The 288,358-nt window shown below is 39.7% G+C and overlaps 10 protein-coding genes across 21 annotated transcripts; 1 reads left to right on the top strand and 9 right to left on the bottom strand.

The window, feature by feature from the left end:
- Nucleotides 1-41,216: 41,216 nt before the first annotated feature.
- Nucleotides 41,217-58,480, bottom strand: stk33 (serine/threonine kinase 33). The gene is made up of 13 exons (XM_079838276.1): nt 58,353-58,480; nt 48,735-48,851; nt 47,589-47,702; nt 47,373-47,477; nt 47,087-47,225; nt 46,017-46,102; nt 45,141-45,228; nt 44,774-44,849; nt 44,116-44,228; nt 43,944-44,029; nt 43,544-43,786; nt 42,481-42,579; nt 41,217-42,184 (listed from the first exon to the last, which is right to left on the bottom strand). The coding sequence occupies exons 2-13, from the start codon at nt 48,849-48,851 to the stop codon at nt 41,966-41,968; spliced, it is 1,485 nt and encodes a 494-aa protein (XP_079694402.1). The 5' UTR covers nt 58,353-58,480; the 3' UTR covers nt 41,217-41,965.
- A 1,426-nt stretch (nt 58,481-59,906) lies between these two features.
- Nucleotides 59,907-67,401, bottom strand: rerglb (RERG/RAS-like b). The gene is made up of 5 exons (XM_079845005.1): nt 67,207-67,401; nt 66,247-66,303; nt 64,607-64,680; nt 63,974-64,122; nt 59,907-62,674 (listed from the first exon to the last, which is right to left on the bottom strand). Exons 1-5 carry the CDS (start codon nt 67,256-67,258, stop codon nt 62,395-62,397), a joined length of 612 nt encoding a protein of 203 aa, XP_079701131.1. The 5' UTR covers nt 67,259-67,401; the 3' UTR covers nt 59,907-62,394.
- Nucleotides 67,402-82,798: 15,397 nt separating this feature from the next.
- trim66 (tripartite motif containing 66) lies at nt 82,799-102,896 on the bottom strand. Of its 2 annotated transcripts, XM_079844315.1 has the most exons (18): nt 102,489-102,896; nt 99,304-99,635; nt 98,548-98,713; nt 96,269-96,398; nt 95,820-95,936; nt 95,448-95,562; nt 95,059-95,205; nt 93,893-94,010; nt 92,710-93,365; nt 90,141-90,347; nt 89,243-89,336; nt 89,039-89,123; nt 88,314-88,494; nt 87,531-88,228; nt 87,325-87,445; nt 87,083-87,157; nt 86,834-86,986; nt 82,799-83,915 (listed from the first exon to the last, which is right to left on the bottom strand). In XM_079844315.1, the coding sequence occupies exons 2-18, from the start codon at nt 99,310-99,312 to the stop codon at nt 83,676-83,678; spliced, it is 3,312 nt and encodes a 1,103-aa protein (XP_079700441.1). In that variant the 5' UTR covers nt 99,313-99,635; nt 102,489-102,896; the 3' UTR covers nt 82,799-83,675. The 2 variants fall into 2 exon arrangements, with proteins under 2 accessions (XP_079700441.1, XP_079700442.1); XM_079844316.1 differs by lacking the exon at nt 90,141-90,347 and having other exon boundaries at nt 102,489-102,875.
- Nucleotides 102,897-104,814: 1,918 nt separating this feature from the next.
- On the bottom strand, nt 104,815-167,815 carry dennd2b (DENN domain containing 2B). 5 transcript variants are annotated; one of them, XM_079810830.1, is made up of 20 exons: nt 167,714-167,815; nt 141,633-141,728; nt 133,885-135,138; nt 131,695-131,831; nt 126,990-127,129; nt 126,536-126,751; nt 123,760-123,856; nt 123,599-123,643; nt 122,989-123,173; nt 121,174-121,283; nt 120,371-120,440; nt 118,189-118,266; nt 117,526-117,666; nt 116,363-116,511; nt 110,157-110,334; nt 107,144-107,185; nt 106,848-106,959; nt 106,265-106,507; nt 105,873-105,959; nt 104,815-105,483 (listed from the first exon to the last, which is right to left on the bottom strand). In XM_079810830.1, the coding sequence occupies exons 2-20, from the start codon at nt 141,704-141,706 to the stop codon at nt 105,449-105,451; spliced, it is 3,393 nt and encodes a 1,130-aa protein (XP_079666956.1). In that variant the 5' UTR covers nt 141,707-141,728; nt 167,714-167,815; the 3' UTR covers nt 104,815-105,448. The 5 variants fall into 5 exon arrangements, 3 of the variants coding, with proteins under 3 accessions (XP_079666956.1, XP_079666955.1, XP_079666957.1); XM_079810829.1 differs by lacking the exon at nt 167,714-167,815 and adding an exon at nt 163,132-163,424; XR_013816075.1 differs by lacking the exon at nt 116,363-116,511 and having other exon boundaries at nt 167,714-167,802.
- tmem9b (TMEM9 domain family, member B) lies at nt 167,714-170,734 on the bottom strand. The gene is made up of 5 exons (XM_079810832.1): nt 170,227-170,734; nt 169,872-169,963; nt 169,654-169,762; nt 169,435-169,569; nt 167,714-169,274 (listed from the first exon to the last, which is right to left on the bottom strand). The coding sequence occupies exons 1-5, from the start codon at nt 170,320-170,322 to the stop codon at nt 169,119-169,121; spliced, it is 588 nt and encodes a 195-aa protein (XP_079666958.1). The 5' UTR covers nt 170,323-170,734; the 3' UTR covers nt 167,714-169,118.
- Nucleotides 170,735-171,001: 267 nt separating this feature from the next.
- On the bottom strand, nt 171,002-202,997 carry scube2 (signal peptide, CUB domain, EGF-like 2). Of its 5 annotated transcripts, XM_079836934.1 has the most exons (24): nt 202,726-202,997; nt 201,572-201,694; nt 201,140-201,265; nt 200,761-200,895; nt 198,144-198,269; nt 197,936-198,052; nt 190,677-190,766; nt 189,981-190,097; nt 188,499-188,621; nt 187,976-188,092; nt 187,695-187,817; nt 187,248-187,364; nt 187,075-187,164; nt 184,565-184,651; nt 183,589-183,693; nt 182,788-182,949; nt 182,328-182,534; nt 176,371-176,541; nt 175,064-175,231; nt 173,075-173,236; nt 172,738-172,935; nt 172,401-172,553; nt 172,235-172,314; nt 171,002-172,026 (listed from the first exon to the last, which is right to left on the bottom strand). In XM_079836934.1, exons 1-24 carry the CDS (start codon nt 202,811-202,813, stop codon nt 171,880-171,882), a joined length of 3,132 nt encoding a protein of 1,043 aa, XP_079693060.1. In that variant the 5' UTR covers nt 202,814-202,997; the 3' UTR covers nt 171,002-171,879. The 5 variants fall into 5 exon arrangements, with proteins under 5 accessions (XP_079693060.1, XP_079693061.1, XP_079693062.1 ...); XM_079836935.1 differs by lacking the exon at nt 184,565-184,651; XM_079836936.1 differs by lacking the exon at nt 184,565-184,651 and having other exon boundaries at nt 182,328-182,531.
- Nucleotides 202,998-203,870: 873 nt separating this feature from the next.
- On the top strand, nt 203,871-208,260 carry slc7a6os (solute carrier family 7 member 6 opposite strand). Its single transcript, XM_079810828.1, has 5 exons — nt 203,871-204,223; nt 205,774-206,088; nt 206,889-207,095; nt 207,332-207,464; nt 207,627-208,260. The coding sequence occupies exons 1-5, from the start codon at nt 204,029-204,031 to the stop codon at nt 207,758-207,760; spliced, it is 984 nt and encodes a 327-aa protein (XP_079666954.1). The 5' UTR covers nt 203,871-204,028; the 3' UTR covers nt 207,761-208,260.
- On the bottom strand, nt 208,139-218,617 carry slc7a6 (solute carrier family 7 member 6). The gene is made up of 10 exons (XM_079810825.1): nt 218,515-218,617; nt 214,498-215,044; nt 213,848-213,973; nt 212,429-212,573; nt 212,197-212,320; nt 212,012-212,115; nt 211,028-211,124; nt 210,598-210,747; nt 209,773-209,956; nt 208,139-209,381 (listed from the first exon to the last, which is right to left on the bottom strand). The coding sequence occupies exons 2-10, from the start codon at nt 214,982-214,984 to the stop codon at nt 209,314-209,316; spliced, it is 1,485 nt and encodes a 494-aa protein (XP_079666951.1). The 5' UTR covers nt 214,985-215,044; nt 218,515-218,617; the 3' UTR covers nt 208,139-209,313.
- A 985-nt stretch (nt 218,618-219,602) lies between these two features.
- Nucleotides 219,603-230,337, bottom strand: LOC307122798 (receptor-interacting serine/threonine-protein kinase 2). Of its 2 annotated transcripts, none has more exons than XM_079811016.1 (11): nt 230,040-230,337; nt 229,507-229,666; nt 228,974-229,123; nt 228,740-228,876; nt 228,598-228,647; nt 228,365-228,505; nt 228,200-228,285; nt 224,207-224,275; nt 222,596-222,746; nt 222,316-222,489; nt 219,603-221,134 (listed from the first exon to the last, which is right to left on the bottom strand). In XM_079811016.1, the coding sequence occupies exons 1-11, from the start codon at nt 230,246-230,248 to the stop codon at nt 220,830-220,832; spliced, it is 1,632 nt and encodes a 543-aa protein (XP_079667142.1). In that variant the 5' UTR covers nt 230,249-230,337; the 3' UTR covers nt 219,603-220,829. The 2 variants fall into 2 exon arrangements, with proteins under 2 accessions (XP_079667142.1, XP_079667143.1); XM_079811017.1 differs by having other exon boundaries at nt 220,020-221,134; nt 222,596-222,743.
- Nucleotides 230,338-237,702: 7,365 nt separating this feature from the next.
- On the bottom strand, nt 237,703-255,644 carry LOC307122662 (adhesion G-protein coupled receptor G5-like). 2 transcript variants are annotated; one of them, XM_079810821.1, is made up of 14 exons: nt 255,369-255,644; nt 244,598-244,683; nt 243,919-244,365; nt 243,724-243,772; nt 242,969-243,083; nt 242,747-242,869; nt 242,555-242,671; nt 240,234-240,276; nt 240,035-240,138; nt 239,690-239,808; nt 239,299-239,558; nt 239,076-239,175; nt 238,719-238,993; nt 237,703-238,490 (listed from the first exon to the last, which is right to left on the bottom strand). In XM_079810821.1, the coding sequence occupies exons 2-14, from the start codon at nt 244,662-244,664 to the stop codon at nt 238,366-238,368; spliced, it is 1,944 nt and encodes a 647-aa protein (XP_079666947.1). In that variant the 5' UTR covers nt 244,665-244,683; nt 255,369-255,644; the 3' UTR covers nt 237,703-238,365. The 2 variants fall into 2 exon arrangements, with proteins under 2 accessions (XP_079666947.1, XP_079666948.1); XM_079810822.1 differs by having other exon boundaries at nt 237,703-238,452; nt 255,369-255,611.
- Between the last annotated feature and the right edge of the window lie 32,714 nt (nt 255,645-288,358).

The raw sequence follows: 288,358 nt of genomic DNA, 5'->3' as shown, positions 1-288,358 counted from the left end.
ATAAAATGTTAGCATTTCACTTATTAATCATTTATGAGTGTATTGTCATGTTTTGTAAATGATTAGTTCATCCTTAACTAATAACTCATAAGTGACTTATAATTTTACGCTATTATAAAAAGTTACCATTCAATGTAGTCTGCTTCATTTATGGTGCATAGTATATCTATATAGAGGACAGAGAGGAACAGGATCAGGAAAGGACCAGGACTCGCCTGTGGCTCCGACACTGTCAAGATACTTTGATTACAATACCACAAATACTCAAACATTTATATTATGGAGAAAAAAAAATTAGTCTCCATCAAGAGTGAGATTTAGTTTGTGCAAATGTTCGGTAAATAAAAATGAACTTTGACAAGTATTGTGAAGGTTTCCTGTTTGAAGGATTTACATAAATGTGTCATGCACATAGGCTAGATGGGGTGTTAGAGTGACCAGCTTTCCTTAGTTCTCCAAACTCTACTAGGCCATGACTGCTGCCTGTAAAGGCTGTGAAAATGACAGCGAGTACACAGACACTTGATTCTGAAGAAGCAATCAAACTCTAAGGCATTTAATGCACTGCCTTGAGTCTGAGCCACAGCAATTGGGTTTGATAGCCGTGTCATTATGAGAGGAGGGCGTCTGGAGGTCTTCAGGAGTCAGGGATTACAGAGGGGAGTGGGTAAGAGTGTGCGTGTCACTCCAAGCCCTCTCAGCAAAACTCCCACCTTTCCACTGATTCCCCCTCTGTCAAGAGTCTGGGCTGGAGAGCAGCACTTGACCAGACGATAGTGTGTCTGCACAGAGAGCACCAAGGACACTCAGGGATTCATGCAAAAAGTTAGGATTGCGATTCATTGACATTGAGAAGACACTGTTTAGACGATAACTATAAAGCACAGTGTCTTGATTAAACGGAAGATGTTTGGTCAAAACTCTACCCATGTTTCTATATTTATGGCGGTGGACTGTAACCTATGACCTCCACAAAGTCCCAGCCAACTTTGTAGCATAAGTGAAGGTATATATCTGATGCTGTAAATGCAGCGAATTGATGCAGATGTATGGGTAAGAGTGTCATCATCAGTGTACAGATGTGTGGAGAAGAGCCCAGGCCTCTCACTCTCTCTCTCTCGCTCGCTCTCTCTCTCTCTTTGATTGGGCTATCTGTGTGGCACCCGTCGTTTGCCACTACTTCACTTTGATTAGCGGCTCCATGAAAATGTATGCTCCGCTCTCACAGAAAACTGGGGGAGTCGCTACATGTCAGGAAATTCACAAACAAGCCTATGTAAAGCTGGGCACGCTGCATACATTAAACTCTAATCCACCTAGCCATTTCCTTGTGGGGCTGATTTGCTAAATCCCCCCTGAATCCCCCCTTCCCAGCGATCTTCCCACATCTGACGCGCACATCCCAGGACGACAGGAAAGGAGGTGCAGAACCAGCCCCCCCAACCACGATCGGGGGGAGAGAGAGCGTTCTGCAAAGCGTACTACAAAGGCATCCCAACAGATGCTGTGAATACCAAAAAAGCCCCTCTCTCCTTTGTGAAACTCCAACAGTATATGAATTAATCAGAGAACAGGTAGATAAATAAATAATGTATATAAGGAGCTAATTAAACGTGTTTATTCCTGTTATCATATGCTGCCCCCATTTTCCCCTTTCTCAAAGCCATGAATCTTTAAGTGCTTGTTAAATTGGTCTCAGGGGCCAGCGTGGTGGCAGAGGGGCGGTCAGCACCTGTCTCTGCTGAAGGCAGGTGCGTGACCAACGGCCCATGATCCTCCACTGTGCTGGGCTCCGTGAGGGGAGAAGGGAGGAGGCAGGCATCACGCTGGGAGGTTAGCGTCCAGACGAGGAACGGCTGACAGGGCTGGCCGTCACAGCCCCAGCTCGGCTTTGATTAATGAGGGCATTTGAAAGACAATTAGCGGGAGCAGATTTACCTTCAACCGCCTTATCAATCAGAGCCCTTTAATTCAAAGTAGAGCACCCCCTGTCACAAAACGGGTGTATCAGCACAGAGCCTTCGATGCGCAGACAGCTAAACAGAGCCAGCGGGGGGCGAGGAGAAAGAGGGCGTCGGGAGCTTCATAAACAAAGTAAACTTTCAGGCCTTACAGTCCAAGAACTCTTGTATAACTTTGACTGTATGTTTTTCAAACTGCCTCCTTGGCCTTTTACGGAGCCCCTTAAGGGACATGGTGAAAGGAAAATTACTTGTCAATACTTTTGCGTTCCCCCGAGAAACTTTGCTTTCGCTCACAAAAACGTTTGCGTTCCGCCAAAAAACTTTGCGTCCGCTCGCAAAGAGCTCAAAAGGTCTTGTGATTAAACTCAAAGGTTCTAAGAGGGAACGGTTTTGTGAGTGAACGCAAAGTTTCTTGTGGGAACGCCAAAATTGAACAGATAAAACACAAAAGCATTCACTTATTATTTTTTCTCCCTTCTAATTTTTTTCCCCACCACCATGTCCCTTTAGGGGCTCTGTAGCTTTTGCTACAAAGCCTAGGGTTTATTGATCAATGCAAGGTGGAAAAAAAACGGTCTTATTAAAGCAGACCATATTTCACTTCATGCATAAAGACTGAATTGTGAATGTGTAAATTGTACCATCTGTGGGTAGATTTAATAAAATACAGCCATGCTGACATTTAACAAGGTTTTAAGCCTCCTAATTATTAAGTAATGATCCCAAATTGCAGGCATAAATCATGTTGGTGGGTGTTACGCTGAGGACTTTGTACAGTGTTCACATTCATACACATGTAGCCCATTGCAGTACAGAATTCTTGTTCTGTAAAAAAAACTATATATATATGAGGAGTGCAGATGCAAAAGCCTCTAAAAGCCACTTCGGTCAAAAATTAGATAACGATAACGATACTGAGTGAATGTTCTCCGCATATAGTATACGACGTTCATAAAATACTTTCACTTCAAACCCACTAAATCCCAGCCTCAGCCCATTCAGAAGTAGCGGTACTTGGGTAGAAACCTATACATAGAAGCCTGACAAAAATGCTTATTTTAAAGAAAAACGTCAGACAGACTTAGAGGCTTTTGCATCTGAAGTCTTCATATCATGTATTAAATAATAATTTTTAAAACTAGAAAAGCGAAGCAAATGCAAACTGCAGGAAGGCAGGTATCATTTCCCAGACTGTATATTACCTGTGTTGAAGGTTTACAATCTAAGTCCCTTTCAAGCAAAGTCTGTTCACTCTGCGGCCATATTTGCAACGGCTCTGGGCAGCTATTTGGTCATCCAAGCCCTATCTATTTCAATGGGGGAATCCTGAAATCTCAAAAACTGCTTTCCGAACTCAAAATTAGATAACATATTTCAATCAACAAGAAAATCTGACATGAACTGTCCAATAAATATTGTTTCTTATACTCAAATAGCATTAAAAAAATTGTAGTTTTTGAAAAACGCTGTTGAAAGTGTATCAGACCAAGCGCCACAACAAACTTGTAGCCAGTCAACAGTAGGGCTGTGTCCACTCATGCTGGGAGAGGAGAGAGAGTCAGCAAGAGGGAGATTTGAAGACTTTAGTAAGAGATATGGCTGAGAGAGACATTTCAAAAGAGGAATATCACTGGAAAAAGAAGGGTTTTCATCAGGGAAGAGCTTTAAGACCCACGTTCATATTAGACAAGCTTTCCAGCGCTGGAGAGACCTAAGCGGGAAGGCCCGAAAACGTTGTTTCTGCTCAATACAGGAGTAACATTGGTTTTAAGTGTGTGTAAACTCAAAGGTTCTAAGTTGAACGGTTCCCTTTCGAAAGGGAACTCGCGCTGCGTCAGCTTTGACGCTACGGGGAACGCCTCCAGCGTGACTGGTGCCTGAAATCACAATTAAAAAACGTCAATCCTATTGACCGGCGACAGCCTATGATGTCATCAAGGTGCGACCAGGAAGTATATAAGGGCGCCTTGCCAACATGACAGTATCTTTTCGTCTTCAGGGACTGTTTTGCCTGTCTTCACGTGAAACGTCTACAAGAAGGATAACAATGAAGTGTGCTGAGAACGCCACTTCTGCAGGTGTGTTTTGAATGTGTATCTTGCGCTTTGGATACACACACACTTTGCGTTTACTGTCTGGGAGAAGAGCATGCATGAGAGGTTTGCAAACCTCTTGTGAAAGTATTTGTGAGCGTTGTCCTCTGGAAACGCTCCGCTCTCGGTGGGACCTCTTCCCGAGGGGAGAGGTTTCAGCATCTGGGAACGGCCACGCTCGAGCTGAGGCTGAGCGGTGTCTAAATACCAAAAGCGCTTCCCAGATGGATCTGGCTCGTCGCTTGGAGACAGTTATGGTTCTTGAGGACGATCCAGATCGGACCTCGGAGGAAGGAGCTGGATTTATGTTCCTCCTCCTCGTCTGCTGCTCTTCCACTCGAGCAGAGGATGGGTGAGTCAGTTAAAAATGCTGAAGCTTTTCTTACCATCCTGTCCCATGTACGGGAGTTGCTGGAAGTCATGGAACGCGCTGCGGTTAGACTGCAGCTGCCTTTGCGGCGCGTGAGGAGAAAGGCTGAGCGTCCAAACAGTTCGGACGATCGGTTTCTCTCCGCCCATGACCTCCCAACTCCTGGGAGTCTTCCATTCCTTCCAGATCTCCATCAGCAGATCTCGAGGGAATGGAAGAAACCATACTCAGCCCCGCATCTGTCGACATCGGCGAGCTAGATGTCGCTGATGTCGAGGGACTGCCTGGCTGGGTATGTGTCGATGCCGCCGTGGACGAGATGTTATGTTTATCTCGCCTCTGGGCGGCCGGCGACACTGTGGCTCCCACCCTGCCGGTCTAAACGCCTGAATGGCAGGGCGTACATGTCAGTGGGTCGCGCTGCAGCGGCTTTTGCACACCACAGCTGTGTTGCAGGCTGTGTTGCAGGCGGACCTGCTGAGGGACCTCGATCAGGGGGGAGGGACCCCCTGAGGCGGTAGTCGAGTCGCGCCGGACCGCGGTTTTCGCTCTCCGGGCGGCGAGGGTGGCCACGGAGAGACATCTGTGGTTAAACCGTTTGGACATCGGGGAGAGGGAAAAAATCCTTTCTCCCTGATGCCCCGGTTTCGCCATCTGAACTTTTCGGCACCTCCGTAGAGGCGGTGGTGGGAAAGTTCGGAGAGGCGAAGGCGCGCTCGGCGGCATTCAGGACATGCATTCCGCTGAGGTCCGGGACCGCGCCCAGGCAGTCGGGTGTCCCCGGCCCGTCCCAGTCTGAGGGCTGGAGATGGGAATAGCGAGCCAGCGTCGCCTCTCGAGCTCCCCGCCGCGGAGGACTGGGGCGCAGGGGAGGCGGGACACCCGCGACAGGAAGAGGAAGGAAGCCGGGGCTGGTAACCGGAACCAGCGCAGGCAGCAGACTCCACCCCCCGAGGAGCGCGGAGATGAACGCTGCCTTTTTTCCCTTCCTCTGGTTTTTCCCCCGGGCGCTTTTACATCAGGCCGGTGGCCTATGATGAGCAGAAAATGTAAGATTCTGCCGGCTCGCCTGGCTTGTTTGGTGAAAGCGCCCCCCTCAGGATGGCGGGCGGATACTAGCCTTATGGCTGGCTGGAAGCACCGCTGGGAGCGATCGGTGAGTCCCCCTCTCTGAGGGTGAAACATTTTCAAAACTATGTTTTTCAGAACTCCTATACCTTCGCTCGCCTGAGAGGTTTTTCTGGGGAAATTTGGATCGCCGCTGGATCTTCGCAGGGCCTGCAGCTCCCCGTGAGTAAGCTAAGAACGATCTTCTTTGCAACATTATGTGGTTGTGTGTGAATACCTCACTTTCTGCTAGTAGAGTCTGCTGCCTCTCCGTGCTATGTTTTCCCCCACTATGTGGGTAACTGAATCGCGCTCTTGCCCGAGGGCTTGTAGTGTAAGAGGCGAGCTGTGTTTTTTCCTAGCGTAAAAGTGGGAAGTAGCTGAAGACCGGGTATGCACTAACGCATGAGCTGTAGTGAGATCTGCGCCCAGCTCTGCGGGGCTTTGGGAAAAGGGTTTTTGGGGCCTCATTGTGTTTATTAGAGGTGATAATATTTCTTTCCCGGGCCCTGAGTGGATCTAGTGCGGACTTATGTCGCACCACTTGGCCTAGGCTTTGTCAAGGATGGGGGCGTTCCCTTTTAATGAAGTTGTTCGCCCCTGGCCTGTCTTTTTATATAAGAACATGGCGTTGTTAATATGCATCCTTGTTTCAGCCTCCTCTGTTTCAGAGTCGTCCGGCCAAGGCCCGCCCCCTTTTTCTGCGTTCTGGGGTCACAAGTAATGCAGACGAGGTGGTGCAGGAGACAGCGACTTCGCCAGTGGTCGTGGGGTGGAACTAAGCGTCTTTTCGCCAGTGGCGATTAGACTTTATCCGCTGTTTCCGCCTTTCGGTGCTTGGTGGCCGCCATCTGCTGGCGGTCTCCGGCCTTTTCCTGGAGGATGGTACGGCCGGTGGATTTCACATTTCTGTGATATTGTTCCTTGCTTTATGTCTCTGCTCCACCTCCTTTAGGGCCCGGGTCGAGCTGAACATCGGATAATCCTCTGTCAATACAGTTTGGTCGGATGCTCCCCTGAGGCCCGAGCATTGCCAATGGCTGATGCCCTCGCAATCAAAGTTGGCCGCTGCATGGAAAGTAAGACAGCCGCCCCGATGCAGGTGACGTAAGTTGTACTCCCCTCGCTTTAGAGGGTCTTTGTCTAAGCACTTCCGCTGAGTACACTGCTGTTGGCAATGTGATTAGGTCCATGTTTGTAGGCACTGCCCAAGAGACTGCGCCGTCCTGGGGGCCCTAGGACACGGCTAAGCAGGTCGTCCCTAGCTGCCTCTGGGATGGAGCCAGCCCCAGGTGCGGGCATAGGAGCCAGCTGGCTTTGAGTGGCCAGCTTGGACGGTCTGGGCAGTAGGACTTCAGGACAGGTAGTAGGCGCTAACCGGCCTCCTTGCAGGAAAGTCCCGACACCGTGGCCCACGAGTGGGCCTCGGAGGTTTTTCTCCACTGGTGTCGACGTCAGCAGTGACCCGTCATTTGGCCCTGGGGATGAGTCCCCAGGTGTTAACTGGATTTGTTAACTGGAGCAGACAGCTGCCGTCAGCCCAGGTAGCAGCAGCCAGCCTTCTTAAAATCTCTGCAGGATCCTTGGAATCTGCAGACCCCCTATTCGGGGGATAGGTCCTGCCAGGCCTCCCTGAGGGGTAGGCTCCCGGTCTGGGTTACCTTCGCTCAGGAGCTAGGCCCTGTTTGGCCTCCCTGAGAGCCTGCTGTGGTCAGCAGGCGCTGCCTGGTCTCCCCCGAGGGGGCACCATAGGCATTAAGTCCCTCGACGGCTGGTACGAGCTGCTAATAGGTGGTAGGCCCTACCGGGCCTCTCTATGGGCCTGCTGTGGGGAAAGCAGGCTCACTCGATATCCTCTGCGGATGGCGTTCCTGGGCCCCAGTCACTGGATGGCTAGCATAAGTGCTAGTGGGTAGTAGGCCTCGTCCGGCCTCCCTGAGTGACCTCCCTGGAGGCAAACTCCCGGTGCCCAGCCACTGTGGCGGTGAGCATGAAGTGCTATGAGTAGCACCTTCTGCTATCAGGTGGTAGGCACGGTGGCCTCCCTGACGATGAGCTCACGGTTCCCGGTCGCTGTGGTAATGAGCATGGAGTGCTATGGATAAGCACGTTCTGCTGTTGGTTGGTAGGCACTGTGGCCTCCCTGACGACGAGCTCTCGGTTCCCGGTCGCCGTGGCAATGAGCATGGAATGCTACGAGTAGCATGTCCTGCTGTCAGTTGGTAGGCACGGTTGCCTCCCTGAGGGCGAGCTCCCGGCTTCCGGTCGACTGTGGCAATGAGCGTGAAGTGCTACGAGTAGCATGCTCTGCTATCAGGTTGGTAGGCATTGTGGCCTCCCTGAGGGCAAGCTCCCGGTTCCCAGTCGCTGTGGTAATGAGCGTGAAGTGCTACGAGTAGCACATTCTGCTTTCAGTTGGTAGGCATGATTGCCTCCCTGGAAGCGAGCTCCCGGTTCCCAGTCGCTGTGGTAATGAGCGTGAAGTGCTACGAGTAGCACGTTCTGCTTTCGTTTGGTAGGCATGATTGCCTCCCTGGAAGCGAGCTCCCGATCCTCAGGCGCTGAGAAAGCGGGTGAGACGGTTAGCGAAGCGCTACGGACGGCATGTTCTGCTACTAGGTGGAGGCATTGCGCCTCCCTGGAATCGTTCCCTGGTCCCCAGTTTCGGTAACGGAGTGTAGCATGGGCTACTATCAGGCAAAGCTGCACGGGCTTCCCTGAGGGGATTCGCTTGGAGTAGTAGGCCCACGTGGCCTCCTCTGAGGGCACGCTCTGGCTCATGGTTTTCTGGAGGGGTCCAGTCACTGAGCAGAGGCCGGCTCCCCAGCCGCTGTGGTGAGCATGAAGTGCCGTGAGCGGCACGTTCTGCTGTCAGATGGTAGGCATGGTACCTCCCTGAGAGCGAGCTCCGGTCCCCAGCCGCTGTGGTGAGCCTGAAGTGCTACGAGTAGCACATTCAGCTAGGCTGTGAGTGCCCGATGTCTTTGCAGTTGGTAGGCCTGCTTGGCCTCCCTGATAAGCGAGTCCCTGGTCTTCCCAGCTACCTCGAGGGCTAGCACGACTGCGATCAGGTATCAGGCCCGTTTGGCCTTCCTGAGGACGAGCGCTGCTGTTGGATGCGCAAGCGGTCTATCAGGTTACCAGGTGGAGGCCTCTCTCGGCCTCCCTGGGATCCCCGCTATCAGGCGCCGGTCTCTGGCCGTTTGCGAGTCCTGAAGGCGGTGTTCTTACCCTAGCACGACGAGGTGTCACTGCGGCTATGCGGTCCCGACAGGACGGGACCTTCATAGTGTGCCTACGGCGTGGTTACCTACCGGGCAGGCTTATGAGCTCCTCTCAAACGAGAGTCTGTTATGAGCTTACGGCCGCTTGGCGCTGATCTGTTGGTGGTAGGTCCCGAGGGGCCCTCCCGATACGTTCAGCCTGTAAGGCCTTTGGCCTCCTGAGCACGTTTTAAAGTAAGTGCTTGGTAGATCCGAGGATCGAGCGGCTTGACTCCCCTCGCTAGCAAGGGTTTGAAAGCACTCCGCTGAGCGCTGCTCTCCAGGATAACCCGTCTCTGAGGTCCGGCTAGTCGGTGACGCTGCCCTTTCTTGCAGCACCCTAGCGGGATGTCTCTTCGGAGGCGAGTACCAGAGGCTCTGTACTGTACAGACAGGGTTGACCGTATTACGTGTCCCATACTAGACTGGGTCACCTGGTCAGGTCTCCCTGGTGGCATTCGGTGATAATCTCCCGAATAGTGACTGGCATAGGGTTCCGTCGTAGTTCCCTTGCCACGCTCCCTTAAAGGAACCCCTTCTGAGTCGAATGGGTTGGTTCCAGGCCTTCGAGCAAGGCCTGGGAGGGAACTCATGTGTGTGAAGGTTTCCTTCTCAGGCGATAAGCTTGGGCTTTGACCGTAGGGAGCACTGTCACTGACAGCCTAATGTGACCAGAAGGGGAGTGGTTCAGGCATTTCAGCAGAATTTGCTTGTCTTGACAGTTGTCACTGCCATTGGGCATGCACTCCTGTCGGCATGGCGGCGTGGGTATATCGTTCCCCGTAGCGTCAAAGCTGACGCAGCGCGAGTTCCCTTTCGAAAGGGAACGTCTCAGATTACAAATGTAACCATTGTTCCCTGAGAACAGGGAACGAGACGCTGCGTCGCTGTGCCATGCCGCAGGGCCTGCCTGCCGAAACAGTCCCTTCAGACGATAGATACTGTCATGTTGGCAAGGCGCCCTTATATACTTCCTGGTCGCACCATGATGACATCATAGGCTGTCGCCGGTCAATAGGATTGACGTTTTTTAATTGTGATTTCAGGCACCAGTCACGCTGGAGGCGTTCCCCGTAGCGTCAAAGCTGACGCAGCGCGAGTTCCCTGTTCTCAGGGAACAATGGTTACATTTGTAACCTGAGACGTTTTGTTAGTGAACGCAAAGTTTCTTGTGGGAATGCAAAAATTTGCCAGATAAAACACAAAAGCATTCAAGCATAAATGTTTTTATATGGATTGATTCCAAATATCAACAGTGTTCAACAACGATTTTGAAACCGCACCTTTAATAAGTAATAGGGGTGGACTGTCTTTGTATATCTAACGTCTTTGTTACAATTCAGTAAATTCCCCATCCTGTCATTCCAGTTCAACTTCCTGTGGAGTGTGGCCAATTCAATTCAAATTCACTTTCATATATTGAAAGGGAACCGTTTCTTCTATTCTGAATTTTGCCCTGCCATGGTAAAAACATATACGTAAAAACTGATATTCTCAAGATAGTTCCTTTAGTTTTTGACAGCCCTCGACAAATATATCAGGACTTACTCTCTTTAGGAACTGTACGCATTTACACACTTCAGTCATTCAAACTCAAATTATTTGAACCACTGGAGGAATGATGAACAGTCAATTCACCAGTGCGCTTAAGGGTGTTTAAAACAGAAATGTGTTTTTATAAAGCCAGAACAAGTGAGTAAAGAAGCATCTCTATCGATCTGACTCCTTGTAGATTAAGCAAGTGCAAGGGGTGAAAAGAAACAAACACATGAGGTAGACAGTACTTCTGGGAGGAAAATCAATATGGCTGCCCTACTCGGTCTTCTCCGGTCAGACTATTCTCACTGGGCTACGGAAGCTGCTGGGGGAGTGAGTGGACGGACATTTCTTACTCTGACATATAGAAAGATTTAGTTTAGACAGACAACAAAAATGGTTAGATGATTATTTTAAATACAGCTGAATAGATTCGAAACAAATGCAATAATGACACCAAATTTCTCATTTGTCTGGACTGCCGAGAGCTATTAGAAAAGCACAGCAGACACGTAGAAATGAGACCGAATCTTGACGCCACTCGTCTGACCCCGAGAAAGAACTTGAAAATGACTGTAGTTTGCCAGCTGGCATTAACAGTCAGACCTGCCTTCATAGGGACATGACATCATTAGAGAAGAGGTCAGCTAGGGAAGAGAACCGCTCCAACATAGAAAGCGAGGGAATTACTCCACAAAAGACTTCTCTCGGGAAAATGAAGAAAAACCTGACAATGAGAGGAGAGATCTGTTAGTCATACACCCTCGTTTGTGCTATGACTGACATTAAGCCCACAGGCAAGGCCAGCCCTCTCTGCTGCACCAGCCCACTAGCTCTCCTTCAGCTGTAGCCCGGTTCGCTGGCGCCCCTCTATTTTCCATTAGCCATTTATTTCACGGAGAATTTACTTGCTGTATGCCATAATTGGTATGTAGGGCTTTCCTAATGCAATTGGGTGCATTGGACATTTGGAAGGTGATCTTTTACACAGGTGAAGGATGCAAAAATTACCCTTAAGCTAGACTTTATTGTCCATTATTTGCTGAAAATACTGTAACACTTGATTTCACTTCAAGATTGGATTATGGAAAATAACTAATTATTAGTTCACTTTTATCCAAAGCAACTTAGATCGCAGTCAAGGTGTACATTTTATCAGTTCATAATATTCACAGAAATTTCACTCTATATTGTTTGGAGAAGTACTTATATCACTGTGTATTATTTGTATGTTTATGCAATGATTAAATTATGTAATCAGTTCATACATTTTTTGGAGATTGTTTTTTCAAATTGCCATTCTCTGTATTTATATGTATTTATTATTTATCTATAAAAATTATACTCACCAAAGATGCATTCATTTGATCAAAATTACAGTAAAACCTGTACTATTTTGAAAAATTATTACAATTTTAATATATTAATAAATAATAAAAAATATCTAATAATAAAACCTTGTAGTACCACGGTACTATTTGGAAGTTTTTGTAAATGAACAATATTAAAGCATTGCTGTGTGACAAACTCTTTACTAATTCCCATATATTTAGCAGGCAGTTAAATGAAAAAAAAAAAAAATCAGGATTAGTTTAATGGTTAATGTAGTATTTAAAGTCCTAATTTGTGGTTTGCCCTGAAAACGGCAAACCACAAATTAGGACTGTAAATGCAGTCCTAATAAATCCTGTAAATACATTAAACACATGGTGTCATACAGTGTATGACACCACGTGTTAAATATATTTACAGGACGAAAGAGAGCGCACGCGTGTCATTAACCCACATTTCCCAGCAGTAAGCCATAGTGTGTGTAGCTTTGAGGTTTCATTAGTGATGTTTTATAAGTAGCCGTTTGCGTAGAAACCCATGATTTGTTTTCCAATGTTTGCTGTATCCAGGAGACAGAGCGATGTCAATTTATTTAGTTTCATAATAGATATTTGCTCTCAGAGAGGAATAAAAAAAGATCATTTTCTTTTTCAATAACGAGGGCACCTTAATTATCTCTCTCGCTTTCATAACTTTCCGGGGCCCAGTTACTGCAAATTAGTCATCCATTGTGTGTTTGGAATTCCACATGCATACAGCAAGTATTGAATGACAAATTGCAATAAGTCTTTGTCTCTGGTGAAGACCAAACTAGGGACTGTAATGATATTCATTTTCAAACAGGAGAACATTCTAATGGGCAATTAAGACGATCAAGCCTGCCAAGCTACATGTGAAGAATGGAGACCCAGTGCCAGCCATTACGTGTCCACCCCCTTTTCCACTTTTCCCCAGCTGGATCTTTGTCTAACATGTGTGCGCGTACGACGCGAGGAGCGGGAGGGTGTCGGGGGGAGCTCCAAAAGCACAATATAATTGAACTTTCCACATTACTTCTCACTAATATGTGCTGCCACTTGGTCTCATTAGTGGAATGATGTGCTCTCCAGTTCAGGAATGAACTCTTTGCCCGAGTAATTAAAGCTCCTAAAGTTTCCAGTCCTTTGTTTAAAGAATTCGTCCTTGTGCTCTCCATGCCCCATCAGCTGCCTAATTAGCAGGGCCTTTGTGTGATTAAAAATTCTCACAGAGATTCCATTGGATATTTTCCTCTGTTAATGAGTGTTTGTGGACAGCTGGGAACAGGCGCCGGCTCCCTCCTCGCCGGACCTCCTGTGCACCGGGCCAGACCTCTGTCAGGGCCCAAGAGTGAAAGCTGTCATTTCTGTAATGGGGATGGAAATTGGTCAAAACCAGCGCTCGCCTCCCGCAGGACTGGAAATGCCTTGAAATATAAATGAGGATGAATATTCATATTTCTCCTTCTCTCTTTTTCCGCCCCTGATTCAATAAAAGTGCTGAGTATTAATATACATGTCAGTCAGATTAGGAAGCCCCTTTAGAACTCGGCGCCAACGTCTGCCCATTAATGCGTCCCTGGCTTCATTTGCTATTATTCTCAGGTTCTTTCTCTCCCCAAAGTTGGGGTCACCTTCTCCACTGAGAATTGCTCACTGGAATCTTTCCCTTTTGTAATGTTTCTCCCCACTAAGTGAGTGGAGAGAGAAGCAGAGAGGCATTTAATGAAGCCCACTCGGAAGTACGAAAAGTAGGGGTCAAACTCAAATGAAAGAGGAAAGAAAAGCAGGGCGTGCACTTGCAAGAACTGGAACCTGGAGTGGGGAAAGGGGGCGGGAGGACCTGAAAAGAGAGACTTGGCTAGTGTCTCTGGACTGTTCCAAAAAAGCTACTTGTAATGGAGGCCAGCTAGTAAGAGCTGTGCAAGTTAACCTCACTCCCCTGGCCTCAAGACTGACGCTAGAGGTCTTTGTCGTACTTGTTAAAGCGCCCGCCTCACATGGCGGTGATGCTGGTTCGAATCCCGCTCATAGCGGTGCAAGTAGGACCAGTCACATACCATTGTATACGATAGTGCAGTGGTTCTCAACTGGTTTTGATTCGAGACTTTATTTGACATCAAAAGTACACAAAATGTCTGTAAAAAAATTGTAAAATGTATTTATTGAGTAAGTGATCCACTGAATAATTAATTTAACTGAATCTTTTGAAAACACTAGGGAATGAAACTAGTGGCTGTCCTTATGAGTTAGTCAGTGAATCATTCACTTAACCGATTTGCTATAAACATTATCAAACAGAAATATTTACATATTAGTTTATCACTAGTTATCACTATTTTTTCTAAATTTTTCCTAATTCCTATACCGAAATTAGGCGCAGGATGGGCTTAAGTATATGTGAGCTCACCACTCACAAGGCTTCAGGCAGCACAAGACAAATCAATGATGTTTTAAGTACTTGACATGGGTTTGGAGAAACTGTTGAAGCAGGCGATTCTATGAAAGTTTAATTACAGTTCAGGAGCAATAGATAGATTTCTGGAAACATCATTATAAACAGGCCGCCCGCCTGATTATCCTTCTATTTAAAGCGTCACATTTCCAGAGAACAGGTGATCTGATGACAGAACATCTTACTGAATAATCTACACCTGAAAGGACATGTTTTGCTTTGAAATTTAATTGAACAAAATGACAGGAAATGATTCCTTGCCTCGACTTAATATGATTTTCAAAAGAAGTGTGATGTGTCTTGTGATAAAGGCCCTGTAGTGAAGGTTAAACTGATTAGACTTGATTATCAAATAATAAATGAGACACTGATGTAGTCTTAATTGCATGCTCCGATGACTGCGTTGTTTGACACGCATCATGTGTTCGCTTTGTAAATATAATCCAGCTCTTTATTCTTCAGCCTTTGGTTTTTACCCTCTCTGGTGCTACACTGCTCTGCTTGGAGATGTCGGTGTCTTAAAGTCGGAATGAAATGTAAATTCACCTTACTACTGTTCTATATCTTACTGTGAACTATTCTTCCAGGTATACGTTTCATTTTTGTAAAAAAAAATACATTTATATTTTAAAATAATTTTTAATTAAATGTTTAACTCAATCTTCCAGTGAAAACGGCAGATTTCTCTCTGGTGAAGCATGCAGGACTTCTCCATAATTCAAATCTCTCCAAATTCTTCTTTTATCTGCCTCCATCAATCGTGGAAGTCCCGCCCCTTCATTTCTCTTTTATATTTCAATAATCCATTTCAATCGGATGAATCTCACAATATGAAAGAAAAGGTACAAAAATTACTTAAACTTAACCAGGTTTTTAATTTGTGGAGAAGAAAAAAAACGTGTATGTAATATTTGACATCCCCAGTTCCCCACCTTCTTTTGGTTTCTAATGATTTGGTTTTGCTTAAAATGAAATGTTTTTCAGCTGCGGCTGCTAGATTGTCCTGTTTGGTGACTTGAGCGCATGTAATCAGCAGCGGTGCTAAATGTTGTTTCATTAGGTGTGAAAAAGCCCAATAACTCAACCACCACCAGACAAACCTCCTCCTGGCGCTGGCTGGTTACTAATCTGCTTTTCATTTCGTCTGCATCAATGCAGGAGCTTCGTAAAGGGAGAACGACATATATCACTGTGAAGTTGAGGTTCAGATGGTGGAAGCATGGTTGAGAAGCTCTTAAACACTCCAGCCGTGAGTGATGATGAGCTATTGTCACCAAGTAAGTGACGGGTTTGAACGATTTTGTTGTAATGTGATTCAGTCCACACAATACAGTACTGAACATTAACTGAAACTCATGTAAATGAATGTTCTTTTAAAAGACACTGTAATGTAATGACAAATACAGAGCACTAGTACTGTGTATTATTATTTGAAAATGGTGAATGAGGTTCCCTCATACAATATATTAGCGCAAAAGCTACAGTCCGTACATTCTCCCCTCCCTATAGCGCAGGAAGTGTTGTTTGTTGTACAAAATAAATCATACTGTGGATGTGGCAGGACAGAGCAGAGATAGAAGGCCCTTGAGGTAAGAAACAAGTGAGGAGATATGACCTCTTTTTTCCCTCCGAAAGACTTGACGGTATGAGTGCCTTCTACTTGTCTTTTTTCATCCTGAATAGATTATCGCAGGGCCTAATTTGCTTGGTGAGAGCCATGGAAGAGTGAACCAAGCCCTCCCCTCTCATTTCTTCAGGGATGACTTCTGAAGCTCTTAATAAGGCGACAAGTACGCCTTCCCGTATTGAAATACATCAAAACCACTAATCCTTGTAGATTGGAGCCACCCACTGATTCAGATTGTCATTATGTATTTCATAAACGTTCCAGTCTGAGGTTTTTATGCTCCTAGATAAAAGAAAGTAGAGAAACCTCAAGAAGTGGTGGGTGGAGGAGGAAGGTGTAAATGTTCTTTTCATTAGCATTCCTTGCTTTCTGCCGAGTTAAACCCGAAATGGCTGACTACCGAAACATTCTCTATGGCTGTTTTCCACCGAAGATGAAAGCCCCATTTGCGGTGGCGATAATGGTTGCGGAGCCATGTCATTTGACGTGGCTTGTATTTCTCTGTTCTCCATCATTTAATTGGGTTTAAGGAGCGTGAGAACACTGCAGACTTTGTGACCATCGCAACTAATTGACCAGGCGAACATTACTTGCAGTGGTGCACCACTGTGAAAACAAGGGAGGTGGAGAGAGCTTTCACTTTGCCCTATTTGTAGGAATTAAGCAGTTTCATGTTACCATTTTACCTTTAAAGCTAGCAAATACAGGGAACCGGCAAACATGTAGCACTGCAGTCTGGAGTCATTTTCACTGGGCTCATTTCTCTTTACTCAAGCTGATAAGTTGATTACTGATAAAGTATGATTAATTTCAATAAGCCAACTAATTAAAGTGGAATTTTATCTAAATAAGTCAGCTTTGATAGCTATAGACATGAATTTTAAGTTGAAACTAAAGTTGGCGGTTGACATTTGTTATTTAATTTTCTTCTGTAGAGCCACTCTAACAGGATTTTCTCATTGTCTTCCATTATACCCAATGTGCTTTTCCTATTCAATTAGCCTTTAAGCAACTAAGAGAAGTCCACGAAGCAGTATTGCTCTGGCATTTCTTTACCGAAATTAAATGTATAATTAAACGTAATTGAAGACATAATTGTTCCTGGCAGCAAATAATAGAACTAAATTGTGCCTGTAAGGAGAATCAATATAAATGCTGACATTCCTCTTGCGTCTGAAAAGAAGTTTGTCAATTCGGGACCCGACGAGAATAACTCGGGGCGAAACACAATTGGACCTCTTTGGGGGGAGAAAAGAAGGTAGCTGTTGAAATGGACTCCTCTATTTTTCATGAACAAGGTCACTTATCAGTGACCGGAAAGTCACCAAGTTCTCTTCATCAATTTAATAAGGATTCAAAGTAGAAAAATAGTACGGTCATTTCTTTGTAATACACCCCTGGGCTTTTTATTATGACTTCATTTCCCAGTGTAATATTGGAATGTCTCTATAATTGTAAAAGTGTAATAGACTCTAATAGAATTTCATTTTGAACCCTGAATGGTCTATGCCATCGCTGCTCAATTTGAGTAGAATAATGATTTTTAATGTCCACACATGGCTTCCTGTGACCTTATTCAATCTCAGGTCTGATCAGGAAATATATCGATTCAATTACAGCCTGATGACAAGCCAACTGAGAAGAGGAAGGAAAAAAGGTCAGCATATATTTGAAAATGTAAATCTTAACAATGTCTTTTGGGTTTGCTGAAAAAAGCCATTATCAAATGCCATTTGGGTCCAACAGCACCAGGCCTCTTTTCCTCCCTCTCCCTCTCTTTTCCCTGAGCGATGGGAATCGTTACATGTTCAACGCTGAGGACGGACTTTCGCATTGTCTGGAGTTGTTATATGCCAAGTCATTTCACAGGAGGGGCCTGTTTATTGGGTTATGTCTGCTACTTGTCATGCACCGAAAAGATGTTTTGCTGTTTGACGGCCTTGCTGCCTTATTTCCTCTTCGTAAGTCCAAGGATGCAGCTCTGTGTTTGTAGTTATTGGCAGAATTAAAAAAATGCGCCAAAGTGCTCCAATTCCACTCAGAGCAAATTACATGCACATCACAACGGCTGCTAATTCTTAGTTTGGTCATTAAAAACTCATTAAAATTAAAGTGTTCATTTGCATAGCTCTGTGTGTTGCATCATAAATTATTAATTGAAAATAAATAAATGAATGCAATTTGGAGGAATAAGTGGTGGAACACATGCACCTGCAGAGCTGTTTTGACTGTTTTTTGTTGACACAGAAGGGGGAAGTTGGTGCATCTGATGCAGTTCAAGGTTGTTTTGTGGACTTTTTTGCATGATGGCTCTTAGAAACTGATTTTAATATACAAACTATTTTTTGAAAGTAAGCACTAGAGCTTTTTTCAAAAAGCCTGTCTAGAGCTGAACGCAAATCTTTTACCTGCTCGTACAATGAATTTTTCTTCCTAAATGTTGAAATCCATTAACTGCGGTTGTTCACTAGCACTTATATTGCACTTAGGATTGCCTCAGAAACTAGGATTTGACATTCAGCGTTGGATTCAATACTTGATTAAAGTACGTACTGTTATGTGTCAGGCGCCGTGCCTTTGTGCCTCGTTTGATATTTTTTGCTGTTATATTGTCTCTTTTTTTCATTTGTGAACATTGGTAATTGCAGCCCTTTTTCAAATCACTTCATTAATTAAATGAGATTGGAAAAGGTTTTGTGCTAATGGATTACGCAGGGGCCTGGTGGCTCAGCCTTGTTTACCCGAGGTCACATTTCATTTGCTGCCTATGTCAAGCGACTAGCGGCAGGACCCTCTGAGGCAGGCCAATCAATGTCTCCGTGCCCAAGCCCTCAAATGAATCCATTAAAGTTATGCGGATGCATCCTGCCTGGGTGGAGAGGGAGGAAAAAAAGGTCTCCTGATACCTCTGATAGAAATTAGCCATGAATTAGGAGCAAGGCTGCCTCAGTCTGGAAACAGGCCAAAGCAGAATTAATAGGCCATCAGTGCCTCTTGTGTGTTAAATCCCATTTGTTCGCAGTGTTTCATGAGAGTGTTTTTTTTTTTTTTCTTCTGCCATGTTTGGCCTTGCCTATAAGGAAGGACCCCCATGCTCCAACCACCACAACTTCAGCCTGTTAAAGAGCAAAATCTAAATTTCACCATTGTTTTATTCCAAACCTGGAAGCTGTTATTTGTTTTCTCTCAATCACAAACTCTGAATATGAACAATGACAGGTCATAGTGCTCATTTCCATCCAGGTCCAAAAAAACGCTATTGGTTCTTGTCGGTAATGATGTCACAACTGGTACGCCATTTTTAGAGTCCATAATGTTTTGTAGTCCATTTAGAGATTATCAAGTTAAACATGTTATAATGTTGTTTTAAAAAATACATGACATAGTTACTTTATGGAAAACAATGCATTGACTTTTGCTTTTTTCTGCCTGTCCGCTGATCTGAGCTTTAAAGGTGTCATGAACTGGCTTTTTTTATTTTTTTATTTATACTGTTGTCTTTGTGATGTTCGCGTGGTTTTTACATTCAAAAACATCATAATGAATAAGTAATAGGCTATTTTCTGCCATGGTTTTGAGGCTCTCTCAAGACACGGTCGGTTTTGATGAGCATGCCGCACTGAAGACTTGGAAGTAAACGCCCACTGCTATGATTGGATAAGCTTTGCATATGTAATGAGCTTCGGCTCCCACATGAGTACGCATGAGGCATTGTTTTGAAAGTGTGTGACAAACGGCAACCGGAACACCGGAACAAACACAATGATTTATCTCTCACCCACCCGCAATTAATATGAATGTTATTTTATATTACTTGGCCCGCCCCATCGGTGGATATACGTGAGCGCCAACGTTGCAGACAGCATGATCAAAACTTCCGCAATTGTATTTTTCCTTCAAACATCAAGTCAAGAGAGTGAACGCACATCAAGAAAGGAATGTCTCCGTTCAACATAAATGTTCATTTGTAAGGACATGAGACCGATCAGTGTCGCGGATGGGGCAGGCTTCAGGGAGTTCTGTCAAGCAATGGAACCGAGGTACCATAACCCTAACTTTACTAAAGTGTAGGCTACTGTACTGACTGAATAGATATTGCATGAATGAAGGATAAATGCACTGCTTCCACTGGTTTGATTATGTACCGTTTCATGTCAAGGAAAAGTTCCATGTTTACCACAGCACAGCTCGCTCGGAGTGTTCAATATGATGTAAAACTTCAATTAATATTTGTTTCAATCACTGAATGAAGCCTGCTATATTTGGGACAAGAGTCGTGACCTTAAATTGCTTGCACAAAACTCTTGATCAGCACTCAAAATGTGTTTGTTCATTTAAACCGTTATGCGCAGAGAGGGTGAGGGCGAGAGAGAGTGAGGTCTGCGGTCTTGGCCATTAGTTGATTTACTTGTTTTTGTGTAGGTAATACGTTGTCAAATATATTTAAACTTAAATAGACTACCTATACAAGAAGTTATGTCTCTTTGATTTAATTTGTCCTGTTATTGACGTAATGCACGTCATTGACAAAATGCGCAACCAGATGTTCGAATAGTTCAAATATTCGTGTTTTTCGAATTTCGAGGGAATATTCAAACGTCATTTTTGAGCAATTTTGACAGCCCTAGTAGCCCGTCTGGAAAACACATAGCCCCGGGACGTTGGACTGCCCTGTGACAGTAAGTTATGTTTAATTAGACATGTACACAATGTTGCATTGTATTTGATCTGTAACAATTCAATACTATCACATATAAAACATTTTTACTCACATTAGTGATTAGCTTCATGCATTCATGTAATCTTATCCTGTCTGCTAATCCAGTCTCTTATTTACAAACGAATCCGGTGAAATGAACATACGTGCAATGTCTTCTCCACGTGAGCTGGGACTTCATTAAATAAAGTTTAACCACTCATTGCTAATATTATAATACGAAGGAAGCTTATGCAGGGACTGTGTTCCTCCACAACCAGGCACAGCGCAATGTATTACTCTCTTCGCCATGTTTATCGCTTGGTAGCGCGATCCGTTTAGCTCCACGAGTCAGTGGGCGGGGCTACAAAAGTTATTTGTTGAGGCGGCGTTTCTGCATTCTATGACGTCAGTGGTCGACATATTCTGAGATCTCTCGTTTTCTGGGCCTGGTGTCAATAAAAGCTTTTCTTTGACTAACAAAGAGGTTTTCAGCTCTGAAACGTACAGTATATTCTTATATCTCGATGAACTTTTATATATCAAAGGCTCAAGGGAAAGTTGATTTCTCAATTCATCACCCCTTTAATGCATATTTTTCAGTGGAAGATTTTGACAATAGAGGTTGTTATTGATGTGGACAAGTATGTATCCCATTACATTAAAACATGCAATGATATATGCTTCCCAACATTGGGAAGGGTGAGGTTTTCAATCGTATATGTTACTAAATTATTTAATGCATGGCTTGAATTTGAAAAAGTCCTTAAGATATTATAGTAATATTTTAACAAGCAATGCATTGCTGTACTCATTCATTTCATATTGTGCATTACACCAAAACACTGGTGGACACTATGAACTGTTATTATGAAAATCCTTCAAAATAACAGAAAAAAAATAAAGGCATTCAAGTTTGAAGCAACATGAGAGTAAGCAACACAATTTAAATCTTGGGGTAAGATGCAAGGAGGCAGTGTTGGACAGAGGCTTTGGAGACGTGTAGAATATCCGCTTGCCTCTGGTCCACAAAAGTGGACGATTCAGGCTGTATTTTCATGATCTGAACTAATCTTAACTGTAGATCTCCCTCCTCCGACTGCAGATGCGACCCCTCAGTGCGGCATCATTATTTTCGCTGTGTGGAGAGGCATGAGATATGAGACATGAGATAATTATTAGACATATACTTTATACATAAAGTAATGGCTCTTGGCATCTGTGATTCAGAGGGGCTGTCTGGCTCCTTTTCTCATGCCCACTCATATTGAAGCTCTGCATAATTCATTGGAATGTTGCCCTTAATAAAGCACCGAGTCGTACTGTGAGGCTTTACCGTGTACAGTTCTGTCTCTCTGTTCACTTTGGCTGTTGCTGAGGGTAGTTTTGTCCCTTAAAGACCAATTAGCAGCCTTTGTTTAGTGCAGCGTAATCGTTTAAACTGATGGATCAAGCTGTTTTCTCCACACTGTTTCAGAGCATATGAAAGTTTGCAGAAGGAGTGGATACAACAGAAAAAGCTTTATCATTTATTCTGTTCCCCAGCCGAGCTTGGCTGATTGTGTATGCTTCCATGTCACTGACCAGCAGCAAAGGTAACCTCTAAATGAACTTTTGCCCACCAAAATCAAGCGGCCAAACTAATAGGAATAATAAGGAACTGGCAACTTATTTCTGAATTTGGTGAAATCCAATTTATCCTTTGTATATATCATATATGTTGAAGTAACCTTTTTTTATCAATCTTTAGAACTAATCTGTTGTTTTGTTAGATCTTTATTTCAGTGACTGGCTGCTTATTTTATCTAATGAAACTAAATGAGCCAACTGTTCACTAGCTAAAATGTTGGACCGAACGCTTGTGTTTATTGATGCATGTCATTTATTGAAATGAGACAACAGAAACTTTATCACTTAAAAAAATCATGGAAACATCTTACTTGATCAATTTAACACAACTGTTAAGTACCTGTAGAAAAAATGCTCTTCTTAGTTATTTTTGTCTTGTTTCTAGTCTAAATATTTAAACATTCTTAAATCAAGATGCATTAACTAGATTAGTACAATTTTCAACTAAATAAGAAGAGCATTTTTTGCAGTGTAGCCAAATCTTTTGATCATTTTAAATATAATAGGCCTTTGTTGACTACATTCTAAATAATTTTTTCTGGAGTTTTGTTTTGTAGAAAGTGATTTTTTTTTTTTTTGTAGAATGTGAATTGGTTTTTTTTTTACAGTGAATTTCGTTTTGTATAAATTGTATCTTAATTTTAATTATTTATTTTTTTAGTTTTTTAGCATGAGACTACTTTCAAAAACAAACAAAAAATAGTACAAGAAATGTAGAAAAAATGCTCTTAGTAATTTTTGTTTTTAAGTACAAAATTAAGTTAAAATTACACATTCTTAAATTAAGATGCATTTACTAGATAATCATAATATTTATAATAATATAATGTCCTTTGTCCTGCTGCTCTCAGTCACATAGGTACCTGAAGCTCATTCCTTATACATGAATCATAATTATCATTATGCAGGTCATTATGCGGGATATTATGTTCTTTTGTCCTCTTAGGTGATACTCATTATTCATTAGCTATCAAGCCTCCTCGCATACAGGCTTTGTGATGAAAAACTGTCTTACATTTTAAATCAGTGTATTGTTTTATGTGAATGAGTAGGCTCAATGATTCTCACATCAGTTTGAAGTAAAAACTCTTGGCAACAACACCCATTATTCAAAAGTTTTGACAGTGTTGAGACAAAAAAAAAATTTGTTTTCTCAAAAACCATGCATAAACATTTTTCTCTCAAAAATACAAATGTTGCTCACATATTATGGTAGCCCAGTTTGTGCTGAATACAGTGTAATTACACTTTTGCCATTAATGTGTTTATAAGCAACTGAAAAAAAACACAAATGTCAGAGCATGTCAAAACTTCTAAAGGGCCCCAACAGCTCAGACTCCTAGGGGTTAATACTGATAAGTTTTTTTTATTTTTTTATTTTTACTTTACAAAACGGTCCCATCATTAACAACAGTTAAAGGAACACGCCGACTTTTTGGGACTTGAAATGAAAAGTTGTGATTTTCTAGACCGATATGGCTAAGAACTATACTCTCATTCCTGCGTAATGATCAAGGAACTTTGCTGCCGTACCATGGGTGCAGCGGCGCAATGATATTACGCAGCGCCTGCAACTTTTAATTTTCCGTCTGTCTTAGTACACAATGTAACTATACACATCACAACATGTAAATAGGAAAATGTTGCCGTTATTTTGTCACTTATTGAGCAGTATGCTTGCTGGAGCCGTTTACCTCCAGTCTTTGTGCTAAGCTAGGCTAGCAGTGGGTGTGTCAGACAGAGTTATGGCACGCACGTCCCAAAAAGTTTTCCTTTAATGCATTAGTTGACATATACTAACAACGAGCAATATATTTTTTACAACATTTAATAATCTTTGTTAATGTTAGTGATACAGTTCTTCATTGTTCAGGTTAGTTCAAAGTATTAACTAATGTTAACAGATAAAACTTTTAATTTAATTATGCTGTAGAAGTATTGTTCATTCATGCAACTAATGTTAACAAATGAAATGTTATCCCTTTTTTTAAATCACCCAATTAACTTGCGGAACAGAGCTTGAGAACCACTGGCATAAGCAATGACAGCTAGCGTTCTCTGCTCCTCTCTAGCCTTAATGTGGGCCGGTCCATCTGAGCAAGTCCACATAAAATGACCCGCTGTAATAGATTGAACTGCACATTCACATTTTTTTCCATAGCTGCCATCCCACACACGCAAAATACGAACACATCCGCATACACAAGCTCAAAGAGACACGTAAATGAGATCTTAAACGGCTCTATGCTTTGCCCCCTCTCTCCAGCGCCAGAGTCACGCATCATAGTCCGCAGCCAGCAAAACAAGATGAAATAAAATTCTAAGCCGTCCTGGCAGTCAAGGACACCATTCCCTCACCGTAATAGCCTGTATCGTCTGGACACTCCATGTGTAGCTTTTCTTCATTGCTCTGGGCTTTTCTTCCAACAATAAGCTCTTTATCACTCCTCAACACAATTCATTTAAAGCCACCGTCAAGAAGCAATCAAACCTTAAGTAAGAGGATTCAAAGTCAATGTGTTATTGTTCAGCAAAGTACCATTGCTTCATTTCCATAATGCACACAAGGAAGATGCCAGGGAAGTCACACTTTAGTGATAGGACACATGAAAAGAAATCATTTACTTGATTCTATTTATTGTCATATTATTCACATTCTTTTGTTTGTACGTTATGATTTAATTGTTCCTATTGTTTCCACTCTGTAATGTCCTTCTTTTCACTCGCACTTCTCTAATTTTCTTCCTCTTTCTCCAGGATGACATTATGTTTGGCTTTCTTGTCTCTCTGCCCTGAACACCAATGATTTAGCAACTCTTGACATATCCATTACACAGTACAGATTGGCTATTCTCTCCTCCTCATGTCTCAGCACCTATAGAAATGACATGTACCTTTCTATTTTTTCTCTAATGCCCTCAATTCGTGGACCGATGCTTTTAGCTGGAAATGGATTCAAATTTCAGGAGTCCTCCTGTAGCCTACCATTAACTAGAGACTTCAATCTTGACAAAGTCTTTTTGGAAAATGCTTTCCATTCCATACTGCCTCTATTTTATGGCTCTTTATTATTTCCTTTCATCCTTGTTTGTGCGTGTCCTTTACGTATGCAGGCCAGGCCGTGATTAGTAGTGTTCTTGATTTCATGCACTTGTTTTGTTAAACTATGCAACTTGCTGTAAATATGTCTATACGTTCACTTCAAGCTTCGCTGCCACTGTCTTTACTTGCATGAAGACTGTCACAACAGCACTATGCTAATTCCTAAGAATGCTGAATTTCACCTTGCCTCATGCTATAGGCTGCTGTGCATGACCTTAAGAACCATCTGGCCCTGTCTGAAGTCCGGAGTGTCTCCTGTAACTGTCTGCTGTTTAAATCACCCAATAGCATGAGGCATATTGCGGTTAATGGTCTGACAAACATGTCTCAGGCAGGTCCTGTCCACTCTCTCCATCTCCACGAGACTATCCTTTCTCACCCAGCCACTCCTCCATCACAAGGGGATTAGAGCTAATGCTTTAAATGAGCACAGCCCAGAACCAAAGGGAATTAAAGGCAATTAGCATGCTAACAAACGGCTAATAACATGTCGTTTTTACTGTTTGTAAGGCTTTACCTGTACTCTTTTGACAAGAGCTTATATTCTCCCCTCTAATGAATGTACTCGGATGGTCTATCAATTATTGAACACAACTATTTTAATATTAATAATTCTGCTTTGTTAAAAGCCTAGCTAACACACAAGGATCACAGGATTAATATTTGCACATTTTATCACTACTCTGCCATGACATCACAGGGGGCTTGAGTTTTGTTCACAGTAAACGGTGAAACAACTTAGCGGGCTTGCGAAAGAGGAGGTATGAGGGCCGTAGTGAGCGCTAATTAATCCTGTGTAATTAGCGCTAGTGTTCTATCACGGTGTGTTTTACACTAGATTTCCCGGAAGCCACACACAACATTATTTATGTCTAATATTATTTATGCAGGTTTTCAAGACAGCAGATCTCAAGCAAGTCTGTGTGATTTGGGGAAAAAAACATCTATGATTTATCTCCGCCATCATCTTTGCGCTCACCCAATAAGCAAGCACTACTAATTACAATAATAATGATGATATTAGCAATAGCATCATTTCAATCTCACTTTCAGTAATTGCATTGTTCCACCCGTTTCCGTTTCTGCTTAAATTGTATTTAACTTCATCTATCCCCGGCCCTGCAAACAGGATTACTGGTACTTATCTGAAATGAAAGTGCATCTTTGACGCACTGTAATAACAGGGAGTGGAAATCCAGTCTATCGCAATAAAGCTGAAACTAATTCATTAGAATGGCTGTCTGCGAGGAGTGTTTTTCGATTCCGCCATGTGGCGCGTGGCTCGGGCCCGCCACACCAGCGCTCTCCTGTCTCCACCCCCCGCAACCCTTCCCTGAAGCAAATAATAAAGGCGATGATGAGGGCCATTTGTGTGATGTGCCATGCCCTGAGATGGGGAAAGGAACTGTGGAAAAGATAACAGCAGCTGCATCAACAGCCATGTGCGTCAGGCCTCTTCAAAGGCCGCTGCTAAAAGGCCATGCTGAACGCAAACAAGACTATCAAACTCTGCAACTTCTCCGGAGATGCTTGAGAAAAAAGAATGACGAGAGAGAGGGAGGATGGAGCCGTGTCGTTCGTGCCTCCTGTTCCATAATGGAATAGAAACACAGGGGCCCTGTTTGGTCGCCAAACACAATTAACAGGGTTTCTTCGTCCACATCAATACTGCTATTTGCATAGAGTATTGATCAGGGGTCCTTATAATCACAAAATGTTAAGTGCACCAATTAATTCTCAATCTGTTTGTGCCCTTGTCTGTTCGCCAGGAGCTCTGAAGGTCAGGGCGAAAATGAACTGCTCTTTGATTTGCCTCGCTTTTTTTTTTGTTAGACAATGCCATTCTCTTTGAGACAGCCGAAAAGGCCCATCCCAGGTTTTTCATTATCATTCCTGGCGAGTACAGACTAAAGTGTTTGAAATCTTGCGATCTGATTTGTCCTTTTAAACAAGGTGTTTCTTTCCCCGTTCACTAATAGGCCTCGGTTCCTGCTCTCTCAGCCAGGCCTTGGCTTTTTACAGTCTGAAAGCCTCAATATCTACCTCATATTGTCTAATAAGTCTATGACAGAGCGTTTCACTGTTGATTCATACCCTTAACGGCATGAGTCCAATGTCACAAAACACTCTGTCTGGCCTTGTTAAAGCACTACGGAACATGACCTTGCGCCTGCTCCTCTATTTGAGTTGATCATAGCAATAAGTTAGCAGCTGCTCCCATTCTCTTGTTTGTGACATCTCAATCCATTGGGAGAATAAAGGCTGCATCTGCATGTGAGGATTATGAATGTGAATGTACCTTTCACTTCTCATAATAGGTACTGCATATTTCTATCTTTATCTAATGAAAGCCTGAGGTTAGAGTTGAGCTGTAACATAAGACATCCCCTCTCTCCCTATGATTGAGAATTTGCTCTTTTTGGTCTAGCTCCTTTAAAATCTTGTTTATTTAGAATTATACACAGAAAGGAAGAAATATAGAGTCCTTTGTACACATTTGCCCTTCCACATCTACTAAGGCTTCTGGTTTGCGAGATCTGTTTGTGTTGCAGATGTGAAGAGAGGTGCCAATTGAATTCGCAGCTCAATGGCTCTCACTTGTATCTCACCTTTGTGAATGAGATTGGCAGTGCATAGCCAACTGATATAGCTATAGAGCGCAAGCAAAAGATTGTGGAGCGTTCTCCATGTTCTGGCGCCGTCACGTGTCCTCGCATGTCAGGTACGGCTGTGGCGCTCCGCTCTGCCCATTCTCTTGTTCTCCATCAATGTGGCAGTCAGCGGTTACGGCCAAGTGACAAATGAGCTCGCCTTCAGCGAAAGATGAATTTCAATCCACTACACCTGTGCCACCTCACCAAATGAAAGGCCTGATTGCTCGCTATTGCGTATTTGAAATGCTTAATTCCTCCATTAAAAAACCTATTTACATGAATTAGGGACAATTAGCGTTTTCAGACCCATTTCGGCTTTGTTCGCCCTGTCCATTAACATTTAAAAGTGTCGGCTGCCAGACACAAGAAAAGCCCCACGATCTGATTTCAGCTGACCCCCCACGTTGGGTGCCTGGATGGACCCTTTTCATCTCGCCTGCGCTGATGAGAAGGAGCTGGCCTTGCTTCTCAGATTTGCCTCAATTAAATATAATCAACAAAAGCAATTCAGACAAAAAGAAAAAAAAGTCCTGTTAGAGATGGACAGGGCAGAGCTGCTCTCAGACTTTATTCAATGGCAGACTGTATGCACAATGTGCACAACATTACTGATTCATTCTCTGCTTTATAAATGGATTTCGATCCAGATCAACAGTCCAGAATGTGAGGAAAAGTTAAAGAATGGGCAACTAGAAGGAAAAGGTGAAGGTAGAGGTGACTCAAGATGCACAGATTTAATGAGCTCACATGAGATGCATTAATTACTTTACTATCAGTTTTGTAATTTCTTGCATGCCTAAAAGTGAAATCAACTCCATTGAGATCATTTATACCCAGCCACCGGTCTTCATCTGCTGCCCTTCTGCCCATCCACAAATTACACTGGCTGACCCCTGCAGTTGCTGATACATTTAAAAGGCCTTCTCTCTGCAAGGATCGGTTAGAATGAACGATTCAAAATGTCATGGTTTTTACGAGAGGGTTACTGAGCTGAAAATTATTATTTTTATTCTCACTTCAAGTTCATGAAATCAAAAAATGGTGAGCAATAGTGTACTTTTCATGCTCTTTCTATCACTGGCTTTCCTTATTCAACAAGCTTTCCAAGGGTTCAGCCTGTAAACACAGGTCTCATGTAAGTGTTGGATGAAAATATTTCCACTTTTTAGTGGTGGGAAGTTAGTTCAAAAGAGGTTGAGGCTGCAGGATCAAAGCAGAATGCTGGATGCTCATAGAACAGCACAAAAGAAAGCAGAAAGAGTGGGCTTCATCAAAACTAAAAGTCCTTGAAAAGAGATGAAACTGACACTGTTGTTTACCTTGTGCTTGAGATCGCTCATAAAGGTAGGAATATAGTTTTTTATATATATATATATGTATATATTAATATATATATATATATATATATATATATATATATATATATATATATATATATATATATATATATATATATATATATATATATATATATATATATATATATATATATATATATATATATATATATATATATATATATATATATATATATATATATATATATATATATATATTAGTGCTGTCAGTTAAACGCGTTATTAACGACGTTAACGCAAACCTATTTTAACGGCGTCAATTTTTTTATCGCGAGATTAACGTTCTTTTTGGTCTAACAAACTTTGTAGTTTTTTCACATGCTGTTGCAACAACTAGTAACGTTAGAAAAACTACAACACCACTCCGGATGTAGCTAGACCGGAAACAAAACATCAGGCACGCTGCGGCTGCCCGCACTCGTTTGGGCCATTAAAAGATTAGACGTGGATGGCAAGCGTGAGACGCCGAAATGAGAAACGTATTAAGCCATGGTTTAACTCAGGGGTCTTCAACTAAAAGTGCTTGTCTTGAGCGCTGCTTTCTGCTCTGATGGTGCGTTCACACCAGACGCGAATGAAGCACTTTGCGCGAGTGATTTAAGTCAATGCAAAGACGCAAATAGACATTCTGCGGCGCGGATTAAGCGGCGTGCATGTCGCGTCATTCGCGTCCGGTGTGAACGCACCATCAGTCTCTTCTTCACTGCATGCTTGACCGCGCGTCTGGGTCTGAACGTAGTAACTGAGCATTGCAACGTTAACTGTTTCATTACGTCAAAAGGCTTCGCGGTCCGGATTCGGACCGGAGTCCGCTAGTTGGCGACCCCTGGTTTAACTGCACTATAGGCGGAGTCCTAGTTTACCTTGCATGTGCACTTTGTAATTTTATATTGTATCACCCTGTTTTGATCCCTTTGTAAGGGCTGTTGAAGGGGCTGTTTGTGCAACAAAGTATTTGTTTCACCCTTTTATTGATGGGCAGTGTTACATTGTGTGAGATTATTTGCTCCAAGTGAGAATGTTGGTGTGAAATCGAACACTAAAGTATGCCAATGTTGTTTTCAATAAAACAAACATTTGAACAAAGCAAGCCGATCCACTTTTCTATGTTGATAAGAGCATTAAAATAAGAAAAAATAATGGGACAAAAAGAAATCAAGGGACATTTAGAATAAATAAAAATGTGCGATTAATTGTGATTAATTGTGAGTTAACTATGACATTAATGCGATTAATCGCGATTAAATATTTTAATCGTTTGACAGCACTAATATATATATATATATATATACACACACTACCGTTCAAAAGTTGGAGGTTGACTGATCAAAATATTTCAAATAAGTGCTGATCTTTTGAACTTTCTATTCATTACAGAATCCTGGAAATAAAACATAATACTCAATTTAATATTGATAATAAAAATAAATGTTTCTTGAACACAGAATCAGCATTAGAATGATTTCTGAAGGATCATGTGACACTGAAAACTGGAGTAACGATGCTGAAAATTCAGCTTTAAACGAAATAAACGAAATCACATTTTTAAAATATATTAAATAATAATAATAATTCACAATAGTAGTGTGTTGCAGTATTTTTTAGGGGTATGACGCGAGACTAAACAGTGACGAAATTTCTCGTTGAGGTGAAAAGCTGTCTCATGTCATATTTTCATGACCTGGTCATGACGGAGTGTGAGGGTGAAGTTAGGATAGAATATGCCAACGCCAAGTTTATATTACACCTCCAATGTAGTTTTGCTTTTTATATAAAAAAAAAATGTAATTCAGATGGATAACAGTCGCTTCAATTCCATCAGCTCATCCAACACGAGCTGTTCGAGTCGCACATAGTGCGCAGCACTGATCGCGTAACGAGAAGACATTGAGCGAGTGTTATGATGAGTGTGTTGGGCATGTGTTACATGTTAGTGGACTGGACCGTGGCGGAGAATTCGTTGCGCAGCAGAAGCATCAGACTTATATTTTAAAAATACGCGTTTAGCACCACCTATTCACAGAGTACGCACGATGGTGAAATTGAAAGTGAAAATAAACGGGAGCTTCAATACGTTCAACACAAAAAGCGAATCCCTGAGGCACGCAAATATCTCCCAATATAAAAGCTATCTCGTTGTAACTATGTCTTCTGTATCATGCTTGAAGAAAAATGTGGTCTCTATTTGCCCGTTGAATATTGAGTACTTTGATTATGGTATTATGGTTATTGTTTGCACTTAATATTTATGATCAATTTGTGGGAAGGAGTTCTGAGGTCTGAAGAGACAATCATACAGGAAAGAAGCCAGTCAGTTGAGTTTTTAGCAAAACCTTTACAGTGCTTGTTGTTTTTTACTGCATATGATAATTCATACTCAGAAAGTAGAACTGAAATGACAGCCATTACAATTTTTCTAGTCATGTATTTCATCATTGAGGATTTCTTAAAAATACTATGTAAAAATCGTCTCATGAGATAAATGTCTCGTCACATCCCTAGTATTTTTCATCAGATAAATGTAGAGAACATTAGAATCTTACAGACATCACATTTTTGAATAATACACTACCACTATATTCATAAATAAATATGTATATAATATTTGTACTCTTTAAATTCTCCCTTGTACTCTTGTGTCTTCAGAATCATCCATACCTACAGTATGTGCTAACAACTGAACACCAGCTGCTAATCTGACTTCCCAGCTCTTCAAGATGACTACAACATGCTAAATCTGACTATAGTCAGTGATAGTCAAAAATATCATGGCCAATATGATGAAGATTATTTGAAAGCATATAAAAACTAGAGACACTGTTTTACACAATGGGGCCATTTTGACGTAGGGAGTCTTAAAATATTTACTTGTAACATTCAAGGCTCTAGTTTAAGGCCTATCAGCTCTATTTTAAGATTTGTTTAATGAACAATAAAACTGAAATATAAATCCAAGAGTCGACATAAACACATTCAGTCATTAAGCTATGGAATGATGCAATCAAAAGCTGAAATGTATCCTAGAGTTTCCAATTCTCAACTAAACCCTCCAGCAATCCTGCCAATATCACAGGTTTCCGCAAAGGACACAGTCAAATGCCATTGTCTCTTCAGCTATGGTACAAATATTGTATTCTCTACCAGACAATCCTTTTCCAATATGGTTCGACTGAAAGAATGGAGGAGGCAGAGGTTCCAATATCCCCACACACACCAAAATCCCAGACATAGACATATACAGTTTCTTTTCAATTTGGCATATATGCAGCATTATAACCAGCTGTTTTTGATACGAAATCCACTTTTACATTGGCAGTATTGGGCTTGGTTGTCTTCATATTAGGAGTAATTAGCAATATCTCTGACTTGGAATTTTTTTAAATATATTTATTCTGTGTTCTATAGGGTCTAGCGTGGACTTTTTCAGTGACTTCTCACTTTATAAAGTGGATTGTGTAATAGAAAAACGAAAAGGGTCGCTCAAGCTATATTTCACAAATGGCCCCAGCCTTTGCAGTTTGAGTCTATTAGCATAATTGTGCTATTGATTAGGAATAGCTCACTTTTCCTCATTATGATTGCATTCAGTTGTTGACTTCACCTATACAATGAATTCATTTTTATGTCAGTCTTGTTGACTGGTATGATCTATGGCTTATCTATATCATCGATTCCTGCAAAGTTCATCCATCCATAGGTGAGTGGCATAAAAATGTTTTACATAAAAAGATTGAAGAGGGACAATGTGCATGTAAGCGAAATGTCACTGTTGTGGAGACAGGCCTCAAAGGCATCGTCCCTTGAGGAATGTCCTAGTGGCTTTGGCCACATTGTGATATAACGCTAATTATGAAAGGTTGCATAACGGATGGCTGCATATGGAATGCGTACAAGAGCATGTCTGTATTTAGGCAGTGCTTAATGTACACTGCAGAACACAACACATCTCTCGTTTTAATTCCTCAGTGGTCTGATTTGCAGACTAAAAGCCAAATAAAGCATTCTCTAAATAAACACTTTGCCTGTTGTGTGGTGGCCGTTACGCCAGTGGTGGAAAAGCAGCTGTTGTGACAATGGACTGCCCTCAGAGAACCTGTGGATATCCAGTCTAAATCCAGCCCAGGTAGCTGTGAAAAAGCTAATAATGCGTTATTGCTGCTCAGGTCTTCTCTGTCATCTCTCTATCAGTCACCCTATACAGGGCTGGCCGAGTGATAATGGGTAATAATGCAACAGGGAGAGAGACCAATCTCAGCAGGTCCTGAGTGGTGTGAGAAGGGCCTGGGTGTTAGGCTCCATATCCCACGTGTGATCCAGGGAGGAAATGAGGAATCTTTCTGGCTACAGATTCACGGGGCACACATTAGAGAGTGAATGTGGATTGATTTGACTAAGTTTGTGTACAAAGGAGATTACAACCTATGGGATATAGCCGAGCATGAGAGAGATATTTTGGATTTATCCCAAGTCAACACTTGGATTCTTTTAAAATCAGATATATGGTTTCCTAAAAAAAACCCTGACATCTCCGACTTGGGAATTTTTTTTTTTTTAGTCATTCAGTCCTTCGTTTTAGAGATTTAACATTTCAAAGTTGCATTTTGCACTGTTTTCAGTTTTATTCCACTTAATTAACAGCATGGGCATGTTGCTGTTGCGTTCAGCTTGTGTATTCACAGGGGTAATCGGAACAAGGCACAATCCTTAATTCTAACCCAATTACATCTTTCTTGACATTATATCCATATTTAATAGAGCTATATTCCCCCCACCCCAAACCGAACGGGGGGAAAAAGCGAGAGATCAGAGATTAGTTTGGCGCTAATGCAAACTGGTGGATTTGTTGTGAGGGCGTTTAAATCGTTCAAAGGGAATGGGAAATCAGGAGGAGTATGGTATTGCTATAACTTCAGGCTTACTCAAAGAATATTGCAGCCTTTTTAAGTGTCAACTCCTTTTGTTCCTTTTTGTTTTACAGCAAAGTTTTAAAACAGCCCTAAGATCTGACTTGAATATTATCTGCATTTTCAAACCTAAACAAATTAAATATTCTCCTCTTTGATCGCAACAAATGTGTTTTTACTTTTCTCACTATGGTTTACTATAATGTATTTTGCTCTAGAGTATTTGACAAATTGAAAACAACAACGAACTTAAAACAACACTGCAACTGCACGCAAACAGCATCAGCTGATTTGGGGGAACTGTTTACCTCTATGTAAAACACAGAAAGACCCCCTGGTGCAACTAGTACACATGCTGATAATCTACACAGACATGGCTGACAATCATCATCCTGGTATGATTGGTACACACACAGTTACATTAGATATTCACACAGCTTATTGTTCTTATTTTAAAACACATTGCTGGATGTCAATTGTTATGTGTCACACTTTACTCCCATAATCAACCCAGCGAGGAAAAACAACCAATACTTTCCCCATACATGCGTGAATACTCCTATGGTACTGGATTGAAGGAGTTAAACCACATCACACTCATAAATAGTACTTTTGCGCATTAAAATCTCCTCTCATGTGACTATTTTGCTATAAATGACTTGGTATTGCAGCTGGCATGTGATAAAGTGGGTCTGTGTTTTTGCTGTCAGTAGCGCTGGTGGATGTGGGATTCTTCTGAAAATCTGCTCTCTGGGTAATGGATGGTGAATCTACTTACTCAGTAGTCCCAGAGTGAATTCTACGGTCATAGTCCAACCTGATACACACAATTCACAGCAGAGCCTGTGTTCTAAAGCAAATAATTTGTGTCTCAGTGTGTCATTTGTCTCTCAATTGATCTACACAGGTCACAGTATACGTTTTCAAATTCAATTAACAGGCTTGTTGTTGGGCATAACTTACATATTTCTGCTTACAGTTTCCTGTTCTGCTTTTCAGCATCAGTGCTCCTTATGGGATGCATGTATACAGTAACAATCCAAGTTAGACGGTTCTGTACCAGTTTGTAACACATTCTTCACTGAATGAACACTGAAAAAACATAGTAAAATGTTTCTTGAGCACAAAATCAGCATAATGATTTCGGAAGGATCATGTGAAACTAAAGACTATTTGCAGAAAATTTGGCTAGCAAAATAGATATTTATTTGATCAAATAAATGCAGCCTTGGTGAGCATAAGAAAATACTTTCAAATGCATTTAAAAATATCATACAACCCTCAACTTTTCAGTCGTAGTCTTTTCTCAGAGTTTCATGCTTAAAAACAACTTACTTGATCACCCACAAGGATTGGTCATGGCCTCTCAGGACACTTTTCGACTGGGCTTTTCTCTGAAGTAGCTCTTGTAATCGGGCTGGGTTTATCACAGGCCACTAATAAATGCCCCAATTACTGTAAGGACGACAGCAGAGATTTTCCTATGATAGGAGATCTGACGCTCGATTTCTATAGAGCATCCCTTTCCGTCCTCTTCAGTAACCCTCTCAGCTATTATGCCGAAAGTGCCCCCAAACTCTGGTCAGTGCACCCTCTCCACACAATGCCTGCAAAACAAGAATAAAGTACTCGAAAAGAAATTGATTCATAGCAACAGAAACGCGTCAGATGACCTTTACAACGCTCATTACACATGGCGCACATCACGGCGCAAGAATGTTCCCGCTCTTCGGACCTTTTGTCTCACTCGCTCGCTCCTCTTCTTCTCCTCGGCCTTCTCCGGGGAAATGGTAATTAATTGAAATCATTTCCATGTGTAAGGTTGCCCAAGTCCCTCCTTACACTGTGTCAATGGGTCGATAGGTATTTGGAGCATACAGTGCACACAGGTGATAAGAACTCAAGTCACACTGTGTTAAATGATTGCCAAAGCAGCAAGTGAGAGAGGGAAAAAAAACGAATCAGATTCAAGGGCAGAGGAGTTTGCGGAGAGGGAACGAGGGATAAGGAAGAGGAGGGGGAGGAGAGCAGTCCTCTGTGGATGACATTCTGGCAGCAGGGGCTGATGGTCAGCACCCGCAAAATTGAAATATTTCAGGTGATTCAAGGCTGGCCACATTTCTCGCTCCTTTTTCCTCTCACTCTCTCGCTTTCAATTATCAAAAGGTTGTCTGTGGGAATCAAACAGTCTCCTTGGGGGAGTTCATGCGTGCGTCTCGGCACTGTCCTCAGCGTTCAGAGCGCCTTCTCGGAGACGAGGGCCACTCGCGTTCCGCCGCCCGCCAAAGAGCGCTGTATCTTTAAGAGGCCTGTTACATGCTGTTGATTAGTTTTGCTGAGTGGGTATGCAGAGACCAATAAATTAAATATGAATAAATTAAGAATGTACTGTAGCAGAAAATTGCTTGGAAAACAACCACCTCCCCATTAAAATATGTATAGTAATGCCTTTTATGTCTGGCGACGTGGGATTAGATATCACTGTAAATTAACACGCCATCCGACCGTAGTCGAGAACTTTTCACTTTTAACAAGGACTTATAAAAAAAGCATTTACTCTAGTGTGTTCGCTAATTAATTTGATATTCAAATGAGCTTATGAATTATAATTGCAAATATCCCAAATAAGAGCAGTTTGGAAGAAAAAAAAGAGGGATAGTGTCAACAAAGATTGATGAAGCTTGCTTTGAAAATGCCATCTGTTTGGAATGTTTACTCGAGGCGGAGCATTTCTCCTCTTAAGGAACGCGTCTGTGGTTGTGTCAGCACCTAACGGGCCACGCCGGCTCCGCTTTGCATTGAAGGGGATCAGGGACATCAGCATGTGAGATGAGCTCCCACAGATAACGTCCCTGCAACGTTGGTGTGACATTGTAGCCGCATTAGCTCATTACTACAATGTCATGGGCGACATGGTGAGGATGCTGTGCATTAGGAGGAACTCGACTGCAGGTATCGGGTCTCTGCAGATGAGCTGCTTAATTAAGAGAAGCACCATTAAGGTTATTGAGATGCGACTCCCTGTACGAGGAGATGCTGGGTCCGGCGTGGGTGGGAGACCGGAGGGGGGCACTTACAATCCCTTCTTCCTCTATTCCTCAACCTCAAGTGACATTAGCAGCTCCTGCACACCTGCAAACTCCTGGAGTCACACAGTGGGCCGCATCTCCGCATCCTTCGGTGCCTCTGACTCCAGGATCTAAAAGAGGCGACCAATTTTTAATTCCTCCTCCCCTCCTCCTCCTCCTCCCCGGTGCCCATCTGTCAGGCTACACTACTGCAGAGGAGGAGGAAGGCAAGCACCTTGTTCCAAGTGGGCGCCTTTCTAATTTTCTGTGCCTCTACAGCTTGTCCCAGACAAACGCCCCTTTCTCAGCTGCCATGCTACCCTGCCTGCTGTGTGCACACTAGCTTTTCGGAAGAAAAGTTTGGGGGATAAAGACCCCCCCCCCCCTCCCCAAAAGAAGAAAAAAATCAATTTTACAACAAACTAAAGTGTGGGTGCATGTGATGGCAAAGAGGAATGCGAGGATATCAGGGTCATTTCTCCAGCCGAACTCCAACCAAGTTTTTTTTTTAATCTACTAAATTTCTGCTCTTTTTCACTCTCTCCCTGAGGCCTACAGATGCACTCCTGTAATTTACTGCAGGTCACATTCCACCAGCACAATTCAATTTGAAGATTTCTCTCTATCTCTCTCCCTCTCCCTCACTGATATAATGAATTAAAAGTCTGGCACAAGAAAATGAGGGCCATATGTTGAAATCCCATCCCTGCTACTGACAAGGCATTAGCCGTACATGAGGTTCTCTAAACAGACCTTATGCAAATTCACTCCCTAGCTTTGAGGGGGTTGAGATTTTCTTTATATATATAAATCATCCTTATCGTCCCCTTTTTTGCCATCAATGGATCAGTTTAGCTGGACGGTAGTCGAAAGTCCATCTTGTTGTTGTACAATCGCTCGGATCAGGTTGTGGATATGATTCATTGTGTACGGGTAATAAACACTGTCATACACTATAATTATTTAATGGCTCAATCCATCAAAAGTGACCATGGCCAGACACGCAGGAAACTCAATACGGGGCTATTGTGATCCAACACTTGTCTCTGTTCCTAGCGTGACAGTGCTTTGTGTTTTCTACGGCTCCATCCAGCGGTATCGCTCCGCTCACAACATTTAGAGTTATATAAGTCTGAGACGGAACAATCACTGAGCTTAGTTCAGTATTATACGATAGTTCCAGTCCACTTTGATTGGAAAAGCCAAAAGTGATGATATTTGGAACTGGACTGTTTCACTATTTGTATCACGCAACCATCAACTTTTTTTTAAAACAAAAAACCTGGTCAAATTGTGTCTGAAATATCAGTTACTTGATATTAAAGGGTTAGTTCACCCAAACATTTTAATTATGTAATTAATTACTCATCCTCATGTCGTTTTAAACCCGTAAGACCTTTGAAGATATGAAATCCGTGACCCCACATAGACTGCAAAGTTATCACCCCTTTCAAGGCCCAGAAAGGTAGTAAAAACCTTGTTAAAATAGTCCATGTGACTACAGTGGTTCAACCTTAATGTTATGAAGCGACGAGAATACCTTTTGTGCGAAAGTAACGACTTTATTCAAAAATAAATGTTCTTCCGTATCAGTCTCTGAAGCTGTTCACGTTGTAAACACAGTGCAGCGCTTCCTGGTTTTACATCAGAACGCCGGCTCCTGCTCAGCATCACACGCATGCATCGTGGTGCTCATGTGAACAGTGTCAGAAATTAACACAGAAGAGTGTAAAAAGTATTTTTACTTTTTGTGAGTAAAAAAAATTCTCGTCGCTTCATAACATTAAGTTTGAACCACTGTAGTCACATGGATTATTTTATCTGTCTTTATTACCTTTCTGGGCCTTGAAAGTGGTAATTACGTTGCAGTTTATATGGCCGCATTTACACTGCAGGTCTTGATGCAAGATTTGGTGACTATATCCGATATTTTGAATGACCCGCTTACAACCTCTTTTAAAAGCGACCCGTATCTGATATTTGCATTTACACTATACACTGGCGAAACAGCCCAAGACGTTCTCACCCGGAAAAGGAAGTAAAATGGCGCGATATGCAATGGACGCAGACGAAATGAGTACACTGTACAGTGTCTTCGCCCCAAAGGCTTCAAAGACATGAAACCTCCGCATTACTCCACTGTGTCGTACCTTCGTCTTCCATTGCGGCATTAGTGTCATGTGATCGCAGTTCGTGTCCACCTGAGATGACGTCATTCGCCTCCGTCCCTTTTTCAATGACGTACGACTCGCATTTACTGGGAAATATCTGATTTGACCGCTTACATGGCAGAAGCAAATGCACGTATCCGAATCATATTTTTTATTACCACATATGAGTGAGGCCTGAATCCAATCTGAGGATATCGCAATTCATGCGTTTTTTTCCTGCTTACACGTTCAAATGCCATATGAGTGTGCCACATGAGAGGGAAAAATCGGAATTGGGTCACTTGAACCATGCAGTGTAAATGGGGCCTATTTGTTTCAGAAAGCTTTCGGATTTCATCAAAAATATCTTCATTTGTGTAAGGTCTTACGGGTTTGGAACGACATGATGACAGAATTTTTGGTGAACTAATGCTTTAATTTCTAACAACAATCACAAACAAAGGTATTCTGAATCTGATGTACTGAATACCGACACCTCGGCCACAGGTTAGAGGTTAGATTGCAAGTGTGATATCGGTTTAATACAGTTCTATAAACAATAAGTTAATGCTGTAGAAATGTTTGGGGTCAGTACGTTTTTTTTTTAATCATGGTTTTCACAAAAATAATAAGCAGCACAAGTGGTTTAAACATAAATAAGACATGTTTCTTGAGCACCAAATCAGTATGTAAGAATGATTTCTGAAGGATCATGTGACACTGAAGACTGGAGTGATGATGCTGGAAATTCAGCTTTACCAGGAATAAATTACATAATATATAATAATAATATTTCACAATAATACTGTATTTTTGATTAAATAAATGCAGCCTCGGTGAGCTTAAGAAAAAAAAGACATAAAAAATCTAGTATTAAAAAACTAATATTTCAAACACAAAATACTATTTTGTCCCATAAGAAGTAAAAAAGCAGGATTAGAATTGCAATTCTATGTACGCAAACATGTGGAGTGATTCCAACATTGAAACGTTCCAGTGCTTGTACAAATGAGTTGCCTTAATATTATATTTCAAGACTTAAAAGATAATTATCTTCATATCAACTACTAAATTTGTTATCCAAGTAATATCTCACACCTGATGGTCTGTTGTTGTATACACAGCTGTAATAGCAGATCATTATTGTTGTTTCATAGCAACATTCTGTAAAATATTCTAGTACAAGGATGGCACTTTATGAATGTGCTTGGTAAAAAAAAAAAATTGTTTTAATAAAAATAAACATATTGATGCATAAATGATGTACTGACCTTACAAAAGCAACAACACACTCAAGGCCTCATTCTTAACACGGCCCTTTATTTATAATAAAGAAAGCCTTTCATACCTTTTTGCACCTTGATTAATGCAGTCCATCACATCTTCTTTTACTATAAAAGGACAAATTGAAAACATACCAAATGAGTGCAAAGTAATAATGCATTTAAAAGGGTTATTTGAACGGAACCTTCAATCTTCTCCCTGGAATTCCCATGAACACAAACACACACATCCACATGCAAATAGGAGGATTGTAATATAGTCTGTGTGAGTTCTGCTTGACTATTTTAATATTGTATCCATCTTGGGGATTATTCTCTCTTCAGCAGAGAGACCAGTGCTGGAGTGCTGCAGTACTCACAGTATACCCTGCTGCTCTCAACAAGATTAGAGACCCTGCACTTTGACTCCCAATCCTGCTCTCTTCATGGTGTCTAACCACTTTGCGCCCCACCGCTCACAGTTATAGCATATGGCTAACATTAAAGTTCCCTCACCCCCTGACTTATTTATTTGTGATGCAAGCGTTCCGCACATCTTATGACGGTAGGAAAAATTCATATTGTGTACGTGAGTCACTGAAAATGAGGATAACAATGCAACAATAGTTACTGTTGGATGGTTTCATTTTAATGGATAACAAAAAAGAACTATTCGTGTACAACAGCCACCTGATGTGATTTGGCAAATGATGATCAACACAACTGCTGAAGAAACAACAGATCTTCGTAAAATGAATAGACAGAAAACCTGAAGCCCATCAGGATAGCTGTTACATGTACTGTTGTGGCAATTGCTTTCATTTAAAAGTGGTGAATACTATGTTCTGTTTGAATATTGCATCAAATTATTCTGTTATTGCCTATTCACCATTGCAAAACACAGAGCTAAAGCTATTAAACCCTGTTACATTCTTCACAGTCCTGAACTTCCTTTACTCTCTATAGAGAATTTATTCCCTAATAGCATTTCAATGCGCTTCAAGATGACTTATGCACCTTGTGTTAGATGCCATGAACAGGCAAATCGATCTCGTGCCATGCAGGGCTCTTGCCGCGATTAGTTCATCTGTTCCAGGTCCATGAAAATAAAGCAGCAAACACCTCCCGCCCCCCTCCAAAAAAACCTTAGTAGCTCATCCTCAAAACAGGAGGCCTCTGTCGAATTCATACAAAGGACAAAATAACTAAATACATCCGAATAAGGAGACTAAAAACGTATTCACATTGGAGGAAGTACAGTTTTACTTTTGATTCACTGGTTTGGCTTAAAAAGTCATTTGTGTATCCTGCGGGCCCACCACGCTGCAGTGACCCCCCAGGACTTCCTCATCTTTGGCACGGGATGAAACTGCGAGGTCTAGCTGCGTTTTTTAGCCCGGAAGCCAACAGCTGGATTGGTGGAGCGGTGAATAGAACTGGTGGAGGGACGTGGGGACAAGCTTTCGTGCCTGTTTGAGTTGGATGCTGCAGCGGCTGCTTCTGCCGATGATGTTTTGAGACAGGATCCTGAGATGGAGGAGGCCTTGCTGTAGCTTTTTGTGCTTGGCTGAGCAGGGGGTTTGTTACCTGTGTGGGACTGCGGAGATAAGACACTCTCATTCATCTCACAAAAGCGCAACAAACCACACTAGAGGACAGTGCTACATGCTGTAGGACAGCTGCTGGAGAAGGGTTATCTTGGCACCATCTAGTGGCAGTTTAGAAAACAGGCAGATTGTTTTTTTAAAATGTGACCATGGAGGTTGGGCATGAAATAGCCAGGATTTCTGTCACATACCTTTTAAGAGACAAAATATCTCTCTTTGACTAAGCACAAATATTTTAGAAAATTAACTGCAAAGCATTTGGAAGCTTGTGAAGTGAATGACTGACCTGTGCAGTGGATGTATTGGGAGTGTTGCAGGCCTTTGCACCAGACACACACTTCTTAACACCATTGGAGGATGAGGCTGATAGTTTTTTCTTCAGAGGCTATAGGAATTAAATGTATAACACATGAAAAACCACAAGAGTTTGAGAGTACTTCAAAGCCTTTCAAGCAAGTCGGTCCACATAGCAGCCATATTAGTATTTCTGATCATGCAAATGCAGCTCCTATCTACTTCAATAGGGATAGAAAAATGACAAAATAAACTTTGTTTCTTTAGCTCAAATCAGGCAAAAAATAATGTATTTAAGCAATACAAGAAGCTGTGTTCTCTTATTATCTAATATTGTCACAGCTAAAGGCTGTTGTTCTCTGCATTTCACCCTTGCTCTAGCTTCTTTTCTAATCTAGCCTTCTAATAAACGTGATATTGCATACTATGAATATTGTTGGCTGTGTGATGAATTGCACTTTGGATAAAGCATCTGCTAAATGCATAAATGTAAATGCAAAGATATAAATTCTCATTAAACATTTGATTAAGTTAAGTTTATTAAATGGAATCCTTTAACTAGATACTGTATTGTCCTTAAAGGTCCCATGGCATGAAATGATCATTTTATGAGGTTTTTTAACCTTAATATGAGTTCCCCTAGCCTGTATATGGTCCCCAAGTGGCTAGAAATTGTGATAGGTGTAAACCGAGTTCTGGGTGTCCTGCTCTGCCTTTGAGAAAATGAGAGCTCAGACGAGCTGATCTGGAATCTTCCGTGTATGTCGTCATACGGGGAACGGTTACCTCTATGGTTATTTGGAGAAAATGGATTCCGTTTATCAGTCGCAATGTCAGCACAGGCTTTACAAACAGACTTTTATGATATGGATTCGACAGCACCGCCACAAACAGTGAGTAACAGTGTTCATTAATGCCTGATCTGTGATCAGTGATTTCTGATGTGTAGCTAATCATTCAAGTTCACTCAGACTTGCAACATGCAGAAATGCTTCACTTTTGAATCTGTATGAGCTATCTATGAAGTACAATACCTTGTATTACAATATCCTTACCTTCTTGTTTGGGGTGGAGGGTTTCCTGAAATTGCTGCTGTCTGTGATGTCGTCAGGAGATGCTGGGGTTACTGAGAGTTCTTCAGAAGTTCTCGGCCCTGACCCTTTGTCCTGAGAAGAATTGAGAGAGAAGCTCTGCAGTGCCTCGCTCATCTCCACACTCTCTTTGTCCTGTGGAGCATTCAGGAACTCGCGCATCATCTCTAAGACGTTTGTTTGTGTAACCGTGGTTGAGGTGTCCCCCTTTGAAAACAGATTTTCTTTCTTTCAGGTCTTTCTTTCTGACAGGTTCCACATTTAGTCATCCGTCAAATTGAAGAGTGCTAATTAGCTAATTTCTGAATCTATAATATGCATGACCTCATTTGAACAGGAGAAAAGAGTAATTGAGTTCTCTTACTGTAATCCAAGGGTTATCAAGCAGCTCATTGGCTGTGATGCGGTGAGCTGGGTCAACTTTCAACAAACTCCGAATTACATTTTTGGCTGTAAGGCAGAACAGAAAATAGTTACCACACTTGTTGAACTGAAATCATAATGGAACGGTGTGGATATCAGAGGGCAGTTCTAACCTGCATCACTAATGGTGTGCCACGTAGGGCCAGAGAAGGTGAGCTCTCCTTTCATAAACATCTCAGCAAGCCTTTCCTTAGAGCTGTATATGAATGGAGGCTCTCCACACAGCCTGAAAAAACAAACATACACACAAAGTGCAAGTCTTTTTTTTGCGGGAATAAAAATCTCAATGGATCCAAACAGCCCGTTTGTGTCATGAAAGTAGAGAGAGCTTCGGAAATTTTAAGCTTGGTTTTCGGATTCGAACAATCTATTCAGATTCCCACCAAAAATGAAGTGGTGTGGGTTTAAGTTGGGTAAGGGTGAAATCATTTAATAAATGAAATTAACATCGTCCCAGTTGGGGGCGTAAACTAACAGGGGTGTGAAGCAAATAACCTGTCGCTATAACAAAACTGTTCCTGTTGCTTTTGAAGTGGGAATGGAAGACTTGACCAATCCAAGGTTTTCTGAGTCTCACGTGATCTGCTACCTGTAAATGCGTTTCTTGCAGAAATGATATTTCAGTATAAAAAAAATTTAATGAGCAAAGATACAAGCTCTTTTATTTGGCCCATTCATACCTTTAATATTACAAAGTGCAAGTCACAGCACCTGATTGCATGCGAGTCTGTGTGTGTGCAAGAAGGAAAACAACAGAAGAGATCTTCTTACAGCATGTACATGATGACGCCGATGCTCCACAAGTCACACTGTTGGCTGTATGCGTGACCATCAACCACCTCAGGTGCTGAAAGGACAAGTCCATGTGTCAATAATGAAAGATGCTTGAGGCTGGTGTAAAGTGTGATATCTGATGCGTGACGCCGTTGACAGCTTTCAGCCTCTACTCCTTCTCGAATGTTATCAGCTTCACATCACTTAAATTAGGTCATCTCTTCTTTACTGCTCATTTTAATCAGCCCTTCATTCAATTTATTAATACCCCCCCACCCCACCCCACCCCACCCCGCCAATGGTAATTTATCAAATCACACATAAATGGAACATGTGACTGTATGCGTTTGAGTATGTGAATTACCCATGTACATAGGTGTCCCACAAGTGGCCTGCAGCATGTTTTCACTGCCCACACCGCCCTTCTGCACAGAGAGTCCGAAATCCGTGACCTGAGACCAGAGAGGACAGGACTTAATGTTACTCACAATCTTAGCCATCCAAAAATTAAACATTATTCAACATAAGCACATACACACTCAAACTTTTCTTTCTTTCCTTGATACCTTTCATCATTAGATTCTGATCTAGTGGAATAGTGAAAGCGATGAACTGCAGACATGCTGCAATTGATCACCATAATCGCCCTCGCATTCACTTCTAGATCTCAATTAAAATATTTACGGCCCAAACAGACTTCCATAGAGCAGCCAGTACACACACACACACTCACACAGACTATGAGCTCCTGAGCCATATGAATAATATATATGAGGAGTGTATATCGTTTCATTGGTGCGTCAGGGGCGGGCAGGATTAATATCCAGGAGAGATGACCACCTTCTGCCAGATAAAAGCTTTTAATACAGTGCCAGGACAGCGCTGTCTTTGGGCCCCTGTTCTACTCTGATTTATAACACATCGCTGCCCTGATTCAACCCTCCGCTCCAGGTAGCGGCTTCAGTCGGCTCCCATCAACGCTCTATTCTGCTCCACGCTGTGCCCCGGCTGGTAATTTGTCTCAGAAAAGCCACTTGTGATTCATTTTCTTTGAGAATGTGATATGAAAGGAGTAAGGCAGGAGGTCTGGTGTAATGAGACAGTATTTAAAAAGCAGTTAAAAGGTTTGGGCAAGGAGGACGGTGGGAGAACTAAACAACAGACGAGAATGTCCAGAGGTCCCGCCGTGTTTGAATGCCATACCACATGCCTGCGCAGAAGTTTTTACCGTCTCTCTCACCTTGATATTGACCATATCGTTATCGTTGCCTTGGTGACAACTCTTCACAAGAATGTTTTCCAGTTTGAGGTCACGATGAACAATGTCTGAGAGAGAGAAAGAGGAAACAGAGCAAGGGAGAAATGGGTTTGTATTATTCATAAAGATGAGAGCGTGGCAAAAATGCAACGCACTGGAATGGTAACAGTTTTAAAAATGCTTTAATGACCAATTCAAATGAAATGTTTTGCTCCATTCCCTTTTAAATTGCAATTCATTCTGTCACACAATGTAGTTCTCATGTGAGCCCAGCAGACAGGGCCCACCTCTTCCTACCACTTTCATCTGCATCATGATTCTTCATTACTGATTCACACTTTAACTGTATGTACTTAAATAGAAATGTGAAAATAATCAAATTATAATCAGCATGTGAGGCTAATATACTGCAATCTCATAAAACACTCTAGTCCAATATACACATTGCAAGTGGCGTCATTAGCTCCTCTAGATGTGAGACACACCAGCACTCGGGGACTGTTGAAAAACACACCTATTAATCAGTATTCCTCCCCTGCTCGTTGTTAATGACTCATTAGCCCCATGTAATGGTGTCTCATTGCCAAGCAACGTCCTAAATTACCTCTAACTGCAGATTTCACAAGAAGGAGAGAGAAAGAGAAAAAACACCAAGCATCTTCTAATAAACCCCTCAGACTCAATTAAAATGGGCTGATATTTTGTCTGACAGTTGTTCATTATTATCTTATTATTAAAACAAGCCCGATTCTCCGTAATGACAGAGGAACTTAATGTGGATGCAATCATCAGAGTGATTTTCAAATATGGGGGAACAAAGGAATCCAGGCCGTTGCATATGACTTAACAATTATTCAAATTTTAGGGTTTTCTTTTCACACATTTTAATGCCAATGAAATAAATAAATCAAATTTGAATGATATGTTTTCAGGGTATGGATTAGGAAGCATCAAAACATTTGATCATTTCCTCAGAAAACTCAACCACAGGCTCATGAGAAGCATCTACTGACGAATGTCAGGAGAAGAGTGCTGGGTTTTGTGAGCGTCACCTTTTTTGTGCAGATATACAATAGCTTCCAATAAGCTTTTGATGATGTGTCTGGTTTCCTCCTCAGTGAAGTGCTTGTTCTTCTGCAGGAGATCCTTTAGATCACCTCCTTCACAAAGTTCAGTCACGAGGTACATCCTCTGAAGAACAGAACACACACTTGTACATTTCTGACATCAAACGGGAAACCATTGCATACACAGTAATATGATGTGGTTCACAATAGCACAGCTGAGCGAACCTTAAAGGAAAGAGAACAGAATAGATTTTCATGTTTTTGCTCTCACCTTTGGTGTTTCAAAGACTTCCTCCAGATGTATAATATGTTCATGTTTCACATGTTTCATGATGCTGACTTCTCTTTCCAGATGTTTCACACCAGAAGTGCCTGCCTGCATGGATACAAAGCATTTGTGACACTTAACCCATCTTTGACAACCATGTGAGCAGCTCTCCATCAATCACCTCTGTCAACAGGTGAAACATAATGACCAGACACTTACCTTCTCTTTGTTCACCTTCTTAATTGCCCACTTCCTCTGCGTCTCAATGTGAGTGGCTTCGCAAACGACGCCAAAGCCGCCTTGACCTAATTTCCTCCCAAAGGAATAGATTTTCTGGGTATCCAAATAAAGAGGGCCGCATTAGCTGAAGTATTACATACACACTCCTTCTCCTATAGTGACAGTAAACAATGCTCCAGCTCTGACTAATGGGGACAGAATGAGGGTGGGTTTGTTTTTCAGCTTCTCTATACTCCATTAAGTTGAGACCTGAATCCTTAAAGTGGAACTTAATTTTCAAGTTTGCCAGTCTCTGGAGTTTGGGAGAATATAGTATTTCTAATCAAGTTACAAATGATTAAGTTGCTGCCGCAGTTCATTCAATCTCAGGTCTAATTAACTTGATCATTATCTCTGCGCATGCAAGGCTGAGCACTGCCTGCTGCGGATTTGGCAAAGACAGCAGTCAGAAACCTCCTGAGAGGGCGAGGGCAATCAACAGCATAAAGAAGTGTAATTTCCCTCCAGGCCTGATGAGGGCGCTACCATATTGTAGGGAGGTCAGACCATGGCGAGCAAAGATATGGCTCTGGTGTAAGATAGAAGTGGCCTTTTGCCACTGATTTAAAGCCACAGACTTCTGGTGGCTAAAAAAAGATTTCAGCACAGCAAGAGCAAAACATTTTTTGGGATTGTGTTTAGAAATAAGCATGCACTGCATTTAGATCACTTGTCAAACACCGCTCCTGGAGGAGTGTAGCTCTAACCAGCCTAAAAACACCTGCCTGGAAGTTTTTTACTAATCCTGAAGACCTTGATTAGCTGGTTAAGGTGTGGCTCAAGACAGTGGCCCTGTCCCAGATGGCACACTTCATATGCACAGACCGTAGGGTGTCCCATTTGTCATTATAGGTCTCGCGAGCGCCCCCTTAGCGGTCGATATGCATCCTCGATGCACACTTCTACCAAGCCTGCAGTGGTGCGGGTTCCGCACGGACTTCTGCCCAACAGTCAAAGCAGCATTACGTCATGAAAGTGCAGACTCGTAGGAAGACCGTGAGGGTTTAGGGTGCCATTTGGGACAGACCCATTGGCCCTCCAGGAGCTGAGTTTGACACTCCTGATCTAGATCAATAAAGGTTCTACCTGTAAGTTGGATTCATCCTCAATGCGAGTGTGGGGCACCTCCTTCTCTGCACTGTTTGCACGAGTCCACTGAGTAGCCATTTTCTTTTCAGCTCCAGGCACATTTGTATGTGTCATCTAAAAGATTAATACATTTTTAATAATTTGCATATATAGAGCAACAACATAATCGCAAACATGGAAACTCCCACAAAAAGAAATCACAGAATTAGAGACACTGGGGTCTTATTCACTAACCGTGCATGCACCTACATTTGTGAATATTTTCACACAGAAATCAAGATTTATCAATACATTTATTCGAAATTTGCGCGCACACACACACACACACACACACACATAAAAACAAAAACCTTACACACACAAAAGAAAATCATTACCTGTGTCCTTAAAAACGTGTCAAGCCAAAATATTATATTATATTGTATTATAATAGCTAATAGAATAATAAAAACCGTAAGAACAAGAATTATAATAAATTATTATTATTATTATTATTATTATTATTATAAACCACTTGTCCTATGAAGGGGATGCTGAAGCGTATCCCAATGTCTTGGGCCAAAGGCAGGACAACACCCTGAATGGATGGTCAGTTCGTCATAGGCTTTTATCATTATAATTATTATTATACTATTTATGGATGTATTAATGATGTAAGTAATTAAATTCTAAGTCACCGTTAGTCACCGAAGCCTTAAAAATATAAAAAAGTAGGAAAATAATTCAAAAGGATTTGTTTGCAGAGTGAAAATTGTCTGTACAGTAGAGCTTACATTTACATTTATGCATTTGGCAGACGCTTTTATCCAAAGCGACTTACATTGCATTCAAGGTACACATTTTTACATTTTGTCAGTTCTTGTTTCCCTGGGAATCCAACCCATGACCTTGGCATTGCTAGCGCCATGCTCTACTGTTTGAGCTACAGGAAAGCTTGTACTAAAAGCCCTTATATGGAGACGGCTTCGGCATGTATTATGCTAATTCAGGCAAGCGCTTCCTAAAATAGAATAATCCAGATTCATCAACATTAGAACAAGGGAAATGTATGCGTGCACACCTGAGGAACTTTCATGTGTGTACTTATATGTAATTATTAGTGACCATGGCCAAAAGCTTGTATATTAAACAATGAATTGTAAAGTTTCAAATAAGATAGCTCTTTAAATATTCATTCAGGAGTAAGTGTCTGTCATCATATACAGTACATGCAATCCAGAGTCTAACGTCTCAACTGTAACCCCTTATTAGCTAGACTTCACCTGTCGCTCTACCAATTCACTTCTCACTTTAAAAGAAAGTGCCTAAAGTCTCCACACTAACATTAAGCACAATTTACTCAGCTTAAAAACGTTCTCCAGAGCCAAATTAAATGTAAAGCAATTATGGTGTGATGAGTGGGAGCGGCGAAGTGGATCCGCCACACAGACAAGAGATTAAATATTAATGAGGAAGCAGTGTCTTTAACCTCTCCTCTCTCAGCGGCATTATCAAAGCCCCGCTGACAGGTTCTCTCATAACAGCACTGTCTCTCCTATTACTGGCCATCTATCTGCTAAACAAAATGGTTGTGACACATTCTGGACACTCCTATCAGCTCAATTAGAGTTATGTGATAAGAGTACTAAAGGTCAAAGTGTAGCTCTCTGAACAGGCCTAGGAAATGAGGAAAAACCATCAGGACATGGAGACGGGAGCTGTCACTTCTTGCAGCGCTGAATTCTGCAAATGCAAGAGGATCTGTAAAAGAGTCGTTTCTGAGGTGGACGGCAAAATGATGCTGAACCTGTGCTTTGTTAGTAGAGGAGAATTGTGAACTCCTCTTCAAAAAAGCTCTTATACTTCAAAACCTGAGTGGCACTGATGAAAAGGTACATCAGCATTTCACTCGGGTAAAACAACTGCTGAACTTAACAACAGCATTGTTAAGAGTGAGCCAAAACCAAAATTGAGCCATAAATGACATAAAAGCCCAATTTCAAAAGCCCCAAGATCAGAGGGATGAACAGTATATTGAAAGCACTCTCTTTATGCTTAGTGCTGAATATTGATTAACATTACAGTTTTTCTGTGCTGTCGAAAGGATACGTCTTATTGAGGTCTGAGGTCTTGCTGAGAACAAATTAGAATAAATGTAACACTCCTTCTGCAATTTAAACCTGCATACATAAGTTGTATTATTATTTTAATAGGATTTTGCCTTGTATCTGATAACATCAGCAACATACACACAGTGTCAGAGTACATGCATTTCTTGCCAAGCTACAGAATTCCGTTTTTGCAGCTACAGAAGCAAAACATCTTTATACACGAGCACAAATTTTCAATGTTCCCAAGGAAACAAAAATAGGCAAGAGGGTAATAAGCCTCATAGACTGAGAGTCATTCTAAGAGAAACATATTTTAGCTGCCTCAGAATATACATTAGCTAAGAACCAATCCACAGACCTCCCAGATTTCTGGAAGCACTCAAAGGAAAGTAATTATGGCAGATAGAATGTCCGCAATTGATCCTCTTGCATTTTTCATTTCTTGGCCATAACAGTAAAAACCCCATTAGTGCTTGTTTACTGATTGTTTATGGACTAAAATGTGCATTGTTTCTCCTGACTGTGTGAGGTTCTGTCTCTGGCTTGAGCCCAAATTAAATGTGACGCTGGTATGATGTCTGACCGCCTAAATATAACACAGGGCCTGGATAGAGTTTTGTTCAGCTCTTTTTCTCTCTACCACATACAATTTTCTTCCTACTTCCTTCCCCCTCATGCTGTCTCTCTTTCCTCTTCTTACTTAATTACTTCTCACTTCTAATATCTTCGATAAAAAATGGACTTGAGTCATTTATGCTATGCTGTGCATTTTTTTAAAAATGTATGTTTGTGTGTAAATAATTTTTTCTATAGTTCTATTACAAAAGACTTACTGGACAAAGGTGAAGAACACACAAGAAAAAAATGATTTCCAATTAAAGCAATATTCCCAGGAAAATTTTATTTGTTTTATTTTAAACATTTAAAAAAAATTAAACACCTTGAATATTTTTTAATAAACGGCCTGTTTTTCATAATCAAAATGACAACATTCATATAAATCAAAATAAGTTATTTTTAAAATTCACACTCATATTCACAATAACATTTTTTGAATAGAATAGTGAGTGTATATTTATTCTAATATATTAAAACAAATGCAAGCACAATATGACAATATACCGCATAACATGAACTATTTAAATTATTTATCAATGAATACTTGACCGAGAAGATTATTTGCAGAGGCCAAGCGTTTGTAATATGTTATTAAAAATTTCATGAAACATTATTGAAATATTAAAGATATTCTAGAAGGATGCCATAGTTTCAACAGCAATTGTGTAATTTGAAGGTCATTGATTGTTGGTTCACAATAAATCTGAGATACACGAAGCTAAAATCAAATCTTGCATGATGCAGTGGTCTCCTGATCTACGCAAAAGATTTTACTCTTCTCACCTGCAGCTTACTTATTCATTGACAGGTGCCTTTGATGAAAAATGATAAACGTCACAGTCTTAATGAAGCTTGGAATTACATTACGAGGTGATATAGTGCCTTGCTTGTCTAGACTGATAACACTATTGGAGTCATTTAACCTCATAATCATAATTTACCTGAGTGCTTCACCTCACCATACAACATAATGTTTTCCTGTTTAACACGAGTTTAAGGTTTGTAATGGACTGAAAATTGATATAGTCCAACCATTAATGAAAATGCTACAAAACCAATCAATGACTTCTTGCATAAATATGGCTTATAAAAATTCTTATATATAAAAAATCTTATATAAAAATCTAGATGTCATGACTAGTATGTGTTGGAGGAGGTTTGAACTGGAGGACTCATTCCAACTCTAGACAAATTAATTCAAACTACTGGCAAAATAAAATAACAAAAATGAACTGTAGTGTGTTGTTTACATAACAAGAGGACATCAACATCACAACTAAAGTAATTATATTTAGTTGATGAGTTTGCAATTTTAATGATGTGAAGAGACTGCATGTTAAAAGACTGTGTGGTACTAATAATAGCAAAAACGCATGTCTTTCAATTCAGCTGTCTCTGTGAAATGAATGCAAATACATACAGTGCCAGTGTAATGTGACTAACAAACAAATGATACAGTATACACCAGTTCTTTTAAAGAATCAGTTTGAATCATTCTGATGAATCATTTACAGAACTAAATGACTGAATCCATCAGAGCCATTACGGAATCAATATCTGACTCACTTACTGAACATCTAGTTATTGTTACTTTCATTTACATCTTGAAATAACTTTACAAACTAGAGGAAAAAGTTTCACAAACTTACTTTCACCAGTATCACAACATACAGTCAACATACAACATACTGTTCAACATACAAAAGCGATTCTCTCAGGATACTCATTAGAACTCCTAGATATATGTAAATCTGTCTGGGTCCTGGACTTTTAACAGGCAGAACCCAGGTGGTCAAGATGGGAAACATCACCTCATCCATAAAAATAATTACGATTAGCACTCCACAGGGCTTTTTGCCTCAGTCCTAATTATACTCGTTATTCAACTATTCACTGCATCTCTACACACAGTAGAGCAGCATCAACAAACTGAAGACAACACCATTATTGGGTTAATCAGTGATAATGACGCGTACACATACAGGGACCCTCTGCAGGAGAGGATGGTGTTATAACAACAATAGCTTTGAATTCCAGTGAAACAATAGTGGACTTGAGGAAAAGGGACAACCAACAGCCCAATCTGCATTAATGACTCACCTGTTGCAATCATTAACAGTTATTCATACTGCAAATATCTGAGTAGCTCAGCTAGACACCAACATTCCACATTAGAAAGGGCACATCAATCAGTCCCTTTGATGAAGTAAGCAAGCACACCCTTGTGAGCTTTTACCATGGCATTGTGCCGATGGTTAGCATGCATAACTGTCTTGGATGCAAAAACTAGATAGCAGGACCCAAGGTTTCCCAGCAGAACATTGCCCAAAGCATCACACTGCCTCCGCCGGCTTGCCTTCTTCCCATTGTGCATCCTGGTGCCATGTGTTCCCCAGGTAAGCGACGCACACACACATGGCCATCCACGTGATGTAAAAGAAAATGTGATTCATCAGACCAAGCCACCTTCTTCCGTGGTCCAGTTCTGATGCTTACGTGCCCACTGTTGGTGCTTTCAGCAGTGGACAAAGGTCAGCATGGGCACTTGGGCTGTGCGATATTGAAGAAAAATGCGATATGCGATATCCTTGTTAAATAATGCGATATTCGATATGCGATATGATATTGCTTTAAGAAAGAAAATATTGGAAAAGAAAGCATCGCTACAACTTCTGAAATTGACCAGCAGTGTTTTAGCAAAAATGAATGTCACAAATCTGACAATATCATTTTAACATCAATGTAAACAAACAAAAAATGTAAGGCCAATATTCAAATACCAAAAACTCAATACATAAAATACCAAAAACATCAAGAAAATCCAGGTAAACAAAGACACCTGAACTAGGGGTGGACGATTATTTTTGTTATTTTCATTTATCTTTATTAAAAATAAAAAGAGTAGTCTTCACATGAATTAAATATACACTGACACATAATAAAGCTACAAATGTTATTCAGCCAAGAGCACTGAGTGATTTTCTCTTTTTCTTTTGTTGTTTGACAGACAGTGGCAGGTTTACTGTATTAGCCGGCTGTCACTTTAAGACCTAATGCACGGATCCTATTGGCACACATTCGGTTTCTGTCCCCAACTAATATCGTTCACTAAAAGCATAACCGACTGTGTTTACATGAATACTCATCAAGACAGCCATTTTGACATCACTGTGTGTGTATTTGACAGTGTAACAAGACACTAAAAAAAGAACGGCTTGTGCGCACGTTTCGGTGTGTGTGTCAGACAGCAGACTGCACGAGGCTGCAAGGAGTTGTTTTTCGCAAGTTATGTTCAATTACTCATTTTAATGTCAAGCAAGTCACATAAGTAACAGTCGTGTGCCCAGTCTGTTCTCTGCTTTATGCATCGACCTAAAACATACAATTTTCACAATGTTGAAGTAGCCTATTAAAATCATTCAGATATTGCGTGCCCTTACGATATGCATATTGCGATATGTACATTTGCGATATTTCAAATTTCGGTATATTGCGCAGCTCTAATGAACACCCTGGCTGGTCTGCAACTATGCAGCCCCATACACAACAAACATTGATGCACTGTGTATTCTGACACCTTTCTATCAGAACCAGCATTAACTTCTTGAGCAATTTGAGCTACAGTCACTCGTCTGTTAGATCGGACCACACGGGCCAGCCTTCGCTCCCCACGTGCCTCAATGAGCCTTGGCCACACATGACCCGGTCACCGGTTCACTACTGTTCCTACCTTGGGCCACTTATGATAGATACCGACCACAGCAAACCGGGAACATCCCACAAGAGCTGCAGTTTTGGAGATGCTCTAGCTATCACAATTTGGCCCTTGTCAAACTCGCTCAAATCCATACGCTTGCCCATTTTTCCTGTTTCTAACACATCAACTTTGAGGACAAAATGTTCACTTGCAGCCTAATATATCCCACCCACTAACAGGTGCTGTGATGAAGAGATAATCATTGTTATTCACTTTACCTGTCATAATGTTATGCCTGATCAGTGCATAATATAATAATATTGTGATTATATATCAATACAACTATAACATAAAATAACATGGAGCTTTTTTTATATTGCCTTTTAAATTCAACCAAATGCATAGCTGATAACACATTTGAAAGAGCTGTATACAGCCGACATCCTCCCTTGTGTAGCTGATTGTGTAGATGATTGAAGGGAGCTGGGATGAAGATGTTTGAATTAGGGGATACCAACAAATGACAGATTTTAGAGACACAAAATATGTCTGTTCTTGAATGAGATACTATGTGCAAGACTAATCAAACTGAGCGGCCTTATCTAAAAAATAAAAACGTTAAAAAAATATATTTAAAATGTATAACTAACCATTGCTTGCCAATAAACTAACTCTGTACAGGAAGCAGTTTCATTGGCAAGAGACCTCACCAGACCAGTTCCAGAGTATAATATGTAGATTGCTGAAGCCAAGGCACAGAGTACAGTGTCTGCGTCAGAAAATCCTACTTGATCTTACTATCAATATGTGACAGTGCACAGTCAGGAGAAACCTCAGTCGTACAGGCCAAGTGTCATTGCCTGCTGGGGAGGAAAATCAGTGAGAGCCTAAGCAACTAAAACCACCTGAGAAAGACCTGTCTCCTCTTACAGAGCAGACTCAAGCAGTGCCTACCACTGGGCACTCAAGTTACGCCTGGCACTGTCAAACCAACATCAGCCAGAGAAGCACATAAGCCACGAGACTTGAGGGAAACGCTTTAGGCAATGTGAGACTTTAATGTAAAACCAGAAGGGCTCAGTATGAAATACTGTTTAATCTTTAGTAATTTACAATAGCAATATTCTATTTGTACTTTTATTACATAAGGGGCAGAGCAGTAAGAAGAAATACATTCAAGTAAGCTTAGACAGAAATATCATTTGACCAGCTCTGTTTGTCTATTGTGTCTTTGTCCAAAACCGAAGAAAGCTACCTTGCTTCTCAGCCATTCAATGATATGCAGTATTTTGTGTACAGGTACCTTGAAAGGAAATTGGTTTCAGACAAGCTTCCAAAGCACCTAAACATCGGGTCAATTGCATAAACTTAGCCTCTACGTTAAAGGGATAGTTCACCCAAAAACGAAAATTTGATGTTTTTCTGCTTACCCCTAAGGCATCCAAGATGTAGGTTTCTTCGTTTCTTCAGTAGAACACAAATTAAGATTTTTAACTCCAACCGTTGCTGTGTGTCACTAGTGAGCACTAATGAGGTATCTATGTATTTTTTTACAGTCTATGGTATATATCTATGACCCGGCCAGAATTTTGACCTCACACACAGGAAGTGATGGCAGTCTGCAGAGCTGAAGCGTTCTTCTGATATGAGGTGATATATTTGCATAAATACCGCTTGGTTTCTCTCAGAAACCGCTTCGTGTCTTAAGACATCAATGTGTCGTCACGAGCCGCGGGTTTTAATTTGAAGTTGTCTGTCCATGTTTTTTTTACTCTAATAGAATTAGACCCCATTGACAAGCATTATATGAGAGACACAGAGCAACAGTTAAAAATCTTCATTTGTATTCTACTGAAGAAACGAAGACACCTACATTTTGGATGCCTTAGGGGTAAGGAGAAAAACATCGAATTTTCGTTTTTGGGTGAACTATCGCTTTAAGACTGCACATCTTAAGAACTAGTTGGTAACTTTTAAAACTAGTACTGTAGCAGTTTATGCAACCGGCCAATTGTGTCTAATGTTGTAGAAAAAAATCAAGTTCTAGAGATAACCAAGCACATATTCGTTTTTTTTAAGTGTTTTTTTTAACTATTTTGTATTTAGTGCTTATTTCTCTTAGCTTTTGAAAATAAACACGTTGACGTTTATAAATTAATTTACTTCTTTCAATTGCTCTATCAGACATCAATTTTTTTTCTTTCCACCAACTGCCAACCCACACAGACTGTAGAATATCATAAGTGTAAAGGACACATCTATAGTAGCGCCTATACACCAGATACAGGCATCCTAGTATAAAGGATGTGATGCAAACAATGGATGCAGGCGTGCTTTTGTGCCTTCCTACCTGGCTACCTTCATAAACTGCCTGTGAAGGCTGCATTTTTCAGCTTTCGGGCCCAGCCTTTAGCCTTTGTCATAACAAGAATTTGATCTTTTTCTCATAGAATGGTAAGATTTTACTACACTGACTATTGGTTTATATGCCACTCCACAACATAGACTATAGCACAAAGCCTATTTTGTAGGACAAACCAGACCTGGCACAACCAAGGCAACCAATATTCAGTAGCTTAAAGCCAATAATTATTTAAATCTCGTGCAAGTAGCAATTAACTCCCTGTGACCTGTTCCAGCTAAATATAATTATCTGGCATAGAACCTGCATAATAATAGATGTTTTATTGCTCCCTTATGTTTCAAAACACAGAGTATGCTTGGCTATTGAGTGGTTAGGTGACTATATCCTGCGTGTGCTAAAATCAAGTTCTTAAGTTTATAAAAACAACTGCTGTCCTCTTTGTGTCTTTGTATCATTACAAAATAATTACTTTTTTATGTTTTATTTTAATTGGGTCGTCTTATTTCTCACCTGTAACAGACAGTTGTTAGCCAAGCAAAATTCCTCAGAAGTTGTTTGAGTCGTATGATGCAAAATAGGATTAATAACATATAAGGCGTTTAACATTATGATTGTACTTACAATATGCGACTACAGCGACATCTTCATTGTATTTTCCGCGAGAAATGGTCGAGTTAGTGTTATTTAACTGCACATTACTGAGATGAAAATTAACGTTACACTGCCTGCTGCTCCGGACCAGGTTGCCATGGCAACATAGAGCGCTTGGCCAGCTCGCGATTCCTCTTCAATGAATGTTCACGAGACTTTAACACAACACGCTTTTTGTAAATATATACACTTACCTTTCGTATAAGTTATTGTGTTTGCGAAAGCCTTTTCCTTTGTTATGCCTTTTGCAGGTCATCGAAATCTTTGATGCAAGAGAATTTAACACTTGCGGTTGTCAAAACTTTTCTCCTTCGAGAGGGAGGGAGAACTACGGTGTGGTGCGAGGGACATCGCGGCAACGAGACACCTGCAAAAAAAAGGCATGAATCCTAAGTAGGTTATTATTGTCATGTCAAGAAGGTGGTGTTTATAGCTCTTCGTCAGTACTGTTGCACAGTATATTGTAATATGGTACTTTGATAAATATTCTGCTGAAAAATTACCCTATTCGTGCGCCTATTTACAAGGTATATGCAGTGTTTGTTTGTTTTTTGTAATTTAAGTGCATCAATCAGTGCAGATATTTTCGTTTGAAACTGCCTTTACCTGCACTTCATGAGACATTAACAAGCTGCATTAGCAGTTGTTCGTCTTCATCGCTGGCACGCAAGATCCATTAACAAAATGATTTCAGATTGTATGTAAATATTCTACTACTTCATCCAGCGTTGCAAAGTATCCTGACAGTGATGTTTTACAATAGTGAGAGGAAAACGCTCCAAAAGATTCAGTGCTTCAGTGAACCATCAGAATGATTCCCGACTGAATCACGAACCGATTCCAATTTTTTCTTTAAACCATTTGACGCAAATTACGGGATACACGACATGATTGTAACGGAAAATTTTTCTATCCCTAGTCAGACAAGGATTTATCAAAGCAAATTACGCACAGCAAAATTTCACTGGGACTTCTGCGACGCCCACGTAATAAGCATTGTGTTTTATAGCGACGTTTATTTTACTCTTGCATGTGCTAAAGCTAAAATAACATTCTTTAATAGTTTTTTAATGAAAATGGATATTTCAAAATTGTGTGCGTGTGTATAAAGTAGCCTACTATTTCTGAATGCAAATTAATTAGTCACAAAATGTGTTTCTCTTTTAGGTTTCACTTTTGGTTTAATTGTGTCCACAAGTTGAGAAGTAATAGGTGTTTGTCTCCATCTAGTGGATTATTATATCCTGTAAGGGTCATGAAATTTTGTTTCATTTGACAGTGGCACATGTGGTGTGTCTCTCTCCCCGACTCCCTTTATATTATGACATGAACAAGTTTTACAAGGCACTACATAGGTTGTTGCTGGGTGATTCTTGTTATTTTTCTGAAAGAGTGGTAGTGACCTACTCTTCTGAAGAAATGCTTTTAAAAATTACAACATAAGTATATAGATTTTTTTTTAAAGTTTCATAGCTCTTGAGTTACCGCATAAAAGGAAAGATGTCACATAATTTTCTATCTACATATATGTAAATATTGTCAGTATGGTATGAAAACAACAGGTAATTTAATATTTATGTACTGCAGCTATGACTGAAACAACGGGTTGGCCATTGGTATTTATTCCAAGAGACAGAGTAAAAAATATTTACATCGCCAATTAACTAACACCAATCAAAACAAAAGTTCCACTCATGTGAAAATATAATCAATTTAGACTTGAAATAAATTATTTAGATCAACACTTTGGGATAAAAAGATATTTATTGCAAACATATCAGGATATGACAGAGTGTCCAAGCAAACAAAATATTAATAATAAAAGAATTATAGTAATTTTTAAACAAAAATCAAGGTAGATATTCCACTGTTGCCATAGTTGTATGAAAAGTCCTGTACTGAAGTGGAATTTTGTATTATAAAGCTGCTCCTCAAACAAATGACAAAAATAGACAAACACAGGCTGCTTAAACTAATAACACACATTATCCAACTTCACTAAAAATAATAAGCTGGAAAAAAACAAACTGAAAAGTAGAATCAGAATAGTATTTTGTAACTTTAGCAGCAGTAACCTCTCTTTAATATTTCCTTCATCTAATAAGCAGCTTTGAACAAGATAATTCTTGATTGATATTTCTGATATTTCTTTTTTAGAGAAGTCTTTCATGGCTTCTATTGCTGTGTCTCTTTAGTCCCCAGTTCCCTATGTTGTGACTCAGTATATCGTGAACACAAATTCAGACACTAGCAAGGGCCTTAAACCACTAAACATTGGGGCACTGTTCGAAAACTGGATCGCACATAAATGTCACTGGTATTTATCAACAACATCACCATATTACATTCCAGGACCAATGCACTTCTAGTATGATTTGTGTTGTTTGCCATGGATCTTCATTGTGACTGTTTAAAGTACAGTGCCATGATGACTTCAGAGACAAGAAAGCATGGCAGGGACCAGGGTATAAGCTTTTTACGGGGCATTGAGAGAATTTATACTGAGCAAACATTTCAGAGCACTGGAAACAATTTGAATGGGACAATCCTAGAAATGGCCGACTGATTTAGGCCTTTTTTTTTTACCTCAAGCCAACAATCTTGTCTCATTTATTTGAACACTACAATTATACATTAGATGAGTCGTTAGGTGTCCATATTTCTCCCACTCAAGACTGTTAACTTTTTAACAAAGTGACCATTACTACTGACAAGTGCAATTGTTTTTGTTATTAAAACCATATAAGCAGATTGTGTTTTAACACATGGTCATTCCCAAAAAGGGACAACAAACCTTTTCTTGCAATAATATTGTTCATATGGAAAAGCTGCAGTCTATTGTTTTGGGGTTTACTCAAAACGAGGCCTTGAGAATTCTACGGAAGGAATGCAGGAGAGTTTTATTTTCATTCCTCTGCCACGGGTTTTTGTTAGAAAGGTCATTTACCTGCAATTTTACACCTCATCACAACATCTAGATATATACAATTTACTCAGACTTTGTTGTGCATTCCATGACAAACTCGATCTCATGCCATCAAAACATTTTCAATGAGCAAGGGAAAGAATGTATGCTACTCTTTGAATACAAAAGCAAAAGCTTTACGAAGTTGCAAACATTTCCCATCCTTCTCGTTATTGAAAATGTTATCAAGAGGTGTATATATGTATTAAAAAACAAAAACAAATTTTAAAGCAAAAGTTTTCCGGCTCATAATCAGAAAATAATACAGAAACATAAGGCAAAGATTTTTCTTTCTACTAAAGAAAAAAAGACATTTAGTTTCCCTAAATGTAAATCTTGAACTAAAATTATTTATGGAATTAAAAATGCAAAGATGGTACTGCGAAGTGCCACCATGACAACTTATGAGCTGAAACAGTAAACCAATTCTACTGTATTTATTAATAGTACCTCTATCAAATGCTTTCACTCTACTTTACTACACTCTATATCATGGTTCTCAACAAGGGGACTAAAGATTAGTGATTTAGCCAATAAAGCATTAACTAAAAGTTTATATATATATTATTTTAATTCAGCCCTCAACAACTGTTTTTTTGTCTTTGAACAACCAAGATTCACATGACAAACCTTGATATTTAATGTGGCCTCATTTTAAAATGGTGATTTCTAGACATTATTAAAATCTTAAAACTACATAGGCAATTTCTGGCAAGTTCTAAAAAAAAATGTTATTTTATTTGGTAGAAATAGTGAGTAAAATGTTTTAAAAATCGTTATTCAGTAAATCATGAACAACTGTATTTTTGTGGCAATAGGGACCTTGGAGTCAAAAAGGTCGAGAACCACTGCTCTGTACACTCTAAAAAAAAAGGCTCGTAATCATAGGGGAACCTTTTTTAGTGCTATATAGCACCAATTTTGGTGCTTCAGTGGTTCTTCAGCGGTTCTTCAGAGGTGCTATATAGCACCTTAGTCAAAGAACCGGTGAAGAACCTCTGAAGAACCGGTGAAGAACCTCTGAAGAACCGCTGAAGAACCACTGAAGCACCAAAAATGGTGCTATATAGCACTAAAAAAGGTTCCCCTATGATTACGAGCCAAGAACTATTTTTGGTGCAATATAGAACCTTTTTTTTTTTTAGAGTGTATGATGTTCTTGGCTGCATGCGTTCTCTCATTGTGGTACCTATTTGAATTATGATACCTATCAAAGCATGCTTCTATTTATACACATACACACATTCTCTGGGCTCTTTTATGTTCTGCACTCAAACAGACTTTCTCCTCTTGCCAAAGACATTGTTGATGAGTTTGGCCATGGACTTGGAGCCACTGTACCGCCTGCGGTCACCTCTAAGCTTAAGCTGTTCCATAACATGCCGGATGAGCTTTGTGAAGAGGTTGGAGATCTCCAGGTAGTCTTCAGCCGCCGACACCTCCTGGAAGAGGCATTTGTTCTCCTGGGCCAGGGAGCGGCCCTCCTCTTCACTCACTTGACGGCTGTGGCATAGGTCCTGCTTGTTACCCAGCAGGCAGATGGGAATATCCCTATTGAAATTAAATCAGATGATTTGCTTTAAAAAAAAAATTGCTTTATGAAGAAAACATGGCTGTGTGTTAGTTAATTGAATAGTGGTTAGGAATACATTTATAATTGCTACAGTCTAATAATGCTACAGTACATGTAGCATTAAACGGTACTGACTCGAAACATGTGCACACACTGAATTTAATTTCTCACAGTGTGTGTCCTAATTGGAACATTGGCAAAGCCTAGGCAATTTCCTCATTTGACAGCATAGCAAGTGGAACAATTCGAAATAAAATATCAAATGGTCATAATGTGTGAGCTTAAACAATGAAGAAATGGGTTGGAAAATTGCTGCAAAGCTAAAACTTGACTACAAGCACAACCACTTGATGCCATGTTTTGAAGTGTCAAAACTTTTAAACCGATTTTGAGGAGCTAAAACCACCCATGAGTGATCTCATTGCCCATTTCAGAGTTCTAATGGGCTCCAGATGCCTAGTCTCATGCTCACTTCCTATTGTTTCAAAGGACTTTCGAATGACAAATAACCAGTGAAACCTAAACCAACCAGACTTTTAAATTCATCTATAAATGTGATGGACTAAAATGGAAAGCTTTGGCCCGCTGGTCATACTGCAGTTATCAAAACCATTGGAAATCTCATCAACACGGACAGCTTTTCTATGAATTATGTACTTTGTATTATCTCTGTGTTCTAGTCATAATGTGACATGAGGCCTCATTTCTAAAACATGCGTACGCACAGATTTGCGTACACGAAAAAGTCTTTGACATGGAAAAATGCTTAGTGCCAAAATGCTAAACAGATGTACTCGCGTTTCCGTGTGGCAGAGAATTGTAGTACTGCAGGTACTGTATTTGGAAATCATCAATCGCTCATCATTCTCAAGTAAAAGATTTGGATGTTGACTGATACTGTTATGTTTATGTTAATGACATTAATTATGTGGTGTTTACAAGGCGGAGATCTGAAACCATTCAGCTGTGCATAATTTCAAGATCGTTTGTATAAATTTCACATCTGGAAGAGAGCTGTACGCATGTTTTTTATGCATACATTCATTCTCTGAATCACACATACACACATTTGAGAAATGATCGTAAGATCAAATATAGGATGGTTTCTACACAACATTTTCTAAATGAGGCCCCCAGTCTGTCCTTTACAGATGTAAGCAGGAAGCCTCAACTCGCTGTTGTGCAAATGGTCCTCATTAATTCATTATAGCTCCATCCTCCGATTCCAGTCAGCATCAGACAAAGGTCAAAAAGTCACTGGAGAGACTCTGACTCACCCTTTACAGGTTTCTCGACGACTTTCTTTGATCTGCGCCAGGATGTTTTTGGCATTTAGGAAGGACGTACGATCGCTGATTGTGTACACCACCACAAAGCCATCAGCCCAATCCACTGGCTCCTCCAGGATACATCTGCTCTCTCCACTCTGCCAGGGGGTGGGGGGCACACAGAGGTCCAGTCAAAAAAAACATACTCATCTAAAGTCCCCTCTGACAAGATTGAAAAGCAGACGATGTAATTTCATTTGTTTACAGTTGACTAAGTTCTCTACCAGAAACTTTTGGTTTTGGATGCAGTGACTGACTGCCAATGTTGGCTGTTTATAGCACAAGCATTTAGTTACAGGGCAGAAAGGTGCCCATCTCATGACTTCGGCTTTGGAAATCAAAGTAAAACAATAACTGCTGAAGTAAAAGTTCCCAGATGCAGCAGCTGTAAGCTGTGAGGCTCAGTTTTCAAAGGCTTTGCACTGTATGCTCTGCTTCAGGGAAATATCATAAATCCCAGCAGAACACAACATGCATTTCCCATAAGAAGCAGGTATATCTGAGCGTGTTGCCCTATGGCAGTGTTTGTATGAACGCTAGCCATGAGCTCAGGGTAGCCGTTATGAATGTATAAACACAAACCTGCGAGCACGGATCAAAGACTTCCAAGTTCAACTGTCTTCCATCAATGGAGAACCTTTTATGGTATAAGGAGTCTGAAACAAACAATTCTGGATAAAATCCTTGCTATTACAACAAACGTGTGCATCATAAAATCTGACCCCTGAAATGAAGGTGGACTTAGATGCTCATATAAAATTCAAGGGAATAAAAGTAGAGACTGAGTGCATGTGATGTGATACACATGTAGTTGTATGAGAGGTGAGTGGTTACTGAGCTTCAGGAATCCTTGGCAGGATTGGATGGATTAGACTTTTAGGAACTGGACAATAGGAAAACACACACCAGCCTTGCATGTGCACAGGGTCTTTTACAATCAATGTAAATATTGGGAAACATCAATTTGTGTAATTATTTACTTGGCTTCATGTCGATCCTGTATGACTTTCTTTCTTCTGTGGAACACATATTATGAATGATGTTTTATAATTTCTTTCTGTACAGTGAAAGTCAAAGGAGTCCAAAACAACATCGGGCCCCACTGACAAAAAAAAAAAAAAAAAAGAGAGAATGTTTTCAAAATATGTTCTTTTCTATTCTGCAGAAGAAAAGTTTTACAGGTTTGGAGCAACATAAGTAAATGGGTGAACTAACCCTGGAGAACTTTCTTTGATCAAATAAAAAATAAATAAAAACACTGTACACAAAATATTGTGTTAAATTTACGGTAAAAAAAGCTGTGGACAAAGATATTCACTGTAAAAAAATACAGTGACACTATTTCAGGTATTATGGGATGGCATAATGGTGCCTGTATTTTTTTTATAACGTGTATATTTCCTTAAGTTATATAATGTTAATTTACAAATCTACTTCAAGTACAAAATCTGACTTGTACTGATAACCACCATAATAATACAGGTGGTAAAATGGCAAACTATGATAAATGAGAGTTCATTTTAAGTTACCTGTCCATAAACATGTTTGTAGACAGAGCACAAGGCTATAAACACGCAAAGACATCAGAAACACCATAACATGACTCTAAAATAATGCAATACAGATTAACTAAATAACACCAAATAAAATATGATAAATAAAAAGAAACAAAATTATTTAAATAAAATATAATCATTTTTGATGTGTCATGCAGGGGCTTCTGGGAATTTACTGTTTTCTTTTACTCGTTTCACCATATAGTAATTCAGTTTTTACTTGCAAAAACCATCCATTTGACTGTGTTTTACAGTAAAAATTACATACAATGTGATGCTACACCATTTACAGTTTTTTTAGGTAACCAGTTAAAAGGTTTTTACTGTCGGGGTTTTTTTTTACAGTATAATTCTGTAAAAATGTTTTTACAATGTAGTCTTAGCGCTTTCTCTCTTTTGAAGAGAAAATTTTCAGCAATAAGCTTTCAATCTTTTTAATTTTTAATTGTCTGTGTTTCTGAATCCTTTTCTTCTGTTCTTCTTCCAGCTGTATATACTAGAAGTCTTCTTGCAAGCTCACAATTGTGTTTTTCATGTATGAGCAAAATGAACAAAAAAAGTGAATTATAACACACTAATATGCCAGACGTATGCTGAGGCAGATAAAAATGAACACGAGTAACATCCTGGCTGCATTATTAAATATGCATGTGAGACTGCACTTACTGGCATTTGACGCATATTCTCCTATGAACCGCTTGGTCAGGAATCTCACCAAAACCGCTGAGGACGAGAGAGAGGAGATGATTGATTAGTACGTTATTGAGATTGATCATCCAATGCTGTGATGTAAATGACTCGTATGACAGCTTGAAATAGGAAGAGAGGGCACAAGGTCAAAGTCCAGCCCCTCATCAAAGACTTGGCCACTGAACGCACAGTGAACGCTGGTGCATATTTGGCACAGGAAAAAGCGTTACATTTTCTCCATGTGCACACTACCTGGTCTATATTAAATATTTGAGCCATGAAGCTATGCTGGCTCATTGAGTCATTGAAGTCAGGGCTTGAGTTTCCGTGCATAAATACACAGTCTGTGGCAGCCTCATGAAAGCTGCTTTCAATCCTTCAGTCAGGTTTTAACACATATTCCTCACAAAACCTCAAATTTGCAACACTAGACCTTCCTTGTTGTTCTGTTCTGCCTTCACCCAGGTCATTTGGATCAGAACCCTGATTGAGGACTCCCTCATGACCCCCACTAAACTAGAGTTTCAGTCTCAGGGGACATAGCATCGTCGTTTCCCAACTACTTAATAGTCATTAGTACAGGTATGCAGCCTGAAGGGCTAAATGTTCCTATGCTGCCGAGTGGAACAAAAAATAATCTTTCCCCAATTTCAGCAATTACTTGCATCTTACAACCATCTATTTTAATTTCCCTCTCAGATGACTTCAATAACGATGATCTCACTATGATCTGTTCCAATATACAAAGTGCTTCCAGTGTTTGCAGAGGGCAGAAATAATTACATTGAGATCATACACACACTAACTCAAAATGTGAGGACCATGCCACAGACACATGGGTAAAAGGAGATGCTGTAAAGTTTTAGTTAATCTGAAAGACACATATTTACATTTGCATATAAAATGCACTATATACAATATAAGATGAGCACTCACCAGATTTGCCTGCTCCCTCACTGCCCAGCAGGGCCAGTTTGATATCATTCATTGTTGTAGAATGGTTCCCTGTGTTTGCTGTGTTTCTTTGTATCCCAGTGGTTGGACAGTACCAGCCACAACCCTTTACTATTTACTCTGCTCAGTAAAGTGGTGCTACACTCCCTCTCTCTCTCTCTCTCTCTTACTGTTTCTGTTACACTTGTAGACTTTCCTCTCTTCCGTCTCCCCTCCCACAACACAGAGTGCCGAGCTGCCACAAGGTCAATTCACCATCCTTTTGATAGCCTATTTAAAAGTTGTTCAGCTGAGTGGAGAGTGAATCTAAATGCTCTGTGATCTGATTTTGATTAGAAACTCTCCTTTATATTTAAGCAGTGACTCTTTCACTGACTCTCTGGCACAAGTAGTTGGCGATAAGTCATGGTCTATATGAGTGAAGTTTTTGAATCTTTGACTCTTTAAATCATGTAGCTCAGAAATGCAAAGGTAACTGACACTATTGTCTATGTTCGCTCTGTTTATGAAAATAATTACAAACAAAGCCACAGCAGAACTGTTGCACTTTTCAGAGCAACATAATGTTAATGTTTTGAACAAAAGGCTAATAAAGATGGTAACAATGTAACCGGCAGAGAGAGTCAGTGCAAATTAACCACCACAGTAACTAACTGTTAGAATAGAATAGAATTCCTCAGCTTATACCACAGGCCTTTTGAATGCTTGATTATGATTGGTTGACAAACATTCTAAGGTGGCAATTATTTTTCAAGAAAAGCAAACCTAAAGTAGTTCCAGGCAGGTCTTGACTGCATTACAGTCCCAAATATTTCAGTTATTTTGAAGGTCCTACAGCAAATGAACCAAAACCCACAAAGTAACCTTGCTGTTTATGAAGCAGTTAAACGTATAGCTTTGGTATGAGTAGAGACGCTGCTGGCTAACACTGTTGAGAAACCTAGACTCAGTAATTCATACACGCCTAATATATACACTATATTGTGTTGGGACACTCCTCCAAATGATTGAATTTAGGTGTTCCAATCACTTCCATGGACATAGGTATGCAGACTGCTTCTACAAACATTTGTGAAAGAACAGGTCGCTCTCAGGAGCTCAGTGAATTCAAGCGTGGTATCGTGATAGGTGCCCACCTAAAAAGGAAATTTACTGGCTTGCAGAGTCCTGACCTTAACCCGATAGAACACCTTTGGGATGAATTAGAGCGGAGACTGCGAGTCAGGTCATAAGTGGAATAATTGACTGTTGCATTATTGAAAAATAATGCTCACCCGAGGAGTAACCATCCGCATTAACGCTTCTAGTGTGCATTTCTCGCTAATTTAACGTCCTGTCATCAATTTTTTCTTATTTAAAATAATAGGATTTTTTGTTTAATACAATAGTGGAATGTCATCAGGTATTGTATCATGCTGAGATTCCAGAATATTCCATTTACATACTCCTCTGGTTGCTTGTATAACCTCTCAAGAAAGTCCCCATGTGTAGTATATAAGTATATACAGTCTTACACTGAAATTGAAGTTTTGGGTCAGGTATTTAAAGTGGTTGGCAAAGCTGTCTCGCATCAAGTACGCTATTTCTCAATTATCTGGGTGAACATGTTAGCCCCAACTGCAAAGTGCTCAATGCCAACATACAAGTCAGCCATATTTTGATTGCAGGGATCAATTCCTTTTAAAGTGGAGAGCAGCAATCAATTTTCCCTCTTTTCCAGAACAGTTCCAAAAATTGAAAGACGTTCAGCCATCCAAACTTCAATTTCATGGGCTGCTACACTGGTCAGGGAGTCTTTTTTTTCCACAGACCTTTTTTTTCTGTCTCAGTCTTTTCATTCTTCAGTTGAGTTCACCGTGGTGTCCTATTATTATTCTGTTATGTTTCATTTTATTTTTTGTCATCTGAGGACTCACAGACACTTAAGAAATACAAAAGCTCAAAAAGTGCCCGCCACCACAAATATGTGGCACATGTCAGGCTTAGTCCATTTCACCACTGAGTATTTCACTTTAGACGGAGTGGAATTTCATGAAATTACCGCTATAAACAATTTTTGTGGAATCAGTGAGGCTTAAAAGCAGAATATCACTTCAAGTCAAAAAGCATGCAAGGACCTTATCAACAAACAATCACTGACAAGAAAAAAAAGCATGTTTATGAAACAGAAGAATGCCTATTATGAGTATGAAACAGAAGAACGTCTCAGTTACGGATGTAACCCTCGTTCCCTGAGGAGGGAACGGAGACGTAACGTTAGTGACTAACGAATGGGGGTTTCGCTTAGAAGCCTATCATCTTCGAGCTTAGAGAAAACGCCCTATGGCGTGCCAATGCCATGGGGCATGCGGAATTTGCATACGTAACTCCGCCTCACCGCGTGAGTATATAAGGAAGTACGAGGCAATATCGCATTATGTTACCTGCTTGAGGAGCCAAGACTGAACTCCTGCGTTCCAGGTAGCACAGCTGATGTGGCAACGGGACGTTACGTCTCCGTTCCCTCCTCAGGGAACGAGGGTTACATCCGTAACCGAGACGTTCCCCTTTCGTTCAGTCACTACGACGTAACGTTAGTGACTTATGAATGGGGGTCCCAATATAATCCCGCCACTCAGCTGTCTTCCAGTGCCCTGCGTAAGTGTGAGTACCCTGTCGTAAGACTAGTGCGGACGAAGGACTCCCACTTATCACAGGATTACCAAGGTACACTGGGAAGCATATCCCAGTGAGGGAATGCCAAGGATGCCTACCCGTGGGGAGGACTTAAGAGACACATATGACCCGGCTAGGGGCTGCATATGGAGATCTCTAGGGTACCAGCCGAAGGTGGATTTTTAACCCTAGGGTTGGTGGGGGACACGCCAAGGGAAGAAACCCGCTCACTGCGGAGACTTACGGTGAAATACTCGTGTGGGGGTCGCCGGAGGGGAACCATGCACACGGGGCACCTGGCCGGAGACGAGGGTCTGGGCTCGCTAGAGGGCAGACACACAGGTATCGGCGTAAGCAGTGCTGGAGGAGCTCAGGGCTCTCGGGGAGCTCACCTGAGGAAAAATCGCACGTATCCAGTCCGTGGAGTGGAGTGGCGAGCAAGTGAATACACCAAAGCCTGGTCCATTACCGGCCCCTCGGGGAGGCGAGTACATAGTCGGACACTAGCTCCACTCGGAGATAGTAGAATCTGGCGAATGTGTTGGGTGTCGCCCAGCCTGCAGCTCTGCAGATGTCTGTCAGCGAGGCGCCATGCGCTAGAGCCCAAGAGGAGGCCACACTCCGAGTGGAGTGTGCCCTCACACCAAGGGGACATGGTCGACCTTGCTGCTGGTAAGCCAAAACAATGGTGTCCACTATCCAGTGAGACAACCTTTGCTTTGAGAGAGCACTTCCCTTCCGCTCTCCACCATAACAGACAAAGAGCTGGTCTGAGGTCCTGAAACACTGCGTCATGTCTACGTAGGCGCGGAGGGCGCGTACTGGACAGAGCAATGCCAAGGCTGGGTCTGCCTCCTCCAAAGGCAGCGCTTGCAGGTTCACTACCTGATCTCTGAAGGGAGTGGTAGGAACCTTGGGCACATATCCAGGCCGGGGTCTCAGGATCAGGTCCCCGAGGTCCCCGACCCTCTTAAGAGAGGCCAATGCGGTCAGCAGAGCCGTCTTCATCAACAGGAACTTAATATCAACCGACCGCAAAGGCTCAAAGGGAGGCCTCTGCAGAGCACTTAAAACTACTGAGAGATCCCAAGAGGGTACGAGAGGAGAGCAAGGAGGATTCAGTCTCCTCGCTCCCCTCAGGAACCTGATGATCAGGTCGTGCTGACTTACCTTTTTGTTCTCCAAGAGATCGTGGCGGGCAGATATAGCGGCCACTAGGGCTGGGACGGTTACCGCATTACCGCAATACCGCGGTCACGTGACGCCTACCGCGGGTCTGAGATCGTCACCGCCATCACCAAAAAAAAAAAAAAAAAAAAAACATTGGCCTGCCCATGTGTGCACGTTGTGTCTAATTCCATGGATTCATTGATTCTAATGACATGGATTGTGTCTAATGACATGTGTGTCTTATATGGATTCAAGGTTTTCTAAACAAAACATAACAAAAGATGGAGCAAATCCGACCTGTCGCGAGTTGGGAGCGCAATGTTCCATTATAACATTCCATTTGTACCTGTGTAATGTCTTTTAGCCTATAATTAGAATTTAATTTTACTAAAGCATAAAATACAGGCGCATAAGCAGGACCTCAGTTTTTAATTGCATGTGCTTAACACAATTCTCTCACATGGTTGCGCAGCCGACAATAGCGGGTAGGTAGATAGAAGTCATGAAAGCAGAAAAAGAACGCACCGCCCGGGCCATGGGTTTGTGTCGAACGCTGACCGATTTCTCCCATAGCTGGCAAAAAAAAAAACGGCTTCAGAAAGAACAAACTGAGCTGGACCTGCCTCAGCCCTCCTTAGTACTGGTAAGTTTTTACTCTCTTCCAACTCTGTTTGGGAAAGATTGACTACAAATAAGCTGAGCCTGCGAAATTTCATTCAATATAATCAATAAATAATCTATTGTAGGCAATTAAATATAAGTTGGCTATGCGATTCTGAAATTCCAATTTCATTAAAAGGCTATCGAAAAAGATATCCGTCTGGCAGGCTTACAAGCACAGTAGTGTGCGACACTTTGTTAAATTAAATAGCCTTCGTTAAATATTTGAACCACTGAGACAAAAGCGCACACGAGATATATAAATTAATATGAATATGTAAAAATATGAAATATAAATATAAATAATAAGTAATAGGCTATACAATCACGGTAGTGTGAGCAGCGACACTTTGTAAAATTAAATAGCCTTCGTTAAATAGCACCACTGAGACAAAAGCGCACACGAGATAGGCATATAGCCTATATATAAATAATATAAATATGTAAAAATAGGCCTAATATAATATAATAATATAATATGTAAAAATTATTTATGTAATATAAATAACATAAATATAAACAATTATATATATATATATATATATATATATATATATATATATATATATATATATATATATATATATATATATATATATATATTTATGTAATATAAATAACATAAATATAAATAATGTATATGTATGTGATATACAATCATTAGCCTAAATAGCCTTGTTAAATTAGCCTAAAAAGTCTTCGTTAAATAGCCTTGAACCACTGAGACAAAAGCGCACACCACACGAGATATGTAAAATAATATAAATATGTAAATGTTATAAAATATAAAAAATAAATATAAATAATAAAAGTAGCATAATATACAATCAAGGTAGTGTGAGCAGCGAGTGACTACACTTTGTTAAATTAAATAGCCTTGAGCCTTCGTTATTCTTCATTAACCACTGAGACAAAAGCGCACACGAGGTGTAAATTGTAGCTAAATGTAAATTAATAGCCTGAATATTTTAAAATATGTAATATAAAAAATATAAATACTATAAATATAAATAATATATTAGGCTATAGGCTATTATAAGTTTAAGTGATTGTTTAATGACGACGACTGTAATCTGAAAGTAAAAATATGGGAAATAAATAAACAAATAAATATATATTACTGATCAATACCGATAAATAAAAATGTTTGTTTGTCTTTGTTTATGCTGTTCCATCATCAAATCTCTCAGTCGTGATCTGATCTGCTCTCTCAGGAAAAAATATGAAGGCTGGGATGTAAACCATAGCCTAGTCTATATTTCGTTTTGCCTGCACTTTTTTTTTTCAGATATCATTCCATTTCTGTTCTAATTGTTCCTGTTCTAAACGTGAAAAAATAAATGTAAAATAAACATGTTCCTTATTACGTTCAATTGCCTGCGCTGGGGTGTGCGTGTGCGCGAAAGTCCAGCGGGAGCCATTTAAAGCGGTTTACCGCTGAACCGCGGGAATTTCTTGGTTTTCAACCGCGGTAAGAAAAAATCCATACCGTCCCAGCCCTAGTGGCCACATAAACTTTGAGGGTGGAGGGAGACAGCCCCTCTTGGAGAAACTCAAGCACGGACCCGATCGGCATTTCCAGGGGTCTTCTGGCGGGAAGAGCACCAGGTGACGAAGAGGTTCCACTTCAACGCATAGGCATGCCGAGTGGACTCTGCCCTAGCGGAAGTGATGGTGGCGACCACCGTAGGTGGCAGGCCACTCAAACCTGCCGCGTCCCGTCTAGGATCCACACTTGGAGGTTCCAGAGGTCGGGACGCGGGTGCCATAGGGTGCCCCGTCTCTGAGTAAGGAGGTCCGGTCTCAGAGGAATAGGCCAGGGAGGGGCTGTCGCAAGGAGTATGAGTTCGGGGAACCAGGTCCGGCCGTGCCAGTACGGGGCAACCAAAAGGACCTGCTCCTTGTCCTCCCTGATCTTGCACAGGAGCTGTGCGAGTAGGCTCACTGGGGGGAACGCATATTTGCGTAGGCCCCGCGGCCAGCTGTGTGCCAGTGCATCCGTGCCGAGCGTGCCCTCGGTCAGGGAATAGCACAGGCTGCAGTGGGAAGAGTCGTGGGAGGCAAACAGATCTACCTGTGCGTCGCCGAACTGTTCCCAAATCAGCTGGACCGTCTGGGGATGGAGTCTCCATTCTCCCGGGAGAGGCTGAAACCGCGAGAGCTCGTCGGTTGCGTGGTTCAGGTCCCCCGGAAAATGGACAGCACGAAGGGACCTCAGGCGCTTCTGACTCCATAAAACGAGATGGCGGGCGAGTTGAGACATACGGCGGGAGCGTAGACCGCCCTGGTGGTTGATGTACGCAACTACGGCCGTGTTGTCTGTCCGGACAAGCACGTGTTGACCCTTCAGCAACGCTCGGAAGCGGTGCAGGGCGAACCGTACTGCCAGCAACTCGAGGCAATTGACATGCAGTAGGCGCTGGGGTCCTGTCCAGGAGCCCGCGGCTGCTTGTCCATTGCACATGGCACCCCAACCCGTGGCAGAGGCATCCGTTGATACGACAACATGCCTGGAAACTCGTTCTAAGGGAACACCTGCCCGTAGAAAGCTGAGGTTCGACCACGGGGTGAGCGTCTGTAGGCAGGGCCGGGTCACTTGAACCCGGAGCGTGCCAGACTGCCATGCCCATCTCGGGACTCGATCGCGAAGCCAGTGCTGAAGCGGTCTCATATGAAGCAATCCGAGCGGCGTTACCGCGGCTGCAGATGCCATATGCCCCAGGAGCCTCTGAAACAGTTTCAGTGGAACCGCACTCTTGCTCTCGATTTGACGGAGGCAAGTCAGCAGAGACTGCGCGCGCTCGCTCGAAAGCTGCGCGCACATGGCGACCGATTCGATGTCCATACCGAGAAAAGAGATCCTCTGCGCGGGGCAGAGTTGCTCTTCTCCCAGTTGACCCGAAGGCCCAGACGGGCTAGGTGTTGGAGCACCCGATCTCTGTGTCTGCAAACCTGCTCCCGAGAGTGGCCCAGTATGAGCCAGTCGTCGAGATAGTTCAGGATGCGAACCCCGTGCTGCCGAAGGGGCGCAAGGGCTGCCTCGGCAATCTCCGTAAAGACGCGAGGGGACAGAGATAGCCCGAATGGGAGGACCGCGTACTGATATGCCCGCCCCTCGAAAGCAAACCGTAGGAACGGTCTGTGTCGAGGAAGGATGGAGACATGAAAGTAGGCGTCCCAGCGGGACAGCCCCGGAAGCTGAAGCCATGCTTCCAGAGACTGCACCAACGGGGTCATACGGACGGCAGACGTACCCAGGGTGGGGCAGCGAGGCAGCGTTACCGGCCCGGACAGGGGAGGCTGTTGGGTGTCCCGGGGTCGGGGCACGGTTAACGGCTGCGTCCTGACAGAGGAGACCAGGGAAGGACGCACGTTCCACTGGGGTCTGCTCTGCCAGGAGGCTGGCGACAGAGAGGGATGCGAGTGGCGGGACCCATGGGTGGCGCACATCGTCATCACCGGTCTCTGGGTCCTCAGAGACAGGAACATGAGTTCTTCCCAAGCGCTGCTAGCCCGGGGGCCAGCAGCGGAAGGATTTTCCCCCGGCCCTCCACCGGGGGAAGGAGAGGCCCTGCTGCCATTCCCTGGGAAGAACTGGAACCCATCTCTGAGTTGTCCACCTCCAGCCTGGCGTTTAACCAGTCTGGGGAGCGGACTGGGTGACATCCTCAACCACCTCCATGGCGCGGCCCAGGTGAAGGCTGCTGCTGGGGCCGGGCGGGAAGAGGGAGGGCGCCCTCTGCGGCGAGCGGACTGAGGCGACTGAGCCGGCGGCTGGTGCAGCAGCTGGCCGCCAGGGCAGTACGTGTTACAGCCTCAGTCTGCTCTGGGGCGGCCGAGAACCGTTGGGCGCAGTTCTCAGCCGCGCTGCCGAAGAGGCCAGCCTGGGATATGGGTGAGTTGAGGAGGCGGGCCCGCTCAACGTCCTCCACATCACCAGGTAAGGCCAGGTGTTCTCCCGGACCACAGCTGTGGACATCGCCCGACCCAGGGAGCGTGTGGCCACCTTCACCGCCCGGGGGCGGGATCAGTTGCGGCACGCAGCTCAATGAAGAGCCCTGGGTCGGCTCCACCCTTGTGCATGTGCAAAGGGGCGGCGGCCTGCCCGTAGCTCTGCAGGACCACGCCACCGAAGTAGACGAGCCCACAGGCTTTGGGAGGGTGCTTAGGACAGCCACACCACGCCACGTCAAAACCCTCTGTGGACACCGTAGTGCGCAACAGAGAGTTCAACAGTGGGGGGGAGGGGGCCCCAGTGTACTTTAGGCCGCGGCCCCATCAAGGGCAGAGAAGGCGGAGGAGGCCACCAAACGGTCGCGGGAAGCACGGGGACTTCCGGGACCGCGTGATCTCCTCATGCACCTCGGGAGCGAAAGGCATTGGGGGCGGGGCCCAACAGCTGTCGGGTGCCGCCCCCAAAAACCAATCGCGCAACCACGAGCACCCGCGACTGGGCGGAGTTCCACACCAGCGCGAGACTCGCGGCTGCCCGAGATAACATGGCTGTCAACTTTAGGTCGGATCAGGCATTGCTGTCACACCTGGAGGCGGAGCACAACCTAATCGTCATCCCCAAAGGACTCCAGCCCACCTTGGGATGCGGCGATCGACATCTCACTGCTATCCGGAGCGTGAACTGAAAGAACGGGGCGGCAGAGACGGGCCGTTGATTCAGTCCAACACTCGCGGGAAGCGATGTGTAAGAGGGGGGCGTGGCCCGAGGAATGAACGTCGGGGTTCTTAATACCACAGCACCGCCCTCAGGTCACCCTGGCAACCAGCCAAAGTACCATCTCACTCGGGGACGGTAGATTGGGGTGTGGCAGAGGGGACTCTCTCTCCTCACGGAGATCATTGAGTCTCGACCGCGACATCGCGATGGTCACGTTCCCGCAATGGAAACGTGACACATCCGCAAACACTGCCCGAATGTGCTGAAGCCCAAACACGCTCGAGCAGTGAATGCGCCCATAGACAGCAGCGGAAATCGATCGCACCCGGAAGTGCACGGGCGAGCCGTCTTGAAAAAGACGTGCCACGCGCAAGCTCTTTTTGTGAGAGGAAAGCCTCGCAGTCGATGCCGAAGCGCCCAGGGAAACACACACCAGCTGTCAAATGGACCACTGCGCAGATCAGCAGGCAGGAAGTATGCGATCACTGGAACGCGCCGTTACACCAACACCGACTGGAAAGCTGCTCGTCTCGAAGAAGCTGACAGAGTCTCAGAAGGCTGTAGGAGTGAAGAGGTAGGTTCTCTTGGCTCCGAAAGCAGAAACATAATGCGATATTGCCTCGTACTTCCTTATATACTCACGCGGTGAGGCGGAGTTACGTATGCAAATTCCGCATGCCCCATGGCATTGGCACGCCATTGGGCGTTTTCTCTAAGCTCGAAGATGATAGGCTTCTAAGCGAAACCCCCATTCGTTAGTCACTAACGTTACGTCGTAGTGACTGAACGAAAGGGAACACTATAGGTGGATCTTTTGTGACGTATGGATGCGCGGTATACCGGTACTGGAAAAATACCGGTATATATTTTATTTCAAACTGTACGATATCATGATTTTGCTCATTTCGGTATATGCTGCTGTTCCGAAGTACACCGCTAGGTGGCAGCGCGCTACCCAAACTGACGTGAAACCGGCAAATGTGGCAACAGAACAAGATGAATACAGCAGTTGAATCTCACTCAACACGCACAAAACTCATTAAAAAAAGAGAGGAGTAGACGTGAAACTTGGAATTACTTTGCTTATAAAACTGCTGAAGAACCATCAAACCTTGCCAAGCATCGGTCACTTAATTCCTGACTTGTAAGACATTATGAGATCGACAGGTGAGTGCATAATTCTAACGATCTAATTTAGACATTTTTCTTTTAACACTGATTAACGCACATACATAAGATCGTATCGTTTAAATATAATGAAATCTCCAGCGTTCGTTTCAACCAGTGACGTTACTTTAGACCTAATATTTGCACGCATACTATTGCACTATTTACATCCGCGAAAGACATACCCAACTCTGTTTATGTGACCACTCACTAAAGATTGACATTTTTGACATAATTTTGTGTGTATTTGACTGAGGAAAAACAATTTAATTTGGAATGCGTGAGCTCTTTAGGCCTGTGTGTGTGTATGTGTGTGTGTGTGTGTGTGTGTGTGTGTGTGTGTTTGTTGTTGGCATGAGCGCAAAGAAAGCTCTCTCTCAAACCCCTTTTCCACCAAGGCAGTGCTAGAGCTAATTCAGAGCCAGAGCTAGTCCCAGTTCATAGTTGGTTCGACTGTGGAGCTTTCTAAGAACCGTTTGCTTTTCCACGGGCTGAGAGCCACAACAGAGCCAGGTCTTACGTCACTGTATACGTCTCATCTCTCTCAGCAAAGCTAGCGAGGCAGCGGCAATGTTGCCAAGTCCGTGGTTTTGCCGCGGGCTTTTTTTTCATGTCCACGGGATGAAGCGACCCCAATTATGTGATATTTAGCCCCATATTGCGAATTTTAGTAGGCAACCATGCCAAAAAACACATATTTTACCCCCAAATGTGATTTTTACTGGGGAATCCCCCCTGGAACGCGATTGGGCTTGTTTTGAGCTTGTTTTGAGTAGCAATTGGGCGGGTTTGTTGTGAAAACCTAGCAACCCTGCCGGGAAACACACACACACACACACACACACACACACACCAGGCTTGTTCGAGACGCATCAGCGCTTGCCAGACCGATCCACATATGATATAAAAACGCATGAGTGAATCAAAAGCATAAGGAGTCATGTGCTCTCGCTGGACTCGTTATCATACGGCGATCGGTCTCTGCACAGCACCGCTGCGAACAAGCCTTCCATCAACAATGCAAACGTTGCGTTACTATTGATTCACATGGCTTTACGATCCTACATCGGCATCAAAACACAACGCAAACACAGCGAATCCAACGCATTCATGCAGTTCGCCGTAATTTGTATAGACGGAGATTACAAACGAACAGTAGCTGTTAGCTCCATTAGCTGCTATTTCACAATGGCGGATCTCAAGTTTGTGTTCATCTTGTTGACCCCGCCCCCAGCGCCTGACGTAATCGGTTCTTACTTCTAGCCCTGTTCTAGCCCAGCAATGTTTTGGTGCTACTTAAGAACCACTTTTCCTGGCTCGGAGCTAGGGCTTTGGGTGTGGAAACACAAAGAACCGATTAGAAACTAGGCTCTGGCTCCGATCTAGCTCTGGCTCTGCTTTGGTGGAAAAGGGGTATCAAAGAGCTCTCATCCCATATGTATTACGAAATGCTATAAAATCGCTTGCATGTTAAAATTGGCGAGGTTTAAAAAGACGTGGGCAGTGATTTCCGTCAGCTGTCCCGCAACGGAAGCGAAAGTGTTGAATCTAAGCGTGCAGACTGCTTTTATAGTCCATGCATGATGTCTTTTGAAGCCAGAAGCAATTTGCTCATTTTGAGAGAATGGAGACGCGCAGTAATGCTGAAATTACTTACAAAAAAGTTTCCAAATGACTGATTAATGTGATGATCTTTGTTGATTAATTTAATAATAAACATTTGCGGTAATTTCCCGCTTCATAAACCCAAAACTTGCGAGTGTGAGTAAAATTATGCGCAATACCCGCATCAAAATTCAGACCCTGTATGGTATCGATTTAATATCGGTACTTCGGTATTAGATTGTGGTACCGTACCGAAGCCAAAATTGTGGTATCTAGCCATCCCTATTGTGACGTCATTGTTTATGTTTGTCGCGTTGCATCATGGGAGTCGTGTGGCAAGAAACACTGCTAGATACCTGTAATTTGATTGTTTTGCACGTTTGGAGGAGGATTTAGAGAAGAGGATGGTTCACTCTTGCTGTGTGGTCGATTGTACGGCTCGTTGGGGGACTGATAAAAAGTTTTTTCTAATTCCCTCCGAAAAGGATAGCGAAAAACGAAAGAAATAGTTGCGTGCAATTAGGCGATTGAACCTGGACGCTCCGAAGAAAACCTGGATTCCTGCAGCTTCTGATCGAGTTTGAGGCACATTTTGTTCATGGTAAGTCTTAGTGACTATGTATTTATAGAAGATTGAATAAAAAATAAATAAAACTGAGTCAAATCAACCGAGTCATATGTTTTCGCGTTCTGATTCAGGTGTCTAGTTAGTGTGTACTAATTAGTACAGACGCCATTGAAAGTCTCACACTGAACACAATTGAATTGGTACAACAGTCACTATATTTTCAATAAATAAGTAAATAAGAACACTGATCAATGAAGACTTAACCGGCTTTACAGTCGCAGTGAGCAGTGATTATTTCGCCGTTCTCTTTGGCGATCACCCACGGGAGATGCGAATCACGCTGTTACTCTGCTTGGCCAGGTCTAACCTCTGCTTTTAGCACGATCACTGCTTTCTGTTTGGCAGAAAAGATCGGCCCAACTTTGCGAGAAACAAAATCATAGGCCTCCAGACTTTTGAAAGCCTTTAATCTTTTATGAATGAGTGAAGGGTCCAGGGGTTTCTATTAAATAAGAATAAATGTCTCCCCAGCAGATTGGTGGCCAAGACACGGGCGAGTCGGACCAACGTTTTTTGTCATCCCAGATCTCATATGGGCTTTGAATAACTTCAATTTTGTCACCAATACAAATTTTGAGCTTCTCTCCAAACCTCCTCCGGTCTTCAGATGTTTAAGTGCTTATATATTGTGGATTTCGCCCGCTAACTCTCTTGAAAGTGCTCGTCGCGTCTTTACAGCCCGCCATACTGTTTGTTTTGTTGCCACACAACCACTCGCGCATGCGTACAAAGATGTCAACAAAGATCCTCCTATATATCACTAATATATAAAAGACATGCTTTAAACTGGCCAAACAGCATGTAGATGTGAATCAAACATAATGAAGACAGGTTGATGAAGATTTGACATTATAAAGCATCAAACCACACAATATTTTCTGATCTGCTCAAAAAGGACGCATTTGTAATAGGGCTAAAATTTTCTCTTTTGTGAAACCCTAAATATTAATTCAAGACCGCAACCTGTTATGAAACATACCAATTATTTACTTGCTCGTATTGTATGGATTGTCATAATTATCTACATATTTCAAATGCAGTTGCATGTCTAATCAAAGTTTTTCCAAAGGCACAGACAAAAAATGGGCAAAAAATGCCCATTAAACTACAAGAAATCGTGACCTCCTTTAAGAGCCATTATAAATGAGTACTCAAAGCTGAAGGGGGGGAAATGAGGCCAGCTGTATCTCATGAGAAGAAGAGGAAAGGGGGATTTAAAAGCTGCCAGTAGAGTTATTGCATCATGTCTGTGTTTAGTGCGGCCTTGTGGGGGCTCTGCTCTTATCCCCCATCTTTAAGAAGGCAATCAGGGGTGTAATCCTGCAGGTATTGGGGGAATTCTCAGAGACCCAGACCAGGCACTGATCTGATTTAAGTGTCATCAGGAAGCTGTCAGTTAAGATGAGCCAGGAAGTTGTCTGCTGGGGTTAAGAATCCCAGTACCTTTTCAGGGAAACTCAATTTGTAAAGGGGGGGGGGGGGAAATCAGATTTCTCTGAAGAAAGATGATCACCCTTAGATGGCATCAAAGCTCACTTAATATCTCTTTAACTGAAGGAATGGTAAGAGGAAGATTGTCCAATATGAGGGCCTGTGCGATTACAGCAAGAAACAAATTATTCACTCTGCCAAACATGACACGTTGTAAACTCTTACAAGCAGTTCTCTGAATTATTTGATGCTTTATTAGCATTTTTGCCCTTGAATAAAATAATAAACGTTTTATTTTATCTAAATTATTTTGTATACTGAGTATTATGTGAAGATATCGCTACAGGAAAGGACTAGAAATTGAATTAAGGCCATTTCTAAAAAGCAATGAGTTATAGTCCTATACTGTATATATTATGGAATCTTTATCTTACAAATATTGAACTAAAAGAGTGTCCTCTTACCTTGGTGCAGAAGACATATGCACTTTGTTTTCACATATCAAACACAAAGTGGAAAAACCTCATATTGATTTAGTGTGGCCGGCGGAGATGTCATCTGAATGTTTTTCACTTGTAATGAAATTATCCAGGGCCCTCTTTTTGGCGTATGGCCTCCGTGCTGGTGGATGGCCAGGCTTTATTAATCTGTCAGAACTCCACATGCAACAATACAGCCTCAAGAATCTCAGGGAGTTCTAGTGAGTCTCTGCTCTACAGGAAAAAGCCCTCATATACTTATCACACAAAGAACATTGAGTCGCACACTCCACTCAGGCCAAAACCAACAATGCAGTTCTGTGACACCTATGCGTTTAGAGCTATATTTTCTCAAGTAATGCTTTAAAATTGGACATGATGTTGTAATCAGTTCCCTGCACGTAAAATTGAATTAGAAAATGTAGTTGGAACAGACCAGTTAGCAAATGAGGCCTAGTGTTTGAGTATCACTTGCCAGGCTGAGTCATAAGTGTGTCAGGGGTGTTCCAGTGCCTAAATGAACCATTTACTTCAAACGGAATTGCAGAAAAAAAATCCAACTCTAATAAAAATCAGTAATACATTTTGGAAAATCTATTTTACAATAAATATACTTTATGTACAAAGGGCCTTGACCTTTAGGGTCTTAAGTATTTAAAGGTTGCATGTCTAAATGTCAATTTTCTTTCAATAGTAAATGTCACAAGAACATTTATGGTGCAGTAGGAAAGGTTCTGTTGACACAGCAAAGGTATTTAAATTATTTAGAAAATCTCCAGATGTAGTTTTAATCTTATTTTGTACATTTCAATTAAAGCTAGAAATGGAAAATGAAAATTACTTGGATGAGTAATTTGTGATAAAAAATGAACTTAATGCTGGCAGGCAATTGGTGATAATGCAACAAATGCCTTTAAAAAAGCACTCTGATATTTGACTCCAACTAACCCATATGTAATGCTTAAATATTACTACGTCTTTATGTTTCAATCAGCAACATTTCATCCATAACTGACTGTATATTTAATTTGAAGTCTGATTTTAAAACCATCGGGGGAAAGCAATATTATGTTTGTGTAGCAGAAGGAAAGAAGAAGGTCTGAATCGCATATTTACACCATACAGTATATATTTCAGACTAAATACAATCCAGCTAAAGATAGTAAATAGCATTAGAAGAGGACTTAACATGATCTGTACAGCAATTTCAGCAATTAAGACCAGTATTACAAAATTCAGAAGACATATGAATATCAAACCTGTTTGTGAACCACATGGAGGAACGTGCTGGACTAAAAAGTGTTCCACTCGCCTGTGAAAAGATTAGATATTTCTGAATCATTAGTCAATAAACGTTTGAAGGATCTATTTAAAACATCACAGTAATAGTAGCAACATCAGCCTAATGTATCCTTTTTTTATTCTAGAAAGGGGTCATGGGATTCAGTCATATTACGCACCTCCTCCTGCCACCAAAATAGTCCAATATGAACTAATGTGTTTCCACAGGCTATTTGAAGTGCTCCCTCTACAGGTCAATAAAATAATCACAGTAAAACAGCTGGGAAAAATACCTCATTACAAGGGATATTTGGATAAAAAGAACAATGAAATTTAGAACAAACATATTATATAATATTACCAATTAAAGTTGCATATCTATCTTTACTAAGTAGCAGTTGCCAGCAACCAGTTAGCTATCAAATTGATTGTACAATTTAATATAAGTGTAAGCATTGGAATAAATACTAGTGCAAGACCTTAGGCAAAGCCTGGAGATATAGGCTTATTTCAACACCTACTCACAGCTACAGATAACAGCATAATACATGAACTGGTTATAATGTGAGATTAGTCCTCAGGGGAAAAAAGCATATACTGTATTTCAACATGAATCCTTAAAAAAAACAGCAATCCAGCCAGGATGGAAAACTCAGAGCTCAAAGTGAATCAAATGTCTCTGTACATGTATATAGAGGCACAACTAATAGTGATTTCTCCTCCAGTTTAGGGAGTGCCTCCTCTTCCTCTTCCTGTGGCTCTGCTCTTTTCGCTCGGGCCAGGGAAAGCCAGTCACCATGGCTTGTTCCAGCTCCTCGTAATCCTCAATGTCGGAGTCTTCCTCCTCCTGGACAGGGCAGATCAGATCTGGGAACACTTCCCTCAGTTTGGAAGTAAAAAAGGACTGTAGACTGTGGCCTGCCTGAGCCACCTCTGAGTCAGGCTAGAGAGAGAAACAACTTGGTCAGCATCTACAGTCTCTGCCCTCTTAAGATCTAGAGACAACCATATGTCTGAGTATACTCATATACATATTTAATACTATATCAATCTAAAGTACATGAACCTGATAAATGCCAATAATGTCCTATGAGCTTGATGATACTAAATAATCGCATCAATATCTGCAAAAAAAACAAAAACTGTTTTTTTGTGTTGTTCAGAGAACACACTTTAAGTTTAGTTGATTTGTAACATACATTTAACAAAATATAGTGGTTTCTAAAAAAATTAGTAGAACAAAACAGAGTAATGATAATATACACTCACCTAAAGGATTATTAGGAACACCATACTAATACTGTGTTTGACCCCCTTTAGCCTTTCGAACTGCCTTAATTCTACGTGGCATTGAATCAACAAGGTGCTGAAAGCATTCTTAAGAAATGTTGGCCCATATTGATAGGATAGCATCTTGCAGTTAATGGGGATTTGTGGGATGCACATCCAGGGCACGAAGCTCCCGTTCCACCACATCCCAAAGTTGCTCTATTGGGTTGAGATCTGGTGACTGTGGGGGCCATTTTAGTACAGTGAACTCATTGTCATGTTCAAGAAACCAATCTGAAATGATTCGAGCTTTGTGACATGGTGCATTATCCTGCTGAAAGTAGCCATCAGAGGATGGGTACATGGTGGTCATAAAGGGATGGACATGGTCAGAAACAATGCTCAGGTAGGCCGTGGCATTTAAACGATGCCCAATTGGCACTAAGGGGACTAAAGTGTGCCAAGGAAACATCCCCCACACCATTTCACCACCACCACCAGCCTGCACAGTGGTAACAAGGCATGATGGATCCATGTTCTCATTCTGTTTACGCCAAATTCTGACTCTACCATCTGAATGTCTCAACAGAAATCGAGACTCATCAGACCAGGCAACATTTTTCCATTCTTCAACTGTCCAATTTTGGTGAGCTTGTGCAAATTGTAGCCTCTTTTTCCTATTTGTAGTGGAGATGAGTGGTACCCGGTGGGGTCTTCTGCTGTTGTAGCCCATCCGCCTCAAGGTTGTGCATGTTGTGGCTTCACAAATGCTTTGCTGCATACCTCGGTTGTAACGAGTGGTTATTTCAGTCAAAGTTGCTCTTCTATCAGCTTGAATCAGTCGGCCCATTCTCCTCTGACCTCTAGCATCAACAAGGCATTTTCGCCCACAGGACTGCCGCATACTGGATGTTTTTCCCTTTTCACACCATTCTTTGTAAACCCTAGAAATGGTTGTGCGTGAAAATCCCAGTAACTGAGCAGATTGTGAAATACTCAGACCGGCCCGTCTGGCACCAACAACCATGCCACGCTCAAAATTGCTTAAATCACCTTTCTTTCCCATTCTGACATTCAGTTTGGAGTTCAGGAGATTGTCTTGACCAGGACCACACCCCTAAATGCATTGAAGCAACTCCCATGTGATTGGTTGATTAGATAATTGCATTCATGAGAAATTGAACAGGTGTTCCTAATAATCCTTTAGGTGAGTGTATATGTGTATATATATATATATATATATGTCCAACCTAAGAAAAAAATGACATCTACATGCTTTATTCAAATACTTTTCAAAAATTGTTTAAAGATTTTTGAAGCATATTACATAGTTGTGAGTCAATAGGTTTTTTTTTTTGTGATAATGCAATGAAACATGCCAAATTGTGCAAAATAATTTTTGTCCGTCCTTTGATCCTTTAGGATCGTCCTTAGGTCCCGTTTACACTAGTGCGTTTTCGTTTTAAAACAGCGTTTTAAATTGAAAATGATCCTTGTCTACACTGGCGTTTCCATCGCGTTTCAGAAACAATCTCCGTCTACACCGCACAACCGAAAACGCATGTCACATGACTGTTCATGCACACTGGGCATGCATGCGTACAAGTGTAAACAGTTGCCTCTTGCGCATGTAGACAGCTGTAGTATTATTCAAGACAGCGTTTAACTACACAACTGCTGCTAAAAAGGACCACAAAGCCAACAAAGCGTGCAGTTCCGTCTTATAGTTATTGTTTAGACGGTCGGCGAGGCTGGTATGTTAAAGAGCCGTTGAGAGAGACTGCTCTGTCTGGGCTGAGTTTCCCAAAAGCATTGTAATACAGTAGCCACCAACGGTCTCTACGATCAACTTAGTCGTGCAGTGCTTTTGGGAAACGCAGCCCTGGGCTGTTATTGTCATGTTCCGTTAGCGTAATGTGGGCAGCCACGCCATCGTTTTTAAAAGTCTCCGCTTTGGACCCCGAGTTTTTTTTAACTAAAACAGGTTTCGAGGTTGGAAAAACACAGCAGTAGTGTAGACGACAGGCGTAATCGTAGCAAAAGTTATGTGTTAGTGTTAACACCCCACCCACCCACCCACCCACACCCACAACAACACCCCGACCTAACGCTGCCCCTGTTAAAAACAAATTTTCCCTCCGTACATCACTTTTGCCCACTACTGTAATTATCAGTACTGTACTGATAATTTGTAATCGGTGTCACTAAATGATCACATACTTTTGGTAGTGTAGTGTACGAGAAATAAAGATGGATTTGGAAGATGCCAGAGTGAGGAACTGTAAGTAGCCACTTACAAATTCTTGTGATTTGATGGACAAGATTAGATAAACAAGCTCCTCCCAAACTTTCGTTCAGAACTTAATTTATTATACAATGCAAATACACAAAATGAACTCAGATGAGTGCAGCTTTTTTTTTTAGCTTAATCTATTAAGAATTTAATTTCAACTAAATTAAACAGGATATTAAAAAAGTGATGCATAATCATTACTTCAGGACGCGGTTTGAATTTGAATCAGTTATGAAATTAAATATTCAACACTAATGGCTAGGAGGAAGTAGATTAAAAAAATAATGCAATTCACTCACGTAGTTGAACTTGCCACAGTTTTTGAACATGAGCAGGACATCAGTCACAAACTCTTGAGGGGAACAATAGTGTGTGTGGCTGTTTCTGCTGAGCCTGTTCCGAATGACAGACAAATCCATGGGTTTCTTGATGATCTGATAATAATGACGAGCCTAAAAATAGATAAAGATAAAAAAAAAGAACAGATTTAGAGTAATGAAAGTATCATCTACAAATATAAAATCTTGAGATATTCATTTTAAAATTACCAGAGGGCTGACAGGCTCATGGAACGGAGCACTGAGAATGTTGCTGAGGATCAGCAGCGTCAACTTCTCGCATTTCTGTGATCAAACAGACAAGTTATCCATCAGCAGAGATATTTCACTTTTGATAGACAGATTGTAAATCTCCTGAGGGAACTTTTTTTGGGATTTAGACTCCCAGATCTCTGAGGTCACAGGATTGATCAGAGCTAGGACAGATGAGACCTGGCATCCCCTTCACTTACCCTCTGGTCACACGCCGACAGCCCATATGGCATCGTGCCTGTGGACATCTGGACATTCTCACAATCATATTCCACCTCTGGTTGCTCCAAATCCCTGCACAGGGTGCAAATCCAGTCACCTCTGGAAGCCCGAGATGATAAAGGTTAGTTTCAGTGGTAAGTAAAGACAAAGGCAGATATGTGAAGTAGGAGAGAAAATGGCTTACATGGGAAAACTATGGAGTGGGGGGACGTGGCATGACAGGTGAAAGACCTTTGGGCAACGGTCACAGCACAGAAGGTCTCCTCCGATGAGACAAACCGCACAGAAGTCCTCGTTCTCTATCTCAGGTCCTTCCTCTGCAGGCTGATGCTCAACAGCAGGTTCTGATGCATTCTCAGAGCCAGTGGCAGGTGGGAGAACCGGCCGCTCCGCCTCCCATTCAGACGCAGGTTCAAGATTCACAGTCACTTCGGCTGTGGAATCTCGATCTGATTCAAATTCCTGTTCCGAAGCCGAGAGCACCGACTCAGGACGTTGCTCCGAAATGACATCTGATTCGGATTCGACCTGCAGTTCAGATTCAGCGCTCGGGTCCGATTCCTGCAGGAGCTCTGATTCCAATTCTGCGTCTGAACCTGGTTCAGCCTCTCTTGTGGATTCAGTTTGGAAATCAGAACCTGTAACTGATCTGAGTTCAGATGGGAAGTGTATCTCTTCAGTGTCAGGTTGTAAGACAGGATCTGAATCATTGGAGATGGCTAGTACCCCGGACTCTTGGTTTATGTTGCAAAATTCTTGCACGGGAGGCTGAGAAACCTCAAGGGAGACAGATGATTCACAACTATGCAGATGTTCTGGTGATAGCTGCTCTGTGGGCGACATGCTGTCCTCTGCCTGAACTGACTCCTTATCCAACGTTCCCTTCAAGGATATGAAAATTATTATTATGAACTGTGAGATGATATAAACCTTCTTGAGAAACATTTGATCAACATTATAGTGATACCTGAGAAGTGACCTCTCTTTCTAGCACCCTCAAGACAGTTTCTTCAGGTTTGAGTCCAGACTCTGTCTGAGAAGTAAGATCTGTGCTCTGATGGTTCTGTGGTGGATGCCGTGATACCAGGATCTTGAGTCGCTCAAGACAAACAACTGGAACCTTAGAACCTTCTGGGGCTTCTTTGTCACTGTAGCAAACAAAAATACCCACACATTTCAACCTTTCCAAGACACATTTACAATGTTACTTATAGGGCTGCATGATTAATAGAAATAAAACCGAAATCGTGATATGGTTTAGTGCGATTATCAAATTGCGATAACTCTTTTCAGCATCTCAAACGGCTCAGTTTGCAGTAAATACTGCTCCACACAAACACATACTGTATCTGTATGTGCTCTGAGTCTGGGTTGCTTACATGTTCTCCTACTTGTAATAAGCGCTTATAAACCAGCTGTTTGCAGTTTTCCACCAAAATAATGCTCTGTGGTTTAACATTTAAAAATCAAGATATTAAGGCAGCCATAAATATTGTAATGTTACAGTTATACAGTAAAATATTGTATTATTATTTGTATTATATTTTTCTTAATCAATTTTTATTTTACAGTGAAATATTGCCATTTTGCCAATCTGGAGGTTTTTTTAATCACATTTTAATCAGAAAAATCTTTTTTTCTCATAAATTATGGAGCCCCAGTTACTTGTCCATTTACTTAAATCAATTATACCTGGTGTCTGGATCCTCTCGAGGCATTCTGTTCTTCTTTCTGGTTTTCAGCCTTCTGTTTTCATAGGCATATGCATATACATTATCTGAAACCAGGAAAAATGTTATTTAGATTGATTAATCCACTACAGAATGTCTTTATTTATTTATATCACAAGGTAAACATGACATAAGCTTATTTAGAAATGATAAATGGCCTCTTGACCTGGTTCAGACTTGTAGGTGGTCAGCGAGGACGCATTGGGACTGCCTATATGTCCCGGGATCATCTCAGAATCATCGAGTCGTGCACAGACCAGCTGAGATACAGGAAGTGATACAATCATTTATGTGGGCTGCTGCATCTAATTTGTTCTCAAACAGAAAGAGGTTAAATGAACTGTTTCCTAGACAACAGTTATCTCTTTTGATGTACATCATCTGGTTTATCCCTTAAAAGCCTAGATCTGCTAGCACTGGAACAAAGGTGTTTTGGACTGTATGACAGAGACAGCATGTTTGAAATGGACTTAAAAAGGAATCATAATGAAAAGCACTTCAGGACAAGAGTATTTCATCAATGTCAATTACTATTAATTTTAATATAGTGAATTATTCATATCAATTTACTGTTCTTGCCCTTTAGGGTATGCTAGTAATGTTAAACATGGAACCTCTAACTTTTTTGGAAATGTATTTTTAAGAAAGGCATTTAAGAACCCTTAGAAACAATGCTGAGCTCTGGGTTAAAACCTACTGTGAATGAAGTGGTTCTCAATCTTTTGGAATCCAAGGCCCCACATTGTTTTTTTATTTTATTTTATGGTTGTTGTTGTTTTTTAATGGAAATTACGAGTGTTCATAGAATAAAATAAGTAACTAAAATAATTATAATTAAAAATAAAATAATTGTTGAATTTTAGGGGGTGAATTCAATTAAGAAATAGCTCTTTTTTTAGTTGTAAGTTGTTTAAGCTTATTTTAAAGCTTGTTTTGCCTTATTTTAAAACATTTTAAATCATCTCGAGTCCACCTTGGAAGTTTGCTGAGGCCCTCTAGTCAAGAACCACTGCACTGATACCGAAATGTCTCTGTTTGTCTCACCGCGCATTTGGAAAGTTTACCTGCTGCGTTGTGCATGCCTGGTCCCCAGCCACTGTTGCCAGGCTGTGAGCAACCCTGGACGGCTTGTCTTTACAGAGCCTTTTAGGAGGTCCTCTGGGTCCTAGCGCAGTGCTCTGAGACCTGGTTGCCCTCTTCGAACCGGAGCGGCTCCGGCGGTCACCTCCCCGGCCTTGAGTCAGCGCGTACATCTCTAGTGCTGGGGATCTCTACGGAAGAGAGCCAAACTCTCATTAGCGCAACACTAGGCTAAAAGTGATCTCAGCGTATGAGGCACACTACAACCATAGCAACAGTGACAACAGATGACATGGAGGTGAGTAACAACAACCTTGAGTATGACAATGCACAATAGCTAGTTTGGAGCAAAAGAAAAAGAACAATAACAAGCCCACATCTATCAAACGGAGAGAAAAGTGCCGCAACGCTCAGAACGCTACAAAATAATTCTCCTGATAATATATGACTTAGTTACAGCACCAATTATCTTATGTAAATCCCACATCTGGGGCACGAAAAGGCTTCTTTGAATAAGCAGCATTAACACATCAGAGATTAGACTTTCTCTCCTCCACGGCCCTCTTCTTCTCTTGTCATGATTTCACTAATGCGCAAAGTTCTAGAAAAGCCCAAGCGACTGCATCCTTCACTAACACGACAAATGTCAGAGTCGGAGGCAGCAGCCCGTGCTCTTGTCGAAGCCCCTCCTCCACATGTCTTTTAGCCCTCTCTTGGTTTTTTTCCTTCCTCGTCTTTCTATAATAATTACCTCAGGATTAAAAACACTCACCTGATAGAAGCCCAGGAGGAGAGGGTGGAATGAATCAAGCTGAGGAGAGTATGTCTTGCAAGCATGTGTGGGTGCAGAGAGAAGGTAGGAGGTCTCAGAGACTTTAGAGGTAATCGTGTGGGCTCTACAGCGAGATGAAGAAAAATGCAACAGTCGGCTCCTTCAATTCCCCTAGCTTCTCATTAATGCCAGGTTAAGTAAATATGTGGTTGCACCCAAGCGCTTTTTTCCCTCCCTTTAATCATGTCACAGTTATGGGCTGAAGATGATACATAAAAAAATAAATATTACACTAATTTGCCTCTGGAGTGCCAAATCTTACAGGGAAACTGATTTTGATTGGTGTTTGTCCAAGGAAAATGTATCAAAATACTGACATCAAGAGATCTAATAATAACTTCTATTGCCTGATTTGGTTCTCATCCAATACAGCTCGAGGAGCGGTTGCTGAGCAGAGTGAGTCTGTATGTGGCGTGCTATTGTGTGGTCTTAATTGTTTCTGAGCTCACACCACAGTTGTTCTCACTTATGTCTCACCATCTGCTTGCAGAGGTGCTGTCTACAGCAGTCAAAAAGAAAACACATTACAGCCGTATAAATAGAGATGATACTGCCTGGTGTGATTCGATTTCCGCTTTCTAAATTAATATAGAGAGTGGTCGAGGCCATTGCGATGTCGAGTTCTCTGTTCTCATGCCGTCACCCACTCCAAATACACTCAAAGCACAAGCACAGCAAAACACTATGTTTGAATTGAAATAGCAAACAAAATATAGATTATATATACACACAAACAAGCAAACTATATATAGTAATTCAATATATATATAAAATAACCAATAATTTAATATTAAACCAATTGTTTACTTTCATTTATAATTTATTATACATGTCGTCAATTGTATGGCCTCACAGAGCAGTGGTTCTCAACCTTCTTGACTTCAAGGCCCAATTGTCCACAACAATATTCAAAGGTCGTTTGTGATTTACGATAATAATTGAGGATCAAGAATTTCTACCTGGTAAAATATTTTATGTATAAAAATGTATATTCATATGTAAAAAAAAATGCCCACGGTTTTGTATTAATTTATATGATTTGTCCATGTCTAGAAATCATACTTTATAAATAGGCTACCTAGGTTTTCCAAGACAGTGGTAATCCTGGTTCTTTATAGAAATCTATTAAGAAATCTATATCTGTTGTGATTAGGAGTTTTAATTTAATTTCTAACTTTAATGCTTGCTTTTTTCTTTATTTAAATCATTTTAAGTTCTCTCGAGGCCCCCTTAGAAGTTTGCTGAGGCCCCTAGTGGCCCTGGCCCCCTGGGTTAGAACCAATGTCATAGAGAGACTACATGGCATATCTGTAAAGGACAATTGAAATTATCTGCATAAACGTTAAAATATGATTAATAATAGTAAAATGTAAACGGTGGCCCCTCAGGGACATCACCTAAAATGTATACTTTCCATTGATTCATTCATTCATTTAAATTTTAACATAACATTCTGACAAAAAAGTAAAAAAAGTCAGTATACTGTAAGGACCCCACATTGCAGCCCTCTTCAATGCATCAGCACATTAGCAGTGCTGCTCAATGGTCTTTCATCTGCTAGGACTTGTGGTGTGGACCAGTAAACAGCACGGTTGACATGCAACCTTTGCAAGCACTAAAGAGCGCCAAGCCTGAGGATTGCGGTCAGTATTGAGCACACTGAGAGCAAAGGTATTGCTTTGCAAAGTACAGATTAATACAGACACATTAAAGAAACTCACCCTGTCATTATCGCTGCGAGCAACAACAGGCCGCAGTTCAATCATGGGCTGGTTGCTGGTTTCTGTGGTTGTCTGCACTTGAGTCTGACTGTGGACCTGTGGCAGCTCTCTGTCTGGTGATGCCTCTTGCCCTGTGAACGCTTCAGGTGCAGATGTTTGCCCTCTTCCGTTAGGAGGCTGGCCTGGTGCAGAGTTTCTCTCGTCCGTGACAGTCTGGTTGGAATTAGCAGAGAGCGGCTCGGGCAGCGGGTGGTTGTTGGATCCAACAGGCTGCCGAGGCAAAGCAGAGCTGGATCCATGCTGGACGAGGTCAGATGCAGAGTGAGAGGTGGACTGCTGTATAGGCTGAGCACCAGTTGGATGCATGGGGACAGATGCATCAGCCTCCCAGCAGCTGTGAAGGGACGGTGGGGAGCTCCGCCTGGCGGCTTGAGGACACTGGGAAGGGAATTTATCCAAAGGGACGGATTGTGTAGGTCTGCAGTGAAGGCAGCAGAGCTGGGACTGGCAGAAGGCCTGGTAGGCACAGCCAGGTTCCCGCACCGCATGACACAGTGGAGGCATTGCTATGCATGGGACAGGCTGGGGTCGCAGGATACTGGGGTGACCCACAACTTCCGAGTATGAACGGCTTCCACCTTCAACTACCAGCTGACCTAAAGAAAGGAGGAATCATTGCAATGATTGTGCAGCAATAGATACAGTATTCCCCAGACATTTCCTCTTTCTTCTCCACCAGTGTTAATCTTGTATTAATGACAAACGCGTTCATTAATAATAATAAAGACCAAATGAAAATGTTACACCATGATGCTAATTATTTAAAATTATAATGATTTTAATTAAAACATAATATTGATGAAAATATGATACATGTTTAAATGAATATATAATGTATAAACTTTTCACTCTCGTCAACTAAAATGTATTTTTGTAACTTTATGTAACTTTAGTAAAATTGACAAACGAACGTGACAAAATACTGGCTAAACTTAAAGGACATTTTCATCCAAACAAAAAGACTAAAACAAAAATATGTGCTATTTAAAATAAAAATAAAATGTAAGGTCATTTAAAATGGTCCATTTGACATTGTTAGAATGTTCTCTATTCCAAATGAACGGAAGTGATGATGTCGTCATGGTTATTGCATACTGCATTGTGATTGGTCAATTCAGTTTACCTAAAGTGGACATCTGCTTGGTCCAGAAGCTGGCATCCCAATTAAACTTGATTTTCAACGGGGTCCAAGCCTCTGAGAGCATCAGTGGCTCCAGTAATTGCTGCATCTGAAGAGCAATCTGACAAATGAATTATAGATCAAACCTCATGATTACAGAGACACCGAGTTATAAATATTGCATGCAATTCTGGCAGTGAAACTGAAACTCTTACTGCACTGTTTCTATTTTTAAGTTCGTGAGAGCATGATTAAGGCTAACTCTAACCCCCGGTTTCACAGGCAAGGCTTAAGCCTAGTCCTAGACTAAAATGCATTATTAAGCTCTTGCATATCTTAAAATATATCAGTGGCATTGTTTTGTCACAAGATGCACACCAGTAATGTTTTTTTCTAGGGCACGTCTATAAAAGCTACTTAGATGTCCTAATTGAACTAAGGCTTAAAGGGGTGATTCTGTGTTTTTTTTTCTAGGCTTGGTTGTGTTTATGGGGCGCAGTATAACATGTCTTAATACTTCTTTTTTTTTTTAAACGCCATATTTTTCTTATATTTTACCTTTATTTCACACCGCTGTCTCCACTGTCCTTTGAACGGCTCGTTTGCTTCCTGCTTCTGTGAAGCCCATCCCTCCGAAAAACGCAATGGTCTTAGATTGGTTAGATGGCCAAATGTAGTTTGTAGTTCTGCAACAGCTCTCTCTCTTTCGTAATGACTGCGAGGTGGCCTCGCCCACTTTGTTGCGTGTTCGCGGGGGCAGTGTTTATGTTAATAGCAAGGGTTTATGATGTCACCAACCCGGGAAGAAGCTTGTTGTAGTCCAAACCGGACGTTTTTGTAGGCAATAAACTGCCATAACTTTAAAAGAAAATATCTCTGTTTGCATTGAACTTTCAGCGCTGTAACTTTGCAGATACAGTTTATGCTTAGGCAGCAACATTACACACTAACTAAAGTTAAAAAAGTGAAATCGAATGCAACCACCCTTTTAATCTAAGCCCTGTATGTGAAACGGGGCTAAGAGATCTAAATGCAGCGGCAAAAAGAGGTAAGGCAGCCTGCCTTAAACTAATAGCGCTGGCGTATTTTTGAGACCTGCCAAAAACATAGCAGGCAGCTGCCAGGAATCTTAACATCTAAAGCCTACTTGGACACTGAGAAAATCCTACCAGCTCTTTGCTGAATAGCAGCGGATTGCGTCTGTGGTGGGCCGTAGCCCAGGTAATGAAGTTCTGCACGTGCTCCAGCTGGCTGCACAGCTCTATGGCCCCTTGCAGCTGGTCCTCCAGACGTTGCTTGAAATCACTGGAGATGCTCTGCACCGGAAGACAACGACAAAAACATAGATCTCCTCACCACTTTTCCCAAGATCCCCATCTGTTTGGATATGTCACTACTTGGCGGAATCTGCCTATTTTACTGCATGATTCGCTCTGAAGACGTTCTGTTCCGCACGCTCCATCACCAGTACATCCATAGTCAGCTGGATGTTTGGAGATGAATACGTTTGGAACGGCGCAGAAAGACGGAGAGGGAAACGAGGGGAAAAAGTAATTACCTCCAGTTGTTCTATTAATAGGTTGGCCCGTTTGTTAAGCTCGTTCATCATAATCATCTTTGCCATTTTTATCTGGTTCTCTGCCTTCCTCTGCGTGATCTTTATACCGTGAAGCCTGGACAAATGGAAAGAAAAACGAACAGGGAGATGGCTAAGGAAGGATAAACAAACCGATATGGCAGGTACATCTGGATACTTGAACATCTGCTGAAATCATTCAAAGGAAGAAATGGATCTTGTTAATGTCATTGTGCTTCATATAATCTATGCTTGTTGACGTTTTAGATGAGTAATGGACACCCTTTGCTTAACTAGCATTGACGCTAACATTAGCAGCATCAAGGAAGTGGAATAGGTGGGATATTGTCCCACCTGCCCTGGATCTGTTTGGCCGTGCTCTCCACAGCTGATCTTTTCTCCTCCACTCGGGCCATGAGGTTCTGCAGGAGCCAGCGCTGGTCTTGCAGAGCTTTCCCAACATGCACCAGCCTAAAGACAAGAAACCAAACAGCAAGTAAAACACCTTTGACTTTTAAAGTTTACACACAACATGCTCGATAGCATATATTTGTTGATACGTGAGAAAGCGGCCACCTGTTCTGTCTGCATCTTTGAGCATGTGTTTAGAAAGATGTATGAGAGAGAGAGAGAGAGAGAGAGAGAGAGAGAGAGAGAGAGAGAGAGAGAGAGAGAGAGAGAGAGAGAGAGAGAGAGAGAGAGAGAGAGAGAGAGAGAGAGCGTGTCTGCAAGTGCTTGCATGTGTACAAGTGCATCGTGAACGTAGGCATGCATGTCAGTGGGTATGTGTCCTCTACGCATACCGGTGGTCTTTGTGGGCGGACAGGTGACAGATGCTGCAGGCCATGAGGTCGCACGTTTCACACAGGAGTTCCAGAGGCTCCTGTTTATGGAGAGGACACATGACAAAAGCATGCCCGCAGCAACCGGCTCCTGAGAAAAGGAAATGAAGGCCAATTAGATGATGCCCATTAAGAACACATTGTCTGTAATCAAGAATCACATATCTAAAAGAAATAATACAATTGTACAGTTGAAAAATGCATAAAAACAAATGCGTTAATATAGGCATGTGGAATCTCTCAGAGGTTTAATGAGGTTTTAAGTATGTTCAAATCATTTTGACCAATATAAAGCAAAAGACCTTGTTGGCCTTTGTGAGTCACTCTCAGCTAGCTTCATTTATTTTTAGTGGAAAAACAAAGCACATCAAAACGCTTATAAATATTTCTGGACGTATAAACGCATCATTTTTCCAGCAAAAGAAAAACAGACAAAAATGGAACACAGCAGAGCTTTGATCAATCAGTTAATGTCTCATTAAAAGCTCTGCCAATATGAGCAATGCAACTCTACATATGCTTTTGAAGAGCCAAATAAAGTAACAGATACTGCTTTCACGTGTGCCTTCAGAATGCCCCACATTTCTGACACAATGTGGACATTTCAAAACCATCAGATCAGAAAGCTAAGTTGTATGCTCGTATAAACTACATACATAGACAGGTTTTAACAATTTTTTCAAGTAAAGAAGAGATGCTGTTCATGAATGGCCCACATTTCTGACATACATCCAGCACTGGACATTAAAAAACCATCAGATCAGAGTGTTTCTTTATTATACAAACTACCCAGCTAACAAAAAGATGTTCTAAGAATCTTTTACTAACACTCCCATTCAGTTATGAGAACGTTATTTCTGAATGTTCTCTGAATGTTCAAAACATCCCGTTTTAAAATGTTTTAAAAACACTTTTTCTTGGTTATGCGAACATTAAGGGAACATTACATTTTATCATTTGCAAACATAATGGGAATGTTACTTTTGAATGTTCTCTAAACATTCTGAAACAAGTAGTCACTTTTTGTTTTTTAATGCTAGACGAACATCCAACTACTTCAGGTAAAAACGTTCCATGAACGATTTTTTTTTTTGCTAACTTTGTAAGAAAGGCCATTACTGGAAGAATGTTTGTTCATAACTTGAAGAGAATCTTGCCACAATGTTAGCTAAAGTTATGAGAAAGTTCCCAGTTAGCTGGGTACCCACACAGGGCTTCAACCATTTTATTTTAAATAATTACAAATATTTTGTTTTTCCAATGTAGTTATTAATTTTTATTTTTTATTGTTATAATATAAACTAGATGCATGCACCTGCTTGTTTCAGCTCTACCCCAAAATTCTACCAAGGATGTCTGGCTTGGTTTCTCCAGAAATGTGTTTGTTTAAATACACTTGAACCTGAATCTACTTGAACCTGGGCTGAAGCATTCTCATTTCCATTCCATTATACCAAAAATCCTACTCTTAATAAAGCATTAACAGTCCCTTTGCATATATATAATTCCGTGACCAGAGAGAGTTAGTCAGGCAGAATGCAGAACTCCATTAGAAACGAAGGACCTCGAACGACAGCACCTGTCACACTGGATCTACAGTCTGTCCATCAGAAGCGTCGGCTGGCTGATGCTGTGACAGAATAGACACATTGCGGTGACACACTGCACAGGGAGAGAGGGTGTTAAAGTACGAGACCACAGGCTCCAACACTGAAGAGCTCCCACTGCCTCAGTGCATACTGGTGACCGACCACATCCTGCTTCTCACCCGCGCTTCTGTTTCTCTCACACTCTACCACTCTTTCTCTCATCTTTCTTTTCTGTCTTTCTTTTTGTCACTTTATCACTCCTTCTCGCGTTTTCTGTGAGGACTTGTGGTGTCGTTATCATATGTTTAGTGGATTTCCCAACGCCTCGCGTAAAAGCTCAGGAGTGTCGATGAAAGTAAGCTAGGATTGGACAGGCTGGCCAAATTTGTGCTGCGTTTGCCGAGAGAGAATCAGTTTTAGAAACTAGGTCACATAAAAAATACAACACTACAATACATCACAGGATAATTATTCACACTTATTATAAAATGCATTATTCATCGTGTTAAGGAAGAGGGGTTAGAAAAATATGGTGCAGAGCTGATAATGTCCGGTGGCTAAGAGCAGGAATGCGCAAGCAAAACCAACCGAAGCTAAAAGAGGAGAGGAGCTAAAAGTAATTACAGATTGGTAAAAGAGAGACGGTCTTGCCTATTTCAGACGGTGATGGAGGGTCTCGCGGCTGGTGCTGCATATCAGAGGCTTGAGTGGAGCCTCTCTCATGCTGGTGCAGGTCTGTGCACTGGAAACACAGCCACTTGTTGCAGAAGGTGCACAAGCTCTGTGCCATCCGGGGCTCTGTACACTCGGAACAGCACTGAAGCACAAGCAAACACATTTAGAATGAATCTTTTGCATTCAGATAGAATGGGATTTGCTGACACATCTGTCAGCCTCAAGTGAGGGGGCGGCTTGATCTAGCAGTAGCAGCTGAAGTAGCATCTGTAAATATCTCAAGTAGCACTTTAAAATATCAAAAGAAGTGTTTTTTTTTTTGTTGTTCATACAGTTAGTCAATATTGTTTTAACCCCATTGATCTTCTTTTGTGCTCTATAGAAGAAAGAAAGTCATGGAGGTTTTCTTTTTTGAGGGGTGGATTATCACTTTAAACTACTGGATATGTCTACTGGGACTTGATATGTATAAGCCAAGCATTGTTATCACGAAAAACAACATAAAGCATTCATTCTGTACCCCACCCGTTCAAAGGATGCTAAAAATATTCACATTTACATTCCGCATTATTCCCAAAAAGCAAAACCAGCAAGACAATTACACATTAGGCGTCATGTGTCACAAGAAGCCGCAGTTTGCTGATTACCTCAGAGTCAACTCAAAGACAATTCAAATCGTGCATTATCAAACCCTCGAAATCTCCCTGAAAATGCAATGCAGGGCCGTCTTACCTTCTCCATGGTGGTGGTGGGATCCAGATTCCTCCGTGAGAGCGTGAGAAAGATTTCAATATCCAGCCGAGCAGCTCTTGCAGCAGTGAGGCAAGGACACGGCAAGCCTCTGACACAGCTAGAGCTCCACACCACACTGTGACAGCTTTACCTGCGGCAGGAAGTAGTGCACACTGCACACTTTAACCCCAACGGAGTAGACTCCTGAGTGCTCCTCCTCGTGTGTCCTCAGCCGTGGCCGGCGTGTAGCTCTCCTCATTGGCTTCCTGCAGCTGCTCGAATCCCGAATCCTTCCCTCTTACAGCCACCATGATCTTTCTTCTTAAATAAGCCTGTTCATAATAATTGGGAATTAGGGAGGGCTGATAATTATTTTTTTTTCTGGGACAAAATATCCCCGGCAGCCCTTGTTGCCAAAAATGGAAGGGGAGAGGTGCCAGATGACCTACAATATTTAAGAGAATCGCACGGAGGAGCGCACGCGAAGGGTGTGAGATGGATCGGGGATGAGGGAACACACGTTGGTGCCCTCCTTCCTCACTTCCTTAGATCAGCACTAGTAAGGGACAGGTCCCTCCAGACCGGACCCGCTCCCACGTAACACGCTGAAACCGGGTCAGCCTTCTCCAGGAGCAGATGGGAATTGAGATGTGCTCGCACAATGCCCTGCAAAGCGTGAAATCAATTATGATCGTATCACACTTCATCTTCTCGAAAGAATTTTGAGGCATGACTTCTTCAAAATCTTTCACAGGTTGGAGATGTTCAACAACCAACGCACAAAGGGGAAAAAGACAGGTGGGCGCGCGGGGCAAACGGGATTGGCGTAAACTAATGAACCCGTGCGTAACCCAAACTGACATCAGTGTCGTGCAGATCCCCACAAAGAAACCACTGTGAGTCTGCCTGACAACAACCCCTGCAGCCTGACCTACAAATCTGACAACTCTCTCTTCCTCTAGAGCTGCTCATGGGAGCTTAAAACCATCCGATTCCCCATTGTGTACCCACAGACCCACTTTAAAACACAATTAGTCTACCCAGCCAGTCTTTCTCTTGTTCTTCGGGCAGACAGGCGTGCCTGCGTCTCCCGTCTTGCCTTCCATGCCACTCCATTTGGCTTTTAAAACAAAAAGCTCTCTCTCTCTCTTTCTTACTGCCAGAGATGACTCCTTTTCTCCAGTAAGTGAATTCAGCACGAGTATCTTTCTGCCTGAGCAGGCACAGCCATCTCTAGAGAAAGTACATTAATAGAAACTTGAGAGGAGGTTCCTCCCCTGGAAGAACACCTTAGTAACATCCATTAACATCATTGGTTATGAGATCATGACAGGGGAATGGCAGATTTGCCCATAGCAGATGGCAATGTCTCACTACAGACTATTCAATTCATTATGTCTTCACTCATTACAAGTGAATGCTTAAATTAGCCAATTATCGGTTTGCAGATTGAAGTCCTAACACACAGATAAAAAGCCCTTTTTGGCTATTTGAAAGAATGTAGTATACCCATACAAAAACTTAATCTGATGTTTAAATTACCATTGGGCCTCTGAGAGGATTATTTCCTTTTCATGTGTAAATATGCAAAGACATTTGTCTAGTGAGACAGAACATTTAACTGTAGCATATTGAAATGATGTGATGTCCCATTAAACAAGCTACAAATAGCCAAACGGCTGTCAAAGTCACATGATTTAGTGCTAAAATGGGAGACAAAAACTGCCTAGATCTTCAAGCACACACTTGAGAGGTTATTTCATAGGGAAAGCGGGATGTTTTCATGCACTCGATAGTTGCAAGTGTAATACAAATAGGTAATCGAGGAAAAGGGACTTTGTCAATATCATTGTAATAGGTGAAAAGGAAGTGGCGACACTGAAAACATAACAGAAGATAAAACATCTGAGATAAAATGATAAGCAGTGATATCTTGCCCCTATTATGCTGTACAGTGATAATCAGAGATAGTTTGTAGCCACTGAAAATGACTTGTGATAAGCTACCACAAAGACAAAGCTATTGCGGAATAAACACCGTATGATCAGCGTGCTAAAAAAAGTTAGGCTATATATTCATACGTTGGCTATGAGCTAGGTGTGAATTACAGGCCAGAGTGGGGGGTCTTTACAGTAATCCAGAAAAAAGGGAATTAAAAAAGGAGTCTGAGTAAACAGACATATTCATACATTATATATATAGTGTGAGAACCAAAAAATAGACGCTAATGAACAACAGTTAATTCGCCCAAAGGAGGGCACCATAACAACATACGCTGCGCACGCGCTTTCCATTACGATCAATTACGAGTTGTAGGCTACTTCGACAAAGCATGACAAGTCATTGTGGAACACTTTATAAAATTACAGAAATATAACACCACGCACACACACAACCTTTTTCAGTTAGTTTAAAAATAGTTTATAGGCTAAGTGACGTTTAGCAAGAGGCTCCAAAATAGCCTACAATTTGCGTTGCAAGACAAGAAACTGACAGATCGCGCTCCCAGTGATACCTTGTAATTTAGGCTACATTAAATAATTTAACACGTAGCAATTAAAAAAAAAAAATCTAAATTACACAGAAAGTGGTAGTAGCCTATAACTCGAACACCTAATAGGGAAGCATGGAAATCAATCCTACTGTATCAACCGATATGTGCAAATTGAACCTGTAAATTACAGTAATTGGAGGCATTATGGGAGGGAAATACCTCTTGAGTGAAACGAATTCTTGTTAAGGGATTTTACAGAAATAGATAATAGGCTAATAGAAATAATTCAGCCCCTCTATAAGATTTGTTATTTCGCGCCATTTACTTGCACAAAATGAATAATAGCCTAGTAAAGATATCAGTCAATAGTCTACTCCCCAGAAATACTTTAAAAAAAGAAATGAATGGTGCTAAAATGAACGCGTTGAATAGCATGATCCGACGCACATGCACATGTGTAAGTTGTAATATGTGAAAATGCGCACTATAGACCTCTGCGTTTTGGGGAGAATCTTCTCGCACACCTCACAGATGGGATGAGACTCCGCAAAATCCCGCACAAACTGCTCATATAGGCTACGTGCAACATTTGAGATTAGCGCAATATAGAGCGTCACTGACATATATCACACTGACGAGAGGAAATGAAATAGTGATGAACGCATGCACACATAACGAGTTTGAACCGCACCTTGCTTCTCTTGAAGAGGCACAAATCCAAAAACCATCCTCCTCCTCTTCGGCGGCTGGAAGATTATAGCGATTTCAGCAGTGCTTCAGTGCCTAAACAGCTTCATATAACCATATCCTTAAAAGTATTTCCACCCCTGGAGACAATATTTCTTATACGCTTATGATTATATTCCCTCTACCGCTTAAGCACCGCAACTGTCAAAAGCACAATCGTGCATAAATCTCTAGTCTAGATGCACAACTTTAAGTGTGCAGACTCCAATAGATCTGTCATCTATGGGAAAATAGCAGGCGCGCGTAATCAAAGTTATAATGGAAGCGACCGCATTATCAATCCTGTCCTTCACCTCCCGTATTTCTTTTCGTGATACGCACCCTGCGTTGCGCACTAAAGTTCTTTACCTTTAAATGTCGCCTGCATCCAATCCAGCAGATGTCGCCTTTGCCTCAGGTTTCATAAAATGAAATACCGATTTGGATTTTCCATTTTTACCACACTATAATGATTTGAGCTGTCAGCTATAAACAATAGAGTTCAGTTGCTTGTCTAGTGCTGGCAGATTAGGCTAAATCATAAATCACATTATTATTCGTATCACACGTATTCAACATGTTTTATCAGGATCATTTTAATTGGAATAAAATTACATTTTTATATAAATTAATATTTTTTAAAAATTCCATTTGGGAAACACATGAAAAATATTTTGGCTAGTTTATTGGATATACAGTATCTGGACTGTATTTAGTATTTTGTATGTAATTATTCTTTGGCACCCAGGTCAACAGCTTTTATAATTCTTACAATTTCTGTCACAGATTTGAACACGTTTTGTTGACAAAAAGAAATCCCTCTGGGTAGATATTTGACTGACAGCTTTCCTGAACTGTCTTTTTTTTTTCTTTCTTGGTAGTGCTAGAAGACACCTTTGCTGTGGCACCTTCTGTGCCACTTATGGAGAAAGATGTCAGTTCTGCACTTGCTCTCACTGGTTTTAATGGAATTCTTTGAGACTGTTCTTGCACAGGCATGGTCCAAAATAAACTTCTTCTTTTTTTGGCAATACCTACCAAAGGAGAGTGGATTGAGAAAATGTAATAATAATAATAATAATAATAAATCTTTATTTTCTATAGCGCCTTTAAATGTACATCTCAAAGCGCTTTACAGAAACAGATAAAACAGAGTACACAAAAATAAACAATAAACATAAAGAAAAATGAATAAAAAAGAAAAAGAATGTAAAATCAAAACAGTTCAAAAACTATATAAAATTGATATAAACGTTCAATTAAAAGCTACCCTAAAAAAAATGAGTTTTAAGGCGAGATTTAAAAATCCAAAGAGATTGAGCTTGCCTTATCTCAATCGGTAAAGAATTCCATAATTTTGGAGCTAATGAGGAAAAAGCCCCATCACCCATCAGTCTTAGACGAGTTTTTGGAACAACTAAAAGGCCAGTTTCAAATGAACGCAGATTATGAATCGGAGTATAGGGGATTAAAAGCTCAGACAAATATTGCAGTGCCAACCCATGTAAAGCCTTGTAGGTAAGCATCAAGATTTTAAAATCAACCCTTAACTTAACCAGGAGCAAATGCAAAGACTCCAAAATAGGAGTGATGTGATCTCTCATTCTAGTTCTAGTAAGGATTCTAGCAGTTGAATTTTGAACTAGCTGAAATTTGTTTAGGGTAGCTTTTGACACCCCAGCCAACAAGGCATTACAATAATCAATACGGGTGAAGACAAAAGTGTTAATCAACCTCTCAGCAACAGAAAAAGAAAGCATATGGCGTAATCTGGCAATATTTCTAAAGATGAAAAAAAGATGTTTTAACTGTATATTTTTTTTACAAGTGGCTCAAATGTTAGATTTGCATCAAAGATCACCCCTAAATTCTTCAATTTTGATTGGGACTCCATAATTGACCCATCATTTACCAGACATAAATACATTTAACCAACCACGAATGTGTCAAAAAATAATGTATAATGCATATTTAATTATACATCATCAAGTTGTGTGCTCATAAGATTGGTATTTATATAAAGTTAATTTTCATAATTTTCTGGAGGTGAGATTTAAGATTTAAAATGTAATTCAGATTTCTTTGTTCATTGAAAATTTTACTGGATAAAATGTTATGCATACTATAACATTAATGGCATAAAATGTTATGCAATAAACAAAGCATGTCCAAATTTCGCTTATTATGTGTTTCTCTGAGATAAAACATTTTAGTTTACATACATTTTTCTTCTTCTACAGACACCGGCCGTGGACTGAAGTACACAGAGGACCAATTCAGGACACATTTAATGAGTTTTGTATGTTTCTTTAATATAGCAAAAAATGTGTCAAGTTTCAAAACATTCCCAGTGTATTATTCATTGCTGCTATTTTAAACACCAAAAAAGCCAGACTAAAAGGATTGGAATAACTCCACTGAACAGATAGCGCCTGCTTCTATGATCCAAATGTTTCGTTCATTAATGCAGATTGAGAAATTAACAGAAAATGCTTTATTGGTTTGTTTTATTAAAACACTGTAAATAAGGTAATTATACTCTTCATGTGTTAATAAATGTACAAAATACAGTTCTAGCGTTAAATACTACACAGCCACTGTACATCCACCTGTCAAGTTTCCATTCATACATCTCATCCAGCTCAGCACAGTTATCTCTAAGGGTGGAGGTTATACTGCAATATAACCATTCATACTCGCAGTACCATCCTATTATTTCTCTAGTGTCATATACAAGTACCAGGAAAGGTAACAACAGAGCTACATGTGAGATTAACAGCACAGCTTCCATAAATATGTACAAAAATATGAACGTCAGTGTCAACACAACAGACACAACATACGTGACTCGGCCGTGTTAGGTCTTCAGATGTAGCATTTGTAGAAAACGTCCACAGTTTTTGGTTTCACGATAAAGTGTTTTTTTTAGTTCTTTTTATGAAGGAACTTCATTTTATTTCCTGAAAAAAAAAAAAAGATTAAACTTTGGTGTATCAGGTTGTTATGATTGATATGCCTTTTCTTAAAACAAGATTGATACTTAGGCCGCGTGTTCACCAAAGTGTTTTTAGCAAGCTGAAAACGCCAGACACACTATAGCTGCAGGTGCTTGAGAGCGGTGCAGCAGGGTATTTTTTTTCCGTTACTAGTATCTGATTTTGGATATAGTCATCTGGTTGAGACATTCTAATGAACAGCAGAATATGGCAGCGCTCAGCGTAAAATAGACCCTAAGCGGCTTGTCACGCTGCTGAGGTTTTTAAATATGCGGCGCTACTAAAGAAAAACGCTTTGGTGGACACATGGCCTTACATATGTTAGTGTCACATAAATGCTGCGCTGTACTCACCTAAACCCTTCAGAAATTTGTTGACTCCACTCTGTTCTGTGTCTGGTAACTCCTCCAGATACTGTTCCACTCTCTGCTCAAATAGACCTGATAAATAAATAAATAAATAAATAAATAAATAAATAAATAAATAAATAAATAAATAATGCCCATTATTATTTTTTAAAATATTTTTAGCTTCTGTCAAAAGCATTGTTTTTGGTGACCAGAAGGTGGCAGTAAAGATCTGACTTAAACATAATACCCCTCCACTCTATCTCAAAAAGACCCACACAAATAGAGTATAATTATGCTGGGTATGGGTTTCAAATTACACTTATAATGGCCTGAAGCTAATAGGACATCATGTTTTATGAGAAGCCATTTTCTTTAATTGACCAAGGACGATGTACCTTTGGCCCTATACTTCCTCAACTCCTTATCCTGGATGAATCCAGCAAACATCTGAGACTCCATGAAGACACCCAGGAATCGGCGGATGCTCTTAGAAGCCACCGACTTGCGGAAGGCTTCTCGCTGGAAGATGCGCTCCCCTCTTTCGCCCTGGGTAAGAAACAGGGAATAGTGGCCAATGGTCTCCAGGAAAAAGCGGATGAAGGCCTCCGACACCACACTGTTCAAAGAGGTGGTGCATTCTGTGAAAGAGGGGATATCAGAAAGGTTAATTTTCACCGTCACCGTGTGTATGTTAGGACCCCCTCGAAAACGAGATGGTACATCTCAAGGGGTTAATCCTACTAATAAATTCAAATATCCTAGAGCAACTAAACTGGCCATTTCTAATTTTATCAAGCACCGACAAAAAAATATTAATCTAAGATGAGATACAGTTCATGTTCATGGTGGAGAAAAAAAAAATAATAGGAAATTAAACAGTGAAGCCATATGTTCTGCTTTACAGTCAGAGCATATATGCAAATAGCCAGTGAGTCCATTGAAAACAGATGGGCAAGGCCACAACGTCAGGCTTTTCACCTTCATCTGATTCGCTGTCGGAGTCTTGATTGATGATGTCGTTTCTCTGTTCGAGAGATTGCTCCAGAGCAGCTTGCAGTTTGCGTGGTAATAGAGAGGCCTCGTCATCCATCTATATACAGGAAGAGTACGAAGATTAACATTGTAACAACGTTCAGTGATTCATAACATGACACAGCCCGCTTGTTTATATTGCGCTTGTTCTCAGATCTTAATGACAACACGCAATTAGCTGCACTACAGCCATGGGGGAGTTTGTGCCAAACCTTTCGGGGAGAGATTGTTAATGGACGAACCTGTCTGATGAAGCGGTCCGTTCCAAGATCGACCATTAAGGCCTGAAACATAAAGAAAAAACGGTCTCAATTAGGTTAGGTGCGCCATGTTTAATTTCAGTAAAATTTCAACGGAAATTATGTAATTGACTGGTCGACTAATCTGACAAATCCCCAGAAGATTTATTCACACCAAGGACGATTACTGTAAAGATAGCGCTAAAGATTCAGTACTAAAAATCGTTCTCAGTATTAAAGAATAGCAGATTTCACACCACAGCTATAACGATATAGAGAAACAATATTGTTGGAATCACTTTCTGAACAATTTTATCCGATTTGTCAGCCAATCAGAATCCATCCTGCTGTAACGAGCTCGAGCATTTAAAGCGGCAGACAAACACGCTCGTAGAATAAACAGAATGATATCGTCCGCTGGTGTGGACGCTAATATAGTTATCTTTATAGTTATCGTTCTTGGTGTGAACGGGCTTTTACACTTTATTTTAAGGTGACATAGTTACATTGTATTTACTCAAATAAGTACAGAGTAATGAACTACATGTACTTACTATAGGGTTATGGTTTGGTTTATGGTTAGTTACTTGTAATTATGCATAATTCACTGTTATTACTATAGTAAGTACATGTAGTAATGTGTAACTACGACACCTTAAAATAAAGTGTTACCAAAGTTGCACATCCAGGTTTGAATGTGATTCTTATGTATTAAAAGTACCTGTAAACATGACAGGAGACAAAAATCATAAGAAAAGCTTGGCGTGTACTAGCAACTACAAATTTAATGGTATTCTATTCGTTAGGATATTGATATAGGATCTGTTGTCGTCAAGTAAGTTTCATTCATAATGTTTCAGCTTTAGTATTATCCCTCAAAAGCAGTAATATAACAAGCCTATATGCAAGCTTAATTGTTATGCCAGTTTGACATGACATGTTTCACTTTCAAAAATAACGTATCATTTTTAAAAAATGAACAGTAACATGAAACTAATTTGAATATAGACTTTGTACAGATATAAAGCAAAACATAAATGTACCAATAAGTACAAATAAATAAAAAATAATGTAAATGACTAGTATTTCCAATATCGTTAATCTCAACTGGCTGAAACATTGAGTTGCATCATTCTGTTTAATCACACTGTATTCAGTTGCAATATTTCCTGAAGTTGATCCACAACAGATGGAGCTTGACACCCATTTAAAAACACAGTGTTAAAAATGACAAGTACCACAAATTGGTGCGCTTCCAGATGTTTTCCCTGCAAAGGGTCAGCCCTCATGGCCATTACAAGTCCACTTATGTCCAAAGTGCAATTTGAAAAAACGTACTGAAGACGACTCCTGCCAAACGCACTAAATGCCAAAGACACAGTAGCTGGCACTGTCTTGTGGGCAGTTGGGAACAACAACACTCTCCCAGTTGGGAAAGTTTAGAGGGGAGAAGACAACAGCTTGGCCAGGAATGCTGAGCTAGGCTTATGAAGCTGACGCCACATTAAAGGCTCATACACAAAAATTGGCCTGTGTTTTGGGCATGTTATTGTACTTAGCATGTTTCTCACTCTTTCCAGCATCATTCTGAACCTGGGAAAATGACTTTAGCCCCATATTCACTTCAAGAAAACATGAGGGCTCAATATTCAGGCAGCTTATTAGAGTAAGAGCATAATTGAACTGTTAAGGAGAGCTGCCAGTGTGACCATATTCACAGGAATGCAAAGTCACAATCAGGGAAACATCTCTCAGAATAGTAACCTCCAAACGTGAGGGGAAATGATTGAATCTTGAAAGATAATCTTGAATTATTCTAGAATTAGCGGGGTTATTTTGTTAAGGAGTGCATCTGTATATAAATTAAAAATAATTTAAACAAATTTACATTCTTTTTTTTGAGGGGATGTCTAATGTTATTTCATGTATTCTGACCTATTTACACTGTTAAAAAATTGAATTCTCATGGTAAACATGGCCAAAGTTTTCAAAAATGAGTTGGGTGTATTCCAAATACACTCCTTCAAAACTCGTATACATTTCAGAAAGTTTTTTCTGAGTATGGTCCTGTATGACGTCATAAAAAAAATTTCCACTGCCGGCTCAGTGGTTCATGTAGGTTGTCTACAAACCGGAAGGTTGATGGTTCAATCCCCGGTTCCACCTGACCAAGTGTCGAGGTGTCCATGAGCAAGACACCTAACCCGACGAGCTGGATGGCGCCTTGCATGGCTGACACCGCCGTCGGTGTATGAATGGGTGAATGTGAGGTAATGCCATTTAAAGATACCATTACCATTTACCATAAAGGGCGGAATTCCTTATATAAGCACTTCTCCCATGTGCACGTCAACAGGAGCGAAAGCAAGAGCTTCACCAACGAGCTTCGTTCAGGTTAGGGAAGCCACTGTCACTAAAGAAGTGGGCTTTTGGTTGTGAGGGAAAGATAACCTTGTTCGGCTTCCCAAAGAACTCAGCGTTAAAGGAAACGCATTTTGTTTTTCCGGAGCAGCAACGGAGCTTGGCTGTTTACTGGTAAATCTGATAAAACTAAGACTCTTCCGAGATATGAATGATGCAATACTACTCTCTAGGTACTCAAGATTAACATGAGATTAGCAGAAACTATGTGTTATTCACCCTTTAAGATTTCTTTTGAGTGTTAAACTTTTTTTTAGGGCTAAAAAAGTGTTTTTAGGGCTAAACTACTTGTTACAAGAACCAACCCAAACCTCTTTCAGTTTTATGACTAAAATAATTATCATGATTTTATTATGAAATAAAAATATTAAATATTTTGTCAAAATTTTATTTACTAGTATTTACTAGTATGAATTTATGTATTTGTGCACAAACTGCATGAGCTATCTCCCTGAATCTAATGACAGTTTTTCAGACAAACATATTTCATGTTGTACACACTTGACAAAGTGTCCTATTACAAAAAAACTGACAACACCATAGCTGTTGCAATGTTTGTGACAAGACATATCAAGTGTTGGGGTAGTGTTCACACCTCTTCAACTGGTAGTTCCTTGAGCTTTGGCAGTGAGCTGGACAGAATACCCACTAGGAAAGGCGTGGGACAGCAGACAATGTCCACCATGGAGGTGGGCAGCACAGGGATGAAGGTGTGCTGCCAGGAGAACGGGTAGAGCAAAGCCACCACCGCATGAACACAGCTGGAAAGAGTACTGTAGGGAAAGAGAGAAGCACACAGTCAATCACCAAGCTTTTACAAAATCTCACACACTTTCTTAGCAAATCCTGTTCTGGAAAAAGTATATTGAGCCCAGATTTTCCAGGTTTATTTTGGCTTTAGCGAGGGGACAATGGAATCTGTGATTATGAGAGCAACAAAAGAAAACATCCAGTGGCATTCAATAGACTCCTGTATGTCGTTGACATTGTGCCAGCGGCATTCAAGACATCAGCTACATAAAACCCCATGGAGAACACAGAGGAAAAAAAACATGATAAAAGGTTATAGGAATCACTGTACTTTACACTGTACACATACATTAAACACTACATATTCTGCTCTCAAATGGTTGACATAACGTGTATTTTTTACTACACTACTGTTCAAAAGATTGGGGTCAGAATATTTTTTAAGAAATGTAATACTCTGCAGCAAGGATGCATTACACTGCTCAGAAGTAACAGTAAAACATTTATAAAGTAAAAATAAATACTGTCCTCATAAAATTTGTATTCATCAAATCAAATCGTAAAAAAAAAATCAGCATATCAGCATATTAGAAAGATTTCTGAAGGAACATTGAAGACTGATGCTGAAAATTCAGCTTTGCCTTCATAGTAATGAGTATAAAATAATCAGTTATTTTAAATTGTGAAAAAACATTTCACAATATAACTGCTAGTACTGTGTTTAAAAAAATGCAGCCTTTTGTGAGCATTTGACTTCTTTCAAAAACTGTAATGACCAAAATGATAAAAAATGTACAACCCCAAACTTTTGAATGGTAGTGTACATGAATTTGCAAGGTGAATGACATGAATGAATGACATTTCCCCAGGTAGCAGAAGGGGAGAATCTAAACATGCTAACGTGTCTAACATTACCATAGAAAATCATTTTGATTAATATAGTTTATAAACAAACAAATACATGTACAGAAATGCACTTGGAAATCTATGGGGCAACTGTTTTATGAAGAAACAAGCAGAGGGGAAAAAATACAAATTACATACTGTCAAAACTTTACCAGTAAATCAATCGAAATGTTCCAAAACAAAGAATATAATGTTCCCACAAGACAATCAGCAAATCAGTGTTTGTGTGTGTGTGTGGTTTGTTATTAAAAATGGTATCTCGTCTACAATACCACATCACCCATTGTACATGGAACAGGCAGCACGTAAGTCTTTGTATCTTCAGGGTGATATGGTGAAGATGATATCATGATGGACTACCACACTGTAACCACACACGCTCATTCTCATTCAAAAATCACGTTTGTAAATCATGCTCCTCAGAGCCTTAAACTACTGTGACATCAAAACAGCCGTGAGATGTTACAGCTAAGGCTAAGCACAAAGTCACAAATACCATTGTGGCCTTCTCACGGTCCCAAGCTTGTTGATAGTGGCTGACCCTCCTTTCTCTAACTCTCATTTCTTTTTGTCCCATCCACCACACAAGCCCACGTATACAGAGGCCGAGAAAATAAACCATCAGAAACACACTGACTCCAGCCATGAATTAGAGAGGATCAGGACTGAACCCAGTGATACAATTTGGTATGCGAACAGTAAACTAAATATAATTGCAGCTCCAAAAGTGCTCAGTTGTGCGTCTAAAAGAGAGACAAATATCAGTTTGCCCTTTTCAAATCAAAATATTGAATTTCATGGGCTGTGTTTAAAACACTCTAGGTGGTGTCTGAATGTCTGTGTGTGAGCCTGCATCCTGCACTCTGGCATGTTCACACTGGGAACAGGGAGAAGCAGATTTAAAAAAAACTAGCCAAAGGCGAGACAGGCAGATTCTGATAGCTGATACCTGGAATTTCAGCATAACGGAGTCCTCAGAGGCAAGTACTCCTGGGAAAAGTTGAAGACAGAACTTTAGACCTGTCCAAACACTGTTCTATGCTGCCCAAATCCTCCAGGAACCAAATAACCTGGATAACGGGTTGTGCTAAAACTGCTGCAAGCTAGTGACTGACTCTTGCCTGGACCGGACCGTCATACAGAGCTGGTATGCACACAAAAGCAGTCTACAAACCAACCAAATTAAATATCCTTTACACTGAACAAAAGATACAAGAGATATTATATTGTATATTGTACTATAACTGCTATTATAAGTCCATTTGAGAACTTTATTATTGCTGATCAATTCAAGGATGATAACTATAACGACAATGATAAATATATAGTTATAAAAATCATTATAAATTTAAAAGAATAGGAGATTCCCCACACCACAATAATAATGACTATGGCACAGAGAAAAAAATAACACTGATCCAGTGGAAACCAAAAACTGCTAGAATGTGTTGTCTGTTGTGAGCAATGTGAGTTAGCCCTAAAAAGAATAATTTGCAACAGAAGCAGCTCAAGGGTGAAAATTCAAGATCCTAATCTGTGCAAAAATACATATGCTTTCATTTAACCATCCAAACTGAACTGGATAGATTCTAAACAATATTGCATCTTTCATAACTCCTAAAAAAGAATGGCAATGTTGGATGGCTGGCTGGCTGGCCTTTGGAAAGAGAGACTTGAAAGTAATTTTATATATTTAACGAGAGCTTCTGCATGTTTAACCACTGGTGACGTCCGGTATGTGGATGTAAAAGGCTGCAAAAATGCAAGGTTTATGCAAAAGTTGATGTAAAGTTTATGTTCCCACCATTATGCAATATATTGAAGCATATTCCTGTGATAATAAAAGAACAGAAAGAAGAAAAAATACCTAGAACTTTCAGCTAGGTAGGACATAAGACAGATATTGTAAAATGGCCAGGTTATTTAAACAAAAGTCAACCTTTTTTGATCTATTCAAACTTCATGTTTTTTGGCTTGTTTATTTCCGAAACTAGCCACACAAAAGTCTCTGGCCAACTTGGCAATACTGTATTACATTCACCTAAAGGCCTTCCGTCTCCTTTTCTTTTCAACTTGTCTGGGACACAGAACATTTTTTTTCCACCTGGCTCTCTGTGTGCTCTGATTAATTCAAAAACAACATTCACTTACTAGAGGAAGACGTCTACAGCTACACCAAAAGTTGCACACAATGTACCCATGAAAAAGGAAGTAATTTGAAAATGACAAAACCAGACAACACATCCGAGAGTTTAACTCGATCCTTCCTGTCATTTTATAACCACGCAGAATGCCAGTATCATTATACAGAAATTTCAGTAGGAACAATTACAATTAAAACTAATGCTTAAAAAACTAACGCATTATTGCTTATTCTTTTATGTAATATTGGGTGATTAAAGCAATCAAAGCTGCTCCCCCCCAGAGAAACTCACTCAGCAGCATGATTGAATATCAGTGTCTGGTTTGGGCAGAGGAGCTCCCTAGACAATCACAAAGCTAATGGAAAAGTTTATGATTCGAAAACAATTACTTTCTGTGCCACGAGAAATAGGATGGTTTAAGCTTCACAGAGCACCTATGCAGTGTGGAAAGGGGTAAAACACAAATGCACGTGAAATCCCAAAGAAAGCATTGCCTAACATGAAGTGAGTTTTCTTTCTGTCAGATCCTAAGCAGCAAATGTATGTTACAAGCTACCGAAGCATACATCATACACTGTTGGCAGGCATTTTTTGGAAATGGATTGCAGTGGCCATTCTCAGGAGAGCTGCAGCAATGTCCTTGATGTGGGAGAAAGGAGAGTTTTCTACCTTAGCCTAGCGTTGCCCATAATCCACCTAAGGTTGCTGGGCAACACAGCTAGGTCTGGACCAAATCCCATCAATCCACCTATCCTGTTTTGAACAGAGCCAAGCCCATGGAATGTCAATACTTGGCTTAACAGAATAATATGTTGTAACTAGAGCTCTATCTATTATGATAATGGGTGTGATTCAAACCCATTCACAAAGAGCGGTTTTGAAAAGCGTACTTTGAACGACAACAGAGAACATACTGCTTTTGTTTCTCTGATTCAAAGAAAAAACATGTTTTGCTATTCTGAGTCAAATATTCTTAGGTATGTGAACTAAACCATTGGTGTACCATGTAAGAAGGTTATATCTTGATTTTACCTAGATTTTAACACATGCTACAAGGTCAATAACACCAAGTGTGTTCACATACACAGAAAATATATATATATATACTTTTTACAAACGTACTTTCTGACACGAAGGCCCCCCATTTAAGATACAATATTTCCCCCAGTATTTCTGCTATAATTCTAACGAAGTTAAATCTTTTTTAAAACTAGAACTGCGGCCAACTTGGAAGTTTGCTGAGGCCCCCTAGAGGGTCCTGGCCCACTAATTGAGAATGCCTGGATTAACATGCATACATGTTGGATGAAGTCAAGCTACAATGGCATAACCATAGTCCAACTTCGAAAAAGCCATACAGGTATGATTTTATTCGGACTAAGTGTTGATGTCATTACAAAAATACAAATTATTCATACTTTTGAAATGCATGAAAATGAAGCTTATGCGCAAGTTCTGGCAGGAAGATGCAATGTTACGTCACTTATCACATTCAGACCTATCCAATCAAGTCATAATTCTCAGAGTATAAAAGATCGGTAATTAACACATGTCTGAGTTCACAGATGCTGACGCCAGCATTGCCTCCATCCTCCCCACCACCACCAGGTCGGTCCCTGTCTATACCTCCCGGGGGTCGGCTGCTTCCCTGCCTTCATCTTCAGGCAGGAAATGCAGAGTCCGTTACCCTCGTGACGAGCGCTACGGACGGGGCCTACGCCAAAGAACCTCTAATTAATACTTGCTGGTCTGCTAATAAACTTGTGGTGTTATCATACTTTATCTGGTCTCCCGAGTCTTCATGGTAGAAGTGCACTTATTGACTGAATCAACCGGAAACTGTACAAATGAGCTTGTCCTAATAACTTTTGTAACTAAGTAACAACCGTCACCCTGTGACAATATGGCCACCAATTAGAGAGAAACACGCGCAGTCACTCACACAGGAAGTGCATTCCTTCCTTCACAGTAACTGCCCACCCCACATCACCCGCTGCTGTTTGTTTAAACTGGCTGATGATTTGTGGAGATTAAGCTTTCACAAATAACCTACTCCCTAATGACCCCCCATGCCCGGCCACAAGCTTCCGTGACCAAGCACGAAGGCTCGGAGGGGGGTGAAGAAACCTCCGGGGACCATAACATCCCTAACAGAACCAAAGCCCAGTCTCTGGCCTGACCCACTTCTGCATTTAGATCAGCAGGGACTCCTGGGAGTTTAGCCCAGTGTTAGAGGGTGTGGTCAAATATGCCTCCTCTGATGAATTTAGCAGTGGCCTGCATGGAGCAGCCGTTGGGTCACCCTTTAACCAAAACCGCAGTGAAGGCTGCTATTTACCAAATGCACTGTTTGGACACTGACAGACAAAACTGAATTGGGCCCGAAAACAGCCATTTTCTGCCCAGATAAGCCAAGACAGATTGGTTGGAACATTCGGACAGATACTATGATTGGTATTCCATTCAGAATCCCCATGGTCACTGACAAATATGGAATGATGTTTTCCTAAACTTTGTCCTCTTATATTGTGATGATTACTGAGATTGAATTTCTAACTTGAGAACTGAGAAAGGAATAGGTCTGAGAAAACAAAGACTACAGCAACAAAAATCACCAACAGGAGGAGAAAAACCATGACCTAAAAAGATAAAATTCTTTTATTTGTAGCAGATGTTATTTTACAGGCTCTGAATGAGCAGACGGAAAACTGGAAGTGACACTGCACATCAGTGAAGAAAGAGGTTATTGAGAACATCTGCTGTTAGGCCACACTCAGACTGCTGTTGTCACAGTGGTCAGCTTGTCTTAGAAACACATAACCATTTGGGAGGACTGTTTGACCATGTTTGGGCTGAAAAAGCAAGAACTTTCTCATGGGAATGAAGAGTGTGTTACATGAGATGATATGCTGCCTACACTTGACGGTTCATATTCATTGGCTCAAAGGCTGTCGTCGCATGATAACTCAGACACTTGAGCTAACACACAAGGGTTTCTCACCTCAGCTTGTCAGCCACAAAGATGACCCTTCGCTCCAGCAACAGAGAGGCAAAAACACGTACCACCTGTCGTACACTCAGGCAGTTGAACAGACTTTCAAAGTCCACATGCTCTAGTCTGGAGTCCATAGGCCTCCGTAACTCAATCACCTGTGGAAAAGAAAACACTGCATTAAACCAAGGAGCAATATGCATGCTGTTAAGAAAATTGAAAATATTACTATTGGCTAAAATTGTCCCCCCCTCCCCGTCCCCATGCATACAGCAGAAAAGGTCATTTTGGAGGCAGAGAAACGTATTACATTTTGCTGAAAGATCTTACACATCTTAAACATACACTAATGAATCGTGCACAATAGGACCAGAGACATTTATGACGGAAGTATGTTTTGCCATGTAGGCCATCATTCTCCAGCAAAAATGTTATGAATTTATGGCTATTTCCTCTATAATAATAGTAATAAAAACTGTATAATTTCCAGCAAATATTGCAACTTTTCGATGTAAAGAAAACTTAACATTTGATTATTGATAAATAAATGAAATCCAGTTATCATTAATAATAATACATATATTTAATAATAATTATATTTTTTATTATATAATATAAAAAACATACACTGAGAATTCAATATGTAAAATTATTCATTTAATGTATTATTTTAAATGTTAATTCTTTAAAAAAAGGAATAATAATGAATTATTTTGTGCTGGCAGTTAAAAGTCCTTACTGTTGAACCCTGAATAGAGTCAGTTTTAATATCATGTATTCTTTAAAGATTTTCACCCCTCTGGTGCAAATCAAGTTTTTAATGTTGTTTATATCTATGTGGTGTTTTTAAAACACAAACCATGAGCAAATTCATCCGTCAACACCATTGCTGAGTATTTTCTCCTAAAAACTGCAGTGAAACAAAGCCAGTCTCTAAAACGCGGTTTGAAATTGTAGAGTTCAATTCAAGCTATTTTAAAGCATGAAGAAATTATTTTCACAGGAAAAAAAATATAATTTATAATATATCATTTTGGTGATCAAAGGTGAGTTTTAATGCATAAAACTATTGACTACAGGGGGGTTTCGATCTCAGATTTGCTTCATAAGTGTTGAATAAACGTGTACTAATTTAACACAGCAGTCTAAATTATAGGAGAAAAGGATCTAACCTCATTTCCTGCTCCAGGCAGGAAGGTTTTGACTTTTATGGTTTTGCCTGGTGCTGGGAAAGGAGATTCCATCACACTCCTCATGAAAGGATACACCAAAGCAGCCGAGATCCCTCTCCTCCTCTCCACTTCATCAAGGATCTGTAACAAATTAAAGCCAAATTAGCTGATTAGGAGAACACACCAGAGCTAACAGGCATTACATGTAGATTGTGACACTGCTGGACTACAGACTTATACACTAGACTTATACACTACAGAACAGTGATCGATTTCATGTGGTCTGTTTCTTTTTTCCTTTCAGATTTTTTGTGTGGCAGTCTCTGGAATTCTAACCTGTCACTAGCAAGTCATGGTTTTCATCGGCTACATGAGTTTTTTTTTTTTTTCTCCAAGATTGACGAAAACATGCAGTTCAGATTTCCACTGAATATTATGATTACCATGGTTGGATACAGGATTTATACTTCTTCCTTACTTTCCCATGAGTGGAAGGTGGAAGTAAAGGAAATAACAGTGGTTTAATAGGCCAGGGAGAAAGACAGATGTACTAAGTTAGATGTTCCCCAATGCCAGCACAAGCCTCGCTTCAGCTCTGCCCATGTCAAACAGCCAGAGAGACAGTGTTGAGGTGTGTGTGTGTATGAGCAAGCCTGAGCTCACCTTGGAAAACAGGTTGAAACAGCCCAGTCGACTGATGACACAATACACTTCAGGAAGGCGAGGCCCTTTCCCACTCGGCTGCAGGTGTGGGGAAAAAGATTACACAAGCAATTAAATCATCACATGAAGTAACTGGGGGGTACGCAACACATGAAAGCATCCAGGTGATTTCAGTAAATTGTATAAGGTACTAAATCATATCTGTGAGAGCTGAATTTGAGAAGAACCCAGATTTTGGTGGTGCGTGCACCTGCAAAAGTTACCACCATGACACCAGGGTGTTGTGGACTGTTCTCAGGGCATTTCTAAGGCCAATTTTTGCGCTATGCAGTTGCTAAGGTGTTTTGGGTGGCTGAAAGCCCAACCCATAAGTCTCTCATGTTCCTAGATATGGCTTGGGTCCTTCAACACAAGAATATAGGATTATTTTGCGTGTTTTATTACTGTAGCAAAAACACTACCATTCAAAAGTATGGGTTGGGTTTGATGTTTTAATGCTCACAGAGGCTGCATTGATTTGACCAAAATACAGTAAAAACAGAAATAATGTGAAATATTAAATTTGTTTTGTGGAAACCATGATACATTTTTTCAGGATTCTTTAATGAATAGAAAGTTAAAAAGAACAGCATTTGGTTGAAATAGGAATCTTTTGTAACATTATAAATGTATTTTCTGTCACTTTTGATCAGTTAAAGTTGATCAACAACTTGCTGACCTCAAACTTTTGAACAATAGTGCAGATTTCTCAACATGTTGCATATTTTAGGTGTCATTCATGTCTGTATTACAAACGTTGTTGGATGTGTGACTTGATAAGAATGAGCAATAGTGTTGGTCTATTTTAAGAGAGAGAGAGAGAGCAACAGAACTTTGCTGCTCACAAAATTGTAGCTTGAAAACTTAAAAGCCACATCAAATGGATTTAGGAGAGTTAAAATGAGAGCCATAGCTTCATGCTGTTTAAATTGATTTTTTTAAAGCTTTTCTTTAAAACGTGGGGATGGAATCATTAAAACAATCATTATTTTATTTTATTCACATAATTGTCATCCTAGACAACATTTTATGAACTATATTTTTGCATTCAGTTCATAACCTAAAGTTAAACACTTTAAATAGTGCATGGTATGAGTCTAAAATGAATGCAGAATCTCCAGTGTAAACACAGCACAGGTGCAGTTCCACAAAATGAATGAGTTGTCACACGCAATTCACTAAACAATCGAAAGTCTGGCTATTTTCTAGGAGTCCAACCAGGTTAGTGTCTCTCAAAGCACACAGACACAAAGAATCCCATTCCTCTTGTCCATATTAGGTATGCAATTCTCCTCTGCTGACTTTTTACAAATGGCTGATTAATTCAAGCATGTGGAGCTGGGTTCAAATCCTCAGGAATGCCGCCCTCATGCCAGCCCCTGGACTTCCTCCCTGCAGGGAACGAAGTCAACACTTCTCTCCACTGGGCTATTCAGACGCTCAAAAAGACGAACTGAGAAATAATAGAAGCTAAAGAAATCCTACAAGCCAATAATGAAGCCAATCACTCTAAATCTGAAACTGAACAACACAAGGCCACATCTATAAAAGCAAGTTCTGAACAGGCAACAGCTAAAACTATTAACAACTACTAGAGGATATCAACTAAACATTTATCTTTTTTTTATTTCCAGAACACTTGTTAGATGTATGAAATGCTTTAACATTTCATTCTCAAACCACAGAAAACCTTTTAACATGCACTTTAATGCAAAACTTATGTATAACTCATAACAATAAAGTACAGAAAAAAGCAGCACATTCTTAACTGCACATTCACAAATAAAACCATGAAACATGCAGTTCACCACAACATCCAAAAACAATTAATCACTACAAAACTCCAAAGCACACAAATATATGACCGATTCTTACGGTACAATGACATCTTTTGATGATTTGCATTTCCATTCGTCTCCTGAGAAACTCTCATTAAACCGGAGGAGACACGTTTATGAGAATCTGTTTCTCTTTGAGCACAAAAAAAGAGCAAACAAAACTTTTACTCAAGTGACTGACCAAAACCTCTATCCATATGCTTGGCCTTTAATTACATGTGATGCAATATACAATATACATATGGTTATACTAGCAAAAACAAAAGGAGCAAGAAAAGAATCCATAATATGAGAAAAAGTCTCACCAGAAGCCGTCTGCAATACCCAAAGCGTCTACTGCCATCTTCTCCGGTGAGCATGAAAGAGAAGGTCTCACTAAAGCAAAATCAAAGACAGCCACCATTAGTCCCCAAACCCCCATGTAGATCAGGTGATAAGAAGAAAAAGTGTTTAAAACCACTTGAGAAGAAATGCTCTTGAGACTGAAGACTTTGCCTTTGAGGCGTATCCTGTGGTTAGAAGACTTTATCAGGCAGCTAAGATGTTAACAAAAATCTAAAGAACTTACTCAAATTAACAGAGTTTATGACTTGGGGTATTTGACTATGAATACTTGTGGAAGTTAAATTGAAATTGCAATGTTTCTGTTCAAATTGATAGTGGGATAGTGTTGTGTAATTGTCTTGATGGAAGTACCTTCCAACAAATCTATGTAAAATTGCTCTTGAATGTAGACAAAATGTGCTTTGTGCTTTTAAATTTGCTTGAAATTTGCTTAAATGTACAGTGATACCACCAAATGTTGATAATGGAGACCACATTTTGGGACCATATCGGTTATCAGTCAATATTAGTGATTTATTTTTGTCATGTTTATGCCTTTATTCAGATATATGACAGCTGGAGAGTAGACAGGTAGCAAAATAGAAGAACCACAAGCCAGAATTTATACAAACTTTCTCATCTCAACTGTTACATTTTCTTATCATGAATAGTTATCCATATTTCATACTGCACATCATAATGTGATTATAGCAATTAACAGCTTATCAGTATCGGCCAGAATTTTAATATCAGTAAATCCCTACATACAAGGAAACAGTGATACCTGTTGTATTCAGACACAGGGCTCCAGTCTTTGGCATCTGGGAAGCAGAATTGTGGGATAGCCTTGAGTCTCTGTTCAGCTTCCCTCATCTGCTTGGTGAGTCTCTCTAACTGTGAGGGTTAGATGAAAAAACCTGGTAAGAAATCCTTCTAGCATATTTACACAGCCTCTTTATAGTATCCCTTCAGACCTTCATTACTATGTCAAGTATGTACAGAATATTTTTCCACCCCACAAGGGGTCAATCCCCCGCTCCTACCACCACCCATGCCACCATCGGCCCTCTGTTCTAGTTTAAAAGCACAATGACGGGGGTGACCCTCGGTTGGGCAGAGTGTCAACATATTTCAGCCTCTCAAGAGAACACAATCACTGAAGCAGATCTCAGCTAATTAAAAACCTATCTCTGTAACTAAACATGATTGCTATGGCAACGATTTCCTGCACTTATTGTCAATACATTCCCAACGATAAGAGCTCAAAGCATCTGGATTTTCAGCCCTGTTTCTAATGCATATAAATGGCATACATAACCATCATTCAAAAGTTATTTAAATAAAACTATTTAAATAATTGCTTTATATTTGGATATCTGGTAACACATTATTTAAAACCTTTACATATAATGTAGTGCTGGCCAATCGATTAATCGCATCCAAAATAAAAGTTTGTGTTAACATAATATACGTGTGTGTACTGTGTATAATTATTATGTATATATAAAAACACACACATGCATGTATTTAAGAAAAAAATCTTAGATTTCTTATTTTAATTTCTTATTTTTTTTATATATATATATATTGATATATAAAATATTTATATACAAGATAAATTATATAAATATATATTCAGTATTTATATGCAAAAATTTCTAAAATATATACATGTATACATATACATTGAGTGTGTATTTATATTTACATAATAATTATACACAGTACACACACGTATATTATGTAAACACAAACTTTTATTTTGGATGTGATTAATCGGGAATAATCGACTGCCCAGCACTATATACTGCATTATAAAGTATTTCTAAAGCATTAATTATGCTTTGTAATGCACCTTATAATGCATTGTATGGTCTCATGAATATAACAGCAGTTATAATACATTATAATAATTATGTTACGCCTTGCAAATGACAAACAACCAATTTCAGGTGTACCAAGGAATTTGCAAATATTATAAAGCATGTTGACTTTGGTTACAATTATTTATGAAAAGATATAAAGATATAATTCATTACACATAAAGGCTTTAAGTAAATTGGTTTCGAATATCTTTTAAAATGTAATTCAATCATGCGGTGGTATTACTCCAGTCTTCCATGTCACATGATCCTTCAGAAATCAGTCTAAAATGCTGATTTGATGCTGCAGTAACATTTCTTATTATTATGCTGCTTAATGATTTTGTGGAAACTGATACATTTCATTTTTCAGGATTATTTGATAAAAGTATTAATGAATAAAAGCTTTAATCTCTTTCAAAATAAAACTTTCTGACCCTAAAAGTTTGAACAGTAGTGTACAAATATGTTATCAAATATCCAAACAACTACAATCCACAATCTGAATGAAAACACTCAATATGAATAAAATTCAGAAAGCAGTAAGGATTATATACAATTATACATCAAGCTGTTTGAAACTGTTTGATAGCAACTCTGTGAAAATTGACCCTAAAAGAGGCCGATAAAGGGATCCTTAAACCAACAGTGATGTACATCACTCTTCAGCTACACATCAGTAGGCATCAGATGTAAAACAAACATAATATCTCCCCCTTTTTACCAAGAATATTCACCTTGGGGAACTGGTAGGTGACTTCTGGAGTATAAGAGTTTTTGGTGGGCTTTTTCTTCAGGGAGACCACCACAAAGTACTCAAAGAGCTCCCTTTCCTGCCACTCGATCAACTGCAGCTCCAGCGTCCTGTAACTGGGTGCACTTCGCAGCATAGACTGCAGCTTCAGTAACCTCTGAGTGTGGGCTGTGTAAAAAAAGATCCACATGATATCACAGGCAGCATATAAAATGTGTTTGTATATTGTGTGTACATGGTTATTTTCAATTTAATTTTCATATAAATAGCACATTTTTATCATTTATCATTTATCAAAATATAATAAAATAGAAAATAGAATTATTATATAAAAAAATTATACAAATAAAAGCAAAAAAGTTACTACAAATGACAACTCAAAATATTAATACATAGTAGATTAGTATATAAATAATAAGTCAAATAAGTCAAATAAAATTTACTTATAAGTATAAGTAAAATAGCACTGCTCAGGTTTGACATTTACTTGTGACAAATCATAGGGTCATGTGATGTTTGCTCAAAGGACAGAGTATCTGAGCAGCGCTCAACTCAAACACACTGCCCTCTCAGCATATGTGCTGCTCCCTCACCTTTGAACCTGTCATCAGAGTCACTTTCACTCTCACTGTTGTCATCTACAAACAAAGAAAAGAGGTTGTTTGATGTCAAAGGGTCAACTGACAACATTTTTTGGTCTGGACATGAACAACTGTCAAATCTGTAAACTGTAACATCATGGTAAAATCTTTACCTCTTAGAGACGCAGTTTCTATGTTTGAAAGTGAAAGCTTCTTTAGTCTCTTCTTGCCTCTTTTTGTACAGTAGATAGAGTTTATTCTTTGCACCACCTGACAGGGGAAAAAAAGCATTTTAACAAATTGAAAATGACTTTCAAACTGCCCCTTATGTACACATTTACCCTGGAAAGTTCTGATAATAATATTTAAAGAGGCTGATGTGTCCAGATGGAAAAGTTATTGATTTTAGCTATCAGTGAGCTTTTAAAAGCCACTGGGATCACTCTATAGCAACTTGTAAAATGCCTGGAAAAGGAAAAACAGTGAAACTTAATCTTTCAGTCCTTCAGGGCATTTTTCTTGAGAGTGATATGTGAATTAGGGCAGTAGACTTTTCTTTTTAAACCCTGCAGCATGTACACATTAAGGTTATGGGCATTACAATTGTGTGTGGTTGAAGGTGTTTTCCCAACAAAAACATCCAGGAGCAGCGGAAAAAGTAGCTGTAAGGCTAATGGGTGTGTTGCACCTAGTTCTGATGAGCCAACTTTAACTCTTAAAGGTAGGGTAGGCAATTTTCAGAGAGGCTAGAAATAGCAAGCTAGCTTTGCATGAGATCCCACCCTCCTTTCAGAGTCTGCAAAGTGTCATGAGATGAGAGACGTTAAATTACCTCATGTGTCAAAGAACATAACATTACAATAATAATGTTCAGAGTTCTTACTTGTACCACCTGACTGTTACGGATTCATTTTAGAGTTGATAGTGTTGACATAGAAATGCATAAATCTGAGTCTGAATATGTGAAGCACTCTTGGTAGAATGTCAAGGGTTGCCATCTCATAATTACAATTATGACATGGCGTGAACTCAGCATAAGCTCGTTGTTTTGGTGTGTGCCGCTCTGTGGCTGTCTGTCTACAACTCTGCATAGCCTTTTGGAACGCACTGATGACGTGTGATGTCTGCGTGAGCAGGGTGCGCTGAGGTATGGAAATACATAAGTTGGCAGGCAGGTATTTAAATATTTTATAGGTATTAAATATTTAGACCTATTATTGATTGCTATCAGGATGTGAAAAGAGATTCAACCAGAATAAAAAAAATTGACAACCCTACCTGGCAAAACTGTGTCAAAAACATATTTTGAAATATAGCCTATTTATTTTTGTTTTTTGGCAAGTACATTAGGACAAAACTAACGCTAATAATCTTGCAATTAATCTTGCAATCTTGTTACTATTCACAGCATACAAAGACTGCTACATAGACTGCTTTTTGTCTGTGTATTCGCAATTTATTCCAGGCACCCATTCACCTTAAAGCAGGGTTTCCCTAAATGGGTTCTTAAAGGGTTAGTTCACCCAAAAATGAAAATTCTGTCATTAATTACTCACCCTCACGTCGTTCGAGACCCGTAAGACCTCCGTTCATATTCGGAACACAAATGAAGATATTTTTGTTGAAAGCTGATGGCTGAGAAAGGCCTCCATTGGCATTCAGTACACTTATACTCCCAAGACGGATAAAAGGCACTCAAAACATCGTTACAAAGTCCATCTCACCACAGTGACTCTACAATAATCTTACGATGCGACGACAATAGTTTTTGTGCGCAAAAAAAATCAAAATAACACCTTTTTCCAACTTGTTACTGCCTTCCGCGTGTGCCTCCACGACGCATGCGCGAGAATATGACGCAGATCCGGCGTTCGGACAGATGACCCAGAAGTGATTTGTTTACAATCAGAGGAAGACGCGCGTATCTCAGCTGTTGGATTCTACATTGATCGTGCTTTAGGTCTCGGCGTAGTGCTCAAAATGGGGTTAGAGTGTGCTTTTCATGGAATCCCGAGCCCCGGCGCTACGTCATATTCTCGCGCATGCGTCGTGGAGGCACACGCGGAAGGCAATAACAAGCTGGATAAAGGTGTTATTTTGATTTTTTTTTGCGCACAAAAACTATTGTCGTCGCATCGTAAGATTATTGTAGAGTCACTGTGGTGAGATGGACTTTGTAATGATGTTTTGAGAGCCTTTTATCGGTCTTGGGAGTATAAGTGTACTGAATGCCAATGGAGGCCTAACTGAAGCCTTTCTCAGCATCAGCTTTCAACAAAAATATCTTCATTTGTGTTCCGAATATGAACGGAGGTCTTACGGGTGTCGAACGACATAAGGGTGAGTAATTAATGACAGAATTTTCATTTTTGGGTGAACTAACCCTTTAAGTTGATAAGCTAATAATAAAAACGTAAAATTAAAATAAATAAATAATTTAAATAATTTCAAAATAAAACAAGATTTTTTTTGTTTGTTTAAATTAGTCAAGTCAAGTCAACTTTATTTATATAGCGCTTTTAACAATGCAGATTGTTTCAAAGCAGCTTTACAGTGTTAAAAATGCAACAAAATTTTATTCAGCCGTATAGCCATTCTGGAGAAAACGGTGATGTCATCAGTTCATTTCATTTATCATACAGTGACAGTGTTGGCTTTAGATCAGTAATTATATCAGTAATTTAGTTTATATGGTTAATTTAGTTTAATAATTAGATTTATTTGGATATTTAGTTGAAAAATTTTGTCATGATTAATGTCTTTTCAAATGAATGTCATGTAACATTTTTTAGAGAACCGCGAACAAGCGAATGTGTTGTTAAATTGTCAATATATAAACTTAAAATCTCAGTTGCCTCAAGTAAATATTGTATATCAAAGGAGTTTGGATGACAAAAAAGCAACAATGTTCAACTGCTCATTTCACTCCATTCTACCCTCATTGTTTACCTTGGGAACTCGTTTCTGCCTGTGGGAGGCCAAGGTATCAGTGGCAGGGTTCAGGCTGTCATCTAACAGGCCACAGGGGGAGGAAGGCATGCCCAGCTGGGGTAGCAGCAGCATGTCATCATGGCTGTGCCTCTTAGACAAGCGGGATGGGCGCTGGCTCTTCCTGTCAGCAGGACCTGGCAGCCGCAGAGACTGACTACTCGGTTTAGAGGGCAGCTGGTGAGAGGGAAGTTGATAAGAAATTAAACTTTAAGCATAACTAAAAAGGTGCAGATATATATAGTAAATTCAATATTTGTCCACTTAAAAATACATAAAATACAGTACAATATGTGTTGTACTGTTTCTAATAATATGCTGAATTAATGCATTAATACAGAACTTTGATTTTAAATAAAAATCATATTGAAAAGCAGGTGCTATCATCACTATCTTGCACAGCCAAGGAAATTACCTGGGGAGATGTAATGGACTTCCTGTCCTGGGAGGTCCATAGCCTGTTGAGTGAGTCCCGAGACCTCTCGGGTAACAGGCGGGAATTTCTGGCCAGACATCTCCTCACTGGATCTACATCCTCATATGGATTCTCTTTCTCTGTTTGTAGAAGAGCAGAGGAGACAGAGAGAGCACAACTCAGACTAAAACCAAACACCAGCTGCCCAGGAGCTGACTTAAAAGGTAGGGAGGTAACATGTCTCCTTAAGGAGTGAGGCAAACTGATAGGGAAAGGGTGGGCAGAGGGTATGGAAGGCGGTGGAAGATGATAATGAAAAGAAGGAGCCAGAGGCACCCAACGGGGAAGCTATTGAGTTCTGGGAAAAGATTATTCATGGAGGTTTACTGCTGGCGTGCTTTAAACTCAAGTGCATCGTCTCCAAAAACAGTTTCTGTTGGACGTAAGCCTTTGGACAGCTCTCTGTCTCCTGAAATAAGGGCCAGTGATGAGTCAAGATAAGAGAATGCAGACAGTACAGAACCCTAGTCTGACTCTGCACAAGACTCAATGTGTTGAGGATGATTTTTCTTTTCGCTAACATGTTTTCTCATGTAAAAGGGTGAATCACTTGTTCACCTCAGAATATAAATCAACCTTAGCATTAGTTCTTGCAGGTCACGTCAGTCAAGCTCTCATCAACTGACTCTCAGCTAATCACGTCTACCTATAGGAATACAACACCTATCAGAGCGTCACTACATATAAGATCCATTCAGCATTAACTGCAGCTTTATCACGTTGCCCAGGAGCGAATTACCTTCCTCAATCCCCAGCTCTTCTCGTCCAGTCAGCCTTCTGATATTCCTCTTCGCATGAAGCAAATTTTTCTTGAATTATGTTGTAAATTTAATTATTGAACATTAATGATATCTGCAATACATCTATGTTGGTTCTGTTCCATTAACTCTAAGGGGGGTTATCGCTGCTCTCCCTGCTCTTATCCATTCTAGGCTGCATGGATGGGCAGGGAGTTCTTGTCCAGAATGAAATCATACTGCCAATCCAAACTGTATGCTAATAGCGGTCCTGACAGAAGTAAAGTTGTGCTTCCCCTTTAAGACTGATGAACTGCGAGAAGCGAGGACGGGATGACCTGAATAGGGCCCGCAAGAGGATTTAACTCTAATGTGGAAGCATACTACCATTACATATACATAAACCAAATATGTTGAAAACAGTTGTGATGCTTAATATTTTTGTGGCAACTGTGATACATTGCAGGATTCTTTGATGAATAGAAAGAAAAGCATTTTAAATATAAATATTTTGTAATATTGTAAATGTCTCTCACTTTTGATCGATCAATTTAATGGGTCCTTGCTGAATAAAAAGTATTAATTTCTTTCAAAAAATATTGAACCCAAATCTTTATTAAATGTAAATATTTTATATATATATATATATATACTATCTTTCCATAGTCACAAATTCCTAGCTATCAAGACAGCAAACAATTTTGCATTTAAAAGACGTCTAATAGCCGTCCAAACATAGCCCTGATTTCTAGGCTAAAACAATGTGGGCTGTCAGCAAAATGTGGGCTGTCAGTGAAAATGTAATAGACGTCTAACCATAGCCCAAGTATAAGTATAGACTAGTCATCTAGAACATGTCAAAGAAATTAAACCAAACACCTTGTAATCACTGTTGACTTTGCTTACATGATGGAATATCATACACCTCGCAAGTTATTTTGGCAAAAACGACATGTAACTAAATTCAAGGTTATTTTGGCTAGAAGTGGGTTACTCATAGCCGGACTATACCGAGACGGTGAAATGGCGGCTACTGCTTGCTGGGAAAAGGTCTAAATGCTCCCAGTTTCAATATGAGTTGTGCACATCCTACACATAAACAGTGCCCTACTTTTCTGTTGTTTTCTTATTGTAGCACACTGGCATATCACACATCTTTCTGCCCCGTTTCCCTTCACTAGATACACCACAGGGGCAATATTACAGTAATAACCTTACCTAGTACACAGATTATAGTTAGAACCTGGATCTTGGCAGAGTATAACTTAAGGCTAAGATAGGACATTTCTGTAATACAGCTCCAGGTGCCCTACAAAAGAAAGCAATCAGATCTGTTCAGTTCATGTAGCATCTTGTCGAAGAAAACATTACCCATTCTGCAACCATTTTGTAATATGCTGTACATATTAACATGTTCACAAGAAAAACAATACAAGACAACATGTGCCACTAAGTGAACTCGGCCATAATAAATCACAGCACAACTTCTTGTGAATAGCTTGAAAGAAGGAAAATAACTACCATACAAACAACAAACTACAGCCTGACCTCATGAGATGTACTGCTGAGATTTGCCCTAGTGCCATTAAGGCTGAGAGGCACAATGACAGGCCAGCGATTGCCCAGAGTGCTCTGTGAGACTCCCAAACGAAGCAATGTAATGACAACATGCTGGAGAAAATATATGCCTCCCTGACCACTCACATACAGGAGGGTACTAATCAACTTCTCTACTTACAGGAGCTCCACAAAACACACAGACAAAAGGAGAGAGAGTGTGCACCCTAACCAAAACATACTGTGCTTCTGTTTACACAATAGGATTTTCAAAGGAATGGACGTTGAGTGCTTGATGAGTGACTGAGCAGAACACAATGTCAGTATCAGACTACCAATAAAAGCAACACAGTAGACACAACTATTTTATGACCATTTTGCGGTTTTCCCAAGAACACCATGAAGTCAAGTGAAAAGAGGAATGGCCTTCACATGAAATGGCTTTGTGACGTGTAGAAAAGCCAAGAAAAGCCTAGAATCAGGAATGAAAGATGGGTAGTCTATTCAAAAACAATCACACACAGAAATATGGCTACTTATAAGATACTCAGTAAAGGCCTAAATAAACTTCAAGAAAAATCAAAGAACAAACTGGTGTGATGTCAACTTGACTTGACTGAAGTGCCATATTGCAAAGCTTGTGCATCTCTAGGCGAAGAACTTTGCTGTGAGTATATTTGGGACCTTAAGGACTGAAGGAAGAAAGTAGCCTTTGTTGGGGACTGTATATCATTGTGACATGAATAGGTTTCCCTATAAGTGATTTATCTCACTGTAAATGTAATATGACCCGGCCATCTGGAGATATTTGGCCAATCCATTATCACTATACTAATGGTCATTGCATATGGGGGATATGTCATAACTGCCACCAGACCATACTGGCTCTGTGTCAAAATGCAATGTGATGCCCAAAGGTTTATATGTATATCATAAATAATGTTTCAATTTTGAACTTTTGGTGATATTTTAGTAGAAAACAGGGCTGAAACCTTGGGTTATTTGGCAACAGCCTGAGAAACAGACTGATCTGATCTGATGTGCTAACCACAGCCTGGTGCTTCTGGAGACCACCTTTAGATGCCTCTGTCAGACTCTGTTACACCAATCCCCAGCTCAGTGGTTAGAGCATAGAGGCACATAGAGGCCATATATTTCTCTGGAACTAATCAGCATTCGTAAAAATGTGTAACCGCAATGCTTGATCCCACACCCGAGGTGTTCTGGAACAATGGAACCGTTGTCAGGGGGAAAAGGCTGAGAGTCACACACTTCCCAACCGCTAGAGACTCATGCACCGCCTGGGCCTAGTGGCCATCATCATTTCTAGAACAAAATGCCGCAAAGGCTGTATTCTTGGCTGTAGAACTGACAATATGACACATAAACGTCAAGCCTACCGAACCACAAACTCCTTCAACTCATTTGCCAACTGGGCACTTATTCAAGCAGACTTCTTTACAGCACCTGATGCCCTAGCCTCATCAGCAATAGTAAGACAGAGATTTACAGTCTGGCCACAGGGCAAGACCCATGAACACTGTAACAATGTCAAGCCCCTCAGGGTCTGAGCATTAGTGCACACAGACAATTTCCTGCCAGGACGGAATTTAGCACATGAGATCAGCCAGCGCCACATGCCAGTACTTCATCACCTTCAGTAGACAAAAAAGAGAATTTAACCAGGGCTTCTGTAAAGAGTGCACAATCAGCAAACAATAAAATGCTATAAAATATATTATTGTCATATAAAAAATAAAAGTTAGTATAATTTAAAAAATAATAATGATATAAAAGTTTAAATATATATAAAAAAAAATCTTCAATCTTTTTCAAGCCAACTTAATAAAATATGTTTTTAGTTAAAAACATGAAATTATAAATATGAAAGGGAAAATGTATTTATTATATATAAAAAAATAAAATAATATACAAATAAAAAAATGTTATGTTATAATTATTACATAAATTGTTTGAAATATAATATATATATATATATATATATATATATATATATATATATATATATATATATATATATATATATATATATATATATATATATATATATATATATATATATATATATATATATATATACAAAATTATGATATTCTACAAAATTGATGTTATAAAAAGTACAAATGTCATAAAAATAAAAAATTTAAAATATTTTATAATATTTTAATTAAAAATTAAAATAAATATTTTTATACCATTCTAAAATAAAATATCTTTAACTAATAAAAAGTTTTCCCATGCAAGTCATTTTCATATTCCTCAGTTACAACTTTAGCATACAATCAAAAGGGAGCAAGTAGGATCTATCACCAACTGTTGGCTATTCTTACCCACTATGTCCTCATAAGCATTCTCCTCGAGTGTACTCTTGGAGCTGGGCCGACTGTGTTTCTCTGTGCCATTCTCTGTGGGTGAGGAAGGGTATGAGGAAGGCAGGCTGACAGCATCTTCTGACTCACACGATTCTCTAGAAACAAACAGAGATAAAGAAAAAATCACAGCTTTGGACAAGACTCTTGATGAACCAGTGAAGAGTAGTTCTGTTGGTTTGGCTTAAGGCAAACATCTTTCATTTGGATGATCACCAGACCACCTGCGAAGATTAAAGCATCTTTCACTTATGAGGATCTTAAATGTGTCCAATTGCTCAACAGTTCTTCTGGAAGACACCCATTAAAATGATAAGCAACAAGAGAGGATTTAACAACGTGCTTAAATAAACATAACTATATAGTTCTCACCTCTGCTCGGATGGTAATTTATTGCTTATGTAAAAGGGGCCGAAAAACATTTGCATGAAAATATACACACAATAACATGGTTGGAAAGCTAACCAAAAGTTGGAACCCCAAATTAGTACTTTGACATGACACAATCTAATTGCTTGCCTATAGTCTCTAAACGTTCGACTCTGGACCAGCCACAGGAATGTCAAACATGGGCTCCAGTGCCGAGCAGTAGAAATGCTCCAGCACATGAGGTTCTCCATCACGAGAACCTGGCAGCTCTCCATACCCAGTAACTGGGCTAAACAGTCCAAGTGCCAAAGATCATTCACAAGGCCATGAAGAATATGAGCTATAAACAACATGAGAGCCCTCAAAAAAGCTGCACCACGAAGCAGTGTTATATCAACTTAACAAGAAGAGATGAAGCAACGTCTCTGAGGTCTTTGAACCTCCAAAAACATTAAATTTTCTATATTTCACTGGTGGGTATCTAAAAATGAACTCAAAAGTGTTTTATGGAACTGTTGAGGTTATTGCTCATGCTATTTTTGGACTTCTGAACTAAATTTGGAGAATTAAACATTACGCATTGCCCATTTCAGTAGTATCACTTTGAATCTCAATGTGAAGATAGAAAAATATAAGCCATACACAGAACAATTGTGTAACATTTAACATAGCAACAAATTCACCTAATATGGTAAAATTATGAAACCCTGAGAAAACTACTAGCATTTCCATGTTGATCTCTGCTTGCCATCAAATGCCTGACAGGAAATTTAATTTTGCTTACTTGATTTGTAACATAAGAATCTGTGAAACTGTAGAGGCCAATTTACTGTGAGAGACTATGAAGTCAGAAACAAAAGCCAATAATTCAAAGTCCAGAGCTATATCAACAAAACAAATGCTTGGCCTGTGGTCCTTATCCTTTTCAACATTCTTGGGACAAGTTTTATACACTTCATTATCCAAGAAAAATAAATGATCTCTTGTTCGTGGGGGAACCAACTAAGTGGAAGTACACAAATTCAGTGCTTTTCTGACATGTTTTTTTCTTTGTCCATCACAAATCTGTCTGTTTAGTCTTTAGTTTGGACTTATTGGAAGTTTAAATCTAGATATTAGTGGGCCCGACACTTTCAAATCTTTCCAAATCTGTAATTACTTTAGTCGATATTGACTGAAAATCTTCCCCTGCACCATAGCTCTAATATTTCATTCACATTCATACTGCACAATAGTCAATGCCGTTCTGATGTCAAAAATGGTGCAATACTTTTGAATAAGTTATTTGCTAAATTAATGAATGCAAATGTAAAATACATCTTCAGGCAGCATCCCTGAAAATGCACAAATGCAAATGAGATGTGACAGCTGTGGTTTTCATGGAAAAACAACATACAACAAACCGAAATATATGGTTGACGACTTGGAATACAGCACACAAGTCATATGGAATATAGCACACCACTTTAACTACGCTATTTTTGTCTTTGGCTTCTTTTGAAGCTTGATAGACTATGGTGACTATATGCTTGCATTGTACGTAAAATATCAATTGAAATATTGGAACATTTTAAGCATCACAGCTAGCAACCAGATGGTTGTCAGTTAGATCCTTACGAGGAGCAAGCCATGAGCCATCACCATTGAGTAAGCAAAACACTTATCTCCAACTTACGTTATGCATCTGTTACATGATTTATTGGATAAATTAATCTGGCAAACAACATACTACTATACTGACAGGCATGCCATTCATACAATGTGGAAGAGAATCTTTCTCACCTATCTTGAGTCTTCTTAGGCAAGCTTTCATCTGTCTTGGAATTTCTCATTATAGCAGGTGCTGGGGTGGAAGGAAGTGGAGGCGGAGATTCAGAGGTGGGAGGTAGTCCATTACCAGGCAACAAACCTTTGTGGTTCCGGTTGGCATCATACTCAAATGTACGTTTGGGTTTGGGCAAAGGGTTCACTGTAATTCCTGAAGAGTCCTGTGCAGTAGGGAGTTCTGGGCTTTCTGACCTGGTAGAGCTAATGCTGAACCTTTGCTTGATCTTAGAGAGTCTGTCAGAGCCTGGAGAAGCTTCGGGTTCGGTGGCCAGAGAGCAGATGCTGCTCCGCTTGCTGCCACAAGTGCTGTCCAAGTCCTCGGTCCCACTTATAGTGAAAGACTTATGTCTGGACTTGTCAAGTCCGTAGCAATTGCTAAGATACTGTGGTGGGGATGAAGAGGGACTTTCCTTTAATGCCTGTTCAATTTTTTGAATACGGCTGAGCACGGCTGAGGTCTCCTTGCGTGCCGACAGCGTGCGGAGGAAAATTCCTGAGGACTCTGTCTTTGAAGACCTTTTCTGGAACCTTATAGGAGCTTCTCGATCCGATACATGCTCATCTTCCTCAGTCTCAGGGTAGGAGCACTCGGAAAATGCTGTGCTCATCCTCCTCACACCCTTGAAGTCAAAGGTCTTCTCGCTGCAGGGTGAGGACAGCAGACTTGGACAATCCTCGCTCCCACCTCCAGGCCTCTTCTCCAGGCAAAGGCTCATCCTAGGCAGAGCCGCCTTCCGACCCTCCCATTCCGAGATCTTTTTGCGTATGGCGACGGTTGAGGCGCAGGTCCCCGTATAACTAAGTGAGAGTGTGCGCTTGTGCCCAAGCTTGGTGGTAGGTCCTACTGAAAGAGTACTCCAGCTGAGGGGTCCAGTATTCAATCCATCCCCCACAGGGGGGGTCTGGTGCGGCTGGGTCTCCTTCTGATCCTGGTTATCACTGCTTGGTGGCTTATGGATGGTGAGCCTCTTGTCCAAACAGCTAATGCTCCTAGATTTGGTGAGCCTGCTTTGACATTCACAGTCAGTGGAGAGAGAGGCACCACTTCTCAAGCTGGCAGTCTTACAGCTCCAGTTCTTTTGGGTCCAGAGTTTAGCGTCAGCTTTAGTGTACCTTCCTGGCTTACTGGCGTCCTCACTGCCAGTGAGATGAGAGGAACCTGGCTCTTTTCCAGTAGTAAGAATTGGAGGTGGGGACACAGATTGACACCTGAAACAAAAGTGAACAGAAAGTGTAAGAAACCCTCCAGTAAAGTATGCTTGGCACAGAAGAGTGTTATATCCTCACAAACAGTTACTATGAATAAGGGCACAAAAAAATACTAGTTACTACAAAATGTGTTTCAAACAGAACAAGTAACAAAATACAAAAGTAATGCAAAAGGAGAACATCAAAAACGATATCAGATAAAAGGAAATGTTAGTTGTCTAATATGGGAAAGAACAACAACAATCTGACATAAATTTGGCGGTATAGAATCCTTCACATCAAGCCAACATAAACAGAAAAACAAATCATTCCACACAATAATTTTGAAGAACATTTTTATGGACCTCCCAAACAAAAAGCATTGAAACTATTAAACTTGAAGGATATAAATGAACTCACCCTCACTAACCCTCAGCATTTTTTCTTAGCCGTATGTCCTCTGTAGCAACTACATGTCAACCTCAGCCTCCTCATCTTTTCTCAGGCCCATTGTTCACTCAGCAAACAGACGCTGCTCACTGCTGAGCAATGACATTAAAGACACTGCTGACCTCATTTCAGTCTCCTCAGACACAAACACTTTCTCATCCACCCTTAAAATCTAATGACGCTCATGAGCTTCCAGGAACTAGAATTCGACTTGGCCCACACCTCAGTGAAATTGAGGCAGGCAGATCTGATGTCACAGCGGTGGTTAGAATAACAAGTGGAAGCTGGGAGAAAGCCAAGAGTATGATCCAGGGTGCAGGTTGGGACAGATCAACCAAAAACATCACCAAAATGCCCTTCCCAAGAAAAAGGGAAGAGAAAAACCATGCCACCTGCAGCCTTGCAGGTGTTGCATGAAAATGAGTGTACAGTCAGCCCCCATATTCACAAAATATTACCACCAAATATTGCATCACAAAAAACATTATACCACAAAAAAAGCATCACCACCAAATATTAAATGCAGACGCATCACATCACAACTTCACAAATCAAAATACATTTTCAGGTTTTAAAATTTCTCATTGCTCAAGATGTATCTTTTTAAAGGGGTCATGAACTGGCTTTTTACATTTTTTTATACTGTTGTCAGAGGATTTTACATTCATGGATTTTACATTCAACAACATCATTATGAATAAGTAATAGGCTATTTTCTGCCCTGGTTTTGAGGCTCTCTGAAGAAACATTCGGTTTCTATGGGCGTGCCACACTGAAGACTTGGAAGTAAACGCCCACGGCTAGGATTGGATACGATTTGCATATTTAATGAGCTTCAGCACATGTGGGAATTGTTTTGAAAGCGTCTGGGGAAACGCTCACAGGACTCGCAAAATGTCTTTATCAAACAAACACAATGATTCATCTCTCATCCACCCACGATTGATTGGAATATTATTTTTTTATTACTTGGCCGGCCCGAACAGTGAATATAACCGCAAACCATACACACACACATGCGCGCGCAAGAAAGTAATGTTATTTCACTATTTAAGACTTACGTTTTGGTAGCCCGTCTGAAAAACACATAGCCCCGGGACGTTGGGCTTTGCGAGCCCTGGCCCATAACGTTACAAGTCAGAGTGTGATCACGAATGAACCGATAACACCTCAAATAAAGGATTCTCCAGCCTGACAGCGTGCTAAGGTATGTTCAGTTAGACATGTACACATAATCAACACAATCTGTAACAATGCAATACTATCACATATAAAAAAACATGTTTTACTCACACAAATGTGTTGCACCATTCCTGTCAGATCCAATATAGAAGCCAGAGCATTGTGTTTTAATCTCAATATGTCTGCAAATCCAGTCTTGACCTGTATCTTGTTTACAATCGACTCCGCGTGAAATTAAGCGCGCAATGTCTTACGTACGTGAGCTGTAACCGGCATGTTTATTGCTCAGTAGCGCAACCCGTTTAACTCCACAAGTCGGTGGGCAGGCCGGAGGCGGTGCTTCAGCATTCGATGATGTCAAGGGTCGACATTCTGAGATCGAGCATTTTCTGGGCCTGGTGTCAATAAAAGCTTTTCTTTGTCTAACAAGGAAGTTTTCAGCTCTGAAACTTACAGGATATTCTTATATCACAATGAACTTTTATATATCAAAGGCTCAAAGGAAAGTTGATTTCTCAATTCATCACCCCTTTAAAACGGCTAATGAGTTAGAGTAATTTGCTGTATACTACTCTTCAATGCGTGAATTTTATTTTTGGGTAAATTTTTGTGTTTTGTTTTATTCTGTTATTTGCGGTGTTGGGGGTAACGCATTACAAGTAACTTGAGTTACGTAATAATATTTCTTTTTCCAAGTAACTAGTAAAGTAACGCATTACTTTTCAAATTTACAACAAAATATCTGAGTTACTTTTTCACATTAATTTGACTGACAGCTCTCCTGCCCCCATGTTGAGAAAAATAAGTGCAGAGGCGTTGTGTGTAAACATGATGGTTATTGTAGTTTTGTCAGATCCATTAAGTCAAGAACACACATGACAATACAAATTATTTAGAAATTTTTATTGAATTGCAATCAGTTGATGAATTCTGAATTAAATTTTGTTTTGGCGGTATGGCTCTGTTCAGGGAGTCCTCTGACCTTTCATGAGCACCATGAAATAGCAGAGAGTCAGAGGACAGCAGCAGCATTAGGGAACGCTCACACAGTTTAGGACTGCGAGAGCTTAACTATACCCCCTATGAACAGAGCAGCAACAATGCCATAAACAAATGCCACGTTATACACAACAGGAGGAGGTGGGGAGGTGGTGGGTTGCAAAGCAGCAGGCAGCAAGTAGTAAGAGCGAACTGAATCTGCTTTAAATAGGCGCCCTGTTTTTAGCATAGCCATTAGCAGCGATGAGACCGTGGTGTTGTCAATCACGTTAGCAGCGTCTTGACTACTTGATCTGCCAGAACTGACGCTGACGCTCAATTTCCAGACTAGATGTGAGCATTTATTTATCTCACTTGCACAATAAAGATTCTCTACTCAGATTCTGTAAAATCAGTCAAATGCAAAATCAGAGTACATTGCAAACCTCTAATAATTAAATGTTAAATAAAACAACTATTTTTATGCATAATCTACCTTTTATATTTAATTTACCAATGTCTTGCTGCTGACCTTTGATGATGAAAATTACTAGATTTTTTGTTTTTATTGGTAAAACTTTTTTCTCCTGCATCCTATTCTACCATTATCCAGAATGGCAGCACAGCAGAGCTGCGCCCTCTACTGTTCATGCGTGAATTTGCATTTTTACCTCAGCCTGGGGCTTATTATTTCAATTTTGACATGAAGAGGTCTTTACCATTGCACAAAAATATAAATGTTTTGTTATAAACAAAAATAAGCCCAGCCCAGGTGAGTAACACAAAAGTAACAAAAGTAACGCAACGCATTACTTTTCTTAAAAAGTAACTAAGGAACTCAATTAGTTACTTTTTAAGGGAGTAACGCATTATTGTAATGCATTACTTTTCAAAGTAACTTTCCCCAACACTGGTTATTTGTACTTATACAGTTTATACGACTTTTAGACGTTATTAAATGGGCTATATAAATCAATAAAATTAAACTAAACTAATTTTACATATCAAACACAGTTTTAAATTTACTATTTAATTATCATGGCTTTAAAGAAAATATTAAGCATCATAGCTGTTTTCAATGATATTATGGTATCTTCAGCCGTGTTAAATCTTGGCAAAATCATTGGCAGATTTCTTACATAATAAACGTGTATTTCTTAACTAAAACTTGAATCATCAAAATGATGTACACAAAAGAAGATTCAGAAAGGAATTAACCCTTTAAACCAGAAGTGTACCTAAGCAACCACTGAATGGAATAACACAAAATAGGTATCACTTTAAAGCTTAGCTTTTTAATGCATCTAACCATTTTGATCAACTCTTAACGAGTGCTGATTCGTCCCTCTAAACCGGAGTGTACTGCCTAGCCACAAAGAAATGAACAATCATATTTTTATCAAAATATTTGTGCTGATCAAGTGTCATTTGATAGGTGTCAGGTGGCATTTAAAAGCTTAGAGTCTGAACTTTGCCAATTTGATTAACTCCTAAGTAGTGTGTTAATCAACTCCACACCTCCCCCAACCCCAACATTTACAGCAGATTCACAGCAGATTTACAGCAGATTCTTGCGATTAAAAAGAGCCCAAATTCACCAAAATCTGTCACTTAGATCTAAAGAAATTCCTCCTGGAGTTATAATAATAAAATGCCCACTTGTTTGGAGAGGTTTTTGGACACTCAGCTAAACAGGCTACATTGGTTCCAAATGCTGTAACTTTTGATTACCATGCTATCACCACAACATGTTATCCAGATGCAGATCACATGTAGCGGAACTTCACCAAAAAGAATTGTCCCCCTACCTTATTTCCTTCCTAAAGTTATAGCATGTCAAGTAAAAATTTCCTTTGGACCACACTGACTCTTTTATCAGCAGTTGGAGAATGTCCAAATTAAAAAAAAAAAATCTAAAACATTTAAAAGGTTTCTATCAAATGATACCCACCTTTTGATATAGTTTTGGAGTTATGAGTCTTTACTTTTGTGTATGACACTCAGAAAAACTCTTAAAATGCCGTCAGGGCTTAAAGGGTTAAAGAAACGGGTATAGTACGTCCTCTGAAGATAAAGCTGTAGACCTCTTTGCATGAAATGGTGACAGGAAAACATTACATTTGAGTCTGACTAATATGTAATGTGTGTTAACACAGATTCTTTAGGTTCAGCCTTTACAATGGATCCCCGGCTTGAGACAAACAGTCTAATCCTGTATAATCAAAGGGGAGGGTTGGACAGATGCCAAAATCTGTCAAAAGGAGATGGAGGATATTGTTTAGGAGGACAATCTTTGCATCAAGGCTGGGATTTATTGCACAATTAAACTTCTATAATCTTTGTTCAGATGTTTTCTATAGAATAACCCTGCATATCTAAAAATAACTACGCAACTGCCTGGATGAAGTCTCCAACAAAGCATAAATGATTGTTTCTATATCTGCAGTATTAGGCTCATTAAAATACTTTGCTCAAAGGAAAGCATCAGTTTGAGAATGCTTTCATTGAGTTCGCCATGAGTTTGTGTCTGTGGTCTGACGAGGTTCTCCGAGAGGCCGGACAGGGCCAGTAAAAACAAGGCCAGTTCTGGGGAAGCCAGCTGGTCTGGCCACACATGGGCCGAGTGGGATGCCAGAGCTGGTTTGGCTCATCCTGGGTCTTGAGGGCAATGTCAACCACAGGCCATTTCCTGTTGGAAAGCTGTGCCAGGATGGTGAAACTTTGAGGTTCCAGGAACACACATCAAAAGAAATATGTCAAGCCAGATCCAGTGGGTTCTCCCCCACAAAAATGTGGATATTTCATCTGTGATTGAGTTATTTTTTCAGCTATTATCTTTGCTATAAAAAGGGCATATTCTCAGTGCAAGGCCTACCTACCGCCACCCTCATCTGACATAAATCTGCTTCTTCAGCATTCTGAAGCCGTAATATCCATGTCTCGGGAAGAGAGGCTAGCAGAAACTATGCCATCATTTTCCCCCCACACTTATTCGCATAAATCACAATTTTCTTTGGTAAATATCTCTGACATCAGAGAGTGTTCAGAGGTAATTATGTAAGTTACTCCTCTCACTCTTCAAAGACTGTTCGTTCTTCACTTGTTCTGATAGCAACTGCAAAGCTCCATAGTTAAGCAAAGGCCACAAATAGAACAAAGCCTCTTTTCTAATCAACTTCCTGGCTTTTACTCATAACCAGGATGTTTACTTTAGCTTTGTATACAACAGTTTGGCCTATGAAGCATCGATGGACACATGTGTCTATTTCAGCAACTCCTCAATTATGGATAAACGTTTTGGTTATCATAAGCAATCGTTGTCTATGAAAATTTAGATGAAGAGCTGTCAAATCTAGCACATCTAACTATGAATAGACAAAATAAAATCTTTATACAGAGTAAATGTGAATTGCAACAAAAATAATGGTCCAAATTTGTTTCTGATACATTGAAAATCCTCTAAACATTAATTAAAACACGATTTACCTCAGAACAGAGCTAAAAATTGTTCTAATGTTCTAAAAAATGTTCTAAATTAAACTAGTATTAAGCCCTGTTCACACCAAGAAAGAGATATATAAAGATATCTAGATAGATTAGTGTTCAGCTCTTTTAATTCAGGTAGATTCTGATTGGCTGTCAATGTTTTTACTGTTCATCAGCTGGAAAAAATCATTCTGAAAGTGATTCCAACAATATTGTTCCTCTATGTCGTTATCATTATTGCTGTTAAACTAGTATTCGTTTTCATCCAAGGTGTGAACGGGCCTTCAGGAGGTACATCACAACTTGCAATAGTGGTAACTTCATATTGTGTTGCTGTTTTACCACAATAGCTTTCTGTAAATAACTGAATAAGCACAAACAATGGACAAAGACTGCTGACTCATCATCATGACTCTCACCTGTCTGAGTTTTCCTGTGGATCTTTAGCCGCTCCTGCTCTCGGTGCAGTTTTGGAGCTCTTGTTGGCAGTCATCTCCCTCTGACGGCCCCCTCACCTGATTAAAAACAAAACTTACTTTGGTAAGAAAGTTCTATCATGACCTTTAAAGTAAATGTACTATGATTATACAAACACTGAACACTACTGTACTGCAACAATTAACCAGACAATCTCTCTATGAACAAGACGCATTAAATGCAGATGACAAATACTATTTCAATTTTCAAACATACTCAATAAACAATGTAGAGAGAGAACTGGCTATGCATAGTGGGACATTTTTCTTTCTAGTGACATGGCACACAAAATTTGAAATACTTGGCCCACAAGACTAACCCATGGATTAACCCTGTCTGGCAAATATGAGTCAAAACACAACAAATATGGACCTTGATCTCTACAAAAGAAGAGCAATATTATCCCTGTCAAGTAAACTAATCTCTGACCCTCACAAAAAAACCCAGAAAGCCCCAGCATGTTGGTTTGTGTTTCTAGATGCAGGTAATAAATCCAGTTTAAGATACTGAGGTATATATCCTACCACGTACCATTCAGAGAAAGAAATACATTCCAGCTTAAAAACAGATGTCTATACTCATTAAAAAAAAAGTCAGCATTTAGCCATTAAAAAGTTGCTGTCATGATCTTAGGGTGGTTGACGGCATTGCTATAATAAAGGGTTTTGGGGTTTTGTAAGAAAAATATCTATGTTTAAAACTTTATAAAGTAAAATATCTAGCTTCCGCCAGAACACCTTTCTTATTCAACTTACGGAATAAGTGTACCTGGTGCGACGTATGACGTTGGATGTGGCGTAAGCGTTTTGAACTGTTACACTTCTGCATAAGTTGAATGCGGAAGGCGGTTTGGCGGCAGCTAGATATTTAAATTTTTTACCGTTTTAAATTCGGATATTTTTCCTAAACAAACCCATCGATTCACTTCAGAAGGCCTTTATTAACCCCCCCAGAGTCGTGTGGAGTACTTTTATAAGGGATGGATGCATCTTTTTTGAGCTTCAAACTCAATGGACCCCGTCACTGCCATTATAAAGCTTGGAAGCGTCAGGATATTTATTAATATAACTCCGATTGTGTTCAGCAGAAAGAAGAAAGTAATTTACACCTAGGATGGCTTGAGGGTGAGTAAATCATGGGGTAATTTTTTATTTTAAAGTTAACTACTCCTTTAACTGTCAGGTGAAAATCCTAAACTAGATCCCCTAGAAATGTAAAGGCAAATATTGGTTTTAGGTTTTTTAAGGGGTTTCTTTCCGACCCCCCAGGTTTGAGCAATAATAAGAGTGACTCTTTCCAAGCACCACTAATAATAGCAACATTAAATTGTGAACTGATTTCTACAACACCTGAATATGCAGTCTAGAGAACAGCAGCACTAAGACCCAAAGGTAATTACAGAGCAGGTTTACATGGCCTGTTAGTATAAGAGAGGTTCTAAAAAATCTGTTTGTGGAATCAGAGAGCCATGCCAAATGCCTTCAGTCTATGAAGCAATGTTTGGAGTGTGTTTGTATTAACGTCTGTTAGAATAGAGTAGCCAAGATTAACAAAGCTGAGCTAGTCTCTTGGCTCATTAAATAGTGATTGCTTTTTCCCATGAACATTTGCACCTTAGGACTAAAAAAAACTCTGTTTAATGACAGATATTAGTTTTACAAGCTGGGTCAGGGAGTTGTGGTTTTGGGAGCTTTGAGCACACAAGGACTCAGGTTGGTTGTTGAGAGAGGGAAGGGGGCTGGTTTTTCATTTTGTCAGTTGAAGCCATAACAAGACTTGAACATCTTTGATGAGCAGTAAATCAGATTTAAAAGGCCATGCTTTGCACAGCAAGTCCCTTAAATGATTTTGGATGAACAGATCCTCTTCACTTGACTCTATATCCCAAAAACTATTAAAGGAATATTCTAGACTAAATACAAATTAAGCTCATCGAAAGAACGTATGGCATAATGTTGCAATAAATGTCCTCTTCTTCAAAAAAAGCACAAATCTGGGTTACAGTGAGGCACTAAACTTCGGATCACTTTTGTCGCAATAAATAAACAGTGTTACCATGATTTTAGTGTGCAAAAAAAGAAATCATTAATTTATTTCTTGCCATGACAACATTACAACCTAAAACAGCTTTACAGCTCACCGTTTTTAACAGAATTAATGTTTTTATAAAATTAATATAATGATGGGAATTTAATATAAAATTATATTCTCTGCTTTTCAATCCTCCAAAAATTGGCCTCAAATTACTTCTATTGTAAGTGCCTAATCATAACCTAGAATAGATTGTTGCTCTTTTTTTAAAGGGTTAGTTCACCCAAAAATGAAAATTCTGTCATTAATTACTTACCCTCATAACGTTCGATACCCGTAAGACCTCCGTTCATCTTCGGAACACAAATGAAGATATTTTAGTTGAAATCTGATGGCTCTGAAAGGCCTCCATTGGCACAATGCACTGTACACTCTCAAGTCCCTTAAAAGGTACTAAAGACGTCGTTACAAAGTCCATCTCACTAGTGGTTCTACAATAACTTTATGGAGTGACGAGAATAGTTTTTGTGTGCAAAAAAACCCTAAATAACGACTTATATAGTGATGACGATTTCAAAACACGGCATCATGAAGCTTCGAAGCGTTATGAATCAGTGAGTCGAGCAGTTTGGATCGCCAAATTTCAGCAGTTTGGCGGTTTGACACACGATCCGAATCATGATTCGACTCACTGATTCATAACGCTTCGAAGCTTCATGATGCCGTGTTTTGAAATCGTCATCACTGTATAATTCGATACTATTCTCGTCACTCCATAAAGTTATTGTAGAACCACTGTAGTGAGATGGACTTTGTAACGACGTCTTTAGTACCTTTTAAAGGTCCCATGGCATGGCATTTTTCTATTATTTTATAATGTTTCCTGAGGTGTACTTATATTGTTAGTATGACTTTTACATCATAAAATGTCATAATTTAGAAATAAAAGGCATTTTTTCTATACTGCTGTTTGCCCTGTGGCTGAATGCCCTGCTTCAAGAGGCGTGTCTGCTGTGAGACTTCAGTAAAAACGCCCACTGTTGTGATTGGCTGATATCTTTGCATTTTAAATGAGCGGAGGGGGCGTGGTTTAACGAGGTAGGAGCAGGCACGAGCTGCTGCCAGAGAGACGGATGGACCTGAGTTCACTTCACATCAGTTCTCAGCATGTCTGAACTGTTGTAGTTACAGCATATACTTCAGGTTATTAGTCTATTTCTAGTCGGAGGGGCTGTCACTCATGTCAGAAAGTTAGTAACTTTAGTAAATTATGGATCAGCGCTGACTGGAGACGCGAAACGTTTAGAACGATTCAGTCTGATTTGGTGAACTGATTTGGTTCACTAAAAAGAACTGGTTCAAAAGAAAGATCGTTCGCGAACCGGACATCACTAACATACCAGAGATGGAGCTCAGCGATTGCTAACAAAGTTATTTATAGTAACTACTGAGTTATGAGAACGCTGTCAGTCAGCGCGAGTTTATTGTGTTTGTATTTGAGAGTTCTGAATAAACACGAGTCCCAGTCACACCGAGTCCATCTTCATCATTATTACCAACTTTGTAACACATGCAAAGTACCATTACAGCTGTCGAGATGAACAAGTTAAAAGTAAGTGTTGATAATAGCATTATTTTTTAAATAAAATAAAAGCGTCAGTGACGCACGTTGAGTACACAGCGCAAACAAAGACACAACAGCAGTAATCGAATGTAATCCAGTTTATTGTGGGGCTAGGCTGGCTTACGCTTACCCCCCTTCTGCTTAATCTCACGCCGCGTTTGGTGCCTCCGCTGTGGGCCAGATGCAGTACTGGGGGTCGGGGATGTTGAAGGCCAACGGCCAGTGCAGCCCGAGCTTCGGCTTGTGTGAAGTTTATCTCTAAAGATCTGACTCTGCCGATGTTGAGCAGAAACTCATGACTGTATGCACATTTTAGAACCGATAGACGCGATGAGGACGTACAAAAACACTGACTCACAAGATAGAAAACACCGTTCTGTCGGGAGAGATAAGCCGCTGCGTGTGCACGAATAATAAATAATTAGCTACACATCAGAAATCACTGATCACAGATCAGAAGGAACTGAAAAAAGACTTCTGTTTTCATTTGTACATCCAAACACTGAGAAACTGCCAGCGTTCACTCGTTCACAAGCAATGATCTCTATTCTCTCGAGCATTTGCATGGGTGTGCCAGATTCTCTGGGCGGAGGAAAGGGAGGTAACCGTTCCTGCTTGGACGTTGTGGCGAGCAGCGAGGCCGAGGGACCGTGAGGGCGGGACGAGGCGGCGCTCATCAGAGAGGATGAGCGCCAGCTGCGAGCCGCAGCGATCTCGGCCCTTGCGGAGGAGTGAGGGAGTATAAAGGAGGAGCGACGACAGTGAGGGACGAGAGAGGACCAGGCCTGGACGTTTTGTGTTATGTTTTATTTTGTGTTCGCTGCAGTCGTCCGTGAGGGGCTGCAGCTTTTTATTTTCATTTTGTGTTTATTTGTTTGTAGGCGACAGTCGTCCGCGAGGGGCTGTCGCCGCCATTTTAGTTTGTGTTTGTTTAATTAAAAGTTTGTTTATTGTTCGCCGGTTCCCGCCTCCTTCTTCCCGTACAAACAACGTTTTACTACAGTGGTGCCGAAGCCCGGGAGGAAGGAGGGACACGCTGTCGAAGAGCCCTCGCAGCTGAGGGGGATCGCGGTGCCGCGGAGTTCGGGCAGCGCGGAGGAGAGAAGTCTGCGAGCGGCTGCCCGAAGCGGTGGTGCTGGAGCGGATGAAGATCGGTGGGACGGAGAGCTCGCTGCCGCGCCCCTGGGTCGAGGTGGGGTGGCTGCCGTCCGCGAGGGGGCGAAGGAGTCCCCAGCGCTTGCCTGGAGCCGGAGCCTGCTGTCGTCCGCCGCATAGGGGAGGAGCAGGGAGCGCGGGATGGGGACTCGCTTCCGGCCGCCCTCAGAAGGAGGAGCCACCGCCGGCCGCCAGGGGGCGGAGGAGTCTCGGGCCGTCCACCGAGCGTCCAGTGCCACCGCATGGCACCGCGAAGAAGAGCCTCTCGGCTGGCTGAGGACCGAGCGGCAGTGTGTCTGGGAACCGGACCAGAATTTTTTTTTTTTTTTTTTTTTTCTCCTCTCTCCACTCTCTCGTCTCTGTCGCTCCTCATGCTCCCCGCTCCGTTCTCTCACCTCGCTGTTCTTACCCCCAGGTCCCGCGGCCGCCGTGATCGCCCCGGGGAGGGGGGGGGGGGAGTAGAGCGCAGACTCGGGAGTGCCCCCCGGCCTGCGAAGGACGTTGGGGGTATGTGGCGAGCAGCGAGGCCGAGGGACCGTGAGGGCGGGACGAGGCGGCGCTCATCAGAGAGGATGAGCGCCAGCTGCGAGCCGCAGCGATCTCGGCCCTTGCGGAGGAGTGAGGGAGTATAAAGGAGGAGCGACGACAGTGAGGGACGAGAGAGGACCAGGCCTGGACGTTTTGTGTTATGTTTTATTTTGTGTTCGCTGCAGTCGTCCGTGAGGGGCTGCAGCTTTTTATTTTCATTTTGTGTTTATTTGTTTGTAGGCGACAGTCGTCCGTGAGGGGCTGTCGCCGCCATTTTAGTTTGTGTTTGTTTAATTAAAAGTTTGTTTATTGTTCGCCGGTTCCCGCCTCCTTCTTCCCGTACAAACATCATTTTACTACAGACGTCAAACCAGGAGACTTCAGGATTGGCTCGTCTGGGCTGTCATTTTCTCAAAGGCAGAGAAAGACAGCCAGAACTCGGTTTTACACCGATCAACATTTCTATCCACTTGGGGACAATATTCAGGCTAGGGGAACTCATATTAATGTTGAAAAACCTCATAAAATGAAAATTTAATGCCATGGGACCTTTAAGGGTCTTGAGAGTGTACAGTGCATTGTGCCAATGGAGGCCTTTCAGAGCCATCAGATTTCAACTAAAATATCTTCATTTGTTTTCTGAAGATGAACGGAGGTCTTACGGGTGTTGAACGACATGAGGGTAAGTAATTAATGACAGAATTTTCATTTTTGGGTGAACTAACCCTTTAAGTAAACAAGGGACAAGTTATCTATTGCTGATAACAATGATTACAAAATGTACATTATGTAATGCCTGCAGAAGCCGCCAACAGCCTGGTTATTGTTGTTGTTACACTTTACAGCATGTTCGAATCCAGAAATGGAGTTTCTTAATTGAGCTGCATAGACACGCTCCACGCGTGTAAATGTAACCCTGCAACACTTCGCTATGAAACACAAATGCGTCAGATATTATAAGCTTTCCCAAATGCATGTTATTGGAAACCCAAACAAGCAGCATATGCAGAGACTGAGTTCGTGTGTAGCAGAATTTAATGTGAACGGACAACAGAAAGCGCTCTAATACGTTTTACGCTTCAATCTGAAACCCGCAGCACATATATTAATTGAACTAAATAGCAGCGTTTTTGATTTCAAAATAGCACTATACTATGGTTTTAATAGATCGTGCAGCCTTACAAAACGGTCTAATAATGAGGTTCATGGATTCTCACCCGTGGAATGCGCCACGTCCGGTATTTTGCTGGTTAATCGACATGAGTAAATTGCATTTGATGTTTTTTTTTTGTTTTTTTTTATCAAGCACTCAAATTTAATCGAGGAAACATGACAGCCCTAGTAATCAACAAATACTTTAAGTTTCAATGTAACGGACGTAGCAACAAATATTATCTTCCATTTTGTAATAAATGTATAAATAAAGAAATACATTTAGGGCGGTGACTTGGTTCTATCCATCGTTGTTGATTGGATGGAGGCAGATCTAAATGCTTGCAGCTTTTGCAAGAAAGAGGTGAGGTCTAGGGGTCATGAACTGGCTTTTTTTATACTGTTGTCTGAGGTCAAATTATGACGTTCGCGTGGTTTTTACATTCAAAAACATCATAATGAATAAGTAATAGGCTATTTTCTACCCTGGTTTTGAGCCTCTCTCATGAACGTTTTATGGGCATGCTGCACTGAAGACTTGGAAGTAAACACCCACTGCTATGATTGGATAAGCTTTGCATATTATAATGAGCTCCGTCTCCCCCGTGAGTAAACATGAGGAATTGTTTTGAAAGTGTGAGGGAAAACGGCAACCGGAATGATGATTCGCCCACAGGGCTCGCAAAATGTCTTTATCAAACAAACACAATGATTTATCTCTCATCCACCCGCAATTAATTGTAATGTTATTTTTTATTACTTGGCCGGCCCGATCGGTGGATATAACCGCAAACCGTGCATCACTAACACGCACAAGCCTCACTGCAGGGTCAGACAAATCAGTATTTTCAAAACTTGCGTAATTGTTTTTTCCTTCAAATATCAAGTCAAGAGAGTGAAAAACACACATCAAGAAAGGAATGTTATTTCACTATTTAAGATAGCCCGTTGGCAGGCTGGTGATACGTTTTGGTAGCCCGTCTAGAAAACACATAGCCCAGGGAAGTTGGGCTTTGCGAGCCCTGGCCCATATATGTCCGAGTCTGATCACGAACCGCAGCACAATGAACCAACAACACCTCAAATAAAGGATTCTCCAGCCTGTTATGTTAAGTTAGACACGTACACATAATCAATAGATATCAAACGATCTGTAACAATGCAATACTATCACATATAAAAAAAATGTTTTACATTTAGCTTATGCAGTGACTGTGTTCTTCCACAACCAGGCACAGCGCAATATCTTGCTATCTTCGGCATGTTTATTGTTCGGTAGCGCGATTCGTTTAACTCCACGTAGGCCCATGTTATTTATGTTAAATATCTTGCACGAGTCGGTGGGTGGGGCTACAGATTCAGGCATACTTCTTCTTCTGTTGAGGCGGCGTTTCACCACACTCTGACGTCACAGCCTGGCACATTCTGAGATTGAGCGTTTGCTGGGCCTGGTGTCAATAAATGCTTTTCTTTGAATAACAAGGAAGTTTTCAGCTCCGAAACGTACAGGATATTCTTAAATAACGGTGAACTTTTATATATCAACGGCTGCATGAAAAGTTGATTTCTCAATTCATGACTTTAAAGTCTAAATAATTGAAGAAGTCCAGCACCGGAAGACTGATAGTTGTTTGTCCCGGATGATCAAGTTATAACATTTTGTTTAAGAATTACACGGTTGGAAAAAAAAGAACAGAAAAAAGAAACATGAATGGCTGAAACAAAATCATGCATTTCAATGGATGAATCATTCACAATAAGATCGATTTAGATGTGAATTTCCATTTACTGCCAATTTTAAATTTTATTGAATCCAGAATTTTCTTTTGAACATAACTATGATCTCAGATGTTATCCTCGCCACAATCACAAGCTCTTCACGCCAACACAACCACTGCAAACTGTCTTCACACCAAGAGACATCTTAACTAGCCACCCCTCACAACCACAGCACCATGTGCTACTTCCACCACTTCCACTTGCCACTTCCTCCCATCAAATTAGAGGGCCTCATCAGAGACCGAAGTGGGAAAAAATGATCTTCCACATGGAGAAGGAACACCTCCCGTCTTGGCATGCATTCACTCGTACTGCTGTTTATGGTTTATAAGAAGGTCAATATTACAAGCACTCAAATACAGAGGGGTCTGGGTGTAACTGGGTGCACTGGGGGCTTGTTTACAGGAAGTTGTTGTATGCTGTAGTCAGCCAACCAGAAGCAGAACTAAAAGCCCAACAGAGACAGATGAGAGGAGAGACAGCATTCCTTCTGTCAGCCATTTCCTGTTTCGGAGGACTGCAAAGAACATGCATCTTCATTTTCAATCTAACTGGAGGGCCCTCTAACGCTCATATGCATAATGTATTTTCAACCTTAATGAATAAATGATAATATCTTGATGTCTTCTGCTATAATACCAATAAACTGGCAGTAAACATATGATAATATCGTACATACACTGACATTGAAAAATGTGGGGTCAGTAAGAATTTAATAAATATTTTTATTCAGCAAGGACAGTAGAGTGACAGCAAAGGCATTTATAATGTTACGAAAGATTTATATTTCTCTGTTTTTCACTGTTAATAACTTTTTTTATTAAAACAAATCTTCCTGACCTCAAATTTTTGAATGGTAGTGTAGATTGGCAATGATTTTAACATCGTTCAACTTCGCACAAATTAATTAATCATTGTTAAAATTGTTTAAAAAATCCTGATGGGAGGTCATTATTTCAGTAATAGTTATATTTGACTTTCTCTGTTTGCTCTAAGGTTACTTTTGACTTATATGTAGTGATTAGTGTAGAATATTTCCAGTTGAAAACTTCAAAATGTTGTTGTTATTTTTACAAAAATCACTCTAGCAACAAACAAAAGATAAAATTATGACCAAACATAACTGAAAATGAAAATATTTTCTTTTCTATGACCTGGGAGGCACAATTTTTCCGGAACCTCTTTTTTTCCAACCAGACTGAATAAACTGAGCTGTTGAAAGGTGAACAGCTGTAAAAATAAAGCATGCTGAACATGGAAATATAGTCCGCTATTGAAGCATCACTATCATTGAGACTGCTTGACTTCATTTACAAACTTCCTCCAAAAAGCACAATACAAAATACAGTACTTAAAATTAGAATTGAACTAAAAGATACTAAATGGTTTTGGATTCAGGATTGTTCAGTTCAGAAAAGTAAAAGTAATTTCGTCATAAAATGAGTCATGACTTGCAGATTGACTGAGAAGTATAACCTGCTTATGTCAAGAAATATTGAAAGGGAAAAAAGACCTGCTGAGTGTGATTGACAATCTGCTTATTGAAGATGCTGTTCCACGTCAGTCTGCTCTGCATGGATGACTGCAAAGAAGCAGGGTTTGTTCCAACAATGTATCACTAAAACATTAAATGTAATTACCGAAGCCATGAACTCATAATGCCGGCATACATGCATTCAACATATTGATTTCACAGGAAACAACGGTCATATTTTTTTAATCTTGCTCACTAAAACCTGGCATCATTAAACATTCATCATTATGATTCATTACTCCAGTTTCCACGTTTAATATTCTCAGTAACCATGTGACTCTTTCATCTGCACAGTGGCACCATTTCAGTGAGAAACAATCATCTCTTTCTCTCAGATATTGATCTACAACAGGAAGAGCAAGAGCTGCTCCCATTTCTCTGAGAAACGGCCAGAAAACCACATAACCTTAAGAATTCATACTGACTATATTGTAAAAGACAATAAATGTTTTATGTTTATTTAGACTTGGATGACAATAAAATCCTTGGAATCATAGTTATTGGATTATCATGTCTGACATAGATTCAAAAGATTCAATAGAATAACATAATATTTTAGAGTCTGAAGGCCTTAAATCTGTAAGAACATCAATAGTTTACTGTACTGGTCAACCACTATCACAACAGTTTAAAAAAAGCAAGACTACTAGGGACGCTCATAATTAACTGGTTAAAAGTTAACCGACAGTAAGAATTTTGACTGATTAATACGATCAGTTAAACAGTTTAAAAAGTATATATTTTTTAAGATATCTTAAAATGTTTGCTGCATGGTTAAAAAAATATCATACACATAAATGTGTGTATTTTAAAGAGAGAAAAAAAAAACAGATAAGTCACGTATTAAACACATTTTATTATTACATTCAGAAATAATGTTTACAAAGTGTGCGCTTGAGGCACCTGCTTGAATTTTTGCTGGAAACCAATTAAAATGCTCTGTCATTTATGGTCACACAGACAAGAGTACAGCTGTGTCCGAAATTGAATACTTCCCTACTAAATAGTATGCGAAAAACAGTATGCCAACAGATTAGAATGCCCAAATACATAGGCTAGTATTTGAAAAACAGTAATAACATTTTAATAGGAAAAACTTACATTAACATAATTTAGAATTTATATAATATAAGTTAATATTTGAAATTTCACAGGTCTAGCTTTTGAGAAGCTTCTTTTTTCTTTTCATAATGTAAAGACTGTGTAACTAATTGTGCACATGAGATGAAAAGCTTCCAAAAAAGTCCTGAGTTTTAATTCTTTTTTCCTGTCAGGTGAATTAGCGTCTTCTGGGACTTTTTGCACTTCCGACTTCTCCAATTTCCTGTGATCAGATCTAAGGTGTGCAAGATTACCCTAATTCACCCTACATTTGCCATAACGCTCCCTGCTGATCAGCCACAACGCTTTTAAAATGTTTTGTTATGCTGGTTGAAAGTCTCTTCACATTCTGATAGCAATCACTAAGTTAAGTGGTCTAAATGTATGTATTAATCGTCTGTGGAAGGAGGCGTAGGACCATAAAATCAAATGTACGTCCAATCGGCCTGAATGCAATGATACGATGACGACCTGCCTGTGTCAACGTATCTATTTTCATACCTCCGCGCAACCACAGACATCACATGTAATCTGTGTGTTTCAGGCTATGCAGAGTTAGAGAGATGTCAGTCACCGAGCACCGCTACCGAAACAGCATCCACCTTTTAAAGTTCCTACTGATCCAAAACAATGAGCTTATGCTGCGTTCATGCCATAACTACTGTAATTTGGAAGAGATGGTATACTGACGTTATTTTGAGCGGTTCGTGACCCAATTTTATGCATTTCAATGGTAACACTATCACCGCCGAAATAAATCTGCAGCAGTCAGGTGATACAGGTCAGTACTCTTTAAGTTATTTATATTCATTATTACTGTAAATGTTATGTGCTTTGAAACATCTTTAACGCCGTCTCTCGAAACGCTTTTGTTTTCTCCCTGCTGTGTGCCTTTATGCGATTTGAAGGACGCGTGGCTTTGGCTCTGAAGCGAGGGTGGGATCTTATGCTTTAAAATCTAGCCTCTCCAAAAATTGCCTACCCCTTTAATGTGTGCTTACATGAAAGTGCAAAAATTCTGATTAAATGTAAAAACAAAATCCTTACATGACAATAATCGTGATTAAAAATTGAGCAAAATAATCGTGATTATCAGTTTAACCATTGTCATGCAGCACTTGTGAATCTAATTTAAAGGAGTACAAAGACATTTTAAGGGTGCTTTCACACTAGCAGTTTTGGTGCGCACCCGGGTTCGATTGACGTCAGAGTTCGCTACGTTTGGATGATGTCAACACGGTCTTCCGAACTCGGGTGCGCACCCGCGAACCGTACCAGAGTCCGCTTAAAAAGGGTACGGTTCATGTGAACTCCGGTACAGTTCGCTGCTGATGTGAACGCAATCGTACTAAATCGCGGAAGTGAACCGCTATTAATGACGTATGATTTGATAAAAATGTGTGTTTGTGTGTGTTTCACTCATTTTCCTGACGAGCGTGACTGACATACTGCAAGCAGAGAGCTGTAAACCTCATTTCTGCTCGTCTTCAGCATTCTTTAGAGCATTGCAGTACATTTGCGGCATATAGACGCAAGTGCCATTACGTACTGAAGCTTTAGAAACAAAACCAACGGTTAAAAAACAAAAATATACAAGTGAGGTGAGCAACGCAATGCATTTTGCCGCCTTCACGCTCGCTGTCGTTACTAAGCAACCGGGTAAACAGCTGCTGCTTTGATGACGCAAACGCACCCCGGTTCGGATCCAAATAATATAATATGAACACAGTCCAGCGGGGGCAGGGGGAGGGGGGAGCAATCGAACTCGGGTTCGGTCCAGGCAATCGAACCAAGTGTGAAAGCACCCTAAGTGGTCACAACTTCTCGAAAGAAATAACGGAGACAATAGACAAAGGCAAACTTTCTAGTGCACGTCAAGCACCCGTGTTTACACACACTATCAAATGGATTATACTTTGAAAGGCTGTTTAACGGTAGGTATACGGCAAGTGTTCCTGTCAAATGTGATGCATACTTAAAGTATTGCAATTTATGATGTAGAATCCAATGAGAAAGTTTCTTTAAGTATGGCTTATTTTACTGAAACCAATAAAGGCTATTTTAAAACAGCATTCAAAATTACCAAGGGAACTGGTGAACTAGCCTTCTAGGTTGACCTACAAATTGACGTCACGACTGAACAGCTCCACAGTCCCAAACAGCTCCGTTAGCAATTTTAGCAACAGAAGACAGAACATCTTTGTTCGATTTGTCCTTGAACAGAGTGTGGTTAAAAAGTAAGCTCCTTTATCAGTGGTTCAAACAAACACTATCCAACCAGCTTCCTCAGATGAGTGACACAGTTAGGAATGTTCAGGGTTCAAGACGAGACCATCGGGCCGTGGTCTTGTCAGCGACGACAGGTCAGTTGGCTAACGGAGCGGTACTCTATTCAAAAGGAATGCACTAATATTTGCCCCATCCGTCAAAGCACACATTCAACACATCAGAGTTTCTGAAAGAGGAGGAATTCTTCAACTGATAGGGAGAGATTCATTCAATGTCAATAAACATGGCACCATGGACAAGGTAGATTTTTAGTAACTCAGCCGAGCCAACGCATAAAACTGGGGTTGAAGCTTTACTCATTTTGCTGATCATTGACCATGAATCGCAGAAGTTGCGTCCAGTCAAAATAAGTGTGCACATGAGATGAAAAGCTTCCAAAAAAAGAGTTTTAATTCTATTTTCCTGTCAGGTTAATTAGTGTCTTCTGGGACTTTTTGCATGTTCGACTACTACTCCGATTTACTGTGATCAGATCTAAAGTGAGCCAGATTATCCTAATTCACATTTGCTGATCAGCCACTAAGCTTTTAACATCTCTAAAACAAGCAGCAGATTGGAGTGTAAACCACTGCAAATTCACAACTGCTCCTACACTTCAAAACCCCTAAGAGGCAATGAACAGGGTTATGCATTCACCAGAGACCATTTTGCACCAGAGACGATTATTCTTTCTCCGTTCTTTCCTCGTAGCCTGTAAACTTCAAGTCTATGTTGTTATTACCAAATCAGACATGACTGTGTGAGAATGGGGGTTAGATTACAGCATAAATACCAGAGGAAAAAGGGACCCCCCTTCCAGACTCTTAGCTCGCACCGTCATATGGTCCTCATCAGGGCTCTCGCTGAGATTTATATACTGCACGAGGTACGTTAATGCTGCTGTTATCAGCCAAGCACGTTGTGTTTAGATTGAGGCAAGAAAAGATGATCAATGCGTCTGTGGTATCGTGAGGAGTTTTTAAACACGCTCCCACCTGGATGAATCCCTCTGGCGTTGCTAATTAAAATTTCCCTGAAAAGTCTGACAGGGAAAAAGGAAGAGGCAGAGCATAAGAAGGGGCGTCTTTTGTTTCCCTTTCACTCAGTTTCAATCCCAAGTCCGCAGAGCCTGTGAATAATGACAGAGGGTTTATATCCAGGTTGGGGGCTGTGGGGTGGAGGGAATAGTTGTACCCTGTCGAGCTGCTTAAACGTCTTTCCTTCTGAGCCTTTCATGAACTGTGGAACTTGGCCTGTCACAGATCGCAGCAGCTGCACACTCCCCACACAATACCCACGATTCCTTGCTCCCATAGTGCTGACTGGACAGGCCAGATGGAACCAATTTTTAAGCCCTTTTCAGTCTCTGTCTTCCCTGACTTTCAGCTGTTTATAGTTCTAGCAAAAGGAGAGATCCTTTTCCTCACACAATGAGGAAACTGCGGAATGCTGCTAACAAAGTGACATGCGGGAAACTAGAAATTAGTGGCTAAATTGATTTCAGTGCTCATTTGTAATTGATGGCTTTTACAGCAGTGTTTCTTAAACAAACAAATTGGGTTTCTTCCATTCGTTTATGACTTTCAATCAAAACTGCAATGCAAAACCATATTTGTCCTAATAGCCTTCTACTATACAAACACTAAAAATAGAAACATGTAAATGGAAACATGAGTGCATTCGGTTCAAAAGACTCAAAGCAGTCATTTTCCTTAAACAATTCAGTACACTGTTCTTATCAGGATTTACAATTTTGTCCTTTATCAGGCAGACTGAAGACAGAACAGTTGCTCACACTGAGCCATAAAACTTATAGAGGTCCTAATGAAATCCCAGTCATAGATTTTATGCACATAAAAGAAAATGTGCAGATTTTCTTCATAGTACTTAGCATTCATGTCAAGCTCCAAAACAAAAAAAATAACAAGACAAACAAATACAAAAGTGGCATAATATTAGTCTACATGACTCTAGTACTTTATTTCAAGCCATATCATAACTTTGTGTAAGAAATAGACTTAAAGGTTCACTATGTAACTTTTGGCTCTCTAGCGACTGAATGCGTTGCATGGAACAACATTGTAGCCGGAGCTACTCTCTGTTTATGTATATGATGAGTCAAAAAACAAAAGTAACATGGTAAACATGCACCTTTAAGTTGAAAGTAGTTGTCAACCGATATTGATTTTTTGATGGCCGATGCCTATATCTGAGAGAGCAGGGTGGCTGATGGCCAATATAAAGCAGACATATATAAAATGTATATTTATAATGAACGGCCAGGCATAGGAACATAATTTCTTCCCTCAGGCAATCCATCTCACGAACAGTTAATGCCTTCGGCAATAAAAATGTGCAATACACACACATTTATTTATTTATTTAACACACCACACGTATTTACATTTCAGTATACTGTATTCTGTATTACATTTTTGTATATTGTCATTTCCTATTTACTTTTTCTATATATATATTCTTTTTTATTATCTGTGTCTTGTCACTGTCATTCTGTTAGTGCTGTGGAAGCTTCTGTCACCAAAACAAATTCCTTGCATGTGTAAACATACCTGAAAATAAAGCTCTTTCTGATTCTGATATATTTTTTTACTTATTATTTAATAAATTAGAAATAAATAATTTGAAAATTAATTAAAAATAATTCCTATTACAGTATTTTAGCAAATAAAGAAATTGTTAAAAATATATGAATAAAAAGGAGGTACCACAACCACTGTGACCAACAGGACATTCAGTAATCTGGTAAATTTGTGTGCACTGGGTAATCATATATTTTCAAATAAAAAAATATGTAAAAACCAAATCTGTACTCACACTTAGATTATCATAAACACAGAGGGAGAAATATTCCAACAAGCTATCTTGTCTTTATCTGCTTTTCTGTAGATAGTATGCTCTATTAGTACAGAATTGTGTCTTTTAATATCACTGTCTTAATGCATTAAGCCACGTTAAGCGTTTTATAACATTCCCACCGCCACGCACAGAGTAACACGCGTTTGTATGCAAGATCTCACAGCTGGAGTCGACTAAGTCTGCAAGGTTTGTGAAATTAAATGTTTATTAGATATTCAATGATTTGTTTTAATGATATGAAATGTGTATTTGCTGAATGCTGAATGTAAATGAAAAAGTATTATGTTTACCTTTCTGTTACTAATAATATAAACGCAAACGCTATCACCACTGATCTATAAATGGATCAGTGGCTATGACACATTTTCAAATACCATTTACTTTTTTGTTTAACAGTTCGGTCTAATAACATGTTGGACAAAAAAACTGTTAAACACAGGCCGTAAACTAATGAAGATGGCATTCTCAGCACTGTCAAAATAAATGTCCCGCTTCCGAAACATCGGATAAACATAAAAATGTTGGCCTTGCCGGTATATTGGTCAACCACTAGTGCAAAGTCACTATGAAACGAAAGTAACGACTTTTTCAAAAAGTAAGTTAACGGGTCCCATGGCATGGCATTTTTCTATTATTTTATAATGTTTCCTGAGGTGTACTTATATTGTTAGTATGATTTTTACATAAAAAAATGTCATAATTTATAAATAAAAGGCATTTTTTCTATACTGTTATTACCCCTCTGGCTGAATGCCCTGTTTCAAGGGGCGTGTCTGCTGTGAGACTTCAGTGAAAACGGCCACTGTTGTGATTGGCTGATATCTTTGCATTTGAAATGAGTGTTAGATTATGTTGCGGAGGGGCCGTGGTTTAGCAAGGCACTGCACGCACTGCATGCATGAGAGAGAGAGACTGACAGGGCACTCGTGAACCATGGAGAGCTGGAGGAAGTTTTATTGTACTGAGTTGTTGAGAGCGCTGTGCGGTTAGCGCGAGCTTATTTGTATCAGAGTTCTGAATACAGTCCCAGTCACATCGACTCTGTCTTCCACCTTTGTAACAAATGTAATGTACCATTACAGCCGTCGAGATGAACGAATCGTCAAAATGTGGATTATAGCATTATTTTATGATCTATTTCTATCACATGAAATGCTACCGTGGTGAGCATTGAGAACACAGGCAGTCTGTTGATCACGTGAATGCAGTGATCTCCTCATTGCAACGCGTTTTCTCTCACAAAATGCTTTCACCACAACTAACAGCAAACACGACATGGACATGAATACAGTAAGAGCTTTGTGCAGCATAACAGCGTCATTCATTATAACGGCAGTTTGGGCAAGTGTGCAGATACACTCGCGACGTGTGATTGACAGCTCCGGACATTATAAAGAGTGTTCTTTGATCGCTCTCTGTAGTTTAATCACTTAAAAAACGGATTTGTTAATGCTACTAACAGAAACGATCGTTTTTAGCCACTGGCTTGATTCACTGATGCACTATGCTTAGGGCATCAAGACGGCGATCATTAAACGATCTAGAAAGAAAGTCTGCGTGAACTTGAATGATTAGCTACACATCAGAAATCACTGATCACAGATCAGCCATTAATGAACACTGTTACTCACTGTTTGTCGCGGTGCTGTCGAATCCATATCGTAAAGTCTGTTTGTAAAGCCTGTGCTGACATAAACTGAATCCATTTTCTCTGAATGCTCTGGGCGGGCAAACAGAGGAAGGGGAGGTAACCTTTCCTGGTAAGATGTCATAACAGGAAAATTCAAGATCAGCTTGTCTGAGCTGTCATTTTCTCAAAGGCAGAGAAAGACAGACAGAACTCGTTTTACACCCATCAAAATTTCTAGCCACTTGGGGACCATATACAGGCTAGGGGAACTCATATTAATGTTAAAAATGAAATTTTCATGCCATGGGACCTTTAATTAATCAGAAATACTTAATATTTCATTCAGCAAGGACACATTAAAGGCACAATATGTAAGATTTTTTCACTAAAATATCCAAAAATCACTAACACAGTGTTATATATTTATAGTTATATACCAAATGTTTCCAATCCATTTTAACCAGTGTAACGGGCCATGTCATTGCATCGCCTATCAATGACATCATATCAGCGTTAGCCTCAATTTCCAGTTCTTCAGGTACTCTACCGATTAGATTTTCACTTTAATATATTATGTGTTTTAAAAGACAGGTGAGCAACTGTTTGGATACCTTTATCAACAGAAAACGTATTATTGTTATATAGCTCAACACGGTTAGTCTTATTGTTTGAATCTCTTGTTTTCTTGTTTTACCACGAGTAACATATTTGTATGCTTCAGAGACAACACTATTTTGTGTGGCTAACATAGCATAATCAAAAAGAGCTTTATTTGAAGTAACAGTAATACAACATTTTCTCCACCATACAATATATTTAAGATATATATATATATATTTAACTGTATGCAATTTAGCAACACAAGTCATTCAGCTTTTATTAATAAGATATTCTAACATTGATCTAGCTTACTGCAGTGTGCAACAAGTGCCTCATACCAGCCACAGAGTGAATGCGAAAGAGTAACATTAGAGAGTAACACTGCATTCACATGGGGCGTCTGCGTCAACGCTTGACAGAGTGCGTGTCTGAAGCTTTGTGCTGACGCGACCATCATAGTGACAACAGCCAATCATATCACTTTTCCGGTGTTGCATGAACGCAATTGGCTAACGTCTGCGCTAGGGTATTTGCACAGGCAATCTGATTGGCTGATGCCTGTGTTGGCGCTTGAAAAGTTGAACTTTTCAACTTCTGCCATGAGCAACGGCAGTGACGCGACGCAATGGAACCCACAATTCAGATCGGCAAAACATGACGTCACCCATTCAAAGTAAATGAGAAGCATTGACGCAGACACCCCGTGCAAATACAGTGTAACAAAGTACCTCTGAGAGTACAGAGTACAAAAAGCACAGAGTAACATAACTTTCAACACACTCAAACGTATTTTAGTATGATTGTTTTGACCAAGTAAAATAGCGCTGCGTTACCCCAAAAAATTTATTTGTCAGATGAAGTGACCTGTATGAGTAGTAGTTCAGCACTCACGGCTATTTCATTAGAATGAGAAAATGATGTGAATTGAAATGCTCAAACGTAACTGTAACCAAGTTCAAGTTCAGGGGAGGAGGAGACTGGAACTGCCAAACGTTAAACGTAACTTGAATTGTAATAGACATAAAGAACATAACTAAAGAAGCAGTGGGCAACTACAGCATAATAGAAACAGCAACGTAACAAAAACTTTGGATTGTTTTCCATCAGCTGTGAAGGTGAAGACGACAACTCCCATGATTCCACGCTCATTCACAGCATCAAGCTACACGTTTATGTTTACATACTATGCCTTTAACTGTATATTTAAAAAAGCCATTTGAGTAATACAATTAAACCAAACATATATCCATTGATGCATCAGACATGCATCATAGTCTATTGTGTTTGATAGCTTACAGAGATGTATCTCAGAGACCTGGAGGATGTTACACAACAACAAGACAAAAAGCTACCTTCTCTCCCATTAGAATAACAACTGAGTCATGTAAACCTTGTATAATCACAACCTAGCCTTGTCGGACTGACAGGTGGCAGGTGCTGTGACTGCTGTCTCTGTGTAATACCAATGACACACAACATTACAGTAAGTTCCTTGTAATAACTCCCAACCCTAGACTAAAAAAGTTATTCAAGGACAGCTATAATAAAACGATTGCTTAGACAAGGGATGATAGTAAAGTGTTATATTAAGGCCTAGATTGGACACATTTTGAAGCACATTGTGTAATCTGAAGGTCAGCCATCCAGCTATTAATGCAAGTCACAACGTGTTGCCTTTTTAAAGTGTCTGAAAATTACAGGTGCGTCAAAACAAAAACCACAATGCACAGTCCTTTAAAGGCAATGATGTCCATTCAATGTACCACATTGAAAAGGATTTCACAAGTTAATTTATTCTTTTGTTATAATCATGCTTGCTCTCATGGATTAATCGCTTTCATGTACATCCTTAGAAAAAAATGTGATCACAAAGTAGCCTATAACAATCACTATTATCAAACTACTAAATTATTTAAAAGATAAAGTGCATAAGCGGCTCTGCATCTCGATAACAAGACAAGAGACAGAATCTGGGAAGACAATGCATGAATGCACAATTGCATGACGTACTGCATTGCATTGTTTGACACATGATATCCAGTGTAAATAAGAGCCCTTGCATCACTGCTATTACATCTGAAAGTTTGTGGACGAAATCACATTCACACTGGAATAACAAACTATGGATCAACTGCAGCTTAACGAAAAGGTTTGTTACACATTATGATGACAGGGCTGTGCATTCTGTTCAAGGTTTAGTGACATCCCACCCTTATCCATATTGCACAAGCACTGGACAGAGAACAGAGCGGCTCCCATGGTTGAGCTGACAATCCAGACCAATGAGAAGGAAGGGTCATTGTTCCAATAGCACAATAGACAGTCTGTTTAGAAAGTTCAGGAAAAAAGGGCTTGCAGCTGCAGTAACAGCCAAAGCTGAAAGCAGGGGGCACTATATACTTGTGATCTACAGTGATCATGTAACATTCATGTGCAGTACATGTCTGTGGGTGTGCTCAAATGAGTGCATGATTTTAGTGGAAATAACTGAAATATGCCATTAAGGAAGAAATAGTTTGCTGTCAATTCTCTTTCATTCAACATTTACATTTAAGCATTTAGCAGATGCTTTTTTGATGACTTAGATTGCACTCCAGGTATACATTGTTTTAATCAATGTATGCGTGCCATGGGAATCGAACCCATGACCTTGGCACTGCTAGTTCAACTGTTTGAGCTGCAATACTCAACAGTATTTTGACCACTAAACATTTTTTTTTTGTGTGTGTGTGCTCTATCAGGGACATTTATAAACTAGACTTGACCTTGGAACACTAAACTATTCCTCAAATAAAACTAAACTTAGAAAAAAAAAACGTTTGAGGAAACAACCAACATGCATTTGAGTTGGGAAATTACCAAATAAGGTAAACACATTTGACGTAGTACAGTTTCAACCACATTTTTACAAAAAAAAAGTCATGTTTTGACCCGCAATTGCATTTGAAACATCTACTATTTACTATTTACTAAACTAGCATTTATGGGAATTGTGTTTTGAGCATTTTCAGGTATCACGCGCTTAACATTTTACTCCAATGATGCTCAAAAATGCTTTCTATCAAGGAAGCGCACTAGGTTTTGACACACAGCCTTTGTTTGCGATTGGCTGTGCTCATTGACATACAATGTAAACCCGCTAGAATGAGATAAAAGTTTTACCTGAACGAAATGTCCCGCTGATCGTGCCATTTTGTTCAGCGTCTCACAAACACTCGTAGCGATTGCAAAAACTCATCGATTTGCCGGTAATACCTGGAACTTTTCCCTAAACTTCCAGGCATGTCCTTCAAGCGGGGTAAATCCCTCCCTACTTGAAAACTCTCTCTTGGCAGAAGGCTGAGCTAGTTGCCATGGATACGGATTGTTTTGCCCCCACTCGCCTCTCCAGGTTCTCGCGCTCCAAGCCTCCCACACGAAACTAAACTGTCTGTTCACATGAGCCACATGGATCTGAACTTTACACGCTGCAGTGGCAAATTAAGCGAGGTTAAAATAAATACATTTCACACATATTTTGCCGGATGGTTCGTTCATCCTTCCCCAGGAAAAAACATCCAAGAATAGCTCCTTATTTGTACATGAAAAGCTCATCGTACAAAACGGTCCCACGGGGTACCCAAGTAACTTCAGCTGGAACACATAGCCTTCTACTTAAAGTGGGTGAAATATAATCATACATTAACATAATTATGCTTATTTCTTCTTGTTTGTCATCAATTCTTGAGGAAAACGCTCGCGAATATTTAACACAAACATAACATTAACGGTGACAAAAATACCTCTGAATAATCGCAAATAAACACTGAAAGTGATGACAAATAGACCCACAACAACAATATAATATCTATAAAAGCAGCTATCGGTAAAACAATAAACGTTAAAACAGTAATCTGCATAATTTATTCATGCTGCGGTGCATTGTTGGCAACTCGAATGAGCATTTATCGCAATATTGTTATCCACAGATTCCACACCTTGATCAAAAGTGATGGAAAAATAAGTAACTGTTACTGAAAATCGTATTTTGTGGTTATTTAAATTTGCTTTGGTTATGGTGTTTTTTGTAACTATTTATTTAGTGAGTGAAAGGAAAAAAACACCAAGCATCTGTGTGTGCACAGTTATGTCCGATATAACATTTCAAACAGTGTCTTTCGTGTCACATGTTTGCAATGGTTGTGTGGATGATTTAATATTATGACATTTTGTACACCAGCGAGGCATGACCACAAGGGCAAAACCACAGCCTTGAGAAAAGATAATGTGAAAAATTCTTGCCATGGTGAGCCACATTTATTGATATTGAAATGTATTCATTTTCTTGTTGCTATGGGTTTCACTTTTAATGATTAGCTACTTAGAGCAATTTTAGTTGGGAACATTGTAAAATGAGTGCCTTTTGAATTTAAACACAAATTCTATGGAGTCATCCATGATTTACCTTTATCCATATGTTCCAGGCATCTTAGGATTCTCAGCAGCAGAGGACAAGCATAACACATTGCAAACAGCTGTCTAAACTGTGGTATGCAATCACATGTAAGCCAAATAAGCAACCGCAATAAGAAGCAGGGATCTGTGGTTGACAAAAGCTGTATGATGACAACTTTCTCTGGAACCCTTTCGAATTGTACCAATACCTCATCAGAAATTCGGTTTCTGGTGCTGGAACACACTGTGGGAGCTTTTCCTCAAATCTGTATTAAATTGCTGATATAATAGCTCAGGGACAGATCATCACTTCATTCATTTCCAAGAACAGTCATTCATTCCAGGTGTTTTGAGAGGGAAATAGTTCTAGTGTTGGCTCAGTCTAAATACTGAATTGGACCAGACTCTATAGGGAAATACAGAAATGTATTTTTGTTGCAAAACCTTGAGAGACTAACCAGCTGAAAATAGTGATTCTACTGCAAAACCATATTATTATGAATCAGACGGATGAAATTTGGTATACTGTGTATTTGCTAAGGTCACATCCTAGCTTGTCATGCTACTCTCACATTTCAAGCGAGCATTCACTATATTTAACCTTGCATCCTGATTTTGAGCAGCGCATGTCAAGAACACCATGAGGCCCAGACTAAACATCTCCCATGGTAGAGGATGTCTGTTACGGTGATCATGACACCAAAATATGTGGCTGGAAATGTTTGCTAGATATGGACTAATCTAAAAGCCAAACAGCCCTTTTTCTAATCATTGCTGCTGCTAAGTGTTGACCCAATCGGAACATAATGCATTCTTGATATGGTCCCAGCAGTTGGAACCACAAAATTGAGCAGATAGGCCCACCTTAATTCTGTTTTGTGCAGAAAAAAACAACTCCACAACTTCTCCACATGGCCTTTGTTTTTAATCCATAGGCAGCATCAAATTCCAAATGTATGTCCAGCACATAATAAGAATTCATTCAACCCTCCAATAAGTCTTGATTATGACCGGTAAGGAGGACTGTGATAAATACTTGAGATGCATCCCACTGGGGTATCCCATCATCCCTGTGATTGCAATTACAGAAGTCTCAATGTTCCTTTGGTCTTTTTCTCAGAGGAAGTTGGCGAAATACATGCATCTGAGGATCTTGTTTTTTTTAACATGTCAGTCCTGCTATACGTGTATGCTAGCTTAAAAGGATAGTTCACGCAGAAATGAAAATTCTGTCATTATTTACTCTCCCTCAAGATGTTCCAAACCTGTATGAATTTATGAACACATTTTGCAGAATATGGATAACCAAACCAACTGCAAAGTATTGGATACTCTTCAAAATATCCCTTTAAGTGTTTCAGCCAAGGGTATAATAATAATGAATCGTTCTATTGTTGTTTTTTATTTCTGATGGATTATTACTGCAAAAAAGTATGAACAGAACTTGCACCTTTCAATCATTATACAATAAGATGAACATGTTACGTTCCCATGATGGAAAACATAATATATTTGGTCTACAAGGTATTTCCTTATGTCTCTGTATTTATTTTCAAATACACTTACATTTCCAGTAGCATGTCAATTACAAGTCAAAAGTACAATTTACACCTGTTAAAGTAGTTATATGAAACTTTATGCCAGAGCTGTTAAACTGTTTCCCCTTCCTTGAGTGTAAGGGCTTCATCAGTCATGTTCAGCAAAATCCACAAAATCTCCAAAATACAACAGTATCCATTTGCAACAGCCCTGAAAGTTCACCACACCCTTACCGCAAAATATTCCTGTCACAATCATTCTGTTCAGGCATTTGAAAATACAAAGCACAATATTGTATTCAATGTTCTATTTATTCCCGAAAAATGGCAATGCTTAGAATATGTTAAAATGTTTTGTTATAGGGCATTCTATGACGGGATACATTAGTCCCCCATGTAACCTACATATGTGTAAAATGTATATATGTTTTTCAACACACACAAAAAGTTTAACTTTATATTTATAGTTTCTTACGTTTTTTATTTCTTCACAAAGGGTGATTTTTAATAACATTTTGTAATTGCATGAACCTGAGCACCTGAGCTAAAATTGATTATTTTTTATTATATATTATAATTTAGCTTATAATTCATTGTTATTTTGCTTGAGATAATAACACTCAAACAAAATGTCTAAATATGCACTTATGTTTTGACATCACTTTAAACCATTGTTTTCAGAGTTTCTTGCAATGTTGCAATGACAGGAATTACATTTTGAACAAGGACATGCCAAAAGAAACATTCAAGATAGATCTGTCAAGCAAGGAACCATGATAAGCCAAAGGGAAAGGACAGTCAGAGACAGCCTTGAGGGAGGCAGAGACAGAGACAGAGACAGAGACAGAGAGAGAGAGAGAGAGAGAGAGAGAGAGAGAGAGAGAGAGAGAGAGAGAGAGAGAGAGAGAGAGAGAGAGAGAGAGAGAGAGAGAGAGAGAGAGAGAGAGAGAGAGAGAGAGAGAGAGAGAGAGAGAGAGAGAGAGAGAGAGAGAGAGAGAGAGAGAGAGAGCTGTGGTTTGTGCCTTAATCATTTCCCACACTGTGGCCCTGGGGGAGAGACAACCCCAGATGAGGGTGTTATTTAAGTGTAAAAACAGTCAACTGTTGCTGTAGTCTGAGGTCAGACTGAAAGTGGAATCTAATTTTTTTATATAAATATGACTAAGAAATAGCAATAGCACAACTCAACCACTGAGCACAAAATATATAATTATGGGGGGGGGGGGGGGGGGGGGGGGGGGGATATTACTATTATCATAATGATAATTGTGAAAACGGCGATTCAGAATTGTCTAATCGTTTTCTTGGTGATTTTAGAAGGATTAAGAGCGCCTCCTTGTTTCTGGTTCACAGTAAAACACCACAGAGGAGTTTATGACTCTCTCCAATACACATGAATTATTTATTCTGATTAGTTATGTTCTCATAAGCGCGTGTATTATAGGCTAGCCTATCTGTTATTATGAAGGAATTTGTTCTGGCGACTTCAAAACACATTTGAGTCTCTTGTCAATTTTAATTGTTCACGTCAAAACCAAAACGCATGCCATCTTTTCTGTAATTTATGCTATTATATTATTATTTTACTTCTCCCCCAATATTTTTTCTCTTATTACGCTTTTCTTTATATTTCTGCAGACTCGTTTCATTTAAAAGTTTTAGCATTAATTACATAAATTGTAAGGATTTTGTTTTTTATCCATTTACAAAGCAAGAAACTCACAGGAGCATATCGAACATAAAGGCAGTCAGATAAAAAAAAAAAATCCTACCTTGTCTGGTTAAGTGACGCTTGCGTTGCCAAGGTTACCATTTCACATATCCATGCTGTGAGTTTGCATAAACTTTCAGTGGAGTGCGCGCTGGGTCTATCTGTCCCAGTATTTTTGGCTGGGAGGAGGAGGGAGCGCAGGAAATGATGAGAACCGCTGTTTGAGAAATGTGATATGCAGCTATTTCACTTTGTCTAGTTCGTTTATGAGGTACATACTTTCGGTTAAGGTAATACACATAGCTTTTTCAGTTAAATAGTTTAAATAACCAGTTCACTGTGTTTACTAGCCTATTTTAAAATCGGTGTAAGAGTAAGTTACTTGCATGTCTGGATGTAACGTTACAGTCTGTGAATATATGAGAATTTTCCTACCAATAGGTCTAAAGTAGCCTACATTCGACTCAGTTTTATTATCCTTTTCATACTAAACATAACTGCCCTGCACGTTTAATAATAAATGAACCCAGTGCTAATGTAAAAAGCCACTTTGGAAACAGCGCCTCCTGGGGATTAAAAATGCCATTACCATTAAGCGAATCTGCGTCATTTCGTTTGAGCAGCGTATTATGGCTGGAACAAACTGAGAGAGTCAGGAAACCATGATAGTTCACATATTATGAGAACTGTAATGTAAATCAAAATGTCAAAACAGCTCTCTCTGTTAAATCATGTACCCGAACATATATATACACATTAATGCCAAAGAATATAATTTTGAAATCTTCAAAGAATGTACCATTCAAAAATGTGAATATTTTTACACCATCATGAACATTTTTACACCATCATGAATCAGAAACCTGAATCTACACTAAGCTAGAGAAGAACTGAACTGGGAAGTTAGTCATTAAATAGCATATCATTGGGGGAAGATGACAAAACACATTCACAGATTATTATTTACATAGAATAGTTGACAGTAAATTGCAAGGTAAGAAAGAGAAAAGCGAGAGAGGGGAATTTTACTCTGTACAATAAACTACTAAAGACTGGATATCAATATGTTGGGTTTAGTATGAATTCTGGAATTTATATAAAAACAGTTTTGTGAGTAAATGGATCACCTAATGTTATGAGGAAAATTGGCACTTCTATCCCCACATCACATTCGGTGGTGACTGGACCGCAGTAGAAGTAAACGTTTTTGTCGTTGTTGTTAATTTCAGAGTGCATGATTTCAAAATGCAGGAACAGTGATAATTAATGCAAACAGTCTGTATAACAAGCAAGACTAATAATAAACGAGGTTTTGTTGAATGCATTCGTCAAGACGACAAACCTACACACACCAAAAAGAGATGTACACACTGGGGTCACTGGGGGCTGCTCAGACATCATGGAGAAGACCCAGCTTTCAGCACAATACCAGAACCCACATATAACAGTCCAGACTGTGAATGCTTTTAGCTGAGAACCACGTGGCGGTCGAAGACAGACTTGCGCTGTTCTTGGACCTGCCTCCTCCAGCGCTGCTGAGCGTGCTCCACTTTGTTGAGCATGTTGGAGCGAGAGCGAGAACGGGAAAGCACATCGTGGGCATTGGCGAAGGGCTGTTGGTCCTGTAAGAAAAGAGTGTAATGTTAAACTATATGCCTATAATTAAAAACACAAAATCTATTCTGTTATTCTCATCCAATACAACAGGCTTTTCCTCCAAACTACCAACATTTACAACTTAAATTTAATCTTGTATCCATAAAGACGAAACAAAACACTTACCCCAACATCGTCTTCACTCTGAATGAGCTGTGAATGGCCAAACAGCCTCCTCTTCAATATAGGCTCCAACAGTGTCAGATAGACCATATACAACAGCAGAAGGCCCAGAATAGACAGATATATTATAATAGTGACCTGTAAAAAAAGTGGAAGATGATTATTTTGCTAATATTTCGACTTATTTTAAGTTTGCATATCATATAAAGATATTGAACTTACTTTGATGGTTCCAGAGCTCCTTTCTTCATATTTGCATTCACAGCGTAAACAGTATGCCTCCACATCCTTGCCTTCAACAGGCATCGGCTCCACCACGTGAAGGCAATTGCTGTGCAAATGATTATTTTTGAGGCGTTATGGATCAGTGAATAGTGTCATGGAGCTGGTTCATTACAAAAAGTATTGTACTCTCGAATTAAGCCTAGTAAATCATTTACCAGTCCTTCAAGGAGACGTTTTGATTGTAGATCTGTCCATCAATTTCCTTATAGGGTGGACAGATGCATTTGCACCTGATGTCTTCTGAATTCTGAGAAAATTCACCACAGATACACAAGCTTACACATTTACAACAAAGAAAGCCATGAAAACAATGACCATACTACCATACTTCTGTCGGTTTAGAAACCATTTTACATGGTTTGCGATCAGAAAAGTGTTTATTTACGCTTTTAATTTGCAGAAATATTGCAACATGCTAACGGCTAGTTAGCACGGCCAACAAAACAATATGCTCACAACAACAAAAAGCATTTCATGTATTAAAATAGAGTGATAAATTTCCTAATGTACCTTGGCTTCTGATGTTTGCGCATATAATATCAGAAAACACACAAGCGATGAAAACGTCAACAGATTGTAAGCGCATCTTGGCGTCACTCGATTCATCTTTTTCGCTTCAACTTAAGACAATGTTGCCAAATACCGAAGAGAGATGTCCCAGAATAACGAGTTAATCTTCCTTTAGCAACGCATGCAATGGCTAGAAGACGTTTGTTCCAATTAAACGTCAACAAAACAAAGCAGGAGGGATGGACTGTGTCTGACACATCAGCTGACGATCAGCAGCCGGTCCGCGCATTATCACTTTCCTCCGGAAACATGTGAGCTGGAACCATTCTTCCGTACGAATAAACGAGTACGCACGAGTTCTTACATCGCGTTATAAGCTACACATCTTTCCATAAAACACTCATATCATCAAGTAGTCGGGATTTACATCCATGACGCCACTATGGACATGATCCAATGCCACATAAAAATGCATTGGTACATTCTATTTATGTTCTACTTCTAGCTCTAGGCCGGTAATTCCCAACCTTTTTTGCCTTATGCACGCCACATTGGTAATATATTTTTTCATTCATAAAAGAAACAAAGAGATGAATCATATTCATTTATTTTAACCTACTGACCCTTAAATATTATATTAGAAATTATTTAAAAATATATTTATTTAATAATTTCTGTTTTATATGTTTAACAAAGAAAAGTGATATCTCTCCAAGAACCCCTGGAATGTACCTCTGTTTGGAAATCACTGATCTAGGCTGCTTCTGTTCATTTTAAACAACAAATACATTTTGAGTGTATTTCTTTATTTACATGTAAGATGTACAACCATAAAAATATAAACATTTAATTTACTCTGCATGTCATTAATGGGTAATCAATCCTACATCAAGAGCCTCTTAATCCAAAAATCAGTTTGGGTGATGGTAGTGTGAACGAAGAGAAAAATTGATAATGGATAAAATGACCATAATGTCTACTGAAAATATTGTGTACACCTAATGTCTCCTATTGGAGACAAACGAAGAATACATATATGTGATGTATGAAGAAGGCTACAATGCAAAAAAAATAATATAATACAGTAACATGAGAGCTGATGCAATTTTTTTTTACATAATGTACAACACATTCAAACTCGCAAAAAAATGACTTTAACTGCTTTAAGTTCCACTACATCCTTAGTAGTTCTCTGAAGTTTCAAAATAAGCTGGTCAAACATTTTCACAAAAATGTTGTGAAATGACCTTTAATATATAACAAGCAATCTAGTTGCTCTTCTTTTTTTATGACTATAATTCATTCCAGCTGTAATTAACATGTGTCTGTAACAGTCACTTCTGGGCGATAAAGGAATGAAACAGGAAGGATCTTTTTCTTCAAAGGTAGTGGCTCATGTTATAATTGTAAGAAGGGCAGCAACCAATCCATTCACCGGAAAAACAGTTAATTTTCTTCAGGAGAAAAATGTTCCAATGACGTACAGTATTTAGGAAAATCTTTCATGAGCTCTCATCTCGTCAGGTCCAAGAAGTTTTGAATCCACAAGTATGCAGGCGGCCAAGAACATTCAGGAATATTTGTTCCAGGGCAGTCATTTAAATTTGGCTAGAGCGTCAAATATTCATTCAGTAAAAGATTATTTTACAACAGTCAGGGCCGTAGAAATCTCAAAACTTTGGAGCGGAGGAATCTGATAAATGATTTGGGAAACATTTCTCTAGACTCTTGTGCAGTGTAGTTGAAGAAGTTTTGTGGATGGGCCAGGACATCAAACAGTGCCTTCATTAGCTTCTTGTCCTGTTAAGTTAATAAGAAAACATAAATTAACTGTAAGCCATATACAAAAACGCCAGCACAGTATATATTTTCCCATCTTCCACATGGTGGCACTATTGCCTCTTTTTTACTACAGGGACCTGCAATGGCAAACCTCTTGATTATTATTTAAAATCAATTTATAATGAGAGACCTGTTAAAAAATGAACAAATTCACTGTGCACTATACCTTAAGAATTTCTTGATGATTCTCGGAGGCATATAATCTTCCATCCCTAACAATGTCTTCAATGAGCTCCTGGTAGTCCTCTAAAAGAAGCATATTACACAACATATTAATACTCAACATGAATACTTCTCATACAATAAAAAAATGTCAGCAATTCAGTTCTCACCATCATACGTCACATAAGGCACTTGGAAGCCTTTCCCACTGTTTCCTTCATTGGAGTGGAACTGGATCCAGAGTTTCTTTGAGCGGGAGGTAAAAGCGATGGGTCGCTCATACGTCTGGCACGTTTCATAAGTCGTCACTGAATTGGGCAGAGCTGTGGGAACAGTAAAGAAACTTCTAAAGACCTTTGTAGTGGCTTATTCGAGCCCCAAGAGATGAAGGAGAGCCCTAATGAGCCCATCGATGCGGCTCCTCCCCCCATTTCCTCACATGTGTATTCACAATCACCCTGCTAAGCCCATGCATTCAACACCAGATCACAGCCCTGCAACACTCACAGCTCTTCCGCATGACCAAATAGTCCCCACACTCGTCTTCAATGGGAAGGTAGATCTCAGGTACCACGACGAGGATTCTGCGCTTGGGAGGAGGGGTGATGGTCCAGGTGCACTCGATGTTGGCCGGGTAGTTGCCGGGGTAGTTGGGGGATTCGATATAGCCGGTGAATTCTCCCAACTCTCCTCCACAGTGTCTGTCTGGCAACAATAAATGAAACGACTTAGACTGGACTTCAGTGAGAATTAATTGTGTTGAATAAAAATACATTTGTATTAGAAAAAGGGAGGCTTCATTATAAGAATAACCCATAATCATTTTTTGGTTAATTCTGCTTACTTTTGCACTGCATAATGTTTGTGGATCCGTCAAAATCAGTGGTAGTGTTTCCAGGGCAGGCGATGCAGTAGTTTTGGCCAAACTCCATCTGATAGGTTCCAATAGGGCAACGGATACAGCGGTGGGTGCTGGTATTGTAGTAATGCCCTGGGGAGCACTGAACTGAAAGGACAGCATGGATTAGTATTTTGAAATCAGTATTTGTGTTGAATCTTAAATACCATTAAATATAGAAGAATGTGACATAACATCTGCAAAGAACATTACACAGTGTCCTAACAAGATGCGACGCCATGACACGATAAAAGGTATATTTTGCATGTTAATCAGAGTTTTTGTCCTAAGCAACCAGTTTCTATTTCTGAGATGTCCCGGCTAGACAAAGTACAACAATAATAATCTCAGGTACTGTTTTTGTGTTTTATTTCATGTTAAAAGCGTCCAATGTGAGTTTTAATATCATTTTGTGTGACCTTTATAGCCATACTGAAAGCGACAATGGATAATTCACCTAATTAGTTACTGTCAACTCAATGTGACACCACAAGTGCATTCTATGACAGATTGTTTCAGTCACTCAGTATGTATTTTTTAATAATGTTAAAATGGTGTAATATTTCTGAACTTCATTATGTACTTCTTAATTTAGTTGAGAGAGCCGTGTGTTTACAGAGAGACTCCGCCCACATGCTCTTCTGGCTGTGAATTTTGATTAATTTTGTCTCGCAGTTTCATCACGTCCAGTGTGGACAGACAGTTTGCTTGTCGCTTACCGCATCGCGTCTGGTTAAGGACATGGTGTTAGAAAAGCAGGGAATTGCCTTAAATGTATAAAGCCTAGTTTAGGTGTCCCAGCCTGACCAGTTAAAAAGTGCTGCAAAGCCCTCTAAAACCAGTAAACAAACCAGTTGGGAGACCAGCTTAGCCTGGTTTAAGCCCGGTTTTCAGCAGGAAATCCTTCATTACTGTGAAAATAGACTACCGTTCAAAAGTTTCGGGTCAGTACAAATTTCTTTTTTGAAAGAAATGAACTTCTTCTTCAGCAAGGATGCATTAAATTTATCAAATGTTAAAGTAAAAAAAATTTGAGAAATGAATACTTTTTTCAGCAAGGACCAATTAAATTGATCAGTAAAGACAATGACAATGTTACAAAAGATTTCAATGTATCACTGTTTCCACAAAAATATTTAGCAGCACAACTGTTTTCAACATTGATAATAATAGACCCCTTGCACAGACTGTAATGACGCGTTTTAACGGTCATCAATATCGTAAATCCTGCAACGTTTTTTGTAATTTCATAAAACTAAAAAAAGTAAATTTATACAACACTTATACTTTGTATTTTATTACTTTTGCATCAAATTACAAAAAACAAGTTACTGCTGCTGTGAGGGTGCTTCTAATACAGTGTCTATGGAAGTGAAGGTAAAAATTAACATATTTCTCTCTTTTAAATGCCGTTATCAGTCTCACTCTATTTTTTCCCTCTTTTTGAAAGTTGTGAAATCCCTATTGTGGCGTTTTTCTTTTGCTATTTGAGCAAATCGGCACACAAAAAAATATTTAATGTATTCTCTCATTCACAGCTATAATATTTAACCCTGCTATGACGACTTCCACTCTGAGAAACCCGGAAATGTGAAAAGAGTCTATAAAAAATGTCTATTGAGCATCAATTCAGCATATTAAACTGATTTCTGAAAGATCATGAAGACTGGAGTAATGGCCGCTAAAAATTCAGCTGACATCACAGGAATAAATTACATTTTAACATACATTAAAATAGAAAGCAGTTATTTAAAATTGTTATTTTACTGTCTTTTTGGTCAAATAATTGTAGCTTTGGCGAGTTCTTTAAATTTTGACTTCTTGGTGACTTCTTAGAATTTTCTTTTTAAAAATCTTACCAACCCCAAATATTTGAACAGTAAAAACTGAGTACTTTAAAACTCTATACAAAGACGAAAGAGACATTTTTCTCACCTTTGGTCTCACAGTCCTGGAAGGACACAGAACCATCATATTTAGTTGTGAGGCTTCCTCCACATGGGAAACAGGATGTGCGGCCAACCTCAGGCTGATAGGTGCCTTGTGGGCAGGGCAGACACGGCACAAAGCCATCATGGGAGAAATGACCAGGACGGCACTGACCTAGGATCAGAAACATTTTAAGAAAATGCCAGACAAACGAAGTTGAGTACTTTATCGCCTTCCAAAGAAAGCAAACTACAATGACGTAATGTAAGTTCATTATCTAAGAAAGTGCAGGCCTCCCCTCATCCCTCTAGTGACCACAATAAATTGGCTGCCACTGAGAAAAACCCTAATAATAGCCCTTTCTGTTGTGTCTATCAGCAGAAAGCAGAAGATGGAATCTGAACCGCAAGCTGCCTTTGATGACCACATTTGAGGAACAGAAACATGGTGGTGCCTTTTTTCTTGACACATAAGACGGATCTGGAATTCTTTGTTGGTGTGAATGAATCAGACATTTGAGGATTTGCAGGACTGCATGAAATGACCCCTCCCAACACACTCACAACCACAAAACTCAACTCAAGCTCAACAAACCATGAGCCTGTGAGATAGGTATCGATACAGGTATGCTTCCTGCCAACTGCATAAACAAAAAACAGGATGTTATTCATACTCTCCCTTTTCAACCTTGTGGATGACATCTATGAGGATAAATAAATAACAGGATGAAAAGTGGGACATCTTATACAGTGGAGTAAACTCTGTATTTATATTATTACTATTACCGATTATGAAAATAAATAAGTAAATATTTTAACATTTTGATATTATTATTTTTCTAATACAGACTGTGCCTGTTCCATAAATCCTCCATTTTTAAGATAATCTCTGGTCTAATGACATCTTTGCGTCATCTCTGACTGCTTAATATGCCTTAATATTCAGGACGGCCTCTGTTTTTGAATTATTACTACTACAAATGTGCTGCTCATTATTAGTTAATTAATACATAACTAATGTTGACCTTATTGTATAACCAAAGAGACCTTATTGTAAAGTGTTACCAACTACACTAAAGCGTGAACCGGCTCCTTTCTAAACTCCATGAGAGATTACTAACAGCTGCCATATTTCTATTTTAAGTTACATATGGATTGATTTAATTGATATTTATTTTGCTGGCAAACGTCAATCCTTGCTGCACTGCTGTATCACTTGTTCAAACCAATAAATAGATTCTCAATGGAAATGTGTAATAGCAGAAAGGCTATAGACTTGTTTGTTCATGAGCGCGCGTCTCTGTGAAGTCTCACCTCCACACTCTGAGATGTTGCGTGCTCCCGCGGTTCTTGGGATTCCCCTGCCCTCGGGTCCTGGGCACACGTCGCATGACACCTGCCCCTCTTCATCTTGGTACGTCCCAGGGGGGCAAAGAAAGCACCTCCCTTGCTCTCCATCATGGTATGTGCCAACGGCACATTTGACTAGCACAGAGAAAACAGAAATGAGATGAAACAGAGACTTGGAACAAAAAAAGAGGGCCTCACATTAAGCAGCTAAAGGGGCACTGCAAATCGACCTGATGAAGCTATGCCAAAAATTCAAACAAATAAGAGAACTGAGCCTTTCCACAGCTGCCTGATCCCCCACATCAAACGGCCCTCACACGCATACACAATCCCTCACCTTACTGAACATGCTCAAAGGGAATATTACCTCGCATAAACCTATGATGTCTGATTAAAGAGAGCGGAACAAAGTCTTTTTAATGTTCACTTTTATAAACTGCTCTGATTTATAGCGACGCTTTCAAAAGTGTTTTGCACACACTCTGTCTTAAAATAAGCCACTCACTGGTACGGTTCAGTCCTTTAACCAAGTAAGTATGGCAATTTAGAAATGGCCCTTTCATCTCAGTGTCTCTGTACAAACATTCAACTGACAGTGTTCGGGAGAATTTAGACAAACCTCTTACTCCTGAGATTTTATGGTAATGATGCCTAATTCCACAAAGGCTTGAACAGCATGGTAATTATGTGTGCCTCAGCAAATTGCCCGATTTTCCAAGAGAAGAAGAAATGTAATTCTCTCAAGAGCAGTTCATTTTTTCCTCTCTTTTGTTAATCCTGAATGACCGTGAGGAGCCACCGTCACATTGTCCCGGCTTTTATTTGACAGAGCGACGGAGTAAGAGAGAGGAGAGGAAGAGTGAGAGATGGAGAGAAAGAGAGAGCGAGAGAGAGAGAGAGAGAGAGAGAGAGAGAAAAAAACCTTTAAGCCTTTCAAATGCAAAGCGACGATTCTATTGAATCCTCGAATTGATGGTCCCAAAGAGGTTTAAAGGACCTTTCACCTCTATTCAAGTCCCCATGGCTTTTGCCCATTTGATGACATAGGCAAACACTATGGTATCACAGTGGTAAGGAGCTGAACCCAATAAAAGAGGTCAGGATTGTGAATCCCCCCATTCAGCGGAGTCCAATCGCTCCTTGCGCCTATCAGGCAGGGGCCCAAACAGCTGATGCTAATTGATTCCCATGGTGTCGCTGAAGTCAATTCTCTTGAGCCGCTCACTGGCTGGGGTCGCACAGAGTGGCCCTTCCTAAGGAGGAATTTGGCACTTAAACTGCTTGCTTTAATAAACAGCCCTCTAAAACACCCCCCCTCCCACACCACAAAAACAAACAAGCAAACAATAACTTAGCACATTTATGGACAGGAGAGGAAAGTGGCAGCTGAGAGGGCAAACTTATGCATACGCCTCCTTCTGCGACCATTTAGCTCACAGCGTTCATCATTGCGTGTTTTAGTGATATCTAACTAATGGATTATATGTCCGAACCCTTTCACGTGTATGTGTTTATAAAAATGTATATGTATGCATGTAAATATATGTGTGTTTTAAGCCAATTAGCCTTATTGTTCATCCAAAAATCATCAGTCATCATTTACTCACCCTGATGTCATTCCAAACCTGTGTCGGACCTTCTTTTTTTTGTGGAACACAAAAGCTATTTCAAACAATGTTTTTGTCCATACAGTGAAAGTCAATGGGGTTCAAAAATGGGGAAAAAACACATATTTTAAAATATCTTCCTTTATGTTCCACAAAAGAAAGAAAGTCATACAGTTTTGGAATGAGGTCAGGGTGAGTAAACGATGACAGAATTTGAATTATTGGGTGAACTAACCCTTAAATTAGGGAGAATACATTCTCTTCACTCTTCAGTGTTTAAAAAGCAAATGTCGGTCTGCAAAGCTGTGAAGAAGTGTTGAAGCACAGACTTTCCCCACTCACTCCAGGAGCTTGAACAAGCCCCACTGGGATTTACAATGGAGTGGGCAAACTGAAAAGGCTAAACTACACTTAGTGAAGCGAGCCAGTGGGGGAGGCCAAAACAGGGAGGAAAAAATATAGCCCTTTTTAGAGCTCGATTTAAGCTGGCACTTGGACACTGCATGTCTGTGTACCTTAATTGTTATGCCTGCTTCAGTGAAAATAGCAAAAGTTACAATCCCATATTCAGCATGGATTCAATTAATTACTTATTGGCAAGCGTGTACATTTCACTTGGCATTGCTTTTGAAACATGTTAATGTAGACGTATAGCTTGGATCTGTAAAACGGTGCAATCTGACTTAGGTGAACGTTTTTATTTCTTTTAGTTGGACTTGTGGGACTTGTGAATTGCAAAACAATGAGGGGGAAGCTGGTCAATGGTCACCAATTTTCTCACTTCACTCCTCTCCATTACCATTCCCCAGTGGAGAATTAACCCACTCCAGTTATAATGGACCAAACGATCAAAACCACCCCTTGAGGCAAAAAAGAGAGAGAACCACTGCAAACTCCCCAAACTATTTTAAAATAGACACAGGTAGAGACAGAAGGTATGTGGACAGCTACTACCATTCAAAAGGGTGGGTCTGTAAGAATTTTTTATGTTTTAAGGCTCTTATGTTCACCAAGACTACATTTATTTTATCAAAAATACAGTAAAAACAGCAATATTGTGAAATATTACAATTTAAAATAACTGTGTATTTTAATACATTTTAAAATGTAATTTATTTATGTAATGGCAATGCTGAATTGGCAGCTGCCATTACTCAAGTCTTCAGTGTCACATTGTTCCTTTATTTTAATATACTGATTTGTTGCTCACAAACATATTTTTAAAGGGGACCTATTATGCAAAATTCACTTTTACATGGTTTTTGAACATAAATGTGTGTAAGCAGTGTGTGTACACATACACAACCACCCTATAATGGTAAAAATCCACCTAATCCTCATTTTTAAACCCCATAAATCATAAGCAGTGTCTCAGAATAAGCCGGTTGCAGTTTCTGTACAATGTGACGTCACAAATGCTTACGCCCCACCCATGACTGCTGACGGACCCTGCCCTATTAACATAGACCTGAGTGAGCTGTACACAGTCATGTTTATCTCCTCGCAGCATTCAAGAAATTTATTCGTATTAAATCTACGAAGTTATTCAATCAAGAGCAGTGAGTGATTTTCTGTTTTTCTTTTGTTGTTTGATTCATATTAACAGCATATTTAGCAGTGGGTACTGTATATTATGCTGTTTTCACTTTAATACAAATATCTAATATACCTATGCGATTTCTTTACTTGCCGTTTAGACATAACCGACTGTGTTTATGTGAATTCTGTGTTTTTGACATAATCTTGTGTGTATTTGACAGTATAAGCTCAATAACATGTGAAAGAGAACTTAGTTTAATACTCACAGGATGCGCCATCTGACATCCAGCTTTCTGTGCACGTGTTTCGGGTGTGTGCGCTCAGAAAACCATATATCAGAAGTTTCGGCTGATATGGCTTTAAAACGCATGCAGATAATAAACTGTCATGATGATGAAGAACCGTAATGTCACAAAATGAACGTGATCGCGGTAGAGATGATAATCAAAACCAAACAGATATTTTGTTAGTTCCTGGCAGAGTATCTGAGGCAGGAGGCTCTGGAAAGCGGGGAGGGGAGCAGCAGCTCATTTGCATTTAAAGATACATGCACGGAAATAGCATGTTTTTCCTTCCACTCAAAATTGGGCATTTACAACATAGTTTAATAAATTATCTGTGGGGTATTTTGAGCTGAAACTTCACAGACACATTCTGGGGACACCTGAGACTTATATTACATCTTGTAAAAAGGGGCATTTATTATCACTGTTGAAACCAGTGCTTAATACAAAATTGCTTAATGTGTTTGTGTTTGTTTTCCCTTATTATTTGACTAACAGAATGTTTAAAATATAGATTTTTTTAACATTATAAATGTCTTTACCGTCACTTTCGATAAATTTAAAGGCACAGTATGCACGTTTCGCAGCTAGAGGTCACTTATTCAAAACAATAACAAAGGCGTAGCTTGATGACGTCGTGAATGAGAGTGGAATCATGGGAGTTGTCGTCTTCACTTCCACAGCCGATGGAAAGCAATCCGACGGGGCACAGGCAGAAATCATGTTCATGGATGAGCTAATGCATGAAGGTTTTATTAACATTACTGTGGTATGAAGCAGGGCCGAGAGCCTGGGACATTTTACATTGCTGTTTTTATTATGCTTATATGCCACAGTCGGGAGCTGCCGCTCCTTCGGTTTGTTGTTTATGTTTATTTGACGATTAAAGTTACGTTTAATAAAAGCTGGATGACTTGTGTTGCTAAATGGCATGCAATTAATTTTAAAATATATTGTATTGTGGAGAAAATACTGTATTACTGTTACTACAAATACTAAAGCTCTTTCTGATTATGCTATAGTAGCCACTTGACAAAATATTGTTGTCTCTGATGCATGGTACAAACATAAATATAAATCAAGAAAACAAGAGATGACCATGTTAGTTGAGTAGCAATGAGTAGTTTTCCTAAACACCTGTCTAATAAAACACATAATTCATTTAAGTGTCTTTGGTGTTTACATGGTTTCTACGGAAGTAAAACCAGAAATCGACAGGCAACACAATGACGCGGGCTGTTATATTAGTTAAAATTGCTGATTTCTCTGGATTCATACATTGTTTGAAACAATTGGGATAATGTAATTACACAAGTCAACAAAATGTATAACATTGTTCAAGTGTTTTTGGGATATTTTAATCCAAACGTCTTACATATTGTGCCTTGAATGCATCCTTGCTGAATAAAAATATAAATTTCATTTTTTTTTTTATCTTACTGACCCAAACTTTTATACCCCAATAACTTCAAATCATATAAAATCATATTACACTTCTGTAATAGGATCCTATCAAGACTTCTGTTCAAGTAAAACAAAAAACTCCAATCAAAAGTTGGCTGTTTCAATATAAACTAAAATCTCATCAAATTCTTCCAAGATCAAACTCATTTTACAGAGCTCTGACCTCTTACTGTATGTCACCAATTATCTAATTAAATGTTTTATTCAGTTTCCTTTAATGAATTTTAGACTAAAAAACAGAGACAAGTTTGTTACTTGGACAAAACATAACTGAGATGACTATTAAGTCTCTTGAGCTATGAAAGAGTAACTCAGAGCAATAACAGACTGTTATAAAGAAGTCTTTGAAAAAGCTAAAAGCCTTTGGTTGTCTTGAAACTGAGCCTTTAAAAGATAATGGACTTTTCCACCATAAAAGAAGACAAACAACCTCAGCAATACTGTCCCCTTAAAAAGACATCTTTGAAAGGGCCTTATGTCAAGGACAATGAAGGAAATGAGATAATGTTCAACACAATGAGTCCTCCAGACAAAGAGTTTGCCTATCCTCACATACAGACCCTTTGAGATGTTTATTCTAGAGGCTGAAGAAAATGGCCAAGTTGAACATATACTGATCTGAAGTACGCCTGCCACAACCTTCACAACATGTACTCGGCTTCAGTCTTGAGGTTGGAACAGCATTGAGCTGTAAGAGCCAACAGCAGCCTTCTGTTTCCCAGTCTTGCCTCTTTAATAAAGCTCATGCCAACTCTCTCAAACCATATGTATTATACTACATAACACCTAATATATATCACTTATCAGGCCTGAACTGATACCAAATCCCCTTCTACAATATAACAGTCGAAACACTAGTATTTGAAATAATGTCCGATATAACAGATTCATTCCAACAAGACATAAACTGTGACCTGGAGCACAACCAACATGTAAAGTAAATAATATGATACATATTGGAAATGTTAAGAAATATTTTGTGTCCTCAAGCAATTGCAATAAGCGTATATTTGATCTGTCCACTCACCACATTTCTTGTCCAGCAGAACCTGTCCGGTGCCGCAGTGATCTGGTGGGTCAGCGGGTCGGACGAGTTTCTTGGCCAGCTCGTACTCCGACCCAGCAAAGTGCAGGTGAAACTGCTCCCGGTTAATGGACTTTCGAAGAGTGCGGATAGTCTTCCTAAGCCGCTTCTCAGAGCGCCTCCGAACACATGCCAGGTCACAGCCCTCTGCTGAGAGAAACATTGGATACCATATCTTGTCCACAACAACATATACACACATAGAGTGCACACAAACGTCCATAACGAGCTCATTGTCCACTATTTAATATAGAACCCACTTCCATCTTAAACCAGGAGATACTTTGACCTGTTGGCTTGTTTTAGTAACAGCGACAGGAGCAGGAAGAGGGTGAGATGCGAGCAGGCAGTGAAAGGCCTAAGGTTTCTACTGAAACATACACATGCAGTGCACAAAACCAACCTGTTACCTCCTCGAGGTTCACGTCCAGCTCAAACTGGGCAGTAATGGAGGACCCTTCCTCCTCGCCAGCCTTCCGCCCGTGGCGACTGCGTTGCTGTCTGCTTGAAGAGGCACAGTGCAGGCTAACAAAGCTGAACTGGACATTCTCGGTGGCTCTTTTATCTGAGTAAATAGATTTTAAAGACTTAATGGATTCAGTGGATCCAAAATGTAAAATCACTTAGCTCTTGTTTTCTTTTGTTATGAAAATCTAATTCATTTTCTTACATCCCTTTTGCTTCTCAGTATGAATAACAGTGCAGATAGAATCAAACAAGAGTGGAGAAGGGGGGGGAAACTATTTTAAGTTCTGGTCTTTCACTGAAGAGTGTGGGAGTCTTTCAGAGTCTGATCAGGAGGTCAGTGTGATTGATGGTTTGGGTAGGACTCTATTGAAAGGCACGCCATGGCTAATTTCATCTAGCTCTTTCGAACACTGCTGGACAATGAGTACCAGCAAGACTAGATTCTAGCTTGAACTTCCCCCTCACATTCACAGAATGATACTGACCGGTATCAATCAGGTTTTCCATAAATAACTTGTGAAAATACATTGTTTAAATATAAAATAATAATATATAAACATTTCAGTGTCTGGTATGCTGCATCACTCACTTACTTTTTATTTCCATTGAGTCTAATTGCTCATGTCACAGTGTTTCATTAATGGGGAGGCTTTAGACTTCGGCTTAATGCCTGTGCAAACAAATTGACTCTTTAGTAGTCAAGATTTTCAGAACCGTGTTGCTACGAGGCTAGTACCTGACAGGGCGGTTTTGAAGCTCTGGGCAAGATTTTCCTGACTCCGTTTCAGATTGCACTTCCCCTGTCCAGATTTAAATGTAGCAATGGTTTTGATTCCTGAACCTGTAACAGGAAAGATCACTGTGACTTTTACACTCGACACATACATAATTTGGGAACAGTGTTGTTATTAGCCAGTTTCACACATCAAGGGCCAGATTTACTAACAGCTTGTGCCAGCGCAAACACTCTTTTGTCTTTAAAAAACTACAGTCAGGATTTACTAAAGACACACAGTGAAAAATTTGCACTGAAAAGGCATGGTTATCTTTGCGACTGACCTTATTGCATATGCATTTTTAGGGGTTTAACTTTCAGACACAACATTTATGAGAGGAGAGTATTTAAATGAACCATGCAAGGTGATTTACTAAGGTTTGCGCTAGTCAATTTACTGGTGTTTGTGACATTATTTACCGCCCAAAAAAATGTCTTAAACCACCAGACCCTAATTTACACTGCTCTTGGTAGATTGCTTTGGTCATTATTGAAATGATCTGTAAATGATACTGCACATAACTTTCCATTCCCATCTGGGCTTTTTTGGAATTGCCCTGTTTAGTAAATCTGGCCCATAGTATTTACTAATAAATTACCATTAAGAGGTCATTTGTGAACAGGAACTTTTTGAAAATACCAGTATATCAGTTCTGGCAATTTCCCGGTATGAGAAGTTTTAACATTACCAGTAAATTACTGGTATGATGCTGTGCGAGAACAAAGAATGAAGATTACCGGCATGAGCATATAAGAGTCCGAACACACTGACGTAAGAAATTTGCTTTGGGTCAATCATAAAGCTCTGTTGGGCTGTTTACGGTAATTGCTTTAAATTGTTTTCCTATGTAAACATGCGCTAAACAAACATCTGTGTGATCATCCCCTTAAAGGGTTAGTTCCCCCAAAAATGAAAATAATGTAATTTATTACTCACCCTCATGCTGTTCCACACCTGTAAGACCGTTCATCTTCGGAACACAAATGAAGATATTTTTGTTGAAATCCGATGGCTCAGTGAGGCCTGCATGGGGAGCAAAGCAATTTACATTCTCAAGATCCATTAATGTACTAAAAACAAATTTAAATCAGTCCATGTGAGTACAGTGATTCAATATTAATATTATAAAGCAACGAGAATATTTTTTGTGCGCCAAAAAACCCCCAAATAACTACTTGTATTGTGATAACCGATTTCAAAACACTGCTTCATGAAGCTTTGGAGCGTATCGAATCAGCGAGTCGATTCAGTGGTTCGGTGCACCAAAGTTACGTGATTTCAGCAGTTTGGCGGTTTGACACGCGATCCAAATCATGATTCGACTCGCTGATTCGATACGCTCCGAAGCTTCATGAAGCAGTGTTTTGAAATCGTTTATCACTATATAAGTCGTTATTTAGGTTTTTTTTTGGCGCACCAAAAATATTATCGCCGCTTTATAATATTAATATTGAACCACTGTACTCACATGGACTGATTTAAATATGTTTTTAGTACATTAATCGATCTTGAGAGAGGAAAATGCTCCCTATGGAGGCCTCACTGAGCCATCGGATTTCAACAAAAATATCTTCATTTGTGTTCCGAAGATGAACGGAGGTCTTACGCGTGTGGAACGGCATAAGGGTAATAAATTACTTTATTTTCATTTTTGGGTGAAGTAACCCTTTAAGTCTGTCACTCAAAAGCAAAAAAAATAAAAAATGAAATGAAACTAAAGCACTCCTCATCCAGGTGGATGAAGAAAATGGCTTGACATTTGAAGGCCATTTCTGATGATTGACATCACAGAGTTTACCAGTATTTTGATACTGATGTGTATCTTTAGCCTAGAAATCTAGACGTACCCTAGCGGCAGAAAATGTATTTTGCCGCGAGTGTAGTCTAGCAACTCTCTGTAGACCTCAGAGCTGGAAAAACCAAACTCTGGTCAGGCCAATCACATCGTGTATAGAGTCGGTGGGCGGGCTTAACATAATGACGGAGCAGAGTTGTGGAGGTTCTTGGTGCTACAGGTAAACAAAGAAGCTGGCGACCAGCGTCTTTCAAATCGGTTTTGGCCGCTACTCTGGAAGACTTGGAGTTAAGCTTTTCTTTGAGGTAAGAACAAAGAACTGCACTGAAGTCATTCGTAAGAAAGGAAGATGTATTCGGAGTTTAATCTATCAACTAACGTTAGCTCCGCTTCGGTTGGTTGTGGCGCTTTCCAATTGCGTGCAGAGGGAATTTGACAGACGACCGTTTATCCCGCCCCTCGGATTGAGCCCTGTCAATGGTGAGTTTCCAGACCAAACATTTTGATGTGGGTCTGGCTTGTCAGGCTAGTGTATTTTACCAGTAAAAAGATAAATGCAATTGTAGGGCTGGGCGATAAAACGATAACGATATGTATCGCGATAGACACGTAATTGATATCAATAAAAAATATGTTTGGCAAAACTGTTTTTTTTCTTTGTTGGAAGAAACCAGAGGTTGCATGAACAAAAGCACTCACTCTCTGGTAACCTAGCAATGTAGGGAGCGACACGCTAAAAGCCAATCATGTAACAGTATTAATTTTGGTTGTGCCATATCGTTGTCTCATGTTGGATTATTTTTAATACATTTGATACATTTTAATTATTTGAGTGTCTTCCATGGTTGTGTTGACATTTATATTACATTTCAAATGTTCAAATGTAATATATTTTTATTTATATTATTAATATATTTTAAATACGTCATAAAAATATCATTAATTATCGATATCGACCGATATGAAACACTTATATCGTGATACAGTTTTCAGCCATATCGCCCAGCCCTACGCAATTGTTTGTGTGACTGTGTACCATACATTTGTGTATTTGCCGGAAAAGTAATTCTGGTAATTTTACGGTAATTTACCAGGACTTCTATGTGCAAGGGGCTATTGTTAACTAAAGCTAAAACGAAAACTATTAAAATATTAATTAACCATACTACTAAATATTATATGAAAACCTTGGAAACTAACTGAAATAAAATAAGTTGAAGTTGAAGTACTAAAATTATTAAAATAAATTACTATAAATAAAACTAAAATCAAAATCAAGCTAAATAGAAATGGAAAATTATAGCTACTAAAATAATATAAATATTAAAATTAAAATATAAAAACACTATATAAAAAACAATAAAAATGACAAAATTACAAAAGACAAATTAAAAATTTTTTTTTTAATAAAAAGCTAATAAAATAAAATCTAATTCAAAATATTAACAATACTATAACTCTATATAAATCATGCTAAATAACACTTTGGAATTTCAAATAAATTATTCTAAATTCATATAATAATAATAATAATAATAATAATAATAATAATAATCACTATGTTAAGTGTGAATACTTCATCTTTTAAACAATAACATAAAGACTGAAGTTGAAGACATCTGGAAGCCAGCACACATCCAAATGGATTTACCTGGGCAATATGACCCATTCCTGTTCCATTGTCCTCCTGCGTGGCACGGTAGGGGCATGCCACAGGTCACCGTGTATGAATCTTCAGCTCCTACATGTGAAGGTGAAGGTGTCAGAGAAACTCCAAGCAAACTCCACAAAGATCACAACAAATCTACATGTTGTAACACTTACCACTGCTGATATGAACCTGCGACTGGCAGGTCAGGTAGCAGAGCTCACCCCCTCCCTGCTTACTGCAGTTGAGAGTGGGCCTGGCAGGTGGCGGCACTAGTGGAGAGTCCTCTGCTTCTGAATGTGAAAATCACAATGCTTAAAAGTGGAGATATGATACACATGCTGAGAGGGAGGTGGACGGAATGAGTTAGAGAGAAAGATCAGAAAGCTCAACAATGCAGTACATTCAAGATGAGAATATGAACGTACAAGGCCACATTTGAGATTTGAGTTAGACAGCACTTGATATCCGTTTGGTCAGCAATAGCACAGGAAGAAAGAGCCAGATAAAGAAACTCAAAAGTATCTCCTGCTTTTAACTCCCAGAGTTGAACCGATTCCCATCTAAGCCGACACCATCAGATATAGAAGCCCAGCTTTCAAAATCACTCAGGCTCATCTTACCGATACAGTCTTTCTTGTTCCAGTGCAGCTTGTAACCAGCATGACAGTGGCACTCAAAGCTTCCCATGCTGTTCTCACAAGTGTGCTCACATCCTCCATTGTTCAAACTACATTCGTTTATGTCTGAGAATGGAGGAAACGACAAACACAACAGATTTCTATCAAGACGTATTTCAGGTAAACCAGTTGGACTTCCTCTGTAATAATTCTGAGTGATTCACCAATAAAACCGTATTGTGAACCTTTGAATTCTTTTTTAAAATAGCTGTTTGTATCCTCACCTCCACAATGGGCAAGCCCATAAAGAGTGTAGCCCTTGTTGCAAACACACTGGAAGCTACCAGGTGAGTTTACACATGTGTGGCCGCACGTCCTCTCAAAAAAGCACTCGTCGATATCTGTAATCAAACCAAAATTCACTTAATTGGCAAAATACACAGTTTCTACACCAAGCACACTCTCATTTCCTGTTCAAAGGCTCAATATTCAGCTTGAAGGAAATCAATCAAGGCTTTTTTAATTTTTAATTAATAACAGGGAGAGCTACTTTCTTTAGAAGAATTGTATCAAGGACAGGGAGTTGTCTGTGTGCTTAAACGAAATGTATTCTTTTAGAGTCGAGTGTTATACTCTTAGTCTGCGTTAAGGATCTTCAAAGGAATCTTGCAAGTCGATACTGGCACCCTTGAAGAGACTCCCACCCCGTCTTATCTCGAGCCTAGTTACAAACACAGATACTAACACCAACCCCCACGCTGCTTCTCGATGTTCTGTTGGACCCATAGCAGAAGAAGAGTGTCCTACCCTGGCATGAACGCTCATCCGTCAGCAGCTTGAAGCCCTTTCGACAGCTACATTCAAAGCTGCCAATGGTGTTCCTGCAGTATTGGTCACAGCCGCCGTTATGGAGTTCACACTCATCAATGTCTGAGAGACAGAGAAGGACCAAATCACACTGCAGAACATAGATGGACTGATCAGCTATAGGGTGAATCTCACGTAACCTGTCTATAAAGTATTATCTGTGATATTATCACCCCTCAAAAAAAATTATTTTAACTATTAGATTAGATGTAGATTTTAACTATTCTATTTTATCTATTTTAAAAGGTCATTTACACCAGTCAAGGCAAAGCTGAATTGTCTTCCTCCATTATTGAATTACTCCAGTCTTCAGCATCATGATTTGGTGCTCAAGAAACATTTCTTATTATTATCAATGGTGAAAGCAGTTGTGCTACCTAATATGTTTGTAGTCATGACACATTTACATAAATAAATATAAGCAGGATGCATAAATAAATATGGGTTAATGACAAATAAGAAAAATTATATATTTTTTAAGAAAAAAAATGTATGGTGTTAATTCATATTGGTTTTACAGCTTTTAAGACAGCATTAATTCATTATTAAACAAGATTTCTGATTTTACCACCCAGAAAATGTCAGGTGGTGCTACCATATATTCATTTAAAATAATATACATATACAATATACATATGAATTATTGTAAAATGCATATCATCATAAATTCCCTTTCCCTTTTCAATGAATTGCCCTTTTAGTCCAATTCATATAAACGGACACTTTTCTGTGTTCAGAACACAATTTTCCATAAGGAGTTTTATGTTTTTTTTTTAATTATTTGTATACATCATATAATGGTTTACATTTATATTTCTTACTTCATTTTGCAATTGCAGTGGGAATTGATACTTTTAAATGTAAATTTGCTGGTCGCACCCCTGACATTTTAGTTCTTTGAAACAAAAAAAACCTCAAAAAGTCAACTGAATTTCAAAAAAATATAAAGAGAATCTTATAAAGGAAATATTGTAGATCAATTTGATATGTGACATGTATTTATAAAAAAAAGTTTTAGAAAAAAATAATGAATTCGGACACAAAAAATATATGTCATGTCATTGACCAATATAAGCTTACAACAGATCTTTTGCCTTTCATCGTCTATATATTTCTTCAATCACTGTAATATGTTGATTTGGTGCTCAAGAAACGTCTTATAATCAATGAAAACAGTGATGCTTAATATTTTTGTGGAAACTTTGATTTATTTTCATGATTCTATGATGAATAGAAACTTCAAAAAACATAATTTATATGAAAAAGAAAGATTATAAATGTCTTTACTGACACTTTTGATCAATTTAATGCGTCCTATTCATTTCTTTAAAAAAAAATATCAATAACTGTTGTGAGATTCAGCCTAAAAGCAATTAAAATATTTGTGTAAAAGAATATCATGAGAAAAGTGTTGATTCGGACCTTTGCAGGATTTGCCATCAGGTTGGAGAGTAAATCCCACTGGGCAGCTGCAGCGAACACCTGTGGATGTGTCCTTACAGGTGCTGTCACAGCCTCCGTTATTCACCGCACAGGTCTCTGAAGAGCAAATGAAAGAAAGACGCAACAAGTTAGAAAGGGCCGAACTGCGAGAGAAATCCTCAGATTGATCAGAGACGTAAATCTGTCATTGCAAGATCAATCAGTTAATTAATATTTAAACAGTCTGTGCAAAAAAGTCTATATACTATGTCACACTCCACACATGTAGAAGGCCAAGGACAGAGAGGCCATTTGCAGTGCGCTGTGTAAATATGAGCTGGCAGAGACAAATACAACACTCAGCACTGTACGATAAACATCCACGGTCTCTGTCTCTAGCTCTGAATGAGAGAAAAACATGTGAAATGTACCACTCTATCACCAGGACATATTTTACAAGAGAAAAATCAGAGGTGGTAAAGAGTGGGTCCCCAGTCATTTCACAGTTTACCTAAAAGACTGTGGAATGCTCAGCCAGGCCGGGATATATGCTTCTAAATATATGCACTATAGGTTAACACAATACTTCTCGGTTTTCTCTGAAAGCACAGACATATTTAACCCTATGTCTCTGGATGAAACCATATACTTTGAATTGATTTGATTATGCATGGATTGTTGGTGGTAGAATCTTACCCATGAGCAGTCGACGCTTGACTCGTTTGTCCACCTCGGCCAAGGACGTGGCATTGTGATCAGGGGTGGTGGGGGCCGTTTCATCCCTTTCTGAAAAAGACAGACGATTAAATTTTTTTTAAATGTAGCAGCTGCATAGTTCCCTTTCAGTCGGTCACGTTCGACGTACGTTGGAACTGACCGACGAATTGGGATCTGTTTTCAGAGACTAATCTACTTTGAGTGTATAAAAACGAGCCAATAAACATTGGCATGCGGTTCACGCATTCCACGCACTGCCCCACGTCGTGGGTATAAATACGGAAGTGGAAGTGCCGCATACCGCTTTCAACTTCGGAGCCGAGCATTACTGCATGTATGTTCCTACGAAGAGTGTTTACTACGAGTCAGAGAGAGAAGAAATCCTACCTGCTTCCGGTATCCAGTGTCGGCATTACGGTGCCTTGCAGCGGTGGTTGCGTGAAGAAAAACAACAGCTGTTATCACAGCTTGCTGGGCGTTTTTCCTTTGAGTGCTCACAGCGGGCTTGCACCTTTGAACCGCTGTGAGCCGTGGCCATTTCCCCTGTGTGCCTCGGCACTGATCGGAGCGGTTTCTTCTTACTAAAAGAGCAACATGGTTTGACCCTCCGTCTTTTTCAAGATGTCATTCAAACCGTGTGTTTCTGGATGCCGTCGGTATCTGTCCCCAGTTGACGGGCACGTTCGCTGTCTCTCGTGTTTGGGCGTTCAGCACGCTGAGGCGGCTTTCGTGGGTGACTCATGTTCTCACCTTCGCAGTTCTAAGGTCTAGGCTCCAATACCTCAAAAGGGATGGAGTCCCATTGTGCATCCCCCGATCTAGTGGTCCTTCCGCTGCAAAGCAGAGGGCTGCTACTTTGGCTGATGCGTTTGGTGGAGACCTGAGGGTTACAGTGAGGGCACTCCCGCCGGGTCACAGGCTCCTCTGGCCCCTCCCCCCTCCGCTGCACCGGTAGAGCTTCCGGAAGAGCGCGGTGGTCCTTCCCATGGGGGGCCACCCGTTACTTTCAAGGCTCCGACTGAGGATATGGTGTTGATAGCTGCATCGGGGACGAGCGAATGGACTCTGGAGATGAGGATTCGCCTGCGTTGCCCCCTTCGGGTGTGGTAGTGTTGCCCGAGTCTGATCCAGAGCTCACGGCTATGCTTTCCCGGGCTGGCGCGAGTGTTGGGCTCGAGTGGAACCCTCCACCGTGTCCCGAACCCTCGCGGCTGGACGATTGGTATCTCGGGACGGGCCGTGCTGGTTCTCAGCGCCCCGCCCCAGTACCCCTCCGGGCGACGAAAGTTGCCGCACGCACCTTGGGTCGGGCGATGTCCACTCTTGTGGTCCAGGAGCACCACCTGTGGCTGAACCTGGCGAATATGCGTGAGACCACCAAGGTGCGGTTCCTCAATGCCCCTGTCTGCCAGGCCGGCCTCTTCGGCGACGCCATTGAGAACTTCGCCCAGCAGTTCTCGGTGGCCCAGAAGCAGACGGAGGCCATCAAAAACATCCTGCCCCGGCGACCCGCTGCTGCCTCCACCCAGTCGCCGGCCGCAGCACCTCCGCCTGCTCGTCGCCGAGGGCGTCCCCATGCGGCCACCTCCGCCCCTGCTAAACCCAAGCAGCAGCCTCCTCAATCGGGGAAGCAGGGCATCGGTCGTAAGGGTGCCGCCCAACCTGTGTCAGGGCCTGCTAAGTCGGCAGGCAAGCGCAAGGGCAAGCGGCCCTGATGCGGGGAGCCCAGGAAGAAGAGGAGCTGCTCCAGGGGAGGTGGTGTCAACACCCCTCCTCCCCCCGGAGGAGGACCGGGGGGAGAACATCATCCAGACTGGTACCGTGAACAACATCCTGGTTAGGTCTCCCCAGGCCGTCTCGCTGGCTCATCTGTACCATCAGACTCGGCTATGCGATTCAATTCGCACGCCGGCCTCCCAAGTACAAGAGCATCCTCTTCACCTCCGTGCGGAGCAGCGGTGCCCATGTCTTGCGGTCCGAGATCGATGTCCTGCTGGCGAAGGGCGCGATCGAGCCGGTTCCTCCTGCCGATATGAGGTCGGGGTTCTACAGCCCCTACTTTATTGTACCCAAGAAAGGGGGTGGGTTAAGACCAATCTTGGACCTGCGCATTCTGAATCGGGCCCTGCACAAGCTCCCGTTCAAAATGTTGACGCAGAAACGCATTTTCCAATGCATCTGTCCCCGAGATTGGTTCATAGCGATTGACCTGAAGGACGCATACTTTCATGTCTCCTTCCTCGACACAGACCGTTCCTACGCTTTGCGTTCGAGGGGAAGGCATATCAGTACAAAGTCTTGCCCTTCGGGCTGTCCCTGTCGCCTCGCATCTTCACGAAGGTCATCGAGGCAGCCATTGTTCCACTCAGAGAATGCGGCGTTCGCTTACTCAACTATCTCAACAACTGGCTTATACTCACCCAGTCTCGAGAGCAGTTGTGCGAACACAGGGACATGGTGCTCAGTCACCTCAGCCTTTTGGGACTTCGGGTCAACCGAGAAAAGAGAAAACTCTGCCCCATGCAGAGGATCTCTTATCTCGGTATGGAGCTGGATTCGGTCAGCCGGACTGCGCGCCTCACTCCAGAGCGCGTCCGGTCAGTGTTGAACTGCTTGAATACGTTCAAAGACAGGACAGTGGTCCCACTGAAATTGTTTCAGAGGCTCCTGGGGCATATGGCATCTGCAGCTGTGGTAACGCCGCTCGGATTGCTTCATATGAGACTGCTTCAACGCTGGTTGCACGACCGAGTCCCGAGATGGGTGTGGCAGAGCGGTCAGGACCGGGTCTTAGTTACTCCTTACTGTCGCCAAACCATCAACCCGTGGTCAGACCCCTCGTTTCTCCGGGCCGGCGTGTCCTTAGAACAGGTGTCCAGGCATGCTGTGGTCGTCACGGAGGTCTCATTAACGGGCTGGGGGGCCACGTACAACGGGCACGCAGTTTCGGGTCTGTGGACAGGGCCCCAACTGCGTTGGCATATCAATTGCCTAGAGTTACTGGCGGTACGTCTTGCCCTGGCCCGGTTCAAGAAACCGCTCCGGGACAAGCACGTACTGGTCCATTCGGACAGCACAGCGGCCGTTGTGTACATCAACCGTCAGGGTGGTCTACGCTCCCGTTGCATGCTCCAGCTCGCCCGCCATCTCCTCCTGTGGATTCAGAAGTTTGTGAGGTCACTTCGTGCCATACACATCCCAGGTGCGCTGAACCAGACAGCCGACGAGTTCTCTCGTCAGCCGACACCTACGGGCGAATGGCGACTCCACCCCCGGAGCGTCCAGCTGATATGGGACCACTTCGGAGTTGCACAGGCAGACCTGTTCGCTTCTCCGGAGTCGACCCATTGCCAGTGGTACTATTCCCTGACCGGGGGTACCTTAGGCACAGATGCACTGGCGCACAGCTGGCCCTGGGACCTACGCAAGTATGCGTTTTCCCCAGTGAGCCTACTTGCACAGACTCTGTGCAAGATCAGGGAGGACGAGGAGCAGGTCTTGTTAGTTGTGCCCTACTGGCCAAACCGGACCTGGTTCCCCGAACTCACACTCCTCGCGACAGCCCCTCCCTGGCCGATCCCCCTGAGGAAGGACCTGCTTTCTCAGGGGCGGGGCACTCTATGGCACCCGCGTCCAGACCTCTGGAATCTCCATGTCTGGTCCCTGGACGGGATGCAGAGGTTCTAGGTGGCCTGCCACAAGCTGTGGTAGACACCATCGCTTCAGCTAGAGCCCCCTCTACGAGGCGCCTCTACTGGAACCTGTTCGTTGACTGGTGTTCTTCCCGCCGGGAAGACCCCCGAAAGTGTCCGATTAACATTGTGCTTTCCTTCCTGCAGGATGGGTTGGAGCGAAGGCTGTCTCCCTCCACCCTCAAAGTGTACGTCGCAGCAATAGTGGCGTATCACGATGCAGTAGACGGTAAATCCTTAGGTAAGCACGACTTAATCGTCAGGTTCCTTAGAGGTGCGAGGAGACTGAATCCTCCTCGTTCTACCTCGGTACCCTCTTGGGACTTAGCCCTGGTGCTCAGAGCACTCCAGGGTCCTCCATTTGAGCCTTTGTAGTCTGTTGAGCAAAAAATCCTATCCATGAAGACAGTTCTCCTGACGGCATTGGCCTCAATCAAGAGGGTAGCGGACCTGCACGCACTCTCGGTCGACGAATCATGCCTAGAATTCGGGCCGGCCAATTCTCACGTTGTCCTGAGACCCCGGCCTGGATACGTGCCCAAGGTTCCTACCACTCCCTCTCGGGACCAGGTGGTGAACCTGCAAGCGCTGCCTTCGGAGGAGGCAGACCCAGCCCTAGCTTTGTTATGTCCTGTCCGCGCTCTTCGCGCTTACGTTGACCGGACACGGAGCTTCAGAACCTCACAGCAGAGGTTGACCCACTGGATAGTGGATGCCATCGTCTTGGCTTACCAGTCCCAAGACATGCCTTGCCCGTTCGGGTTGTGAGCACACTCAACAAGGAGTGTTGCTTCCTCCTGGGCACTGGCTCAAGGCGCCTCGCTGCCGGATACATGCGTCTATTCCGCTCCAGTTGAGTTCCCCGGAAACGGCTAACCCTGTGAGTTCCTCTGTCACCCCTTCGGTGTCAGATGTTGCAGCCGCCTGACGCCAGGCCTGCACCCGTATGCTTGTGGAACGTGTGTGTAGGCTGGGTTCCATATGTTGCGGCCCCTTTACGGCTACCCCATGTGTGTATTCTCCATGGTACCAGCTACCCTACTCGGCTAGCCCCGTGTCTTTCCCTTGACAGAGTTCGCTCTGTCGTCTCTGGGCGTGTTCTTCCCCCCCTGGGACCAGGTTGGGTCCACCCCAGAGACTGCCATTTGTTGCACTACCCTGTTAAGTTAGGCCTTATGTGTATTCCACCTCTCCTTCCTTTGAAGGACGTGGCCCCGCAGCGTACCATCTCCCGAGACGGGCACGCTTTCCCAGCATTATCCAATAGTCACGCTGAGTGGGTCTTGCAGGAACAGCTTTGACTGTCCTTCCCTGCCGGGTGTCCTGACTCCCACTCCAACATAGGAGTGGTCCAGCGAGCTCAGGCAGGGCGCTGGAAGGGCCAGCATCCCTGGCGTGTTGGTAGGGATCCCAATTCATCGGTCAGTTCCGACGTACATCGAACGTGACCGACTGAAAGGGAACGTCTCAGTTACATATGTAACCCTCGTTCCCTGAAGGAGGGAACGGAGACGTACGTCCCGTCGCCAGGTGCTGTGCTTCAGCTGAAGGCCCGAGCCCCTTATCTCGGCTCCTCAGTTGAAAACGGTATGCGGCACTTCCACTTCCGTATTTATACCCACCACGCGGGGTGGTGCGTGGAATGCATGAACCGCATGCCAATGTTTATTGGCTCGTTTTTATACACTCGAAGTAGATTGGTCTTTGTAAACAGATCCCAATTCGTCGGTCAGTTCCGACAGGGTTACAGGGAACGAGGGTTACATACGTAACCGAGACGTTTCTCTATTTATGATGTAGGACTTCAACAAAATCATAATACAATATTCTACACATAAGGGCATAAATCATTTTATAAACAATACCATATAAATAAAATACAAAATCAGCCAATAAATTGCCTCTAAGAACTGACCTTAAAGTAAAAATACTGTATATAGACACTATGGGCCCTATTTTAACGATCTGAAACGCAAGTGTCAAAGCGCGAAGCGCAAGTAACTTTGTGGGCGGGTCTCGGCGCTGTTGCTATTTTCCCGGCGGGATAAATGGCTCTTGCGCCCGGCGCAAATCTAAAATGGGTTGGTCTGAAGTAGCTTCATTATTCATAGGTGTGGTTTGGGCGTAACGTGAATAAACCAATCAGAGCGTCATCCAACATTCCCTTTAAAAGCAGGTGCGCAAGTTCCATTATGGATTGCTATTATTATGGCGTATTTACCAGGCGCACGCCAGGAGCGGTTCACAGCCGAGGAGACTGATGTTCTTGTAAGAGCAGTGAAAGACAGAGAACTGAAGTTGTAATGTTGTACATTGTGGTAAAGGTGATTTCACAGTCTTTTTTTTTTCAGTCTTTCAGTTTTTTAGTCGATTTTTTTTCCTGGTTCTTGACGGACAAACCAATTTGTCAGATGTCCTTATATACATATATGTCTTGCCACTATTGGGCAAACAGGTCTTATCCTTAATTATTACAATTAGCCTGAATCACTAGATTTATGCCTATTTTTTCACATCTTCGTGGCACACCACAATGATTTCCGTCATCTCATGTGTTAATATTTTTTTAGTGTAACAATTTATGATTTGCAAAAATAACTGTTGCATCTGTGTAGGTTACATGAGCAAAGTGTATGCGCGTTGGCCACGCTATACATTATGGTCAAGCATGCGCCCTTAAAATAGCATATTGAACAACGCTCAACGCGCCACTGACTTTAGACTAGGTTTTTTCTGGTCAGTGGCGCAATTGTTTAATGGAAGAGCAAAATAGCACCAGGGATTGTTTGCGCCGGAACACGCCTCCTTTTTTGCGCTGAACCGCCCAGGGAGCGCAAGTTCATTCACTAGTTTAGCGACGTGCTTCTGTGGAGGGAAAAGCGCGCTTTGCGCGGGTGCAAAATAGGAATGACACATGCGTCGGTGTACAAAGTCAATTGTGCTGGGTGCAAGATAGGGCCCTATATTTTATATCTATTCATTCAAAGTGACTCAGATGAGGAACATCACAAACAATTCTTCAAACATTTTTACAGTATGCATATATTTATTTATTTAACTTATATTTATCACATTCGCAGTTATGTTTTCCACTCTGGCATCACACAATCATCCAGTGCAATCTAACCTAAATAGCAACCACACTGATAAGCACACCTTTTCATAAACCAAAAACATCTATAACAGCAAACAATCCCAGGCAAAGAAACCTCCATGACTTCTTGACTCTGTCATAACCATTGTGGTGTTTGCAGATAATACAGATAGTCATGTTCTATGCTTTGGGACAATCAAGAAGGACAAGGCCGACAAAATGGAGAGAGAGACAACGATAACTGTAGACCCCCCACACACAGCCCGCAGGCTCCAGGTGTACTTCCTCATTATCAGATAAAGCGTGTGTTTGTGTCTGAATGAGAGATCTCTATCACCACCTTTGCGCATAAGTGGATAAAATATGGATCAGCTTAAAATACTTGCCAAGAGATCATCGTAAACACTAGCTGGAGAAGTGGGTCGGGACAAAAGCAAGTAAAGCAGCCTTACCTACACAGGTTCTGCCATCTGCGTGCAGCGTGTACCTGACGTGACACCTGCAGATGGGCCCCTGCTCCGTGTCCTCACAGATGTGCTGGCAGCCCCCGTTGCCATGGTTACAGGTCACTATGCAACGGAACACAAACAGAGTCACATCAACGGCTCCAGTAAGTATTTCTCAGCTTAACGGTGGGTCAGAAATGTGATTCACACATACGGATGCAGCCTCGCTGGTTCTTCGCCAGTTCAAAGCCCGGCCGGCACTCGCAGGCGACACCACCTTTGGGTGTTTCCTTACAGATGTGAGCACAGCCGTGTTCTTTATTCATGCAGCTCATGCCTTCTGTGAAGAAGAGATACAGTCAAAGAGCCTGCAACACTTATTTTTGGTATTACATAAATATTGATATTTCAGAGAAACATTCTGGGATGAATTCAAATTAAGCTCTGTGGCGTTCTGTCAATTACCACAGAAAATAATTTTGACTCCATCTTTAGTCTGTATTTAATGAAATATTGCTTCTACCCCAAGATAAAATTCTGTCATCATTTACTCACCCTCATGTCGTTCCAAACCTGTATGACTTTCTCTCTTCTGCGGAACACAAAAGAAGATATTTTGAAGAACATTGGTAACCAAACAGTTTTGGCAACCATTGACTTCCATTTTATGGACAAAAAACATTTCTCAAAATATCTTCTTTTATGAAAGAAAGAAAGTCATAGAGGTTTGGAATGACATGACGGTGAGTAAATAATATATAATATTTTAATTTTGTGTAAACTATCCCTTTGACATCAAATCTCTGCTCTATTTACTTTAATGACACCAACATAATACATAATAAAATGATTACATTTTGCCAAATTCAAAACCAACTTAAACCTTAGGCAGATTGAATAAATAATAAAAAATAATTAAACTTTAATAAAATAATTATATTTTGCCAAATGCAAAACCAACTGAAACCATAGGTGGATTGAATAAATAATTAAAAAAATAATTAAACTTTAATAAAATAATTACATTTTGACAAATGCAAAACCAACTGAAACCATAGGCAGATTGAATAAATAATAAAAATAATTAAACTTTAATACAATAAAATTTTGCCAAATGCATAACCAACTGAAACCATAGGCAGATTGAATAAATAATAAAAAATAATTAAACTTTAATAAAATTACATTTTGCCAACTGCAAACCCAACTGAAACCATAGGCAGATTGAATAAATATTAAAAATGATTAAACTTGAATAAAATAATTCAATTTTGCCAAATGCAAAACCAACTGAAACAATAGGTAGATTGAATAAATAATACAAAATAATTAAACTTTAATAAAATTACATTTTGCCAACTGCAAACCCAACTGAAACCATAGGCAGATTGAATAAATATTAAAAATTATTAAACTTGAATAAAATAATTAAATTTTGCCCAATGTAAAACCAACTGAAACCATAGGCAGATTGAATAAATAATAAAAAATAATTAAACTTTAATAAAATAATTACATTTTGCCAAATGCAAAACCAACTGAAACCATAGGCAGATTGAATAAATAATTAAAAAAAAATAATTAAACTTTAATAAAATAATTACATTTTGCCAAATGCAAAACCAGCTGAAACCATAGGCAGATTGAATAAATATTAAAAAAAATAATTAACTTTAATAAAATAATTCAATTTTGCCAAATGCAAAACCAACTGAAACCATAGGCAGATTGAATAAATAAAAAAATAATTAACTTTAATAAAATAATTCAATTTTGCCAAATGCAAAACCAACTGAAACCATAGGCAGATTGAATAAATAAAAAAATAATTAACTTTAATAAAATAATTACATTTTGCCAAATGCAAAACCAACTGAAACCATAGGTGGACTGAATAAATAAATATAAAATCAAAGGAGTATAATATAAAATGTAAGGTCAATTAACCATGTGCGGCTCTGTGGTTTTCCTTGATCAGTTTATTGGTTAAGTAACGAACTTAACATCCCTAATAAAATGAATAGCTACAGTACATTAGTTATCTTTACATTACTCATCATTTACATTACTCCAAACACTTGGAGTACCTGTTGTTCCAACTCTTTTCAAATTCAACGGCAGTTAATGCCACGCAACCTGACCTGACATCAATAGCGGGTCTATGGGTCAGTGTAGAGGGCCGGTTTGCTCCCATTCACTCTGCAGCTCAGTGGATGTGCTGATAGGATTTAGCAAGTTTACCCAGAGAAAGCAAATGGGGTGGAAAGCCTTGCAAACCTTAGCTCAATTTACTGAGGGGGAAACAATACTCGCAGCTGAGAAGCTACAGACACATAAAAAGGTTTTTTATTCTCATCTATGACACAGGCCACAAAGCCCTGAGTGTTGCAGTTATTAACTTGTTTTGTTCCTCTGAACATGGGGCTCCCTTTCCCACAGCATGGGCCCTTTGGAACTGAACCGCTATAGATAATGCCCCGGAGAGGGAACCCAACTTAAAAGCTGTCATTCGCCATTGTGCTGTCAATCATGATCTTATGTGAGAACATTTAGAAATTAGGTTGGCTTTCCTTTGCACTTACCCCTGACACCTCTGCAAATACACACTCCACTAAACAAAACAAGCGTCTCCTGACGCACTTTTGACATCCAAGTTCGTGACAAACCCGAAAGAAATGTCCATCAAGACTAGGATTTTCACATGACCATTTATGAATCGTCTTCACATCACACATAGAGAAACCCGATGAATACACTGATACATTGACTGTTCTATGACGGTGAACATGGAAGACTGAGCCATTAAAGGTTTGTTAAAGGCAGCGGCTCACCCACAGAGCGATGGATGCATGTGTGTTGATTGTCACTCAGGAAAAAGCCTTCCTTGCAGCGGCACTCATAGCTTCCCATGGTGTTGACACATACATGCTGACAGCCACCATTGTTGAAGACACATTCATCCACATCTAGAGACAGAGTATGTTAAAGCATCACAAAACACCACATTTCCACGTACCACAAGTCATTGGTTCAGACTGGGTTATGTGGACATTACAAGTAGCCCTACAGTACAAATATACTGTCAGTGCAAAAGAGGGAATTCTGTTCCAAAACACTTGTAGTATGTAGTGAGAATAACTCATCCCATGCGATCATTAACCTTTACCCCTCACACATTTATATGGGATTTCTTCGTGGATTTCTACTTACCGAGACAGTTGTGTCCATCATGTGCCAAATGAAACCCATCAAGGCAAGTACAGCGGTAATTGCCGGGTATGTTGTTACATTCGTGTACACAGCCACCATTGTATTCCAGATCACATTCATCAATGTCTAGGAAATGGAACAGAAATCAAGGCTGACCAGTGTTTGCAATTTTGGGGGCATTGCCCTTCCGACACAACTTTTAACATGTCAAAAAGCCATTCGAAAGAAAGTAAACAAGAACGTCCTCCTTTAAATTAAAATACAACTCAATTCGCAATGTGTAATAAAATAATAATAATCATTAATCCAAAACACAAACTATTTAAATACTCAGTTGCATACTGTGTGTACAGTGTTTGCATAAGAACATGGTTTTCCAGAATACAAGTCTAGTCTACTGTCTGTTTAACTGAAGTGAAAGGGAGCTGTTACCTTCACAGTGTTTCCCGTCCCCTTTAAAGCCTGTTTTACAAGTGCACTTGTATGAAGTTGGGGTATTTTGACAAATAGCATCAATGTGACAGGCATCGCTTCCCTCTGCACATTGATCTGAATCTGTGTATCACAAATGTAACATATGAGACTTACTTTGAACTGTTGAAAAAACTTTTTCCACGAAATTGAATTACATTGTTCCAACAAAATCTAATTTGTTTGAAATGATTTGTTGTAATCTTGTTGTATGAACTTAAATTAATTTAGTCAAGACTACTAAAAAAATCCATTCCAAATAGATAAAGTTTTGCCATGCCTAATATAGAATTTTTTTTGGTTACCATTGTGGTAAAGAGCTGAGCTTGTGCTTAGGTTGTGAGTAGCTGCCATACACACATATATAAAATCCAAGATTGTTTGGGAGGGATGAACTGATGACCATATATAGACTGCAGGAACTGAATCTAACTAATTTATTATCTGTATTTATATAACTACTAACCATCACAAAACTTGTTCACAATCACATGCTAAGTGAAGTGTAACTTTTGTAACACGCAAGTAAAAACGAAATCTTCCAAACAGACTTCATTCTCTTAGCCACCCACAGCCTACCACAAGGTCTACACTTCACAACAATGGTAACCTAAAATTGACATAACATAAAGTTTAAATGTTAAACTTTTAAATGTTAAATATAACTGAACACCACACTTTAATAGGTCTTTCCCTTTACAAAAAAAAAAAAACACATTAAACAGCACTCAATTTCAACATTTACTCATTTACTTATCTATCCCTATGTAAAGCATGCCGGGAACTATAAATCCACTGCCCAGTTCAGTCAGCGCAACAGAAATGATTCATGTAATGGTTTAGGTTAACTAACATTTTACACATTTCATTTCATTTTACATAATAACATTGAGTGCAAATGGCAATTAAGTAAAAAACTAAGGATTTGTGTTGTTTCAGCTTATTTTACTGAATAAACTGAGCAAATAGCTAGAATATTTTTTTGAGTGATTAACACGTTCTAAAATATGTGTTTTAATGCTGAAGTAAAAGTAAAGAAACGGGGTATCAAAACAAGGGGAGGTAAACAAGTTGCGTGTGTACAGCATCGCGTGTAACAAAGTGAAGACTCTTACCAGTGCTGTGAGGAAGTGCGGCGCTTTGGCGAGTATTTAACAAGAGCAAAAACAAACAGAGGAGCCGTGCAGTCCAAATAGCTCCCATGGTGATCAGTTCAGAGTTTAGAGTCGAACTCAAAAGCACGCGTTTACTCAAACAAGAGTGTCCCACTCATTTTCATCCGCACTTCGTCAGTGGCTTCGCGCTTGTGAGCGCTTCAACAGAAGATGTGTGCAAGAGAGTGAGCGCGCGCGCCCGTGTGTGTGTGTGTGTGTGTGTGTGTGTGTGTGCGGGGAAAAAGGGCCTTTTCTGTCTCTCTCCATGATTCTGTGTCGGGGGATGGGGGTGTGGGCGCATTCACACCTAAGTGTTTCTTTTATTGATCTCCAAGAGCCCACTCGGAATGAATCAAATTTAATTTCACAGAATAAAATAGGACAAAGAAAAGGTGGAATAGAATATTTTTATAAACGTAACATTAGGCTAAATATCGCATATTACACTGTATGCTAATTTAAAGTGTTAACATATGTGTTGTCTACCTTTAAAACTACACAATTACATGGTTGATTACTTCTTTAAGCTATGTTTCATCAAAGTATAAAACATTACAGTAGCTAAGTCTTTTAATAAAGATCTGGTAATGTCCTTGATCAGCCAAGTGAATTTTAGTAGGTTATAAATATGTTTACATTTTTTTTTTTACTTTTGGGAAAAAGTGGCACAAACCTCCACACACACAAACAAATATAATGTGTATCGTGTATATCAAAAACCTTAAAATGTATGTAATTTTACTCTGCCAGTATTAGAGACTTCATTATGAGGGGGAAAAAATGTTATTACTATATTATAATGCAATTATAATATAATTTAAACGTGTATTACAAGTGTTTAATTAAAGCATGTTCCTAAGGGTCCTAAAGTCCTAATTGAAAAATACCAGAGGAGAATATGTTAAGTTGTTGTTTTAAAAAAAATCCATGGTCCATAATAAACAAAAACAGTAGCCGATCCAAAGATTTCAAGCGGACGCTTTTCGTCAACCTTTAATTAAACCCAATTAAACAGCGACCTCTGCAGGCGGTTTGTGCAACAATATGGGGATTTACATTTAAGAAACTCCACGCCGCGGCGTGGCGCTACTGTTCCTCAATTTGATGGCCATTAAAGAGAAAAGCGCCAAAGGAGAAAAACGAGTGAAAAGGAAGAAAGAAAGGCTACAGCGCAGATTGTTGTTGTCACTGGCTGGCTCGTGTATTTGTTTGTCTGCCATCTGAAATCTCTCTGTGGCGACACAACAGACGTGTCTTTACCGAAATGGACCCGAGCACGACCATTCTGCGGGTGAAGAGGAAGAGAGGTACTGATCCAGCGGACGCGCTGCTCCTGGCCTGTAAGCGGATCCGTCCGGAGGCCACGGCGACTCAACCCAGCGATGAAAGTGAACCAGAACCACAGGAGCCTAAGATTGAGAACTCCGTGTTCAAACTAGTAGCCACCGTGGTGTCACAGGTAATGAATGAACGGCAACTGCCTTGCCGTCCGAAGAAACGAACTCTAGTGTTCTGTGAGATAGTATTGTTTTCGGTGGTCATTGATGACATAACGACCAAGTCAGTGCGCTTGTCAAAAATCTTTTTCGTCATTTGTGTTTTTTTTACCTTGTTTGTTACATTTGAGGTTTGTGCAGATGCTCTTTAACGTTCTCCTGAATGTGTTTGTACAGCATAATTTCTATTTCCTTAACCCATAAGAACCCGGACCAATTTATCCTTATAGGAAAATTATGGGGCATATAAAACAGGCTTAATGGACCACCTGTAACATGTTTCTGCAGTTGTTTTTGAAATACAACCCCTCCTTGTGAAAGATCTGTAATGTTACACATATGTGACATTGGTCGTTTATGATAATTTTTTTATGTTACATATGTCACATTGGGCATTTATTTCTCAGTTTAAAAAAAAAAAATTTAATAATTGTTTTGCTGAATAGCAGTTTTTTTTCTGTTTCTTTTCTTTTCCACAACATTTATCAAAATTATGCATATTATTAAAAAATTATTAACAAAACATATCAAGCCATAGATGGATCTTCCAACACTTATCCCCTGCTTGCTGATTTAAAGAATCATTGTTGTCAGTGAAATGTAGACCTGCTAGTAGAGTCTGAAAACAGTTGCGTAACATTTTGTCAGCCACCATGGTATGTCATTTTGTCATTTTCCTAAGTATGCATGATTTCCTGGCATTTGGTGCAGATCATGCGCAGATCAATATTTCAATTATATTAAACAGTGCTGTTAACATTTTTAGTGTTAGAGTCCCAGATTTTATAAACCTAGAGAAAATATATAACACTAAGAAAATGATTGATTCTGCTAAATTAATTGAGCAGCTCATTAATATTTTTCTTAATATGACAAATACATAACATCAAAATTCCACCAACTGTTGTAAGGTTAACAGCCCAATGTGACATATGTCACCACAATATTTTCGTAACTTGTTTTATATCAATTTGTTTAAGAAATGTATTAAAATCAGGTTAAGTGTAATCTATGATAAGTTATTAAAATGTTAGAATTGTTGCATGGGTTGAAACATACCTTTAGTAACAAAAACAAGTGTATTCAAAAATTGCTCACACTGCAACATGTGCTAACCAGACAGGCCACCATTTTGGAAATGTTGCCATGGCAAAAAAAATTGTTCCTTATATGTCACTTAGGGACTTCCTGAGTAAAAATGTAGGGATATTGCTTTAAAAAGACCTTTCCAGATAATCACCAGTGTTTGTGACACCCGTGTCACTGTGGGTTCTTATGGGTTAATATGAAAAATGCTTTTAAAAATTATGCAACAGTGTATGAAAGAGTTAAATTACAAGTTTATACTTGATGTTACCCATTGTAGACCATGGATGGATTGATAGGTCCAATGGTGGATTGGTAGATAATTATGAAATTGCTGTGGTTACATCTATATAATCATAATTCTTGTCTGTTTTAATATCTATGGCTATTGCAGTCTAATATATAAATATAATTTTTTTTTATATAGGATGCTCCGGTACAGCCACATGTCCGTGAGGCTCTGGCACGGCCACGTCTGGCCCATCATGCCTTGCGGCCATCACAAGGAAGCACTCAGAGGATCATCGGAGATCTTCGCAGTGTCAAATGGAGCACCAGGCGAGAGGAACGGTACCGGATCCTGTCCAGCCACCGGGCCGGACTGCCAACAGAGCCTACACCTGCAAGTGGAGAAGAGGAGAACAATGACAGCCAAACAGAGAACCGTGACAGCATGTCTTTAGGAGACGTGCAAGTGTTTGATATTGAGCATGAGGATGAGGATGTCAAGGTGCCTGGCAAGGTAAAGACAAAACATTTTATTCATCAGTTTCTGTCAATAGAAAAAAAATTACAAACAAGTGTACTTTAAGAAGCCCTCATTCTTCTTAATATATTATTCTTATTCATATTAGAAGTTTGAACACACCTACTTATGATATAATACATTTAAAAAATAGTAAAATCATAAAAATGTTAAAGGTTGTTGTTATTATTTATTACTAATCTTATATTAATAATAATATTAATAACATACTACTAGTATCCAGCCTTAGTCTGTGCATTTTCTCTGCCAACTTCATGCAATATCCAACTCAAATTGTTAGTTCACCCAAAAATTAAAGTTCTGTCATTATTTACTCACCCTTGTGTTGTTCCAAACCTGTATTATTTTCGTTCATCTTTGGAACACAAATTAAGGTATTATTAATGAAATCTGAGCCAGTTCTGTACTCATCTTCTGTACATCCTATGCACTTCCTTTAAAACGTTTATAAAGAGATTTGTAAAACGAATCCATATGAATTGGGCGGATTAGTCTAACATTTCTGAAGAGACATGATCACTTTTTATGATGAACAGATTTAATTTAGGCTTTTATTTTATATGAGGAATTCATGGCAGAATTAAAAATTTGGGGTGAACTAACCCATTAAATACTTCTTAAACCTCATTGAATGTACGTTTTGGCTGCGTTTTCTTTTATCATCCATTTATTTTAACTTGTTAATTAAAACCGGCCTACAAAAGTAATTAAGCAGAAGCTTATGACTTTTTATCCTCTTAACAAAATGGCTAAAAAATGACTTTCTTTTCCCTCAGACTGTTGTGTCTGACCCAGAGACAATCCTGTGTAACTCTGTGAAGATGATTCGTGAGAAGCTGAGTGTGTCGGGAGATGGACTCGGGATTGAACATCGAGAGAAAGAGGACGATTACGTGTACGACTTGTACTACCAAGAGACAGCCACACCAGGCTGGATCCAAGACATTCTGTCTGTCAGACCCTACACACAAGAGGGAGAGCTGGTTAGTTGCTGTTTCTTTAGTATTATCTGTATATTAGATTTGTTTTGTCATATTTTAAATTAACATTTATATTTATACATTACATTTTAGCTTCAACTTTTTGGTCTTGTTTGTTTAAAAAAATATATATTACTATTTAGCTTTAATTTGTTTTATTTAAAAATAACCCTGGTTAGTAGAAGATGTATTTTATCTGTGCACAAACTCATTTGTCTCTTTTCTCTCTAAATGCACAGGTCCCTGATGAAGTGGCCTGGGAGGAAGAGGTGTATGAAGATGAAGATGATGAGAACGCTGAAGCCAACTGGAGAAATGACTACCCAGATGAGAGCAGTGAGGGTGATAGTGATGCAGAGGAGCGATATGGAGGTCATACACCTTAGCATTTATATTTGCTTTATTTCTGAATCTTTTTTAAAATGCTCATCTAGCCCTGGATATTATGACTTGAGGATATAAAAAATAAAAAGTCTTCAAGTGCTTAATCAAATGGCATATAATATAATATATTGAATGTATTTTTCGGTCCAGGTTTCTGGAGTGAAGAGCACTCGTACAGCAGAAGGGGCTGGGAATGCTACCGGCAGGACGTGATGCAGGAGTTGGAGAAAGACAAAGAGGAGGGTGATGACGAGGAAGAACGAGAGTATAACGATTCCGACTGAGAGCCTACGTGTGTTGTAACAAGCATGAGAGAGGCCATTTTTACTGACGTGTGTTGAGTGAAGCTGTATGTTCTTTTGTCAAAAGTGAATGTATGTGGTAGCCCATGTGTGTGTACTTGTGTGGGTTGCTTTGACTTGCGCGTTAGTGAGATGAGTGATTTACTATTTGCAATATTTTGCGATTGTTTGATGTGAAGATAGTATGGGGAGAAAATGGTGATTATTTTGAGTTTGTGTAAGTGTGGGGTGCTTTGTGTTGTCAGTTATGTGTGTAGTGTTTGTACGTTTTCCCCGTCTCCAAAGGGGTGAAAAACAAAATACCTGTAAATATGTAGATGTGTATAAAAAAAAATAAAGACTTCAGAATTAAACTGAAAATCTCATGAATCATTTATTTTATTCAAACAGTTCATATGTGGTAGAAAAGTTCTATTGATATTCTTTGAAATAAATTAATAGATTTGAACACTTGTACATTTAAGGCAAATAAAAATAGTTTGAAAACTGTTCAGTGTGTTTCATGCTACAAGGTAAACACATATCAGAATAACCTGCTTAAATCACTTCTAGCAGCCTGAGTTGACTGGGATTTTCACCAGTAAAAAAAGTATTGTTTGGCTGATGGACAATAAAAGCTGATTGTACAGAAACCGAATGCTTCAAGTCTTCATGACACTTCGTATTGTAAATGGAGAAGATGGATTCACTTCCCTTTTTTATTTTAAATTTGGAATGCCGTTTGAAGTTAACAATTTGACAATACAGATAATAAAGATCCAAACTTGAAACATTCCTAGATCGAGTTGACAAATGTTTCCAGCACATCTGATGTACTCTTCATCTTTATTCTTACCTAGCCTCTTCCACAAGTGAACATGTGATGCTTCATTACATGTATAGCAGCAGATTTGAACGTTCAACTGTGTACAATCACCTTTCCCCCTAAAAACCAGTTAAGGCACGTGGGCAATTATACAGGACTGACCTCTGGCCAACACTGAAAACACTCCAAATATTATAAAGAACTGACACATTTGTGCAAAAGTAAATCATGAAGAGGAAGATGAAAATAAAATCTCTTTTGCTTAAAAAGGTGTATAAATTAATTGACAAGTTGTAAAGACTATATTCTAAAATAAAAGCATGTTAGTTAAAAAATAGGGGAGAAAAAAAGTGTTACATAAACACATAAATAATCGAATTCTTGGCCATGACATACATACACAAACCACTGCATCGTGTTCACGTCCTCATTTCTCTGAGAGGAATGCAGATGGTGTTTGCAACATGAGTGCGCTGGTTCCATTATAAACCTTTAAAACGGCCTTCTTTTTCTTGCCATATGGTTCATAAGGTCGTATTCCTGATCCCCGTAGTGCACCGTGACCTTAACAGACACCTTACAATAAAGAAAAAGAAGTATCCAAACGCAGTGAAATTAGGAGTGCATCTGTGTCTTTAAAAAAGTGTGGAAGATCTTTTTCCCTTATGTCCAGATATTGGTTCCCTCTTCCTGAACCAGTGGGTTTGTGGGTCAGAGGGGTGCTAGTGTTTTAATCAACCGTGTCCATCTCGGTGAGCACACAAAAGCATGTGAACTGGGTGAAACGGGTGATGGCACCTGTGTAAGGGAGACACATGTTAAAGTCCCCATGAAATTCAAATGGACAAATCAATAATATTTGTATATTTATTATAAATGATTTATCCATGGACATCATTATTTTATTTTATTTCTGTGCCCTTCAATTATTTAATCAAAATAACTTCCCCTCCCTCTTACAACATCTCTTTTTCTGATGATGTGTTTTTTAGCACGAGGGCGGGACAACCTGTCGCAGCAAGCCGTTTCACACGAATATACATCACAATAGGGAAGAAAAGATTATTGCAATAATAATCTCCGTTTCATGCCAACTTTAAATAAAATCACTGACACTATCATTCTGGCTCTAAACCCATGCAAGTAAACGACAAATGAAAGTTTTAGTGCTAAAGGCTCTGGTACTTACGTAGTAGTTTAGTGATGATGGGTGGGCGCTTAGACTCTGGAAGATAGATGCCCAAGAAGTAAACGGGAACTCCAGAGAGGGCAATAGCAATTCCAATGAGTGAGTTGAGTGTGTCAGAATAAAGTGGCACAGCCACCAGGAACACAACACACATGCAGAAGATGATGGGAAACAGCAGACTCAACTGATCACACGCAAACATGAAAGAGAAGAGAGGAAAACAACATTTTACTTCACATTCAATGTCACTTTTTTTTTAAATTGCACCTGATTTCTATCTTCCCCTTTTTAACAAGTTATTCCATTTAAGTTTCTGAACCAGTCCTACCTAACCTGTCATTTACACTAACATTCAAAAGATTGGGGACATTTTTAATGATGTGATTTTTAAGATTTTAAAATGTTTTTGAAAGAAGTCTTTTATTGCTCACCAAGGCTGCATTTATTTTAAAAATATAATTTAAAATGTAATTTATTCCTGTGATGGCAAAGCTGAATTTTCAGCATCATTCCTCAAGTCTTCAGTCTTCTGATGTGGTGCTCAAGAAACATTTATTAATATCAATATACATCAATAGTAATAGTATATTATCAATAGTATATTTTTGTGGAAGCCGTAATTCTTACGTTAGTTCCAAAGAACAGCATTTATTTGTAACATTACAATGTCTGTGTCTGTGACCAAAAAAAAAAACAATAATCCCAAGCTCTTGAATATATAGTGTATATAATAGTAGGATATATCCGTTTGTAATGGATTTATGTGTGCACAGTGACAGATCACACACTTCTTCATGTTGTTGTTCAGTTATAAAGTTGCCTCACCTTCAGAGGTCGGGGCCTGTCTGGCTCCTTCCAGCGAAGGTAGATCTGCCCGGCGATGGATAGGCCAACGAAAAACCAGTAACTGAAGCTGTAATAGTTAATCAGCTGGAAAACATCCTCCACTGCAAGGTAGATCAGAGCCATGGCACACTGCAGACAGAAAGCACAACCTTGGTTACTTGATCCACTAGATGGAGACAGAAAACCTCAAATATCCCAGACTGTGAGATGCTACAATTACACTTATATTTAAAGAACTAAATGTAGTATATAATAGAACGATTCAAAACTTATACATTAAATATATACATTTTAAATTCTTAAAAAAAAAATAGGAGGACAAAAGGGTCACAGAAAAAGTTACTCTGAAAAAAAAGAGAAATGTTAAGATGCATTATGCAATAAAAAAGTGTAACTGAAATGTACTTGCATTAAATAGCAGGGCAGGAACTGGTGTGAATCTCTGCACGTGAATCATGGACAAAGCATCTGGAAGTTGACCTTCTCGAGCTCCCACGAAGAACAACCTGAGGCAGCACGAGACGTGCTTTATTCAAATGTCACTCAAATGCACCCAAAAGGGTTATTATAGTTCACTTAAACTATAAAATAAAATAATAATAAAATAAAATACAAACTTTATTATTTCAGCTAGTTGCCACAGGCAACATTTCTTATTTTAAATTTCAATTAACTTAAAATATGATGTATATTTATATAAAAAAAGGGGGGGGGGGGGGCAAAAACACACCACAAAAGCACTAAAAATGTATACTAAATTAGCACTGCACTAAATCAAAGTGCTGGGAAATCAAACCGATTATGCAAACCAAATGCATAAAACCAAAAAAGATTTTAAAAAATTTACGTCATACTCATATGCTCGCACATTAATGACCTAAAAGCAAATCCAATTGTATTTGAAGATTTCATGCTAACATATCATACATGAAATATGCACAAACAAGTGCTATAAAGAAAGACAGGAAAATGGGTTCTTCAAAGCATCTAAAGTTCCCATCAGCACTGCATAGATTCTCAACACTCCCCAGACTTTCTCAACACTCCTCAGATCCCATTATCTTACATATGGAATAGTGGCAGGCACCCCACACAGTCATTACCAGAAAGCAGATCCAGATGGTGTGAGCAATTGAGTAGCTCCCTATAAAAACCACAGGAGTTGAACTAAGCTTTGGTCCTCCTCCTGGAGGTTAACACCAGTCATTAAGAATAAACTTGAGGAACAAAACAGAGGTTCAAGTGGAATAATAAAACTATAAAGCCGGTGCAATAGTTCAGGACCATTTTCAAAAACAGATAATACCAACACAATCGGTCTCTTTAGACCGAATAGAAATGACATAAGTTATATTCTTCATGATGGCATGTAGAAATCAAGCTTTAGACTGACCTAGACGCAGCAATGATGGAAGCATTAAGACCTCCGTAACATGATAAAGCAACCGCAATGGGGATGGTCCAACTCATCACTCCCAGCGTGCGGTCAGCAAATGTCTGTGGGACAATTAGGAAACATTAGCTGTTAGATTACAGAATCTACAAACATTATGACAACACAGACGTCTATGAACTCACCACAGCGACAGCATCACTGGCAAGGATGGCACTCATGTCGAGCACAGCGTAGTAGGCCACGTTTGTGAGGATGTAGATGATCGTAACGATCGGCATGGAGATCGCAATGGAGAGGGGAAGGTTCCTGAGACGCGCATGAACAGATGTGTTATCTTATCAATACCTATTTTTACATGCTGTGTGTTCACTGCAGGGACCGGAAACGAGGGTCAAGTCCGTCTCAAAGAAGTACCTTTCAGGGTTCTTAATCTCTTCCGTGACAAAGTTAAGAGTGTCCCAGCCGGAGTACGAGAAAAGAGCCGAGTATAATGCCAGAGCGATATCTCCTGGGTCACGAGACGAGCCTTGGAAAGAATCCTCGAAGTTCATTGTGAAACCTGTGTGGGAAACATTACAACAGTACTAATTTGTTTAGCGACTCGTAAAGATCAACATATGTGAACACATGTTGTATTGCTCTTATTGTTTTATATGATTGTATATTCAAATATACTGTGCATACTTTTTGCATGTTTATAACATGAAGATTTGACTTTACATTTTGTATTTGTTTTTAGGGTGACATCAACATTCTGTCCAGGGACTATAGATGAAAATAGCTTTTACACCAGGGGTGTTTCAAACTCGGTCCTGGAGTGCTACTGTCCTGCAAAGTTTAAAGCTAAACTTGAGTTGGAGCTAAACTTTGCAGGACAGTGGCCCTCCAGAAATGAGTTTGGACACCTGGACTAAAGGCTATTTTTATCCGTAGTCCCTGGATAGAATATTGAAGTCACCCTAAAAACAAATACAAAATGTAAGAATACTTCAAGAACAGTATTGAACAGACCTGCTTTAGACAAACTCTGCCGCATTTACAATAATGTCCATAAGTGTGCACTGTCTCTGTTAAATAATCTAATAAAATTTTCTAAAAAAACTATCCAATGGGAGAAACCAGAACACATTTTAAACTTAAAGGTGACTTTTTGAGTTCACAAAAAAAACTAAAATAAAAACTAGGGCTGTCAAAAGATTAATCGCGATTAATCGCATCCAAAATAAAAGTTTGTGTTTACATAATATATGTGTGTGTACTCTGTTAATTATTATTTATATATAAATACACACACATTCATGTATATATTTAAGAAATATTTAGATGTATATACTGTATATACATTTGTATAATCTATAATATATATAAACATAAATGTTTTATATATAAAAATAATATTTTTTTCTTAAATATATACATGCTTGTGTGTGTATTTATATATAAATAATAATTAACAGAGTACACACACATATATTATGTAAACACAAACTTTTATTTTGGATGCGATTAATCTTTTGACAGCCCTAATAAAAACATATTCTGTCCTCATTTATGTACTCTATTGTCCAAACCTGTATGCCTTTCTTTCTTCTGCAGAGAACAAAAGAAGGTATTTTGAAGAATGCTGGTAACCAAACAGTTTTGATTACCACTGACTTCCATTGTATGAATGGAAGGGGGGAAAAGAAAGTCAGGTTTGGGTGAACTATCCCTTTAAGTGGATTCAAAACCCACAAGAGAGCAACATCTGGCTCAGACACAAACAAATAAAACATTTGCAAAATCATCTATATAAGATGGCTGATAGTGTAGAGGCAAATAGATTTTTTTTACCTTGGCACAGTTTCACTATGCCTGTGATAATAATGACAATGAGGGCCAGCACTTTGGCGTAAGTGAAGACATCCTGCACCCTGGTACCCCACTTGACATAAGCAGCATTAATAAAGGTCAGCAGGCCTGAAATATCATGAATAGTAAGCATGTTAGCATGTTGACATAATTACACTGAAAAGTGAATTGAGTGCACAATGAATGACAACAATGGTCACTCCCTAAAGACAACTAATAGGATATCAATTAAATATATATATATATGGATATCAATAGTATCAATACAAATTGAACGGATTAGTGGGGAGGAGTAAAAGTTTGGTGGTATTCATGGCAACAGTAATGTTTCTTTAATTTAGAGAGGCATGTCTAATGAGGCTGCTGAAGGTATCCAAGTGAAACAGGTATAAGAGGGCGGCACCACAGAAACAGAAGAACGGGCTCCATGAACTCAAAAACAAGTTATTAATTAACTGCCCCATGGCATTTTTAAAGTTAGACCTTAATGGGGCTCAGCAGCTTATCAGATCTATGGGTGAGAAAACAGAGAGAGGAGAAGAGAACACAGGATTGAGAAAGACAGTAAGAAAGTTAAAGAATGTGAAAAACAAGGGTGTAGAGCAACAGTACGGTAAGTACACGTTACTCACAGATACAGGCTGCAGCAATAAGTCGAGAAGCAGAATACGGCGGCTCGCAGGTGGGGAAGAGCGGCTGAACCAAGTAGTTGGCAAAGGTGATGGCGATAACAGCCTGACTCGTGGGTTCGATGATGAGCAGCGATGTCCACAGACGTATGAACGCTATGAACCCTCCAAAAGACTCCAGAATGTAGGCGTAGCTGGCGCCAGATTTAGTGATTGTCGTGCCCAACTCGGCGTAACAGAGAGCACCCACCACTGAAAAGATGCCACCGATGGCCCAGATAACTAGAGACAGTCCATAGGAGGCGCTGTAGAGGAGAACGCCCTTTGGCGACACAAATATGCCTGAGCCAATCATGTTCCCCACAATGAGGCTGATGCCGTTCAAGAGAGAGATTTCCTTTTTGAGCTGCATGCTCTCTTTGGGTTTTGAAAGGGTTGCAGGACCCTCAGGCTGGCCATTCAGCATTTTGGATTCAGTGTCGTTCTCCATCCTGTTCCACAGACGTACGTGTTGGTGCTCGGAGATAGAAGCGGCCCTCGTCGGCCTTATCTAATTTGACAGAGAAGACAAACCAGAAAAACTGAAGTTATATTGGGAACCAAATGAACAATCTGTCATTTACTCACCTTCAAGTCGTTCCAAACCTGCATGACTTCCTATTTTCTGTGGAACACATTCAATAGAGATTTTTTTTTATGTCTCAGTGTTTTTTCTGTCCATACAGTGAAAGTCCATACAGCAGTGTAGTTATTGTTAAAAAATTAAAGTTGAAATAAAGGTGAAATATATTTAAATATAAATATTAATGACTTAAAGTTCACCCAAAAATGAAAATTCTGTCATTAATTACTTACCATCATGTCTTTGACACCCTTAAGACCTTTGTTCATCTTCGGGACATAAATTAAGATATTTTTGTTGAAATCCGATGGCAGCAATGTAATTTGCACTCACAAGACCCATAAAAGGTACTGAAGACGTCGTTACAAAGTCCATCTCACTACAGTGGTTCTACAATCATTTTATGAAGCGACGAGAATAGTTTTTGTGCGCAAAAAAAAAAATCTAAATGACGACTTTATTCAACAAGTTCTTTTCTTCCGCCTGAGCCTTTGACGTGAACTCACGAAGCACCATGACACGTGCGAGAATATGATGTAGAGCCGGCGTTCTGACACATGACCCGGAAGCGAGGAGCTTTGTTTACAAGCAGAGAAAGATGCGCCGTATCTAAGCTGTTGAATTCTATATTGATCAAGCTTTTGGTCTTGGCGTAGTGGTCAAGATGGGGCTAAAGTGTGCATTTCCTGGATGCCCGAACCGTGAGAAACAAACAAGTTCAAGTAAAAGTGCCTTATCAAAGCCATGAAATGAAAGTCATATTCTTGCGCATGCGTCGTGGTGCTTCATGAGTTCATGTCAAAGGCCCAGGCGGAAGACAAGAACTTGTTGAATAAAGCCGTTATTTTGATTTTTTTTTTGTGCACAAATAATATTCTTGTCGCTTCATAAAATTACTGTAGAACCACTGTAGTGAGATGGACTTTGTAACAATGTCTTTAGTACCTTTTATGGGTCTTGTGAGTGCAAATTACATTGCTGCCATTGGAGGCCTTTCGGAGCCATCGGATTTCAACAAAAAGATCTTCATTTGTGTACCGAAGATGAACAAAGGTCTTACGGGTGTCGAACGACATGAAGGTAAGTAATTAATTACAGAATTTTCATTTTTGGGTGAACTAACTCTTTAATACTGGAAATGTTGCCTTTACTATTAACTGAAATACGTTTAAGTAAATACTAAAATGAGTAAAACCAAAACTGAAACAAAAATAAAGCTAAATAACATTAAAATACAAAATGTAAAAAATAAAATTGGCTTTAATTTTTATATTTTCTGTTTAGTTTAGGATTTTTGTTAGTTTTTTTTTATTTCATTTGTGATAAATACTTTAGTATTTAAATACTAAAATAACACTGCAATGGGGTTCAGTGTTGTTTTGGACCACACTAACTCTCAATGTATGGGCAAAGACAATTCTCCAAAGAAACATTCTTCAAAATACCTTATTTTGTGTTCCACTAAAGAAAGAAAGTCATACAAGTTTTGAAGACATGAGGGTGAAAAAAAATGACATTGGGAATCATTGTAATTATTACCCACGCATAATTAAAAAGTCACATCCGGCCTCCAATGTCTAGTGATGGTGTGAAGTCAGTAGGTCATTGCGATAAGTGTATTACATACGTGCAAAATGTGCAGTAGCTAATTGACGGAAAGCTAGTGTGAAGATTGCATCACTGGGATTACGTCAACAAGAAAGTGTTTCTTCTGTAAAACATTTCACAACCAGTCTCCCAATCAGAATCTGAAAAATTAACATGCAAGTTTAATCATGAGTTCAATCAGGGTCTATATGGGTTTCTAAATGAGGGAAATCACACGTTTAGTCCCGACTTGCAGTTTGTTGACCCTCTATAAATGATTAAGCACAACATGTCCGTTGCGGTCACCTCTCCTACTGTGGAGAGCTGATAGCACATTCCTCTTATTATTTGGCTTGAACCACTTACTTTAACATTTATCCTTGTAAAAAAAAAGTGTGTTCGAAAACCAACAGTCCACCCTTGCTTATCTTTCAAACCGAGGGCATATCATTTTTTATTAATATATAATACAGCCTGAGCGTGCAATTGATAAACAAGCACTGATTCAATTTTTCCCAAATTCTCCCCAGAGAGTTTTCCTTCCCTGAGGCTTGTTTCCCATCCTCGAAGATGTTTCCCAGAACTGGAAAATGCACAAACACATCTGCACTCATGACACATCAGTTTACAGTGTTAAAGGGCAGTCCACAGTCATTGCCTTGGAAACTCAATGACATCTTTTTAGATTTGACTTTGAATGAGCCTAGGCCTTGCTGTGGGAACCTGTCTTGCTTTTGATTGATGCTCTTGATGTTTTCTTCTTAGTTTGCGCTTATCTGTTCCATACAGACTGATAAGCACAAGACATGTTTAACCCTCACATGTAAATATTTAAATGGAAGTATAAATACTTTAAGTGTGTGTTTGAATATGTGTTTTCCATGTTGCATCAGCTTAAAGATAAACACTCAGTAAACTGACTGTACTCACTACGTCTATCACTCACAGTCTCATCGTCATTCATGTCTAGGTCCATGTTTCACTCACCCCATTTAAAGTTGTTTGTTATTCAAACATTTTCAAACATTAAGCATTTTTTTGACGTAGTAATTCAATTTTCATCAACTCGCACTATAGCCTACTCAAGAAATTGCTCATTTTGGCAGCACATAAACAAAAGCCGATTTTTAAAACCACTTAAAAACAACAACAACTTGGCACCCCGCGATCAAAACAAGTTCATATTTGGCAACCCTCTTTGTTACAACAAGACGCACATCAGTGTCGCGTTAAAGCAAAGAAAGATCGGGCTTTATACAAAATAAGATGTTGCTTGTCATCAGCTGACACACCAAATAAAGAAATATAGAAATAAAACAGCATAAGTTTGCGGAACTGCATTACGAGACCTTGACGTTCGAGTTTATCCCCTCAAGCATATCAGCTGTTCAACAAAACAACCGTATCAGCGTGTTTTAACGCGTCTGTATAGCCTAACGTTACTGTATACGATTTTGGAGTGATGGGATAATTAATACAGCTCTTATTAAGCACTTGTTCAGAAAGTATATGTCATTATGAATGACTTGAATAAATGCATGTTGTAATCGATGAGATAAGACGCGACATCCTGTTTTTCTAACGTAGAGGGCAGCAGAAAATGAGACACGACCACTGCGTCATTTTAACGCAGATTCCCCTCTTCGCTTTGCATTGAACATTTTGAAAACAATCAATTCGGCCGTTTGGAAGAAATAAGTAAAATGGAATTAAAACGGGATGGTTATTTTTTGCTGATTTAACATAACCTGTCCAGTCCATCTTATTATTCTTCTTTACGCGTAAAGTTAAAACCACAAACATATTCTTACCTTGTCGTGTTCTTTCTTTATCGTCTTTGTCTAACTGTTAACATTAACAGACACAGCAGCATCTTTAACTACAGCAGGGTCCCCGATACACCATGGGCAAGCTGCCAAAGAAAGTCACGTGATACCGGTAAAATTGTTGTCACGTGGGTGTTTTTGCAAATCAGATAGATCAACCCGTCAGCAGAGAGAAAACCCATTTAGGTGCTGCCCTGCAGACAAAAGCGAACCATTTAAAAGTAATGTGTTCGTGTGTATGTGTTTAAGTTTCTGATTAACGATGGAGTCAGGCGATTTGCTTTAAAGTGAGATAATAGGTTTTGCTTCAGAGGAAAGGATAAAAAGAAAAAACAAGCCTAATTATATATATATATATATATTTTTTTTTTATAAAATTATCTTTGTAATAAATGTTATTAACAGTTCTGTTCTGTGTCACTGATTGTCCACAATTTTATAAAACGACCATGGACCTTTTTGTATTCAACAAAACTAATTGAAAGAAGAATCTAATGCTGACCAAGGCTGTATTTATTTGGTCAAAAAATACAGTGAAAACAGTAATATTGAGAAATATTATTACAAATTAAAATATCTGTTTTATATTTTAATATATTTAAAAATGTAATTTATTCCTTTGATGGCAAAGCTGAATTGTGTCTTCAGTGTCACATGATCCTTCATTCTAAATATGCTGATTTTAGTGCTCAAGAAAAAATTCTTATTATTATCGATGTTGAAAACCGTTGTTCTGCATAATATTTTCTGGAAACCATTTTTTTTTTTTTCATTCTTTGATGAATAAAAAGTTCACGTGGACATAATTTACTTGAATTATAAATATCATTACATTTTAAACGCCTTATAGTGTCATCAATTTAATGCATCCTTCCTGGATAAAATTACGAATTTCTTGGAGAAAAAAAAAATCAACCAAAGTTTATAATGTATGCAAGCATATTTGTATAAGGGAATGAGTATTTTAGATCATGTGATTGGTTACTATTACCGGTACTTTTAATCACATTTTACCTTCACTACTTCATTTTAAATGGCCCTGTGGTGTGACAAAATAATGTTGTACTTACTTAGCAATACAAAAGCTCCATGTAGTTTATTATATGAGCTTGTAGCATTCATTGTTCATAATAATAAAAAAAAGAAAAAAGTATGTGAAGTAGTATGTCACATCCTAGTACACTGTTGAAGCAGCTTGAAATTTCATGTCAAAGACATTTCACATCTTATATTGCAATTTGAGTAAAGGCCCATGGCAAGGTCCATTCATGCCCTTTAGTGTAAAGATCATCCATGCAATTAGACAGTCTGTGAGGAGGTATGTGGCATGACATTGACCTGAGTAATACCACGTAATAACTGTTCTCCAAGAAGTGGATCTTACATACGAGTTAAGGTGAAATGCTGAAGGGACACATACTGTTAAACTGTGGTAAAGACAATAGATCACAAAACAGTGAGAACATTAAATTACATTTCTATTTGTTTTTCCATTCATTAATATTTTATTCATATTCTTAGTATACTTTATACATCCCGTTCTACATACATAGGACACCAATCAATACTATTAAATGCTATTAAAAATAATGTCTTGTTGCAAGATACACTACAATCAGAAATTACTGCATCTGTTGTGCAACATGCACAATTGTAAGTAAAATCAAAAACATACAACCTTGGAAATGTGTAGTACACACACCAAAACACAAGCTAAATGTGGTTATAATAAGAAATGTAAAATATTTGATGAGTCTATCAAAAGAATATGATATTATATTAGGCTGAAACAACAGTTTCAATATTAACAGCAACTGAGTGGGAAAGTTGCAAACAATGTTAGGTAAGAATGATTAAGTTGTTTTACCTTTCAGAAAAGTTCCTTTTAAAAATAATCTGGTTTTGTGCTGTTGATTTTTTTCTCTCTTCAAAGGAATGTAATCAAATCTGTATTTGCCTGTTCATCAGAACATTATCATGCTCAAAGTCATTTGAATAATCCCTTCAGTTTGTGAACTGGGAAACAATGGCATCATCAGTGCCCTTTATATTGGGCGTCAATTTGATGATCTTTTTTAGATTAAAAGTAACAAAACTGCATGGCAGCATACCCTTTCAGAGAATCTGACCTGTCTTCATCTCTTACAGACTTGTCTAAATAAGACCACAATAACAATCAGAACATATTCTTGACACACGATACTGACATACAAATCTAATATCAATCTGATATCAATTCTTTAGTGTGTAGTTACTGCATTTTGCTTTGCACAATACTAATGTAGAGGCCTTTTTTTTAATCAAATTTGACCAGCCTGCCACCTCTGGCCAGTTTGAGCAGTGGATACTAAACCTAAAGTTGTGGCCACCAAGATGGCAACATTTTCACCAAGACAGGCACAGATATCAAGCAAATGCCGCGTACGTGCGGTCAAGGTCAAGGCCCCAGTGATGATCTCATACGTCTCACGCGTCACAGCATGTCTAGCCCGTAACACGTCAAGTATGTTGTTGAGTCGTCCTTCAGTCATGCAGCGAACAATGGCCTCTCGTCTCTCACGCAGAAGTCGGCAACAGCTCCTTCCCACTGACAGTTCACATTTAACTAGAGAAAGAGGAAGCATTAGAGTATAGTCAATAGTGTGTTCATAAATCTTTTAGATTTTGCAAATTTAGCAAGAATGAACATACTTCATTGACAAATCAATTCACTATATAGCGCTTTATCCAATACAGATTATTTCAAAGCAGCTTTACGGGAAAATAATGATTCAATGATGCAATCAGAGTTCAATTATGCTGTAAGGCAGCTCTAAAGAGACAACAGTAAAGTTGATTCATTTTGCATCAATAACTGTGTATTTATTAAAAAGAAACAAGGCTCAGGCGGGGTGCCAATTCTCCTCTCCTTAAATAAAAGATACACTCAATATATACAAAAGTTTGGGGTTTTAAAAGATATGTATAAATCTATTTAGCAAGGATGCATCAAATTGATCAAAAGTGACAGTAAAAACATGTTACAAAATATTTCAAATTCATCAAAGATACATGAAAATGTCATGAAAAAGCCGTTTCTTGAGCACCAAATCAGCATAATTAGAATGAGTTCTGAAGGGTCATGTGACACTGAAGACTGGAGTAATGACTGCTTTAAAATATATTAAAATAGAAAACAGTTATATAATATTTCATAATGTTACTGTATTTACTGTATTTTTGATCAAATAAACGCAGCCTTGGTGAAACTTCTTTCAAAAACATTTAAAAAATCTCACCAACACCAAACTTTTGAATGTCTTTACTCTTCACCAGTTACTTCACTGCGACTAAACCACCTATACTACTAACATTTAAATGAACAAAACAAGACTAATTCTGAGAAAGACAAAAACCCTCTGGGGAGGAAACACACTGAACACAGATAAGGCATTAGTGGGCCGGTCATTCAGGAAGCGAGTGAGTACAGTCCCACAGAACTGCTTACTGCGCACAACACAAACAAGAACTGACACATTTGCTGTGTCCAGGTAGTTATGCCAACAGTATGTACACAATATGTACACAAAGCTCCTCCAGATTTATTTAGCATAAATACATCAGGCGATTGAGACTGACAGAGAGCAGAGCTTTTTCCAGATGGATTAAGGTATGCAACAATGGCGTGTTTATGTTTGTGGTCCAAACTCATATGTTGGAAATGTGCGGGACAGGAATGGAGGGAATTAGAGAGATTCAAACAAAAACGACTGTTAGGACATTTTGGAGACAGAACTAATTTCTCACCCTGGTTGCCAGCGTTGTGTTGTGGGGTGCTCTGAAACAGCGTTGTGGAGGAAACACATGGGGACCTTAAAGATGTGGGACACTGTCTCTGGGAAATTCCACAACGCCCATTAATCTGAGCGAAACCAAGATCACTGCAGGAGTTACTGGATTGGACGCAACTTTTTCCAGTATCTATAAAAGACATGAGCATGAGTGAATTTAGGGTGATTATAAGACATTTTACACTAATAAAGTGAGAAAATGTATCCAAAATACAATTAAATGAGAGCTCACTAACCCCTAAAGCATCTGATCTGAGGACAACCTCTTGTTGCCATTGGCTGAGAGGACTTTCCTTTTGCCTTCATTGAAGACACTGGCAGTGTTTCATTCTGTGGAATCACCTTGGAGGCCCAATTTTTTGTGGGACTTTTGCAACTATTGTCCTGCTGGTGGTAAAAGACAGTAAAAGCTAATTGTCAGAATCCAAAAACTGTAAGCATGGCCGAACCGACCATTGAGGTCCCCAAGATGTATAATAAAAGTCCTAATAATAACTACTTTGGTGCTGCAAAAATGTTCTACAACACAAAGATGACAGACTTTCTCATCTGAGCTGACCAGCAGTTCCATTCCTGGGATTTGGTAATATTTCATCCTTGATTTAATTTGATTTAACAACATATCATTTATGTTCTAAATACCCTTCATCATTAGGCACATATCAAACCTCTAACAAATCATATTTTCCCACCTAAGACATTAAATACCTTTTATTATTATTATATATATATATATATATATATATATATATATATATATATATATATATATATATATATATATATATATATATATATATTATTTTTTTTCAGATTTAAACACTTTTTAATTCTCCACCCCATAACGGAAAAATGGAATTGGTTTAAAAAGGATTTTACACAAAACCACAATTTTATAGTGTTAGTCCTTAACATGTCAGGTGATAAGCAGCAAGACATGCCTTAATTTTTAACTGTCTTCTCTATTTCCCCCCCCAAAATGATAGCTGAGAATAGTGTGATAGTGTTGAAGACTGTAACCGGTTTGAAGGGAGTCATTGCATTTCATTTTATATTTTCTCTCATATTGTGCCCTTCTTTCTAAAAAATTATTAATCAATGAAGTGAAAAACTCAACCCCGTCACACATTTTTAACCCCAAAACAATGAGAAATATAAAAGATATGTGACAAAATGCTTAGTATACGATAGAAATAAGACATTATTTTATGATAAAAATGATATAAATGCTTATAATAATTATTTTTATTCATCATAATGGTATTGTGAAAAGCTTTTAACATTTCATTTTGGTGAACCACCACTTTAAAAAGTCTGGAGGACTGAACTATTACCGAATCCCTGGAATGACCCGCATGTCAATGTCAAAATGACAGAAATGTCCAATCAAATCAAAGAGTTATCTATTCAAATGTTGTCATTTCAAACCCAAATGCTATTTTACATTAACATTTTTCATGCCACGCGTTTTCTTTTTGCACTGACGCAGAAAAAAATCAAAGAGACTAACATGGTTTTAAAGCAATTGTTCTGTAATCTTTGCCTTTCAGGCATCTTAAAATGCACAAATGTAGATAAAGTGAATCATAATCATGTTTTTTTTTTTTTCCAGCGGGCCCCGAACCCCCCAAGCAAGTATTTGGACCTCTGTTTTTCCTATAATCCTGCATATGGTCACGGCTGTAAGAAGTGTTATATTTGCACATCATTTATAATGAACACACACAATACAAAATATTGCATTGGACTGAGTACCTGCTCAACAATACCAATATTATCATATAAAAATGAGAGAACATTTCTACACCAAATCAAGTAAAACACATTATTCGCAGCAGTTGTCTTACCTCTAGGTTATGTAGCTCAATAGGCAACTCCCAGGACGAACGCATTTTACAGCTCAGTAGCCTCCTCTCCTGGTGAAACAGACAGACACACAGGCCACAAATAATCATTACCACCTACTAAATACACAATCGTTCCAACTGTCAAATTCTTCACAGTTGTATTAAAATACATTTGAATTTAAACAAGAAAATATTATATCAAATCTCAGACTCCTTGTGAAAATGCTTATCACTGAATACTTCTGCATAACAATTGAGGGGCATGTTGATTATAAAAATTAACACATTTTAGAATGTCTTAGTCAGTTTGTACTCGGTTTGCTTTTGTCACGATCACCAGCTGGAGTGCCCTGGTTGTTCACTAGAGTGCACTCCACCCCGGACTATTGCCACGCCATCACAGACTTCATTTCATATAGTTCATTGCCTGGTCTAATCATCCATTATTGTTTACAGCTGTGTCTCATTAGCTCATTACCTCACCCTATATACCGGTAAGCCTGTACCTCAGTCATTCATTGCAAAGTCTTGTCTAGTGTAACACTGCAATTCTGAGCATTCTCATGGTTACTGGTATTTTTTATTTTTATTTTTATTTATTCCTTTGCCTGGTTTTCTTGGTTTCCTCTGTTTTTGCCTGGTATTTATGACCTTTCGCCTGTTTTTGAATATGATTGTGGATTACCCTTTCAATAATACTGCATTTGGATCCTCAGCCTTGTGTCTCGGAGCAGTTTGTTACAGCTTTAAACTCAGCAGCAAGTTTTTGTAAAACCGGATGATCTCCAACATAGCATTTGAGAATGAAAGCATTGTGTGCTTCAATGGAATCATGAACATCTGGGGCCCGTTTCAATAAGGAGGTTCAACCAACTCTGAGTTTAAAACTCTGAGTTGACTTGCCCTGAGATGGGAAACTCAGAGTTTTGGGTTTCAGAATAGCTGAATTGAGGTAGTTCAATCAACTCTTGAGTAGACTGACTCTGAGTTAAGCACATGCACCCCAACTATGAAAAGCCACGATCAATGGAACTCCGAAATTGATTCACCATGGCAAAAGCACCCAACAAATAGACGTCCGCATTCTTCCGGGTCAATCTATAAGTTGAATTCTTAATTAGTTTAATTAAGTTTGATTTTCATGGTATCCAAAACTCAAAAAAAATAATGTGGCAGCAGCTAAAAATGAAAAATAAAATCATAATTCAATCCGGTAAAGCTGATAAAATGTTTAGATATTGCATAAAATGTTCATGAGCGTAGGTTTCATGACTTTACAAACATTTGACATTAAATATCAATAAATGTCCATAAATCCTGCAAAGTCTTTTGTATTTTCTTTTCTTTTTTAAATGTTTGTACATTTATACTACTGATACTTTGTATTATATTACTTTTGCATCAAATTACAAAAAAACAAGTTACACTTGCTGTGAGGGTGTTTCTAATACAGCGTCTATGGGAGTGATGGTAAAAATAATATCTTTCTCTCTTTTCACTTCCGTTATCAGTCTCACTCTATTTTTTCCCTCTTTTTCAAAGTTGTGAAATCACTATTGTGGAGTTTTTCTTTTGCTATTTGAGCAAATGGGGATACAACAAATATATTTAATGCATTCTCTCATTCACCGCTACAAAAGTTAACCCAACTATGACGACTTCCGCTTCTGAGAAACTCGGAAATGTGAAAAGGGTCTATGCTCTTTTCACATAATGAAATGTTCTCTGATCCCACCTGTTACATTTATTAATTAGGGTAATGACATTAACATTTGACTTCTACTCAGGCCAGCCAAACACCAGCACCATTGACAGATGAAGAGGAGATGGAGGAAATCCAACAGGAAAAATAATAAAGTATTTGTAAGAAAATAAAGATGACCCTAAAAAAATTTAAATAAATGTATTTAACAGCTGTGGTGGTGGTTATGGCATATATCTCGTACTACCATCTGGCAGCATCCTTCCATTCCACACAATAATCCGTTTTCAGAAAGTGTGATGATGGGAATATGAGTGTCATCAATGCATCCAACCACTGGAAATCCTAAAGGAAATTCTAATTATTAGGTTACTTTGCTCGTTTATCAAGTGAATGACAGGATCCTGTATAAAAGGACAAGCCATTTTTGTCACTTTGACGGTGTCCTCATGATGAAATGAGCAATGAATGCATGTACCTGCACTGCAAAGAATGCTTTTCTTACTTTGTATTTTTGTCAAGTGGCAGATAATTTAATTTGTTTTAAGTAAACTTCGCTTACTTTAGATTTCGATTTAATTTATAATTTTTTTGATATTTGTATTTGAAATACGACAAAATACAGTTTGAATGAATGAATAAAGTATTTAAACACTGCTGGTGCTTTAAAAAGGGGGAGGAGAGCGAAATTGGGTTTACCAAAGAAAACCTGCTCCTGACCAGGTTAGGTTCACAGAGTAAGTTACCCTGGTAACTGACTCTCAGTATAAGTTACCTCTCTTTTAGAAACAGGCTTGACTTACCCTGCTTTCTCGGGTTTGACATACCTCCCATTCTGAAACAGAAAACTCAGAGTTCCCCTCATTTCAGGGTTAACATACTCAGAGTTTTCACTTAACCTCCTTTCTGAAACGGGCCCCTGACCCTTTGAAAAGAGTCTATAATGTTTAGACAGTTTGTTTTTTGGATTAGTGACCAAGAAATGTTATTTCTTCTTAAAGTTTTTTTCTTTATTTTAAGGCCACGTCCACACGGAGATGCGTTTAGCTGTATACGTAAAAATGTTGTACCAAGCAGTGTTTTGTTTAGACGGATCCGGCGTTTTGGGAGCATGAAACCAATATTTTTTTAAACTGGGTCCCAGAGTGGATAAATCTGAAAACGACATCCTTGCGTTTTCGTACATACAACCAATCCGTATATTTTGTGAAACGGTGATGTCATCACACCACATCCCGCACGGGAAAGACTAGAAAGGGATACAAACTACAGGTACTGGGCATGCGCACATCAGTATTGCGTCATTTAATTATTGCGTCATTATTGTAAGGGTAGGTTTAGGGTGTAGGCATTAATAAAACGCAATCTGGTAAGAAGAAAATTTATTTATTGTTATTTTATCGTGAGATTTTGCCTCACTTCCTACCACTGCTGTACCCCTTCTAGCCACAATTCTTCTTCTCTGTTTTTAGTGTATTTCTGTGGCAGAATTACAGCGCCACATACTGGCCTGTCATGTATACTACATCGTATTGAGTCGGTTTCAGTGCTCTAGTGTGTAAGCAGATATTTCTTGAAAAAAGGAAAATAAAAGAGGGAAAATAGGGAAGATAGGGAAAGCTCTGGCTCGTGTGGACCAAAAGTCACCATTTAATTAAAATAAATAATTAGTATTTTTTGTAGAAAATTGCAGTGTTTATTATAAATTATTTATCTGTGCACATCATTTTTTTTAATTCATAATCTTTAATCAAAAACATTAAATTCCCCTCTAGTAATCCCTATTTATGGAAGCTTGTTTCTGCCACAGAATAAAAAAATAAAAATGGTAATTGTGACTTTTTTTTTGTTTTGTTTTTTGCGTGATAAAAAGTCGCAATCGCGAGTTATAAAGTCAGAATTGCATGACATTAAGTCGCAATTTAAATCTCACAATTCTGACTTCATAACACGCAATTGCTAGATATAAAGTCAGAATTATGAGATATAAACTTGCAATTCTGAGAAAAAAGTCAGTCATAAAAATCACAATTATCTTTTTAAATGTTTTATTCTGTGGTGGAAACAAGCTTCCACACCTATTAGCAAATGACAACCATCCAATCAATTCCTGATGGACATTATATTTTTTCTTGTTTGAAAAGCGGTTTTACTTGGATATACATCACAATAGAGGAGAATAGAGCAGATCTCAGTCTCATTCATGAAAAAATCTCCATATAAAATATATCACCCCACTGTATAAGAGTATTTACAGCTATTATTAATCTCATTAATTATTAAACAAGTACCTTGCTTTTTTTCAGATGAAGAACATCTTCAGTGAAAGTCTGAGGATCAAATGCTGCCAAAGCTGTCCTTAGAACCACTGCACACTCTGAATGAGCAGAAAATAATAAGTGATGAGCAGATCTTAAATAAAACCTCTAAGCTCCATAAAAAATGCTGTTACTAACCCTCAGCCGATGGGCGTTTTTGAGGTTCACTGTTCAAGCATCGAACGATGAGCTGGGTAAGAGCATGGTTTTGAGGGGTCATTGGTGGCAGAAGGTCAACCCCTAAACCAAGCTCTATTCTGGTCTGAAGCTGATCGATACCTGTATGAAAACAAATGTTTCAGGTGAAATGAATGACTGAAAAATCCTTGTCCCAGAATAAGATAAGATGCATTGAAGAGATGACCACATACCTTCACATGGACGCTTTCTGTTCAGTGTTTCCCACAGCAGAACCCCAAAACTGTAGAATCATTAAAAAGCTCAAATGAACGCAACGATTCGACAGTAATATACAGCTGAAACACTCTAGAATTTCGAGCTAATGCACCTCACCTATATATGTCCGCCTCCACAGAAGGAACAGCACCTTGTAAGACTTCAGGTGACACATAGGCCAGATCTCTGTAACATGGCCCACAGCCATTAGAAGTGGTCAAGTGCATGTCTATCTCCTGACCCCAGTCACACAACTACAATGACACACAAAAGTAGGAAAAATGGTAAAGCATATGCACACAAAAAAACATGTTTGTATTTAAAGGAACTTTGGACTATGCATGGCAATACTTTGGCACGGTACTCTTGGTCGAGAAGAACATTAGTAGCTTTCATGGCTCCATGAGGCAGCGGAACGGCATGGATATGAGCTAAACCTTCAGCAACATCCAACAGAATCCGAAGACAAAGAGCCATCGAAAGCTCTGGATATCGGTTTGTCTAAAGAAAGAAAAAAAAGAATCACGTGCAGTTAAATGAAATAAGACTGGTAGAACATTTCCTAACGATAATAGTTATATTAATGATGATGATGACACAACAGCTACTAAAGTGCTAATGCATTGTATTGGAATGCTATGGTACTATAAAACTGCTGTTCGTTGGCACTATTTTTAGTACCATTAAATTACTAGTTGGTTTCCTGCCCAGGGGATTTCCACTCTCTCACTGTCAGGAACATGAGCACACCTCCACAATCCCAAAACAAACATTCAAACTTCCTGCTTTAGATAACAGACTCATCAGGTGTGTTAAACGCACCTGTCTGACTCAAATATTCTTTTAAAATTAAGTATTAAGTGCATTGTTTAAGTGCTGCTTACCTCATGCAATGTCGAATCTAGAGATCCTTCAGTCATCCAGTCCCACACCAGTCCCACTAGAGAGTGAGTTGAACTTGTGTACACACCCAACGGGACTAGAACTTGTTCAGAGCACACCTGGCCCAACATTCCTACTTTCTTTAACCTGTCAATCCATTTGCTGATGTCACACACACCCACACACACACACACACACACACACACACACACACACACACACACACACACACACACACACAAAGCATTTAGGTTTTGTTTTCCATTTCTTGGAAATACCCTGTAAGCTGCTGCACAATATTTTTACAGAGATTTTACTCCACAAAGCATTGCAATATTTAATAGCATTTTGTTTGAATATTTATTCATATTAACATGAATTCTTATTATTATGAATTCATATTAATACTGTATTAATAATCTACTACAATTTAAATATATCTTAATAAATATACATTGTATTATATATACAGCCTATATTTATTATGCAAAGCACAACAAATAAGCGTGCAAAAATAACTGAAAAGGCACTTTACCTATCCTTGATTAACTTGACAGCCACTTTGCGACCTGTCCTTCCGAGATGTCCTCGCAAACACGCACCCACACTCGTTCTGACCAAAACTACGTCTCGCAAGTCCTTCTCTTCAATTATCTGCAGATGACTGACCTGAGCCATTCCTCTGGACTCCTCTGCTGGAATGAGTAGACTGAAAATGCTCGATTTGCTGTCATTTACTGTCATGGATAGAAAACATCTATAATCTTTGATAGAAAATGAAAGGAATCGAGAGCCCAGCCCCAGATCGCGTGCTCATGACGTCACTTGTTTATGTCGTGTCTTATTGGCTGAGTTCACAGAAATCCCCGGCTATTTAAAAAAAGAAGCCACGTAGTTGTGAAAAACAACTTTTTTTATACATGTATGCATGTATTAGCAGTTTATACTATTTTATAGTAGAACTATACTAATTTAAAGCCTCCCACATTCAACTTTAAATGACCGCGCCCGCTCTTGGGTAAAAAATAATGTGGAAAGATGAATCATAAATCATGAAAAATTCATCATTTCCGTGGGTCAAGTTGAGTTAGTGTTATAATTATCGCAAAAATCTGGGTAAACTAAATCAGGTCATCTAAGGGCCATTGGTGTGGTTTATGAAGCCATTTTTAATAAACTCTTAACATCTCATCAAACGAGTCTCATAAATAGCCTATTGCTTTTTCCCCCTTGCCTCTTCTTTTAAATTAAAAAAATATATATATTTGTATGACCACATGATTAACATCCTATCTATACAATACAAAATAGCCAAAAATGGAAGACAATGACGGAGTGATGAGTGATATATTAATTATTAACCTCTCAACGTTTATTTATTAATGTATTTGTTCATGTCTGAATTGTCTGTCGTCATGGTGGACTCATCAGTGTGACTTCATATTTCTCAACAACCAAAAAAAGAGAAGAATTTCCTTTTTTTTTTCAGATGTCTGCCGAAATTGCACAAAAGAGCTGTCTGCCACACACTTGGGGGTTTTCTTAGCAAGACTAAATTTTATGTTAAGTCACAATTTGCTGATCCCTGTTCTGCGTGACAAGTGAATGGGAAGTGAGATTTCCATCTTACAGAGAAGGGGATGTCCAAAGTGACTGAACTAACAATAGAAAGTGGAATCTTGTCAATCATTTATTGGTTTATCACTTTCACGCTCTGTTATCTCATAAGAAAAAAAAAACTATTGTCAATGTAACTTACTTTAGCTATAGGCCTATTGTTCTTTTATTTAACTGTTCTTATAAAACTGTAAAAAGAGGTAGTCTGTTTAGAATTTATAGCAGCAATAAATTATATTAAATAAAGATAATTAAATAAAGATAACAGATGCAAACAGACACTGAGAATGATTAACTCTGTTGAACTATAACCTTTCCAATAAAACTAGTCAATTCATTGACCATTCTATCTCAAATGTAATGATTAATTACCTGCACAATACATTTGATAAAAAAAATTAATGAAAGGAATTAAAGTCACTAGGAATGCAATCAATGTCTACACTTCCAAGCTATTTGATGGGAAAAAATTGAACAAATGACACAATAAAGTGACACATTAAATAAATAAGACATTTAAGACTGCTTTAATATTATGGCCTACATCATAAATAATTTGCATTTGCAAATCATTTCTAGTGAAATTAAAGTCATTGATCCAGTGCAGATGTGTTTAAGTTATAACTCCAATCTCGCAAAATTTACACTCAAGAGTCAGTAAACCCACATTTACGTAACTTTCCATGGAGGAGCTACAGCTCAGTGAAGAAGTCATAAACAAGGAGTTTAGATGAAAATCAAGTTGAACAAAGGGGAACTTTAACGCAATGCTCATTGTGTAAATATTTTCCGTTGAACATCAGAATGCAACCCTGGCCTACATTCCCTGTCTACACCATAAAGACAATAGAACATTCAAGCAGTTCATCAAAGCATTTTAAAACGTTAATTTGAAAAATACTGCATGAAGAATATAAGAACATTTCCAATGCAATAAATGTACTCTGGATCAAAGACTCAGTGTTAGTGTGTCTTTAATACTCATTACGTTTTGTATAATTTGTATAATAATGTTGCATTGTACTGAAACTCGATACTATAGATCATAAAATACTATTAGATCGACTTCAAAATTTCACTGGTGTTCAGGGACAGGCATTAAACTGGTTTAGATCGTATTTATCAGACCGCTACCATTTTGTCTGTCTAAATGGGGAAAAATCAAAGATAACATCAGTACACTATGGGGTGCCGCAAGGATCCGTGCTAGGCCCTCTGCTATTCTCTATATATATATGCTGCCACTTGGTAATATTATAAGAAAACATGGAATTAATTTCCACTGTTATGCTGATGACACTCAATTATATATTTCATCACGACCAGATGAAAACGCTAAATTATCTAAACTGACAGCGTGTGTTGATGATATTAAACACTGGATGACGTGTAATTTTCTGCTATTAAATTCAGATAAAACAGAGGTATTACTTATTGGTCCAAAAAACTGCCCACAAAACCTCTCACAATACAACTTTAACTTGGAAGGATGTCCTGTCGCTTTATCCACTACAGTAAAAGACCTGGGTGTTATATTAGACTGCAACTTGTCTTTCGAAAATCATATTTCATATGTTACAAGAACGGCATTTTTCCACCTTAGAAACATTGCTAAGCTACGTAACATGCTATCTATCTCTGATAAAGTTAGTTCATGCATTCATGACCTCAAGATTACTGTAATGCTTTATTAGCTGGTTGTCCTGCATCATCAATAAACAAGCTACAGTTAGTCCAAAACGCAGCTGCTAGAGTTCTTACTAGGTCAAGAAAATATGATCATATAACACCTATTTTATCATCTCTACACTGGTTACCTATTAAGTTCCGTATCAATTACAAAGTATTGCTACTGACCTATAAAGCCCTAAATGGTTTAGCTCCAGTGTATTTAACGGATCTTCTATCGCCCTACAATCCATCGCGCTCTTTAAGATCACTAAACTCGAGGCTTCTGGTCATTCCTAGGATATCTAAGTCCACTAAAGGAGGGAGGGCATTTTCACATTTAGCTCCTAAACTCTGGAATAGTCTTCCTGATATTGTTCGAGGTTCAGACTCGCTGTCCCAGTTTAAAACTAGATTAAAGACGCATCTCTTTAGCCAAGCATTCACATTATAAATACGTTTTATACTACAGTTAAATCGGACCAACAGCATTAATATTCTGAACAGCAGCTAATTATTTCCCATCTGCTTTTCTGTTGTTGTCTCAGGACACTAGTCCCGAGGTAACTAGTTCGTCAGCTCCAGTTTGTATCCAGCCTCTCATGGAGACTTCAGATGCCCCTGTGATGAGACGACTCGACGCCTGTGAAGAGACGACTCAACGCCAGCGTTGTTATGGCCTAAAATAATACATGATTGATTAACTTATCCTAACATTTTTCTTTAACATTCTCTTTCTAACATTTTTCAATGTACATTTATGAAATGCACTTTCTGTGAAGCTGCTTTGAAACAATGTGTATTGTGAAAAGCGCTATACAAATAAATTTGAATTGAATTGAATTGAATTGAATTGAAAGCATTTCGACTATTGATGTTCATAGTCATTGCTATGAACATGTTGTTTATTGCTTAGATTGTGCATGCTATATAATGTCATACCAAAAGTATCTTATATGATATGTCTTGTTGTTGGAGCAAATCACCAAGAATCACCAAATTCTTTGTAAATGTAACTTGGCAAATAAAATGAATTTTTCACAGATTGTGGTAAAGTGTGTATCCTTCAAGCATATTTTATCTGTTAAGGCGACTGGGAAACTCATGAATATGAATAATGAATGGAGATAAATACAGAAATCTCCTGGTAGAAATATGCTGAAATCCACAAGAGCACAGCAAAGGCCAGATCCAAATCCCAGTGAGTCTCTGTGAAACTAATTTAAAAACATTGTTTTTCACAAAGAGTCCCAATACAATTTGCATAGTCAAAAATCCAGTACTGTAAAACATAATAAGTTGACTTTACTTAGAAAAAGTGAGGAAACTGATTGCCTTAAAATTTAAAAGTAAAGCAGCGTATAATTTTTTTGTCTGCAAAACTTAACAAAATTTGTACAGAAAACTTGTTAATGAAGTATACTTAACTCAAAATGATTAGTTATGTTAACTTGTTATTAGTGCTCACATTACTAAAATATTAGGAAACCGATTGCCTTAAAATTGTCAAGTAAGCTGAACTTAAAAAAATAAGTGAAGACAAAAAGCAACAACTGAACTCCATTCAACACTTATTTATTACTTATCAATAGTCTACAGGTACTACACTGTAAAAACGATTAAGTAAGAATTACTTAATTGCATTAAGCTGTTCTTACTTAAACCGTTTAAGTTTTGTCAACTTAATTCTATCTGGGATCTGAGGAAGTGTACTCCCAGAGTGCATTGTGGCATGAATAAATTAATTGCTTCGTTTTACTATTTTTAGCTTTATTTTACTATTTGTCTTTTGTCAGTATAACCCGAATAATGACAGCAAGTAAAATAGTAAAGGTCGTATTAATAATAAAAAATAAAAAAAATTAAAATAAAAAAAAATCCTTGTTACTATTGTTGTGTTTTGCATGCTGAATGTTGAAGTCTGTGTGTGACACACTCAAGCATGGTCAAATGATATTGTGACAAATATAGAGGGATTATATCAACTCAATTAAAAGGTTATGCCATAAATATTAGCAAAAATAGTGTTAGAAGATCATTATTTCACATTAAATATAGTTTTGTTGTATATCATTAATGGACAAATATTTTATATATATATATTACTTCCCTTCTTTTGAAATCATACAACTATGATTTCTTGTTGCTTTGCAGCAATAATAGGAAGTTAAATACTATAATATGAATGAAGTTCCAAGTGTCCAACCAAAGGGAACACTAATCACAATTATGGTGAGAGGAAGTGGAGGAAATGAGTGATAAGTCTATAAAAAATTGCACCACCTCAAAAACACTTTGCCCGCCCGCCTGTCCGCCTGCTTGTTTTTTTTGCTTTGGCAAAATGGTACTCAAACCAGTCAAGTAATGTTTACTTGAGTTTTCTAAGTAACAAAGGCATAGCATGCAAACAGTTCAGATTACTTAATTGTTTTAAGTAAGTTCAACAAATTATTGGACATTAAGTAAAGTTTACTAATAAAGTCTTAGTAAGAACAACTGTTGGATTTTACAGTGAAACTGCTCAGCTGTGCCACTATGTGAGCTCCAAACCCCCTTAAAATAAAACAGAATTTTTATTTTTAAGATAAAAAAATGGTGTTACTTTTTTAGTTACTGCTTTGTTTTTGGTTTTAGAAAACCCTTTAATTCCACTAGAATATTCTAAAACAATTTATTTGCACATTTCTGAGGAAGAAGCATTAACATTTTTTAGTCATATGAGATTAATCTGACAAAAATGGTTTTCTGCCAGAGGCTACATAACTACATCAACTCATCCTTTCACTCTCTTTTCAAGGGTGGATTTTGGAACACACCATGCCCTAGTCAAAAAATGAAGTCTTGGTTCCTGGCCTACCTCTTGCCCCTTTCATTCTTTCTTCTCTCCGCTGCATGATTACACCTCTCTCCTCTGTTTGGCTGACATGTTTTTCCAATTTTTTCTTTCTGCCTACAGCTTTGTGATATTTTCTCACAATAAGCAATGGATTATCTTTTATTTAATAGGATGTCCACTTTAGCTGAATGCTACTATCCCATTTAATCAAACATGGGACAGTATCAAAACAAATTTGTTTTTGTTTTTAAATAGAACTTTAAAGAAACTTGCACACCATTCATTGCATAAAATAAATGTAATTAGCACATGAACAGATGTAATACAAATGTATATTGTACACTCTAAAAAAGATGGTTCTTCAAAGGTTCTATTTAGAACCGTGTCATCTTGAAGAACCCTTAACATGCTTAAATGACTCTTTGTGTTCATTTGGTTCTTTTTTCCCGCCTTTTTCTTTTTCAAATCAGTAAGTGTCAAAGCCACCTCATTACTGATTTTCTGGAGCTCAGCTATCCAACTACAGACTGTCAACATACTCTCAACAGGTAAATTATTTGATAAAATATCTATACATTTTAACTTTCAAATTGTTACTGGTTTTCAATCAATCATGTATTTTATTATCTTAATAGTTTAACAGAAAATGTAGGCTTAGTGTGAGAAGCTCTGTTCAGTTAAGGATAGGCTACTTGTCCTCTCCACTAATAGAGATATTGAAATTATGATCCATATTGTATAACTTTGTTTATGCATATACCCAGTCACAAAAAACATTAAAGCTATTCCTTTATATCACTTTTTCCTTTTAACATTGTAGAAAAGAGTCATGTTTTTATGTTAAATCTTATAATATTATATTATAGCTAAGTTTTACATACACAAATGTAAATGGTCTGAAAGGATTCCCAACATCATCCATTTCAAGGCTGACTTGAAGATTTACTTCGTAAACTTTACAAGGACTCTCAAACCACAAAGCAATAAGAACTACGGGCATTTACAAAGAATTTAATTCCTCTTCTTTAATTTGAGTGCACACGTATACCCTTTTTTGCTTTTGTTATTTTTGTCTTCTTTTTCCCTTTCTTTTTCTCCTCAATCTTCAATATCTTTGATATGAATGTTATCCTTAAAGTTCATCTTACGATACCTGGTGTTAAACATTTTATTAATGTTTCATGATGTTATGGAATTCTTCAAATCATTATATGTAAAACATTTGTATCTTCTGAAATGTTAAATGTATATTATTGGAAAACAAAAAACATGCTGTTTCATGCAATATTGCAATATTAATAATATATACAAAAAATAACATTAATACCACTAATACTAATATTAATGACAATAGACTATTAATAAAAAGGTATTTATAGCACCATTAAGGTCCTATAGCACTTTCATAGCATGGTTCTTTGTGGAACCTTATAAAAAGGGTTCTATTTAGCACCAAAAAGGGTTCTGCTATTGTTACAGGCTGAAGAACCCTAATTTTGATAGAGTGTAGACTGAAATAATGTTTGTATTAGAATTGAAACCTTAACAAATAACAATTGTATTAGAGTTAAACTATGTACGGGTCTAACTCTTGAGTAGTAACCACGCCCACATGATTTACATTTGACCAATCAAATGAAGTACTGTTATTACAACATTTCAAGGCCACCGATCATTATCGCTATACACCAAAAAGCTTGTCCCATTTTAGGTGATGTCCTATTTTTGCTGACCCCTGCCTAGGTCATATTCTTATTAGCCAGGTTTCAGTTCTGAGTTGGTTTAACCATCAACTCTTTGGTTACCCATATTTTTTCAAAATATCTTCTTTTGTGTCCAGAAAGACACTGGCTCTAGTGACATAAGACACTTATGTATGAGTAAGAAACTCCTACATATATGGAACAACCTGAGGGTGAGTAAATTATCACATAATTTTCATTTTTAGGTGAACTATCAATTTATATTAGTTTTTTATATTATTTATAAATATAGTTTTTTTTTTTTACCAATCTATCTGATAAAAGGTGTCTAATTAAACAAAACATTTTTTAAAGAAAAATCACCAAACACCAATAACATTGATATGATGTATTCCATATTATTATATTCCAAAAGAAATACACATACAAAGTCATAAGTACTTAAAAACAATACAAACTAAAAAGTAAAGTTTGTGCTTTAGTTTGCTTCATTACAAAACTTTGAAGAATAAACAAAAGTGCAACATATGAACAAAATACAGTTCGCTGAATCCTTGATTCAGAAAATAAACATTAAGGAATGCACTTTATTTGGCAGTTTAAACTTGACCCTTAACTCATCACACACACAACTCACTACTTTTTGGTCACAAAATGAATATTTTTTTTATTTATTTATTTATTACTAAAAGTGATTTGCTAGAACTTCTATTTACGTCACAAAGAATACAGCAGTTTCACACAGTAGAAAACAAAAAAAGCTAAAGTGCAAGGGTCGCTTGAGAAGACGAAACTATCATACTCATACTAAGAATATGAATACAGAAATACAGCTTATGACAGGTGAATCATTTATGCTCAATTACCCAACGCTCTGTGACTCAGCGTCATCTGAGGAACTATCAAATTCCTGACCAGCAGGATAAGAAAGTATCGTTACAAAATGCCCTTATGGATACACTTTCATGGTAATAACTCGGAAAGAAAAGTGAAATTTGGCAATTTCAGAAAGACACTGTTTGAGCATCACCATACTTTTAATTCTTTTCATGAGTCTGTAGCATATGCTGTTTTGAAGATGCAGTACTGCTCCCATCAGAATTGGAGTCATCTTTCTTTTTCATCTGCTCAAGAGCATAGAATCGCAGCATGAGAAAAAATCCTGTTAGGATACATGGGAATTGGATATTATCATGCAATTCTTTTATGACAGAATGGAAGTTAATGAGTTAAATGCAAGATTTCTTAAGTAATGATAACAAAGGAAACAAGTTTGAGGGCTGTTTTATTTTTATATGCCGCTACAGGAACTCAACTTACATTGACACAATAGCCTAGCCATTATTTGACCGTGAGTATTTTGTGATCGAGCATTCACGAAAAAGCTTACCTTGTAAGGAATTGATAATACAGAAGAGGAAGAGGGTGACCTCTGAGAGAGGGCCAAAATCGAGGAAACCGAGGCCCCACGTTGTGCCAAACAGACAGGTGAGACCCCAGATACTGAGAAAAGCCACAGGAAACTGCTTCCAATCGGGGCGATTGTGGATCTCTTTCACCACAAGGAAAAGCATGACTGCACCAGAGCTCAACACAACAGCCAGTAAGCCAATATTAATGATGTAATGGGCCATTAGGCTGTTGGCACTGTCTAACATCCAGCACCTGGATAAGCAGAGCAAAGATTATTTTAATTCTTGTATACTGAATATATTGTTACATCTAAGTAGTGAATATTCCTTCTTACATGCGGTAAGGACCGGTGACATTTTCACTTGGTACAATCTTCCTTTCGCCATAAATATCCCCTACTGGGAACAGTATACCGACTAGCAGACCTGGGAGACCTGTAATTGGACATAAATACTATAAATACTAAATAAATACTCCTAAAAACAGATGGAAATGCCATTTCTGCTTGTTTTATAATAAATAAGTAACTAAATAAATAAATTTATGTTCAAACTCACCAAATCCCCCCAAGTAAAAGACCCATGGAGGAGTTGAGCTGAACACCTTGCGGACTAACAAGAAAGTGTGAAACACTTCCATAGCCATCCAGCAGAGGGTGCTGAGCAATGAGTAATGCAGAAGAGCTCCCGTTATCTTACAAACTGTTTCATTTTCAAGATTGGCCATTGTACCAGTAAGAATGAAGAACAAGCACAAAAAAAATATTGCCACCACCAGACCACGATGTACCAGGGAGGTCTGGTTTTTCTTCCCTTTTCTGGAATTCAGAGACAAAAAAAGACAAAAACAGTGGGGGTGAGATTCAAAATAGATTTTTTTTTTACTGAACAAGCTTTTTTTTATTTGCGATAGTGTAATAAATTCCACGTCAATGAAAGCCCTGGTTACCTGCGTTTACAGAGCCAATAGAAGAGAACCAAACAGCTAACTAAAGACACGGCACAGCCCACAGCGGTAATGTACGTCAGAGCCTCTAGATGGCGAACTGTGGCCTTCTGTTCCACTTGCTAAAGGCATTGAAGAAAATAGACATGGTGTGTATTATTTCTTTTTATATGGTATAATCCATTAACACACTCTCCCATTGGCTATGCAAATTCCCAAGAATGAGAGAAATACCTTTTTATTCATTAAGTCTGGCTCTCAGTGTAAAACATTAGCAGCAATGAGTAAAACACACTTATTTAATGAGTAAAACACACTTATTTGACTTAATTTTCTTGGTAAACTCACCACAAGAATAGCAAAGTATGTAAGGTGATTGCAGCGGCATTCTGTCTCTCTTTCATTGATTTTAACTGTTGCACAACCATCGACTCTCCAATTCACTTCATTGTCTGCAAAGAAAGACATCAGAAGAACAATCAGTAATTGCTTAAACATTTGCTTGATGTCAAACATGAACATGAAGACTTTGACTTGAAGAACACACCTTTTCTTGTGTCCCATGAAACACATCTTCCAGAACAGTTAGCCTGTGGAATGAAACAGAAGAGGATAGGAAGAGAGTGGTTTGGCACAAATACAGTTCAGTTTGGAGATTCATCATAGCCATTGCTGTCATAAATTCTGTACGGGGGCCCTTGTGATATAGATGCCAAAAACAAGATGAGCAATCTGATGTTTATCAGGCTTCAAGTCACAAAACTGGTCATGAGGTTTTCACTGTTAAGGAAATGGCAGACATTTAGGAGGTGTTGACAGACACTTGTAGGTCGGTTCTCATTTGTTTGTTTTTGGGGGGTTTTTTGGTCCAGATTTGGTCCAAAAACATTTAGTCTTGGTTTGCTTATGGTCAACACTGTCATCTTTAACACCAAACCTACATATACAGTGGGGCAAAAAAGTATTTAGTCAGCCACCAATTGTGCAATTTCTCCCACTTAAAAAGATGAGAGAGGCCCGTCATTTTCATCATAGGTACACTTCAACTATGAGAGACAGAATGAGAAAAAAAAAATCCAGAAAATCACATTTGATTTTTAAAGAATTTATTAGCAAATTATGGTGGAAAATAAGTATTTGGTCAATAACAAAAGTTAATCTCAATACTTTGTTATATACCCTTTGTTGGCAATGACAGAGGTCAAATGTTTTTTTTGTAAGTCTCCACAACGTTTTTACACACTGTTGCTGGTAGTTTGGCCCATTCCTCCATGCAGATCTCCTCTAGAGCAGTGATGTTTTGGGGCTGTCGCTGGGCAACACGGATTTTCAACTCCCTCCAAAGATTTTCTATGGGGTTGAGATCTGGAGACTGGCTAGGCCACTCCTTCATTGCCCGGGCGGTGTGTTTGGGATCATTGTCATGCTGAAAGACCCAGCCACGTTTCATCTTCAATGCCCTTGCTGATGGAAGGAGGTTTTTACTCAAAATCTCACGATACATGGCCCCATTCATTCTTTCCTTTACACGGATCAGTCGTCCTGGTCCCTTTGCAGAAAAACAGCCCCAAAGCATGATGTTTCCACCCCCATGCTTCACAGTAGGTATGGTGTTCTTTGGATGCAACTCAGCATTCTTTCTCCTCCAAAAACGACAAGTTGAGTTTTTAACAAAAAGTTATATTTTGGTTTCATCTGACCATATGACATTCTCCCAATCCCCTTCTGGATCATCCAAATGCTCTCTAGCAAACTTCAGACGGGCCCGGACATGTACTGGCTTAAGCAGGGGGACACGTCTGGCACTGCAGGATTTGAGTCCCTTGCGGCGTAGTGTGTTACTAATGGTAGCCTTTGTTACTTTGGTCCCAGCTCTCTGCAGGTCATTCACTAGGTCCCCCCTTGTGGTTCTGGGATTTTTGCTCACCGTTCTTGTGATCATTTTGACCCCACGGGTTGAGATCTTGCGTGAGCCCCAGATCGAGGGAGATTATCAGTGGTCTTGTATGTTTTCTATTTTCTAATAATTGCTCCAACAGTTGATTACCTTTGACTACCTTTACCTTTGATTATTGCAGATTGGTGCAGGTCTACAATTTTGTTTCTGGTGTCCTTTGAGAGCTCTTTGGTCTTGGCCATAGTGGGTTTGGAGTCTGACTGTTTGAGGTTGTGGACAGGTGTCTTTTATACTGATAACGAGTTCAAACAGGTGCCATTAATACAGGTAACGAGTGGAGGACAGAGGAGCCTCTTAAAGAAGAAGTTACAGGTCTGTGAGAGCCAGAAATCTTGCTTTTTTGTAGGTGACCAAATACTTATTTTTCTCATTCTGTCTCTCATAGTTGAAGTGTACCTATGATAAAAATGACAGGCCTCTCTCATCTTTTTAAGTGGGAGAACTTGCACAATTGGTGGCTGACTAAATACTTTTTTGCCCCACTGTACAAAACAAAACAAAAAAAATGCTTTTATGGCATATACTGTATTTCAGTACAGAACGTGCTGTGTGCTTGGCTAAATGCACTCATTGTGTGTGTGTACAAAAACAGCTTATAAAAGGTTTAAAATGCACAAATGAAGATCTGCTGCAAGGAGACAGTGGTTCTGATGTCTGTAATGGGCAACATAGCTCCTATGACGGGAAGGTCCAGTATTGCTTGAGCTTCCTGTCCTTTATAGGGTTACGTCTTGTGACACAAGTTTATCTTAATCTAACCAAGTGTGAACTCACCCTTAGTCTACCCAGTACAAAAATGATGTGAGCTACAGTTGTTACTAAGCTTATGAATAGCACTATCACCACAACAAACATGGTATAACTTAAAAATGTATTAAAAAATACTACTGAACATGCTCAAACATACTTACTGGTAAGGGAAGGTGATGGAACCGAATTCTGACAGGCTCTTGGAGGTTTTGGATGATCTCATTCTCCACAGAGAGTCCAACTATGTCACCCAGAAGAGTTGAATCAGACGGTCCCCCCTATACAACACAAATACTGTTGTATCATACTGTACATAGCTCCACATGATTTATTTCTTCTTGATATTGTCATACCTGAAATAATTTCTGTTCCTTGTAGTAAGTACACACCACTTTGGATTTGATTTTTGATTTCGATTTCAGGCAGGAGGGAAGATAAATGGAGGGTATCATGTTTGGGGGTAGATTTCGAGGGGCCTGGAACGCAACACATATTTATTCATTTGCAAAAAAAAACACCTTTCTGTGACTGAAAGATTATTTGAACTCTGATGATAAAATGTGAATGTCATTTACTGGCAGAGTTAAATTGAGTCCTGTGAAGCCATCGTCCATCTCAATAACTGTGCTCTGAGCACAAGGTAGATCCACACGGCCAGTTGCATTGGATTTCATCACTACATTCTCTATCCTGCAAACATGCAAAAACACACATGATCACTACAACAGATACTAAAATATTCACATGATTATTCAGCATGATCATTAAAAGATACAAGAGCTAGTATAATATTAGGTATAGATTCTGTCTGCAAAAGTCAGATGTATATGATTTGCATCAATGCCACAATCCCACCACAATTTTCATTCAAAGAAAAATTTTTATTTATAGTATTTTACTGTGGAAGGTGTGTATGTGATGGTAACAATACAAACCACAATAGACACTTACATATTGTAACCACACAAAACCCCACCCATTTCTGCACTTAACAGAGTATGCTTAAGACGATTCTCATTTAATAAGATGGCTCAGCATATTAAACAAACATGCACAATAAATGGGATGTATATGAAATAAATAAAACGATGATGTGACACATGTATTAAAAATCAAATGATGCATTTGACAGTCCATGCCTCAATGGTATAAATTAGAAAGCCATCGTATGCATGGGTTTAGTTTCCTGTTTGCGGCTCAACCTCTGTTTTTCAGTTAGATTTGAGCTCGCACAACATCACCTCTTGCTGTCTATCTATATGATAGACCACATCAGTTCATTACACTCTAAAGTAACAGTGAAACTAAAATAAAATGATGATTGGCTCACATGTTTGCTCCTCTGGACTTCTGACTGGCCTCATCACAGAATTTCTCCTCTGAAAGTGGGAAAACATATAAAATATACTGAAACCAAACTAATTACAAGCTCAGAAATGCTAAACTCACAAGTGAGCTCACTCAGCGTAACTTTTGATATCTGAAACTTTGACAAAAATATACATATTAAATGAAAGGTTCTTACTGCAGTTGATTAAATCCCCTTTAAATGTATATAGTTCCACAACATCCTGCCTGAGGATATCACCATGGGTGCTGCCATTCACAATACCATACAGACGAGTATTTTTCTGTGGCCCTTGTGAGAGGTCAGTGCAGCAGGTTCCTTGAAGACCTTTTGGTTCACACAGAATGTGATTTTTTCCATTCACCTCCACTATCAGCAGGTCCAGCAGTGGCTCCCAGATCACACAGAAATGACTTTGAGTTTGAAGAGGGTTTGAATCTAGCTGAATGGATGAAGATCGTGTGCACTTCGCTGTGATACTGCCCCGAATATAGAGTGTGCTCTCATTGGCTGAAATCTCAATTTCCTTACAGCCTGTTCTCAAGTCATATTTCAGATTTCGGGATGCGTTGCCATGGCGCCATGTTCCACACATCTTAAAGTCTCTGTCATTCTCTGTTGTTGCTGGACAAAACATGGTAAATAAATCAATACAATTAATATAAATAAATGTAAATAAACTATCAGCAAAATGTATTGATTTGAATTCTAAATGTATTTTGACCAAACTATCCAAAATATTACATTTTACATTGGATTTTCGTTCTAAAAATAGATTGATGCTAAATAAGATGCTAACAGTAATCCATCATCAATATGCAACATAACTTCACTTCCTTGGTCACCCAGTACTTACCTAGACCCAAACTGAACAAAAGACAGATGATCATCCACATTCCTACAGTCTTTTGGTTCTGCTTCATTGTAGCTCATAGATGATGCCTGAAAAGCAACAGAGAACTCAATTAGAGAGAAGTGGAAAAATACACAATAAAATGCCTCAGTAGAGCCATGTTTCCCCTATGAATATGAAATCATGTTATCAATATTTTGCCTGTTCCTTCCTCTTACTACCTTTTTGAAAAGAAAAAAAAAAGATACATGTCTGCATTATCTGTGTAAAAAACAACAATGAATTTCCTCTGTAACACTTTACAAAATGGGTGCACTAATATTTTTTTATACTATTTTTCATTCTTTTGTATTCTTAGAATTTGTATTACTATGTTCTTGTTGTATTTGTATTGAATATGTGCACTGGAAGCTTCAGCACCAAGACAAATTAATTTTGTGTGCAAGCACACTACTAGGCAATAAAGCTCTTTCTGATTCTGATTAATTCATGCTCAACTAATGCACAGATAATCATGAGATAATTGATGACTCATGAAGAACTAAACCATTTATTAATGATTACTGCATCAGCAACTAATGAATATAGATTAAAGGTCCTGTTCTTCGTGATCCCATTTTTCAAACTTTAGTTAGTGTGTAATGTTGCTGTTAGAGCATTTATAATACCTGTAAAATTATAAAGCTCAAAGTTCAATGCCAAGCGAGATATTTTATTTAACAGAAGTTCCCTTTCAAAGCCTACAGCGAACGGCTGGTTAGGACTACATCCCTGTACATCCTGCTTTAATTACGTCAGTAGAGCAGTATGTCGACTAACCTCCGCCCACAACAACACGCGAAAAAGGGGGCGTGGTCTTGTTGCTCCCGCGTGGAGAATAGGAAGTGTTGCGTTCGGTTGCGTTCGTATAGTTTGTTTGTTGCCATGTCGTCGAGACGCTGTTATTTTCATCCCGGAGTCAAGTCACCTTTGTTTGGCTTTCCCAGGGACGCTGTACTTCGAGATCATTGAGCGCATGCATCCCCGTTATGGTGAGAGGCGTGACCTTTCCGGTAACGTGCGCTAAGCTGCTGTCGAATCACAACACGGGAACCGCTGGCACAATCAGAACTCGTTACGTATTTCTGAAGGAGGGACTTCATAGAACAGGGAAATCTTTCAAGCCGTTTTGAGGACAGTGAAAACAGCGGTATACAGATAAGTAAATTGTGTGAAAAATACTGTGTTTTTTTACACGCGAAACATGAACACATGTTATATTGCACACTGTAAACACAATCAAAGCTTAAAAAAAAACGAAAAACGGGACCTTTAAGTAAAATGTATTCATGTATTAATTCCCTAATAACATATTATATTAACTAATAATGTAAATGAATGTGTTAATTACCACAATGGGTCAAAGCCATGCATTTCAACTTCCAGTTGTCTTTAATTAATCATTAGCTTCATGAAGCTTTGGAGCGTTATGAATCAACGTATCGAATCAGCGACTCGGAGAGCCAAAGTCACATGATTTCAGCAGTTTGGCGGTTCATGATTCCTTACGCTGATTCATAACGCTCTGAAGCTTCATGAAGCTGTGTTTTGAAACCGGCCATCACAAAGTCGTTGTTTTGGGGGGTTTTGGCACACCAAAAATATTACAAAAAATATTCTCGTTGCTTTATAATATTAATATTGAACCACTTTACTCACTTGAACTGATTTAAATACGTTTTTAGTACATTAATGGATCTTGAGAGAGGAAATGTCATTGCTGGCTATACAGGCTTCACTGAGCCATCGGATTTCAACAAAAATATCTTAATTTGTGTTCCGAAGATGAACGGAGGTCTTACAGGTGTGGAACGGCATGAGGGCGAGTAATAAATTACAGTATTTCCATTTTTGGGTGAACTTACCCTTTAACTCCTCATTATCTGTGCATTAGTTAAGCATGAATTAATGCATGTTAGTGCACCCGTATTGTAAAGTTTTACCATTTCCTCTTCTCAAACTCACTATTCTTGAGATAAAGAGGCAGCAATTTAGTAACCCATCTATTCCTGGACTCTTATCAATGAGAACACATACATGCAAGGGTAAAAATACTTTGTGATGCATGCTAGACTGCAACTGCCATCTCTTATCCATAAGAACAGACTTTCCTTTGCAACAAAGGGATTATTGTGGTCATACAGATATGATGCCATCTTTATGTCACAATTTTTGTGAGTCCTCATGGTCAAGACAAAGAGCATGTCTCAGATTTACAATAAAATGAATCATAATACACTGCCAGTCCCAATGTGCTAAACACACAGCCAGTGACAGTGGATGAATCAGCATGGATCATTGAGGCAGACAACACATCTAAAAGTCACTTATGCTACTTTGACAATTTTAGAAGCTGATGTTTTTTTCTCACTTTGGTGAGAGACGATACAGACACCGAAAAACTGTGATATTGCACTTTTAAAAAAAGTGCGTACATGTGGGTAAGCATTCAAGAAGCTCACATCCTCGCATGTACAATATAATACTAAGTCTATTCATCAAAATGATGCCAGAATATAATTTCAGATTGAAAAGGATGAAAATGAACCGAACAAGAAAAATGTAAATTGTCATCAGATAAGAGATGACGCTGCAAGAGGGAGGGGAAGTTACTTTGATTAAAGATTAAGAGGTCACATGACTTCTAAAAAAATAATGACGTGCACGAATAAATCATTTATAATAAATACTGCAATATTCCATAAAAATAAGAATGGTCCATTTTGACTTCATGGGGCCCAGATGATGGGCTTAAGAATAAGACCACTGGGTTAAACAGTGCAGTGTGACGTTTTCACAAATAAAGTCCTAACCTTCTTGTAAATAACCATAGGTTAAATGATAGATACTTCAACACTTTAATTAGTTCTCACTTATATAGTGCAGATATATTGTGTTGCTATTCTGAATGTTGACCTTTACATCTTTCAGAGATATGAGCCAAATCAGTTGAAATGAAACGGCAGGAGAATGTAGCACACTGTTAAGATCAAACACCAATGTGGCTTTCCTGCATTTACCAACTTTGACTGCAAATATGCGACAACCTGTTGTGGCAGGCATTATGCAAAACATAACATCTGCAGATCCTTGATTTGGTCGGACGACGAAACTACATTTGCTTGACAACTGCTGCTGCTGCTGCTGTTACCATTATGAGATAGCGTGTTCAAGAACTACTAAACCACTATGAAAATGCATGCATGCATAAACAAAAAGAATCAGAGACACATATAGGAGAGAAAAAGGAGATGAGAGATAATAACATAAAATGACTGCCATCTGTGTCAAGAGAACAATGATGAACATATCTAAACAGCAAATATGCACATACTCTATATAATATACTTTTGCCATACTGAGTTCACAGTTGCACTTTACAGTTGACAAAAATCTGCAACTTATGTGTTTAACTGCGAGACAATTCTAACTCTTTAGCAACAAATAGTTTTGGGTTTAAGAGCAAGCTGCCTATATTAATGCATAGTTTTGGACACTATGATTTGTTTTGACAAACTTTTTGAAAAGGAAAATTAAATTGAGCAAACAAAAAACCCTTTTGACAACGAAAATAACCTACACAACAGACAGTTGCCATCTTCTTGCTAATGCTGTGGTTAGCCATTTGGTTTTATAGTTTTTCCACCCACACTGCCCACCGACTTTCTTTCTTTGCAATTTTATCAGCATCAACAAATGTTTCTGCCATGCAAACTACTTGGACACACATCAATCTTTACAAGTGTAAACAAGCAATTGACAAAAATACAAGCAATGAAAATAAAATAGCATAATAATTTAGTAAAATTTAACAATGGAGTAAAATATATAGAAACGGATACATTGTAAACATATATTTGTTGCTTTTCCATATAAGCTAAAAGAGAGCTTACCATTAACCAACTAGGTGTTTACCATAGCATAAAATTACAATCATTTTTACAGTATACATTAGGGACACCTGCTCATTAACGCAAATATCTAATCAGTGCATCTCAATGCATTTAGGCATGTAGATGTATGTCTATTTCCACACGATTACAGACTACACTACCCATAATCCACTGCCCGCACTGATCAAGCATGATTGCATTTAGCTGTTACTGATGAGCCTTGTTAACCCTGCCTAAATAAACCCTGGGTGCATTCCATTCGACAGGGTCCCTAGTACTACGCACTGTTCACTGCTCCCTACTCCCTGAGCACGGTATATCAATTGAAGTGGACTTCGCAGACAATAATCACTCATTTGAAACGCCCTGCAACGTCAGCAAAGAAAGGCAAATACGGGGTCGCGCAGATTATGATATAACATAAATTAATTGTAATTTACTTTACTTTAACATTTAAAACCATATAATAAGTATAGCCTACATTTACAAAACACAGTTTGTATCTAAAACATATAATCAAAACATTACTTTTATTAGTTTCCATATAAGTTGTATTGACTATGAACACATTTGAAGCTGCACCTGTCATTCAATATGAAAATACATTTTGATTTGGTTAACTATGTATAAATGTAGGCTATTCTTAATCAGTGGTCTTTGTAGTGGTCTCATCTCGTGCACTTTCTTTCCCAAGCGCAGCTACATAGTAAACATTCCTGAGGTAAAGAAAGTAAAATATAAAACAAATGACAGCCCTCAGCTGCTTCTCAACACTTTTCATTTGTTTACATATTCATAAAATATAATATGCGAATTGCCATAACCATTCATAAATACTCTAGTTTGTATAATAGCTATGAATATTCAAATTCTTTCAACGGCTCTGCTCCGTTCAGACAGGTGATGCGACGCGCAATGACAGTTGGGTGTTTTTCACTCTCCACTTCCTGTGAAGTGATGTATCGATGTTCCTTTCTTCCCTACGCCGTTCGCAGTACATTTCAAACTGAACATGTTCGCTCCCTTTGGATTGGAATCTCACTTGAGATGGCGGAATATCCTCTGAAGTCCACTTACGGTCAAATGGAACACACCCCCTGCCTACTCTCTCATTCCCTGCAAATTATTGTAGCCTGCATCACTGCATTTCTGAGCCTTATTTCATGGATTATTTTTTTTTTTGTTCTCTGTATTTCCCTGTTTGGCCTTCACCTGGATGTTCTCTTTGTTTGGACTGTTCATCTGTGTTTATTTTGTGTATGCTTTGGATTTTCCCATTAAAACTGCATTTTGGATCCTCAACCATTCGAGCCTTGGAGCAGTCCGTTATGATTTTAATACTTGAAGTACATTTTTTTTAGTTTAGTTTGAAGTATACTCTTACTAAACTACTAGTTTAGTAGTTTGTAGTTAGTAAGTTTTCTTTAAGTGAACATATACTGTACATATAGTTTACTATTATATATTTCTATATTATTTTTGCACTTTAAAGGTCCCATGGCATGGCATTTTTCTATTATTTTATAATGTTTCCCGAGGTGTACTTATATTGTTAGTATGATTTTTACATCATAAAATTTCATAATTTAGAAATAAAAGGCATTTTTTCTATACTGCTGTTTGCCCTGTGGCTGAAGGCCCTGTTACAAGGGGCATGTCTGCTGTGAGACTTCAGTAAAAACGCCCACTGTTGTGATTGGCTGACATCTTTGCATTTGATATGAGCGGAGGGGGCGTGGTTTAACGAGGTCTACGAGGCACGAGCAGGCACGAGCTGCTGCCAGAGAGACGGATGGACCGGAGTTCACTTCACATCGGTTCTGTCAGTCTCAGTTCAGTGAACTGTTTTAGTTACAGCATATACTTCAGGTTATTAGTCTATTTCTAGTCGGAGGGGCTGTCAATCATGTCAGAAAGTTAGTAACTTTAGTAAATTATGGATCAGCGCTGACTGGAGACGCGAACCGTTTAGAACGATTCAGTCCGATTTGATGAACTGATTCGGTTCACTAAAAAGAACCGGTTCAAAAGAAAGATCGTTCGCGAACCGGACATCACTAATGTACCAGAGACTGAGCTCAGCGATTGCTAACAAAGTTATTTATAGTAACTACTGAGTTATGAGAACGCTGTCAGTCAGCGCGAGTTTATTGTGTTTGTATTTGAGAGTTCTGAATAAACACGAGTCCCAGTCACGCCGAGTCCATCTTCATCATTATTACCAACTTTGTAACACATGCAAAGTACCATTACAGCTGTCGAGATGAACGAGTTATGAGTAAGTGTTGATAATAGCATTATTTTTAGATATGTTCCTATCATATGGAAAGCGTCAGTGCATTGAGTACACAGCGCAAACAGCGCAAACAAAGACACAACAGCAGTAATCGAATGTAATCCAGTTTATTGTGGGAATAGCTGGCTAGCCTAGCCCAGATACCCTCACGCTTACCCCCCTTCTGCTTAATCTCGCGCCACGTTTGGTGCCTCCGCTGTGGGCCAGATGCAGTACTCTGGGTTTGGGATGTTGAAGGCCGAGCTTCGGTGTGTGTGAGGTTTATCTCTAAAGATGTTACTCTGCTGATGTTGAGCAGAAACGACTGTATGCACATTGTAGAACCGATAGACGCGACGAGGACGTACAAAAACACTGACTCACAAGATAGAAAACACGAAAACACCGTTCTGTCGGGAGAGAGAGAAGCCGCAGCGTGTGCACGAATAATAAATAATTAGCTACACATAAGAAATCACTGATCACAGATCAGAAGGAACTGAAAAAAGACTTATGTTTTCATTTGTACATCCAAACACTGAGAAACTGCCAGCGTTCACTCGTTCACAACCCATGATCTCTCTAGCGCTCGCATGGGCGTGCCAGATTCTCTGGGCGGAGGAAAGGGAGGTAACCGTTCCTGCTTGGACGTCAAACCAGGAGACTTCAGGATTGGCTCGTCTGGCCTGTCATTTTCTCAAAGGCAGAGAAAGACAGCCAGAACTCGGGTTTACACCGATCAACATTTCTATCCACTTGGGGACAATATTCAGGCTAGGGGAACTCATATTAATGTTGAAAAACCTCATAAAATGAAAATTTCATGCCATGGGACCTTTAAGTATACTACCAAGTTCATATTGAGGTATTAATTTTTTTTAACTTGAAATATATCTTTAACTGTACTTTGACTCTTTCCATCTAGCTTCGTGCATCCTTTTTTATCAATGCATTTTTGTCAAAGACTTCGTCTAGATCGGATTTAGTCCGATGGTCACAACACAGATGGAGTCTCTTGCGTCCATCAACATCCCCAAAGCTTCACACTCATTTCATGGGTTCAATATTTAATTTGGTAACATTCAACGGTTTTGATTTATATATGCAGATGTAAATATTATAATTTATATAACAGTTTAATGTTTGATGATGCCGTTGTTTTACATTTGCTTGAGCAATCTTTTAGCACATATTTGTGCTTCTTCTTCACCTGTGTTTTGATCCGGAGATTCTGTACTAGAAGATGCGTAATAGCGCCCCCAAACGTATAATAATGATAGCCAGAAAATTCGAGAAGGACCTGGCTGCAGCCTGCAGATCGGGGCGGGGCTGCACGTGTCGCCCAGCCCCATCCCTACTCTGATTGGCTCCATCGTCTTTCATAGGGATGAAAAAATACATTAGCCTGTAACTCAGGAAGTGTCCCTGAATGCTAAATTAAGCTGAAGGTTATTTAAGTGACTTTGAACGTGCTGTGGTTGTTGGTACCAGACAGACTATTCTGAGTATTTCAGAAACTATTGATCTTCTGGGACTTTCATGCACAACCATCTCTAGGGTTTACAGAGAATGGTCTGAAAAAAGAAGAAGAAAATATCCAGTGAGCTGCATTTTTGTGGGTGAAAATGCCTTGTTGATGCCAGAGGTGAGAAGAGCAGGGGCAGCCAGCGGTTACCTATGGCAGAGTAAGGCAGTTGCCATACCCTGGCATTCAGACAAGCAGGGGAAATAAACAGCTCATGCTAGATGCTGCTAGTTAGTTCTGTTGCAGCTTTGAAAAGCAAATTTAAACAGGCTAATTCCGTGTCCTAACCAGACGCGATCAGAGATGCAATGCAACAAGATTTTCTCATCGCTTCATTACATTAAGGTTGAACCACTGTAGTCACAAGGACTATTTTAACGATGTCTTTAGTAGATGGGCTACAGCAGCAGAAGACCACACAGGTGTCACTCCTGTCAACTAAGAACAGGAAACAGAGGTTACAATTCACACATTCTCACCAAAATTGGAAAAAATTGTTCACTATACTCTAATGGTCTCCACAGTCACCAGATCTCAATCTGATAGAGCACCTTTGAGTTATGGTGGAATGCAAGATTCTTATCATGGATGTGCAGCAACAAATCTGCAGCAACTGTGTGATGTTATCATGTCAATATGGACCAAAATCTCTGAGAAATGTTCCCAGCACATTGTTGCCACAAAGAATTAGGGCAGTTCTGAAGGCAAAAGGGGTCCAACCCGACACTAGCAAAGTGTACCTAATAAAGTGGCCGGTGAGTATGTATACACTGTAAAAATGATTGTAATGTTATGTTAAAAACCTGTTAATTGGTTAATGATCAACTCTTTAGAGTTTCAATCTCTGAAATTTGTCTTTGCCCAAACATGTCAGCAATGCACTGTGTAAAAATTACAGCCCAATGTAGCTATAACAGAGTAGCCTATTGACTACCACTGAGAGTACCCAGTTCCTCTGTGCTATGTTTGAGAAGGGTGCGTCTATGCCTCCGCCCTTTCTGGCCCGCTCTCCCTCTGCCATTGTTCCAGCTATGTGGACCTCACAGCAGTCAAAGAATGTCCCTTTTCTCTCCAAGCACCACTGAAAGGAAGCTGGAGAAGTCCATTTATACAGGGAGCATGTTGCCCGTTTAAACGGTGCAAATAAAAGAATGTTTGATCAAATCCATAAAATTCTCTCACACTAAGTAGGCGCCGCCTACTATGTTATGTTATTTCCCACACTACAGCCATTTAAAAAAAACAACAACAAAAAAACATGCACAATCATATAACGCTTCCTATTTTAGTTATGACTCTGGGGAAATTTTAATGAACTCTGTGTTTTGAACTCACGAGTCTCTGTACCTGCAACCCAGAAGTTCCTCGCTCTGATAAAATCTCCTGAAATGATGACTTGTTTTGAAGTCCTACATATAAGCCTCAAGAGAGATAAACCACAGAAGACTCGTGTTTCTACAGCATTTCCACGGCTGATGTTGGGTCTAGCAACCCGCACAGAACAAGAATGTGAACTTTGAGATGAATTAGGTCAAGCTATTGTGATCTTCCTTTGTGACATCAATGCCAGACAAAAAAGAGAGAGGCCTTTCAGCTCACTTCATTCTGAGCTGAACTGACAAGTAGCAGGGACTGAAGGCAAAGGTCTTTGGCCATTTAGTGACAACCTCATTGAAGCTAGGTTGCATTACAGTGAAAAACTAGCTGACGTTTAGTTGCGCAGACTAACCACCATGGTTCAGACAGGAAAACCAACATACCCTACAAGACATAAAGAGAAGCTAAAATGAAAACATCTTTAAGTGCAATTTAATACGCATTCCACCAATTCGTAAAGAAAATTTCTTATGAATCTAAATTCAATTCGAATTTGCCGAAATAATAAAAGCATTTCACAGTTGTAGTCAAAGGCTCAATCTTCTCAGTCAGTTATAGAAGGCAGATAAAGGGAGCATTCCTTTCTATTGAGGTGGACCGACTGGGGGGGATTGTCGAGGGTTTCACTAAAGCACACAGTCTCAGTGTGTCTTTGATTTGTTCATAGCCTCGGAGTAAATATGTGGCTGCTGCTGCTCCTCCACCTGCGCTCCAATTTCCTCAAGGAGATCCTTGTCTCATATATTACTGCAGTGAGTGTGAAATGTTGAAACGAACATGAAAATAGAGAGAAATGCATTCAAGAAAACAGATAAACTGTGTGCTTATCTTATAAAGGTTGAGGTGAGCTCAGGTCAAATCTAACCCTGTGAAAGGTAATTGCATGTTAAGATGTGTTAATGTGTTACGTTAAGCTCTGTAACCTGGTTTATTTGACATTTACATAGTTTGGCCATTTTGACAGTTTCTTCTATTAGCGTACTTGCCCACACATTCAAAACATGAAGAAAAATAAAAAATACAGCCCATTTGTGAATACAAAAGAATGACGGAGCTGTCACAACAAGGGCTATATCTCAGGTTTTGATTACACACGTGTTTTCTCGTGCAGTGCATTCATATTCATATTCATATATTCATATTACCCCTTATTATTGTGAATTAGAACCCTTCAAACTTAAATTTCAATATCAAAATATTTTGCTATAGCTCTAAAACAGTGAACACAATAAAACCAAGGCAATGGTAGACTATATAATGTAGATAGAAAGATTTTTAACTCAATGGTTAAACGGAAAAATATTTTGTTTATCAGGCCGTGGCAAGTTGTCACATTTCTATTATCATAATGTTATTATGGTTCTTACTGTGTGATAACTTACCCCACATAGAACGTTTAATAGAGTTGATGGGTTTGGTAGGGTTTTATCAAAGTCAAAAGTGTGACAAGCTCTGCATCTCGGTTCATATTTTTCTAATAAATGTAAACTAAACTAAACGGCGAGGTACAAATGAGCCCCATTTCACGCGTAACAAAAGCAAAAGTAATGGATTCGGATCATAATGTATGAAAACGTAAATTTTACACTAACACATTTCTCACAGAGTGATCGGACATCATATTCGTGCATCACCATTGGTAAACATAGATAGAAATTGTCTCACCTTTCATACACAACCGCAGAACACTTGCTGTGTGCCTCTCGTACACAAAACACTTGTTTTTTGGAAAACAGACAGCAAAATCGCGTAAAGGGTCGCTGGTTATTTTGAAATAATGTTCCCGTAAAATGTACGTGTCAAAACATAAGTAATTTAAAACCAGTTGAAGAGCAATAAACGCGACTTTCACACGTACACTCCGCGCGCACGCACAGTGACTCAGTCCCTCAGAGCGTGTGTGAATCTACCAAAGGAGTTCATGTCACATTATCATGTAGTGGCTAGTCATGCGGAAACTAGCGTAGGTAGCTCAACAGTCACAGAAACATAGAAACACTCCATCAAAGCGAATAGATGACAGCAATAATAAACCGTGATAGTCAAAATTTTGTCTCGAACAAAATAAACTATTGTAACATGGTTCCCTGTTTATGTGCTTTATTTGAAAATTAAATAGCCTATAAGATACACCTGCGGCTAGGCACAGTATAAGTAAATATAAAGGGAGGAGTATGCCTGTGACCATTGGCTATTTTCATTCATGCATTATTTTTGCATTACAAAGTCTTGTCTCACTATTATCAACGTGCATGTTCTTTTCGAGGGCGACCTCTTGGCTTGAAATTTGTTACAAATTAAACCCTACAATAAAGCCATAAAAGGTGATAAGATTTCATTGCTAGGTAGTGGACAGGTAGAGGAAGCTGTGTGTGTGTGTGTGTGTGTGTGTGTGTGTGTGTGTGTGTGTGTGGGCAAGTTTTTGTGAAATATCAGGACACAAATGTGTATAATGACATGGGTTTGACATATAAGGAGAGGGTGAAATATGAGGACGTTACCCATGTCCTCATTTTTCAAAAGGCTTAAACATCATACAGAATGAGAAAAAAAAAAACAGAAAGTAAACTGTGCAGTTTCCTGTGATGGGTAGGTTTAAGGACAGGGGCAGTGACTGTAGGGGGATAGAAAATACGGTTTGTACAACCATTACTCTTATGGAATGTCCCCACATTTCACAAAAAAACCCCTGTGTGTGTGTGTGTGTGTGTGTGTGTGTGTGTGTGTGTGTGTGTGTGTGTGTGTGTGTGTGTGTGTGTGTGTGTGTGTGTGTGTGTGTGTGTGTGTTCATGTTTTTCTATCCAGGTGGGGACTTGAACCTAAATGTACACTGACTCATGGGACCTAAATTGAGGTCCCCATGAAGAAACAAGCTTATCAATCATACAGAATGAGTTTTGGGTTTTGGGTTATTTTAAGAGGATAGAATATACAGTTTGTACAATATAAAAACCATTACGCCTGGAGAGTATACCCACAAACCAGATGTGTAGTGTAGTGTGTGTGTGTGTGTGTGTGTGTGTGTGTGTGTGTGTGTGTGTGTGTGTGTGTGTGTGTGTGTGTGTGTGTGTCTGTGTGTGTGTGTGTGTGTGTGTGTGTGTGTGTGTGTGTGTGTGTGTGTGTGTGTGTGTGTGTGTGTGTGTGTGTGTGTTGTCTGTTGATCAGTTAGAGCACCTGGCTTCCTGTGTGTCTCAGCTGCTATTTCGACAGCATTTATGAAGGCCAAGGTCTGACAAAGGCTTTTCTGTTTCAGGAGTCTGTTGAAACCATAAATGTAGATCCAGACACTTACACTGAGGTCATGTTTGATAAGCCTCTTAGCACACTTTTTATGTTAAATAAACAAAAGAAAAAAAGCTGATTGTTTGTAATACACAATGACAAAGAGAATGCTGTGTTTAGAAACATTAGTCATCAAAGTCTTAGACATAAACATTTTTATAAAGCGTACCCCGGTAAAATGTTAAATACAACCAATAAAAGAAAATAAAATGTTCCCTATGTTGACCCATAATTAGCTCAAAGTCTACCTGTGTTTAATTTATTTTTATACAGGAATGAAAGCTCTACATTGGTCACCAAATACCGAAAAGAACTAAGAATTTCCCTTTCCCCATTTAATATTCGTGGTTAAGCTATAGACAATGTGTAACTTGTTCCACTACAGGACATTAACTCCTTTCAGTGAGGTTTCAAATTGCTACAGCAGCGTTTATGTCTGAACTTGTACACAGGAGGAAAAAAAGAACAGACTTTTCACACAGCTCAGTATTTCTGTTAAGAATCTTACTATGGATCTTGTTTGCAAAGTTGTCAGTTTTATTGGACTTTAAGGTCACAACAGCACCAACACAGACAACTGCTTTACGACGGCATTTGGAAACCCTTTCCAATGTATTCACAGCATTTTCACGCCATGGCTCTGCCTCTGTGCAATAAAGCAGTGTATAGCTCAAAGAGGTATTCTCTACTGCTCATGCACACTCAGACATTTTTGGTATACTCTACAGTTACCACTATTTTGGCCTAATCTACCAGATGGCAGTTAGTGCAGATGGTATATAGTGTGACGGCAACCAGCCAACAAAGGCATTGGTTCCGTTCTTTTGTTGCCTCTCTCAGCCGTTGTGAAGTAGCGCTGACTCCCACTGTGTAAATCCATGGTGATCTCACAGGCCAGGGGAACTCCAAATGTATGTTTATAAAGAGAGATTAAGGGTACCAGCATGAAAGACTTCTGCACTCGTATGCAAGCACAGACACAAAAATGAAAACAGGTTCAAGCCCACACCATAAAATGCTTTTTAACCAGATAAATGGAAATAACTTTGAGGTGTTTGGACAAGACAAGCAAATTAAATCCTACACCTCCAGTTGTTTATTTGTGGACTCCGAAACGTTAACCATCTATGTTCCTGTTCTGCACATGGCTGCTTTGCTTATGCAAACATGAACATGCTTTAATATTTTACTTCCCAGTTCAGAATGTGTAGAGTATTTGTGTATAAATATGGTTGTGAACTAGCTGTCACTAGTTAATATACATAACGTATTTTTCTCTCTTTTATTATTTTAAAGTTACATCCTTCCATCATCCATTCGTTCTCCAAAACACTTTATCCTCTGTATGGGGTCATGAGCTATTTTAAAGTTAAATATTTATATATATATATGAGATAGACAAATATGTGCCTTATATAAATGTATTGTAATATAACAGATAATTATCTCATAAAAAAGTTTTTAAATTAAAATGTATTTTTATATAATATAAAGAATTATACACCATAAATAAATAAAAAATAAAACTAGGAATATAAAGAAAATACTACATCAGTCTTTCTACTTCATAATTTCACATTTAATTCAATATTACTTGTCATTTCTTTTTAATTATTTGTGAAATTTACTAGTTTCTGAGTGAATTTTTTCAAAGTAAATCCTACACTAGTTTTTTTGTACACACATATCAATATATTTTTCAAAACGATATTGACTCTCTGCCATATTGACTCTACCAACGCTAAAGTTCCACTACATCATCATGCTGTATCTTGTTCTAAGCATTTTCCACCCATTTCTACTTCTCCTTTTTACGTATAGCTTTCTGTTTCTTTTCTCAATCCCTCATCCTGCTGTGGTAAGTCAGGAGGTCTTTGTATGTCATTGTGGTGTCTGCTCAGCAGCAGCGACTGCATGATGTCTGCAACATTACGCTCTATGGTCATCAGTCGGTTAGCCTGTCAACTGACAGATGGGTTTACCAACATCTACAGATGGATAACCTCACCCCTGCATTATTAAAATTCATTCAAAGACAGAATCAGCTGCTCTCGCCTTGTGATTGCAACTGGGAATTGGTCGTTCTACTGTCACCATGGTTATTTGATTGACTAGTGACATGCTGTTTAAACCTGGTCCCAAGGGGATCTGTGGTCATTTCTAGGGCGGCCAGCGTTGTAAGTGGTGAATAACTGTGGTGTATTAATAGCTCAGAGTGAAAGGTTGCCAGGGTTGCCTTAATCTGATTTTATTGCTGCAAGTGCACTGCATCAAATAAATGAAATACAATATTTTATTTCATACATATCAGCACATTTATATTGACAATATAGAACTGAAGTAGAGCCACACTTGGAATTCTATTTGGAAACCCCTGAAGATATTGATTGGGTCAAATGTCCTACAGCTTTAAGGATTATGTAACTGCTATTACATTTCTAGTTCTATCCCACCCATCTAAACTGTGTTTACTGGAGCAGTTTAAATGCGTAACAGGAAGGAAGGAAACGCCACTGAAAAGACAGCAGATAATTAGTCAAAATGTGATTTTGATAAACCATAAATGAAAACATTCCAGTCCAACCTCCCTTGAACACACAGAGAATGACATAATATCCCGACGGACCAAAGCAGGTCGGATTTTGTTTGCATGCATCACTACTTACAGCCACTAGAAGTCCCCATCACCAGCCTGTTTAAACATGTACAGCAATTTTAGTTTATTTATTTATTTCAGTTTTTTGTTTATGTCATTTATTTCATCCGTGCTGCAGTATGTATCAAATAATTAGGTGGTACCAAAACAAACATTTCCATTAAGAAATCTGCTCACTGCATAACTGAAGTCTTCTGTGTACATGATTGTAAACATATTTTTCAAAATTATACTACTGTTACTGTAAAGTTTTGGATATCGAGTTTAGCTAGAGAGCAGCTGTTCAAAACAACAGCATAATTGCAAATGTGATATTGATTTCAGTTCCATAGAGAAGTCAAAGTCGATTCCATAAAGTCGAGAACATGAAGTCGATGTTGAATAACTTACATTTTAGATACAGTATTGCCATTTCTTTGTCTATATTTGCTCCGCCAATGGAAATAGTTACAAACGGTTGATTGAACCGGTTGAATGAATGATTCAATAATTCACAAAAAAAAGACTTGTCACTTACTACCTACTGTAATTAACATCAATCATGTGTAACTGACAAGGCGATGGTCAAATGATGTCATAAAAATGTCAGTTTTTGCAAGTTAGTAGTTTAATGTTTTCACACAAAAAACAATACAATTCCGAGCCAGTCAATATGTGACACAAAGAGAAAGCTTACTAAAAGACCTCAATAGAATATTCAGATTTTTGTATTAAAAATTAAAGTTAATTGAAATTAAGCGTAACACACAATATATATATATATATATATATATATATATATATATATATATATATATATATATATATATATATATATATATATATATATATATATAGGTCTATAACAGATAAATATTTTAATAGAAATTTTAGTTTTATATTTTAATACTTGACTCTTCATATTAGAAAACATTTTGTAAATATTTGTAAAAGATCAGCAAGTATTAAAATATAAAAATAAAATTTCTATTAAAATATTTTTTATGAAAAAATTACATAATGCAAACATGTTTACGGCATAGAATGAAAAATATTTTTTTCATTACTGTAAACTCAAATGGTAGTACTTTACAATAAGGTCTCATTTGTTAACATTAGTTAATGTATTAACTAACATGAACTAACCATGAGCAATACATTTGTTACTGTTTTATTCATCTTTGTTAACGATAGTTCACAAAAATACAGCTGTTCATGGTTTGTTCACGTTAGTTCACAGTGCATTAACTAATGTTAACAAGATTTTAATAAAGTATTAGTAAATGTTGAGATTAACATTAACAAAGATAAATAAATAACCTCATTGTAAAGTGTTACCACTCAAAGATTACATAAAGCAGATTTTCACAAAAATATTACTAAAAGACTTGCTTGAAAAAAATGAAAGTATTACATACAAAGAATAGGATATAAAGAAATACAGCACGTGGAGCATACAGTATATGGTTAAAGGATTAGTTCATTTCAATACGGAAGGTAGGCGGGCGGAAGCTAGATATTTTACTTTATAAAGTTTTAAATATGGAAATTTTTCGTACAAATCTCTATCGATTCGCTTTAGAAGGCCTTTATTAACCCCCTGGAGCCGTGTGGAGTACGTTTATGATGGATGGATGCACTTTTATGAGCTTCAAACTCAATGGACCCCATAACTGCCATTAAAAAGCTTGGAAGTGTCATATTTATTAATATAACTCAGAAAGTCATATACACCTATGGCTTGAGGGTGAGTAAATGATGGGGCAATTTTCATTTTAAAGTGCACTAATCCTTTAATTCCATAGCTAATATGTGTTCTGGAGCACAATGTCATCTGAAAAATATTCAATATTATGATCTATACAGGATGAAAGCAGTCCAAGCAGTTTTCACTTATATACTCCTTCACCATCTCTTCACTGTAACATAACAGATCCTGTGCCCCCATCCAAAATCAATTCACAACTCTTTTTCATCTGTTCAAGAGTATAGTATCGCAGCATGAGAAAACATCCTGTTTAGATACAGAAACATTGATTATAATCAATGATTGAGAATTATAACTCTAAATGGCTTTATAACTCATATGCATGCATTATGTCTGACAGGAATCTAATAAGTTACACGCAAGCTTTCTGAAACAACCTTATAAAGAAAAACTTACAGGAACACTAATTGATTATATTATATCACATTGACAAGGCCAGTATTTGATCTTTCTTAAGTGTGTAAGAACAATTACATGTATGTATACATTTTTTAATTTTTTTTTATCTCACCTTGACAAGAATTGATAATGCAGAAAAGGAAGAGGGTGGCCTCTGAGAGAGGGACAAAGTTGAAGAGGCCCCACGTTGTGCCAAACAGACAAATGAGACCCCAGATACTGAGAAAAGCCATGCGGTTCTTTCTCCACTCAGGTCGTTTCCGCATCTTTGTAGCCACAAAAAAAAGCATGACTGCACCAGAGCTCACCACAACAGCCAATAAGCCAATATTAATGATGTAATGGGCCAATCTGCTCCTGTCAGAATCCAACATCCAGCACCTAAGTAAAAAAAAGTAATAATAATAATTACAAGTATAAATAAAAGTAATAATAATAATAATTTTATATATATATATATATATATATATATATATATATATATATATATATATATATATATATATATATATATATATATATATATATATATATATATATATATATATATATATATATATATATATATATATATATATATCGCATCTTAAGTAAGTAAGTCTGCTTACTTAAAATATAGAATGGTGGCATCTTCACTTGGCATAATATTCCTTAAGCCATAAATATCGCCTATAGAGAGCAATCTACAAACTAGCACAGCTGGGATACCTAAGGGTAAAAAAGTATAGAGATATTACCTTTATTTAAGCAGTTTTTTGAAAGGGCTCTTAGGACATAACAATTTCTGACTATATCTCACCAAAGCCTGCCAAATAAAAGACCCATGGAGGAAGACTTGAGGTGATTACACAGCACACTAACAAGAACGTGTGAAACATTTCCACAGTCATCCAGCAGAGGGTGCTGAGTAGCGAGTAGTGCAAAAGAGTTCCGGTTATCTTACAAACGGTTTCATGTCCAGTGTTTGCTAGTGTACTGGTAAGGCTGAAGCACAGGCACAACAAAAAAGTGGCCACCACCAGACCACGATGCACCAGTAAGGACTGATCTTTCCTTCCTCTGGAGACCAGGGAAATCAATGGAGACAAAACAAGAAATATTAATTAACAATTGGGCAGATTCACAATAGCCATGCAAGACAAAGCATTGCATTCCATGTAAGCCAATGAAAGCCCTTGTTACCTGCGTTTACAGAGCCAATAGAAGAGAACCAAACAGCTAACTAAAGACACAGCACAGCCCACAGCGGTAATGAACGTCAGAGCCTCTAGATGGCGAACTGTAGCCTTCTGTTCCACTTGCTAAAGCAGTTGAGAAAGAGACAAGGCATGCCATTTTGTTATAGTGTAATTAAGCACACTATCCCACTTACATCCACACTTGATAATATACACTTATCAAGAAAGATTGAAAAAACATTTATGTAGCCTACTAAAGGGTTAGTTCACCCAAAAATGTAAATTCTGTCATAATCCCCATGTCGTTCCAAACCCGTAACCAGTGTTGGGGAAAGTTACTTTGAAAAGTAATGCATTACAATATTGAGTTACTCCCTTAAAAAGTAACTAATTGAGTTACTTAGTTACTTTTTAAGAAAAGTAATGCGTTACGTTACTTTTGCGTTACTTTTTCTCACCTGGGCTGGGCTTGTTTTTGTTTATAACAAAAAAGTTATATTTCTGTGCAACGGTAAAGACCTCTTCATACCAAAATTTAAATAATAGCCCCAGGCTGAGGTACAAATGCAAATTCACGCATGAACAGTAGAGGGCGCTGCTCTTCTGTGCTGCCATTCTGGATAATGGTAGAATAGGATATGGAGGAGAAAAAAGTTTTACCAATAAAAACAAAAAATCTAGTCATTTTCATCATCAAAGGTCAGCAGCAAGACATTGGTAAATTAAATATAAAGGTAGATTATGCATAAATATAGTTGTTTTATTTAACATAATTATTGGAGGCTTGCAAAGTACTCTGATTTTGCATTTGACTGATTTTATTCATTTTGAGGAGTACGGAATCTTTATTGTGCAAGTGAGATAAATAAATGCTCACATTTAGTCTAGAACTACAATAACCATCATGTTTACACACAACGCCTCTGCACTTATTTTTCTCAACATGGGGGCAGGAGAGCTGTCAGTCAAATTAATGTGAAAAAGTAACTAAGATATTTAGTTGTAAATTTGAAAAGTAATGCGTTACTTTACTAGTTACTTGGAAAAAGTAATATTATTACGTAATTACGTAAGTTACTTGTAATGCGTTACCCCCAACACTGCCTGTAAGACCTTCGTTCATCTTCAGAACACAAATTCAGATATGTTTGATGAAATCCGAAAGTTAGATCACTTGCAGAGAGCTCTCGGATTTCATCAAAAATATCTTAATTTGTGTTCCGAAGGTGAACGAAGGTCTTACGGGTTTGGCACGACATGAGGGTGAGTAGCCTAATCAATGACAGAATTTAAATTTTTGGGTGAAATAACCCTTTAAGTACTAGTAATTTAGTTAAAAAATGTTGGCTCTCAATGATAAAAATATTAACAGCAATGAGTCAATACACCCATACTAGTCCAAAAAGAAAATTTGAATTATAACTGAATTGAATTTATATATATATATGCGTCGTGGAGGCACACACGGAAGTCGAGAACAAGTTGGATAAAGGTGTTATTTTGATTTTTTTTTGCGCACAAAAACTATTGTCGTCGCATTGTATGATTATTGTAGAGCCACTGTGGTGAGATAGACTTTGTAACGACGTTTTAAGTGCCTTTCATGGATCTTGGAAGTGTCAATGTACTGAATGCCAATGGAGGCCTGTGTGAAGCCTTTCTCAGCCATCAGCTTTCAACTAAAATATCTTCATTTGTGTTCCGAATATGAACGGAGGTCTTACGGGTGTCCAACGACATGAGGGTGAGTAATTAATGACAGAATTTTCATTTTTGGGTGAACTAACCCTTTAATAAAACACAATCTTATATAGATGGTCACCAGTGGGCGGAGCTTTCCCCTACATGGCGTCATTAGGGAGGAAAGTGTTCTCAAGTTCAAGTTCAAGTTCAATTTTATTTGTATAGCACATTTCCAACAGCCCCCAGGCTGACCAAAGTGCTTTACAGAAGAGCAAGAATATCACACATACAGAAAAATAAAAATAAATAAACCACATAAGAATATAAAAACCACCTATAAAAAAGTTTAACAAATCACCATAATCAGTACACTAAGGAAAATAAAAAAGTTTTTAGCAGGGACTTGAAAATAGACAAGGAAGGGGCCAGCCTAATCTCTAAAGGCAGGGTATTCCAAAGTCGTGGCCCTGCCACCGCAAATGCACGCTCACCTCTACGCTTTAGTCTAGCGCGAGGAACGACCAACAAAGCCTGATCACAAGAACGGAGGCTTCTGGGTGGAGTATAGGAGTGAAGGAGTTCAGATAAATAGACAGGAGCTTTGTTATGAAGGGATTTATACACGAAGAGTAGAATTTTGAAGTCTATTCTCTGACAAATCGGCAACCAGTGAAGGGATCTTAGAATCGGAGTGATGTGATCATGTTTACGACACTTTGAAAGCAGTCTGGCAGCAGCATTTTGGACAAGCTGAAGTCGCGCAATTTGAGATTTAGATATACCGCAATATAGGGAATTGCAATAATCTAAACGCGACGTAACAAACGCATGAACAGCCATTTCGAGTGTTTTTGGGGAGAGAAAGTTTTTAATTTTTGACAGTAGACGAAGCTGATAAAAACTGGATCCAACAACAGAGGAGATATGTCTGTCAAATTTTAAAAGCTGGTCAAAAATAATACCCAAGTTCGTCACCCGTGTCGATCTAAAAGCGGATAAACTTTCTAGCTCAGGACCTATACACTGAGAGTTTTCATTTGGACTGAATACAATCACCTCTGTCTTGTCCTCGTTTAAGAAGAGGAAGTTCTGGGCTAGCCATATTTTAACCTCCTCTAAGCATTGGAGAAGAGAGGTGATCGCAGTGGAGTTGTTTTTCTTTACTGGAAGATAGATTTGGGTGTCATCTGCATAGAAATGAAAGGACACACCATGCTTTCTTAAAATAGAGCCCAAAGGCAGCATGTACAAAGAGAATAGAGAGGGAGCTAAAATAGAGCCTTGAGGAAGGCCACAGGTCAGAGGAGCGGCGGAAGATGAAAAGTTACTCAATTTCACTAAAAATTTTCTGTCAGATAGGTATGAATGAAACCATTTCAGAGCGTTTGCTTTTAGACCTACCCAGGACTCTAGTCTAGATAATAGTAAGGAGTGGTCAATGGTATCAAAAGCAGCTGATAAATCTAAGAGAATAAGAACCACAGAGTCCCCAGAGTCAGTGGAGATGTAGATGTCATTTACAACTCTCAGAAGGGCGGACTCAGTGCTGTGAGCGGACTTAAAGCCAGACTGAAAAACCTCATAAATAGAATTGCTAGTCATAAAGTTTTGAAGTTGATTCAGCACAATTTTTTCTAAAACTTTTGAAATAAAAGGCAAAACCGAAATGGGGCGAAAATTTTTTAGGACAGTGGGGTCCAGAGAGGGCTTCTTGAGCAGAGGAGTGACTGTAGCGACTTTAAGGTCAGCAGGAACAGAGCCCGTTTGGAGACACTTATTAACAAGAGATAACAGACCAGGCCCAATCGAATCAATAATTAGTTTTAAAAATTTGGGGTGAATAATTTCACTAGGACAGAATGAGGGTTTAATATTGTCAATCACCTCCTTCAATTCCTGGAGATTGACGGGTTCAAAAGCGTCCAGAAATGCAGAGGCGGGTGACATGATAGGAGAATTGGCTAATGTTAAGGTGGGACAGACATCAAGTCTTAAGTTCGTAATCTTGTCACTAAAGTATCTCAAGAAGTTTTCACAGAGAGCATCAGAAACCACAGGCAGGGTGTTCACAGAAGGATTGGTAACAGATTGAATAATTGAAAACAAAACCTTCGGTTTAGAGTGATTCGTTTCAATTAGGTTGGAGAAGTATGCAGCTTTTGCAGACTTGGCTGCAGTCTGGTAGGATGTAAGAGAGTCTCTGAACATTTGAAGAGAGATATGCAGCCTGTCTTGTTTCCATTTACGTTCTGCCTTCCTGCAGTTTTGTCTTAAGAGACGGGTAGCAGAGTTTTGCCACAGTATAGATTTAGTTTTCTGTTTATAAGGCTTAAGGGGGGCAGTTGCATTTGCTACCATAAGCCAGGCAGAGTTCAGGAGGCTCAGATGTTGATCAGCATCCAAGTCAGATAATGGTTGATCCAAGTTCAATTGTGAGCAACATTCATCAAAACACAAGTTGAAATTTGTGCTAAACTGAGGAGAGTAGAAGCGAGAAAGACTTACAGTTGTACTAGGAGAATGAGAGAGCTCTGGAAGGGATAGTGTGAATAATATAGGCTTATGATCAGATATCATAAAATCTGAGAGCACAACATCAGTCACATCAAACCCATATGAGAATACAAGGTCCAACGTATGACCCAAAATGTGTGTAGAGTCACTGATCCACTGGGAGAGATTAAAAGCATTGATAATATTAAGAAACTCATGTGATAGGGGGTTAGACGGACAGCAGACATGAATATTAAAGTCGCCCACCAATAGGAAGCGGTCGTAATTTGTCGCAATATTGCCAATCAGTTCAGTGAAATGCTGTAAGAAGTCCTTAGAGGAGTGCGGGGGACGATAAATCACCACTAGACATACAGGACCGTTCCAGTCCAAGTGAAGAGACTGAGCTTCGAAGCTGGAAAAGGCCGTTCCAGGGACCAATCGACAGCGTGCAGAGAGAGAGTTCTTCAAGATAGTTACTATGCCACCCCCGCGTCCACTCGGACGAGGAGAGTTAAAAAATGTACAGTCAGCGGGGATCAGTTCAGAAAACGGAGTTAGATCACCAACCTTTAACCAGGATTCCGTGATAAACATAAAATCCAATTTGTGAGCTGAGTAAAAGTCATTTAGTAAGAACGTCTTGTTCACCACAGAACGGGCATTTAATAATGCCATCTTCGGTGGAGGGATAATAGCAGGCGATGAGGACGCTCTTTTCAGCGTGCGCAGATTACTGTGAGTAATCCCCCGATGTCTGGAGCCGAGGCCGGTGCGGTAGAGACCGGAACGAAAAACAGGACTCGGGTGCACGGGGAGAACATGACGAAGCCACCGGTATGCCACGTCCCGCGGGCGCCAGGTAGTAGAACCGCCGTGAAGCGATTCGTGGGAAGGATCCGAGAGAAAACCAGCCCGCAGGTGAGCTTTTAGCTTCACGATGTAACCTCCGCGGTTTCCTCGTTTCCTCCTTCGCTTTCTCCGCGGGATGCTGAGGGGCCACCGGCGAAAATGACCCGGGACAGCCGATGTGGACGACTCATCAGTCTTGTTAAAAAAACAGTCCACCTCTAAAATGTAGGAGTTTGAAAATGTGGTCGCAACCGAGTTGCGGATATCCAAAAGTGCTTGGCGGTCGTAGGTTAAAAGCGTGTAGCAATTTAAAAATAGAGCAGACAACCAGACAAGCAACCACAAGAGCGACAGACGGCAAGCCCAGCACACAGGCGCCATCACGTCATGGTAAAATCAAAAAGCCATCAATTGATTTGTGACTTTAGCATTCATGTTTTTTAACATGACTGTGGTATGAAGCCAATGCTTCTGATTGATTGGGATTATGAAAAAAGGAGTGGGTGGATTTTTATGATTATAGGTGGTTGGCTACACATACTGCGTACACACAGTAATGTTCAAACACCAAGTAAAAAAATATTTCTCATAATAGGTCGCCTTTAGCCAGTGAGTTGAGTGTGTTTTTCACTTAGACTTAAGCTCATCATGATTGCACTCTTACAAGGACGGAAGTGGTGGTATCTGCATGATAAACCACATCAGTTAATTTAACACTCTAAAGTGAAACTACCAAACTAAAATAAAATGATGATTGGCTCACATGTTTGCTCCTCTGGACTTCTGACTTGCCTCATCACAGAATTTCTCCTCTGAAAGTGGGAAAACAGATAAAATATACTGAAACCAAATTAATTACAAGCTCAGAAATGCTAAACTCACAAGTGAGCTCACTCAGCGTAACTTTTGATATCTGAAACTTTGACAAAAATATACATATTAAATGAAAGGTTCTTACTGCAGTTGATTGAATCCCCTTTAAATGTATATAGTTCCACAACATCCTGCCTGATGATATCACCATGGGTGCTGCCATTCACAATACCATACAGACGAGCATTTTTCTGTGGCCCTTGTGAGAGGTCAGTGCAGCAGGTTCCTTGAAGACCTTTTGGTTCACACAGAATGTGATTTTTTCCATTCACCTCCACTATCAGCAGGTCCAGCAGTGGCTCCCAGATCACACAGAAATTACTTTGAGTTTGAAGAGGGTTTGAATCAAGCTGAATGGATGAAGATCGTGTGCACTTCGCTGTGATACTGCTCCGAATATAGAGTGTGCTCTCATTGGCTGAAATCTCAATTTCCTTACAGCCTGTTCTCAAGTCATATTTCAGATTTCGGGATGCGTTGCCATGGCGCCATGTTCCACACATCTTAAAGTCTCTGTCATTTTCTGTTGTTGCTACTTGGACAATCACATTAAAAGGTTTGGTCAAAATTAATGAATTAATGCAATAAATACAAAAGCTGCAAACTTTGTAGAATTCTACATATTTCACACAATCCTTGAATTATTATTGAATTGTTTATTGGTCACTTTCTTACCTAGACCCAAACTGAACAAAAGACAGGTGATCATCCACTTTCTTACGGTCTTTGGACTCTGCTTCATAAATTGTGCCTTAAAAGCAACAGGGAGATTTCAGTTAAGAAGAGATGAAAGTGCTCAATGACATGCCTTAAAGGGTTAGTTCACCCAAAAATGAAAATTCTGTCATTAATTACTCATCCTCATGTCGTTCGACACCCGTAAGACCTCCGTTCATATTCGGAACACAAATGAAGATATTTTTGTTGAAAGCTGATGGCTGAGAAAGGCTTCAGATAGGCCTCCATTGGCATTCTACACTTATATATGCATGCGTCGTGCAGGCATACACGGAAGACAATAACAAGTTGGATAAAGGTGTTATTTAGATTTTTTTTTGCGCACAAAAACTATTGTCGTCGCATCGTAAAATTATTGTAGAGCCACTGTGGTGAGATGGACTTTGTAACGACGTTTTAAGTGCCTTTTATGGGTCTTGGGAGTATAAGTGTACTGAATGCCAATGGAGGCCTATCTGAAGCCTTTCTCAGCCATCAGCTTTCAACAAAAATATCTTCATTTGTGTTCCGAATATGAACGGGGGTCTTACGGGTGTCGAACGACATGAGGGTGAGTAATTAATGACAGAATTTTCATTTTTGGGTGAACTAACCCTTTAAGTCAAGCATGGACTTCACATATTGTAAATTCAAGAATTCCATTTTTGACAAAATTCCATTATTATAACCAATTAATTTCATGAGCATTAGTATCATGAGCATTTTATCCTTTCTGCATAACATAATACTCACATCACCTGGGTGTAACTTGATGAACATCTTCTGATCTGTATCTTGCTGATATCTCATCACTCTTATCTTGTTAAATCCCCAGTTGAGTTAACACAAATCAAAGACCAGAACGGCTGCTGGCATATGTGTTATTGGTAAAATAAAGCTAATAATGAAATACATATTCTTTACCACTATATAAAGATGACATTTAACACTTCCCTCTTCATCGATCGTGAGAAACAGATGCTCAACTGAGCTCTCTCAGGGTGTTTAGTCTAACCTCAGACCACTGTTAAAGCAGCACTACACTCTAAAAAAAAATTCAGTGGCTTAGTAAATATCACGGTAATAATTAACTTTTATTAACTTAATAAAATTTCTAAATATCATTTATTTGATGTTTTGAGTTGAACATACCAAAATAATTGACTAAAAATCCAACAGTTAATTTTGTCTCAAATTTACAGTTATACTTAATTTTTTTTCACTAAAAGAATTTAGTGTTCGAATAACCAATTATTTATTTCAAATATACTTATTATATTTGTGAAATTTCTATCAAAATATTTGAGAAAGGAGAATTAAATCGATCTGTTTCAAGAACCACAAATATGACTTAATTCAAATCAAGATTATTAATATTTAACACGCACTGAAGAAATTTAGTAAGTTTACTTGATTATAACACTGCACCCCTCCCCCGCCCCATGACGTGACGACCAGTGATGGGAATAAAATGACCAGTGATGGGATAAACGGCGTTACTAACGGAATTATTTTTCTCAGTAACGAGTATTCAAACCAATTACTGTTTCTCCCGTTACAACGCCGTTAGCGTTACTGAGAAGAAAAAAAACCGTGGCGTTACTATAATTGAGCTCACTGAAGCGGTTTTCATCCGAACAGGCTCTGTCAGTCAGACCTGCAACGTTTTTTTTTCTCTGGTTGGTGTGTGTGTGTGTGTGTGTGTGTGCGTGACTGTGTGTGTGCGGGCGTGCATGCCATGCGTGTTGGGGAGTGGGTGGGGTGATACACATAACTGATGATGATTGGTGGGTGGGAGGTTGAGGTTGATAGGTTAAGTTCACACACACACACACACACACACACACACACACACACACACGCACGCATATGCACAGTCACACACACCAAGTCCAACGACTTCAAAGGTAGCTTTCGCTAACTCGAAGTATAAGCGCTACTTTTCCCTCGTTGTGGTGAAAGGTAAGAATGTTTATGTGACGTGCAGCTTATGCCCAGGAAGAAAGAGTCTCTCCACGTCGGTGGCAAGAAATTCTAATCTAACGAAGCCTCACATCATCACATGCCGCCACAGAATTAGTGGCTAAAATCCCAGGTGATAACGTGAGCTCCACTACCAAAGGAATAATATAGTACTGATAATATTTACACTATAGTAGGTCTACTGATAATATGTACACAACATTTACACTATAGTAGGTCTACTGATAATATTTACACAATATTTACACTATAGTAGGTCTACTGATAATATTTACACAATATTTGCACTATAGTAGGTCTACTGATAATATTTACAATAATGTATTGAATTTGATAGGTGTCTCTCACATTGTCCCACAGCAACATTTTATAGTGTACATTCATTTACAATGTTTTATAATAATAATTTATTCTATTTAGTGTCCAATTCATTCATTTAACAGATTTAATATTGGGGGCATCCAAGTTTTGAAAAAAAAAAAAGTAGCTCAGTTGTTACTTACCCTTGTAATTAGTTACTTTTATAATGATGTAACTCAGTTACTAACTCAGTTACTGTTTGTAAGAAGTAACTAGTAACTATAACTAATTACTTTTTTAAAGTAACGTGCCCAACACTGGTGACGACAGCTCGACGGTTGATTGAGCGCTGCTGTTTTCCTCTCAGGAGTTCGTTCTTCGCAGCGTCGCATAATAGAGAATGGGAACGTGACGTCAGCAACGCAATGCATTCGTGGTCTTTAGGACACTGCACTACATTAGAGAATGAGTAGTAGTTGAGGTAGACTTTAAATTTTGTATTATACAGTTAAAAACACATTTGAATGGTCACCGCTTGCTGTGTTATGAACTGCCATAGCCGCTCTTTTACAACCTGCGTGGAAAACATATCTCAAATCACGCGCAATATTTCAGTTTACCAGCTTGGAAATAACAAGAGTAAGTGAAAGTAATGCTACCTTCACGTGCTATCGGAAATTTGACAATTCCCACTTCTGAAGTCGTGATTACGAGCTCATCCCATTCATATTTCGAAAGTGGAGGGCGTTCATGTGCAATTTTTACCAAGGAAACTCCTATTCACGATAATTCCAAGAGCACGTGAAGGCAGCATAACACTCGGAAATAAACAACTTAGCCAAAATGTGTCTTTATAATTTGTATTTATTATTTATAACAGATATATTACAGATGAATATTTTCTGAACCGCTTGAATGTGCTCACACCATAGATAATGCATGAAACGCGTCTGGAAATGCTTCATTGTTCAGCTTCTCTCAGTAGAACGAAATCTTGTACTTGTTCCATTTAAGTCCAGTAAAACGTTTTAGTACTGTAGGCTAAAGCGCTTTCAAATACAAATCATTTCAAAGCTGCATTACGAGCCATAATCTGTTATCCTTTAATGCACGTTAAGGAATTAGGGCGATATGATATAGGCAATGTTGATTGAATAAATGATCCACTGGCTGAGATCAAGCTATAAGTATATTTACTATTTTATATATCAGATACAGACTTTTTAGTTAGGCTATTAAAAAATAAACTGCAAAAGACAAACCAATGTGTGGTGCGATAGAAGGCGGCCGTCTGATTTCTCATTGTATGAAACGTGATGAATATGTGCAATGTCCTGGCCGCACGACTGAGCGCTCATGTACGTAAGAGATTCAAATATTAGTCCATTTATTATAAGTGAGTGCAAGCAAGAGTTCTTAAAAAGTATTTAAGTAAATACAGTCGTTTTTTCCTCAGGTGATTTGCATTTGTTATCATTGTACGCTCCTGAGCGTGTCCTAAAACATGGCGGCGACTACCCATAATGCAATGCGCAATGACGTAGTTTCCCAGACTCTATTGGAACATTTCCTCTATGAAATTCAGGTTTGTGTGTTTTATTTTATCTATAAAATCATTACTGAGCTTAAAAATGTTTTATTTAATGCAAAACAACATAAGTTACAGGGACGCAATGTGAGTAAACGAGTGCTGCATTGACGCCCCTGGTGCTACTGCCTGGCTCAAAGCACACGACTTTATTCCTTAAGTTAATGAATAAAATTAATTTGGATGATAAAATGTTCTTAACACTGTGCACTGTTTGTTTATTGGCAGGTTATGGAGTCAGGCGCGTTGCAGCATCTTTGAGCTACGAGTGAAACGCAGGACAGCGGTCTCAAGTTCAAAGTCCACCCGCAGAGCGCGAGTCCATCTCAGGCTCATGAAACGGCGCTAATACGGTGGAAATTGGATAACAGACAGGTTTATTACACTTGAATTACTTTTAAATGTTTATGTTTGTTACATGAGTTTAAATGTTGTAAATATGTTGTAAAATATTGTATACATGTCAAAACTGTAATATATGCTGTATTGTTTTACTCATCGACAATAAAGGCCATTGTCATGTATAAGTGTGCACTCTAAAAAATGCTGGGTTAAAAATAACCCAAGTTGGGTTGAAAATGGACAAACCCAGCAGTTGGGTTGTTTTAACCCAGCGATTGGGTTAATTTAACCCAGCAATTGGGTTGTTTTACGCAAACATTTAACCCAACCGCTGGGTTAAAACAACCCATTCACTGGGTTAAAACAACCCAACCGCTGGGTTTGTCCATTTTCAACCCAACTTGGGTTATTTTTAACCCAGCATTTTTTAGAGTGTGGTTGTATGGAGTATTTTACAAAGGTTTAGAGGAAATTAAAGTTATACTATAAGAGTTAATATTACTCATAAATAAAAACAGTTAATTTTACTTTTAAATATTGTTTTTTAAATGTTTTTCCTCCAATGTTTCTACTCAATTTTATTTGTAAATGTACCAAATGTAGTTACACAGATCTACTTAATTTTTTTACTTGCATTTGCTCAGCTCATATGGTGTATGTAATTGATTTCACTGCTTTAAAATGTACTCAATTGTATTAGTGTAAAAATGTTTCACCAAAAAAATTGAGTAAATCATAGTAAACGTTTTTAGAGTGTAGGTTTTGCTCTCGGGGTCCCCCTACAGTTGGGAAACAGTATTGTCCTCTACTACTGTCGTAAACTCTTGTCATCTTACATCAGTGGATGCATCGCAAGTGCAGTTGTTGACATGACAACCATGATAGCCCTGAACACTGCAGGAGGAGTTCACCTGTCTATGGAGTTCACATGCAGGTGTTCTGCTTGCGTTGCGTGTGAAATGTCTTCATCCCAGGTACAGAGGCATATCAGCATGTCATATGAATATAATTTCATGGGTTTTATTTTTTTCAAACGCCAAATGATCGCGATGCTCACGTTTACAAGTCAGCGTCATTATAGTAGCCTAGTCTATTGGTTACCGTTTTACGGAATCTATATGATACTTCAATTCAATGTTTGAGTGGTAGGTAATAACCATACATCGTCAATATTATAATATCAAGCTACCCTAGATGAATCTGCAAATTTTAAAAATCGATTTGCATTATAGCTTGAGGCAAGACAAATAAACAAATATCACAGACATGTTAGGTATCCTAAAATATGATTTTGTACGTCTTATGTATTTACTTGCAAGAATGTAGCCCCTCCTCCTTCAGCTCACGCCAACGAGCAAACGCTGGCCCAATGTTGATCCTCGTCCTGCCTTTAATCCGATCATGTTCTCGTTTCCTCTTTTTGCTTTCCTCCGACAAAACCTTTGTTTTCTTATTTTTCTGTGCTGCTTCGGCCATGACTATAACATCCGGCAAACAAACGATAGTTGGGCTCGCACGTCCGAATTTAAGGAAGTGGGGGTGGTGGTGGAAGTGACGTTTATGCCGTAAAGCAGTCGAATTTTGTAGTTCTTTTTGTTCTCGGGTTTCGGGTAGTAACCCGAGAACAAAAAGAACTACAAAATTCGAAGTTTAAAAGTACGATTAAAAACGATACAGACCCCGTCAGGCTATGGCAGACGTGTCATTCAACCTATTGTAAGTCGATGTATCATCACAAGAGTCTTGAAAATATATTATGAAGGTTGAAAAGTTACCTAGGGCTACCTAGTGTTACCTATTACAGTTTTTTTTACAATTGCTAAGACACTAAACGCCATTTTCTGAACCAAATCATAATAGCCTAAAGTTTAGGCCCTAAACCAATTTGTTGAATAAATCCCTATTTCTGTAAAACCTTAAATACGTTCAGGCAGTTAGACACTATTTGCAAATCTCCTGCACTCTTTTTGCAAAACTCTAAACACATTCTCACTCACTATACACATTTATGTCGCAAAACACTAAATGCAAGAGGCAAAAGTTAAACACAACTAAAACAATTAGAATAATAACCTCAAAGCAATGAAAATCGCATACTGTAAAAAAAAGTTTTTAAAAATTAGTAAATGACTCCGCTACGGCTGACAAACAAAAATTGTCAAATTAGAGTAAAATGTCAAAATTTAAACAGTGCATAAAACTTTAACATAAATTTCCTTAAATGTTTTTCTGTAAAACATATTTTATTTTAAAAGGTATTTCCTCAATTATGATCAAATACATTCACTGTAAAAAAACATCTTCAAAAAAATGACAAATGACAACTGCTGCCCAACAAAAAACATAAAATTACAGTTTTTTACGATTGCTTAAGCACAATTTTAAAAACAAGGCTCATTTTGTCAAAACACTACACACAATTAACACATCCCAACACACACACACAAGTAGCAGAACACCCCAGTTCTTTTGCAAAATGAAACAAATTTTACAATAATTTAACAAAACCCAATTTTGACACCTGTTTGATTCATTTACACACAGCTGTTCTCAATTTTCCAGTTTTAGCCTATTGCTTGAACACTTTTGGCAAAACTTCGGCTTATTGTGTCAAAAATGTACACACAAGCACACAAGACACAACACTGGGAAATAAACTAGTCACATCTATGGGGAGCTCAGGGGGGGGGGGGGGGGGGTGTGGAGGGTTCACCCATACCCCTTTTCCACCAAAGCAGAGCTAGAGCTAGATCGGAGCCAGAGCCTAGTTTCAAATCAGTTCTTTGTGTTTCCACACCCAAAGCCCCAGCTCCGAGCCAGGAAAAGTGGTTCTTAAGTAGCACCAAAACATTGCTGGGCTAGAACAGGGCCAGAAGTAAGAACCGATTACGTCAGGCGCTGGGGTGGGGTCAACAAGACGAACACAAACTTGAGATCCGCCATTGTTGAAATAGCAGCTAATGGAGCTAACAGCTGCTGCTCGTTTGTAATCTCCGTCTATACAAATTAAGGCGAACTGCATGAATGCGTTGTGTTTTGATGCCGATGTAGGATCGTAAAGCCATGTGAATCAATAGTAACGCAACGTTTGCATTGTTGATGGAAGGCTTGTTTTGTTGATGGAAGGCTTGTTCGCAGCGGCGCTGTGCAGAGAACGATCGCCGTATGATAACGAGTCCAGCGAGAGCATATGACTCCTTATGCTTTTGATTTACTCATGCGTTTTTATATATGTATATATATATATATCATACGTGGATCGGTCTGCGCAGTGCCGATGCATCTCGAACAAGCCTGGTGTGTTTGTGTTTCCCCGCTGCCGAGGGTTGCCAGATTTTCACAATAAAACCCACCCAATTGCTACTCAAAACAAGCCCAATCGCGTTTCAGGGGGGCTTCCCATGTAAAAATCACATTTGGGGGTAAAATATGTGTTTTTTGGCATGGTTGCCTACTAAAATTCGCATTCCCGGGGCTAAATATCACATAATTGGGGTCGCTTAATCCCGCGGACATGAAAAAACAGCCCGCGGCAAAACCACAGACTTGGCAACACTGCCGCTGCCTCGCTAGCGTTGCTGAGAAAAGATGAGACGTATACAGTGATGTAAGACCTGGCTCTGTTGTGGCTCTCAGCATGTGGAAAAGCAAATGGTTCTTAGAAGGCTCCTCAGTCAAACCAACTATGAACTGGGACTAGCTCTGGCTCTGAATTAGCTCTAGCACTGCCTTGGTGGAAAAGGGGTACCAATGGGACCATCTTGTGGACTGGAGCGGGCTCTCGACAGTCTGGAACGGAATCCAGGAGACTAGGAGCGGGTACTTGGAGGCTTGGAGCAGGCTCGTGGAAGCCTGGAGCGGTGGGCTCGTGGAACCCTGGAGCGGCATCCAGGAGACACGGAGCAGGCACAGGAGAGTCTGGAGCGGAATCCAGGAAACACGGAGCGGGCACAGGAGAGTATGGAGCTGAATCCAGGAAACCCGTAGCGGATTCAGAAGAGTCTGGAGCAGAATCCAGGAGAAACGGAGCAGGCACAGGAGAGCCTGGAGCGAAATCCAGGAGACACGGAGCGGTCACAGGTGAGTCTGGAGCGAAATCCAACGGGAGTCTCTGGTGGCCTCGGTGGGACAGTAGTGTCTGGCGGCCTCGGTGGAACTGGAGCCTCTGGCAGCCTCGGCGGAACTGGAGCCCCACCCACATGTGTCCCACCCACAGGTCTCTGACCCCCCAAAAAAAATTATTTGGGGATCTTCAGGGGTGGTTTAGAGGATTCACCCAATGGGACCAACTTGTGGGCTGAAGCGGGCTCTCGACGGTCTGTAACGGAATCCAGGAGACTAGGGGCGGAGTCCAGGAGACTAGAAGCAGGTACGTGGAGGCTTGGAGTGGGCTCGTGGAAGCCTGGAGCGGCAGGCTCGTGGAAGCTTGGAGCGGCGGTGCTCGTGGAAGCCTGGACACAGGCACAGGAGAGTCTGGAGCGGAATCCAGGAAACACAGAGTGGGCACAGGAGAGTCTGGAGCGGAATCCAGGAAACACGGAGCGGATACAGAAGAGTCTGGAGCGGAATCCTGGAGACACGGAGCGGATACAGAAGAGTCTGGAGCGGAATTCAGGAGACACGGAGTGGGCACAGGAGAGTCTGGAGCGGAATCCAGGAGCCGCAGGAACAAATTGTTATTGGTTTTGTTCTTTACAGTACTGTATGCTGTACACAGTACTGTTAAATCTAAATGGTGCAGTGCTATGTACTGTACTGTATGTTCCACATACTTTCTTTTTTTTTTTTTACAAAAATATTTTTTTCTCTCCACATTTGTAAAATCATTCGATTCATTTCATGCATTTTCAAAGGTTTGTTTTTATATCTGCTGAGGTTGGGCTGAACTTTCTGTCCAGCCTCTCTCAATGTCAATCAATTAATCAATTAATGTATTGATCATGCCTCTCAATTACATCTGGCCAGAGAATTTCATCTTCATTTTCAAAAAATTTTTACAGAAAAACACTCTTATTTTACAAATATTTAACAAGCACATTCACTGTAAAATGCAAACCTCTTGCAGTTGACCAGAAATAACACACATGCATGACTTACAGTTTTTCTTTGTTTACACACATTTTCTGAAAGCATGCTCATACTCTCAGAAATAAAAAAAAACACACAATGGGCAAAACCTCTCAATTCTCCTGCAAAATGAAACTTTACATTCAAAACAATGTTATTTCTTCTCAAAATAGTATTTTGTTTTCAAATGACACACACAAGCCATCATATGAATAGACTTTTATAAGAACCAGTTGAACACTGATGTGCTCAATGTAAAACACTATGATGAATGGAAAACACTTCTTCCCCATTCATCATAATGACTTAGTACTTTTTTCGGTTCAGTGTTACACTTATTACAGACAGCACATACATAAGTGTATTGGAAAATATTTGAGAATATTGTTTTTACACATTTGTTTTAACACACAAATACGATACGGTAACAAATATATTTTATTTTTCCCACAAAAACAATGTGCACAGTGTACATCCTGACCAACACAAAGTTGCACATACAGTGGTCTACATATACAAAACAACAGAAGAATTTACTGTATACAGTAACAGTAAAAAAAAAAACAGTTTTGCTACTCCAAAACAGAAGAGCTCATCTGTTGCCCTTTTATGCTAAAGTTCTGTTTGCTAATTGTAAAACTGCGTGACAGGTGTTTGCCCATAGAGACAGAGCGACACGCGTCATAATCTGAAGACCACTCCCACCGGGGGGGAAAACAATCAAAACGTCTCCATTGACTTTGCATTGCGGGAGGGTGCCTCCGTGTCATTTCGGACTTATAACAAAAAACTGAACAATGTATTAAAGCTGATATGTGACAAAGTGTACTACAAACAAGCTAAACAAAACCCAGAAGCAAAAACCCAGACGTTTCTATAAGCTGTTGACCCAAAAAACGAGCGTTTAAGGACAAAAAAGTGGATTCAGGCCATTGAGACAGCGCGCGACGGGTCATATTACACTGAGAACGTTTCGATTACTAACGTAACCTCGGTTCCCTAAGAAGAGGGAACGAGTATTGCATTTTGCTAAAACGCTAGGGGGAATTCCTATCCTCGAGATATTGAAGCAAATTTTTATCCAAAAATACCATGTACACGCAGTGCAGCTGCACAACTCTCAGCAGGAAGCAGCTGCGTGCTGATTGGCTGTGCCGCTGCAACTGCAGCAACCTATAGCGAGACCGTTGGGCGGGACGGACCAATCAGGTCCTTCCAAATTCCCGCCACAAGGGGCAACAGAATTTGCATAGCCAAGGGTATATAAGACCCACTCTCGCAAGGTTAGTCAGGTTAATCAACTGAAGCGACTCCTGAGCAAATGAGCAAGCACGGCAAGCAAAACGCAATACTCGTTCCCTCTTCTTAGGGAACCGAGGTTACGTTAGTAACCGAAACGTTCCCTTACGAGAGTACTCTCGTATTGCGTTTTGCTAAAACGCTAGGGGGACCAATGCAAAACGCCGTGCTTGCTTAACAGCTCTAAAGCCGACGACACCAAACCCAGGCCAACCTAGGTGGGCCCGTAATATGATATCAATAATTCAGAATGAGCCAGACCTGAGTCGGGCCCTTAATGAGAATGAACACGATATAAGTGTAATAATATAATGTATAGACCAGACATAGTCGGGCCAGGAATAATGAATGGCCAGATAATTCGAGCCGTATAAGGAATGTGCTATGACTTATACAATATTTAACCCAGACCGGCCTTTTCGAGGCTTAAGGGGTTAAATCTGTACACAGCAAGAAGCCCAGCCTATAAGGCCAGGACATCTAAATTATAAATCTGATAAAAGTGGACGGGGAGGCACAGCCTGCCGCCGCACAGATATCATTCAGAGAAATGCCAGTAGACCAAGCCCACGAAGAGGTCATGCCTCTAGTAGAATGGGCTTTGATGCCTAAAGGGCAGCTGAGATCTTTAGACTCATAAGCCAGCGAGATAGCATCCACTATCCATCGTGACAAGGTCTGCTTTGTAACCGCGTACCCTCGGGTGCGGCCGCCAAAGCACACAAAGAGCTGTTCAGTTGCCTAAGCAGCGGAACGCTCTATGTATATCCTCAGCGCTCTGACAGGACAGAGCAAATTAGCATCTTCTTCATCTAACAACGATGAAAGTGCTGAAGAGAGAATGACCTGTGCTCTGAACGGAGTTGAAAGCACTTAGGTACATATCCATGTCTTGGTTTGAGGACGACTTGAAGTCGTTTGGTCCAAATTCCAGACACGAGGCGCTCACAGAGAGCGCGTGCAGATCACCCACTCGCTTAACTGACACGATCGCCAGCAGAAAAGCGGTCTTTAGTGACATGAGCTTTAAGCTCACCGAATGCAGAGGCTCAATGCAGAGCTCTTCATGGCATCCAGGACCGTGGACAGGTCCCATATAGGGACTGAAGGGGGGCGAGGTGGGTGAAGCCTTCTAGCCCCTTTAAGGAAGCGAACAATGAGATCGTTCTTTCCTAGTGACAGTCCGTTCACTTGAATGTGATACGCTGCTATAGCAGCCACATAAATTCGAGTGTGGAGGGGGAACGAGCCGCGTCCAGAAGCTCTTGTAAAAATGTAAGCACTTCTGAAACTTCACAATCATGTGGGGTCAGACTTTGCGCTTTACACAGTCCGAAAAGACTGACCATTTGCCTGAATAGAGCCGCCTGGTCACGGGAGCTCTAGCTTCAGTAATAGTATTCAATACATTTTCGGAGAGGTTCTCATGTACCCGTTGATGGGCCAGTGAGAACCAAGGTTGATTTCTCCAAAGCGGGGCTATTAAAAGCACAGCGCATTTGCTCTCCCTGATCCTCTCTATGACCTGAGGTAACATTGAGATTGGGGGACAAGCATAAAGAGGAAGGTTGGGCCATTCGTGGGCCAACGCATCCTTGTGCTTGGAGAATTATATTCGGCATTGAGCATAGTCTTGTGAGGCGAAAAGATCCACTTTTGCCTCTCCAAGAACTGCCCCAATTGTCTGAATTGCACCTGGACAGCATGTCCGGACCCAAATTCAGAATGCCTGGCACATGAGTCGCTCTTAGCGAGCTCAGATTGTGCTCTGCCCATATTAGGACTTCTTCCGCCATAGTGTGCAGATCGATAATTTTCACTCCGCCTTGGCGATTTATATAGGCTACCACCGACCTGCTGTCCGTTCGGACCAGGGCATGGTGGTGCTTTATGTACGGAAGGAAAGCTCTTAGCGATAGCGTGACCGCTTTCATCTCTAGACAGTTTATGTAAAGGCTCCTCTCCGAGTCTGACCAGAGACCGGAGACTGGCCTGCCCTTGTGAAGGGCTCCCCAACCTAGGTTGGATGTAACTGTCGAGATAACTTTCCACTTCGTAACAGTGCCCAAACTCACGCCCGTCTGGTACCAGACGGGATTTTTCCAAGGAGCCAGAGCCAACACACAGCTGTGGTCTACCTTAATTAGCAATCGGCCCGAGAGCCATGCGTGAGCTGGAACGCGGCGATTCAGCCAGTGCTGTAGGGGGCGCATGTGCAACAGACCCAGTCTGAGAACTAGCGCCGCCGAGGCCATGAGACCCAGCATCCTCTGAAAGTGTTTGAGAGGAATGCGTGCACCGGACCTGAGGGAAACCGCTCGGTTCTGAACAGAGAGCGCGCGCTGTGACGTCAGTCGCGCGCTCATCTGCAGTGAGTCCAATACTGTTCCCAGAAACGAAACTTTCTGTGTGGGAGACAATAAACTCTTTGCCACGTTGATTCTGAGTCCCAAGCATTCTAAATGGTTGAGAAGCCAAGATCTGTGGTTTAACAACTGTATCTCTGACTGAGCTATTCTGAGCCAGTCGTCGAGATAATTGAGAATTCTCATTCCCCGAAGCCTCAGCGGGGTTAGCGCCGCTTCCATGCACTTCGTGCGGGGAGTCAGAGAAAGACCAAAAAGATAGCACCTTGTATTGGTAAACTTTCCCCTCGAAGGCGAATCTCAAGAATGGCCTGTAATGAGGGGCTATTTGTATGTGGAAAAAGGCATCCTTTAGATCCACAGTGAAAACCCAATCACCCGGGCGAAATATGCGCAATGATTTGTTTCATTCTCAACATTCTGAACGGGCGCTTCATAAGGGCTTTGTTCAGATGTCTGAAATCTAGAATGGCCTGAGACCACCACCCTTCTTTTGGCACAAGGAAGTAGCGACTTTAAAAGCCTGACTCGCTCTGTGAGGGGTGCACGGTTTCCACCGCTCCCTTTATTTAACAGTTTGATATTTCGGTTCGAAGCACGTGACTCATGTCGCTTCTCACCGCTGTCTCTACCACAGTGCGAAAGCACGGTGGTCTGTGAGCGAACTGTAGCGAGTAACCTTGTTATCGAAGCCAAGGGTTGAATTAATTTGTGGGGCGGGTCACTGAATAACAGGGACCTGTTAGCCCGGATGCATTGTGCTAGTAGCACTGTGAGAGGCGGCGTGCACTGAATGGTGACGCACGCCTTATTGGGTCGCCTTGGAAGTGGCGCTTACCAAGGGGATTGTGTTTGTGTACAGAAGAGCACGTTGCTCACGGGCTCATAAATAGTAAATAGGGAAATAGTGTTCCCAGCCGCCTGAGTGCAGGGGGCCGGAGAACGCAGAATAGCGGCGAACTCTTTGTGTCGCCGGGGAAATGGTGCATGTGTACAGGCGAGCGCGTTTGTTTGCGGGCTCGTCGATTGTAGGAATAATGTTTCCAGCCGCCTGAGTGCAGGGAGCTGGGGAACATAGGGAAGTGCTTGAGTGTAGGGGTACAACTTTGATGTTGGCACCTGCCTACAGATGAACTCGTAACACTGTGTTTAGATAGTGTTACTGTAAAGTGGACGCATTCTTGCGGATTAGTCCACGTGCACGTTAGCGGCAGGGCTAATGGATAGCGCGTGCTCTGCAGGCGCGGGTTTACCTAGCCACTAGAAAAGCTCTGATTCATTGTAAATAATGTGTGGTGGCGTGCACTGTATAATGGGCGCCACTACATTAGAGTATTCGCGGCGTACGCCAGCAAGCGAATTCACAGAGGTAAACGCATAACAGCGTCAATGTGCAACTGAGCATGTTTGGCCACAGGCTAGTTATTGCAATGTGGCCACTCAACTGAAACTGCCCTGCTCTCAGTTACGGAGGCACTGAGACGGGCAAGAGCAGCCTCCAAATCCACAGTACTTATCTTACTGGATTTGTCTGCTGCTTTTGACACAGTTAATCACCAGATACTCCTGGCAACTCTCATGAAGATGGGCATCTCAGGAACCGCTCTCCAGTGGTTCAAGTCTTACCTCTCAGGTAGGTCCTTCAGGGTGTCATGGAGTGGTGAAATGTCTAAGTCACATCATCTAGCTACTGGAGTTCCCCAGGGCTCAGTGCTTGGACCACTTCTCTTCTCCATCTACATGTCATCATTGGGATGGCTTTTCCCATGGCTTTTCCTATCACTGCTATGCCGACGACACTCAACTCTACTTCTCATTTCAACCTGATGATCCATCGGTTGGTGTTCGTATCGCTGCCTGCCTAACAGACATTTCAGCCTGGATGAAGGAACATCACCTGCAACTCAACCTTGCAAAGACAGAACTGCTTGTGGTCTCAGCCAACCCAGCACTTCACCCCAATCTCTCCATTCAGCTAGGTTCATCAACCATAACTCCGTCCAGGACAGCCAGGAACCTTGGGGTTGTGATTGATGATCAGCTAAAATTCACTGACCACATCACTGCAACAACCCGGTCCTGCAGATTTGCACTATTCAACATTAGGAAGGTTAGACCCTTCCTATCAGATCATGCCACACAACTACTGGTCCAAGCTCTCGTTCTCTCCAGACTGGACTACTGTAATGCTCTTCTTGCGGGCCTTCCGGCATGCACTACCAAACCCTTGCAACTGATCCAGAATGCAGCGGCGAGGTTGGTCTTTGGTGAGCCGAAGAGAGCACACGTCACGCCTCTCCTCATCAGTCTGCACTGGCTACCAATAGCCGCTCGCATTAAATTCAAGGCACTGGTGCTCGCCTTCAAAACATCCACTGGCTCTGCACCAATATACCTAAACTCGCTCGTTCAGACTTACACACCCTCCAGGAACTTGCGTTCTGCCAGTGAACGACGCCTTGTGGTGCCATACCAGAGAGGCATGAAATCGCTGTCACAGACCTTTTCCTGGACCGTTCCCACCTGGTGGAATGACCTGCCTATCTCAATTCGTGCGGCCGAGTCTGTAGCCATTTTCAAAAAACGTCTAAAGACACATCTTTTCCAGCAACACCTGACCGATCGAGAATAGCACTTATCATTCTATTCATTGTCTGTCTGTCTAATTTATAAAAAAAAAAAAAAAAAAATTATATGTATATTTCTGTGCTAGACTAACTGAGACTTGTTACAGCACTTGCATATTGCTGATATTGTTGCCCTTCGACTGCTCTAGCTGCTTCTATTGCCCCCATTTGTAAGTCGCTTTGGATCCGTCTGCCCGCGGCGCCATTAGCACGGCGGGAATAACATTCTCTGTCCACGGCCATTTTAGAGCGGCGGAGGAGAGAGAGGGAGGCGCGTGGAGAGCTCCATATGTCCGCGGCGTCATCAGCGCAGCGAGGATATAACATTCTCGGTCCGCGGCGCGTTTCAGCGCGACGGAATGAGAGGAAGGGAGAGCTCTGTATGTCTGCAGCGGGGATATAACGTTCTCTGTCCACGGCCATTTTAGAGCGGTGGGGATGAGAGAGGAAGGAGTGAAACTCTGTATGTCCGTGGCGTCATCAGTGCGGCGGGGGGTATCACATTCTCTGTCCGCGGCGCATTTCAGCGCGACAGAACGAGAGAAAGGGAGAGCTCCGTATGCCCGCGGCGCCACAGAGCGGCGGGGGGTATCACATTCTCTGTCCGCGGCGCATTTCAGCGCGACGGAACGAGAGAAGAGGAGCGCTCCGTCTGTCCTCGGCTTTATTTGAAGCGGCGGAGGACCAGTGTTCTCTGTTCGCGGTGTAACACGCGGCGGGCACGAGAGAAGAGAGGTGGAGAGCTAGAAGCTCTTAGAAGTGGCGTTGGCAGCAACGCACACATCGTAAACACACATAAACATAGTATAAAGGATATTTTAACGCCGGATGGCTCAGCTGGAACAGCAGGCGGCTGAAGGCGGAGACCAGGTTGGAATCCGTCGTCCTCAGGGCTGCAGGGAATTCCGCTGGGTGCGTGTCGACGGCAGGCTTCGATCCGGAGCTCAACGATTGCAAGTCGCTGAAGAAGAATTAATCTGACTAACCTTGCGAGAGTGGGTCTTATATACCCTTGGCTATGCAAATTCTGTTGCCCCTTGTGGCGGGAATTTGGAAGGACCTGATTGGTCCGTCCCGCCCCACGGTCTCGCTATAGGTTGCTGCAGTTGCAGCGGCACAGCCAATCAGCACGCAGCTGCTTCCTGCTGAGAGTAGTGCAGCTGCACTGCGTGTACATGGTATTTTTGGATAAAAATTTGCTTCAATATCTCGAGGAAAGGAATTCCCCCTAGCGTTTTAGCAAAACGCAATACGAGAGTACTCTCGTAAGGGAACTACGGCGACTAGAGGGGAATGCAATCAATGACAGGAAATATAATATATAAAACGGACATTTGGATATTTGACTTAACAGTGACAACATATTTACTGCACACAGACATATTGAGGCATACTGAGTGTCAGGATCCCAAAATTTACCCATTCTTCCTGCTGAAGCTTCACTTCGTATTGCCTGTATCCACTTTTATCTTCTTAAACGCTCGTTTTTTTGGGTCGACAGCTTATAAAAACTTATTTCTGTGTTTTTTTAGCTTGTTTGCTGTACACCTTGTCACATATCAGCTTTTAGACATTGTTCTTTTTTTTGTTATAAGTCCGAAATGACAATGAGGCAGCCTCCCGCAATGCAAAGTCAATGGAGAGCGTTGGATTGTTTTCCCCCCGGTGTGGGCGTGGCCTAAATACGCTCTGTCTCTATGTGATGAGTCAGTGTGCATATTTAAATGGCAGCGTGTTCCATGTGAAAACGCGATTTTCTGCGTGAATATTGCAATAATAACCAACTGCAAAGAATTGTGTGTTTTGAAAAAAGTGTGTTTTTGAACTGCAATTTGAGTGTAAAGCAGGAATTGTGCTTGTAGTTTAGTAGAATTGGTTCAGAGGGTTGGTGCATGAATTATGTGGTCATTGTGTCTCAAGTACCAGTATTTGTGTGTAAACAACTGAGAAAAACTGTAATACACAGATCTGATATACATGCAATTTTTTTACTTGCTGTTTACATTCATATACATAACCGACTGTGTTTATGTGAACTTTGTTGGTTTTTGACATAATAGTCTGGTGTGTATTTGACAGTTTAAGTGCAATAAAACATGAAAGATAACTTGGTTTCATGGTGTAATATTTTCTGTAAAAATACAGTAGTCCAAATGGAAAGAAAGCCCAAAAGATCAAAGAAAACTCTAAATAAAAAGCATGTTACAGTACACTCAAAAGAGTTGTGCAACTACAAAATCAGAGTCAATGAGAGATTCATTCTGCCTCAGCAGCACATCTTTGCTGGGTCCAGCCTGAGGACTTTGTCCACATCACAGGCAATGATGTCTCTCACCAGGCAAAGGGAAAAACCCTCTAGTGTGCCGGATCCAGCCTTGACAACACTCTCCACACCTTGCTCTCTCTCGTCCTCATCCTCTTCCTCCTCGTCCACACCCTCTTACACATAATCTTCCTCTCAGATTTGTTTCCATCCATTGTCAACATTCAGTGCACCTGCGCTCTCTGAACTGGTTTATATTTTGTACAGTTGGTTTGGTCACATCACACAATTTTGAGCTGTTGTGTGTAAACGATGACAACTTTGTTTTAGCTGTGTTTGACTTTTGCCACTTGGGGTTACCATTTTGCAACTCAAGTGCATCACAGTACAAAATGTGTTTTAGTGAGTGAGAATGTGTTTAGAGTTTTGCAAAAAGAGTGCAGGAGATTTGCAAATGTAGGCTATGCTTGATCTTGTCTAAGTTTTTGCAGAAAGAGCGATTTATTTTATCAAGGGGTTTAGGCCTTTGAGAATTTGGTTCAGAGAATGGAGTTTAGTGTTTTACAAATGGTGAAAAACGGTATTACTGAGGATATGGCTCCCCCTAGAGGACTTTCAGATCACTTCAGCATGTTTTCGTATAGGCCTAGATATAGCAATGTATATAGGCCTAGCTACTTTTATCAGTTTGCAAATTGATACCCAACAGGTGCCCATATAGCATGATAACGTTACCTCTGTGTATGTGTTCTGACGATGTGGATGAATGTTGCTTTGTTTTAATTGCTTTAATTTGCCTCCGATCCATCCTGTTCTTTCTACAAAATTGATGTTCCACCCATTCTCTGGTGACTTGCTTTAAATGAATCCAGTCTCACTGACAGTCTTTCTCCCTCTGCTACCAATTACATTGCTCTTTACACCCCTTCTGTCTAGCACA

Source organism: Gobio gobio (genome assembly GCF_949357685.1).
Source record: "Gobio gobio genome assembly, chromosome: 2".
NCBI classification, from domain to species: domain Eukaryota; kingdom Metazoa; phylum Chordata; class Actinopteri; order Cypriniformes; family Gobionidae; genus Gobio; species Gobio gobio.
The sequence above is the reverse complement of the archived record's forward strand: the minus strand, read 5'-3'. Positions and strand labels throughout refer to the sequence as shown.

Excerpts from the sequence above, each read along its gene's own strand:
- LOC307122798 (XM_079811016.1), bottom strand. The coding sequence starts at position 230,248 with ATGACAGTAAATGACAGCAAATCGAGCATTTTCAGTCTACTCATTCCA. Across the intron at positions 228,648-228,739 it reads GTGGAGGCGGACATATATAG|TTTTGGGGTTCTGCTGTGGG; the intron begins GTGAGGTGCATT and ends ATGATTCTACAG. Across the intron at positions 222,490-222,595 it reads TCAGATCAGATGCTTTAGGG|ATACTGGAAAAAGTTGCGTC; the intron begins GTTAGTGAGCTC and ends TGTCTTTTATAG.
- LOC307122662 (XM_079810821.1), bottom strand. The coding sequence starts at position 244,664 with ATGAAGCAGAACCAAAAGACTGTAGGAATGTGGATGATCATCTGTCTT. Across the intron at positions 244,366-244,597 it reads TTTGTTCAGTTTGGGTCTAG|CAACAACAGAGAATGACAGA; the intron begins GTAAGTACTGGG and ends TGTTTTGTCCAG. Across the intron at positions 243,084-243,723 it reads AAGTCCAGAGGAGCAAACAT|GATAGAGAATGTAGTGATGA; the intron begins GTGAGCCAATCA and ends GCATGTTTGCAG.
- trim66 (XM_079844315.1), bottom strand. Across the intron at positions 96,399-98,547 it reads TCCATCACCGTCTGAAATAG|GAGCCGGTTGCTGCGGGCAT; the intron begins GCAAGACCGTCT and ends TCCTTTTCTCAG. Across the intron at positions 90,348-92,709 it reads CTCGCAGCGATAATGACAGG|AGATCCCCAGCACTAGAGAT; the intron begins GTGAGTTTCTTT and ends TCTCTTCCGTAG.
- rerglb (XM_079845005.1), bottom strand. The coding sequence starts at position 67,258 with ATGAATGATATCAAACTGGCCCTGCTGGGCAGTGAGGGAGCAGGCAAA. Across the intron at positions 66,304-67,206 it reads TGAGGGAGCAGGCAAATCTG|CGGTTTTGGTGAGATTCCTG; the intron begins GTGAGTGCTCAT and ends TCTCGTCCTCAG. Across the intron at positions 64,123-64,606 it reads TCTTTGATCCGTGCTCGCAG|AGTGGAGAGAGCAGATGTAT; the intron begins GTTTGTGTTTAT and ends ACCCCCTGGCAG.
- scube2 (XM_079836934.1), bottom strand. The coding sequence starts at position 202,813 with ATGGGAGCTATTTGGACTGCACGGCTCCTCTGTTTGTTTTTGCTCTTG. Across the intron at positions 201,695-202,725 it reads CGCACTTCCTCACAGCACTG|ATTCAGATCAATGTGCAGAG; the intron begins GTAAGAGTCTTC and ends TGTGATACACAG. Across the intron at positions 173,237-175,063 it reads CCAGGACTGTGAGACCAAAG|TTCAGTGCTCCCCAGGGCAT; the intron begins GTGAGAAAAATG and ends CTGTCCTTTCAG.
- tmem9b (XM_079810832.1), bottom strand. The coding sequence starts at position 170,322 with ATGAATCGAGTGACGCCAAGATGCGCTTACAATCTGTTGACGTTTTCA. Across the intron at positions 169,964-170,226 it reads CGCAAACATCAGAAGCCAAG|AATTCAGAAGACATCAGGTG; the intron begins GTACATTAGGAA and ends GAATTTTCTCAG. Across the intron at positions 169,763-169,871 it reads AACGTCTCCTTGAAGGACTG|CAATTGCCTTCACGTGGTGG; the intron begins GTAAATGATTTA and ends TCATTTGCACAG.
- slc7a6os (XM_079810828.1), top strand. The coding sequence starts at position 204,029 with ATGGACCCGAGCACGACCATTCTGCGGGTGAAGAGGAAGAGAGGTACT. Across the intron at positions 204,224-205,773 it reads TAGCCACCGTGGTGTCACAG|GATGCTCCGGTACAGCCACA; the intron begins GTAATGAATGAA and ends TTTTTTATATAG. Across the intron at positions 207,096-207,331 it reads ACACACAAGAGGGAGAGCTG|GTCCCTGATGAAGTGGCCTG; the intron begins GTTAGTTGCTGT and ends CTAAATGCACAG.
- dennd2b (XM_079810830.1), bottom strand. The coding sequence starts at position 141,706 with ATGACTGCCAACAAGAGCTCCAAAACTGCACCGAGAGCAGGAGCGGCT. Across the intron at positions 135,139-141,632 it reads CCACAGGAAAACTCAGACAG|GTGTCAATCTGTGTCCCCAC; the intron begins GTGAGAGTCATG and ends CTTTTGTTTCAG. Across the intron at positions 116,512-117,525 it reads TGCCTGGAGCAGGAAATGAG|GTGATTGAGTTACGGAGGCC; the intron begins GTTAGATCCTTT and ends TCTTTTCCACAG.
- slc7a6 (XM_079810825.1), bottom strand. The coding sequence starts at position 214,984 with ATGGAGAACGACACTGAATCCAAAATGCTGAATGGCCAGCCTGAGGGT. Across the intron at positions 212,574-213,847 it reads CATAGTGAAACTGTGCCAAG|GTTTCACAATGAACTTCGAG; the intron begins GTAAAAAAAATC and ends TTTCCCACACAG. Across the intron at positions 210,748-211,027 it reads TTCCTGCCCTGCTATTTAAT|TGTGCCATGGCTCTGATCTA; the intron begins GCAAGTACATTT and ends TTCTGTCTGCAG.
- stk33 (XM_079838276.1), bottom strand. The coding sequence starts at position 48,851 with ATGACACATACAAATGTGCCTGGAGCTGAAAAGAAAATGGCTACTCAG. Across the intron at positions 47,478-47,588 it reads AGAAGGTGAACAAAGAGAAG|GCAGGCACTTCTGGTGTGAA; the intron begins GTAAGTGTCTGG and ends GTATCCATGCAG. Across the intron at positions 44,229-44,773 it reads GGCGTCATCATGTACATGCT|GCTGTGTGGAGAGCCTCCAT; the intron begins GTAAGAAGATCT and ends TTGTTTTTTCAG.